The 202,354-nt window shown below is 32.8% G+C and overlaps 7 protein-coding genes and 1 long non-coding RNA gene across 8 annotated transcripts; 6 read left to right on the top strand and 2 right to left on the bottom strand.

Annotated features, from left to right (window-relative positions):
* Positions 1-24,775: 24,775 nt before the first annotated feature.
* On the top strand, positions 24,776-42,899 carry LOC145326628 (cubilin-like). Its single transcript, XM_080169998.1, has 30 exons — positions 24,776-24,822; positions 25,481-25,583; positions 25,891-25,949; positions 26,257-26,293; positions 26,859-26,981; positions 27,359-27,480; positions 28,689-28,764; positions 29,208-29,276; positions 29,703-29,782; positions 30,507-30,575; positions 30,982-31,075; positions 32,088-32,214; positions 32,351-32,463; positions 32,953-33,019; positions 33,125-33,237; positions 33,739-33,829; positions 34,240-34,325; positions 34,975-35,078; positions 35,594-35,694; positions 36,010-36,102; positions 38,002-38,129; positions 38,419-38,519; positions 38,803-38,896; positions 39,309-39,400; positions 39,733-39,831; positions 40,417-40,532; positions 41,815-41,890; positions 42,038-42,094; positions 42,498-42,553; positions 42,802-42,899. Exons 1-30 carry the CDS (start codon positions 24,776-24,778, stop codon positions 42,897-42,899), a joined length of 2,691 nt encoding a protein of 896 aa, XP_080026124.1.
* A 3,487-nt stretch (positions 42,900-46,386) lies between these two features.
* On the top strand, positions 46,387-57,089 carry LOC145326627 (cubilin-like). Its single transcript, XM_080169997.1, has 15 exons — positions 46,387-46,446; positions 47,642-47,726; positions 48,335-48,426; positions 48,799-48,844; positions 49,727-49,837; positions 50,527-50,654; positions 51,699-51,790; positions 52,602-52,767; positions 53,066-53,126; positions 53,390-53,459; positions 53,848-53,993; positions 54,334-54,457; positions 55,020-55,261; positions 55,945-56,096; positions 56,761-57,089. The coding sequence occupies exons 1-15, from the start codon at positions 46,425-46,427 to the stop codon at positions 57,087-57,089; spliced, it is 1,866 nt and encodes a 621-aa protein (XP_080026123.1). The 5' UTR covers positions 46,387-46,424.
* Positions 57,090-59,912: 2,823 nt separating this feature from the next.
* Positions 59,913-60,879, top strand: LOC145326626 (procollagen C-endopeptidase enhancer 1-like). The gene is made up of 3 exons (XM_080169996.1): positions 59,913-59,967; positions 60,361-60,464; positions 60,725-60,879. The coding sequence occupies exons 1-3, from the start codon at positions 59,918-59,920 to the stop codon at positions 60,877-60,879; spliced, it is 309 nt and encodes a 102-aa protein (XP_080026122.1). The 5' UTR covers positions 59,913-59,917.
* A 9,100-nt stretch (positions 60,880-69,979) lies between these two features.
* Positions 69,980-71,688, top strand: LOC145327018 (uncharacterized). Its single transcript, XR_013882038.1, has 3 exons — positions 69,980-70,104; positions 71,084-71,148; positions 71,603-71,688. It is a non-coding gene; the product is annotated as an uncharacterized LOC145327018 (long non-coding RNA).
* A 515-nt stretch (positions 71,689-72,203) lies between these two features.
* On the top strand, positions 72,204-93,146 carry LOC145326625 (cubilin-like). The gene is made up of 14 exons (XM_080169995.1): positions 72,204-72,277; positions 72,654-72,759; positions 73,292-73,390; positions 73,946-74,036; positions 74,271-74,352; positions 74,904-75,005; positions 75,431-75,481; positions 76,217-76,327; positions 77,041-77,155; positions 77,640-77,717; positions 78,151-78,225; positions 79,078-79,129; positions 92,743-92,814; positions 93,029-93,146. Exons 2-14 carry the CDS (start codon positions 72,672-72,674, stop codon positions 93,144-93,146), a joined length of 1,134 nt encoding a protein of 377 aa, XP_080026121.1. The 5' UTR covers positions 72,204-72,277; positions 72,654-72,671.
* Positions 79,492-87,483, bottom strand: LOC145327016 (uncharacterized). The gene is made up of 12 exons (XM_080170492.1): positions 87,379-87,483; positions 86,643-86,789; positions 86,003-86,063; positions 85,592-85,712; positions 84,814-84,883; positions 84,412-84,460; positions 82,836-82,905; positions 82,456-82,534; positions 82,034-82,132; positions 81,828-81,870; positions 80,464-80,559; positions 79,492-79,592 (listed from the first exon to the last, which is right to left on the bottom strand). The coding sequence occupies exons 1-12, from the start codon at positions 87,448-87,450 to the stop codon at positions 79,510-79,512; spliced, it is 990 nt and encodes a 329-aa protein (XP_080026618.1). The 5' UTR covers positions 87,451-87,483; the 3' UTR covers positions 79,492-79,509.
* Positions 93,147-99,309: 6,163 nt separating the features above from the next.
* On the top strand, positions 99,310-195,612 carry LOC145327015 (cubilin-like). Its single transcript, XM_080170491.1, has 36 exons — positions 99,310-99,388; positions 100,202-100,302; positions 100,623-100,684; positions 101,151-101,198; positions 101,518-101,576; positions 102,077-102,175; positions 160,305-160,396; positions 162,378-162,429; positions 162,833-162,935; positions 163,174-163,247; positions 166,255-166,345; positions 170,085-170,149; positions 170,300-170,361; positions 170,636-170,684; positions 171,192-171,247; positions 171,598-171,640; positions 172,143-172,209; positions 174,400-174,534; positions 178,704-178,750; positions 179,206-179,282; positions 179,464-179,528; positions 179,834-179,885; positions 180,178-180,252; positions 180,901-180,945; positions 182,059-182,147; positions 183,188-183,299; positions 183,619-184,722; positions 184,854-184,947; positions 185,263-185,374; positions 186,676-186,769; positions 187,200-187,373; positions 189,169-189,280; positions 189,869-189,973; positions 190,563-190,699; positions 191,147-191,232; positions 195,159-195,612. The coding sequence occupies exons 1-36, from the start codon at positions 99,326-99,328 to the stop codon at positions 195,248-195,250; spliced, it is 3,993 nt and encodes a 1,330-aa protein (XP_080026617.1). The 5' UTR covers positions 99,310-99,325; the 3' UTR covers positions 195,251-195,612.
* Positions 102,523-151,292, bottom strand: LOC145327014 (thioester-containing protein 1 allele S3-like). Its single transcript, XM_080170490.1, has 48 exons — positions 151,159-151,292; positions 150,645-150,799; positions 141,650-141,705; positions 140,844-140,896; positions 140,620-140,681; positions 140,016-140,086; positions 139,466-139,530; positions 135,923-135,996; positions 134,359-134,404; positions 133,163-133,248; positions 132,649-132,707; positions 129,896-129,962; positions 129,242-129,295; positions 128,634-128,669; positions 128,126-128,199; positions 127,459-127,526; positions 126,701-126,799; positions 125,826-125,918; positions 124,210-124,249; positions 123,717-123,780; positions 123,015-123,097; positions 122,616-122,685; positions 122,000-122,064; positions 121,593-121,693; positions 121,344-121,429; positions 120,859-120,966; positions 120,203-120,316; positions 119,537-119,611; positions 119,210-119,286; positions 118,767-118,852; positions 117,734-117,793; positions 117,245-117,287; positions 116,435-116,491; positions 114,162-114,215; positions 113,689-113,773; positions 113,108-113,134; positions 112,585-112,727; positions 112,167-112,229; positions 111,736-111,799; positions 111,226-111,301; positions 110,643-110,731; positions 109,456-110,337; positions 109,117-109,218; positions 106,139-106,296; positions 105,573-105,669; positions 104,933-105,018; positions 103,974-104,057; positions 102,523-103,700 (listed from the first exon to the last, which is right to left on the bottom strand). The coding sequence occupies exons 1-48, from the start codon at positions 151,175-151,177 to the stop codon at positions 103,553-103,555; spliced, it is 4,524 nt and encodes a 1,507-aa protein (XP_080026616.1). The 5' UTR covers positions 151,178-151,292; the 3' UTR covers positions 102,523-103,552.
* Positions 195,613-202,354: the final 6,742 nt, after the last annotated feature.

Genomic DNA, 202,354 nt, shown 5'->3' with positions numbered 1-202,354 from the left:
TCTATTTCTAGCCCCTGCGGGGGGCTCTAACCTGAAATAAGTCATTTTTAAATTACGACAAATCGCCCCTTAATGGGCGTTGCCAGGAAAGGGACTATTCCCAAAAATTTAACTAAATAAGATGAATGAACAAGGTTTAAATACTGACTAAAAATATTTAATATTAAAAATCAATGATACACCCAAAATTAAAGAAATTTAATATCTTCTTAATTCGTCACGGTAACTTCTTCTCTTGAAGTTTAACATGGATGACAACATCCAGAAAAAGTGAAGCTCTAAAATACGACGGTATAACATCCAAGATAATTGTTGTTGTTGAGGGGGTTAATATGAGGAGTTTCAAAGGTTTGACATGATAATCAAATGTATCTTTATTTTTTTTGTTGTGGGGGGGGGGGGGTGGTAAAATGATGGGTTTCAAAGTTTCAGTGCGGTGAAGAAACTTTTATCCCATCCCCCATCCCACCCCTTGTTACAACTTTTTTTTTAAAATAATTAATTGACTACATTCATTAAGGGTTGTAAAACATTAGATAATAGCTACAGGTCACCTAAACTTGTTTATAATACATCCAAGTCTTCCATAGAGAATTACGTATTTTTTGACAACTCCTAGTTAAAAATCGAGAGCCTTACACTATGAACAATAGATACAAAAAAAAACACCCCTGACTACGCCACTGTGAATGCAATCATGTAAAAGAAATCTGATACCCTACCTGTTCCTTTCATATCATCAAACTATCGGCAGGGAGAAAGAGGAAATGGACTGTAAATTAAGAGTAATAATCAACCTAACTTATTCGTTTTCTCAAAAAATAGGATACTTTCATAGAATTTGAATTAGTTGAGTCAACATTTTCAACTCAAAATTTCATCTATAGAAGGGGTAATTTTGTTTAACGTTATTGAGTAATTATAGAAATTTATTGTGAATTGTCTTATCCCTTAATATCCCTGAACTATTGTACAGGTCTATATTATATGGGATAAATGTTTTGATAATAAAATTGCATATTCCATTATAATCAAAGAGTAAAATCAAGGTTCGGCTGCGGCAGCTGTGTTTATCCGCAATGTCATGATGGTCGTAGAGACGCAATCGCAGCTGCTTTTCATCTGTAATATATAATCTCCTGTGGTTTTGTTAGGACGAAAATACGTCCTAAATTAATAAAAAATAGATTTAAACAATTGAAATTAAAACTAAATAAATGTAGGATAGTTTAATCAAAAATTTTATCATTATTTTCTTTTGATTTAAGCTGTTATTTAGTTAAAAATCCTTATCTTTATGTGTAATACATTTATACACTTTCCAGTAATAACTTTGCCGTGATGGGGTGCACACGTACCTCTTCTGAGCTCTGTCTTGTGCTAGACTGAATTTTTTTAGTCTTTTTTTATACAGTCAGCTTATAAAGAAATGGGCCGACAATTGTATAAGAACCTATTGGATTCTGAAGAATTTTAAGAAGAAAAAACCATCATGAAGATCAGAACAACTTACCATCTCAGTGAAAGCCAACCAGAAATTTGAAATATAACAAAAAAATCCGTTTACATGGACTTTTGTTTTGTTTGATAAACATGTGTATTTATTTACATCTCCCCTTTTCACCATCTTCGTCCTGTCTACCCCTCACCTTCCCTTTCTCTTCTCCCACATGGTCAGGCAAGTTGACCCCAAAGCCAATCTTCTCAAACATGTGTTTTCACCTCACCTCATCCTTCCACCCCCAAGCCTTCCAACATCTACATATAGAATTACAAACGGAACCACAATAGGCATATCAGAGACAAAACAAATAAAATTTGGGGATATTTATTTGTTTCAGTTATTACTCCTGAATTGTCAGTATAATCCCTTGGTTGCTCGTGCCAGGCGTTGTCCATTTTATTATGAGCAGAGGCATTTTTAATTAAATGTTTGCGTCGTGCTGTAGACGAACTGTCTTATACTAAGGCATTTTCAAGTTAATTTTCCGCCAAGTATTAATACAGAAGAAATCAGTATCCTGTACAAACTGTAAATATCCTCAATAGCAAAGCCGACGGTTTTATTCATCATTCTTTCCAGGGAATCTTCATTACATCAATCTAAAGAACATATCTGAAAGAAGAATAGCATCAATATATTCAACTACAAATCTATATTATCTATTATCATGTTGATTATATCATTATTATAATCTTTATTATATATGCATTATACTATGTTAGTATGGAGAATAACATAGGCATATCATTATTTTCCAGTATTTAGCCAAAGAAATACTGAGACTGCCCTATTTATGGCAACATTGCGGCCCATAGTGCCCTATCTCACCTTTGATCCAAGGAGGATCAAGATGTCTTATGACAATATCTCGAGATAAAATCAATCTTATTAGACGTTCACTCAAAGCCCAAAAATAATGGACTTAAAAGTGTATTAAACTGTATATAAGACATTTGCGAATATATTGATACCATTAATTTGCCTCTTAGATAGAAAAAAGTATGTTTTTTTAATATTTTTCTCTTGCTTCAAATCAAATTTCAAATTTGAGTCACCAAAAATGCTAAACTAATTTTTGCTCTAGAAGAATCAATTTTTGGAGTTAGAAAGTGCTTAATACCTCATTTTAATCGCCTGGCATTGCTTTATAATATACAGGTAATGACTTGGTTGTTTATAGAACAGCTGACTTAAAAATTGAGGTTTTGTGATAAACCCACTTTTGTTGTTGCTCCATAAATGATATTTTTTTTCCCAATTTTTTTGACTGTAAAGAAGCTTTATATATTCATATAACATCCACCTAAATTTGACTTTTGGTATTTTATTTATAACATCACCAGAGGGAATTGAATTTTGGAAAAAAAATATCAATTTATATTTTACACTGCTATGCATTGTTCTTGTTCTTGTTTCTAAAAAAAAAATTCATATTATTAAAAAGAGAATTATTTAACGCTTCTATAGGTATGTTTATCATTTTTCTAGGCTAAATATAACTATAATTACACCATTTTAAAGTTAGACATCTTAACATATTAACACAATTATTGAATCGGTCTGTATTATTAAGCTGGCAACCCTTAAAACAGCTGCATTTCATTATCCTATTATATATAGTAATTATTATATGTATAAACACACTTAATTTTTTAACTTTTTATTGATGGAATACATATGTTTCTCTATAAAAATAGATCATCAGTTCCAACTAAGATGTATAAAATAAGAGTTAAAAAATATATATATATGTCAATGCATTTTGAATCCTTTTGAAAGACTAAATAAGAAAGAAGTGTTAGAAAATTGTGCCCCCTGCGGGGTTTTTTACTGCTTATATCCTCTTGGGGTTGGGGAGGAATTAGCATCATATAAAACGGGGGAGGTGTTTAAAGAGATTCTTTAAAGAGAAAAAAATAGGTCAAATTTTATCATTTGCAGTTTTACAAATTAATACATATTATATAAAGCTTTTTTGTCTGTAGCTTAAGATTTCGGTAAAGTATAAGGCTATTTTACTAATTTCCTTACTCCTTTATTTACAGAGCTCCTAGATGCTTGGAGCGCAGCTGCTAGTAAACAAACAAAGTAAAACGATTCCTGAATAATTGATTTACAATTTTAAAAGCAAAACATTTTTACAATTAGGATTTGTATATCCACACCATGGTTAGCTCTTTTTGTTAATTCAGGCGTGTTAGAATTAATCTTAAATGTTGGAAGATGATTTTGTAGCAGTAAGGTACTTAGCAACTTTATAATCATTACTTCATGTAAAGGGATGTCCCGGTGGGGGGGGGGGGGTTAGGGGGGTTAAGGGTTATTAATTAATTTGGGGCAACCCAATAATTTTTAAATTTTTAATTTTTAACCTTCCCCTCTCCCCCCCTCCCCCAAAAAAAAAATATAAAAAGCTTTGACGTCCTTGCCTCTATTATATAAAGATTACCCCACAAAATGAACATGGGGATGCCTAAATTTAGATATTTCAATTCCCCCCCCGATGCTGTCTAAAATGGTGCAAAAAATGGGGACAAATTTCAAATTGTTTTGGCGTGTGACATCATACCCCCATCTCTTTTCTAGGGGGTTTCTTTCCTCCTTCCCTTTTCTTCCCCTCACTTGTGATGTAAATAAACAGCCCCGTCAAATCAATTTGAAATTTGTCCCCATTTTTTGCACCATTTTAGACAGCATCTCCCCCCCCCCCTTCCCCCCAAATCAAAAAGCTTGGATGTCCTTGATTATGTAAGCTCATTTAAAACATACTGAAATCAATTTGTGTACAACAATTATCCTATTTAGTTTTTTAGTAGTGAAGCTACTCTATAATTCAAAATATTTGTCCGTCCATTGTCTGTCCATTCATCTGTATGTCTGTCCATTGGTATGTCTTCTGTCTGAGACAGAAAGGGGAAAACAAGATTTTCTCGGCTTCTATAAAAGATAGAAGGCTGAAATTTTCATGGATTGAATATTCTCTCTCTCTATCAATACTCCATATTTTCATCAAGTTTCATTAGGATTTGCCAAAAAACTGGGGTGGGCTATATCGATTCCTACATTTCAAGTTTTCATGATTTTTTCTACTCCTATTCAAGATAGATGGTTGAAATTCAGGGATTGAATACTTTGATATTTTGCATAATTTTATCAAGTTTTATTGAGATTTACTTATTGGGGTTCTACCTCAAACATAGGAGTCCCAAATGTCGGAGTGGACAAATGCAGGAGTCCCAAACATCGAAGTGGAAAACATTGGAGTGGACATTGCTTAAATAAAACCTAGGAGTGTCTACTATTTTAATAATATTACAATTTTGAAATTTTTTATACCCCTGTCTACAAAATAATGACTATGGCTGCAGCGCTCGACCCCCTAGCCTATATCCTAACCTAACCTAACTAAAAAAAGTAACGGGGAGAAGGTAGGGGGGCTGTGTTTGTATACAAAAAATTCAAAATTGAAAAAAAAGTTTGGGACTACTGTGTTTGTTCACTCCGACGTTTGTCCCAAAAATCCTGCATTTGTCCACTCCAATGTTTGTCCCACTCCTGCGTTTGTTCCACTCTGACGTTTGGGACTCATGCATTTGTCCCTCCAATGTTTTTCCACTCCTACATTTGGCATGGAACCGATTATTGGTTGGGGTGCTAGTTTGATTCCTAGATTTGTAAGTTTTAAGGATTTTCTTTATTCCTATTAAAAAAAATTTAAAAGGCTGGGTTTATACCCCCCATAATATATTAAGGGGGGTGATTACCCCCATCCCTAAAAAAATTACCCTTTTACAAGCACCTCCCCCTGGATACTCCTGCACTCCCCCTTGTAGTGACTAGGCCAACTTTATGGTCTCTGGTTTCAGGAAGCCCATTCAATTATTAGAAGTTCACATTATAAGAGCACTCTTATAGCATCCTCTCTATTAGCATTACATGTGTAATGCATTATAGACAGACAGATAGATATTGTGAGGGATCCTACACTTTATAACACCTTGTTCTGCATAATAAAAATTGTTCCAATAGTTCCTGATATTGATATTTTATTTAAAAATTACAATAACTTGAATATAATGATGTTTAAAAAATGCTGAAATTATAGTTATATTTAGACTAGAAAAATGATTAACATACCTATAGAAGCATTAAATAATTCTCTTTTTAATTATAAAAATATTTTTTAGAAACAAGAAAGAGAACAATGCATAGCAGTGTAAAATATAAATTGATATTTTTTTCAAAATTCCAAAACTATCCAGGGTCCTATAAGAAGCATCCATAAAACACAGAACTCAATAGGTACTGTAATTGTCAAAAATCTTAAGCTTAAGACAAAAAAGATTACTACTTTATATAATAGGATAATTAAATGCAGCTGTTTTAAGGGTTGCCAGCTTAATAATACAGACCGATTCAATAATTGTGTTAATATGTTATGATGTTTAACTTTAAAATGGTGTAATTATAGTTATATTAAGCCTAGAAAAATGATAAACATACCTATAGAAGCGTTAAATAATTCTCTTTTTAATAATATGAATTTTTTTTAGAAACAAGAACAAGAACAATGCATAGCAGTATAAAATATAAATTGATATTTTTTTTCCAAAATTCAATTCCCTCTGGTGATGTTATAAATAAAATACCAAAAGTCAAATTTAGGTGGATGTTATATGAATATATAAAGCTTCTTTACAGCCAAAAAAATTGGGGGAAAAAATATCATTTATGGAGCAACAATAAAAGTGGGTTTATCACAAAACCTCGATTTTTTAGTCAGCTGTTCCATAAAAAACCAAGTCATTACCTGTATATTATAAAGCAATGCCAGGCGATTAAAATGAGGTATTAAGCACTTTCTAACTCCAAAAATTGATTCTTCTAGAGCAAAAATTAGTTTAGCATTTTTGGTGACTCAAATTTGAAATTTGATTTGAAGCAAGAGAAAAATATTAAAAAAACATACTTTTTTCTATCTAAGAGGCAAATTAATGGTATCAATATATTCGCAAATGTCTTATATACAGTTTAATACACTTTTAAGTCAATTATTTTTGGGCTTTGAGTGAACGTCTAATAAGAATGATTTTATCTCTTATAACGAATTTTATCTCTATCATATGTAGTTAGCTTATTATTAATATTATTCTCTGAAATGATAATGTTTTTTTAATTTATATGTATGATGTGTTCCTTTCAATTAAAATTATTTGTATTTTTATCATGTATGTTTTATTCCAAAAGATGAATAAATCATTTAAACACATTTATACACTTTCCATTATGGCCTCGAAACCGATTAATATCCGGTGGATTAGAGCCGGTTCTTAATTAGTCTTAATAACTAATTTATAGCATTGAATTACAGCCAATTTCCTACAAATAAGAAAATAAAAATCACAAAATTATTACCAGTTTTGTTAACCCGGACCTTAGGTCACTTGTGGCTAACAAAACTGGAATTAATCTTAAAATTTTTTGCTTTACTATCCACGGAAAACTGTTGTAATAAATAATCTTGATAAATAAATTTATTTTGTAATTTATTGAAAAGTATCAATGCAGCCTTATCTAATTTCATCAAAATAAACATTGAGGAAGGGATTTAAATTTACATTAAATGCTACATTATATATACATTTAAATACAACTTATACATATAACAAGGACATATTATATCATGCCCATTAGGTTGCAGAGCAATAAAAAATATTAATTAGGAAAAATAAAATAAACTATTTAAAAGTTATTTATATGAAACATTTTTTTCTTCAGAAAATAGAATGCTTTTTAAAAAAGATACAAGTTGCTTTTCTTCAAAGTGCCTGTCGAGAACTGAGACCACCTCCCTTAATAAAAAAAATGTTTGAAAATATCGAGGTGGGGTGGGTAGGTTTTTTTTCTGTACCAAACCCCTCCCGGAGCAATAACCCTGCAGGGCCTACCTAGTACCTTATATAGCCTATAGCTAAGTGAAAATAAAACAAAATGAAATGGGAATTTGGGGGTTCTGTGCTCAACAAGGTTCTTTTGAGAAAAACGCCAGTTACTCTTTGTGAAAGACCGACGTACGGACATACTTTAATTATAAAACGGCTGCGCCACAAACAAATATATACACAGAGATACCTTTCCTTAATTATTTACATTAAGTTAAAAGTTTACTTTTCTACAAATAATCCTTGTAAACGTATGGGAGCGGGGTGGCCTGAGGGGGGGGGAGGGTTGTATCTTTGGAAGGTATCAAATATAAACAAATTTTGGATAAACATACTGCTTTTCAGCCGTTCATACATTGTGTCAGAAATTATTTTATTTTATGCTAAATGAACTCTTGTATAAACAAATTGAAGGCTTTGCCCCAAGCCTCTAGAGGCTTGGCTCTAGGAGGTAATGAAATGCCCTACCTTCTGTTTTTTAAAACGCAAGAATATTTTCGGAGGGCTATGCTTGATTTATATGCTGAAAGGGGTTAATCTATTAAATTTTAAGATGAATAAGTACTGTGATTGTTTTGTTTAAATTCTAAATTAAATTAAATATACAAAGATTTTTTGCTAGCACTTTATGGTTCCAGCTGACTTGATCTTAATATAAGAATTGAATTTTTTACCATAGAAATAAACCCCATAAAATATTTGTTTGTGTTTTAATACGAACACCTTGCTTCTCTATTAAACAGTTTTTTCATGCCTATAATATTTCTAACATTATTTGAATCTAATTTTAAAAACTTTATATTGACTTTCTCTCTCTTTTAATTAGATTGATAATGAGTTATAATAATGGATTTTTTAATACTTGGATCTTACACTAGAATATTATGTAATCTAATAAAACAAAAGTTGTAGCTGGCTGAAATAACCCCTTGTATCAAATCCCCTCCCCTCCTGTTGGAAGAACGAACTGACCAAAAAGTGAGGTCCATGTTAGCAACCTAAATTGACGTCAATTTTTCCCCTGACACAATATCTAGGTATATTATATATCAATTGTTATAATTGACCTGATGTTAACAGAAACACTAATCGGCTATTTTTGACATTTTGACTGTAGCCTTACAACTTTTATTAGTTAAATAATAAAATTAAGCTATTTTCTTACTATTATGATTAGCCACATTGTACGCACACCCCCAGTTAGCAGATTTATTTATATTAACTGGATACAGTGTAAACACCTACAAGATTTATACCTTAACACACAGGAGCACCTTTATTTAATATAAAAAGTGCTTTTCTAGTTAGATTTCCTCGAAATTTCTTTTGGAAACCCAATTCCAAAAGAAATTTCTTAGTTTGTTTCAAGCAAAATACTTTAAAATTTATACACAGAGGCACAGCTGCATCGAATTATTTTTTTTTATTTTCATGCCACTTGTGCAAATTATTTCTTATTTTCTATGTCTAAAAATATTCAAAACCACATGGCTGTTGTTTATAATTTTTGTATTTTACGAAGAACTAATGTGCTAGCTATATGTGTAACTAAGTTAAAAATGTATACCTTCGCTTACATTATATTAAATCATACTAGCGGCAGCACTTGAGGAAGGGGGAGGGGGTAGAAAAGAACTTTTCATATTATTTTTTTTAAAAAAAGGAAATATTTTTTCAGCACTTAATATTTTTTCAAGAAAAATTTCTCTTGAGAGGTTGGAGTTAACCTCCAGCAAAATAGTTAAACTTTCTTGGTCCTAGTATTTCGTTAGAATTCTTTGACGGTAAAATAACACCCCTCTGTATTAAAACCACCTACACCCTTGATTTTTCCAAATTTTAGGTTGCCCACCCCCTCTTGCAAAAATCAGATAAAGCCACATAATAGAAGGAAGTCAAACGTCGTTGGCCACCTGGGCTTCTGTACTTTACAAAATGGACATTTAAATGTAACAAGATAAATACACATTGTGATTTTAAACTATTTTCTTGTTATCATAACTAATTAAATCGAATCGATTACAAACCTAGTTGTGAATCAAAATTATTAAAAAGAAGATGTATCAACTTTTTTGCTTTTTATTTAAGATAGCTAGCCGGTTCTTTTAGTAAGTAGTAGATGTAAAATTTTTCATAGAATTCAGATATGCAATCGGTTTTTTTGTAGACCTCTTATTTTTTAAGTAATTTAAGTTTCAAAAAAAAATAATTAGGTCGGTTTTAAGGTACTAAAACGCATCAAAATAAAAGAAGAAAATGGCCAGTATGAACAAAAATAGTAAGATCTTTAATTTGACACCTTACTTTTAAAATTCTGTTGAGTAATTATTGAAAAAATAAATTTTTTTAACCTCGGTTTAATCAAAACTTTGAAGTAAAATATAATCTTCCACAGGCATAAAAAATATGGGTTCATATATAACTTTAGAATCAGAAAAATATTATGAATCCATTGTAAGCTAAATTGAAAAAGTTTTATAAAACTATAATAAAAAATATAAGTTTATTTTAAGAATCATAATTTTCGGCTTTAAAGGGTTGAACAACTTGAAAACTTGAAACTTGAAATAAACCTAAATAAATATACATACAATGTAACAGATATTTTTTAAACACAAGAAACAATAAAGCATGTTTAACTGCATTGTTTTGAAGTTTATAAACAGATTGAAGCATATTTGTTCATAATTTTTCGTTCTTTACATGTTATGTAAGTATCACTATTTTCATTGTAGTATCTATTGTATATATTCTATGAACATTATCCTTTTTTTTTGTCAATTCTATTGGTTGAGGTTTTGAGGTTAAGCTTCCCAATTAGTCAATTTTTGAGACTTGTGATTGGCTAGTTTAATAGTTACAATTAAGTGTTGCCTGTAAAAAATAATACGTTAGGCCATTTTTATTATTTTTATTTTTTTACTTTTTTCAATTTTGCTTACAATGGATTCGTAATATTTTTCTGATTCTAAAGGTATATATGAACCCATATTTTTTATGCCTGTGGGAGATGATATTTTACTTCAAAGTTTTGATTAAACCGAGGTTAAAAAAATTTATTTCTTCAATAATTACTCAACAGAATTTTAAAAGTAAGGTGTCAAATTAAAGATCTTACTATTTTTGTTCATACTGGCCATTTTCTTCTTTTATTTTGTTGCGTTTTAGTACCTTAAAACCGACTTAATTATTTTTTTAAAAAACTTAAATTACTTTAAAAATAAGAGGTCTACAAAAAAACCGATTGCATATCTGAATTCTATGAAAAATTTTACATCTACTACTTACTAAAAGAACCGGCTAGCTATCTTAAATAAAAAGCAAAAAAGTTGATACACCTTCTTTGTAAAATATAAAATATTCCTATGATAGTATGTACTATAATAATAGGATGTCTTTCTTGTATGTTTGATTGTCTTCTTAGATCTTGTTAGATGCTGGTTTTATTGTTACACAGTTTTCAGGAAGGTAAGGTTAGGTTTTTGGCTATTCAGAAGATTGCCTTACATTTCTTGCAGATATGCCCCCTAGAAAGCGAGGCCAATATAATGAAAGGAGCAAGGTCACTAGATCAGCTAAAAGCTGAAACAATCAGATAATAGACTAATAAATTTTGTCATAGTATTATGATCAATTAGGTCGAGCAATCGAGCCTTCTATATCAAACAGAACAGGAAAATCTAAATGAAATTCGACCTAGAAATTTTTTTTGACCTCCGGAGCATTACAGACAGAGTTACGGACCAAGTATGGTTTATAATCGATGCTCCTTGATTAGGAACACTTTCATGCAAAAAAAACAGCCGTTTATTTACATCATCAACTAAGTAAATCAATGTGTCTACTACAATTAAATGACTGTTAGAGTAAAAAATGACTGACCAAGTAAATTATGAAATGCTCTAAAATATTTAGCCTCATATCAAGCTTTTCATTTTTAGGGGGGTAAAACGTGGGATTTCAAAGGTTTGATGGGGGTAACCTGACATGTTTTTTTAAAAACTTGAGTGGGGTTAAATTGAGGGCTTTCAAAGTTTGAGTGAGGCCCTAACCCCTTTTGACGTCTATGCCTTCTAATCTGAAATAGCAGCCGAGAAAATCAAGTTTCCTAGAAGTATAACTCACAGACGATTAGAATCAAGAAGGACAGTTGAACATTTGGAATTATAAAGTAGCTTTGTTATCAAAAAACACTTTTGATTAATATTCTATTTTTCAATTTTTCACAATAAATACAAAAATACTTTTTTTTTATTTGTAGGTAAGTTTAACATACTGGCAATTTGAATTCATAGCTTACAGAAACAATAGAATAAAGAATCTAAAATAGAATAGCTACGAAAGAAGAAAAAAAATATTTACAAAATATTCAAGCAAAAATTTTGTTGTTTTGAAAATACGGATGAAACATTAATCAAATGTTACCCCAATAAACCAAAAAATACTTTTTTTAAAGCGAAGCTTTTATATAATTACTAATTAGGGTCGGTCCATCTGTACCTCCGTCCGTACGTCCGTCACACACGGATAGCTTTTTTAGGCATGTTAGAATTGTCCTATCGATTTCAAACTTTGCATGGTGATTCTTTAGTAGTTATGTACGATTTAGAAAGCGTAGCAACTCTATAATCATTACAAGAATGTCCGTACGTTCATTTTAAACATGTTGATTTTTTACTTTTTTTAACAATAAATTTTATGTGATCTAATCAACCCATTGATCTGATTTTTGATATGTTGATTTCTGGGACAACAAAGTATAATGTTATAAGCGAAGCAACTCTATAATAAAGTCCTAAAAATCTAAGTATGCCCATAAACATTATCCTGTATCAAGCAGATTTTCAACAAATTTACTCACAATTTTGCTTCGACTCTTATACATTTATATTCTGATTATTCAGTTCTGACACTAAATTAGTGTTAATGTCCGTTTGTCTTACCGTTTCAGTGCTTCGCTTTTATGGATGTTGTCATCCTTATTTTTGAGAGAAGCAGCGATATAACCATATTACGACTCTTGGGTGGCCCCTTCAGAGATTTTTGTCAGAATTTTTATTATACATACACCCTGGTTGCTAATGGAGCAATTCTCCAGGCTAATCATGGAAAAAAAAACTATTAGGGTTCCTGAAAAGACAGGTGGGTTTTCTCAAAATGCCTTGCTAGAAGACCCGCATAATAATTCAATAATTTTTGATTTATCATGAACATTAAGGGCAAGCATTAAAACACATTCTTTTTTACCTTTGTTTTCTTCAAATATAAAGAATATAAAGTAACATTTGTTATACTTTAATTTTTAGAACTTGATTCTAGAGATGGCTCTCTTATGAAATTGTATTTGATTTTCCGAAACAAAATTATTCCAAAAGTTTAACAACTAGAATGTTTTAAATGGAGAAATACATACTTTTGATAATGGTTAACTTCACATCCAAGCAGATTATATGGCATATATCCGGTGTTTTCCTCAAGATACCTAGTTAAGCACAGGCCAAAAAATATAACCAAGCAGATTGAGAGATAGGTAGATAATATTGGTTACAGGTAGATAGGTAGATAGTATTTGTGACAGGTAGATATTTTATCCGACAGGTAAATTGTCCATCCCCTGGGTTATTCATATTCACCAGGAGTTGGGTCTACAATGTACCATTCGGTTTCCATTCGCAATTTTGTAGCACCTTTACATTTCTTTTTCAATTTTGGTTTCAATTTGTGACTTTTTATATTAAGCTTTGGCACCTTTTTCGTTATAATTATTATTTTTTTTTAATTGGTAGCATCTGTTTGTTGTTTCATATAAGTTTATCACTAAATGTTTTAACATCAAATTAATATTTGCAATAAAAACAGTTAATGGAACTACATAGTACAAATTGTTAATCCATTCAAATAAAATGTGATCCTTTGGATAAGGGTTATAATTTTTACATTTAAATAATTCAAAAGACTATAAATGCATGGAACTTGAACAATAAATTACCGAAAAATGATTAAAAACGCCAGAGATTCAACCTTGCGTACATAAAAAGTAATTAAAGAATTAAATTAAAATTATTCTCATAATATACAAAAAATTAAATTAAAAAAACGTCTCAAGAACAAATTACATCACTTTTGGTGCTTTCCCGGAAAAGTGCTAGTCGAGCAAACAAATTGAAAAATGAGGATGGGGGGTAGTTTTTTTTCCTTTCTCTAACCCCTTTGAGGGCCCTGGGGCTACATAGTGCCAATTATAACCTAGTGCTAGTCGAGCAAAACAAATTGAAAAATGAGGATGGGGGTAGTTTTTTTCCTTTCTCTAACCCCTTTGAGGGCCCTTTGGATACATAGTGCAAATTATAACCCATTCTAACCTGACCTAAAGAAATTAAAAACTTCCACCTACTCTACCTTACAATTATTTTTTTTCATAATTAAGGAGGGAAAGAGTTAGGTGTTCAACAATGCACTTTTAAGGAAAACACCAGACAAAATTACAATTCTTATTGTGAGTGAACAAAGGCGCTCAAAAAAATCAGCATGTGACGTCATAAAAATGAGGGATTATCTATCTCTTTGTAGGGATTTTTCTTTCCCACTCCTCCTCTCCTTATCCCTAATTTTTATGATTTTAGAATTTTTTTATGGGCGACTTTCTTCACTCACATTTTTATTCAAATATTATAGTAGCTGAATTAACAGTAAAATCATATATTTTGCATGTAAAGCACCAATCCCTTTTTTTGCCAATTCTAATATTTAGGACACGACTGTGCTCTATTAAAATCTTACCAACTCTTATTAACTTTGAAGAGGCAAAAATTAAAAATAATTCCAATTTTTGTAAAAATGCTTGAATGGGGGAGGTAAAGATTCGTTACTTACAGAATATAAGATTTTATTTTAAAAATTCAAGAATCAAAAATCCTCGAATAACAAAAAGAAAAATCTTTGAAATTGTGTATTCTTTCTATATATCTTCGCAGCACAGAACGGTCAACTTATGCTTTGAACAGGTTACAGGTAGATTAAACAACAGGTAGAAGAATCTAAAACAAACTGAGTTGTTGAATATCCCAAAAAACGGAATTTGTTAGGGGCCGTCTTCGTGTAAATATACATTCTGGGCTCCTATGCGGACGGGACAAGGGGCTTTCGGAAAATTGGTATTCCTACAGAACAACAAGATTTTTCGAATTATGACATAGCATCGGAGAGGTGATAATTTCGAATCATGGCTCTACATCACGTTATACGTCAAAATCGGTTCCTACTGCTGCTCTATCAGGTGCAACTCATTACCATTCACAGGATTTCTCAGACAAAGGTCGTGCATTCAAATAACTTGTTGTCTGTTAGATGTAACTTAATTTAACATCCACCAGTGGGCGTTAGAATATTGCATTCCATTACAAGCTGATGATACCTAAGGGGATAAATGTAAAATGAAGTCGATAGTCTTATTTTTTTGCGGATTGAAAAAAAAACTTAATTTGCTTAAAGTTTCTTGAACTAGCCAAATATCCCATTTAATAATTTGATAAAGTATATAAATTTACTATTCTTTTATTGTGGCGCAACTTTTGTTTGTTTCTTTTTATCTGTATTAAGGAAACGTCTATTAAAGAGAGATATAGAGATATCAAGAGAGATTGAGAGAAAAACTCGCGCGATAAACAAAACTCCCATAGGAGAAACAAATTTTGAGTCGCGCAGCTACTCTTTATCTATATATTATACGTAAATGTATGGATGAATAAATTAAATGAATTCAATGGAAACTAATTTTATTTTGTATCTTTTTATACATGCAAAGTAGCGTTCTAATCATTTTTATCATTTGTACGCACAAAAGATCTGGGTACCTTTATTAAATTTTTAACTGGTTGATTCTAAACTTTTAGTATTCACACTTTCAACTAGTAGCGTTAATCTACAAAAGGGGTAATTTTGTTTATAATCATTTAGAATCTAAATCAATTTATCAACCAATTAAGAGTCCTGGGTGTTTTGATGTATTATTTCTATTATTGCTGTACTAAACATGAATGTTACCATCCTTGTTAATATCTTTCTCTCGGAGTAAAGGGCTCTTGCTCCGTTCATAAGCAGGTGGCGTGGCTCCGTGTAAACGCGCGAGCCTCTCAGAAGGAAAGAGGGGTGGGGGAGGTGAGTTATAGAGCAGCAAAATGGGGGTTATGTTTCCCTTTATTTATATACACGGAGGTATATAAGTATTCTGAATAAGTTATTGTAAAAGTTAAAGAATAAACATTAACAGTTTATGTCAGAAATTGCAACAAGAAGCAAAATAATACATAATGTAATTTAAACATCAATAAGTATATAATAGCAAAGTTTATTTATCAAACAAAAATTTTGTTTCAAATGTTGGCAGGTATTATCAATAAATATGTGTTTATAAATTTAAAAATATAATAATGTCGGACAGACGGACATACACACGTACGGTCTGGTTACAAAAAATCCATTTTTTGTATCATTGTTATATTTTTTAGAACACTTGTCTTTGTTTATATGTAATGTATACTGTAAATGTTATAAATATAATATCAGGTTAACTTTAAATGGGGGGAGGGGGGGGGGGGCTTCTAAACATGGGAGCTGGGAGATTGATTTAAAATATACATAACACATAGGCTAATTAGGGTGCTGCAGATTTTTTAATCGAATGAGCTAGAATGCCTATCTGCAAGGATATAAAGGGAAGACAATAGCCGATAAATTGATTAATATCTCCAATCATGATGCATAAAATCCCCCCTTCCTCTGTATATTACAATTAGTGGTAAAAACGATTGGACACTTAACCTAATAAAACAACCAATACAAATTTAATAAAAGTCCCAAAAGTTTTTAAGCCAACAAATAAGAAAACGTTATTTTAAAACTTTGGGGATTAGTGCAAAAAACAGTTCAATGTCTCCTCCATCCTAGGCCTATCTGACAGTCTGTGTGTCTGTAACAAAAGATATAGCTTACTTCAGGAATCTTCATATAAATTCTGTTTCAATGTAGTTTAAGTCACATTAGCCTGATCTTCTAAATTGGAAAGGAGGGGCCTATACATTATACATTTCTGTATTTTGATAAAACTTTTAGTTATGTAAGGGGACTAGTCTCCAATGTTTTCTTATTTGTTGGCTCAAAAACATTAAAGGATTTTGTAGTATTTTAATTAATTTCATTAAGTTGAGTAAATAAACATTTTTACCATTAATTTTAATGTACAGAAGGGTTTTTTGTTTGTTAACTATTCTATTGAAAATTCGATGCCTCTTAATAAATAGGAGGTATGAAAGAAAAGGGCAAATTTAAATGTATGTGTTTTCTAGGTAAATGGATAGCAATATCAAGCATAGAATAAAATGTAAAGCTGATCTTGCGGCCGGATGCAGACTGCTTAAACATAGAGCTTGTCAAAAAAGGACATCCAAGCTTTTCTTTTCAATATGGTATTGGTTAGAGTGAAGGTTAATTAAAGTTTTGCCCCCTCCCCCAAATACGTTTACCCCAGGGCCGAAATGTCAAAAACATTTTTACAAAATGTTTCAGAGGTTTTGGGGGGTAAATGTAAACAAAATTTGGATGCCTTCTCTGAAAAGGCCAGAGGATTAATTAACTTTTAAAACCAAGACTTTTAATATATTAAAGGAAGCCTGCAGGAAAAAACACGTCTAGAAAGACTGCCACAAGTAGACCCAATACCTCAAATTTGAACCCTTCAAATCTAATTACAAAAAAAGTGAAAGGCATCATTAAATTTTTTCAGCCCTCATAGAAGAAATTTCAATATTAAATTTCACAGGCTAGAAGCAAAATTTTTTACCTTACTTTGGGCAAAAATTCCAGTAACTAATGACATGTTTACAGTAGTTCAGCTGTTAGATCTGTGTATATTTCCTGCAGGCTTCCTTCAACAGCCTATTGATAATTCCCTAATCCCTGAGTGTGCTGCTAACTTGATCGGTCCATGAGATATCAAAATTTTTGACGTCCACCGTGAAAACAGGTGATTTATGGGGGTAAAAGCCTATCAAAACATCATACAAACTTTTTCAAGCTTGTACAGAAAGGTAGTTTAATTAAGCAATAATAGTTATCTATCGCATCGTATTATAGACAGCTTTCTGCGGATATCATAAGATTCAAATTAAAAAATTATTATATCAAAGCCAGTTTTGTTAGTTTCGAGGCGCATAAGGTCCAAACTATCAAATCTGGTATTGATTTTAATAATCGTGGAAAATTGTCTATAATACGATGCTATCTATACATGATTTTTTTCAGTATGACTTAGAACCGGTTCTAATCCAGTGAATATTGATTGGTTTCGAAGCCATACTGAAAATATATTCACTTGTGTGTTGCACTTATTACTAGAAAATTCACAAAATGCTAAAGGTTATATTACAGAGATGAAATCCTAATAAAAAAATTTAAAAAGTAAGACTCGACATTAAGGAAAGATTCTTAAAGCCTTATAATTAGCAAGTATTATTTTAAAGCTTACAAAAATTGGGAATAGTCCCTTTCGTGGCAACGCCCCTTAAGGAGCGATTTGTCGTATTTTTAAAATGGCTTTTTATATGTTATTTTACGTTAGGTTAGGTTATATTGGGTTAGGTGATTGTCCCCGCAGGGTTAGAGCCCCCTGCACGAGCTAGAAGTAGGAGAAAACCTGCTGTGAAAAATACGAAGAACCAACAATCCCCTAATTCAGTTAAAAATAAGAGAACGGGGACCCAAATGGTTTAGTGCACTATTGGCAATTTGAGGGAAAATCACCTGAAAAACATATTTAACGGCACTTGAATACAATATTTAAAATTGATAGGACAATTCTAACTGATGTATCTAAATGGAAAACCTTGAGAGTTATGCTCACACCTTTCTAGGCCAAAGCATCAACATTTATATACATTTTATTGCAAAAACTATAATAGATAGATAGATATAAGATACCCAGTTGACCGGCTGTTATAGATTTTCAAAATTAGGGTTCAAGTTGATTTGATTATTATTATTGTAATTGATATTTGGATATGAATTTACGTGGATTTTATGACAGGAGAAAAACGGACGTTTAGGTTGCTGACATTGATATCACTTATTGGTCAGTTCCTTCAATCATTAGGAGGGAAGGGGATTGGGCAAAGGTGTTCGATTGAGGGAAATCATAATTTTAGCAAGCTATAAGTTTTACTTTATTAGAGTACTTGATAAACTGGTGTAAGATCCAAGTAATAACAAATCCATCATTATGGTAAGACAGAACACTGAAAATTAAGAAATAATTTTGTGGGGGTTTTTATCCTATTATATAAAGTAGTAAGCGTTTTTTGTCTGTACCGAAGGATCTCGCTAACCGCTGAACCGATATTGTTCTCCTCTACAGTGAAGCTTCTTATAGATCCTGGGAAGGTTTTAAACTATATTTGGGGAGGGTGTCTTCACCCCCCCCCAAAAAAAAAATATTTTTAAAAATCTTTTGAAACTTAAATTTAAAATGAGATGAGGTCGACCTTCCCCCCCAACTACCTTAAGTGTCCCTAGAGGCTTCTAGGGGCGTAGCCGCTAGTAATGCATATTGTATCATATTGAATTATTTTTTGGTATGTGATCTATGGACAAATAGGAACGTTACAACAAATCATCCTTATAATCAAGTTTCACAATTATGACCAATAAAGAGGAATTTAGGTTTTAATTGATATTTATATAGAATTTATTTCTTTAATAGAAAAACTTTTATCCAAAAAATAAAACCCAACAGTTTAGAACAAAATAAAATAAACAAGAATGACAATATCTTACGTAGCGAAGCATAATGAACAATTTAGATATTGGGCAATTGTTCAGTGGTCATAAAAATGAAAAAGAAATAGAGAGAATACATGTTATATGTGACTGATGGAACAAATAAATTGATTACTACGCTTTGGTAAGGGTTTATTCATAAAAAAATTCAGCTGGCTATCTTAAATATCACCCGAGAAAATTACATTTCCCGCATTACGCTATGTAATGAAGGACGGACGAACAGACAAAGTGAATTATATTAGAATAGCTTTGTTATTATAAAGGGTTCTAAAATTTGACCAGTACAAAGCTTCATAGATAAATAAATGATTCAAATGTAAATATCCAATTATGAATCTTATAAATAAAATGAATTATGAAAGGTGTAAGGTTACTAAAAACGGGGTTTTCCCAAATTAACTTGATAATAAGGTAATTCGATACCATCCATTCATATGTACATATATAATAACTTTATAGGTATACATGATATAGGTTTACTAAACGTTTTATTTTGATACATACATGCATATGAGATCCGAAGTTTTAAAATGCTTTTAACATGCATGTTTTAAGAAGTTTACTTCCAAAATCATATGATAAAAATGGGGATATATTATGAAGTATATTCTTTTTTTTTAAGTTTTTAAGTTTTTAGCACTACGATAAAATAAATATAATCACAAATTATATAAGTATTCGCAAAAATTCGAGGGAGGGGGCAATGGATTGTTTATTACATTAGTCCCCAAATTTTTATTATTACGCTTCTTATTCGTTAATATTATAGAATTTTGATTAATTGGGTCATTAACTTGAGTATCTTAACGTTACAACCACTAATTGTAATCATCAAAGGAGGTAATTTTGTATATCATCATTGGGGATGTACACCAATTTATTGGCTATTTTTTTACTTAGGGTCCTTGGTTAAAATCAAATAATCGTAGGAAAGGTTTAACCAAATTAGCTTATCAAACAAACATGTTATTTTTAAAAGCGAAGCTTTTCTATAATTAGGATCGGTCCGTTCGTCCGTCCGAACGTCCGTCCGTCCGTCCGTCAAAGATAGATAGCTTTTATTCGTTAATTAAGGCATGTTAGAATTGTCCTATCGATTTCAAACTTTGCATGATGATTCCTGTAGTAGTTGGGTACGATTTAGAAAGCGTAGCAACTCTATAATCATTACCAGAATGTCCGTACGTCCATTTTAAACATGTTGATTTTTCTACTTTTTTAACAACAAATTTTCAAGTGTTTTAATTACCCGTTTGATCTGATTTTTGGTATATTGATTCCTGGGACAACAAAGAACAATATTATAAGCGAAGCAACTTTATAATCAAGTCCAAAAATGTAAATATGTCCATAAACATTATCCTGTTTTTGAGCAGTTTTTCAACAAATTTACCTACTATTTTGATTCGACATTTATACATTTATGTTCCGATTTTTCAGTTCAGATACTATACAAGTGTTAATGTCCGTTTGTCCTACCGTTTCAGTGCTTCGCTTTTATGGATGTTGTCATCCTTGTTAAAAGCGAAGCTTTTCTATAAATAGGGTCGGTCCGTCCGTACGTCCGTCCGTACGTCCGTCCGTCCGTCCGTCCGTCCGAGATAGATAGCTTTTATTCGTTAATTTAGGCATGTTAGAATTGTCCTATCGATTTCAAACTTTGCATGATGATTCCTGTAGTAGTTAGGTACGATTTAGAAAGCGTAGCAACTCTATAATCATTACCAGAATGTCCGTACGTCCATTTTAAACATGTTGATTTTTCTACTTTTTTAACAACAAATTTTTTATGTGATCTAATTATCCGTTTGATCTGATTTTTGGTATATTGATTCCTGGAACAACAAAGAAAATTATTATAAGCGAAGCAACTCTATAATCAAGTCCTAAAAATGTAAGTATGTCCATAAACATTATCCTGTATCAAGCAGTTTTTCAACAAATTTACTTATAATTTTGCTTCGACTCTTATACTTCTATATTCTGATTATTCAGTTCAGACACTATACAAGCGTTAATGTCCGTTTGTCCTATCGTTTCAGTGCTTCGCTTTTATGGATGTTGTCATCCTTGTTTTATCTAAAATTCGGTTTCGAATTGCATCTAATTGCAATATATGATATTATTACTAAAGTGCTTATAACAGGGGTTAGGAGGTATAAATAACCATCTACTTCATATAAAAATATAGGTTTATACTATTCAATTTTTTGGTACACCGACAAACGTCCTACTACGACAAATGTCCTAATGCGACAAACGTCCTAATGCGACAAATGTCCTAATGCAACAAACGTCCTAAAAGACACACGTCCTAAGCGACAAACGTCCTAAGCGACAAACGTCTTACTGCGACATCTCTTAAGTAAAACGTCCTAAAAAATTAAAGGTCAAATTTTGTAATGCAAGGATGTATCGGGTTCGATACCATGCCGTTTGATAGCCAACACAGACTTTGGGAAAACTGTCGGACAGATTTTTAAAATTTGGCCTGTGGATGAAGTTATTAAAGAAATAAATTTCAGTTAAAAAATAAACCCCTGTGTATTATCGCCATATTGGTTTTCATTGTTCCAATCGTTTTTTTTTGTTTGTGGATTTTGTTCTCAAATTTTGGAAGATTTTTTATTTCATAACTTTTGAAAAATTTTAGGATGTTTTACTTAAGAAATGTCGCATTAGGATGTTTGTACCTTTAGGACGTTTGTCGTTTAGGAGGTTTGTTGCTTAGGACGTTTGTTGCATTAGGAGGTTTGTCGCATTTTCAGGTTTAGGACGTTTGTCGCATTAGGACGTTTGTCGTAGTAGGACGTTTGTCGGTGTACCAATTTTTTTGGTAATTCGTACATGTAAAGGATACTTTATAAAGCAAAACTAATAAGATAACAAACCCTCTGCATGCACGACCTTTGGTTATAACTAATGAGTTGCAACTGTCTATTGGCCAAGGAACATCCACTACTCAAACTTTTTGACATAAAATAACGAGGACGGGATATAGCAAGAACTTTTATTGTTGTGTATCTCGGAACCAAATTTTGCTTAATAATGTGTATATTTCTTTTAAAACTCCGTTCTGACAACTAACCCTATTGATTGAACGACCTTTTCTGTAAGTCCTAACTGTGTATAATAAATTGCGCGTCTGCTGTGCAAAGGCATTACCCATACTCCAGGTATTAATTTTGCGCATAGGCAGCAGCGGCAATCGTGGAAATTTTAACGTCTTTAATAATGACGAAATGTTGAATTCATGATTCAAACCTTTTACCTTCCCTACGAAAAGAGGTTGTGCTACGTAAACATATACTTTCCTTTCTACTGACGTGGGAAAATATATTGGGGGGTTGTCGTTCTTTCTAAATAAATCTATTATTTAATGAGCATGATAGTATACTTACAATAGATGAATATATGCTTTAGTTTGTTTCAAGTGGTAATCATGATTTGGTTACTATTAGTTTATATATTATTATTCACCTTTTTAGGAAAGATTCTTTTCTTATATACTTAAAGACAGAAAACCAGTATGGTTTTAGTATAATCAAATATGAATTATTAGTTACTTCGCCCCTGTCCTATAGTGGAGAGCGGGGATAAAAAATAGCCTAAAACCTCCCAAAGACATTTATAGAACTCCCTTAAAAAGTACAACCCAACCGGACCAGCCGTTTCTGAGATTCTATGCTTCAGGCAAAAAAATACTAATTTAGATGATAGAGAAAATTTTTAAGGCATTGGTTATTTAAATAAAAATATATCTTAATTTTTCTTTTTTGAAATTGTACTCCCCCTCTCCAATTCCTTAAGTGCCTCTAGAAGCCTCTAGGAGCATATCCGCTAACAAATCCCTATAGGAAAAAGAATCAATTTTATGCTATATAGATAACTTCTGTGATTGCTCAAGTGATATATTTAGCGATTAGTAAGTATTTTTATTCATCGATTAAAATTTATATGTGATTTTTATTTCAAAATAGAAATATTAAGTCATGATTATTGGATTGTGCTATAAAAAAAAATATTTTAAGTTTGCTTTGTTTAGTGAATAAATATATAAAGCCTAAACATCAAGTTTGTGAAATTATTGTGTCTAATTGACTATCTTTGGTAAAATATGTATTGTTTAGTGTTTGGATACGTGTAGAGCAGGGGACTCTAATCCTTGAATATATGTATTGTTTAGTGCTAGAATATAAGTAGAGCAGGGGACTCTAATCCTTGAATATATGTATTGTTTAGTGCTAGGATATAAGTAAAGCAGGGGACACTAATCATTGAATATATATATTGTTTAGTGCTAGGATATAAGTAGAGCAGGGGACTCTAATCCTTGAATATATGTATTGTTTATATGATTGTTTATATGATATAAGTAGAGTAGGGGAATCTAATCCTTGATTATTTGTATTGTTTAGTGCTCGGATACGTGTAGAGCAGGGGACTCTAATCCTTGAATATATGTATTGTTTAGTGCTCGGATATAAGTAGAGTAGGGGACTCTAATCCTTGATTATTTGTATTGTTTAGTGCTCGGATACGTGTAGAGCAGGGGACTCTAATCCATGAATATATGTATTGTTTAGTGCTCGGATAAGAGTAGAGCAAGGGACTCTAATCCTTGAATATATGTATTGTTTGTTTAGTGCTCGGATACGTGTAGAGCAAGGGACTCTAATCCTTGAATATATGTATTGTTTAGTGCTCGGATACGTGTAGAGCAAGGGACTCTAATCCTTGAATATATGTATTGTTTAGTGCTAGGATATAAGTAGAGCAGGGGACTCTAATCCTTGAATATATGTATTGTTTAGTGCTCGGATAAGAGTAGAGCAGGGGACTCTAATCCTTGAATCTGCAATGCATAGAAACATAAGCTTTAAAACTGTGGGCGCAGGTACAAAGAAAGTGAACAAGGAATATTACATTCAATAGTAGCGATATATCTATACAGATATGTAAAAGTGGTGTATTAAGCTTTTTGCCCAATAATCAATAACCCGCCTTCCCCTTGTTTTTTTCTGAAAGATGAAAAATAAAAATATTATAATACATAACAGGTTTTGATCTGAAAGAGTATTCTAGTTGATCAGTACTTATGGGGTCTCCTTCCCCTTGTACCTAAAATATACTTCCTTGAAAAGTATGTAACAATCAGTTGTGCCGTTTACAAGATCTTTCAGCACAAACACACATACAACTTACTTTATAATATACTGATGGGGGGAGGAGAGCCCTGTCCATTTTAAATTTTAGGTCGGTCATTTTATTAATGAGCGATTTCTCTTTGGAGGGTGGTGGTGCCTTTTCAAAATAGTAAAAATTATACACTGGACATATGAGAAGCTTCGCTGTATTGGAGAACTGTATCAGCTCAGCAGAGAAATCCTTCGATACAAACAGACAGACAGACAGATAGAGATCCTGTTACTTTATTTTAATGATAATCGCTTTACCTTGATTTAACCTGTAAACTTTGAAGGGGTTGTAACTGTGAATGGAGAAGATCTGTCTACCTTCATTTCCAGGTAGTGTAAAACCAAGGTTCGGCAGCCGCGCATAAGCCTTAAATTAAAACCCGCTAGTATGACAAAAAAAATTCCCGAAAAGATGGATTGTCTGATTAGACACACAGCTGAATTTAAAAGTTATAATATGACGAATTCACTGAGGCCTACGCACGGATGACGCGCGGTTGCAGTGCCCTGTTTTATTGTTCTTTTGTAGTATACAATAAGATATTTTGACTCAGGAATAAAGAGAATGACTTAATGTCCGGTCAGGTGTGGCTAGCTCTGTATCTTCACTACTGATAAGATATTTTACCTCAAGAATAAAGAAATTGACTTAACGTCTGGTTAGGTGTGGTTAGCTCTTTCCTGGAGAGATTGCAAAGGACGGAAGAACATTTTTAACTATAGAGTATCTTCACTACTGATAAGATATTTTACCTCAGAAATAAAGAAAATGACTTAATAAACGGTGAGGTGGCTAGCTCTGTCCTGGAGAGATTGCAGTTGACGGACGGACATTTGTAACTATAGAGTAGCTTCGCTACTGATAAGATATTTTACCTCAGGAATACAGAGAATGACTTAATGAACGGCCAGGTGGCCAGCTCTGTCCTGGTGAGATTGCAGATGACGGACGGACATTTGTAACTATAGAGTATATTCGCTACTAATAAGATATTTTACCTCAGGAATAAAGAGAATGACTTGATGAACGGCCAGGTGGCCAGCTCTGTCCTGGACAGATTGCAAAGGCTGGAGGAAAGATTGGGTGGACAAGATAATAATATCCAGGTAACTATTTTTGTTGATTTTTCAACGTTTGCACGTCAGGGGCGTGACTTTTATAGAAATAGTAAAGGGTAATAATGAAGGGCTTTAAAGGTATAAGACAATGGACGATAAATTGATTAAATTGCTGGTTGAAAGTTTAAGACACTACTAGTTTGCAACTAACCAATTAAAATTCAACAAAAATAAAAAAAAGTTTTATGAAAAAGTGAACGTAATAAAACATTTAGGTTCCGATATAGTTTAAATGTCACATCCCCTTCTGACATTTAGTTGGATAGTTATATAAAAATGACAATGTTTATTGTAGGATGAACTTCAAGTTATAAATAGAAGATTACAAGCCGTGGAACAAAACTTTAATCAAAGGTAAATTATCTTTTAATTTGCAGTATTAATCCCCTTCCTCTTAAAAAAAATAATGGGAAAGTATAATTTTATTTTGGCCTAACCCTGCAGGGGGTCCTAACTTTGCCGTGCCTTTAACTGCTTGTAACCAATTTAACCTAACCTGATCAAATAATTATTTTTAAAAAGTTTCAGAATCAAAAAAGGTTAAGTGGTGGGGAGATTTTCTTTGCTTAACTAGATAATTTAATGGAAACCACAGGTTATATTGTAAGAAATATGAAAATTTTAGTTTAAAAGTTATCTAATTGATGTAACCATTTTTTAGCTCTGACTCTACTGATCTTGGCAAACTTAAAGTAATGGTAAGCTTTTTGGTTCATTTTAGGTTTTTTTTGCATTTTAAGTCTTTTATCTTCATGTTTTTAAAAACATCTTTCTTTACTACGTGTTACTTAAAATACACTTTTCCGAATTTAATTCTTCTGCTGACCCAAAAAGTTACTTTAAAGGCCTAGAAATACATGTACAAAATTTTATCTCGCTATCTCTACTGGCTAACTAGCGCCAGGTCTCTAAAAAATCAACAGATAACGGTAGCACGGCGGTTTTAACAATTTCTTAGAAATGTGCAGGATTTAGCTTTTTTTTTTGCATATTTCAACTTAAACATATTAGGTCAAAGATATTAAATCATCCCTCCAATTAAAATTTCTGTTTTTAAAAGTAAGAAAATACTTGTTTGGCGTGGTTTTTTTTATTCTCCAGAGGGTGGAGGTACCCTACCCCAAAAAATCCTCACTTGATCTTTAAGAAGCTGCACTGTTTAACGGTTGAAGAGATACAAACATACAGAAAGACATCCAGATACTTTTATGATATGTTAACAAACAATAAGGTTAAACATGAAATAAAAAGTTTCTTTTTCAGATTCGGCGACTAAGAAAACGCGTGGTTGATCTGGAGACTCAGCTAAACCTGGATTCCTGTGCCAGCAACCCTTGCAGGAATGGAGGATCCTGCATTGATACTTTTAATGGTTTTGTGTGCCAGGTATATTCTTTTATTATATTTATTAGAAATGTAGAAATAATTAGACACTACAGAAAACCCAATCGTAAAACACGCAACAGTAATATCATTTTGTAATATTAATTAAAAAATATTAAGTTATATCATAGAGATCTTAATCTACACACAGACAGACACACATAATGTTACCAGTTTTCTTTTCAATAAATACTAGTTAATAATATTGTATTAATTTAAAAATCAAGTTTACCCCTTTTTTTAAATTTCTTTATGAAAAAGGTGGTCTTTTTAATTACTCTATTATGACAAGTGTTAGTCTGTACATATATTTATGTGACGCTTTATGTATTCAAGCAAACATATCATTAATTATGGGGGGAATATTTGTGATTGTTTAGTGTCCAGACAATTGGGAGGGAGCTGACTGTTCTTTAGATGTTAATGAATGCAACCTGTTTGCTGGAACTGATCTAGGCTGCCAGAATGGAGCCACCTGCCAGAATACTCCTGGTAGTTACAGGTATGTTTGCTGGAACGGAACTGGGCTGCTAGAATGGAGCCAAATGCCGAAATACCCTGGTAGTTACAGGTATGTTTGCTAGAACTGCACTGGGCTGCCAGAATGGAGCTAACTGCCAGAATACTCCTGGTAGTTACAGGTATGTTATTGTTAGCTGGAACTGATCTGGGCTGCTAGTATGAAACCTCCCTCCAGAATACACCTGGTAGTTACAGGTATGTTTGCTGGAACTGATCTAGGCTGCCAGAATGGAGCCACCTACCAAAATACTTCTGGTAGTTACAGGTATATTTGCTAGAACTAAACTGGGCTGCCAGAATGGAGGCAACTGCCAGAATACTCCTGGTAGTTACAGGTATGTTATTGTTAGCTGGAACTGATCTGGGCTGCTAGTATGGAACCTCCCGCCAGAATACACCTGGTAGTTACAGGTATGTTTGCTGGAACTGATCTAGGCTGCCAGAATGGAGCAAACTGCCAGAATACTCCTGGTAGTTACAGGTATGATATTGTTAGCTGGAACTGATCTGGGCTGCTAGTATGGAACCTCCCGCCAGAATACACCTGGTAGTTACAGGTATGTTTGCTGGAACTGATCTGGGCTGCTAGTATGGAACCTCCCGCCAGAATACACCCAGTAGTTACAGGTATGTTTGCTGGAACTGAACTGGGCTGCCAGAATGAAGACAACTGCCAGAATACTCCTGGTAGTTACAGGTATGATATTGTTAGCTGGAACTGATCTGGGCTGCTAGAATGGAGCTATCTACCTGAACACTGCTGGTAGTTACAGGTATGTTTGCTTGTACTGAACTAGGCCACCTGCCACCTGCCAGAATACTCCTGGTAGTTACAGGTATCATATTCATCCTGAAGCAGCCTATAGTGACATCATACAATTTAAATGACCAATGTTAGGCCAGTTTACATTTTACTTTTGGTTAATTTACATGTATACTGGCTTATCATTGGTCATTTGTATTGAATGAAGTTGAACACTATAAGCTGCTTCATTCGTCCTTCTTACAATACTGTCCTATTCCTACTTTTTTCTCTAAATCAACTTTCTTCTATGAAAATATTAGACTATTTATGATAGTACTAGCGACACTTAATTATGGGGGGGGGGTATCCCTGGACAAGCACAAACACACACAGAGACAGACATACATCCTGTTACTTTTATAACAGAATAATATAATTGGTAGATGTCATTGTCCTCCAGATTTCTATGGGATGCACTGCACCAAGAAGACAAATTCTTGCAGTTCTGGCTCATCTCAGGTAAGACCTTATCAAAAATGTAAGAGACATTTCCTTCAAAGTTCATAGTCTAACACAACTACCCTCCTTAAATTTGAAATGGGTATAGCACCAAGTGAAATGTCTGTCTGTATGTCAATTTTATCTGTCATTAAGATATCTCATAATAAAGTAACAAGGATAGCAACATCCATAAATAGAAATAGCGAACCACAAATAAGCAGTGTTTGCAAACAGAAAAAGATTCAGAGCAGATATACAACTGTCATAAAAAAAAACAAGAAAAAATAGAAAATATACGATAATTCCTTTTTTTTTAATTCTATCTTTTTAAGCTTGACTGGAAGATAGGCCGACAAATTTATCGGTACAAAAAAATGCATAATATAAAATTAGCTGTTTATCTTAGAAAGCAGTTGAGAAAATACTAGATATTAAAATGAAAAAAAAATTTGATAATCTAGGAGATGTGTGGACATGGAACCTGTGTAGATTCTGCTGGAGCTGCTTCATTTACCTGTATCTGTGACCAGGTATGATTCATACAATTTTTAATAAGGTCAGGTGTATTGATAGGATTTGAAGGTGTTAGGTTAGGTATTGAAGGATAATGGTTAGGAATGTTCAAATTTTGTTCATTTACTAGTATCTTGATTTGTTTTACCTTCGTGTCAATTACTGAACCCCAACCCCTATTTTTTACATATTAGAAATATAAGGGGTGGGAGAATTATGTCTAACTATTACAGGGGGCCCTAACCTAGCATGGCTACCCATTACCCAATATAACCTAACCTAACCTGATATATAATATTAAATAAACAAATGAAAAACTAATCGTAATATTCCCTTTATTTAAAAAATAAGGGGGATCAGGGGTTTCATTGATTAAAAAGTCACTATGAGGGAAATCCCCCACAAGTGTATAGTAAAGATATGTTACGTGAAACTTTTTTAAGGGATGGACCACAGATGGAAACTCCCCAGCTTGTAATGTAGACGTGGATGAATGTAATGGTCTAAATCCTCCTTGTTCTACGTAAGTATAGTAGTAAAATATAGCTGTATTGCTGTACACGGGAGGAAAGGACAGGACATTGAACTGTAAATATCATTAATACCCAAAAATTTTCTTTAAACCTTAGGTAATCAAATTTGCATTTTTTGGTTCCAAACTTGTAAAATCCAAACTTATCAAACACTAATTTTAATTTACAGAAGGGAAAATTTTGTTAATCATCATTGGGAAAGAATAACAATTCATTGTCCTTAACAATCTCTGAAACATACTGCTCCCAAATGTTTTTTAATAGATTCTCTCATTCCTAAGCAAACAAACTTAAATAAAATCCCAAATTAGTTGTATAAACTAGAAGTATTCAAACATTTCCACCATTTATTTGAATCTATAGAAGAAGTAACTTTGTCCATTAGATTTGATTCTTTTGCAGGAAAAGAACAGTTATGTATTATTCAGTATAAGAAATAGGATATTATGAGAATAAGTAAGCCTTTTACAAAAATTAAAATCAGGAAGGGAGAGGACACTAGTCCCCAAAGTTTTATAGTTACGTTTTCTTATCATTTAGCTCAACAACTTTGAATTTTGATTGGTTGGATCATTAGGTTGTGTGTCCAAACCACTAATTGTAATCTACAGAGGAAGTAATTTTGTATATCATCTATTGCAATGTACACCAATTTATTGGGCATTGTCTTATCCCTTCAGATCCCTGAATTAAAATGAATATATCTTGAATTAGGAATCCTCTGGTCCAATGTATAAACACAGCTGGAGGTTTTGTCTGTGGCCATTGTCCTGAGGGTTACAGGTTAGAACATTTTTTTTATGAATTCATTTCTATTCAAACAATAAAATCCCCTATATTTTTTAATTAAATTAAAAAATGAGAAGGAAATTTTTTCTATGCTTAAACACAACAGGGGCCATATCACTGCAGGCTATACACTATACAGTACCCAATAAAACCTACCTTATACGTTCTAAAGTAACAAATAAGCAAACAAAAACAACCCCTCCTACAATTTTTTATTTATTACAAAATAAGAAGGAAAAGGGTTGGTGGGGGGGTAAGAAGGAATCTCTAGTATCATTGATGTCATAAAAAAGTTTTACTGCCTCTTAGTGACCACCGTTAATCGCGGAAATTTTATTATCATTGAATTGTTATAAAACAAACATACATTTTGAAGATAACATAAAATTTAATCTTGCAGTGGAAACGGATATTATTGCAATGATGTGAATGAATGTCGAGTAAACAATGGAGGTTGTAGTTTGTCACCATTTGTCCAATGTATTAATACCCAGGTAAACAATGGAGGTTGTAGTTTGTCACCATTTGTCCAATGTATTAATACCCAGGTAAATAATGGAGGTTGTAGTTAATCACCATTTGTCCAATGTATTAATACCCAGGTAAATAATGGAGGTTGTAGTTTGTCACCATTTGTCTAATGTATTAATACCCAGGTAAATAATGGAGGTTGTAGTTTGTCACCATTTGTCCAATGTATTAATACCCAGGTAAATAATGGAGGTTGTAGTTTGTCACCATTTGTCCAATGTATTAATACCCAGGTAGACAATGAAGGTTGTAGTTTGTCAATGTCACCATTTGTCCAATGTATTGATACCCAGGTAAATAATGGAGGTTGTAGTTTGTTACCTTTTGTCCAATGTATTAATACCCAGGTAAACAATGGAGGTTGTAGTTTGTCACCATTTGTCCAATGTATTAATACCCAGGTAAATAATGGAGGTTGTAGTTTGTCACCATTTGTCCAATGTATTAATACCCAGGTAAACAATGGAGGTTGTAGTTTGTCACCATTTGTTCAATGTATTAATACCCAGGTAAATAATGGAGGTTGTAGTTTGTTACCATTTGTCCAATGTATTAATACCCAGGTAAACAATGGAGGTTATAGTTTGTTAACATTTGTCCAATGTATTAATACCCAGGTAAACAATGGAGGTTATAGTTTGTTAACATTTGTCCAATGTATTAATACCCAGGTAAACAATGGAGGTTATAGTTTGTTAACATTTGTCCAATGTATTAATACACAGGTAAACAAGTATAATGTTAGTTATAGCATTATTTAGTTTAAATGGTTCCTGTAGATGTGATTACATTATTTTAATTCAAATCTGTACACTTAAAACAAATGATTAATTCCATTGAAAAACATAATTGAACAATTAACACTCTATCCCCTAATTTTAAGAAAATGAAATGAAAAGGGGCCGCACATTTTCAGTGGTGTCAACATAACATTAACAGATAAATCTCCTTAGATCTGTAATTTTCTTACCACAGGGATCTCGTCAATGTGGTGCCTGTCCTCCTGGATATTCTGGAAATGGAGAGGTCTGCACATTCCTGGGACCATGTCATCTTAATAATGGAGGGTGTCATCCTCTGGCAACTTGTGTCGCCTTCTCAGGTATGAAATATTTTAATTTTAAAGATATTATACATTGATTTAATGATGGATATGTCAAATACAGGAAAAATAACAAAATTTTTACGCTTGTATAAAACCAAAGTGACTATGTCATAGAATTTAAACATAATTCTAGGATCTGTGCAATGCTTCTGTGCACCTGGGTATGGTGGAACTGGAGTAGGACCTTTTGGCTGCCAACCTGGAGGCCAGTCATTACCTGGACCTTTACCTCCAGATACACAACAGGTACTTTATGCTCTTAGCTGACAACTTGGTGGATATTCTTTACCTGAACCTTCAACTTTTGATACTTACATACAGATACTTTAGCAAGTGTCTTACTCTCAACCAGTTTTCTTGAAGCAGCATTCACACTGAAAGATTTCTGTTTTTTTTTGTGACGACCTTTTCTTAAAATAATTTTCAGCTAACACATCAGATATACAGCTGTCAAGCTGTCATTTGAGTCAATCACCTGTACTGCTATTTTTATGAAAAAAATGTTACTGATACAAACCCCCTCCCCCACCAAATAATTTTGAAATAATTTGAAAATAAGATGGGGGGGGGGGGGTGTATTCTCTTTGCTTTGTTCTCTGCTGGGGATACTAATCATGCGGAGCATATTGTGCCCCTAAAATATAACCTAACTTAACCAGACCTAAAGTAAAAAAATACTCCTCCTTCCAATTCAGTTGCTTAACCAAATAATTTGTTAATACTTTCTACCTTTAGGTTGTTGTTAGTCCATGTGCCGGACAACCCTGTCTGAATGGAGGAACTTGTTTACCAACTGCATCAGGTATAATAATTATATAAGTTGTACTAGCCAGCTACAAGTTTCACTCTATTAGAATACATAATAATCTGGCATAACATCCAGGTAATAATAAATCCATTGTATCAGGTTACCTGTGTACCTGTACATCTGGCTATTCTGGAAGAAACTGTGAGACTATGCTGGACCCTTGTGAATCATCTCCTTGTTTGAATGGGGCAACGTGCACGTCAATCCAACAGGTTAAACTCATTTTTATTTAATTTAGTTTGTCTGTCCATCCATCTGTCAGTATGTAATGCTATGTGGTAAATGTTATTTTCTTGCTTGCTATTCAAGATAGACAGCTTAATTTTTTTGTGAAAGTTCCCTATACCAATTAGCATCTAGTGTACGAATTACTTGGTCCGTCGGTATCATAATCATAATACAAAAAAGAAATATTGAAACATAAAAATACTCCCAGACATCATTTAAGGAACCCTAGGGCATCATCCCCTTGAAATGGGATACAATACTCTAACGCTCACTTTACAATATCAGGTTAAGTAAAATCTAACAACCAACTCATTAATTGCACGCCCTTTATGTGGAATTCCTAACTTTGCATGTAAATGAGGTGCTCCTGTTTACGAGCCAAGGCATTCTTCCCAGTCTCCCTGTATGCATCACGCTTTATACAAAGCAGCAGTTGGAAAGCTATTATTTAATCTAATGGTTTTAAATCTTCATTTTTGTTATAGAATGTATATTGTAATTGTGAAAGTGGTTTCAATGGAGAGTTTTGTGAGAACGAGGTTCCATTCTGCGGGGGAACTTTTGTTGGAACTTCAGGTTAAAACAGTTTCTTTCTTGAATAAAAAATGCAATGATAAAGACCCCAAGGGGCGTAGTTGCCAAAAATCCTTATATAAAAGAAACAGTATGTCTTTTTCTGTGTGTACCTAAGGATCTTGCAAACCGCTGAACCGATAGGTTGACTTTACAGTGAAATTTTTCAAATGTCCTAGGAAGGTTTACAACGATTTTGTAACACCCCATTTACAAGAGGAATTGCTCTAAGTATTTATCAAAAGCTCTAAATACCGCTAACAGTTCTTATTTGCAGCATCTCAATTGCATAAACAAACATTACCATAACATTAGAGTGTCAGAATTGAATAAGCAGATTATAAAATCTATAAGTCTAAGCAAAATTGTAAGTAAATTTGTAGAAAAACTGTAAAAGAAACTTGTGATTATAGGACATATTGACTTCCCACCTGGAGATGGTGTCATGTATGGCCATGATCTTTCCTGTAACTTTGACATCCATGTAGCTGGTAACAAGGTACTTTTTTTATATAACTTTTTAGGCGTTTTACCTCAAAATGCCTAGTTGGCCATAAAACCCCATTAATTTGAAAATAAATTGATAATAATGGGGAGAAATGGGTGGGGGGTAGTGTTTTATTGTTTTTTCACTTTCTCTGTTTGCTTAGCACTTTGAGGAAAAGAGCCATTTTCTAAAAAAAATGTTTATATATTGAACTTAAGTTTAACCCATAAAAAGTTGATTGTTGGTTATCAGAGCCGATACAACTTGCAAATTTAACTTTAAAATAATGCATAGTACATAAAAAATTGTATCTTAAATTGCCTATAAAAGCACTGAAAACCCACACTTATTATTGAATTTCTGAGATTGGCCAGGCACTTTGAAGGAAACTGCTTGATTTTTAATTGATTATTACATAATTAATATAAGACCGACCAACTCTACTCAGTAATTTAGGCCTTTTGTAAGATTAGGTCCTTTTGTAGGTCTAGGTCTTATGTAATTTATGTCTTTTGAAGTCTAGGTCTTTTGTAGTTTAGGTCTTTTGCAATTTAGGTCTTTTGTAGCATTAGTTCTTTGTAATTAGGTCTTTTGAAGCAATGCCTTTATTTTACCTTGAAATTTTATTTTTAATTAAAAATATGAGATGATTTTTTAATAGGTGGTTCGAATTGATTTTCAAGAGTTTCATCTTGAGGGAGGTTGGAGCACTCACTGTTATGATAAGCTGGCAATATATGATGGACCTGATAGTTCTGGTCACAGGTAAGCCTCACCAGCTGGCAATATATGATGGACCTGATAGTTCTAGTCACAGGTAAGCCTCACCAGCTGGCAATATATAATGGACCTGACAGCTCTGGTCACAGGTAAACCTCTTCTCCACCACCTGACAATATATGATGGACCTGACAGTTATGGTCACAGGTAAACCTCACCAGCTGGCAATATATGATAGACCTGACAGTTCTGGTCACAGGTAAGCCTCACCAGCTGGCAATATTTGATGAACCTGACAGTTCTGGTCACAGGTAAACCTCACCAGCTGGCAATATATGTTGGACCTGCCAGTTCTGGTTATAGGTAAACCTCACCAGCTGGCAATATACGATGGACCTGACAGTTCTGTTCACAGGTAAACCTCACCAGTTGTCAATATAGGATGGACCTGACAGATTTACCCAAGGACAATGGAACTAATAATATTATTTATTACAATTGGAGAGTTTTGTGGAACAGATCTATCTGGTGACTATGGAACTAATAGTATTATTTATTAGAATTGGAGAGTATTGTGGAACAGAATTACCTGGTGACAATGGAACAATAGTATCTGCCTCTCCAAGCATGTACCTATCCTTCACTTCCGATTCTAGTCAAAGTAAGATTTTTAATAGTGAAACTTTCTATTGCTTGATAGGTTTGTACGTCCGTCTATATGTTTGTAAAAGATAACACATGTTAGAATTGTTTTACAGATTTAAGTAAATTTCTATTGATGATAAACAAAGTCCCCCCTTTCTTAATACTAAAATTATTGGAGGAAAAGGTTAGATACTGGAAACCAAAAGTTATAAAAGTATTATAAAAGTTTCAAGCCTGGAGAAAATGATTCATAAAACTTTGGGTACCAGTACATATGAAGTAGTATAAAATCAATTATATTTTATCCTATTTAAAAGTGAAATAAATTTAGGTCATTCTGGTTTCCGGTTAACCTGGAATGAAAGCAGTCCTGTGTGTGGCAGCAACTTTGAAGGCCAAACTCATGGTACCATTTCTTCTCCAGGTAGAATCTAAAAATCGATATATTATTACTTGGATGTTGCACCATATTTTCATGTACTCTGATTAAGTGTGTCTCGCAGCTGGCTAAAATAACATACCACCATACACTCCTTTTACTCCATACTCTCACCACCACCGGGGTCCATATTGGCAAGCTAAATTGAAGACAAATTTACCCCTGTCAATATATCCACGTATATCCTATATCCATTAATCTAAAGTTTTTATAGACGCCTGGAAACCATTTCTTCTCCACGTATAATTTAAAGTTTTGATGAACTACAAAGAATCTTTCTAGTGTGGCTTCGAAGCCGATTAATTAGAATGGGTTCTCAGCCATACTAAAAAATCATATAATGTATCGTATTATAGACAACTTTCCAGGAATACTAAACTAAAAATCATAATTTTAATACCAGTTTTGTTAACCCGGGCCTTCATCCCAACGGAGCTAACACAACTGGTTTTAACTGTTATTTTTTAATGAATGTTATCAAATATAGGTGCTTGAATTCATAATTATTTGTGACAAATAAAAAAACCAGCCCTTAAATATATAAAAAATTTTGTCAAAATAATCTTTTAATTATAATAATGATATGTAAAGAAAGTGTATCAACTTTTTTTTTTTATGGCTAGCCGGTTCTTTTTGTAAGTAGTAGATGTAAAATTTTTCATAGAATTCAGATATGCAATCGGTTTTTTTGTAGACCTCTTATTTTTTAAGTAATTTAAGTTTTTTAAAAAAATAATTAAGTCGGTTTTAAGGTACTAAAACGCAACAAAATAAAAGAAGAAAATGGCCAGTAAGAACAAAAATAGTTAGATCTTTAATTTGACACCTTACTTTTAAAATTCTGTTGAGTAATTATTGAAAAAATCTATTTTTTTAACCTCGGTTTAATAAAAACTTTAGACCTAAATATTTTCTCAAACAGACATAAAAAACATGGGTTCATATATACCTTTAGAATCAGAAAAATATTACGAATCCATTGTAAGCAAAATTGAAAAAAAGTAAAAAAATATAAAAATATAAAAATGGCCAATTGTATTTTTTGTTCTGGCAACACTATCGTCTTCCCTTTTTTACCCCCTCTTTACCCCCTCTATACCCCCTTCCCATTTTTATACCCAATTCAAAAGTTAAGACGTTGCCTGTACAATATAATATGATATTTTCATATAATTCCTTTTATTGTAGTTTATATACTATATTGTAAACTTTTTTTTCAATTTTGCTTACAATGGATTCGTAATATTTTTCTGATTCTAAAAGTATATATGAACCCATATTTTTTTACTTGTGAAATGATAAAATTGAGTTCAAAGTTTTTATTCTCGTGGGTTTAAAAAAATCGATTTTTTCAATAATTACCTGACAGAATTGAAAAAGTAAGGTGTCAAATTAAAGATCTTACTATTTTTGTTCATAATGGCCATTTTCTTTCTTTTTTTTGTTGCATTTTAGTACCTTAAAATCGACTTAATTTTTTTTTTAAACTTAAATTACTTAAAAAATAAGAGGTCTACAAAAAAAACCGATTGCATATCTGAATTCTATGAAAAATTTTACATCTACTACTTACTAAAAGTACCGGCTAGCTATAAAAAAAAAGTTGATACAACTTCTTTATAAATCTCAGACCATTAAAAGAGTAAGAAAAGAAGACATTTTAAGATATGTTATTCAACTTTAACCATTTTTAAAAAGTCCGGATTAAAGTAAATGATTAGAGCGCCGGGGCAGGAGTATCAGCTAATAGAATCCTAAATATTATCACAGCCAAGTCATTACATAAGAGCAGATTGCAATTTGTTAGCAGACGGAAAAGGTCCCCACCACTTGAACCAGGTAGTTGTCTGGGTTATATATATACTTATCAATTTATTCTTCCAGGTTGGCCAGGAAAGTATCCGCACAATGCAGACTGTGCCTGGAATATCCAGGTTGGGGCTGGCAAAAGGATCCAGTTCCATTTTGGAGCCTTGCAGATTGAAACACATGATACTTGTGCTTATGATAAGGTATATAAAGTTGAACAAAAATAAATCTTCTCAACTCTTTTTTAAAATAATTGAAATTGGGTTGGCTGTTGTTTTCTCCTACTTATAACCACTGTGGGAGGCCAATGCATGCCTTGATTAACCTTGCAGGGCTGCCCAATTTCCAACATAACATACCTTAATCTAAGGTATTAAACAAATCGATGAAAAACTACCAAACTACAAAAAATAAGAAGGGGGGCTGAGGGGGGGGGGGGTCAGTGCTCACACCACAAAAGACATTTCTATATAAACTAAACTTATCCTTCAGGTTGAAATCAGAGAAGGAGTTACTGACCATTTGTTGGGCCAGTTCTGTAACTCAACAATACCGGCGCCAATCACTTCTAGTGCTAATCATGCTACTGTCAGGTGAGAATTTACACTTTTTAGTAGCACAGCTACTTTATAATTCACATTGTTTGTCCGTTCGTCCATCCGTGAGATACGAAGTGTGTGAAATGTGATTTTCTCTGCTCCTATTTACGATAGAAGGCTGAAACATCTTTGTCATTTTTCCACTCTCAGACGTTCATGTAAAAGGTTTTGTGTTTTTTTCTCTAAAAAATAGAGACTGTTATTATTTGTTTAATATTTTTAAACCATTTATTTTCTTTTACATCAATTTACTTAAAATTATTCTTGTTATATTAAGATTTATTTCTGATTCCTCCTCTAATGGCAATGGTTTCCTGATAACCTGGGCAGAAGTACCTGGTGTTCCTGGTTGTGGGGGCCTACTTACACAGGTAGTTTTCTATCTATCTATCTACGCAATGGTTTCTTGATAACCTGTGTCTTTCTGTTTAACATGAGAACATTGTCTTGACTAATAATGTCAATACTTAGTAGTTTCCTGTGGATAGAAACATAACCTTTTTGAAAATTGTTAAATAATTCACTAAAATCAAAAGATCTTATGAGGTTTAAACCAGGGCTTGGCAACCGTACGTCAGACGCATGTATGTATGCCTCAGTAAAATCATCATTTTGTAAGTGTTAAACTTAGCTGGATGTATAAACCTGTTCCTAAACAGATAATCCATCTTTTCGAGAAAAAAAAATATATGTCACGCTAGAGGTTTTCAATTTAAGGCTTAATTACTGCCGAGCCCTGGTTTAAACATATAATGGATAAACTTTTCAAACTTTCAATTTCAGACCCGAGGAGAAATAAGATCTCCACGACATCCTGACTCTTATGATTCAAATTTGAGCTGTGAATGGACAATCAGAGTACCTCCAGAAGACAGGTGAAAAAACTTCCTAAATTTTTTTAAGACAAAGGTGACAACATTCAAAAGAAAATTAGGAGCTTCTCCTCAAAGTACCTAGCGAGCAGAGTAATCATCCCTCTTTTTTCAATAGAAATAATAATATGCGAAGAGTATTTTTTTCTTTTTTATCCAACCCGTTCTCTATACCTGCTGTGCCCAACCCTGCGAGTGTTCAATGTGCCCAATATAAACTAACTAACCTAAAGTGTAACAATAATACAAGAAAAAATATACCCGTCCCCTTTATTTTCTTTGAATCTGAAAACAATTTAGAAAAAAAATATAATTTCAAAAATTATTTTATTTAGAATTGAGTTAGAGTTCAATACATTTGAGCTAGAGGGTGGAGCATCCTGTAATTTTGATTTTGTAGAACTCAGAGAGGTCACTGGTCAACTTGTTGGAAGGTAAGCTGGCATTTTTCATCTTCATAACTTAAATCATTTAAAGTTTTAGCCTTAATGATATTTTGTGCAAGAACGTCCAAGCTTTTTTTTTGAGGGGTGATATCAATTAGGGTAATTTAACTTTAGGATAAAGGGGTTGTAAAAAAGTGCACGAAACCCCATAAAATTTTATTGGGGATTCAAAGGTCACATTTTGGATGTAAAATATCAAAAAATTTACCTGATTTTCTGGTGTTCATTTGTCACCAAATTGCTTTGACAACTAATTTAATATATATCTAAATTCAGCTCTAAGTTCCTAACATACGTACATATATAATGGGCACTCTAGTCCCTTAATTAGATTAGAATATGTCTTTTTGAAAAAAAGGTATATAGTTTCCACTTCTTCCACTTATTCAAAAATTCTTTTAAGTGCTTTCTCGACTTTTGTATGTCCCTTGAGTTATCTAAAATTGTTTAGCCAGTAAGTTTGATTTTTGTATGTTTTTACAAGAAAGGACAGTATACTTTTTTGCATTGCAAAAAGGAATCAGTTCTCATGAAAACTAGTTTTGTCAATATTTAATAATGTTTTCTGTTCAGATATTGTGGAAGCAACCTGCCTCCCAGCTATAAATCTCAATCCAATCAGCTGATTCTAACTTTTAATTCTGATTACTCGGTACATCACAGCGGCTTCAGAGCTACATATGCTACAGGTAATAGCAGGGAGCTAAAGGGATAAGACAATGGACGATAAATTGATGTACAGCACATTCCTAATAATGATACACAATATTTTTGCTTCGGTAAATTATAAAGGTGGTTAAAACGTTAGGACACTCAACTTAATGAACCAACCAATCAAAATTCAATGAATGGCCCCAAATTTGTTAAGCCAACGAATAATGAAAACATTATTTAAATCTTTGCCCTATCCACCCCTTATACAGTATGACCCTCGAAAAAGTATTTTTAAGCATCTGCAGCCCTTATTTCTCAATGAATTATTAAAAAATGCATATGTCCTTGTTCTCCATAGTATTCCACGTAAGTAGATATAAAAATATTTTTTTTTACCTCCATTAACACCGGAGATTTTTAGAGCTAAAGTTTTGAAAAAGTGACTGAGAAAAAGAATTTTTTTTTGTTTCTCTTATTTTTTGGATGGTTATATTATGTTTTTCTGGCAACTGAATAATGAGACACAAAGAAAAACAAGTTAACTAAATATTTCTTTTTTATTCCACAAAAAAATATAAATTTTTAATGGCAAAAAAATACTACTGAATGAATTGATTATTTGCAAATTTTATGTTATTTATTAACCCTTATTTATAGAAAAGGATTAATTATGACAGTTTCTCCGCCTACTTTTCTGACATCTCAATTATTTAATAGGGGGTAAATTAAGCTTTTTAGACTAAAAAATCATTATGTTTTATTTTTATTTTCTTTATAACTTTTTTGTTATTAAAGTTTGGATTGTGAAACAAAAACAATTTTTCTGCTATATTCATAGAGATTTATTTGTTTTTTTAATCTTAAACAATTTTGCCTAATAAGTAAGTTTTTCAAAATATCATTAAACTAAAAAGACTCAAAAAATATGTGTAAAAAAATGCTTTTTACTCAAAAACTAAATTTTTTATTTCATTTTTGTATAAAGTTTCTTCTAGTAACAAAAATAAAAGGATTTCTTGCTTAATTTTGCTAAAAAAATCGTTTCATGTTAAAAGTTACTTTTTCCTCAGTCACTTTTTCAAAACTTTAGCACTAAAAATCTCTGGTGTTAATGGAGGTAAAAAAAAATATTTTTATATCTAGTTACGTGGAATACTATGGAGAACAAGGACATATGCATTTTTTAATAATTCATTGAGAAATAAGGGCTGCAGATGCTTAAAAATACTTTTTCGAGGGTCATACTGTAAATAAATCAATTACTCGTTTCATGTTAATCTAATTGAAACCAATTTTATGAAATATGAATATTTTTAGCTTGTGGCGGAGAATTTACAGGGCTAAGCGGGGTAATCTCATCTCCATATCATCCAAGCAATTATCCTGAACACAGGTATGTATACTTATCCTTGTAATAAAAGTAACAGGATCTTTGTCTGTCTGTCTGCACTGAAGGATCTCTTCTATACAATGTAGCTTTTCATAGGTCCTGGGAAGTGTTTCCATTTATTCTCCAAATCTAATTTCATATTTATTTCAGAGAATGTGTGTATCTTATATCTGTACCTCCAGGAAACGCTATTAATCTCCAGTTTGAGTAAGTACTTTAAAATTGGAGACCAATTTCCTCTAAATGACTAGTCGAGCACAGAACCCCCATTTTCCTTATTTTGATATAGATTAAAAATAAGAGTAGGAATAGATTTTAGCTAATTAAATAGCTATTTTATTGTTCCTCCCACGAATTGTTCTGTGCTCCCTAAGCACTTTGAGGGAAAGCTCTTAATAATAAAAAAAACAAAGCTCATTCAAATATTAAGAATAATCTCAAAAACTAAGCAAGTTATTTATTTTCTTAAAGTAGAGACCAACCAGCAATCAACAAAACAAAATAAAAATTAAAAACATAGTTTAACACTTTTAATATTTTTTTCCAATAAATATTTTTACGGGATATTTTTAAAAAAGAAAAATAAGCAATAATTAAATTTTTATTTCAGAGAGTTTGATATAGAAGCTGTATCTTGGGCTCCTTTCTGTCCGTTTGACTACCTAGGTACTATTAGTTTAACCGCTGGACCAATATGGTTCTCTTTTATAGGGTAGGTTTACAACTATTTTTTGGAAAGGTTACCTCAACTCTTCCAAGATAAATTGTCCCTGAAGAATTACCACCAAAAAAAGTTCTTATTTTTTTTGTAAATAAGTCTCATTCCGATCAATGAATATAGACATTAATACTTTAAATTAAGTGTTAAATTTTAACATAAATTGTCATGCTGTAATTGTATCAATATATTTTAGAAATTCGAGATGGAGATACCCGGAACTCCAGCCTGATAGGAACTTTCTGTGGGGATCCCACTAGAACTCCAGGCGAGTCTTTCATCAATTTTTACTAAGCCTTGGTATATTTTCCTTTATTTTTTTTTTGTAGCGAATCTACACTCTACAACTAATATTTTCTATCCGTCCTTTAGTCAGTCTGTAACGTAATGGGGGATTTTCTATTCAAGTTAGACGTTTTTTGTGAAGATTCCCTATTCAAATAAGCATCCAGTATTTATTTTATTTTTATTTTTTCCGTTGGTCTGTCAGCCATGCACAATATATAATAATAAACAGGATGTCTGTTTGTCTGTCTGTTTGTGTGTACCGAAGGATCTCGCCAACCGCTGAACCGATCGGGTTCTCCTTATAGGTCCCTGGAAGGTTTGGGGGAGGGTACCACAACCCTCCCAAGAGAAATCGCCCCTAGAAAAAAATGAACCCCCCCAAAAAATTTTATTTACTTTTTCTTTCAAAATCTGATATAAGAAATTGGGTTACCAAATTCGATTCTCCCCTCCTCAAGTGCCCCTAGAGGCCTCTAGGGGCGTAGCCGCTAGTATATACATAAATGAGCTAGATAGATACTGCAATTTATTTATATTTAAATATTTAAATAATATAAACTTTTGTGCTTATAATATAAGATTGTTTTCATTCTTGTTTTTTGTTTAGGTCCCATAGTATCCCAGTACAATTATATCTGGATGAAATTTGTTACTGACGGAACTGTACATAATAGGAATTACATTTTTATTTTTATAAAGTTTTTTTCATTGTGAGGTGACAGTATAGTTATTTATCGAATCGCATTATAGCGGATATTGAGATAGAAAATTAAGATTTCAATTTCAATAATTTTTAAAAACTATTTGTAATGCGATGCTATACATGAATTTTCAGTATTGCTGAGAAGTGGTTTTAATACAGCGGATATAAATAGGTTAAGAAGCTTTACTGGGAAAATCATTTACATTTTATGAGAAATTTTCTTAGATTTTTCTTTTTAATTTTTTGGGGTGTTTGAATTTAAGGTTTAATGTTTTAATAGGATATTTGAAATAACATCGATCTAATTTTACAATTTAAAGTTATGGATAGAAATGTCATTTACAGAGGTTTCAAACTGAACTATTCAACAAGTAAGTAATGTATTCTTTATTAAGAAGTGCACCCTTAAAATCTTATTTATTGACTGAGAAACCTTAGTAAAACTAGGATGACTCATGACATTATAGAAGAGCTTCGCTTTTAAAAATGATCATATAAGCAGAATATTCATTATACATAAACTTTATTTTGCTTTGTAGCAAAACTACTCTATATTTCACTTTGTACGTCCGTCCATAGAAATGTGATTTTCTTTGCTGTTTTTAGCTAGACATCTGAAACTTTATTATTCCCTGTAAAATTTACTATATTCGTCAGTCTGTCGGTCATGCTTAAAAAGACAAAGATACCTATTTAATTTTTGGGATTTTTTTAATATTAAATATCACACATCCTTTCTAATTCTTTTCATCTGCTCTATAACTCTCTTTGTCTGTTTGTCAATCCATGATTTATTTTGTGCATAACTATTTATGGATGTTGTCATCATTTTTTAGTTGATGTATCATGTGGCGGAATCTTGAAGGAAAGAACTGGAATAATCACATCACCTGGCAACCCTGAACAGTATGCCCATGGGGCTGATTGCAGGTACTATAATCACTTCACCTGGCAACCCTGAACAGTATGCCCATGGGCTGATTGCAGGTATTTATAATCACTTTACCTGGCAACTCTGAACATTATGCCCATGGGGCTGATTGCAGGTATTTATAATCACTTCACCTGGCAACCCTGAACAGTATGCCCATGGGGCTGATTTCAGGTACTTATAACCACTTCACCTGGCAACCCTGAACATTATGCCCATTGGGCTGACTGCAGGTATTTATAACCACTTCACCTGGCAACCCTGAACAGTATGCCCATGGGGCTGATTGCAGGTATTTATAATTATTTCACCTGGCAACCCTGAACAGTATGCCCATGAGGCTGATTTCAGGTACTTATAACCACTTCACCTGGCAACCCTGAACAGTATGCCCATGGGGCTGATTGCAGGTATTTGTAATCACTTCACCTGGCAACCATGAACAAACAGTACGCCCATGTGGCTGATTGCGGGTACTTATAACCACTTCACCTGGCAACCCTGAACATAATGCCCATGGAGCTGATTCCAGGTACTTATTATCGCTTTACCTGGCCTCCCTGGCAGCGATTTTTTTTAAAAAGGTAAAATGAATAAAAGAGCAATTATTTTATTAATAATAATTTTTACTCTAAATGTAATAATTTTTTTGGTAAATGTTTTGCTAAATTTGATTTATAATAACCAATATACAAACACAAAAAAATCTTCTAAATGAACAAAACATTAAAAGAAAATTAAATTTTCAGTAAAATTTAGAGTATTTCTAAGATCTAATTTATTTTTGTATATTAGAAATTATAACTAATTTCTTTAGATGGTTAATATCAGCACCACAAGGAATGATTATCAAGATGTCCTGGCTCACTTTCTCATTGCAGGAATTTATTTAATTTCAATAAGCTAGTTTTCCTCTATAAAATGAACTTATTCTTGTTACTACATATATGTTAGTACTATTCGTTGTGCCCCTAGTATCTAGGTGATCTGTGTTTAAAGGTGTAGGAATTTAGGGGAAAAAAAGAAAAATAGCCTAAACTCTTCCTAAACTCAATAGGTTCAGTTGTTACCGAAATATTAAGAAACGCACTAATAACCTTACTATTTTTTACATGTATTTTACTTAGCACCATCAATGAAAATAATATAAATGTTTTTCTCGTATTCATTTGAATCCGGTGGATAGGAACCGGTTCTCATGAATACGAAAAAACTATGTCTAGCATCGTATTATATCCAGTTTTCTACGAATATAGAAATGTACAATCATTAGATTAAAACTAGTTTTTTAGCCGGTGCCTTCGGCACCACGGGGCTAACAAAACTAGTTTTAATCTTATAATTGTACATTCTATATCCGTGGAAAGCCGTTTATAATACGATACGAGAAATAACTATTAATGCGCGCCTATCAATGCATTTGAAGATACTTTTGACACTTTGAAATCAACAAAGCATTTAACGAGTTAAACTTCTGCTAAACTGTCTTACAAAACTGTAGTAAAACTAAAATTTACGTATATTAAGAATGAAAAGACCAAAAAATCTTTTGTTTAATACCCAATCATCGATAGTGTCTTATTGAAACGTTTTTTTATACATCAAATTTTAAGAAAATAGTATGATATTGGATCCGATGATTTTATTGTTGAAATAGTAGGTAGTAATAAATGATTATGCTTTTGCACGCAGCTGGCTGAAATTACGATACCCCCATCAACACCCTTTACCCCATTTCCTCCCTTCCTACTGGATAAATGACATTAACATTAAATAAGGTCCATATTAGCAAGCTATTGTCCCATGTCATTATTATTACAAATGATTATAGCATATTAAAATGAAATAACTGAAGGAGAGTAGAAATTGTTCTGCAGATAGTGTTACTATAGTTGATATGTCTACTATTCAAAATACAGGTAAATTCTTTTCAATTAAAAGAAAATTTAGGCGTCTTACCTTCAAGTTAACTGAAACCCAATATTTTACCCCTCCAGTTTTTAAAAGCGAAGCTTTTCTATAATTAGGGTCGATCCGTACGTCCGTCCGTCCGAGATAGTTAGCTTTTATTCGTTAATTTAGGCATGTTAGAATTGTCCTATCGATTTCAAACTTTGCATGGTGATTCCTGTAGTATTTAGGTACGATTTAGAAAGCGTAGCAACTCTATAATCGTTACCAGAATGTCCGTACGTCCATTTTAAACATGTTGATTTTTTTACTTTTTTAATAACAATTTTTTATGTGATAAAATCATCCGATTGATCTGATTTTTTGATTACTGATTCCTATTACTATAAGGTACAATATTATGAGCGAAGCATCTCTATAATCAAGTATTAAAAATGTCAGTATGTCCTTAAACAGAATTCTGTATTTAAGAAGTTTTGCAACAAATTTACGTATAATTTTGTCAAACCTTATATTTTCATATTTTGTATATTCAGTTCTGACACTCAACAAAAGTTAATGTTCGTCTGTCATATCGTTTCAGAGCTTCGCTTTTATGGATGTTGTCATCCTTGTTTCTATATCATTTTCTCTGTGTGAAAGATAGTGGGATATAACTGAGTTACTTTTAAAATATGGGTATGACACATAAGTATGAGTTATAAATTGTTGAATATCTACATCCTGGCAGGCGCAGAATGCTCAATTCAATTTCTGGTTCCAGGTATGATTATGAAGGTCCTGATCCACTAGGTTGTTAAATAAAAAGGCGAAGGAAGCGAAAATTGACTTTGAATCATTTATAGTCGAAAAGTCATTATCAAACAGGTAACATGCAAAAAAAATCAGCCCTCTAGCTCTAATAGGAGCTGAGATAGGAGTTGAACGTCCCCCCCCCCCCCAACCGATAAAGTTGCGGCAAGGGGCCCTCTGCAGGTGTTAGACATAGGGTGGAAAATTTTAAATTTATTTCAAAAATAGGGTGTCAGAAAAGGCCCTTTAAGGGAAAGAAAAAAATTACCATAACCTTACATATACATATCTGAAATGAGCAAATATGTTCGGAAAAAAAATTTTATTGTCTGAATAAATATGCAAAATTTTGTTTGTAACCTTTTATATACAACTTATTAACCAAATACATAAATTCACATTTTATTAAAGGTGGAGTTATAGGAAGATATTGTGGCAATAGTATTCCTCCTGAAGTTACTAGCTTTGATAACATGTTGGCTCTTTCATTTAACAGGTTAGATATTGTTTTAAAGAAAAACATGCTAATGATTGAAAATTATCAAAGTCAAAGCCATATGCACGCCACTGCTTAGACACTTAATGATGTCTTTGACTAGCTGCTTTTTACCCCCTCCCCTCTCCCCAACAAAGAAATAAATAGAAATAAAAAAAATACCTCCCTCCCCCCCCCCAAAAAAAATGTTTGGTGGGTAAATACCCAGGGTAGGGATCATTTTTATATCGGGGGTGTAAAATTGAATTTTTTGGGGTGCCTACGGTGGAAGGGGGTAATCACCCTTTTACCCTCCCCCAATAACCCGTCCTTGTCCATATTAGCAAGCTAAGTTGACGACCTGTCATCATCCAGGTGTATCTCATTTCCATTCCTGACCATTACTTTTGATGCATATATACATATCAATATTATTTCCAATATGGCCATACTGAAACATAAAGTATATCATCGTATTACAGACAATATTCTACGAAAATTAAAATAGATACCATTTTGTTCGCCCAGGCCTTCTGCCCCTCGAGGCTAATAAAACTAGCTTAAAAACGTTTTATTTTAATAACCGCGGAAAGCTGTTTATAATACGATGCGATAAATAACTATTTTAGTGATAGTGGAGTAAGTGCTGGAGGATTTACAGCTTCCTATGTCATGTTGAATGCTTCAACCACGTGCGGTGGAAACTATAGAACTACTTCAGGTTTTATACCTTTCGTAGCGAAGCTGCTCTATAACTGTATAACCAAAAGCCAGTATTTCTTTATCATTTTTATTGATGTCTGCAGCAGTAGGAACATTTTTTAACATCTTTAGTTTAAATGCAATGTTTTGCCAAGAGTCACTTACCCATTAACGAACCAATGTTATTCCAGTATGCCTTCATAAAAGATAAATATCCGCTGGATTACAACCGGTTGTCAAACATACTTAAAAATCATGTACAACACTATAATACAGAAATTTTTAAAATAAAAACTTATAAAAATTGATTTCCAGTTTTGTAATTTTTAATTTAAAAATCCGCGGAAAGCTGTCTATAATAAGTTGCAATAGATAACAATTCCTTATCTAGGACTGATAAGATCCCCAGGATGGCCTGATAACTATCCTCATAACAGGTATAATATATAATATATTTTTTAATTCTAGTTAATTTACAATTCAATGATAAAAATGAATACAAAAGATTTTTATTTTCTCTAATAAAGTAAAAACTGCAGCTGGCTAAAACAACAATTATTCCCTTCTACCCCCTTTAGCCAATCCCATCACCTTCTACGAACGAACTGAAAGAAAATTGTTAAGTGTCTATGTATATCTATATTATCAAATTCCACCAAAAATCAAGGTTACACAAAGGGTTCTTAGATTGTTTATTACACAAATATCACAGTAGAGTTTCTAGACATGAAATGAATTTTCTTGGAAAAAAATATTTGTTAGAACCAGCTGAAATAATTTTATACTATTTAAATTGTTTGTCTGCTAGAAATTGTATTAATTGTCTGTTCTTTTTATTTTTGTATGCTAGATTCAAAACAAATTCCGCGGCAGTGTGTGCTAGTCCCCAAAGTCTCCAAATTCAGTCTAAATACTTCACGAACACTTTAAGCTGGTCCCCAAGGTTTGAGATCTCAAAATATTGAATGTTCGATCCATTGTCCTCTCCTTTCCTCCCTGACAGATTATAATAACTCGTTATAAGTTTTGGTATTCAAGAGAATACTTTATCATTTTATGCTAAAGACACATGATCTATATCTTATTTTAAATCCTATACAAGTGCAGGTTATGGTTTGGAAAACAAACAGAAAGATTATGAAAAAAATAAGCATAGGTCCATATTATATCGAAAATAAAAATTTTATTTTTAACATGAAATTAGAACGTGTTGGGGAAAATGAACCTACAATCAATTTTGTGTACTTCTTTTGGTTGATTCCCAAAACCGAAAAACGAACTTTCCTACAGGATGTTTTTTTACTGATTTTATATACTAGAGAGTGTGTATGGACAATAACAGTACCAGCAGGACGCCAGATCATGCTGAATGTTTCACAATTCTGGATTGAGGATCACACTGCCTGCAGATATGATTACCTGGAAATAAGGTAGTCAACTCACAAACAAAACAGGAGGAATAAAAAACTTTCGACTGCATTGAAGCGTAATACATAAAGCATCTGCTCAACATTTCAATCTTGACCATAACCGCGTCAAGACAAAAGACATTATGTTGTACCTACTGCTGTTATTTCAGATGTGCGACATTAATAGTAGGAGTAAGGAGGCTGGGTATCTATGTAGGTACCGTTAGGACCTCCCAACAAAGGTTTTACAATCAATAAGTTGGTTGTCTGGTATGTTAGTGCCATGGAACCTACTATAAAGGTCTGGCTTTATGTTGTTACAACAGTTCAACTGTCCCCAGAGGTATTATTTGAAAAAACTTCAACTCTTCCTTCAGTTAAAGTTTATTTAACACTGTGAATTTGACAGCTTTATTTAATTTTATGGGTGTGCAAATGAAAATGAAACAGTGGTAATGACAGCAGTAAAGGTGTGATTATGACAGTGGGTGAAAATATTGCCAATTATGCACCAAAAAATCAACACCAACTTTTTTTAAAAAACACAGTAACTATGTTCTTGCTAATTGTAGAAGTGGCAGCATAAAAAATATGGTCTAAAATTGGGGGTTGAAGTCAGAGGCTAAACCTTGAACATCTAAGTTATTGGTCCAATGATATCTTGTCCACTAGATTTTTGTATCAGACCGATAACAACCTTTTTTATTTAGAAATGGTGGCTACGATTCATCTCCTTTGATTGGGAAATTCTGTGGAAACCGAATTCCAACAAGAATTCCAAGTTTTGGTAACCAGCTCTATCTTAAGTTCAAGTCTGATAGATCGTCTTCAGCTCAAGGTATAAATCAAAGGATAAATTGAAAACAAAGATGACAACATCCATAAGTAGCAAAGCTCAAAAATGATGAATGCATTCCAAGAAAAAAATTAATATAGAGCAGTGTCATACAATAAACATTAAACTTTATAAAATAGGTAAATCACAAATCTTTTAAAATCACGCAACCTTTAAAAGCATGAAAACTTAAAAATCTTGGAATCGATTTAGCACCGCAATAATAGACAAATCTTAATGAAACTTGATGGACAAATGTAGAATATGAGCATATTCAATCCCTGATAATTTCAGCCGTCAATCCTGAGTAGGAATAGAAATATTAACAAAAATGTAAATATCTGGGAATCGATCTAGCACCCAAAATAACAGACAGACGGACAAAATAATGTATATATTAGATGGGTATATATAATGGAAATCTTCACTAAAAATTTCAGCTGTCTATCTTGAATAGGAGCCAAGAAAATCACGTTTCCCCCATAGCATTACGGACTGACTGACTGACGGACAGACAAAGTGATTCAGTGAATTATAGAGTAGCTTCGCTACTAATAAGAGGAGAGGGGGTAGTTTTTCTTTTATTCATTCAAAACCAATTAATATCTGGTGGGCTAGAACCGGTTATACGAAATACGGAAAACGGAAAAATGATGTCTAGCATCATATTATATCCAATTTTCTACAAATATAAAATGTACGATATTAAGATTAAAACCAGTTTATATCTGAGGAAAGCTGTTAATGGAATGCGAGAAATAACTATTCTTTTTATGCCTAACCCCCTCCAGAGACCCTTGAGGAGGGTAGTTGAGCTATCTGTGCTCGACTATTTGGATATAGGGTGGCCCTGCAGGGTGAATAAAGTTGCAAGTAACAGTAAAGCATTATATTCCAAATCTTAAATGTTTAACTTTAAACTATTTTATCATTTAAGGCTCTCTATAAAATTACAAAAAGACTAATAAAACTATATGAACAACAAATTGGAGTTAAATAATACAATTATGAAGTACACAAAATATATTGATATTGACATTTTTACAGGATTTGAAATATCATGGGATGGAAGTTCAACAGGTTGTGGTGGTAGCCTGACATCTCCAGAGGGTGACATCATTTCTCCCAACTACCCTCAGGTATAAAAACAGGTTGTTATGGTAGCCTGACATCTCCAAAAGGTAACATTGTTTTCCTATCCTCAGGTATAAAAACAGGTTGTTATGGTAGCCTGACATCTCCAGAGGGTGACATCATACTATCCTCAGGTATAAAAACAGGTTCTGGTGGTAGCCTTACATCTCCAGAGGGTGACATCATACTATCCTCAGGTATAAAAAAAGGTTGTGTTGGAAGCCTGACCTCTCCAGCGGGTGACATCATTTCTCCTAACTTTCCTCAGGTATAAAAACACTGGTAGTGGTGGTAGCCTGACATCTCCAGAGGGTGACATAATTTCTCCAAACTATCCTCAGGTATTAAAACAGGTTGCGATGGTAGCCTGACATCTCTAAAGTGTGATATCATTTCTCCAAAATATCCTCAGGTATAGAAACAGGTTGCTGTAATATCATGACATCTCCAGAGGATGACATTATTTTTCCTAAATATCTACAGGTATAAAAATAGGTTTTGGTGCTAGCCTAAAATCTCCAGGTTGTGACATAATTTCTATCACCATAATTCCAAACTATCCTCAGGTATTAAAACAGGTTGCGATGGTAGCCTGACATCTCTAAAGTGTGAAATCATTTCTCCAAACTATCCTCAGTTTCCCTATACCAGAATCTAGAATACAATATTTGTCTCGTCAGTCTGTTGGTCAAGCTACAAAAGACCAATACATACTCTTTACTAAAAGGTTTTGTGAATCTTACTTATATAATATGCATATTTTTTATTCATTGCTCCATACACTATTTATTGTACTTTGCTGTTTAACTTGTTTAGAATTACCACCACCTGGCCGAGTGTTTCTGGAGTATCCATGTGAGTAAGGGCAACAGGATTCAGCTGGATATTCTGGATATTGACCTGGAACACAAGCATCGCAGCACCTGTACCTTTGATTTCATACAGATTTTTGATGGTGAAAGAACAACTGATAAAAGTATAGGTAAAACTACCTTGTTAAAATTATTTGATTTTCTATATTTGACCACCAGATGCTACTCCCCTAGCGGCATCTGGACAATAGAGGGAAAAGAGAAGGGGCAGTCAACCCTCTATTTTGAATTTAGTTTACTAAAGATTTTCTGGGGAGTTTAAAGTTAAAACCTTCCCTGGACATATAAAAAGCTTCACTGTAATGGAGAACCATATAATTCCAGCAGTTTCAAAGATCTTAAGCTACAGACAGACAATCATCCTGTTACTTTTATAAACAATTTTTAATGCTATATTATGTTGAACAGGCAAGTATTGTGGAGAAGATGCTCAATATATTCTGTCCACAGGAAACAATGTTTATATCAGGTTTGAGTTCGAACATTTTTATCTTTTTTCGATTAAGATTGTTATTTACTTTCTGTGCTTTAGTTTTTTTATGTAAGGGTAAATGTAATTTATGTCTGCTATCTAAGATAGACTGCTGATTTTTTTGTTAAGATACTCTTTTCCAATCAACAACTAATTTGCTATGGATGTTGTTAGCCTTGTTACTTCTTGACTTATTTTTTTTATCCACATGATTGAAATATATTTGGCAACCCATTATTTGATTATCCTTTGTTTTTCAGATTTAGATCTGATCATTCATCTAATGGAAGAGGATTTCACCTCAGATATAAAACAGTTTGTACAAATGAGGTTTGTTTTCTTAATCAAATGTAGAAATTGACATAAACTTTTGCAGATGAAGAACATGTGGCGTTTTTTTAAGGTTCTTGTTTAGAACTGAACCTCACCCTCAATACAAAGTAAGGGGGTTGGGAGGCTTTATTTTGGTTTATTTATTACTTAAGAACAGGTTAAGTTAGGTTATATTTGCATTGCCGCAATAGGCACAAAGAGTTAGGCAAAGAAAACCCCTTCCTACTTTTTTAAAATTAAAATTATAAAAATAAGACAGTAGAGAGGTTTCAGTGCTCAACTGACACTTTGTGGGAAAGCACCAAAATATATAAGTTTTATTCATTAAAATCTAAAGAAAAGATCAAAAATTTCCAAACACATTCCAAATGTAAAAATATTTTAGGTTAAAGGCCTGTCCGGAATCATAGAGAGTCCTGCATACCCACTGCCCTATCCACATGACCGCAATTGTACCTGGCAGATAGCTGCTCCACGTGGAAACAAAATCAACGTCACTTTCTCAAGTTTTCATTTGGAATCGCATGCAAGGTCATATTTATAACATAATTTTAGAATCACTTGTTGCACACCTACAAATTCATTCGTTAGCATTTATTGTTTTTAAAAGAAAAAGCTTTAAAAAATCTTTTTGGGTTGAAGAATTTTTTCTGGGGCCATTCCTCTATGAAGGGTATATGTACCCTTCCCCAAAATAGTTATGAATTTTACCTGGAACTCTAAAATGTTTCTTTGTATGTAAAAGAGAATCATAATGGCCCAGTGTAGTGGTAAGCGATATCTTACGCGGCATATATACACTGATACAGACATCCCGTTACTTGTTTTGTATAATGATAAACAGTCTTGTTTAATATTTTCTATATTGCAGGTCAGGAAATTGTTCGTATGACTACCTGTCAATCCAAGAACCTAACCCAAACAGAAGAACAGAATTAACAACCCTGGGAACATTTTGTGGAACTAACAGTCCTGGTTTGATTTCTTCCTCTCAGGTATGAAATCTTTAAAAATTATATTATAATACCTGATCTAATTGCAAAGTTTTTGTCAGTTTATGCACTCATGTAAAGAATAATCTATTTGAAATCAAATCTTGGGCTAGCCTGTTTAGTGTTTAAAGACATTTGTCAGTAATCTCAGGGGATAAGACAATGGCCGATAAATTGATATACATCCCCAATAATGATACACAAAATTACCTCTTTTGCAGATGACAACAAGTGGTTGAAAGTTTGGACATTCATTTAAAAAAAAAACGAACAATCAAATTTCAAAAAAAATCCCCAAAGTTGTTAAGCCAACAAATTTTAAAACGTTATTATAAAAGTTTGGGGACAGCTTGATATTCCCTCCCTCCCCTGTCCCATTCTTATCAATAATCATATGGGCTACAATATTCCAGAAACTGGTGTCATGATTATATTATGCTTTTCTGGGTAGCTTCTGAAATGTTTTAGAATTTATTAAGGGTGTAGTCGATGGTACTTTTCTTGTATTATAACAACTTTATAATTATGTTTTTTTTTTAATACAAATTCTTACTTATTGTTACAGGATAGACTTATCATAAACTTTGTGAGTGACCACTCAGTTGCTTCCAATGGCTTCAGACTAGAATGGCAGGTGGATGGATGTGGAGGCATACTCAGGAAACCCACTGGCTACCTGTCCACTCCCAACTGGCCAAATGGCTATGAAAACAACCTGGAATGTGTGTGGACAATAATTGGAGATCTTGGGACCAAGATTCAGTTGAATATCACTGAATTTCAACTGGAAGCTGATTTAGACTGCAGGTAATGGTTTTAAAAATCCTTCAAACTAAATTATTGGATTTTGGTACTTTTATTGAATTTTCATTGGATGGTGATCTTAACTAGCAGTTCTAAAACTTTTTAACCTGTATAATAATCTAAGTGCAACTTTTTTTTCAATAATAAAATGTTACATAATAATCAATTTTATCTGCTATTATATGATCTATTGGCAGTAAATTACAATTTTAGTTTAACGGGGTATAGTCCTTTCCACGACATCCCTCCATAAGGGGCGATTAATCGTATTTTTAAAATGGCTTTTTATAGGTTATTTTAGGTTAGGTTAGGTTATATTGTGTTAGGTGATTGCCCCACAGGGTTAGGTAATTGGCCCCGCAGGGTTAGAGCCCCCCGCAGGGGCTAGAAATAGGAGAAAAGCTACTGTGAAAAATACGAAGAATCGCCCCTTATGGAGGGATGTCGTGGAAAGGACTATACCCATAGTTCTTTATCGCATCGTATTATACACAGCTTTCCGCCGATTTTAAACTGAAAACTTAATAGGTAAAAACCGGCTTTGTTAGCCCTGAGGTGCCAAAGTTCCAGGCTAACAAAACTAATTATAATTTTATGATTTTTATTTTAATATTCTTACAAAATTTTCTGTAATACGTTGCTATACATGATTATTCATAATGGCTCTACTTGAATAACTGTTGCAGGTATGATTACCTGAAAGTGTATGGTGGCGAGGATGCTAGTTCAGTGGTGTTACAAACCATGTGTGGCCTGCATACAGATACTACCATAGTCACCAGCCTCGGCAACACCATGCATCTTGTATTCAATAGTGATGTCAGCAGGAGGATGAAAGGTATCATTAGTATGAAGCTCTTTATAGTGCCTATAAAAAATTATGTCATACAATACAAATGACCAATGATAGGCCAATACAGAGACGGAATTACCAATGGCTGACCAGTACATGTTTTAAAATGGTTAATGGTAGTCAATTATGACGTCATTTTTTATTTGCAATAGAAAAACTGATATCTAAAGTTGTATAACTTCGTTAACTTATTCGCTGGTTCATTAAAATATTTTGGATAAGTTTATTTAATTCTTGTTGTTCAAAAACTATTATTGTCCACACTTTGCAATCAATAATTTTCACCTAAAAAAGGGGTTATTATTATTTTTATTTATGATCATTGTGGATGTACATCAATTTATTGTCTATTGTTTCTTCCCTTACTATCTTTGACTTGACTACTTCTTACCTGGGTATGTTGTTATAATGGATGTATTATTACTTGGATCTAACACCAGATACTTTTATACTCTAATAAAATGAAACTTGTAACTGGCTAAAATAACAATCCCCCCCCTATACCTAATCCCCTCCCCTCCTACTGGATGAACGAACTGACCAATAAATGATGTCCATGTTTGCAAACTAAATTGACCACAATTTTTCCCCTGTCATAATATCCATGTATATTCTAAATCTATTTTTGTCATCCTTGTTATTGTTTCAGGTTTCTTTGCCACCTACCAGACAATGCCAGGCGGATGTGGAGGGTTGAGCAAGGGTAAACAGGGCACCCTAGTATCCCCCAACTATCCACAGAACTATGATTCCCATGATGACTGTGGCTGGCTGATACAGGTCGCGGATAATCATGTTGTCAGATTCTCTTTTGAGGACTTTGATGTTGAGCCCCACGCCAACTGCAGCTATGATCACGTGGCTCTGTACGATGGTAATTCTACAGCATCTCCGCTACTTCTGATGCACTGTGGACAAAATGTACCTGAACCAAATGTTATTACATCCACAGGAATTTTATGTATTTTTTTGTATTAGGAAACTATAATTCCAGTTTGGCTTAGAAACCATTTATTATCTGATGAATTAGAACCGATTCTCAGGCATACTAAAAAATCATGTATAGTATCGTATTACAAACATTTCCACAGATAATAGAATAAAAATCATAAAATTAATTCTAGTTTTGTTAGTCTGGGCTTTCGCCCCCCTTAGGGCTAACAAAACTGATTTTAATCTTAAAATTTTTATTTTGATATCTTTGATATAAAAATACGATGCGCTAAGTCACAATTATATTTTGTAAATTTTCATATTCATTGGCTATGTTCATTATATGACACATCTTTGAGATTAATAGGACAATTCTAACATACCTAAATATATGCTATATCACAAACAGCTAGAATAATCGACGATATAACCAACTCTCATATTTTTGCTATACAAAAAGAAAATTGTATCGATCAGGAAATCAAATGTTTGTCAGGCTCAAAGCTGATGGGACAGTATCATCAAAAGGTTTCAAGGCAAATTACACTACAGGTAAATATTAAAAATTTGGTTAGAATCAGTATGTTTAATCAGATTCAGAACATGATTAATAGATTTAGTATCTTAAATGGTCAGTAAGAACAAATTATCCAATAAAGGAATTTCTGGCAGACAAAGTTTTTTTTGTATTTAGTCACATACAACTTTTCTACTAATACGAACGAGACGATTTTGGAATATACAGCATGACTCATAAAAAAGTACTTTATAGGGCATATAAAGCCCTTATTTATTAATATATCATTAAAAGTAGCACATGTCCTTCTTCTCTATACATTTCCACATAAGAATATAAATAAAATTTAATTTACCTACATTAAAAACTGAGAATTTTAGAGCTAAAGTCATAACAATAAGAACATATGCTACTTTTAATGATACATTAAGAAATAAGGGCTCTCGCTCTTTAAAAATTCGTTTTTATGGGTCTTGCTGTAATATTCCTCAAACTAGATTGATCCTTACTTAATTATTTTTAAGGATGCGGTGCAACAATAGTGACATCTGGTGAGGGTGTCCTTACCTCCCCCAACTATCCAAACCAATGGTCGGATTTTGAAAACTGTACTTGGACTATCCAGGGATAAAGCTCAACTGTGTATCATTGTAACAAGGATGAAAACATCCATAAAAGTGAACCTCTAAAATCAGACGGTATATGTCAAATGAACATCAACGCTTGTAGAAATTTTGAACTTAGAAGCAGAATATAATTTTATATTATAAAATTGCTTAAATATAGGATACTCTATAAGGACCTACTTACTTTTAGAGGACTTTTCTTATAGCATTGTACTTTGTTGCCCTAGGAATCTTTATTCTAAAAATCAGATGAATAGGATAACTATATTATACAAAATTGTTTTCTCAAAAATAAACAATGGGGTATTCCTAAACAAAAAACTGGACAGGAATATCATTCTCATTTAAACAAAAAACTCATTTTTTTATGCTAAAATGTGGTTTAATTTTGGTTTTTAATTTTAATTTTGATTAAATATGAAAAAAGGAGATTATTTTCTTTCTTTTAGTAATTAATAAAAATTATAAAATCTTCCAAAAAAAATTAAAAATCTTCTATAATCATACCAGGGATATAAATGAGATACCAGGGAAATAAATGAATATTTACATCCACTATTTAAGGGGTTGTTTATATGGGAAGGCTTATTTACCTAAATTAGAGTTAAGAGCAATCTTTTACGAACATACGGGCCGAATTTTTAAAATTTTCTTATATCAAATACATAGAACATATGTGGATGTTATGACAGGGGAAAAAATTGTCGTTTGGTTGCCAAAAAAGAACTCAATAATTGGTCAGTCCTTTATCAAGTAGGAGAAAAGAAGAAGTGGTAAAGGGAGTGGATGGGTGTATCTTTATTTTATCCTGCTGCGAGTTATTAGAGAACATAAAAATATGAACATTTAAGTAGTAATATATCCACACACATATCTAGTTTTTTTTCTGTTTGAACAAATTTGAGCTTTAAAATGTCAGGGTGCTGAACCTACAGACAGGGTTACTCTCCATATAACCTTCATGGATTTTGATATTTATGCTGGTGAGAACAGTGCTAATTGTTCAGATAGCTATGCTAGCCTTATTATTCAGGAGTGTATTTGTTCAGTATTTTTTTTCTTAATGAAGATCCTATTAGTATTTAGATTTAAACAAGAATTTCAGGGATAGGTCAAATGAAGATGAAAACTTTTGGGGGGAATGAAGGGTTGTAGACCAATATAATCAGCATTTCCCCCCCAGCCTTTTACTTTCAACAACAATAGCGGCTGCGACCCTAGCATCTAGGGGCTCTATATGAGTAGGGAAGGCCAGAAAAAAATAATCTAAAACCTTACAAAGACTTCAATAAAGAAGGAAAAGAGCCTAAAACCGGCCCAGGTCCAATGTGAAATTACCCTTAGATTGATAATTCAATCTGTCCAGTGCAGTGGATGAAATCTTAAGCTGCAGCCAAAACTGTATATGAACAAATGTTAACACAACAGGATGGTAATGATGAAGAAGCACCTGAGATAGGAAGATATTGTACAAATAACCATCCACCTAGCATCACCACTCAGGCATTCTTGTCAAAAAAAACTCTGCATTTGACAAATTTTGACCTTAATTACTTAAATTAATTCTAACGTATAATGATTTACTATTCTTTTTTAAAATGATTTTAGGTAGTTAATGCTAGCTCTTTATTGCTGGTTTAGAGTATTGTAATATTAAGTCTTGCTAGGTTAAAGATTAAATATTGTTTGTTATATAATTTTGACAAGAACCATGGATAAAGGGATCTGCAATGCATATTATGCTGAACAGAATATGGTACTCTAATGTCCATTCCATAAGGTATATTTTAATTATAGGTATAATTTTAATATTAAAAAATAGCTGTATGTGATTATTATCTATAAGTGAGATTTAAATTCATCATAACAAAATAGTTGTTAAAAGTATTTCGTACTTTCCCTTAAACTGCCTGTTGAGCCCTGATATCTCCCCCCCCCCCCTCCTTAATTTGTATTAAGGTCTTTTTCCTGTAAATAAAATTGCAATGCCTATACCTGCGGTGACCTAACCCTCTGGGGCTATCAAGTAACCATTTCTAACCTAACCTGACCTTAAGTACTAACCTAACTAAGAACTATCGCACCCTCTTTTTTTACTTTTGTTTAAAACAAAAAGGTGGGGGTTCTGTACTCAATAAGGCATTTAAAGGGATGACACCAATCAATTTGCTAGGTTTCGAGCCGTATACACAGTGGAAGATACTGCATGTGGTGGTAATCTTCATTCCCAGTCTGGCAGATTTGCATCACCTTATTTTCCTGACAGTTATCCAGAAGGTAAATTGTTTTTGTTATAGCTCAATTTCAAATCTACTCCACCGGATCAAAAACAATTAGTAATTATTACAAGCTTAAGGGAAGTCAATTATGTAGGTATTAAGAGTGTTGGATATATTAAAATTCAGCTAAATGAAAAGTTACTGCATATTATGCAGAGGTGTGGAATAAAATATGCTCTAGCTGAACGTTAGATTGTGTTTATTATCTTATTAAATTAGTTCGTTAAAGGTATTTTATCACCCATGACAATTATTAAGGTGTTGAATGTGTATGGACTATACAGGCTCCAGCTGGTAGCAAAGTTGCTCTGGCATTTGATCAGTTTGACCTAGAAGACAGTGATCATTGTAACAAGGAATGTAGTTGGATTTATTATTACTTGGATTCTACTTCATATTATCATTTATGCTAATTAATTGAAACTTGAAGCTAGCTACAATAAAGACTCCCTCATCTACCCTCTTTACTCCATCCCCTCCTCTCTTACTGGAAGAAAGACCTGACAATAAATGATGTCCATGTTAGAAACCTTATTTTAACAAGGATGACAACATCCATAAAAGCGAAGCTCTGAAACGGTAGGACAAACGGACATTAACACTTGTATAATGTCAGAACTGAATAATCAGAATGCGAATGTATAAGAGTCAAAGCAAAATTGTAAGTAAATTTGTTGAAAAACTGCTTGATACAGGATAATGATTATGGACATACTTACATTTTTAGGACTTGATTATAGAGTTGCTTCGCTTTTAATATTGTACTTTGTTATCCCAGAAGTCAGTATACCAAAAATCAGACCAATCGGATAATTAGGTCACATACAAATTTGTTGTTAGAAAAGTAAAAAAATCAACATGTTTAAAATGGACGTACGGACATTCTGGTAATGATCATAGAGTTGCTACGCTTTCTAACTCGTACCTAACTATTACAGGAATCACCATGCAAAATTTGAAATCGATTGTACAATTCTAACATGCCTAAATTAACGAAAAAAGCTATTTAAAAAAAGTTAAAAAATCAACATGTTTAAAATGGACGTACGGCCATTTTGGTAATGATTATAGAGTTGCTACGCTTTCTGAATCGTACCTAACTACTAAAGGAATAACCATGCAAAATTTGAAATCGATAGGACAATTCTAACATGTCTAAATTAACGAAAAAAAGCTATCCGTGACGGACGGACGTACGGACGGACAGACGGACGGACGTACGGACGGACCGACCCTAATTATAGAAAAGCTTCGCTTTAAAAAACGACTGGTCTATTTAGGCATAAACAAATAAACAAAAAAAATCATTCATTCTATAACAATAGGACAAATCAATCAAATCAGAGATTTACTGAGGGGTGTGAAACCATTAGGAGATGAAAAATGAGGAAGGTATATCTTACCAATTTGAATTTGTACAAGGTTGTTTACACCCCCAAAAATGCACACCACCACTGAATCAAATGCATAGATAATTAATAGTTTAACTGCGCATTCTCAATAAAGAAACTTAACTGCATGATAATGTTGATCAGGATTATATTGATATCTATTCTGGGGGTCCTCATGGTGAACATCTTGGCAGAATTTGTGGCAATAATCTTCCTGATGCCATCCCACCTCAGGTTAGTCAGGGATCTAAAGGGATAGGTTGATATATATCCCCAGATACACAAAATTACCCCTTCTGTGATTAAAATTTGTGGTTGAAAACTTTATTTACCTACTAATCAAAATTTAATGAAGTCCCCAAAGTAAACGAATAAGAAAACGTTATTATAAACTGTTGGGGACTTACAGCTCATATAGTTTGATTTAAACGCGAAAATTTTGTAGTCCTATTTTTCATAATGGCTTCAAAACTGGTTTATATCTGCTGGATTAGAGCAATGCTAAACTAAATTATTTAACGTATATAAATAATTATAGTTTTAATAGTGTTTAAAAAGGAAAATGTACTCTTAATACTCTCTCTTTTATTGAACTTTGCCTGCATTCTTTTCCATTGAATGCCTGACTAAATTTTTTCCAGGAATCCTTGTGGATAAAATTTAACTCTGATGTTGGAAATGTTGGCAGAGGATTTATAGCTCAATATCACATGCAGGAATTTAAAGATGATGAAAATTAATGGATATACAATACGTGGATACATTGACAGGGGAATAAATGTCGTTAATTTAGTTTGCTAAAATTGACCTCATTTATTGGTCAGTTTGTTCATACAGTAGGAGAAGGGGAGGGGACAAAGGAGTTAGATGGGGATTATCTCATTTTAGCCAGCTGTGAGTATCACTTTATTAGAGTACATGAAAATACAGTATACTAAAAATAGAAACATTATATGGCATATTCAGAAAATGTAAGTTTAAGTACTAATGTGGTATCCGCCGAGGATAAATGGCAGACACCGGAGTTCAATTAGATTACGGCAGTGTGACAGACGTGGACACCTTACTATAGAGAAGCTACGCTTCTCTAGCTTTCACTAGATAATGATCAACATCTATTTTCAGTTGTCACTTTATTGAAGGGTTAAGAGATACTGAAGCTATATACAACAAACAATAATTACATGGATAGGAATAAATAATCATAACATGAAAGCATAAATAATACATATACAATGGTCAGTTTGGGCAATAATGATTCCCCCATCCCTGGAAAGGGTGGGGGAGAATTAAGAATACAGTTAACCATAATAAACATGACAGATTCAAATCATTAATTCTAAGCGTAGGGAGGGGGTCACTAGACCCCTTCCCCAGGACTCGGGGGAGGGCCATTGACCCTCCACCGAACCCCAGATCAGGGGTGCCATAGACATGGCTCACGGTTGCCGAATACCACAACTCTCCCCTCGGAAGGCTGGGAGGTGGTTTCCCTATCAGACTTCCGACAGTGGTTGAGGCCTTCGGCCCGCTCCTTAGGGCTAAAATATATACAAACGATAATGATTCAATGGAATCCTAGTGGTGAGTATCTTCTTAGGGTTGATGGGCTCCCAATGTGGGATAGAAGGCAGAGGCTGACTTGGGTTGGATACGTTGGTCAGCGCCGGCAGGTATCAGGTTTGCTGGTGGCACAGTTGTTGCTGGAACGGTCAGCAGTGGGGCCTGCGGGTTGTTGTTGGCAGCGGCTGGGGCACTGGCTGCCAGGTTGATTGTCTGAGCAGCGGCCTGTCCTCCTGAGGGACCGCGGGGTCTGCCAGAGGGCGGTCCTGGCCTACCTGGGCGGTCATGCCCGCTGTCAGTTGATTTCATAGACACCATTTCCTCGGCTGCTTCCCTGCCGATGGGAATGGCATCCCAGTCCACTGAAAAGTCCCGGGACTTGGCATGGTTGAGCCTGGCTCTAGCCAGCGCTTTCCTATATAAAGCTGGATGGTACAGGAACACTTGTGATATCGCATTCAGGGCTGCCCGGACTCCTCCTTGTGCTGCTGCCAGAGAAATGATGGTTAGGTCCCCCAGCAGTTTGAGGATCAGCAACAGCAAGCACAGTATGGCGGCGCCATCTCCCCACTCGTGGATGGCTTGTCTAAATCCTGCCCAGACATCCAGGGCTGCCTCTCCTTCCTCCGCCAGTCGGTCAATGTTGTAGGACACTATCCCATGGTCTCCTGTGGCCGAACAGCTGCCTTGCTGAACGCAGGAGCCATAGGATAGGCCGGTCAGCATGGCACTCTTGTATGCTGGGAACGCCAGCAGTTGTTGCCAGTCGTTCAACTCAGCCTGCGAATACAAACCACCTGAACTGAAGTCATCTAAGGGTTCTGTCAACAACTGCTTAGGCGTATCCAGCGGGGGTGGCCTCTTCTTGGGAGCAGGGGTTAACTCTATCCAGCCTTCCTCCACGTGCACAGTCAGGGGGTAGGTGGAGGAGCAGGGAATCTTGGTGGCGTGCTCACTGTATACCCGTGTCACAGCATCTACAAACCCTGTGGGCTCCACTGGCACTTTGTCCCAACACTCCTTGTGTTCGCGGACAACATACTTGTGCCTTTGGCAGGTCAGCTGCAGCAGGATGTCTCCCCTCAGTACCGAGAACGTGCTCCCCTGGACACGCACCGGGTGGGCCGGATCTAGTTGCTGGAGCTTCCAGCAGTTGGCCGCTACTTCTTCCGCTGCAGTGCTTTTCATGCGCGTTTCCAGGGTAAACCCAATATAACCTGCATGGATCTGTGCTTGAAGGGGAACGTCAACATCCCTGGCCGACACTCTGGGCAGCGCAGCCGCGGCTGGGTCAGCTGCCACGAACAACGCTGGATGGTTGGTGGCATGGGCCTCGAAGTCGCAGTTCACAATTGAGGTGGGGTTGGTCATGTTGATGAAAAACTGGGCCTGATGGTCAACCAGATATGCATCCCTCACCAGGCTGGGCTGGAGGCTGCGGATCAGCCTCAAGGGGCAATCTCTTCCCAGGTGGTCCCACACGTAGGTTGCTTCCCCAGTGATACAGGACAGCTCAGAATGGGGACACTCGAGGGTCAGGTGGTCAGACTGGGACTCCACCCGTCCATCCTCCACCACATAGGTCTCCTCCTTGACCAGCAGCCGCCGCTCCTGGAGCACTAATTCATTGCGGTATAGCTGGCCCTCAAAGTGGACGTCCTCCCCCTCGCAACCCACCCCCTCGGGGCTGTTGACGAGGGCGCCCACCATGTCGATGGTGAAGAACAGGGGGTGGTTCAGCTGGAACGTCAGTGGCTGGGTCTTGCCTGGCAACGTGTATACTCGGTTCCTGGCCAGGTCTCGGCACGCTTCTGGGTCTATCTTGGTTGGCCTCATGAGGGTGGGGACCGAGGTCACCTTGAGGTGACCCCATACCCCACACCTGAATGTCCACTGGGACACGGTGAGCTGACAGCTGAACCCAGTGGTTTCCCTCACCTTGACTTGCTGCAGGACGTGTATTTCATGGCCCAGGGGCACCTCCTGGTGTAGGGGCTCCGTGTCACACATCTTTTCTTTATTGTAAGACGTGACATGGGTGGGGTTGGCACAGTCCCATCCCACCAGGACGTAGCTGGTTGTAGGCCACACGGCTGCCAGCAGGAGGCCCCACAGGACCATCCACCAATGGGAGAGGCTTCCAGGTAACCATCTTCCTCGTACACGCGGCTGGGGATCTCCGGCTCTGGTCACGGCTGCTTCTTGGGGCTGGACACGGCTGGGCTGCTCCTGGCTAGATACAAATTTCCATTGAGCGTTATCTGTATGCGGCCGAGGCACCCCGATACCCTCCCCAATGACAGACTGGCAAGCGACTGGCACTTGCCTGGGTGTCGGCTCCCCTAGCCCTAAGTGCTCCCTTCCCTGGTCCAAGGCATGCCCAGTGGCATGGGGCTGAAGTGCATGTGGCACAGGCTCGCCCTTACTCAATGCCCTCCCCTGCCCTAGGAACTCAGGTGCATGTGGCACAGGCAAGTCCTTATTTTCCCAAATTTCAATCTCCCCAGCCTCAGGTGCAGGGGGCACAGGCAAGGCTGGGTGTTTACAATATTTTGGATGCAACACATTTAACAAATTCAACTTATCCTGATGGTGAGCAGCTGGGTTCCCTTGGCTGGTAGAGGGCTCTGGATGGCATGTAGCTGGACTCTCCCTGCAGGCTGGTGGCGCTGGCTGGCATGTAGCTGGGCTCTCCCTGCAGACTGGTGGCGCTGGCTGGCTGGGGGTGACGGGTGTCACCCCTTCCTCTGGGACCGCTGGCTCGTTCCAGGACTCAGGTCTCTCGGTGGCGGCGACGGTTGTCGCCCCAGACATCAGGTTGGAGGCTGGCTCGTTCCAGGATCCAGGTATCTCGGTGGCGGCGACGGTTGTCGCCCCAGGCACCAGGTGGGAGGCGCTGGATAGCACCCCCCCATCATCCCAGGTGGCGACGCTGGGTGGCGTCCCATACATCGATGCAGAGGTGCTGGCTAGCACCTCCTGCCTCTCTCGTTCAGCGGCTGCCAGGGCCTCCCCATACACCGTCTCAGGGACGCTGGGCAGCGCCCCTCCACTCTTGCTGGGTAGGCTCAGTCGGGCAGGTTCCATCATGTTGAGGCTGAAAGGCTGGGGCCTCAGCACCTCTGGCTCGGCTATGTTGTTGGGCTGTATCAGCTCTGGCCCCAGATGGTTAAGACTGAAGCCTAGGCCAACCCGGTTGGGTTCAGCCGCGCCGCCCAGTACGTTGATTCTAGCTGGGACAGTCCCGAACTGCGGCATCCCATCGGCTCAGTCCGCAGCTCTGGGGGCGGCTGCTTGCGGTGGTGGTGCTGGGGGCGCGCTCCCTTCCATATGGGCCACTCTGCTGGGCTTCCCTGAAGGGGCACCCTTGTCGGCGGTGCGCCTGCGGCTGGCTACCTGGGCCCAGTCAGCTCTACAATCGGCCGCCGTGTGACCGTCATAGTGGCAACGCTCACACTTGGCAGAACGGTCACGGCGTGGCTGGGTGCGCCTCTCCTCTAGGCTAACTTCCACAGGCGTTGGACAGTCTCGAGCTCGGTGGCCTCTCCCCTGGCAGCGGTAGCAGCGGCCTGGAACCTTGTCATCTGGAGCGACCTTCCCCATCTGGTGGAGACCCGGAGCCAAGGAGCCAATCTCCATTGGCTCCGACTCGTCATATTGGGGCAACTGGATGCAGGCAGATCCAGTCAGCCCGTCGGTCGAGTCCACTAAGCACACACCTTCCTTCAGCTGCTTAGTAACCATGGTCACGGTGAACATGGCCTTGCGAGTGTACTCAGGTACACTCGCAATTTCATGGTTCATCATGAGGCGTTTTACATTGGCGTTACGAATTCCACGATTTAATTCGTCCACCAACAACTCAAGATCCTCATGGTTGTAGGCGTCCCTATACAAGGCGCACTTAGTTGATATGTACGCTTGTATAGGTTCTGTCGAGTGTTGCTTGTAATCCCTAAACGCTTGTTTAAGCGTTTGGGATTCAAAAGCAGGGCGAAATAGCAATTCACACTCGGTCTTGACCTGTTCGTAGGTCAAGGCTTGGCCTGCCTCGCCAAACAGATGGGACGCCATTTCCGCCGCTTGCCCTACCAATGACAGTAGTAGGGCGTTGCGGCGGTTGAGGGAATCATGAGGTGGCACGCGGTAAGCCGCCCATGACATCTCAAGTCGGCGGATATGTGCCGACCAGGATTGCTTGGGCGGCCCTCTAAACTCCGGCAGATTGCTCAGCATCAGCTTGCGGTACTCGGCTGGGGCCGGCTGAGGGTCATCCTGGAGCCATCCTGGGGCTTGGTCACCTCCTGGGACTTGATGCTGGTCCATTGGGTCAACGGTGAAACGGCGGGCACAAAGTTATACAGTACTACAATGAATGGTTTGTCACTTGAGGCTTCCTAGCCTAACAGCCAACACTGTTTGTATCACTAGGTTGGGAGTTTAGTTGCAAAGATATAACTTAGCTGTACTTATCAATAGTGAGGTGTTGAGGTAGATAGATGTTGAGGGTCTGAACTGCTGTCAGGAACTGATTGGGTTTTCCCTTATCACACTAGAGCTAGGAGGAAAGAAACTTGCAATTCTTTGTTTGCTAAAAATACCCCTGTTAAATGCTATGGAGTAGCTCCGCTCTGGTGTGAGAGTGTGTGTGTGTGTGTGTGTGTGCGTGGAATCTTCTGTCCTTGTAACGCGCGTTCGCGCCGTCAAATCCGCGCACACGGGGAAAACGCGCTCTCACCCCTCAGCTCGCTCTCTCATTGGTCCGCTTCGTCCGTTGGATTTATGATATTTTCCGCACTCTGTTGCGCTACCCGTGAATGGCGCTCTGTGTATCCGATCGCTAGCTCCACACTACAGACGGACTTAGTCTAGTGTGGGTAGGAAGGGGGAAGCGCGTGAGGGGACGGGGGTAACTCCGTCCGTTCCCCCTGTGAGGGAGGGGGGTAACTGTGTGCTGGTGTAATAGGGCCTTTTCTTCTTAATCTTAGGCTTATCTGTTATATCACCCTGATTGTATTTGCCTTCAATGGAGAGGGGCCCCTCCCCTTCCCTTGGAATAAGGGGTGTATTGTTGTTGTGCTGTGGGCTTGAGATTGTTTTGATTATATTACATCTAGCCTCTATTTTTGTCCTTATCACAATTGCATAACAGATTTGTTGACCAACTCTGTTCTATTTTTAGCTGTTATCACAATACACAGTAATCCAAGCCTGTTCTATTCTTAGATTTATCACAACACAACAATTTGTTTGCCAAGCTTTGCTCATAAATCTATTGTTATGCCATCACACTAGGGTGGTAATCCCTGCAAATGTGATATAATATCTGTTTTCTAGATGGGTGGCTGCGTTGTAGCTTCTCAGGATACTCGGGGTTGACGTAGTTTTTCTCTGTTCTGGTGCACTACACCCGTATGTTAGCTCGCAGCTTGCAGCTATGTGGCATGTTTCAGCCTATCGGCGGCAGGGAATGTCCCGTCCTGCTAGCGCCGCTGATCCAAATCCGGCTGATGGCGGCAGGGAATGTCCCGTCCTGCTAGCGCCACTGGTTCGGATCCTGCTATTTCTTGCAGTAAAGTTGGCCTATTTTCAGCCGTCTACACGTATTTGGCTTGTTTCAGCCGGTCCGCAGGCCTGTTTCAGCCCTTTTGGCGCTCAATTCTCCGTTAGATATCAGCGCTGCTCGCGGTTATTCGTCAGATTTCGCTGTTTCGCTTCCACAACTGCCGGATGCAGAGTTAAACTTTGCTGTCCAGGGTGGGTAATTCAGGTTGCTTGCGTCAGTTTTGCCAGATTCACTGCTGGGAGTACCTTAGCCTCAGATGCGCGTCTGCTCTACACTTGTGGTTCGCCGTAATCTCACACAGCTGTCACCAAAGTTGTGGTATCCGCCGAGGATAAATGGCAGACACCAGAGTTCAATTAGATTACGGCAGTGTGACAGACGTGGACACCTTACTATAGAGAAGCTACGCTTCTCTAGCTTTCACTAGATAATGATCAACATCTATTTTCAGTTGTCACTTTATTGAAGGGTTAAGAGATACTGAAGCTATATACAACAAACAATAATTACATGGATAGGAATAAATAATCATAACATGAAAGCATAAATAATACATATACAATGGTCAGTTTGGGCAATAATGATTCCCCCATCCCTGGAAAGGGTGGGGGAGAATTAAGAATACAGTTAACCATAATAAACATGACAGATTCAAATCATTAATTCTAAGCGTAGGGAGGGGGTCACTAGACCCCTTCCCCAGGACTCGGGGGAGGGCCATTGACCCTCCACCGAACCCCAGATCAGGGGTGCCATAGACATGGCTCACGGTTGCCGAATACCACACTAACAGTCAATTCATACAAAAGCTGTTGATAGCATAAAATTTTAAATTTTTGGAATATATGGAAACGAGAAAGTCAACTAATGATTATAAGATAAACCCTATAAAATAAAGGAGAGTAGTAGAGTATTCTATATTAATCAGAATCATAAGCTTCAGACAAAAAACTTATAAAAGTATAAGGAAAAGTATCAGCTTTAAATATAAATAGTATGGTGGTGACTTGACCGGACCCCGCGGGGAGATAGAGTCTCCAGATTATCCCAACTATTATCACACATTTAGAACTGAATATTCTACTGTTACGTGGAGGATAACAGTGGATCCTGATAAGGTAGGTTGTTGGCCAGTTTCCCTCCAAGGTCCTAGTCGAGCACTGAAAGAGCCCACCCCTGTACATGTTTTGAAATAAACTAAAAATGAGGAAAGGGGGAGGGTGTAGTTTATTGTGTCTTCTTAATTTCCATAGGTTTTGTTAGGTTAGGCAATATTGGATACAGTGTAGCACCACAGGGTTAGAACACCGAAGTTATAGTTCCTACATGTTTAACTCTCCAAAAAAGGTTAGGTATAAGAAAAAATTATCCCTGCTTATTTTCTATTAATTTATAATCTAAGATTTGCTCGATAGGTGCTTTAGGGAAAGCACTGAAAGTTTAGCCGCTGCAGATTATTTATAATTGTTCATAATTGCACCTCAAAATCCTTATACTAAAGTAACAGGATGTTTGTCTGTGTGTCTGTCTGTCTGTGTGTCTGTCTGTGTGTACCGAAGGATCTCGCTAACCGCTGAACCGATTGGGTTCTCCTTAACAGGGTAGATTCTCATATGTCCCGGGAAGGTTTATAATTATTTTGGGGGAGGGTACCACCACCCTCCCTAGAGAAATTAAATTTTTTAAAAATTTACCAATTTTAGAAAGAGAGTTCAACGAAAAACAAACGTCAAACGTAAACTTTTTTTAACTTTTTCTTTTAAAATCTAAAATAAGAAATTGAATTATCAAATTCGACTCTCTCCTCCTCAAGTGCCCCTAGAGGCCTCTAGGGGCGTAGCCGCTAGTTAGCAAAATACTATTAGAGTTATGTGTGGCTTGCCAAATGAAGACGTTGGAATACGAGTGCAGCTTCTGCTATTATATTAGTTTAAATTCTTTCATGCTTATACTAATATTTCGATAAAATCATGCTTTTTTAGTACTATATGTTTAAGTTTATAGTGTCTTTACAAAATCAATTCAATTTAACCTTTTTTTTTATATAATTCCCTAAATAAAAATCCTAATTAGTATGATTGCCTAAAATTGTTTTAGGTGATAATGTTGAGATTTACAGATTTTGAAGTTGGATCAGTTTCAAATACTTATTGCAGTAGCAGGTTTACTTATTTTTAAATAAATCTAAATGTCAAATAGATTTTTAAATCCCTTTATCTTATTTGTTATCTCAAAAAGTCTGATTGAATTTTGATTGGTTGGTTTTAAACTAGCAGTTAATCGGCCATTGTCTTATCCCTTTAGATTTCTGAAGTTTGAATTAAACCTAAACGCGAAAAAGCATATAAATACAGGGATCTAAAGGGATAAGACAATGGCCGATAGATTGATGTACATCCCTAATGATGATGCACAATATTACCCCTTTTATAGATCACAATTAGGGATTGAAACATTTGGACACGATACTTAAAGAACCAACCAATAATAATTCAAGAAAGTCCACAAATAGGTTAAAATAGAAAACGTTAATATAAAAACTTTGGAATTAGGGTGTTAAACAACCCAATATCCCCTTCCTTCCCTGACATAAATAAATTTTATTTTATATTTAAGGATTGCAATTTATGATGGATTATCGGAAGAATCAGAAACATTGGTGAGTGGATGTGGAACTAATATTCCAGATACTGTCAGGAATAGTTATCTTTTATAATCAAAAATATTTTCAAGTATGTCTCATAACCGATTAATATCCGTTGGATGAGAACAAGTTCTCAGCCATACTGAAAATCATATTTAGCATCATAGTACAGACAATGTTCCTCGAATATTAGAATAAAAATCATAAAATTAAAATCAGTTTTGCTAGCCCGAACCTTCTGCCCATTAATAATGATAATGTCGTATGAGTGAGTTGCACCTGGACTGAACAGTCAACTTGTCAACTCAAGGCTAGACTCTAGGTCCTTCACCTCATATTCGTAGTGCAGTACTTAAGACAACCAACCCTTTAATTGCACGATCTTTGTCTGGAGATCCTAACTGTGCATGGTAATGAGTTGCGCCTGTTTGGGCCCAAGGCATTCCAACTACTCAAACTTTTTGAATTAATGTGACGAACAACCTCCTTATGTTTATAGGATTTTATCCAATTAAAAACTGTCTGCTTACTAAATTTTGATTATTACTATAATTGCCATCAGAACCACATCCAATACAGCAAGAGTAGTTTGGGAGATCTGGGCCTACGATAACTTCCCAACCAAATTCAAACTCAATTGGCGTCAGGTTATTGTCTTACATTCAAACTTTTGTAAAAGTAGCAATATGTCTGTGTGTGGATTTTCCCTATGGATATCTTCTAATATTTAGCTGAAAAATATTGTTACCCTATCCCTTCGTTCGTTGCATGGCTGTTTTCCTCAATTTGCCTTGACGAGCAAAACACTCATATTGGAAATATATTTTGGGAGGTAATTAGTAATTACACCATCTCCCCTTTAAATATACTCCCGATATAATTTTTGGGGGGGGAGGGGGGGGGTGGGGTAATATAAAGTTTGATTTCAATTTTCTCCCCTGTCCCCAATCCAGATTTTTTATTTATATGGTTTAAAGTAGAGTCTATTTTTTTATTTTTTAACAAAGACAATATTCTTGCTAGATATCAAATAACACAGCAATGTTGACTCCAACACATTCTTCTGCAGTTAATTGTGGACAAAATATTTTCATCGGAGAAAATAATTATACTTATATCAGAAGTCCAGGTAAACGAATTTTTCAATCATGAAGTAATAGGATGTTGTCTGTCTGTGTGTTTCTACCGATAAATCGGTTGATCGATATGGTTCTCTTTTGCAGTAAAGCTTCTTATGTCTAGGGAGGGTACTACCACACTACCAAGACAATCGCCACTGAAAAAAGTTCTCCTTACCATTTTTAAAAACGTTTTAAAACTAAAAAGTAAAGTAGGGGGTTGACCTCCCACGTTGCTTTAAGTGTACCTAGAGGCCTCTAGGGACACTTTGATAAAAGTCTCTGGAATAAAAGATGATTGATGTATGGACTAAAATTTTAATTGATTTTAGATAGATTAGATATATGATTTTTCGATTATTTGATTTGTACAATATGTTATATTAAATTAGTTTATTTTGATATTTTGTAGATTTATTAAAATATTAACATATGGATCAATTAATAGATTCATCTATAGAATTACAATTGGATAGATTGACGTAATAATATACTGATAAATCATAGATTAGTTATAAAATTGATTGATTGATTCTTTTATAGATTTTCCACAAAACTACGGTGACAACTTGAATTGTGAATGGATAATACAGAGTCCTCCTAATATGAGAATCAAACTTACTGTTCTTACTTTTAGCTTAGGTAATTATCTTTCTCGTGTTCATTTGAATCCGGTGGATAGGCACCGGTTCTCATCCATACGAATAAACTATGTCAAGCATCGTATCATATCCAGCTTTCTACGAATATAATAATGTACAATCATAAGATTAAAACCAGTTTTTTTATCCGGTGCCTTGTACATTCTATATCCTCGGAAAGCTGTTTATAATACGATGCGAGAAATAACTATTCTTGTATTATATATCTAGCAGCAAAGCAACTCCATAAGTCAAAGTGTCCATCCGTTTGTAATAAACTGTTGGAAAACGAGAGGTTTTTGGCTGCTAATGAAGACTACTGATTTTTTTGTGAATTATCATTATACAAAAGAGCATGCAGTATAAACTTTATTTGTAAAAATTTGCTCTATAAAGCTTTGTCCGTTAGTAAATACACATATTTTTTGCTTCAATACTTAAGGACGTTGTTATTCTTGTTTTCGCATAACTAACATCAGTAACCTTTTATTATGGTCTGAACTTAAAAATTCTAAAAGGTATAAATTTTCAGATGAAATAACACGCTTATTTTCAGAATCAACTCGGAATTGTTACTATGATAATTTATCTTTGTATGATGGGAAATATGGAACACAAAAATGGAATAAAACAGGCAGATATTGTAGGTTGGTATTTTTTATAACAAATTTTAGAGTTTCACTTTATTCTTTACGTTTTAGAACTAGGTTTTTATACCTATCATTGATTCCCATGAAGTTCAGGTTCTAAATTTTTCTCCGTTAAAAAAATAATCGTTTAATTTTTAAAAAATTTTATCGTAAAAAAATTCTTTAAACTGCAAAACATTAGAAAATATTCCTCGGACTCTCTACATGATCTATAATTTTTCATTCTTGCAGGAGAAATCAATTAACGACGACATTTTCTTCTGGACAATTCATGAAGCTTAGTTTCAAAACTGATTCCTCTATCAATAATAGGGTAAATATGCATATAATCTCTATAAATATCTACTTTCCTCACTGAACCACTGTCTCACTAACTCCTTCAAACAGAAATGTTGTATACCGCTATTAGATTGACTATTAGAGTAAGGCAAGTTATGATATGTTAGATTTTTTAAGTTGTCAAATTGAAGCAGCGTACAGTGCCACAAAAATAAATGACGTCAAACAATAAAATTACCAATGAGAGGCCAGTATGAATTTTACCATTGGTCATTTATAATGTATACTACCCTATCATTGGTCATTTAATTGTATGATGTCATTTATTTAGGCACTTTACCCTGTTTCTGTCCAATTGTTCAACGGGACAATTAAAATGGAAATTAGATGCTATTTTATGTCTAAGTTGAGTTAAAATGCTAACATGATGTTGGTCAAAATTATAATCTTTTTTTTATAAAAAATTTAATAATATTTGAAAAATCTTCTAAAACATTCTGCAACAATCCTCTATCTGCTTTGTAAAAATTATTAATATCTTTCTGAAGTTCTTATATAGTTTGAAACATGTATTATTTTATTTAGGGATTTAATATCCGTGTAACAGCCGAATGTGGCGGATATGTAACCGGATCCAGCGGTCAGTTAACCTCACCTGGATATCCAAATCTTTATCCAGCAAACAAGGAATTTATTTATAGCAGATTGAATATTTATTTTTGCAGCGCTTTCAAACAAAGTACCCTAGTGAGCGTTGATACCCCCCTCACCTTATTTTTCAAACTATTTAAAAAAAAGTAGGGGTAGTTTTCTCTTTGTTTGTTTATCTCTTTAGGTCATGTAAAAGTTATATTGGGTAATAAGTAGCCCCGCAAGGTTAGGGACCCACACAAGGGCTAGGAAAGTTGAAACTTATTTCAATTTATTTTAAAAATAAGAGGAGGGTGTTTACAGTGTTTTTCAGGCACTTTGTGTAAAAGCATGAGTGTAGTTAATAAATTAGCTTTTTATAAAGGTGTTTGATTTTTCTTTAATGTTTTTTTTATGATCTACAAGAAATAGAAGTAAATTATTTAAAAATCTAATTGTTATGTAAATAAAATATTGTGTAGAACTGTGTTTGGAAAATTAGAACACGACCTTCTACAAAAATGCGATTCCAGGTATTAGTTATTTTTTTATATACCATCTATTCAAACCATCGTCCAAGTGCATTAGTGAATTGTTGCTCTATCTTGTTTTAACGAATATTATAGATATAGTAGTATTTTTTAAGCTATGTTGTTTTGAAAAAAATCCGAGCGCGGCAGCCATGCGTCAGCCGCGACTAATTCTCAAATTTAAACCTGTTTGGATTCTTTGAAAATTTGATTTGAAAAGAGGGAATATTTCTTAAAGCTTACCTGCAGCTGAGGCGCTGCTGCCGAGTACCTAATATAACATAACCTATCCTAAGGTAGAAAATATTACATGGAAATGTACACCTACCTCGAAGTTTTAAATAAGGGAAGTAAGTTTTTTTTGTGACCTCTAATCACTTTAATGGAAACCCCTGTTTTTGCGTATTGACAAAGCCCAAAATACATAACTTTTGCACCACGTCGTCTTCCTGTGACGTCATATTCTCCATCTCTTTTTTAGGGATTTTCTTTCCCACTTCTCCTCTTATCTCCCTTATTTTATGACGTCACAGGAAGACGACGTGGTGCAAAAGTTATGTATTTTGGGCTTCGTCTTGCGTATTTATTTCATCGAGCTCTAGATATTTGTAAATAATGATCCTTGTTAATTTTTAGTTTGTTGATATGGATGTGAATAGTACAGATGCTAGCTGTAGTCAGGACTATATCTTATAGAGCTCCAGATATTTGTAAATAATGATTCTTGTTAATTTCTAGTTTGTTGATATGGATGTGAATAGTACAGAGGCCAGCTGTAGCCAAGATTATATGATTCTCAGGAATGGAGACAATTCAAATTCTCCATTCTTCCTTATCAATCCGCATCAGGTAAATTGTTTCCAGTATGGCTTTGAAACCGATTAATATCCACTGTATTAGAACCGGTTCTAAGTCATACTATAAAAATCATTATTGTATCGTATTATATTCTGTTTTCAACAATTTTAAAATGTACAATCATAATATTAAAACCAGTTTTGTTAGACCGTGACTTCGGCATCTAGGTTTGGAAAACTGGTTTAAATCTTAATATTGTACATTTTTATTTCCGCGGAAAGCTGTTTATAATACGAAGCGATAAATAACTATATTCGTTTTTCTCAGGAATGGAGGGGGCATTGGGCTGTTTATTACACTAGTCCCCAAATTTATATTAAAACGTTTTCTTATTCGTTGGCTTAACAACATTGAGTTGATTGGTTGTTAAGTTGAGTGTCAATTGTAATCTACAGAAGAAGTAATTTTGTGTATCGTCTTTGGGGATGTACGTCAATTTATCAGCAATTGTCTTACCCTTTTAGATACCTGGGTATTTCTAACGGTATCCATTAGCGAAGCTAAAAAAATAATTGATGAGAAAATGGATAAATGGTCAGTTATATGGCAAATGTTCAATTGTAGATGAAAGAAAGAGAATATGCCATGGATCATAGAAACTCCATTTAATGCATGACCAACAGACCGACAGAAGAAAGTAAATTGTATACTCATTGCTTATCAACAGTAAAAAACATACAAGTATATTACTTTTTAAATTTTAGGGAAGCTCAGAACAAAATGGACACCTATGCGGATCTTTCCTACCAGCTATAACAAATACTTCTTCTAACCTACTCTTTGTTAAATTTGTTTCTGATGCTACTGGTTCTGGTAGAGGTAAGTTTGCAGTTGCAAAGCTACTCTACAACTTATATTGTCTGCAAGACTTTGTGATGACTTAAATATGTGATGAAAACAGTTGAAATAATGCATATTAAACAAACGAGCAGTAGAACTTCTTTTTGTATTATTAATCCTTATGATAAAGTAACAGGATGTTTGTCTGTATCTCTGTTTGTCTTATTGTCTGTTTGAACTGAAGTATCTTGCTTTCCTCACAACCGATATGGATCTCCATTACAGGGTAGCTTCTCATAGGTCCTGGGAATGTTTATTACTAGTTTGGGGGAGGGCACCAACACCCTCCCAAGAGAAATCACGCCTAGAAAAGATACCCCCCTCCCCAAAAAAGTGGGTTATTGAATTCAACTCCCCCAACCTCAGGTGACCGTGTCCCTAGAGGCCTCTAGGGGCGCAGCTGCTAGTTTAAAATACGGTGAATCTAAAACTAATTTTGTGTTTTCAATAAAAAAATATTTAGGTTTCAGACTGTTGTTTGAAGAAATCCGAAATGGCTGTGGAGGTCGAATTTTATTAACAAACGAGAATTCAGAAATAGGTAATTCAATTCATTCTTTTTTGACTTTGAGAAATATAAAAATTTATTAATTTTGATGCGCCTTTTAATTTAAATATATGCATATTTTTCTTTATTCCTATGCTAAAGAAACTTATGTGATTCTTTACATTTTGACTTAATTTGCAATTTTATTGTTAGTAAATTGGAATCAGTTTGACATTAACAAAGCAATTAATAATTTTCCCTAGCCTATTATTTTATATTTAAGTAGGGGACATTGGGCTATTTGTTACATTAATCTCCAAAAAGTAAAAAATAATGTCTTACAATAAAAATGTCCAATGATACAGTATACATTATAATTGACCAATGATAAAATGTATAATGGCCTATCACTGGTTATTTGTATTTTATGACGTCATTTGTTATTAGCACTAAAAGCTGCCTCCCAAATATTTTTTTTCCATTTTAGATATATCTTCTCCGAATTACCCGAACTCGCCTGATCCAGAAACAGAATGTGAATGGATTGTCCATGGACTCCCAGGTTTTCTTTTAATCATCTCAAGTTTTCAGAAATATTTCGTTGACTAAGCTTATTTCTTTCTTATTAGAGAGATATGGAAAGTGCCATGTGTTACGTCATAAAAATACGTCTAAAAAGGAAGAATAAGAGATCGAAAGGCACCCCCTAATGGATTTAGTCGTATTTTTATGACGTCACACATTACAATTTCGATCCGTAACTCCCCTTATTAGTAATACGAGCAAAGCTGCTCTATAAGTCACTTTTATGTAATGATATGGGAGAAATGTAATTTTCTCGGTTTTTTTAAAAATTGTTAGTGAAGATTCTCTAAATCAATCAGCATCCTATGTATATTTATAAGTTACTTAGTCTGTCAGTCTGTCAAAAGACAGAAAGGTATATTATATGGTTTATTGCATATTTTTTTCTATAATTCACTTTATCTTTTCATGAATTTTTTTGGACTTCGCTACTTATGGATGTTTTTATCCTTGTTTAGTTTTAAAATAGAAGAAAAAATTATAAGAAAATTTATTTTTCAATTTCAAGGGTGAGCTGACAAGCTTTGTCTGATCTAAACAGTTTAATGTCACTATATTTCAAATAAAATAAAGTTTATTTTTTTATATAAACAAATAGAAAAGGAAAGAAAAAAAATATATGATTATAGTTTAATTCAAAATGATACGTATTAACTTTTATTTAAAATAAAAAAAATATTTTTGAATAAAAGGATTGATGGGAATGCCGCAGAATAATGGTTCTAGGCTAGGTTATCTTACTTTTTCAATAATGCAGTTAAGGACATAAACTATTGGATTGTACCTTTTTTAAATCGTCAAAAAGAAAATTGTTGACAATTTTGTTTAGGAAAGAAAGTGTTTATGGATATTGAAAGATTGGATGTCAAATATACCTCAAGGTTATTTTTTTTTATGTAAATGATCCAGTTATACAGCAGCTGCGTTTCTGAAAGTGTAAAATGAAAAGGTATGGCTTAGCAATAACATCAACTGTTTCCTAATTGATCTGCCCACGGCTTAGGCTTTATACAGCTGACTAATATGGCACATTTGTTTTTATTCTGCCATCACAACTGCAATTGTTTTTTAAATTTTAACTTAGATGAAGGCTAAAAACATTTAAGATAACAGGCTGTTATTATGCATCATGACACGCTTCAGAACAGCTAGGATCGGTTAATTGCGGCTGGTCTATTGGGCTGGAGTTGAAATTTGAAATGTAAAAAAGATGTCTAAACTATTCAAGATAACAACATTTAACTTTTATTTTAATCTTTTATTAGAATAAATAGTCCATGACAGATTTAAAAATGGTTTCAATAAATGTTAGCCCATTGATCAGAGCAGGTAGCAACGAAACACCTGCAAAAATATTGAATATCATAATTATCTTGTCAGGGAGGGAGGGGACATTGGGCTGTTAAATACACTAGCCCCCAAAACTTTAAATTAAAGTTTTCTTATTCAAAGGAGCAACAACTTTGGATCCTACGACAAACGCAGGAGTTCCAAACGTCGGAGTGGACACTTAACCTAACCTAACCTATTTTAGACCATCTTATAGGTTTTTTAAATGCCTAACCCCTGCGGGGGGCTTGTTAGTTCATTCATATTTTAACCTAACCTTATCTGTATAGAAATACTTAAGAAAATTAATATTTTAACACTCCTGCGTTTGTCCACTCCGACGTTCGGGACTGCGTTTGTCCTGGAACCTTTTAAATTGGTAGGTTTATTTATTTAAGTGCTGAAACGTTTCAACCACTATTTGAAATCTACAGAAGGGGTATATTTGCGAATCATCATTTTATCGGTCATTGTCTTATGCCCTTATATCCCTGTGTACAAGTACCAATTATTATAATGAAGACAATATTTATTACTTTTCTGCATTTTATGTAAACATAGCATGCTGAGATTGTTGTAGATAAATAATCACTCATTAAAAGAAACTGTTATTCTTAATAATTAGGTTAAAATCCAATTATAATCCAGGCAGTAAGGGAGGGGACAATGGGCAATTAATTCAATTTAAGAGTTTCTATATTCAAAACTAACACAGCGAGTTAGCGGCATTTGATGCGCTAGTACCCAAAGTCAGTCAGAACCTGCTAAATTCTTGCACATTCCCTTTAAGCCAGTACCCAAAGTCTGAGACTCCTAAAAATTGAATATTGGATCCATTGTCCCCTCCCTTACTCCCTGATTATAATCTCATCTGAAATGATCTTACCTATATAAAGTCCCATGAAACCCCCAAAATCCGATAGTAGATCTATAGGTCCATAGGATAGAGTTACTTTCTGTTGTCGTTGATTTACTGGTAACTCTATTGTAATAGAATTATTAGAATAGGTCTATAGGTACATAGGATAGAGTTACTTTCTGTTGTCGTTGATTTACTAGTAACTCTATTATCAGAATCATTAGAATAAGTCTATAGGTACATTACTTACTGTTACTTTCTGTTATTGTTGATTTACTGGTACCTCTATTATAATAGAAATATCAGAATAGGTCTATAGGTACAAATGATTGAGTTACTTTCTGTTGTCATTGATTTACTGGTACCTCTATTATAATAGAAATATCAGAACAGGTCTATAGGTACATAGGACAGAGTTACTTTCTGTTGTCGTTGATTTACTGGTAAATGATTGTAATAGAATTATTAGAATAGGTCTATAGGTACATAGGATAGAGTTACTTTCGTTCATTTTCTGGAAACTCTATTATCAGAATTATTAGAATAGGTCTATAGGTACATAGGATAGAGTTACTTTCGTTCATTTTCTGGCAACTCTATTATCAGAATTATTAGAATAGGTCTATAGGTACATACGATAGAGATACTTTCTGTTGTCGTTGATTTACTGGTAACTCTATTATCAGAATCATTAGAATAGGTCTACATATAGGTACATTACTTACTGTTACTTTCTGTTATTGTTGATTTACTGGTACCTCTATTATAATAGAAATATCAGAATAGGTCTATAGGTACAAATTATTGAGTTACTTTCTGTTGATTTACTTGTAACTCTATTATAATAGATACCCGCGACCGTGGCTCAACACGTAGCGCATCCGCTCGTCGAAGGTGATAGGTTCGAATCTCGGTCCGACACCGCGTCATAACTAAAGACGTTAAAAATGGTTCCTACTGCGGCTATGTCAGGTGCACGACATAAATAGTTAGAGTAGGGGGGAATGCCTTGGCCCAAAACAGGCGCAACTCACTACCATGCACAGTTAGGACTTCTCAGACAAAGGTCGTGCAATCAAAGGGTTGGTTGTCTGATGGGCAAATGGACGCTTTACACCGCAATCATAGGGCTTAGGGCTGACAACCCTATCCCATGTCCATAAAAAAAGCCACATTGTTACAGAAACACTGACAAATTGTCAGCGGCCTATGCCCCCCCCTGTGGAGTGAAAAGGGCTTGTTACTTTGTTACTATTATAATAGAAATATCAGAATAGGTCTGTAGATACATAGAATAGAGTTACTTTCTGAAATGGTTGATTTACTTGTAACTCTATTATAATAGAATTATCTGAATAAGGTCAAATATGTTCTTGTTAACTTGTTGTTACCTAGTACAATCGTGTTTGGTTTCATCAAGCTTTTAGTGTCATCCTAAAATGAAATATTAAATTTTATCTATATTTGGTGCTTTCAATGAATAAATTGAAAAAAGGAGTGGGGGCGGGGATTATTTTTACTATTTTTCAATTAATTTTAAAAAGAGATAGATTATAAATGATCTAGACAAACTTTTTTCAAAATTACTAAATTATACCTCAAAATAGATAGTAGAAACAATAGTGTCATTGCAGGGTGTTCCACAATAAACCTCGCTATTGTATTGTAAGGCTTCCTCGATTTTCTTCAAATCTTTCTAAATTATCACATACAGAATACAGATGATGATGGTATAATGAAATAAAAAAAAATTTAATGATTCAGTCAGTAGTTCAGTTATAGACGTCCAAGGTTGAGGGTAAAGGGAAGTTTACCTCCATCAAACTTTAAAACCCCTCAAAATAATCAATAATACATTAGATTACCCTCTCAATCATTTGAAACCCCTTTTTTACCCCTTAAAAATTGAAGTACTTGAGTTAAATTGTCATGATTTATATTTTTTTAAAGAATCAAAATAATACGATGCTAAAATGTTGATTAGAAAGTGTTGTTGGAATTTAATTGATAAATTCTTACTTCGCTATCAGTGTCACAATAGAAGATTTTAGTATCATTACTCCAATAGTAGAATGGGCTGTAGCAATCCTTCCTTTCCCTATAAAAAGTGAACAATCCTATAATTGCCTTTAGTAAACATATTTTTCTGTTTATATAAGAGTAAATTTAAAACTTAATAAGTTACAAAACCTTAATGTTTTTAATGAAAACAATTAGAAATAGTATAAACTAGAAATTTGAGATGACATGTGTCAAAAGCTTTTATTACATCAAGTTTTCTTCTAATAGAAATTGTTTTGCTAAAAAGAAACTAAATCTAAAACTAAAAATAGTAAACTTCATAACATAAATATAATAGATAAACAATCTTAATTCTGTTATTTAAACTGATTACAAACTTTAGCATATTTTTTCTTGAATCTTGGATGCAAGTATCATAGTTTTCAACTTGTTTACAGCTAGCAGGATCTAAAATTTAAACTATTTCAATGCAGAATGCAAATGAAGCAGCTTTAGCGCCTATAAAAAATGATGTCATACAGTACAGATGATCAATGATGATAGGTCAGTTCCATTTTAATTGACCAATGCAGGTAGAATCTATACTGGCATATCATTGGTCATTTTGGTATTGTATGTCGTTATTTTTATAGGCATTATAACCTGATTACAATAATATATGTAAAAGTAACAGAATGTTTGTTTGTGTGTCTTATTGTAGTTTAGGAATTTGCTAGCCCGCTTCAAGAGCACCTAGGGGCGTAGCCGCTAGTATTTTGAATTCTTATGATCAAATGTGGTGACTAAAATAATGAACAATTATGACATTGCATTTGTTCAACCTAACTACATCCTTTTTATCAATACAGACAAGCTCCCATTGCTTATACGTCATTGGTAAATAAGGCCTAATTGTGTATGGCAATATATATGTAGGCTTGTTTTGAGTCAAGGCATTTAACCCTTAACGGTCGGGGGGGGGGCGTTGAACGCCCCCCCCTCCGGTTTTTTCTATCTCATTTTCTGTGTGTGAACGATAAAGAGCCCAAACTGCTTGACTTTTTAAGTTTGGGTATGACACATAACTGAGAGTTGGAATTTTTTGAATATCTCCATCCTGGCGGGCACAGGATGCCAGCAAACCTGGCAGGGTCATCCAGGTAAAGATCAAAAATATTTTTTTGACTTAAACAAAGCATTTTATCTTACCAAAATACTAAAATATCCTCTAATAGTACATCCTCATATTAAATACAGGTGTTCAAGTCAATTTTAGGTTCCAGGTATGATCCTGCAGGTCCTGATCCTCCAGGTCTCCAGAAATCTTTAAAAGGCTCCTGTGGCCGCAATTTTTGACTTAGAGACTTCTAATTTTAAACTTAAGCTTTTCTTACATGTCTACATAATGTATTAAAATTTCATAAAGATCCGCCGCCGTTTTCCCGCCGACCGCCGACTGCGGCGGCTGGCAGCTGCCAAGTACAGTTGCGGCCGCTGAAATTTATGTTTTGATATTTCAAACATAAAATTTACATAAAAATAAACATTTTCTGCAAAAAAAATTTTCTTCTAGCTTCAAAAATAAAAAAATTACAGCCGTTTGAAATTTTTAAGTAAAAAAGGACCTAAAAACAAAGGTTGTTAAATAAAAGGGTGAAGGAAGCGAAAATTGACCTTGACTTACTTAAGGTCGAAAATTCATCATAACACAGGGGACTTGCACAAAAAATTTTAGCCCTCTAGCTCTAATAGGAACTGAGATAATAGGGGGGGGCGTTGAACGCCCCCCCCCCGACTGATTAAGGTGCGGCAAGGGGCCCGACTGTAAAGGGTTAATGAATATTACTATTACTAAATATTATTACCATAGTACTTAGGTAGAAACCAATTTAATATTTTTAATTAAGGCGTAGAATTAACAGAGAATTGAGAATCTAGTGAATTCATTGAAAAATAATTTATGATTAACCTTACCATAAGGATCCTCCAAGTCGAAAAATCTTTCAACACTTACTCCCAAAACCTATATTCAATGAAAAAAGTAATTAAAAATTTCTATCAAGACTTAAGTAAATTTGTATTGGCTCATAAAAACTTTAAACCAATATAGAATAAAGTTAATTATTCTTGATAAAATACTTAAATTATTTGGAATAGTTATCTATTGTTGAGAGCTTTTCGCGGATATTAAAATGAAAAATTATAAGAACAAAACCCTTGGGGCTAACATAACTGGTAAGGTTTTGTATCTTATATTTTAATATTTGGGGAAATTTCTGTAATTCGATGCTATCAATGATTTTTCAGTATGGCTGAGCACCTGTTCTAATCCATAGCATAATAATCAGTTTCAAAGCAATACTGGAAAAATTTTACCTTTGTTCCATTAGGATTTGAGAGGAATCTTGAACCAGAGGAAACTGTTTTCAAGAAATTGTCCGAATGTCTAAATTAGTTAGTTAGGAAACATTTTAAACGATCAAATTCTGGAAAAATCCATAGTTCCTTTAACATGTATTCAAAAGATAAATTGTTAGAATAGGTTACAAAGGTAGCCCTGCAGAGTTGGAACACCACAGGTTTATGCTTTGCAGATGTAGTAAAAAAATACATTATTATTTTCTGTTTAAAAATTTGATTTACTCACATGTTTTGCTATGGAGAAGTTATACTTGGTTAAACTCAAGATTAATGTAAAATGAGTGTAAAAGCTCGATAATTGATTTAAGGGAAAGCACAAAACATTGTTTTTTAAGGAGAGAGAGAGAGAGAGAGAGAGAGAGAGAGAGAGAGAGAGAGAGAGAGAGAGAGAGAGAGAGAGAGAGAGAGAGAGAGAGAGAGAGAGAGAAAGGGGGGGGGGGGGGGCAATGGGCTGTTTATTTCACTATTCCCCAAAGTTTTATAATAATGTCTTTTTATTCGATTGCTTATCAATTTTTGTTAGTTTTATTGAATTTTAATTGGTTGGTTCATTAGGTTGAGTGACAAACCTTTCAACTACTTATTGTAGTCTACAGAAGGGATAATTCTGTGTATCATCATTGGGGATGTGCATCAATTTTATTGGGTATTGTCTTATCCCCTTAGATCCCTGGCAAAAGCAAAATAATTGATTTAAGGTAAGGCACAAAACATTATCTGGGTATTATGTTACCTAAGATAGAGAACAAAGGGAGAGGTAGAATTGAGATGAAAATTAATTCGCCTGATGTACACAAAATTTTCTGCGTCCTTACTGTAGCCGAGGATTTTAAAATTGTCACTCTCAATCTTTCCTAGGATTAAAAAGATTTCATATCGCCCTAATCCTTATAATAATTGGTCAGATTAGGGGGGGGGTTCTTTATTTCATTCAGTCCAGTTGAGCTTATATCAATAATAAAAACGAAGGCTTGCCGATAAATAGGCAGTCATGACCAACTTAAATGTCTAATGCCAGATTGTAGACATTTACCTAAAATTCCATATCAAAATAATGCAATTGCTGTCAACAAGTTTTTTATATATGACATTTATAAAATTTCATTGAATTTTGAGAAATTTAACTTTAAAAAGACAAGCTTACCTGAAAAGCAATAGCCTGGGATATAATCTGTCCACTTCTGTACCCATGTTACATGACTATGCTGAAATAGGAAATTATCTATAATACAAAGTAGAATGATGTTTGTCTGTCTGTTTGTACCGAATGATCTCGCTAACCGCTAAACTGATCGGGTTCTCCTGTACAGGGTAGTTTCTTATAGGTCCCGGGTTGGTGTATAACGATTTTCTTGGGGGGGAGGGGAGGGGCACCCCAACTCCCCCACCAAAAAAATTCATTTTAAACTAAAATTCGATAACTCCCCCCCCCCCCCTCTTGGGCAAAGCCCGTAAAGGCTAGGGGCGAAGCCGCTAGTATAATATATAGTATTACTTTCTGTTATTCTGAAAATTTCCTTCATATTAAGAAATAAAGATGACAAAATCCATAAATAGCGAAGCACAAAATAAACTTGAATAATAATAACATGGAAAAGGATTTAAAAGAGCAGATGTTAAGTGGTAATAAAATAAGAATAAATGTATTGGAAAAAATTCATAAATCCTTTAATACATTTTTCATGTGTTTCATTATTTATATATTTGTAGCGTGACTGATAGACAACCGGACCAAGTAAGTTACATACTGATGGCTTATTGGTATTGTGAAAAATGTATGTTACCTTGAACTGGTATTTGATCAACTGTTGATTAAGATTGACCAGCAGATTTAGATCAAACAGTTTCTGTATCTGTAGGTCAGCATTCAGGGCTGGGAACTTTTGTCTGATGGACGACGACTTCCAGGGCCCATACAGAGATATGTTGTGCTAATGGATATAGAATATATGGATATTATGTGACAGGGAAAATTGTCGTCAATTTAGGTTGCTAACATGGAACTCATGCATTGGTGAGTTCGTTCATCAAGTAGGAGTGGAGGGGGGTGGAGTTAAGGATATGAATGGGGGAATCGTTATTTTAGCTCGCTATAAGTCTCACTTGATTAGTGTACATGATAATCTGGTTTAGGCTCCAAGTAATAATAAATGTTTTTTTTCTTTTAGATTTATGCAAAAGCTAGATTTTATTTTGAAAATAATTGAACAGAAAAAAAATAGTTATTGATGGTTTAATGGTATTTTCAGTGATTTTAAGTGATTTAAGTTTTTGTAAGTGTCCGTCGACCTGTAATGATCATATCAAATCCTCACTCTTCCCTTATTTTCCATTTTTCTATCTGTCCTCTAATTACATTTGTTAGAAGTCTTTTATTTTTTCTCTTACTTATTTTAGAATTGTTACCCATATAGATACAATTATCTTTACGATTATTTAGGGCTCGGCAGCCACCCTTCAGCCGCGAAAAAGCCTCAAATTTAATCCTGAGAGAAATCTAGAGAGAATACTAATAGATACCTTTTTTAGCATTGCCATAGTAAATTCCGCCGTTGGACAAAGTGTGAACTCAGGCGCCAGGGATAGTTCCATGGCTCTTGTGCTACTCTCTACAGCAGTTGGTCTGTACAATATAAGGATGATTGTAGAGTAGCTGCGATATTAACAAGAACAACTAATCAGGGAGTAAGGGAGGGGACAATGGGCAATTAATTCAATATAAGAGTTATCAAAGAAAGGGCATGAAATCCAGTTTAATCCAATAAATTTGTAGGAAATTATAAAGGGATTGTTAATTTAATAATAGATTTCCATAGCGTCATGTAAAGTGAAATCACAACTTGTTTTTGATGAAATATATTGAGGTTTTTTGGTGTGATTTTTATATTAAAAGATTATTGGACCCGGCCAGCTCCTAGCAAGAATATGACTGCCTCTTTTTATTCTGTTTATTTCCCTTGCCCCTTGCCCCTTTCCCCCACCTCCCTTCTCACCGTCTGCTACATTCCAAACTAACACAACGAGTGTTTATTTCCCTTCCCCCCACTTCCCTTATCCCGTCTCCCCGTCTGCAATATTCAAAACATACATAACGAGTAGCGGCATTCTATGCGCAAGTCCCCAAACTCAGTCAGAAACTGCTAAATTCTTGCACATTCCCTTTAAGCCAGTCCCCAAAGTCTGAGACTCCTAAAAATTGAATATTCGATCCATTGTCCCCTCCCTTACTCCCTGACAACCAATTATGTATATTAGTAGCATATGCGTGGATCTATTGATATGTACAAAAAATGTCGGCAAATTAGCTTGCTAATATGGACCTCTTTTATTGGTCAGATGGTTGATTCCAGAACGAGGGGAGGGGATGGATTTAAGGGGTTGAATGAGGGGTATCGTTTTTTTAAGCAGCTGTAAGTAATACTTTATTAGAGTACATGGAAATCTGGTGCAACATTCAAGTAAAAATATATCGATTATTAGTAGTCTAGCAAAAAATCATACAATATTTTTTTCAATAATAAAAAATCATTAATGTATTACAGAAAATCTTATTTTATTCTCATTTGAAGTAATGCATGGCAATATGGACTATTTATTGTTTGAATGAAAATGAGTTGTGTTCTAACAAAGCATTTCATAACATACAATGCCAATGTAACTTAAATAGTTTTTTTTTAATTGCTAGCAAAATGAGCTATATTTATAAAAACCATTTACCATGGATTAAACTTTTGAAATTTTTAAATGGGAGATACGGAAAGTGTCATGTATGACGTCATAAAAATACGTCTAAAAAGGAATTATAAAAAGAGAAATAACCTTAAAAAATAGATATATTTAGACGTATCTTTATGACGTCACATATGACACCTTCCGTATTTCCATTTTATTTTATACCGTTGTAAATAAGTGTTAATTTTAAGAGCAAAACTGTAGCAGAATAATCCAACAGGTATGGCAATCAGAAACACTTGCATTAGAAACCAAGATTTCCTAAAATATAGAAATTTTACAGGCAAACTAAGCATAAAGTGTCGGGAATCTTAAGTGATAAGAAAATGGACAATGAATCTAAGTATATCCAAAGTTAGGGTAAACAAAACCCCTTCTTTAGAATAAGATAATAGGTTAAAATTACCCAAACTTTTTGTGTCAACAAATAAGATAACGTGGTTATAAAACTTTAGGTATTGTGTAATTTTAAATCCAATTACCCCTCCCTCCTGGTAAACAATTTTTCTGTTATGTCTGATGTGAAACTCATTATTATTGGGGAAGTAAATAATTCATCGTCCAATGTCTTATCTCTTAGGATCTCTGGATATTGAAGGAATAACAAAATTGAAGCAGTTTTGACGGCTAGTAGATAATATCAATAAAACAAATTAGAATGATGTCTATCTGTCTGTCCGTCCGTCCCTTAAGATCTCGGTAACCACTGAACCGATCGGATTCTACTCTTCAGGGAATATACCTACTGGTCCTGTGGTGGTTTTAGGCTATTTTCTTGGGGGGTGGGACAGGGAACCCCCCAAAAAACATAAAATCCCCACCCATTTTTTTGTAGAAGATTTCCTTGGACCTTTTACGAATTTCGCCAAAAAAAATTTTTTGACCACCTCTTGGGGCAAAGCCCCTAGAGGCTAGGTATGATAAATCGTTTCTTCAAAAAAAATTACAGATAAGGTATAATAAAATAAGTGTATAAAATTGTATAATAACAAATTAGCTCAGTTATAAGATTTTAAAACTTAAAATTTACTTGGCGGTTTCTTTCTTTGCTTTCGTCATTCTGATACTTATTTTACATTTTTTTTCTGAAATAAAGAAATTCATAAAAGTTTTAAAATATAATATATTGTCTTTATAAGGGAATGTATAATTTTACTAAAATCAATCTTTCCTCTGTTAAAATTAAAAATTTATTAATTAAATCCGCATTTTTAAACCAAAATTAGTTTAATATTCTGAATTAAGTTTGATTACTTTGAAAGAAAACTTTGGATAAAAGTTATAAATTTGTTATTTCAAACTTTAGTATCTGATTTCATATAGGTAAATTTATAATTAGAAAAATTTGTAAAGAAACAATTTTTTTATGGATAATGTATACTTTAAACAACAAGAGAATCTTTTTAAAAAATACTTAATTCATACTATATAATTATACTAATTAATTGTTTTATAGTGACTATACATATATTTCACTAGTATGCCTTATATTAACGTTGGCATTAAAAACATTTAAATAGATCCTTGGTGAGTAGCTTTACATAAAGGGATAAGACAATCGTCGATAAATTGATGTATGCACAACTCCAATGATGATACTCAAAATAACCCCTTCTGTAGTTTATGATTAGTTGTTGAAACGTTTGGACCCTCAACTTAATAAACCAACAAAGTCCCAAAAGTTGTTAATCCAACGAATAGGAAAACGTTATTACAAAAACTTTAGAGACATGTGTAATAAACAACCCAATGTCCCCTCCCTCACTGTTTGCTATTAGAAAACTTAAAAATACTGAAATTGTTTGTTAAGTGTTGCTTGATGGAAAGGTTTTGCTTTACTAAGCCAAACTTGGATTATGTTACAGTCCATTAACAAACCTTTTCTTGACACTTAACATTATAAAATAATAGTATGGTCCTACAAAAAGCTTTTAAAATATAGATTTAATTAAAAATTTAGATATTCATTGTTTTGTTGCAATTTATATAGAATATGCATGGATATATTGACAGGGAAAAAAATGGTGTCAATTTAGGTTGCTATTCTAATTTATTGGTCAGTTTGTTCATTCAGTAGGAGGGGAGGGAGTGGGGTAAAGGGAGTGGATGGGAAGGGGGGTGTCGTTTTTTTATCCAGCTTCAAATATCACTTTATTATAGTACATGAAAATCTGGTGCAACATCCAAGTAATAATTTATAAATATTTGTTGCCCACATGGAAACACACAAATGTATAAGAGTACGAAGCAAATAACTAAGTTTGTCGTAAGGGCCCAAGGGGATATTTTTTGGTGTAATCAGCTTAAAGTTTTTAAATTGAAAAATAGATTTCATGGCGAATCTCTTTATAGTGCTTATAAAATAGAGGGGATAAATTTAAAAACTTTTGGTCGAAGTATCCCTAATGGCGTCATATTAGAATAGTCCGGATAAAATAGAAATTTCAAGTAAATAAAAGAATTAGAGACAGCTTGAACTCAGCAAAGCATTTAATACTATTTAATTAACTCTTAGGACTAATAGCAAATTTAGTTGTATTAAAATGGCAATCATACGCAAAACATTTGATATATCAGAAGTGGAAAACCTGTTTTTTATCACCTCGATTTTATGTGAAATATATCTGACATATTAGACAACAAAATTAATAATAAAATCTTTAGTTGTAAGCTGGCTGCTAATAGGACAAACGGCGCCAAGCCTTATAATTAAAATTATCCTAGAAAATTGTGCCAAGACAGTAAAGTGTTTTAGAAAATGATTCAAATATTCAGCATATAAAAAATATAAAAGCATTCAACTCGAGAGAAGAAGTAAAAGTAAGTGTCTACATAATTGTTTGCTTTGGTCCAATTAATTGGATGGAAGTCACAAATTGGATTATTTTTTTTTCATAATAATGAATATTTTTATGATTTTTAGATTCAATTATGATGTTATAACAATATGATAAGTATGTCTTAAGTGTTGTTTAGTTATGTACTTTCTACGATAAATGACTATGCATTGTTAGTAGCAAAGCTACTCTATAATTCGAAATGTCCGTCCGTCCGTCTGAGACAGAAAGGGGGAAACGTGATTTTCTCGGCTCCTATAAAAGATAGAGCGCTGAAATTTTTAGGGATTATTTATGTTAACAGTCTTCAAATTTTCACCAAGTTTCATTAAGATTCGTCAATTGGTTGAGGTGCTAGATCGATTCCTATATTTTTAAGTTTTCATGATTATCTCAACTCCTATTCAACATATACGGCTGAAATTTTCAGGGATTGAATACTTTCATATATAAATACAAATATCTGTTGAGAATAGGGAGGATTGACCTGTCAAAAATATATTAAAACCTACACAGGATATATATGAAGCTTTCCAAAAAAAAAGAAATAATGGTTGGCAAGAATTTAAGGTATAATAGCACAAAACACTTTTTTAAAAAGAAATTAAATAGAACGGTAAAACTATATTTTAATTGATAAATCTAGCTAATTTTTTTTTTAAATCTTCCAAATAAATTTTCCCCATAAACTTCATTAAACACCATTATTAAGAAATTAAGTTATTCGATGTTATCAGACAATTGGGTTTAACGAGCAGCTTTAAATAAAAAAAAAATATTTCACAGAAAATTAAAATAAAAAAATCTTTTTAACTGTGCGCTGAATATGTAATGGTTTACTAAAATAAAAGTGTAAGATAAACAGATTGGTTTGCTTAAAACAGCTGATCTAATAAAACCAAAACAAATAGAGCAAAAATCTGTAATATATACTACAGATTAAAAGCGATGTTATAATTTTATAAGATGGGTTAATGATAGATTAGATATTCATCGCCTAGTTTTATAAACAGTTTTCCGCCAATTCTGAAAAATGATATCATTTCTGTTTTAGTAAGGTTTAAAACTGATTCATTCTAGAAAAAGTTTTTTTATTAAAAGCGAAGCTTGTCTTTAATTATGGTTGGTCCATACGTCCGTCCGGGGATGGAATTTGGTTGATACTTCAATTAATTTTAACTATTAAATGTGTCATTTTCTATATTTGTGAACTTCCTCATGTGTTAAGCTTCGGTTTTATAGATGTTGTCCTCCTTGGTTTCGTGTAAAAAGACAAACTTTTACACACAAAAAAAATTTCATTTGAATATTGTAGGTGCACATTGGCAGGATTAGAAGTAAGAGATGGAGGTTCTCAGTACAGCAACATCATTGGAACTTATTGCAGGTATTGTATATAAAAAGTTTTCTCTAGTCTTTTAAAAGTGCCCCACCCTGTATATAGTTATCTATTTTATCAACTATATAATTTTTCACTACAAGAAAAATGTAATGCTTTAACTTGTTCAGAAATCATTATTTTAGAGGGCTTAAAAAATTAAAATGAAAATATTTTTTTTATGCTAGTTAAAATATACCTTTCTGGTTTTGTATTATTTCAGAGATCCACCACACACGTTGGAGAGTACAGACAATATACTATACATCAGATATTATACAAACTCCAATTCTCCTAATAATGGATTCAAGGAAGGCAGCTTTGTTTTTTCTTTTACATGAAATATTTTTCATCTCTTTGCCCACCTGTCAGTGAATTGTCTTGACAGACAATCTTATTTAGATGTTATGGCATGAAAAAAGGATGATAACGGCAAATAGTAGCGATTTAAAAAAAAAATTATAAGCCAAACTTTAGTTCATACCTTAAGAGATAGAGAATAGGTGGAAAAAGAAAAAGAGAAAGAAAGAACAAGAGAATACAAAATAGCACGCGAAATAAAAAAATATTAACCAATGTTTCTGAAGTAAGCAAAATGTAATAAATAAAATGGTTCTTAAATTCCCTGTGTAGAATCTTAGGAGGAATGCGTGACTTATAGAGCTGCTACGCAATTAAAACCACAAGTTTTTAAGTTGTATAAACACGTTCTCTCATTCGCTGGATTAATAACTTTGAGGACTTGAGGACAAATCTTGATTGAGTTGCACAAACTATCATCGTCAAAAAAAAAGTAATTTGGTTGATCATAATTGGGGGTGTAAATTAGTTTAAATTAGTCCTATCCTTTTATAACCCTGTTAAAAACAAAGCTTCCCAAAAACCAGGGTAAATTGAAACTTGGTGTTTGCGGTGGAACAAGATATTTTGGTAAAGGTGGATTTACTACAATTTCGAGTCCAGGTAAAAATATATTCAAGCGGTTTCCCTGAGAAAGCCTAGTCAAGCAACAATCCACCCTCCCTGCGGGGAGACCTAAACCTGCAAAGGTACCCAGTACCCAATATAATCTAACCTAACTCCCTTCAATATCAAATTATGTTTTTTTTTTAAATAAGCGGAATTGGTTGTGCTTGCTAGGCCCTTTGAGGGAAAGAACCAGATATTCTAATTATTTTGTTTCTTATTGAATCTAAGATACCGTTATAATCATTTTTCTGAATGATTCTTTCTATAGAATAATGTAAAGATAGGGTGGTTTTGTTCAAATTCAAATGTAATAATTTATGTTTTTTCAAAGCTGATTTATAATAAAAATGGACATAAGCATATAAGTTACATGACTTTACACAGACTTTATTATCGTGAACAACAATGATAAAAAAAAATAATAATAGCCTGAAAATAGTCCTTGCTAATATTGCTTAATTCACATTTACAAGAGAAAAATTAATTGAAAATGATTGCTTAAATCGAAATTTATCTTCATACCTCTAAATACTGTATTTTTATTTTTAAAAGTTCGAAAACATTATCACTTTAAATTTTTAAAATGAAAATAAAAAAGCATTTTTGGGTATAGTCCCTTTCGTGGCAACGCCCCTTAAGGCTCGTTTATTCGTATTTTCACAGCATCTTTTCTCCTATTTCTAGCCCATGCAGGGAGCTCTAACCCTGCGGCGCCACGAAAGGGGCTCAATCCGTATTTTTAGTAGCGAAGCTACTCTATAATTCACTTGGTCCGTCCGTCCGTCCGTCCGTAACGCTATGGAGGAAATGGAATTTACTCAGCTCTTATTGAAGATAGAATGCTGAAATTTTTTGACAACATTCCCATCATTAAGGAGCACAAAAGACTATAAAACATCATTGGCGGTCGGACCGCTTTTTAGCAGGTTTTAGGCTATTTTTATATTTTTCCATTTTTCTCTATATCTTCAGTGTTTATGGTCCGATTTTCAAAATTTTTTCAGTTATAGATATCAAAATTAAATTTCCTATCGTTTAAAGAAAACATCCATGAAGGCCAGACTGCCTTTTTAGCTGGTTTTAGGCTATTTTTATATTTTTCACATTTTTCTCCATATCTTCAGTGTTTATAGTCCGATTTTCAAAATTTTTTCAGTTATAGATATCAAAATTAAATTTTCTGATGTTTTAAGAAAACAACCATGGCGGCCAGGCTGCCTTTAATCAGGTTTTTGGCTATTTTTATATGTTTTACATATTTCCCCATATCTTTTTTTTATCCAATTTTCAAACTTTTTTTGGGATATCAGTATCAAAATAAATTTTCACATTGTTATGAGCATCTTTTATGTAATTTACTTTGACCATCGTCATCATACATAATAAAAAAAGGTTTCGTGTTTATTTTATCCAATAAATCAATTCTTGATTTTAATAAATACCCTTTTAATCTACTTGTACGTATTCCAATCTACGATTTTTTGTGCTTCGCTACTTATGGATGTTGTCATCCTTGTTTATTAATGATGATAGGTTTAAAGATATCTTTATACCTAATTGATTTTTTAAAATCTTTGAACTGTTCTTCCTTGTCTGATCTAAAATTCTTTTGATCAAGAATATCAATGTCAATTAGTTTCTTTTGTAAATTTTCATTTTCATAATTTTAATTTTTGGAGGAAAATTTTTACAAAAAAAACTTAAAAGGAATAAGAGCAATAAGATTATAGGATCATATCAGAAATACAAAGAAGGGAATATTCTAAAATAACTTATAAAATCTCTTCCCCCCCCCCCCCCCCCTCTTAATTTAAATAAGTTGAAAATAAGGGGGAAGATAAGGCAGTTTTTAGTTAGTTTATTACTTTAGGTCAGGTTAGATTATATTAGGTTGTGGAAGCCTCGAAGGGTTGGCCCCATTGGAATTGGTCTCGCCTGGTTAAGGCTCCTTATTTGCAATTTTTTTTAAAATAAGGGGGTGTTAGTGGGTTCAGTTCTCTATAGGCACTTTGAGGTAAAGCACCAAAATTCACGTCTTTTTTTTATTTGAACCAAGCCTGTGCATTTTGGTTATTAGTTTCAGAAACCTTTAATTAAGTGGTTCTAAAGGTTTGGTCGTACGCCTTTTGCCCTGAAGGGCCAATAAAAATCGTTGGAAAATAGACCTTTCTTCTTATTTCCTACTTGGCCAAAATTTTGTTATGTAATGTGAATAAATAAATGTCAGTTATGTAACTAAAAATAAAACAAAAACATGAAAGAATAAAAATGAAGTCTTACATAAAGCATTGAATAACTTTTCTATGTATTTGGGTGAATTTTTATTTCCTTTTAAAAGTTTGTCTGTCTTTATATTTTAAATGGTCACGATTGGTCCATTGGCATTTATCATTTCAAAAGACACAAGTTTACATTAGAACTATTCTTTTATTAAAAACTTTTTTGTTCATGATATATTTGTTACAAGAATTTACTCCCATTAAAAGCTCTAGGTGCTAGGGATAAGTCCTTTAATTTTTGATTTTAGCTTTAAAAAGAAAAACTCTTTTTTAACTCTTAACTCTTTTTTCAACTTGTGGATTCTTTCGGAAGGGGAAAAGTACCCTTCCTATAAATAGTGAAATAAAAACTTTCATTAGAATACGCTTGATAGTAAAGGAAACCCATCGTTTCAGTTATTAGCGAGATCCTTTGCTACACATAAACATAAATGAATGCTGTTAATTTTATTTATACATTATATTAGTTATCTTTTAATTATAAATACAAATAATTTTAGGCTATCCTGGATTCTATGGCAGCAATCTGGATTGTAGCTGGACTATTCGAGGACCCGCAGGAAAATAGATTATTACTCTATTATAATATATCTATTGGTATAGGACATTACTTACAGTTTACAATGATAGATGTAAAGATACCAAATATAATTATACCTCTATTATAATATATCTATTGGTATAGGACATTATTTACAGTTTACAATGATAGATGTAGATATACCAAATATAATTATACCTCTTTTATAATATATCTATTGGTATAGGTCATTACTTACAGTTTACAATGATAGATGTAAAGATACCAAATATAACTATATCTTTATTATAATATATCTATTGGTATAGGACATTATTTACAGTTTACAATGATAGATGTAGATATACCAAATATAATTATACCTCTTTTATAATATATCTATTGGTATAGGTCATTACTTACAGTTTACAATGATAGATGTAAAGATACCAAATATATTTATACCTCTATTATAATATATCTATTGGCATAGGACATTACTTACAGTTTACAATGATGAACTGTCATAATTAATCCTTTTCATAAATAAGGGTAAATAAATAACCTAAAATTTGCAAATAATCAATTCATTTAGTAGTATTTTTTGCCATTAAAAATTGATATTTTTGGTGTAATAAAAAGGAAATAATTAGTTAACTTGTTTTTCTTTGTGTATCATTATTCAGTTGCCAGAAAAACATAATATAACCATCCAATAATTATGAGAAATAAAAAAAATTCCTTTTCTCAGTCATTTTTTTAAAACTTTAGCTCTAAAAATCTCCGGTGTTAATGGAAGTAAAAAAAATATTTTTATATCTACTTATGTGGAAATCTATAGAGAACAAGGTCATATACATTTTTTAATGATTCATTGAGAAATAAGGTCTGCAGATGCTAAAAAATACTTTTTCGAGGGTCATACTGTATATCTATTGGTATAGGACATTTCTTACAGTTTACAATGATAGATGTAGAGATACCAAATATAATTATACCTTTATCATAATATATATATTGGTATATGGCATCATTTACAGGTTACAATAATAGATGTAGAGATATCAAATATAACTATAGCTTGATTTTAATATATCTTTTGGTATAAGACATTGTTTACAGTTTACAATGATAGATGTAGAGATACCAAATATAATTATACCTCTATTATAATATATCTATTGGTATAGGACATTATTTACAGTTTAGAATGATAGATGTAGAGATACCAAATATAATTATACCTCTATTATAATATATCTATTGGTATAGGACATTACTTACAGTTTACAATGATAGATGTAGAGATACCAAATATAAGTATACCTTTATTATAATATATCTATTGGTATAGGACATTACTTACAGTTTACAATGATAGATGTAGAGATACCAAATATAACTATACCTTTATTATAACATATATATTGGTATAGGTCATTACTTACAGTTTACAATGATAGATGTAGAGATACCAAATATAAATACCTTTATTATAATATATCTATTGGTATAGGTCATTACTTACAGTTTACAATGATAGATGTAGAGATACCAAATATAACTATACCTCTATTATAATATATCTTTTGGTATAGGACATTACTTACAGTCTACATTGATAGATGTAGAGATACCAAATATAATTATACCTCTATTATAGTATATCTATTGGTATAGGACATTACTTACAGTTTACAATGATAGATGTAGAGATACCAAATGTAATTAAACCTTTATTATAATATATCTATTGGTATAGGACATTACTTACAGTTTACAATGATAGATGTAAAGATACCAAATATAATTATACCTCTATTATAATATATCTATTGGTATAGGACATTATTTACAGTTTACAATGATAGATGTAGATATACCAAATATAATTATACCTCTTTTATAATATATCTATTGGTATAGGTCATTACTTACAGTTTACAATGATAGATGTAAAGATACCAAATATAACTATATCTTTATTATAATATATCTATTGGTATAGGACATTATTTACAGTTTACAATGATAGATGTAGATATACCAAATATAATTATACCTCTTTTATAATATATCTATTGGTATAGGTCATTACTTACAGTTTACAATGATAGATGTAAAGATACCAAATATAACTATATCTTTATTATAATATATCTATTGGTATAGGTCATTACTTACAGTTTACAATGATAGATGTAGAGATATCAAATATAATTATACCTTTATTATAGTATATCTATTGGTATAGGACATTACTTACAGTTTACAATGATAGATGTAGAGATACCAAATATAATTATACCTTTATTATAATATATCTATTGGTATAGGACATTACTTACAGTTTACAATGATAGATGTAGAGATACCAAATGTAATTAAACCTTTATTATAATATATCTATTGGTATAGGACATTACTTACAGTTTACAATGATAGATGTAGAAATACCAAATATAATTATACCTCTAATATAATATATCTATTCTTACAGTTTACAATGATATATGTAAAGATACCAAATATAATTATGCCTCTATTATAATAAATCTATTAGTATAGGTCATTACTTACAGTTTACAATTATATTTGTAGAGATACCAAATATAAATATGCCTCTATTATAATATATCTATAGGTATAGGACATTACTTACAGTTTACAATGATAGATGTAGAGCTACCAAATATAATTATGCCTCTATTATAATAAATCTATTGGTATAGGACATTACTTACAGTTTACAATGATAGATGTAGAGATACCAAATGCTCTGAACTGTACCCAGTCGGATAATTTACAAATTCAGGTAAAAAACTGGATAATTCAACAAAAAAAAAGAAATACAGTTTTCCTATTATTACACCTCTATAAAGATGCTTACTCTAAAAAAATTCAGACAAAGAATTTATTTCTAGCCACTGCGGCGGCTCTAACATTTTGAGGACAATGGGATATTTATAATCTTTACTCAAATTTACCTAACCAAAAATATCAAAGGTCAGTTCGTGGTTCAAATGCAATATGTAAAAACCACTAAGAATAGTTTTTTTCTCGTATCATAAACAGCTTTCCGCGGATATAGAATGTACAATTTTAAGATTAAAACCAGTTTTTTAGCCCCGAGGTGCCGAAGGCACCGGCTAAAAAACTGGCTTTAATCTTATAAGTGTACATTTTTATATTCGTAGAAAGCTGGATATAATACGATGCTAGACATAGTTTTTTCGTATGGATGAGAACCGGTTCCTATCCACCGGATTCGAATGAATACGAGAAAGATAGTTAAGAATACAGACTTTACCAGGGATCTAAAGTGATAAGACAATTGCCGATAAATTGATTTATATAACCAATGACAATACACAAAATCATTACTTCTGTATTACAATTAGTGGTTGAAACGTTTGGACACTCAAATTAATGAACCAATAAATCATAATTCAATAAAAGTTCCCAAAGTTGTTAAGCCGTTGAATAAGAAAACGTAATTATAAAACTTTGGGGACTAGTGTAATAAACTGCCCCCCTCTATGAGATAATGACAGCTTCCTGTTGCGTGCTTTTATATACATGTATAGAAAAAATAATGCTGGACTATAAATGTTTGTCATTGCTCTAGGATGCCAACGCAACAGAAATGATAGTGGTAACAATTTGTGGGACTGGTGGGACAGGAGTAACATTTGATACTACCTCTAATGTGGCAACACTTAAATTCAAGTAAGTATATTGTTATTCTTTTTACTAGCTTTAATGTGGCAACCCTTAAGTTTAAGTAAGTACCAAATTTTTGTATTATTGTTCTTATTTTTTAATGTGGAAACCTCAAGGTCAAGTATTTAAAACATTTTGACAGTTTTGTTCCTATTTCTACCTGAAATGTGGCAACCCATAAGTTCAAGTAAGAGCCAAATTTTGCCGATTTTTTTAATGTTTCTATCTCTAATGTGGCAACCCTGAAGTTAAAGTAAGCAGCCATTTTTTATTTGGAAACATTTTAGCTTCAACCATTATGTTTCATATATTTTTATAATATTTAGAAGTGGCAATAATCACCAAGATATGAAGGGCTTTGCTCTCAGAGTTAATGCCAGTGTTGAAGGTAGAGTATATTTTTAAAATATAATTAAATAAGTTTTTTATCCAATGTACTGACTAAGTTGTCCATTAAAGGAGAGCTTCACAAAACCCCTGGCATGGTTTTAATCTATTTTATCAATAAATTTAAGGTCTTTGTGTATTTTTAGCTTTATTTGCTTTCCCTCCCATTTCGAATACAGGTACTAATGGTGTTATTTCTTGTTTATTGTGATAAAGTGGTAAGAATTATCAAAATAGAAAACACTATTTAATTTTGTGTTACTTCTTTTGATTCAACAATTGTTGTAACTATAATTATTGTTATTTTAAGTAGTAGTAACTTTCTTGGTCCGTCAGTATGTCAGTCATTTACAAAATATAAATGTAAAATAACATTAAAATACACGTGAAATATTTCGTGATCACTTACAGTATTCCCATCCATGATTTTTGTGCTTTGCTTTTTATGTATGTTGTTTATTTATTAGAATGTGGAGGTCTATTGGAATCATCTGTTGGTATCCTAAAATCTCCAGGTATGTAAAATGTTTTTTTTTTCTTTAAAAGAAATAGCCAATGTTCGGAAGCCATCCACCCCTATTTTTTGTTAAGATACCTTGAAGCCGAGGGTGTAAAGCCATTATCATTAACTAGATTTTAGCAAAGATTTAGAATATTTATGTCAAAAAATTCTAAAATAAACACCCAGGCGTTTTACTTATGTTGTCCCCCTCTTGCGTTTGTCTACTACGACGTGTGTCACTCCTGCGTTTGTCCACTCCGACGTTTGTGTCACTCCTGCGTTTGCCCTATGACCATAATTAATGTTTTTTTTTATTTATTTTTTTATTTTAGGATATCCAAATGGTTACCCGCATGCCCACTACTGTAAATGGATAATCAAGGCACCCGAGGTACGTTTTATATTTTCCTGCTCTGTCAGTTGTTTGTTCTTGTTAGTAGCGTAGCTACTCTATAATTTACATTGTCTCTTCGTCCGCTAGCTATGGGGGGAAGTGAGATTTATCAAAGGTAGACTTCTAATTTTTCGTATCCTCCAATCCTATCAATATGTGACATGTTTCTTATTAAAAATCCATAATATTCACACTGCACTGGTTTAAAGCAGATTTTAAGTCGCCTTTTTCTTTGATTTCCACATATCTTGGGTTGTTTTTGATCCATTTTTTACATTTTTGTGGGTTTTAGTATCAAAGTTAAATTACCCGCTTTGCTATATTAGGGCACCGCAGGTATAGGCCCCGCAAGGTTTAGAGCTCCCTGCAGAGGCCTAGGAAAAAAACTCCCCACGTTATTTTCATTTTTATGTAAAAAAAAATAGGAGGATGGGGGGGGGCTGGGTTATTGTTAAATTGACACTTTGAGGTAATTAAGCACGATTAATTCATTTCAGGGGCGAAAAGTAAAATTAGAGTTTGATGATTTTGAGCTGGAGTCGCCTACGAGAATCAGGGGCAAAAATTCTTCAGCTTGTGTCTATGACTACATTCAGGTAGGAGTTTTTTTTACAGTGGCGTGCACAGCGATTCACCAGGGGGGTATGAATCATCATAGGGGTAAAAAAGGGAAAGGCAATCCTTCCTAATTTAAATTTTAAGAAAACCCCCCTACAAGACAGCGCAAAATGGCACCAAAAATGACGCCATACGATAAAATAACCAATGAGAGTCGAGTATATATTTTACCATTAGCCAATTACAATGTACACTGGCCTCTCATTGGACAACTTTATTGTATAACGTCATTCTTTTGGTGCTTTTTTGCGCTGTCTCTCCCCTTACCGCACGCTATTGCTTACAAATAATGAAAGTAGTTATGCTTATAAAGAAAAGAACAATATTTGTGTATGTAGTGTTAATTTATTAATAAGTTAGCACAGCCGAATAACTTTATAATAATACATAGGTACATTTATAGGTTTTATACATAATACATAAAAAAAAATTAGTCAGATATTTTTAGGCTCGTTTTGCGCCATTTTTTGCTTTTTTATTTATTTAATATGTTTTTTAAAAATGCAAATAAAAGTTATAAAAATATTATTATGAAATGTAAAAAATTATATTGTATAGGTGATTTTTAACTATTTTAAAATAAAATAACACCGGAATTATGAAAGGGTTAGTAGGATTAGCTTTAGCTGTTTCTAAACTTAAAACAACTTTTTTTTATACATGTAAACTACTAATATTAAAGTAATTTAAAAAGTAAAAAAAAATAATAATTTTACACACAAATTTCCTATACATGATTTTTCAGTATGGCTAAGAACCAATTATAATCCAGCGGATATTAATCGATTTCGAAGCCATACTAGAAATACCTTTTTAGAAGTTGGCAAATAGGTTTAGGAATTTAATGGCTCGTAAATTTAATATTAATATTTTATTAAGAACAGGTAGTTTAATTTTGTCTAATGCCTGTAAAATCAGGTTGTATTATTATGACTAATCAAATGCTATAATGCTATCAAAATGCCATTTATCTAATATAAAATTTTAGTTACATTTGTATGGTAAAGTTCCTAATATATTTCCTTTCGAATTAGACAAACACGACAGACTAAGATTTTAAGTAAAGAAATAGTAATACAAAAGAGTGATTTACTTTCAATCTTTGAAGTCGTGTTTTATCCAGGGATCTTAAGGGATAAGACAATGGACGATAAATTGACGTACATCCCTGATGATGTAATAACCACTATCTAGATTAGATCAAATTATTTTTTGAAAAGTTTAAATACTACTATTTGAAAAAAAATCACGATTCAATAAAAGAACCTAAAGTTTTGGTTATAAAACTTTGGGTACCAGTGTTATTTACAGTCCAATGTCCCCTACCTTCCTGGTTTGATCTAATCCAATTGAATTTAATTTCTAAACAGAACTAAAACTAGTGAGCACATAATGATGGTGACAGTAGCAAGCTTGTTGTCTGCAAGTCTGTTGCTTCCATTCTCTAGGCCAGAAACATAGGCACTGTCGAATGGGTTGCCCTCATAGTAGGGGGAGGCCAAACTGAAAAAAAATATATAAATTAATTATTTTTATATCTCATAAAAATGAGATTTTTAATCTATAAAAGTGCCTTTTTAAGCAAAAGAAATCTGCAGGGTGAAAGCACCATAGGTATCTTCTTGGTTATGAATAATGCACAGTAAATTTCTTCGTTTATTTGTTTTTTTACTGTCAAGTCAGATTAGGTTATATTGGGTACTGGGTTGCCCTGCATGGTTTTGGCCCCGCAGGTATCTTTTCCTGGCTATAAATAATGCTCAACAAACTGCATACCTGTCTCTATAGCATCCACTTTCAGGACAATCCTCCCCGTCACAAATATCACATAGGGTGGCAGGTACAACATCATAGAAAGATCTAGAATATAAATATTATATAGGGTGGCAGGTACAACATCATAGAAAGATCTAGAATATAAATATTGCATAGGGTGGCAGGTACAACATCATAGAAAGATCTAGAATATAAATATTACATAGGGTGGCAGGTACAACATCATAGAAAGATCTAGAATATAAATATTACATAGGGTGGCAGGTACAACATCATAGAAAGATCTAGAATATAAATATTACATAGGGTGGCAGGTACAACATCATAGAAAGATCTAGAATATAAATATTGCATAGGGTGGCAGGTACAACATCATAGAAAGATCTAGAATATAAATATTATATAGGGTGGCAGGTACAACATCATAGAAAGATCTAGAATATAAATATTACATAGGGTGGCAGGTACAACATCATAGAAAGATCTAGAATATAAATATTGCATAGGGTGGCAGGTACAACATCATAGAAAGATCTAGAATATAAATATTACATAGGGTGGCAGGTACAACATCATAGAAAGATCTAGAATATAAATATTACATAGGGTGGCAGGTACAACATCATAGAAAGATCTAGAATATAAATATTACATAGGGTGGCAGGTACAACATCATAAAATGATCTAGAATGAATTACTAAGTTTAGATTATCCTAATATCTGGAATCCTTAAAGATAAGACACTGAAAGACAAATTCAGGTAGACCCCCAATAATGTTATCAAAATTTATCTGTTGAAAAGTTTAGACCTTGCTGGTTTTAACAAATAAAGTTATTATAGAAGTACCCGAAGTTTTAAAGCATATGAAAGAGAGATTTGTTTATAAAACTTTGGGTACAGATATAATTTACAGTCCAATCTGAATTATAGAGCAGCTTTGTTACAAAAAAGTACCAACCTTGCAAATTTAGTTTGATCATAATAATCATAAACTAGAACTTGTGCAGGTCTCTGGTTGGCAACTCTGTGGGTTCTGAAAGCCTGTACCAATATTTATATAATAAATGTTTGGCAAATTTCCTCAAAGGGACATATAACTTACAACTTTAGGTCAGCTGTTAATTCAGGTTATATTTGGTAATAAATATCTACAGTTATCGGCCTCGCAAGGTTAAACATAGGAATAAACTCCTTCCCTTAATTTTAAACTATATTTAAAAATAAGAGGGGATTGGTTCATTGCTTGTTAGCCATTTTGTGGAAAGTCCCGTTAGGTTCTTTAAATTAATCAAAAATATATTTTATACAAAAAAAAACTCTTTTGGGAAATATTACTTAAATCCTTTATTTACTTTTAAATTAACTTTTCACTTTTTTGGCTGATATAAAGTAACATTAGAAAAAGGCTACGGCTAATTAGAATTCTTAACAGATCAACAAAATCTTTTTTACTAAAAAAAAGGGTTTTTAAGGTCTATTTGTTCTTCTATGAATCACTTTGTGAAGTTGAAATTAGATTATAGAGTAACATTATATTAAAATATTATTCCCCCCCCCCTATTTTTTTTACATATTCCAATTCCATATATATATTCCTGAACAGTAGGACACATTTCTTTCTTCTCAATTCCACTGAAGTATATAACAACTTTGGTTCCCTCATTGTACGTCTCAACTCTTTTCACATTCTTAAACCTAAATTGAAAAAAAGTGTATTTGAATGGTAAAAAACTAAAAAAATATCTAATATGTAATATATTCTTGTAAATACAAACTACTCATAAATATCAAATATATTTTTGTATTTTTAAACTGTTTGACATTTGAAAGTATAATATCAAATCCAGTATTGCTGAAAACCGGTTCTATTCCAACGGTTATTAATAGATTTCGAAGCAATAGAGGAATAGTTATTTCTCGCATCGTATTATAAACGGCTTTCCGTGAATATAGAATGTACACTTATAAAATTAAAACTAGATTTTTAGCCCTGAGAAGCCAAAGGCACCGGCTAAAAAAATGGTTTTTATCTTATGATTGTACATTTTTATATTTGTAGAAAGCTGGATATAATACGATGCCAGGCATAGTTTTTTCGTATGGATAAGAACCGGTTCCTATCCACCGGATTCGAATGAATACGAGAGAAAAAAATTAAACTTACTTCCTAATGGCAGGCAGAGTGTCTTCATTGACAGTAAAGCCACTGGGCAAATAGATCTCCATAACGGTCATCAAGCTTTGGTCAATGGATGTGAGCTGGATAAAGTTGGTGCAAGCAATTACTTGCATTTGGTGAGCGTTGGATACACGGGTCACCTGTAGTTTAAACATTGTCTTTCTTTTTGCATTGTCAATGTTATTTTGTAAGATATAGAAGACAACTTAAGTTTTGTAATTTTACATTTTATATAAGGGACATTCATTAAAACAAAAATTTGGGGGATGGGTCATATTATTCTATAGGTGATTTATCTTTGGAGTGTTATGGTACCAATCCCGAAAATAGCTATAAACCTTCCAAAGAGCTATGAGAAGTTACATTGTAAATGAGAACCATATCAGTTCAGCAGAATTATAAACACACATACATCCTGTTACTTTTATTTAATACCTATATTTGAGACAACTTTTATTTAATGAAATCTTCCAATTTTTAACATGTATAAAACGGCCTGCTTTATTGCATCAAGATCCATGACAGATCTATATAGGAAATAAACGTCTATAATCAAGCTCGAGTCTTCCAAGCATATGGTGTTAAAAACTCATAGTGCTTCAATAATCCCAATTAAACTCTCACTGACCAGAATGTTAATACCCATTATTCTACTTTTTGCATCATAAATTCAGTTTTTTTAATTCATGTTGCTATTCAAATAACATTAAAGTATTTGATTTCTATTCTTAAAGCAGAAAACTTAAAGTTTAAAAATAGTATATCTTAGAAAACTTAGTTTTAAAATGAATTGATTCGTGCGACACTCCCGTAAATGTGTTCAGATATTGAACTAAATGTTTTAACCCCTTCAGGACGAAAATTTGAAATGAAAAATATTAGGATTTTAATCTTTGATAAATGATTTTAAAAAAGGAAGCAAAACGTTAAATCGTGTATTTTTAAATCGTGAAAATATAAACTAATTACTGAATACTCAGTTAAACAAATATTCTAACGTAAGACATTAAAAAGTCGTAGTAACGAGACAGAGAGAGGGGGGAGAGAAAGAGAACGGGGGGGGAGAGAGAGAGATAAGGAGAGAGAGGGGGGGGAGAGAGAGAAATATAACGAGGGGGGGGGGGGAAGAGAGAAAGAGAGTGAAAGATTAACAAGGGTGACAAAATCCGTAAAGAACTACTAAATACTAAAGAACATTAAGAAATATAGAGTAACTGCACTTAAAAGAGAAAATATTTATATTGCAGCAAAAATTTGAGTAAATATGTCATTTAATACCTTAAATACAAGTTATTTTATTTGGACATACTAACGTCATGGTGATGGGGAAACTATGTAAAGCAATGGTAAAAATTTACTTTGACTTCATTGCAGGACAGTTTCATGAATTTTATTGTCAAGTTTTAATTCAATAGAACAATTCTAATATGCCTAAATTAACAATCAGAACTTTCTTTTAGGGACGTACAAATGGACAGAACAACTGTAGAAATAGATCATTAACATTATACAACCCTTCTACCCCATTTCCTTCCCTCTTACTGGATGAACGAACTGACCAATAAATGAGGTCCACACTGACAAGCTATGTAGGGAATATTTACACAATTTTTCAGGCATTGAATTGAAAATTGAAGAGAGAAAATTACATTTCCCCCTAATCCTAGCCATCAGACGAACGGACGGACATTTTGAATTATAAATAAGCTTCGCTACTAAATAACAGCGGAATTTGCAAATGTTCCATTATAATCTTGATTAAAAATTTAAGCCATTTAATTTTGATAGCAGCTGAGAAAATAAATATTTTAGCTATTAAAATATGATGTCTCCAAAAGACTAATGGACCATATGAATTTAGAGGAAGAAGGATAGTTTCAATACCAAAATTTCTTTTCCTCAGGGAAGGAGGGAACATTTGACTGTAAATTACACTGTTAACCAAAGTTTAGTAACCACGTTGACTAAAAAAACTTAATCAGTGTTTCATCAGTTCTATACATACTAGAAGTGTCCAAACTTAAATCAACAGAAGGCTTACCTTTGTTTATCATCATTTGGGATGTAAAATAAATGTAGAACATTATTTCCTAAGATCCCTAAGTTTAAAAATCATCAACAATGATGATAATATCCATAAGTAGCAAAGTTCCTAATAGTAAAAGTAAAAACACAAAAGTTAAAAGTTAAAAGAAGAAAACGCGGTATAAGCGACAGACAGACGAACGATGATCAGTGCAGTGGTCATACAAATCTTCACACAAATTAGTCTTTGATATCAGAAAATAAAATTATGTTTATGTGCAGTACTGATTGATCGAAGGATAGGCGGACAGAAGTACATTGGTCTAAAAAAAATTCAACCTTCTATATTAAATAGCAGAAGGGGAAATAAACATTTCCCTTACAGTAATCTTATTTATTTCGAAGCACTATAGACAGAATAACAGACTAAGTGAGGAATAAAATTATTTAACTTAATATTAATTGACTTTGCTACTAAAATTTAACAGGTAGATAAGGATGACAACATCCATAACCATAGAAGCTCTTGAATTTAAAAAAAATAAAAGGCAAAGCAAATGAAAGCAAAAAGGGTGCACAACAGACAGACATAGTAAGTACACAAAAAATATCTTCGATAAAAGCTGGGAAAGTATTTAAGAGCATTACCAATAGACCGACAGACAATATTATTCTTAGAGTAGACGTGCATTGGTCAGTAAACATAAAATAAGTCTTCTGTCTTAACCCTGAAAGATCGGGCCCTCTACAAATTCTTAAATGATCGGATTTTATACCTTAATAATTGCATTAGACTTCTACCTTTCCAGTAAGGATATTTAATATTCTTAAGAGCATTACAGACCAGCGAACAACGTGAGCTGTAGGCTAGTATGAGGATATTTGCATTATGTGTAAAGTTACTAAAAATTTAGAGCAATGAAAAAAGCCAATTCCTGAGGATTAAGAACAAAGGCTGGCCAGGCTGAGGTCACGTCCAGGTTGTACTCGTTGTTCACCTGCAGCACAGCCACTCCGTTTCCAGTCGCACGGATTCGAACCTGCCACATTAAATTAGTTAATCCGGAATCTTTTAAACCACAAATAAATCATAATAAGTATTTAGAGGGAGTCGACCCCGCCACTTTTACCTTTTTTTGAGTGGGGGGGGGGGGTGAATTTTACTTTTGGCGATTTCTCTTGGGAAGTTACATATCGGTTTAGCGGTTAGCGAGATCCTTCGGTACAAACAGTCAGATAGACAAAAATTATGTTACTTTATAATAGGAGTTGAATACCTGATCCGTTTCTTCAGGCAGGGAGCTGCGAAGAAGCCTAATAGGATAGGCTGAATTAACCTCCATCCGCTTGACATTATCCAGAAAAGCATACTGAATACTCATAGCTGTATTTCTTTCCTGAATACTGAAGCCAATGTTGAATTGAGCCAAGGCCTTCAATGCCACAAAAGTATCGGATGTTGATACATAGCCGCCATGACTGTTCTGCTGTGAAAACAGCCAACTAACCACGGGTAAGGCGTCCGTAATGCTTCCTCTGTCAGCCAGTGTCAGCAGGGCATAGCTAGCTGTTTCAATCATTAAGGTATTGGGTTGATCAATACGAGGATTGCGTTTCCAGTCTTCAGGCAACACCATCGGCCACCATTTCTTGCCTTTTGCCTCGGTGCTAAGCCCTTCCAGTTCGGCGAAAGAAGGATCTTTGCTGGGATGTAGAGCTTTGTGTAGAGCATATGTAGTGATACTTAGGTAATAAGGATCCTCCAGGGTCTCCCAGTTCAGGGCAATATAGTCAATAGCCTTGTTCATGCTGTTTCTAACTGTTGAGGTCAAATTACGCTTATTGTCCAAAAATCCCAAAACAACCAGGGCTGTCAAAGCCACGGGTTCTGATTGAACTTTATGCGCAATCTCTCCTTCTTCTTTGAAAGACCCATCTCGTTGCTGCTTATTAACAAGCCACTCAAGACCATTCTGGATGATATTAGGATCAACATCAATGTATTTTGAGGCTCCTTGCAGGGCCCCGGCTGTTAGAGCGGTCAGCCAAACACTACCAAATCCGTCCTTTTTGCCAAATGGTGAGAATGAGCCGTCACCTCTGAGGTAGTCAAGCTGATTTTGATAACCAAGACCCATTATGTTCTTTAGCTCTCTTACCTTATAACAATAACAAGTATTTAACATTATACCTAAATAATTATGTTAAGTTTAATGCCATTTTATTTTTTATGTCTTGCTTGTTTTAAAATATTTGAGAAATAATACTGGTATTAAAATGATAGGGTTAACAAAACTGGCATTAATTTATGACCTTCATTTAAATTCATGGAAATTGTTTGTAATACAAACGAAGTTATACATGACTTTGCAGCATGGCTGAGAACCTGTTTTAATCCAGCGGATATTGATTGGTTTTAAAGCTTATGGAATAATTTTTCCCATTGAAGCTAAAAATAACTTACTTTCTCCTTGGTAGTTCTTCCAGTCTGAATCATGTAGTCAAGCATTGTCACTGGGGGTAAAATGTGTAGCAGGTTTTGCTCTCCACAATCTGAAGAAAAATAATAGTGTTTTGTATGGGTCTCTTGGATATGTAAAGACGCTTTTTTAGTGCATATAAAATGATTTCAAACTGACCTACCATTGGTAAATTAAAATGTTTACTGGTCTCCCATTAGTAATTTGTATTATATGACGTCATTTTTTAAAAGGTAATATAAAGATCTTGATATGTAATGAATTCTCTTGTTAAAATTTTATCCTAAGAAAATTACATCCTTGACATCAAAATGATACTCAACACATATTTCGTTGCTTTTGCACAAATTCCCAGTTGAGCACTGATAAATTATTTAATAAATTGAATATAATAGGGGGGGGGGGGGGTTCAGTGCTAAAAAAAAGATACTCTGTGGAAAGGCGGTGAACAATTATTAATATTCCAAAAGGGGAGAAAGAACGTTAATATCTTAGGACAATAAAGTTTCAAATTATTATTTATCTTTAATTTTTCTCTTTCTAACACATATATTAAGGTTTCATTACCTGTAGGTAAATAGATAAGACTGTCAACAAAATTGATGGCAGGACCTAAAGGATCAGGAACGGCAGCAATGTGTGACTAAAACATTAAGATTTGTCATTGAACTCTGCGGTATAAAATTATTAAAATATATGGTTTATGATTATATACACTAAACCTTTTATTCAGGGATGGAAGGGACATTAGTCTATTTATTACACTAGCTCCCAATGTTTTGTTTTGATTTCTTTGTATTAACAACTTTGGGGACTTTTATGGCATTTTGATTGGATTGTGATAAGTTGAGTGTCCAACTGTTTCAACCATCAATTGTAGTAATCTACAGATAGGATAATTTGGTGTATCTTCATTGGGGATGTACAATTTTTTTGGGCCATTGTCTTATCCCTTTAGATCCATACCTTGAATTATTACTTTTATTTATTTAATTTTTTCTTTTTTATTTGGCAAACCGAACGATTTATGACAAAACATTGACACTTTTTGATAAGCCTTTTTTTATTTATACTTACAGATTTAGTTCCATTGACAAAATGTTTTGGATATTCTACAGTAATGTTCATTTCTTCTACTCCCCTAAAACAAAAACAATAAACTAATAGTTTAGAGGTTAATAAAGTCTTAATTGATGACAAGAAAATTTAGGTTCAGACATACAGACCTCATGAAAGTTTAGACATTATTTTCTGAAAAATTCAGCAAAAACTTTTTAAATCCGATATAAAATGATAAAGGTACGCAAATACCATATACATTATACATAGAAAGACACACTACATTCTACCAATTTGGCAAATTAGCCTCAAACACAAAAAAATGCAATGCATATCATCCAAAATATACCAAACTTCAAAATGTTAAACTGGTGTTGATACAAGCAATCTTTTAGAGACCATTGTTTTAGATGGCTTTGAAACCTTTAACATTAAATAATTGTATTTACTTGTTTGTAAGATCAACCATGAAGCTTTCTGACTTCCTAATTGTTTGTCCTTCTCCTTCCACTCTAAAGAAGAATTATTTTATTAGTATAACTTTCATGTTGCACCTTAAGAATAGTTATTTATACTAGTCACCAAAGTTTTATAATAACGTTTTTGTGTTGGCTTAACAACTTTAGGGACCTTAAGTTAATTTTGAATTATTAGTTCATTAACTTGAGTGATTAAACATTTCAAACATGTAATTTTGTGTAACATCATTGGGGTTGTAAATAAATTTTTCGGCCATTGTTTCATCCCTTTAGAACCTTGAATTAAAATGAATATACTTAAAATTAAATAAAACAATGAATTTGGACGCTTTGCCCTATCATTACATATCATCATCAAAAGTATAATGCAAAAAGATTTTGATTATACCTCAAAGTTTTGACAACAACATCTTCTCCGCTTTTATCACTCTTAGCCACAATCTTGAGGTCCAACTCCCCAATTCTCTTGGGAGTAATCACAAAGGACACCGAGGCCTTGCCCTCGGGTCTGATAGTGATTCTCTTTGTTCTGAATTACATAGTGTAACTATCGTGTTTATTTACTACCGGTTGCACACCTAGACCCTCCTCTTATCATTTTTTTGGGAGGGGGGGGGGGATTTTATACAAAGAAAAAAATTCTCGCAAAATAGTTGAAAATATTCCTTGGACCTATAGGAAAGCTTCACTCTAAAGAATTGCCAATTCGTTGCAACGAGAACGATATCCTATTACTTTTATTTGAGGATTGCAAAGTATTCATTAACGGTCAAAAAACCCCAATCCAAAAACATTTCGTGAAAGGAGAGTCACTTACATAAAAAAGCATTCTTTAATTAAAAATTATATAGTTTTCCTCAGAGTACATACAAAATTTATTTGAATTTAATTTGGTTAGTTAAACTATTCCTAAATAATTCCAGAAATGTTTCATCCTCCTGAAATCAAAACAGATGCAACAATGCAATTTTTACATTAAAATACTTTTCATTTTTTACCTGCATTGCATAATTTTATTTGAAATTTTAGAAATAGTACCAAGTATTTAAAGACATTTATTAATGGATATAGAATATTTGTGGATATTAAGAATTTATGACACGTGAAAAATTGGCATCAATTTAGGTCGCTGTTTCTCTATTAGTCCTTTTTGATTTTAAAACAGTAATTTTTCCAACAAATGCCTTTTTACTCATTAAGATGGAAACAAAGTTTTAAAAAAACATTTTTAAAAATTGGTATTTAAAGAAAAAAAACTTTGGTTTCAATCCAAGGATTACAAGATCCAAGGCTGTAAAAAGGAAGAAAAAATAAAAGAGAGAAAGAATATGTGACTATTACATAGAAAATCACGATTAACAGACCGACAGACCAGAAAAGTTTTATGCTGAATGCTCTTTATAAGAGCTAGGTATATACACCAATAAAAAGCATCTGAGAAAATCACTTATACTGACAGACGGACAGATAAAGTAAATTGTATTAGTCTTACCTCAACCTCATTTGGATTGGGAGATCCAAATTGAAAATCAGCTCCATTAGGATTCTCTAGGGTTACGCTAGCTGATACTTCTTGACTAAAACAAATCATTTGATTTTTAAAAAAAATTCCTCTAACAATCTAAAATGTCTTGACTATTACAAAACATTTGTTACAGTAAAATTAGGATTTTTTACCCAGGGATCTAAAGGTATAAGATAATAGCGAATAAATTATTGTACATCCCGAATGATAATACACAAAACTCATGTAGACTAAAATTAATGGTTGGAAAGTTTGGACACAACTAACTGAACCAAAGTTGTTAAGCTAACGACTAAGAAAGCATTATCTAAAAATTTTGGGACTATAATCAACCAAATGTCCCCTCCCTCTTTGATTTTTAACAGCTAAGATTTCTTAAATAAAAAGATATAAGTTTTTTTTACTGTAACATAAACTAATTGAAAAACATATTTTATTACCTCAAATAATTAAAGACGACCATTTCAACCGCCAAAGTCTCTCCCAATCTCACACTAAAACATGAACTTTGTTATTTTCAATTTAACAAAAAGCTTAACCTTTCACTCTTTTCTCTTCACTTTCACCTTTAAATAACATTTAAACAACTTGTTTTTCTCTTTGTATAAAAAGGAAAATTGTTTTGTTTTAACTTTTGTTAGAAAAAGAAAACTGATTTAATTTTTAGTTTTTCCTTGATGTTAAGTTAACCCTATTCTATTTTTTATAACATTATGTTTTGAGTTAAAACTTTAAATTAACGCTATTGGTTTCAAGTTCATTTCTATATTATATTCGCTTGTAATATTGTACCTTATTGTATTAGGAATCCGTACTCCAAAAATCAGATCAATCGGATGATTATATCACATAAAAAAAATTTGTTAAAAAGTTTTAAAATCAACATGTTTAAAATGAACGTATTATAATTATATTATAGAGTTGCTACGCTTTCTAAATCGTACCTAACTACTGCAGGAGTCATCATGCAAAGTTTGAAATCGATAAGACAATTTTATCTTGACTAAATTAACGAAAAAAGCTAACCGTTACTACGGACGGACGTACGGACCTACCCTAATTATAGAAAAGCTTAACTTTTAAAAATATTGTATTTTTTCTAAGTGAACATATAATAGGGTTAAGAAAGAGAAAACGACATAAAATTCTATTACATCCATTCAAGCGAAAATTTCTATTCCAAACAGAATGTAACAATTTCTAACATGTTTTTAAATATTTTCTTTTCTAGTCCATTTAAAACATGTTAATTTTTAACTTCTTTGACAACAATTTTTAGTATAAAATAATTATCATATTCAAATGTTTTTTGAAGCAATGATTTCCGGAACAACAAGGTACAATACTAAACTGATCATCGTTGCTGCGCTAATTCTAAGCTTTGCAATCTTGTTTTTGATATAAATCTAAATGGAATGTTAAACCTAATTTTCTAAATTGCCTATTTGTGCCAGTTTACAAATATTCTAAACTTTTAAATTTCTTATAAACACAGATTTTATAAAAATATATCCCGTCTTTTTAGATGGAAAATTCAAGGTTTATACCAGGGCTCGGCAGCCACGCCTTAAATTTAAACCTGTTTGTATGATTTTGCATTATTTTTAAAAGAGGGATTGCCATCAGGTATAAGGTATAACCAACAAGCGAAAAAATCTGAAATAATGTTTGGGGGGCAAATGGAGAGGTCGTCAATTTTACGATGTGTTGCCCCCAAAGACAGCTGAAAAACACGTATAGGTTTCGTGATTTTCTTTCGAATTAATTACGCTATTGGTATAAGCTGGATTGCCATATTTGGGTCAGGTTTAGAGTTTCATCTTGTTTATAAAAACGATCAAAAAATATTTTGCATTTTATTTCAACATGTGATAAAAAAAAGGCATAAATTGAAATACATTTTACATAAAATGGAATAAGTAATGCATTAGAATTCTCATAAATTATGAAAAGAAAACATAAACTCGGCCAACAAATTTATAAAAATCTGGGTTATGTTTATTTTCTTCCATGTTTTTTTATATCTAATCCAGGAATAAGGTATAACCAACAAGGGAATTAAATCTAAAATAATATTTGGGGGGCAAATGGAGAGGTCGTCAATTTTACGATGTGTTGCCCCCCAACGACAGCTGAAAAACACGTATATGTTTCGTGATTTTTTCCCGAATTAATTTCGTTATTGGTATGAGCTGTATCTAATCTATTTAATTGTCAAGTTACTATCGTAACCATCAGTAAATAAAAGTAACAAGATGTCTGTCTCTCTCTGTGTCTTTCTGTTATGAAAGATCTTGCTTTCCAATTAACTGATATGGGTCTCCTTTACCATATAGTAATTTTTTTCATTTTCTTTTCTCGTATTCATTCGAATCCGGTGGATAGGAACCGGTTCTCATCCATACGAAAAAAACTATGTCTAGCATCGTATTATATCCAGTTTTCTACGAATATAAAAATGTACAATCATAAGATTAAAACCAGTTTTAATCTCATTATTGTACATTCTATATCCGCGGAAAGCCGTTAATAATACGATGCGAGAAATAACTATTCTTTTGTTGTTGTAGAACAGATTACAGCAAATGGCTGTCCGAATTAATTGTAATTTTCATGGAAGCTTTACAAATGTCTTGGAGTGGCTTTAAGCTGTTTTTCTGACCTTCCCTCCCCTAGATGCTAGATGCGAAGCAAATGTTTATATATAAATTACCTGTAGGGTAGATTAGCCAGGACATAAAATGGTTGGAAAAGAGCTAACTCAGGTAGCCTACAATAAATAAAAAAAATTCATGTTTTACGAGGTATCATTTAATAAATTATATAAACGTAGGATAAAAACTCTAGGTATAATATGGATTGACATTCAGACTTCATTGACATTCGTAAAATCATTCGTAAACTAGTTTTTTTAGTCGGTGCCTTCGGCACCACGGGACTAAAAAAACTAGTTTTAATCTTATAATTGTACATTCTATATCCGCGGAAAGCCGTTTATAATACGATACGAGAAATAACTATTCTCGTATTCATTCGAATCCGGTGGATAGGAACCGGTTCTCATCCATACGAAAAAACTATGTCTAGCATCGTATTATATCCAGCTTTCTACGAATATAAAAATGTACAATCATAAGATTAAAACAAGTTTTTTTAGCTGGTGCCTTCGGCACCTCGAGCTAAAAAAAACTAGTTTTAATCTCATAATTGTACATTCTATATCCGCGGAAAGCCGTTTATAATACGATGCGAGAAATAACTATTCTCGTATTCATTTGAATCCGGTGGATAGGAACCGGTTCTCATGAATACGAAAAAACTATGTCTAGCATCGTATTATATCCAGTTTTCTACGAATATAGAAATGTACAATCAAAAGATTAAAACTAGTTTTTTTAGCCGGTGCCTTCGGCACCATGGGGCTGAAAAAACTAGTTTTAATCTTATAATTGTACATTCTATATCCGCGGAAAGCCGTTTATAATACGATACGAGAAATAACTATTACAACATAAATTGATACCTTTGACTGATTCCCATACCATCCAACTGGTTAATAGCAAAACCTAAAATAACAAATTTCAATCATCACATTTCTTTTACATTTAAATAAAAGAATAGAGGGAGCAGGGTTTAAATAACTGTCTGTTCACAGAAATATTAACATTGCTAAGCCGCTACAAAATAGCAGAACGCAATTTGGTAGCAGACAAATAAGATCCCAACCGCTTGAACCAGTTAGTTTTCTGGGTTATAATTTCACTAGTGGAAAAGGCTAAAAAAAACAGGAAGTAAGAGGGTTGCTTATTGCACTAGTTCCCAACGTTTTTAATTAACGTTTCTTATTCGTTGGCTTAACAAATTTGGATACTTTTAATGAATTTTGTGTAATAAAGTTGAGTGTCCAAACGTTTTAACCAATAATTGTAACAAACAGAAGAGGGTATGGACATCAATTTATCTGCCATTGTCTTATCCCTTTAGATCCCTGTAAAAAACCTGCACATTATACCTGAAACTGTCCATGTAGTGTTGGTCAACTCTGGGACTTTGACGGTCAGAACAGCGTTACCTACAATATTAGAACAGTTATTTAGCTAATTGTATTAAAGACAGCTTTCCGCTGATATTAAATTGAAAAATTATGAAACTAAAATTAGTTTTGTTAGCCCCGAGGTGCAGAAGTTTCCTGTTAACAAAAAAACTGGTATTTATTTTTTTGTCTGTAATTTGATGCTAATAGTATTTTTCACGGTTACAATCCAGCGAATATTAATCGGTTAGGAAGCCATACTGGAAAATACTTTTCTAGGTGTACCGTAACCAATATTACTAGTATATCATTCATTTTTATTCTTTACACTTTCATTTTGTTTTTTTTTATATAGCTGTTGTAGATTTTAAAATCAAAAATGTTCTTATTATCAGTAATCTTACTTGTTTTTGTAATAGAAATTTTCTACATTGACACTTATTAAATTTTTACCATCATTTATTTCTTTATTTTGTACTACGATATATTGGGTATAATTTTTTCTCAGATAAAAATAAAGTTGATCCCATTACAGTTATATAACAAACTGCACTGCAAAAATGGATGTAGAATATACGTGGATATAATGACAAATAAGTTATACATATATCTATTATTATAACGGGGTAAAATATGTCGTCAATTATTGGTCAGTTCGTTCATCCAGTAGGATGGGATAAAGGGGGAGGGTTCGTTGTTTTAGCCAGCTACAAGTTTCAATTTATAATAGTACATGATAATCTGGTGTAAGATTCCAGTAATAATAATTCCATTACTGCAAATTCTTTATTAAAGCTAAGGTTTTCTATAATGAGAGTCCGTCTATCCATACGTTAATTTAGATATGATAGAATTGTACTATCGATTTCAAACTGAGCAGGATAATTCTTGTAACAGTTATGTACAATTTTCAATGTGTTTGTTTTATAACTTGACACCCCCATTCAATGTTTCAGGGGGGGGGGAGGGGGTTAAAGGAGTAGAGTTGGACCCCTAGGGGAGTGTAACTAACCTTCTGAATTAGTGGTAGCATTAGTAAATAACCAGGTAGCCGGGAGATCATTACGTAGGAATATGCGGGGTAGGTCGTCAGCAGGTCTAAATATTTAAGTTTATTATTTTTCAAACTTTTTACATTTCTTCCTTATTGATTTATATAAAACTAACAGCTATACCCCTAGAGACATGTAGACAAAAGGGGGAGGTGAAAGGCAAATCTACCCTCCACTTTCTATTTAAATTTAAAAGATTTTAAAAGGAAAAATAAGGGGTGATTTCTCTCAAGAGGGTGGAGGTGCCCTCCCATGACGTAGTTATAACCTTCCCTATGAGAAGCTTAACTGTAAAGAAGAACAATATAGGTCTAGCTGTTAGCGAGTACTTACGCTACAGAAAGACAGGCGGTTTTATATAAGGATAAATAGGACATACAAAAATCTGTGAAATAAACCGTACCTGGGAATAAAAGAGAAGGCGTATGGTCCCGCCAGTGGTGGCCTAGTCGCTGTTTCATACTCAATACCAGGTCCCTGTTTCATGACCAACACTATTATTTTAAGGCAGTTTCCCTAAAAGTCCCGTAACGACCCCCCTCCCTCCCCTCCTTATTTTGAAATAAATTGTTAGAGGGGGGAAGGTAGTTTTTCGTTTCTTTTTTTGAAGGTAAGGTTATATTAGATAATTAGATGAAGAAGGTGAGGGTTCCATACGCACTTTATGTGAAAGCACAAAAATATTTGTACTATCTGTACAAATAGATAAAATAAATGTTGTTTATCCCTGATCAGGCTGTACTGTTTTAGCATCTGGGGGCAGAATTGGGCGACCAATGGTGCGATTCTTTCCATTCTCTAACGCCTAAAATAATCAAGAACATATAAATACTAGGGACTGTAAACATATCATATAGGAGCCTTGTATTCAAAGTGGTAAGGAGGAGGCAAAAAAAATAGCCAAAAAATACCCTTATTCCTAATTGATTAAAAGAAAATTATCTTAACCCTCTGTAAAGCAAAGCATACAAAATCGTATTCGGTTAAAAGGGTTAGTGAGATCTTAACGAACAAACTAAAAAAACCTCACCAATAACAATTGGTGAAATTTAATACATTAGTGAAATTACTTTTTTTTAAATAAACTTTTATTTCCTTCTTTCAACTGTAAAATTGTTTAAATATTGAACTTTTTTCGCTCATGATATTATACCTTGTAGTTCTAGGAATAATTATTCTAAAAAGTCATATGAAAAAGGATAATCTTTTTGTAAATAAAGTTAAGATCAATATGTTTTAAATGGATGTTCAAAATTTGTAGTAACAATTATAGAGTTGTTACACTTTTTAAATTGTACTTAATTGTTACAGGAATCCTCATGCTAAGTTTGAAATCGATAGGACAATAATAACATGCCCAAATTAACTATAAGAACTAAATACTTAAAATACGTACTTCGCCTGCATAGAGTGGGTTTTTGGGAAGGTATCCTCTTGTGAAAATAATTAATCCAGATTGTCTGAACACCTCATTACTGTCCTTGGATCCTGTATGCCACGAGAGAGATCCCTAGACAACAAAAATAGTTACTTATCGAATCGTATCATAAACAGCTTTCCATGGATATAAAAATGAACAAAAATAAGAATTACATCCTGTGATTCGGAATGCACAGGCTAACAAAACTGGTTTTAATATTATGATTGTATATTTATATATTCGTAGAAAACTGGATGTAATACGATACGATATGTGATTTTTCAGTGTGGCTAATAACCGTTTCTTATCCAGCGGATAATAATCGGATTCGAAGCCCTAAAGGAATTTTTTTTTCTCAAGTTTAAATATCAAAAAATTGTGATGACTGTAATAAATTTTAAATAAGGTACCGAATGTTTTTTTCTCCTATGCCTAACCCCTGCTGAGAGAGGCTACACAGACGAGACTTTGCCTAACCCTATGGATCTACTTTGTATCCAATAAAACCTATCCTAACCTGACCAAAAGTAAAAAAAAAACACGAAATACTACCCACCCCCTAACCTTATTATCAATTTATTTCAAATACAGTAGGGTGGTGGGGGGGGGGGGGGTTCTAGGGACTTTGATACCTGTTGGTTTTTGATGGTTTCAACCCAGGGATAGAAAACTGGATCAGAACCAGCATTGTACGTTTTCAACTCGTTCAACACATCCCTCTCTTCTATATCATTGCCAGACTAAAACGAATTAAAAGTTTATTACAATTTGTAGGGGAGGGATTTAGACTGTAAATTATATAAGTTTATCTTATTTGTTAGGTCAAAACCTTTGAGTATGTGTATTGAATTTTGATTGGTTGGGTCAAACTAAGTAGTGTTAAAACTTTTCAACCAATAAATTTTATAAAAAAAAAGGATAATTTCTTTTTAACATTTGCTATGTATATCAATTCATTATACATTGTCTTATCCCCTAAGAACCCTAATTTTTATTCAATAAGCTTGAAATAATGTTAAAAAGAAAGATTTTAGAGACACAAAGCTGCGCCTCATGACGATACCTTACGAAACATCAATAATTGTATTCTTTTTAAGTAGCTTCGAATTAAAATTACCTGGAGACTTCTAACACTCTTGTCAATGGCCAGAATACCAACAAAAGAATTAGGTCTTGCCTTCATCTCAATATCAACTGTGCTGCCTAAAACAATAGGTTAGGTTTAGAATTTTTCATTCAATTACATGCAAAAATTAATTGATTCTGAAATCAATAACATCAGCGAATATAAAATTACATGAATAAAAGCAAACTTTTTTAATGGCAGAAAAGATAGCTGCAAAATATTCTACTGAGCATTTCTTACCTGCCCAAGCCTGTTGTTTATCCATTGATATCTCAACAGTATTAGAAAGAACTCCTTCAACTTCAAAATCCAGAGCATCGCTAACAATCTCACCATCGGGTCTGAACAGTTTTGTCATTTAGCAGGGATTTTAAGGTAAAAGACACTGAACGATGAATTGATATATATTACCAGTAATGTAATTAATCCATATGTAGATTAAATTAATGGGTAAAAGGTTTGGACACTCTAACTTTTTTTAAAGTCAACAGATAAGAAGACGTGCTTACGTGCTAGTGTATATTACAGATATATATGTCTTCCTCTCTATTCTTTTTAAGGTTCAAAATATTGCAATTATTTTTACATCTATAGTCCCAACCCCTCCTAGTTTTAATAGCTTTCAACAACAAAACTAAAATCTTTACCTAAAATAAGAAACAACAACTCTAGCCCTGGGACTCATATCTCTGGTTGTTGGCAACAGGAAAGTCTAAACAAAAATGATGTTACTAAAAGTGGTGCTTTCACGTAAAGTGCCAGTTGAGCACTGATAATCCCCCCTTTATTGAAAATAAATGAGGGAGAGGAGTAGTTTTATTTTCCTATGTCCAACCATCTAACATTCTAATCCTAGGTGGCCTATCCTTGCAGTGCTCTAACCTTGTAGGGCTACCCAATACTCAATATAACCTAACCTCACTAACTGAAAGTGAAAAACAAAAACCACCACTCCCACATTATTTTCAATATATTTCAAAATAAGGGAGTGGGGGAATTCAGTGTTCGATGGGTACTTTGATAATATATCAAATGCTTTGCTTATGTCTAACTGTATTATATTCTTATAACGAACGCTAATGATTTTATACTATCCCTCTTGTGTTTTGTTTAAGATTTCTGAAAGTAAATAGAATTATTATTTGGGACGATTAGCCGTAAAGACAAGGGTTTTTTCAAATTACGAAAATACTAAAATACAAATCCACAATGGAAAAAAAATACTCCTGTAAGGTTTAAATCGATTGTAACTCCTTTTTTTACCTGTTTGTTACTGATAGGATTCTTTACAGTTCCAGCATTGAGAATATTTCCACGTCCAAGAACAACATAACTAAAAAGTTTTAAAGTTTTTGTAGTTTTAAATGATTTTAAAGCATAAGATAAATCTTAATGACGACATAAATATAAGTCAAAAAGCTCGGATCGCCTCAAGCAAATTTTCTTTAAATTTAAATATTTTATTTGTCTGTAGCTTAAGATCTAACCGATATGGTTCTCCTTTGCAATAAAGCTTCTGATAGGTCTAGGAAAGCTATTTAACTATTTTAAATTAAAACTTATAGTGGAGGGTCGACTTAACCCCTTCTCCTTTTACGATTACCCCTAGAGGCCCCTAGGGACGAAACCACTAGTGTAAAATATTATAAAAAGTTGTTTTACCTAAATGTATCAATAGGTTCAGTAGTTCTAACTTCAATCTTTACATTGCTGTTTACTCTTGGCTGCTCACTGGCTAATCTTGCCTAAAATTAATAATAAATTCAGGTTATTTCCAAGTCTATTGAGATCTCAAATTTATGAGTCTACTTTATTGGTGAACTATTATTGGCGCTGGGAAGGTTTAACGCTATTTTATTATTTACTTTAAATACATTAAAAATATGAATGTTTTAATGTAGTAAGGTTTTTTTGTTTGACCGTTTGACACTAACCCCTAAAAGATTTAGTTTATTATTTTGGGGAAGCTTCACTTCAGCCCTTGGTTTTAATAAATAGCCCCTTGATGCTAGAGGTGAATGTCAATGATGATATTAATAAAATGTATTAAAAAATCACAAAACCTCAACATAAATTTGGATAATATAAAGACAAAGATTTTAATTTATAAACTAAATAAAAGTTATTTATCACATCGTATTATAGACAGCTTTCCACGGATTATAAAATGAAAAATTTAAAGATTAAAACAAGCTTTGATAGCCCCAACGGACTGAAGACCCGGGCCTACAAACTTGTATTAATTTAAAGATTTATATTTCAGTATTCGTGGAAAATTGTCTCCAATGCTATACATGATTATTTAGTAAAGTCTAGCGGATATTTATCGGATTCAAGACCATGCTGGAAATAATTATTCATCACCTGAAGATAATTTTCTGAGCCTGAGTAAGCTTTAGGAATTGTACTGAACCATTGACTTTGCCCCCTAGAAAATATTTTATTATAAAAACGGATATAGAATATACGTGAATATTAAGACAGGGGGAAAATTGTCGTCAATTTAGGTTGATAACATGTAACTCTAGTAGGAGGGGAAGGGATAGGGGTTATCATTATTTTAGCCCGCTGCGTGTTTCACTTTATTAGAGGGCATGAAAATCTGGTGTAATAACCAATTAATATAGAATCCTTTTTTTACAAGAGTATTTTTTTCTTTTTATGCATTTTGCCTTTTTATTCATCTTGGCTGACTTTATATCAAAATAATATAACATACTTATGTTTGAATACATTTTGAAAGGATAAAATGTTCTTGCGTTACAAAAAAAATAGACTTACGTACTAACAGACTTAAAGAGAAAAAACACAAAGCTATATAGAACACGCTGCGCTTTTTAAAACTAAGAATACTAACTTGTAAGTTGCTTCAATGCCCAAAACTTCATTTGAAGAACCTAAATGAACACAGTAATAGTGTCTGACTGATTATGACGTAACAAAAAAAATTAGCCAATGAGAGGCCACTATAAATTTTACAATTGGTCAATAACGGCCTCTCATTGGCTAACTTTTTTTTGTTACGTCATGATCAGTCAGACACTATTACTGTGTTCACCTAAATTAATGATAATGATAAATAATAAAAACATGACATATAAACAAGGATGAAAACATCCACAAAAGCGATGTTCAACAAATTAGATAGTCTTTCTTTCACGGACCAACGGACGGACGCAAAATAATCATTCGCTGGCTTAAAAACTATATGAACTTTTATCAACTCTTAATTGTTTTATTTTTACTGTGCTAAACTTTTTAACCAATGAGTTTAATCTTGAGAATGTTAATTTTTCTTGTAGTTAAATTTATAAAGCTTCGTTTTCATTGTTGTTGTCATCATATTTATTTTGGTAAAATACATAAATGGATATAGAATACGTGGTTATTATGAAATCTTGTCGACTATTTGGGTTGCTACAATGGTCCTCATTTATTGGTGAGTTCGTTGCATCAGTACGAGGGGAGGAAATAGGAGTAGAGACGTCCAAGGGTAGAGGTAAAGGGGTGTTTCTCTCCATCATACTTTGAAACCCCTCATTTTACTACCTTAAAATTAAAAAATACATAATTTTACCCCGTTAAACCTTTGAAACCCTACATTTTACTCCTCTCAAAATACAAAAGCGTAGACGTCTCTGAATGTTAGCCAATTAGAAGTAGCATATTATCAGTGTAAGCGAGAATCTTTCACACCATCCACGTTTACTATATCCATTAATATATAAAGTTTAAAAGATACATTGTATCCTAAAGAATAGAAATAGTGCAAATAGGTACAATAACACAGGGAGGGAGGGGACAATGGTCTCTTTATTAAACTTGTCCCAGTTTTCTTATTCTTATTCATTGGCTAAACAACTTTGGGGACTTTGATTGGTCGGTACATCAAATTGAGTGTCCTACCGTTTTAACCACTAATCTACAGAAGGGTAATTTTGTCCATCGTCTCTGAGGATGTGCATCAATTTATCGGGCATTGTCTTATCCCTTTAGATCCCTGACAATGTAATATATCAGCTATAATTCCAAAGTGATGTATTGTAACCTTGTTTATGTAAACTACATAAATAAACATAATATTCGTAAAAGTATTCATGACTTTTAGGATACATATCATATTTTGAAATAAATAAAATACTAAGATTGTACAAATATATAATTTCGATCTATTTCATAAAGTAGTAAGTTTTTTTTTGCCTGAAACTAAAGATATCAAAAACTACTGAACTGATTGAGTTTAGGTAAGCTTCTCATGGGTCCTGTGATGGCTTTAGACAATTCTTTTTTTGTCATTAGGTCCTTTTGTAAGCTATTTTTAAGCCCATCTCTGCCTCAAAGTCTCCAAAAAAAATATAGGGAACGGAGAAAGCAAATAACATAATAAAAAATGAAGGGCAGAAAGGACACTTACACTTACAGTATAGCTCCACTACTAGAAATGCGAAGACTAGCGGTTAAATTATGAACTACCTTGTGGTGCAAAGAATGCCAGCCTGATGATACCATCCTCAGGGATGTCGTAATCAAGGGTTCCGTATCCCTCAGGGTTGCCGAATCCAGACTAAATAAAAATCATGTATTTCCAGAGTAGTCTAGATAAATAATGAATAACTTGTAAATTGTTTTGTATCGCATCGTATAATAGACAGCTTTCCGCAGATATTAAAATTTAAAAAATCATAAGATTGTTTTGTTAGTCCCGTGGGGCCGAAGGCCCGGACTAACAATTCTATGATTCTTATTTTAATATTCGTGGAAAATTATCTGTAATACTAATTTTTACATTATGTTTAAGTATTACTGAGAGCCGGTTATAATCCAGCGGATATTAATCAGTTTCGAAGTCATACTGTAAACTGAATTTTAAAAAAAATTGTTCTTTACAGCGAAGATTATTTAGGGTTATGTGCTGGTTTAGATCTTTATCTCTTACAAAATTCATAGAGAATATTTAGTTTTATTGTATTTGGATTTATTACTCATAAAATGATGTCAATAATGTATTAACCAAGCCCCACTTTATTTTGGTGAAGTAAGATTTTAATTACTCATACTAGGCCATAAATGGTATGATTTCATTAACGTAGTAAAAATACAGGCCCTAAAATTTTAGTTTCTGATTGTTTAGAGATGGGGAGAAAAGGGGGTTTTCCCCATCTCTTTTGAAGAGATTTTCTTCCCCTTCCCTTTTTCGGGAAAGAAAAATATGACGTCACTGGAATCGTGTTCCGTAAAAATTATACAAAATCGGGAAAGATTGGGTTGTGTCTGAATTTGGGGGAGGGGGAAGGGTTTCAGTGCACAACAGAGTACTTTAAGTGAAATCTCTAAATGCTGTTGTTCCTTGACTGAAACTTTGTTGAGATCATCTCTGACCAAAGAACCATCTTGTTTTGAAATCTTCAAGAAACATGTGTAGGGCATTCCTGGTTTATAGGCTTCACCTTAATAGATAGATAGATAAATATAAGAAACATGTATAGAGTATCCATAGTTTATAGGCTTCACCTTAATAGATAGATAGATAAATATAAGAAATATGTGTAGAGTATCCATAGTTTATAGGCTTCATCTTAATAGATAGATAAATAAATATAAGAAATATGTGTAGAGTATCCATAGTTTATAGGCTTCACCTTAATAGATAGATAAATAAATATAAGAAACATGTATAGAGTATCCATAGTTTATAGGCTTCACCTTAATAGATAGATAGATAAATATAAGAAACATGTATAGAGTATCCATAGTTTATAGGCTTCACCTTAATAGATAGATAGATAAATATAAGAAATATGTGTAGAGTATCCATAGTTTATAGGCTTCATCTTAATAGATAGATAAATAAATATAAGAAACATATATAGGGTATCTTACTAACAGTAAATCTTTGTCTAGGTCCAATGAAGGTTTATAGCTATTTGGGGGATGGTGCCATCACCCTCCAAAGATTAACCTTCCCTAAAAAAATATTCTCCATTCTTCCCCCCTTCCTTTCTTTAAACTGCGAAGGTACAGTTGCCTGTACATAATAAATATGCGCAAAAACACATTGATTGAACTCCGTAGATACTGTAGAGTATAAAAACAACTATTGTCTGACCTGTATAGATAAGCTCCAGCTTTTCTTTGTATTTATGAAGAGTCACAGTATTTGTGTTATTCTGACGTCTGAAATATAAATGGATGTAGAATATACGAGGAGAAATTTTTTTGTCAATTTAGCTATGTATCATGGATATCATTTATTGCTCAGTTCATTCATCCAGTAGGAGTGGAATGGATGGGGTAAAGGAAGTGGATGAGGGGGAGATTGTTAATTTAGCCAGCTTCAAGTTTCACTTTCTTAGTGTGTAAGTTCCAAGTAATAATGACTTCATTGAAATATAAATTATTATAACACAGTATTATCGTTTCTGAAGACAAATAAAGACAAGAAAAAGAATAAAACCAAGTAAGAGAATTGTAGATATTCAATTCTTTTAAATGTTTTTCCAATATCTATACAGAAATTCGTTTTATATCCAAGCAAAAATCTTCCTCCACTTTTGTTATAATTTGTTATTGTTCAAAATGCGCTAAGATGTACTTAGAACAAGGATGACAATATGCGTAAATATAGAGGCATAAAAAAATATATTATTAGCAGATAAGTAGTGGAATATACTATTAATCAATTCTTTTATAGTAGTTCCAAGAAATTGTTTTTCTCAGATTATCCGAGTCTAGTTCTGTGTCTCTGACTGACAGACAAAAGTATATTTACATACCTTTTAGTTAACTCTTCTTCGACAATAACATCGAAGACTATTTCTCTAGCGAAGTCATCCCGCAACTTTAATTCCTTAAATAGATGAAAATATAGAATACTGCAGAGGGATAATTATAAAAAGTTAGGTTTCAAAATTTTCACTTAAACCTATTTCTTGGACACTGAACCTACCCTCCCGCTCTGATGCTCCTGCTGTGATTTTCTAACCTTTACTTGACCTAACATAACCTAACCTAACCTAAAATAAAATTTATCTTTTAATGGTCGTTTGTGGTTCAGTTGTAATATGAGAGAAACTGCTTTTATTTTTTTTTTTGTAAACCAACGTGAATAAAACAATACATTTTGTTTTAATTATACTTATGAATAAGTTACGAGTTAAATAGATTTTGAAGATCTTGTACTATTTAAGATGCAATGAAACTTTTTCCTAGAACATAATTATCAAGTATTGTCTTTAAAAATTTTAATTTATTTTCGAATCTGCAGAAAATAAAAATGATTACCTTTGCAATATCCAGTTCTAGGTCAACTTTTCCACTAAGAAAATAATTCATATTTAGATATATCTTGCGTTTGAGTTTAACAAAACTTTTCTTTTTCTTCTACATTTTTCATCTAACTCTTAAAAATCGAGGGGGGGGGGGGGAAAGGCATTGAATGCTTCCCTCCTTTAGTGTTATTGTCATTTTTTTCTGTGTGTAAATAATGAAAATAATAGAAGGCTAAATTAAATGTTAAGTTAGTTATTAGAAACTAGCGGCTACGCCCCTAGAGGCCTCTAGGGACACTTGAGGTGTGGAGATACTCTCTCCCAAAATAGCTAAAAACCTTTCCTGGACATATTAGAAGCTTCAATGTTAAGGAAAATCATATCGGTTCAGCGGTTAGCGAGATCCTTCGCTACAGACAAAAAGCTTACTAAATATATTTTAGTTAAAAGGGATACATAATTTTTCGAAAACAGCATCCTGGCAGTCACAGGATGATAAACCTGGCAGGGTTATCCAGGTAATCTTGCAAAAAGTTTCCTATATACAATAAAGCAATACATTTTATGTAGAATAGAAAAAAAATGTAACGTAGGTAAATAATAAAAATGAATATTTTTCCTGATGGATAGAACTTTTGTGAAAGGCTGCTTGAAACCAGGCTGTAGGTATCCAGACTAAAATAGAAATGAAATATTATTTTAAAGTAGCATCCAACAGACAACAAACCCTTGGATTGCACGACCTTACTGTGCATGGTAATGAATTGCCTCTATTTAAGGGCCAAGGCATTCCTCCTACACTCACGATTGTTATTGTCACTTGCAGCATTTTATACTCTTTTTAACGCCTCTTGTTTTCCATAAAACCTAACGGAAGCTATTAATGCTTTGATAATATTTATGAAGAATAATGATTCCTGTGACTGAGAAGTAACTAAAGTTTTTATTTGGCAAAGTTAGCACCAAATTATAGAAACTTGCAAAATTTAGAAAACTTTTAATCGCTTCCTAATTATTTTACCTAGGACTAGTTACAAAAAGTTATTAAATAAAAGTAATTTAGTATATGAGATTTTTTTGGTTCCCATTACAATTTAAAAACGATTTTGGTATGGCTTCCGATTTGTTTCCGTTGGATCAAATCCGAATCTGAGCCATACTGAAAATTATGGACATTCTTATCAAAGCAAATCATATCAATAGTCCCTGATGTGTTGACCTGCATTGGGGCAAACAAAAATTCTATAATTTTTCATCTAATATATTCAAATTTACCTTATAACTGGGGAAAACAGAAATAGTTGCTTTTCCACGCACAGGTTTACCCAGAGGATAGTTGGCTCTAGAAAATAAAATAAAACTTACATTCAAAGTACCTTGTTAAACACTGATAACTCCCTCCCCCCGCACACATTATTTTTTAAATGAACCGAAAAAGAAGAATGGGGGAGGTAGTCTTTTTTTATCCCTCTAAAAACAATAAGGTTAGGTCTTATTGGATTCTAGGAAGCCCCTCAGGGAATTTGCAACGCATGTTTAGTCCCTGCAGATGTTAGGCATAGTAAAAAAATTACCTTCCTCCCTTATTTCAATCTATTTCAAAAATAAAGCGGGGGGATTGTCATTGCCAAACAGGTACTTGGTGTGAAAAAGTATAATAAGAATATTAAAGCATAATAGTAATAAAACAGAAAGTAGTATCAAATGTATTTAGCTCTTGAAGAAACCTAAGATAGTTATATTTTAGTTCAATAAGCTTCAAAATGCATCTTTTGAACCAGTTTTTTGTCAACCTTAAAATGGTATTTACAGCTGGCTAATATAACGATACCCTGCCATGAAATCCCTTCACCCAATCCTCTCCCCTCCTACTGGAAGTACTGACCAATAAATGAGCAGTATATTAACAATCTAAATTGCGAATACAAATTCCCCCATTTGATATTTTGTAATAGTAAATTCGAGGTTTTGGGATGAAAGGAATGTTTTTTTTTTGGGGGGGGGAGGGGAGGGGAAGTAAAACCCCTAAGTAAACATTTGTCTTCTCATATTCCCAAAGTAAAAGTAGTCCAAGGATATTGTAATGAAAAGTGGGATCATTAGTTTGGCCAGGCCTGAAAATGGTAGAACAATAATATCATCTGACTGTTTAGGACAGAATATGTATTTTAGGTTTGATTATAATTATATATAGCAAAACAAGGATAGTTACGTCCAGTAGTAGATAAAGTTTCTAAAAAAATTACCAAAAAATGGAATTAAATTGTATTGGATTTTCTTAATAAGTGCAGTGAATGAAAATAGGAATTTGAACTCTTTATTACTCTAGTCTCCAAAGTTTTATAAAAAGTTTCCTTATTCGTTGAAGTTGAACCACTTGAGGGATTTTTATTAAATTTTGATTAATTATTTCATTATGTTGAGTTACCAAACATTTCATCCAATGATTGCAATCTACAGAGCTCTGTAAAGGAGGAGAAAAAATAGCCTAAAACCATCTGGAATCTATGTGGGGCTTTCTTGAAATGGAGAAATTAATCCGTTCAGTAGTTATTGAAATCCTAAGCTACAGACAAATAATCTTACTACTTTTTATAATAGGATTAGATAACATAAAAAGCAATTCTATAAGCAATTATCATCTTTTAAAAATCTATTAACACTAAGCATAATAGAACAGTTTAAAGCTCTCATCGGATGTAGATTTCATATTGATGATATTAAATATTTTGCAAATAAAAATTTTAGCAAACATACAATTTGCAAATCAACTTTCCTAAACTACTTCCAGTTAAAGTCAGGGATAGAGGTTTAGAAAACTTTCGTTAATTTTGAAATTTAATAAAGCATTTCGTTATCTTCATAAAAAAGTAACAGGATGTCTTTCTGTCTATATCTTACTCTTATCTCGCTATCCGATGGTTTTTCTTCACTGTAAAGCTTCTTAAAGGAAAGGTAAATTCATCCTTCCAAAAGAAATCACCCCAAAAAGACCTTTCCTCCCCCCCCCCCAAAAAAAAAATTTTTTTTACTATTTCTTTTTTTAAACTTAAATGGGAAATGGGAGTTTTTACGGATGTAATTTGAAGAACATATTTCATATTTCTTCATAAATTCAATTTTTGAAGTTTTAAAAAATATTAAGCTCGCATGACGTCATATTAGAATAGTCCATTAATTTGACATGACGTCATTCATGATTTTTCGGCCAAAAGTAAATTTATAGGCAATATAAAGATCTTTAAAAAATTTATTAATTTTCCTATTCTTGGTATTATTGATATTATATCGATGTGTTTTATTCTCAATGTCTAACTAATATAAGATTGTAGATTTGCAAAAATTGTCCCTTTTTCCCCTCCAGCGGAAGTTCTTTACAATATGTGTGCATATTGCCAATTTGTCTGTCTTCAGTTTTCCCTGTAGTTTCTCAAGTCAAAGAAAATCATTCTTAAAATTTAAATAGGTCAGGAAAATTACATTTTTAGGGGCTTTCGCTAAAAAGTCTAGCGAGCACAGCAGACCCTTCCTTATTTTTTTAATGAAATATCTTTTGATGAAATTTTGGGCTGACATTCTGTTAATGTTAAATTTAAGAATCCTAAATCTAAAATCTTACAATATTAAAAGGCATAAAATTACAGGGTTATTTTCAATTTATATAACAAAAATTTAATAAACTAATATTAATCTTTGGAAAAGTATTAAGAAAAGTTTAAAAGTATATGAACATATTTGTATAATATATACATGTGTGTCCTTTCATTAATTTGTCTAGATCTAGGCAGGGGTCTAAAGGGATTAGACAAATGTCGATAAATTGATGTACCTCCCCAATAATGATACACAAATTTACCCCTTCTGTAGATAACAATTAGGGGTTGAATGTTCGGATACTTAATTTAATGAACGAATCAATCAAATTCAATTAAAGTCCCCAATGTCAACTAATAAGAAAACGTTAGTATATGACTTTGGGGACTAGTGTAATAAATGGCCCAATGTTCCCTTTCTCCCTGATTTCTTACCTGATTGTAGCAGTAACCTTGTCGGTAAATGTGGCATAAGGGGGTAGATCAACATCAACCTAGAAAAAAACAAGAATGACAACATCCTTAAAAGCTAAGCTCAATAATTCAGACGGTCAGATTTCATCAAATAAGTAACATATATAGAAGTCTGATTAAAAAATCAGCATAGTCTTTCACGAAATTACTCAACTATAGGATTTCTAATAATTAAATGGATGTAGAATATACGTGGATATCATGACATGGGAAAATTGTCGTCAATTTAGCTTGCTAACAGGAACATCTTTAATTTGTGTGCTCGTTCATCCAGTAGTAGGGGAGGGGATGTGGTAAAAAGAGTGGATCGTTATAATATCCTGCTACAAGTTTCACTTTATTGGAGTACATGATAATCTGTTGTAGGATCCAAGTAATAATAAATATATTGGCTAATATGGATATACTTACTTTTTAATACATGTTATAGAGAAGCTTCGCTTCATTATACCTAATCCATGATTTATTTATTTACCTGGAATTTTGGCAGGACATATTCAGCAACCAGAAACTCCTTAGAATAAAGTTGGCCGTTCACGTTTACAGTTACATTCCAGTTACCTTAATAAATGTATAAGTATAGATGTATATTCCAGCCAACTATCTGGCCCAAGTGGTGGAGACTCTTTTTGCCTGCTAGCAAATAGTTTTTGTAGGAACTTGGCTGTGTTTTTTTATTTTTCTTCGATATTAGCTGATTTCAAAATCCCAACATAACCTCATCTGAAGATTAAAATTATTGGTTAAAAAGTTTGAACACTGCTACAAAACTAACCAATAAAAAAGCTTAAATTTTCAAGCTAACGAATAAGATAAAAACGTTGTGATAAAAAGATAGGGACCAGTGTAATTTACAGTCCAATATCCCCTCCCCTCCTACGTACTACTAACTTACAAAGTTTTCTCTTATGCTATTCTTTGATGTAGTATGTTTTACCATCAAACTATTAAATAACTTTTTAACTCTTTCCCTTTCATCTTCATGTACTTGGCCCATTTAATACTTGCCAAGCTTTTCTAATTCTATGGATTGTACGTTTGTAAGATATGGACTGTAAAAGTATAAGCTGAATAAAAAAACTAGAACCCTTCCCCCCCCCCCCTTCCATTTATTTTAAATTTATCTAAAAATCTAGGGGGGGGGGGTATGAGTGCTGAACATTCACTTTATATAAAAGCAGAAATAAATAAATGAATAATTTCTATATCTCCCATTTCAATTTTATTCAATTTTAAGAAATAAATTACAATGACAAACATATTTTAGCTCCTTTGTTTATAAATTTTAAACCTATTAAATATGGATATTTTTGTCCTTGTCATTTGAAGGAAACTACATTAATCTAAGTAGGTAGTTAATAGGGCCAGTGGAATTTTGTATACTTTAAATTTTAAGTAATGATAAAATGCATAAAAAGTTATTTATACCAAAATTATCCTTAACAAGTTGTAGTAATTTATTACGCTGTTTTACACATATAAGAAATCATTTTTCAATAGTGTTTTTTCTTTTTTTTTGCAAATTCGAAGATTTTTTCTTTTCTGTTCGAAGATTTATTTTATATTGGAAGATTTTTTAAAAAATACTTAACTCTCAAATTATTGAAACCCAATCTTAATTAATTAATTAATGAAAACATTCAATTTAGTATTTTATTAATAGAAAATTACCTAAAACTGGTCTATCAGATAACTCCAGAGTTTCAGAATACACCCCCTAAAATTGTAAATAGATTAATATTATTAATTTTTACCAGTATGGCTTCGAAACAGATTAATATCAGCTGGATATTATGGTTCCCAGCCATACTGAAAAATCATGTATAGTATCGTATTAAAGACAACTTTCACCAAATATTAAGATAAAAATCATGAAATTAATACCAGTTTTATTAGACCGGGTTTTCGGCCCCTTGTGGCTAGCAAAACTGGTTTTAATCGTATAATTTTTGATAACTGTGGAAAGCTGTCTATACTACGATGCGATAAATAAGTTTTCTCATTTTTAATATTTACTCAAATTGTTCGTCTACCTAAACCTGACCTCCAGGGAGGGAAGGGACATTGAGCTGTTTGTTACACTAGTCCCCAAAGTTTTATAATAAAGTTCTCTTATTATTTGGTTTAATAACTTTTGGGAATTTTCTTGAATTTTAATTGGTTGGTTCATTAAGTTAAGAATCCAAGCGTTTCAAGCACTAATTGTAATATACAGATGGGGTAGAATTGTGCATCATCACTGGGGATGTATATCAATATATTAGCCATTGTCTTATCCCTGGATTTCATCAAAGTTAGATTTGGTGTTCTATAAATATTCCCATTTTTAACGTTTTTCTATTTAGACTATAAGAATTATTTTGAAAAATAGCAATAATCTCAATCTACACATCTTCAAGTAGTCCTACCGCATATTTCACCAGTAAGATCTTATAAACTGCTAAGTAAATGTAGATTTCTAATTTTTTTGGTAAGCTTGATGTAGGTCTGTTGAGGTTGTTTTTAGGTGATAAATAGGCATTAAAAAAAAAAAAACTAGAACTGGACTTTTAGGCTGAATGTATTCTTAGAGGATTTTAGGGAATTCAACTATCCAGTATTTTTAATTTTTTAATGAATTGCTAAAAATCTGATAGTTTTAGATAAATTTAACTACCATTATCGCCAATTACCCTAGATTTATCTACATTTTCAGAACACTTCACATTTTCCAATATAAAGCATGTCTGGAATAAATGTGTAAGTTTTTTCAGAGATCCTAAGGGATAAGACAATGGACGATAAATTGAATTACATCCCTAGGTGGGATAAACAAAATTATTCCTTAGTTTACTGTCAGTTTGGAACATGCCAATCAAAATTTAAGAAATGATCCAAAGTTTCTGAGCCAACGAATAAGATTTGGGTACCAGTGTAAATTATAGCCTAATGTCCCCTTCCTTCCTGAAGTTTTTCCCAGAATCTAGACCACTCGAGTAAAATAATTCAATAACTTACAATTATTTAAATGTTTTCCATTTGTTTACTTTAGGACAGGTTCGGTTAGATCATGTTGGTACTAATTATCCCCGCAGGGGTAGTAGGGCATAGAGAAAACAAAACTACCCACCCGTGTTTATAATTTTAATAAAAAGTAAGTTTCAATGTGATGCACATTGAGGGAAAGCACCAAATTAATTAACCTGTAGCTTTATTATAATTGACTACACTGCAAATGAAATATGGAAAATGTTACCCTTGTTGTAAAGACTCTGTCCCATTGTCTGATGAAACTACCAGTTGGATCTCTCACATGCACATCTATGCTACCTAAAAAAACGAAAATTAATGGAAATGGATGTATTATTAATTGGATCTTACACCAGATTTTAATGTTCTCTAACAAACTAACACTTGTAGAGGGTTTTAATAACGATTCCCCCCTTTACCCCATCCCTCCTTTCTTAGTGGATTAATGAACTGACCATTAAATGAGTTACATGTTAGCAAGCTAGATTGACATTTTTTCTCCTTGTATACTCAAGTAAGTATGTTTAGCTTTTTAGAATAACCAGTGGTTGCGCCATTAGCCTCTAGGGAACTAATTATTGAATAAATGCTTAAAACCATTAATAAAAAATAAGCTCAATTTGTAAACATTTATTCATAAAGTTTTTTTCTTGGTATTGTTTTACTTTTATTGAATGTGGGTTTTTTCTCTCAGCGACTTGTCAAAACCAAATATTTTTATACAAATCTTTTTCAAAAAGAAAAAAATATTATTTATGAATAACAAAAAATTCAATAAAAAATAATATTTGTTTTTCAAGTAATTATAATTAGGTATCCAGTATCGCTTCAAAACCGATTAATATCCGCTGGAATAGAACCGGTTCTCAGTCAATAAATATAGCCTAAAACCTCTTGACCAATATAAAAAAGCTGAGCCCAATCAGTCCAGAAATTTGCGAGATCTTAAGTTTCATCCAGACATTGTTCTACATTAAATTATAGATTTAAGAAAAGTAAACCAATAAGATAGTAGACTATAAAAATTTAAGCAAATACAAAGATTATTCATAAAATACCATTTGTTTTCAAGAATATTAGACTTATTTAAAAAGCGTAGCTACTCTACAATTAACTTTGTATATCCTTCCGTTTATCCCTAACATTATGGGGAAAATGTGATTTTCTCAGTTGCTATTTAAGATAGACGTCTGATATTTTGGTGAGGAATTGCGTTACCAATGTGCATCCTGTATATAATTTACTTGGTCCGTCGCTCTGTCGGTTATGCTCTATTAATAGTTTTTTTAAAGGTTTCGTGATTTTATTATCTATCTAATATCCTTCCTTTTCTTTTACTTTTTGTACATAAAAAGTGAACAATAATTATTTGCTATATAACATACTTTGTCCGTTTGTCCATTCATGAGTTTTTATGCTTCACTACTTATGGATGTTGTCATCCTTGTTTGTTTTTTTTATAGAGCACGGGTCATTTGCTACGTAAACACAACAAATACAACATAAAATGCCATTATTGTGTGATATAGTCTTTTTCAAAGTTTTATTACTATGTTTTCTTATTCGTTGGCACAACAACTTTAGGGACTTTTATTTCATTTTAATTAGTTGGTCAATGGAGTTGAGTGTTTAAACGTTTTAACCACTAATTGTAAGCTGCAGAAGGGGTAATTTTGAATGTCTCCATTGGGGATGTACATCAGTTTATCGGTCATTGTCTTATCCCTTTACATCCCTGTGTCTTTTCCCTCAAAGTAACTTTTTGAGCACAAACACCTCCCAATAAAACCAACTTTTTTTTAAAATTAGGTAAACTCAAGGGGAAAGCGCAGTTTTTGGTTTATTTGGTTATTACTTTAAGTCAGGTTAGGGGTTTGGTTTATAAACGTCTAAAAACTTTAAGTAAATTTAAAAATATTAATAAATCTTTTTTTTTAAATGTTTCTAAATGTTAAGCATCCATACATATGTATATATATTTGAAACTAACATAAGGAAATTTGGAATATAATGTGTGTCTATATGAATGTAAACGCAGTAAAACTTTTTACCAATTTCCTAGTATTACAACCTAAACCAAAAGTTTGGGAAATCCTAAGGTTTTAACAACCTAAGCATATTATGTAAGGCGTTGTTGGTACAAAAGACCTAATAACAAAATTCCTTAAAGACAAAAACATAAAAGACACAAGACAAATATAAATTTCTAATTTATTATAAAATTAACAAGAAAAAAAATCTTATATGCTTTTGGGTCTTTTGTCTTATTAGTTTTTTTTCCAATTGGGTCTTTTAGGTCTTAAATTTTAGGTTTTAGGTCTTTGTCATATTAGGTCTTTTGTAGTAACGCATTTTATAATGATTTTGTAAAAAGAAATTCAATAATTTATTTCTCATTTTCTTTGTGAGGGAGGGGGGGGGTGTATACAATTTGAACTTTGAAGTAAACTATCCAACTTTAGAGCGTATGACCTCTTTATTCTCTCATTCATATGGCTATAAAACTTTTCTTATTTGTACTTTGTACAATATAATATGTAGTTTTAAAAATATTTATTTATGTTTTCCTAAAAATTTTACTATTTTTCATGTTTATTAAAATATCTAATTTATTTAAGTTTCTTTCGATTTGCTTATTAAAATATCTAATTTATTTAAGTTTCTTACAACTTGCTTATATACTTTACTAAGCTTTCTTTTCTATGGATTTTTTTGGGTTGTTTTTTCATGGCTACTTTTGGACATGATTATTTTTATGATATTTATAAAATAAGTTTCTCGTATTCATTCGAATCCGGTGGATAGGAACCGGTTCTCATCCATACGAAAAAACTATGTCTAGCATCGTATTATATCCAGCTTTCTACGAATATAGAAATGTACAATCATAAGATTAAAGCCAGTTTTTTTAGCCCGAGCCTTTGGCACCTCGGGGCTAAAAAAACTGGTTTTAATCTTAAAATTGTACATTCTATATCCGCGGAAAGCTGTTTATAATACGATGCGAGAAATAACTATTCCCTTAAAGTTCCTAGTGAGCACAAAACCTCCCCTACACTAAGTGGGGCTGTATTTTACATTAGGTTAAATTATGTTGAGTACTGGGTATCCCTTTAGACCTCACCGGGTTAAAAATATTTCAATTAAGTTGGTTACAAGTAGTTTTGGGTAGAGGGTAGCCCTGCAAGGTAAAGGCTCGGCAGGTATAGGCCACGCAGTGGTTATACTTATAAAAAAAACTATCCTCAACCTTATTTCTAATCAATGTCAAAATTAAGGAGGAGCTTCTGTGCTCGCTATGGCGCTATAAGGGAAAGCGCCCTTTTTTTGTATGTAAGTTAAAGTTAGTTTACTCAATTTAAAACTTTTTAGTTTTTACAGTTCTAAATATCTATTGTTAAATACGTTTCGACCTATTTGAAGAGGCTGGGAACTTTGGAATACTGTTATCATATCAACATTGTCATCAACATACATATTTTGGATCATGGATAGAAAACGAAGTAGTGGGTTTCGTCATATTTTCACATTGTCCTTTGATAGGTTATTTTTTGTTAGGTTAATGATTGCCTTCTGGGTTAGAGACCCCCGCCGGGGCTAGAAATAGGAGAAAATCTACTGTGAAAATACAACGAAACTCGCTACTTCGTTTTCTTTCCATGATCCATCTATTTAATAATTTGTCAACGAAATACTTCCAATAGGCTACAGCAATTTGATGACATAACCACATTACCTGCTTATTAGCGGAGCTATATTGCATTGTTACCTGTGACTGTTGGTTTTAATTGCGGGGAAAGAACCAAAACTCTTAACTGTATGGTATTTCCAGGCCTTAAATGAAAAAAAAAATAAATTAAAGTATTTTGAGATTTTCAATGAAAAGCTAGGTACTGAGTTGAAATAAGGTATAAAAAATTGGTTAAAACATGAATCGGAGTTCATAATTTTGCGGCTACGGCTTCTATAAAGCTGCAAAACTGCGGTTGGCTACGGCTCAGTGATGCTTATTGTAGCTGCGACTGGGTGAGGCTTAGGCTGCGAATCTTTTGGTGGCTTCGGCTGAGTGTAGCTTAGAATAAGTAAGATTTATGGTGGCTGAACTGATATTATCTAAGTGTAACGTATTCATATGCTTGAGAAACAAAAATTTAACTTACAATACTTCAGTATTGCTCAGAAACCGTTTTAATCCAGTTGATATTAATCGGTTTTGAAGCTATAAGTATGTATACTTTTCTCAAATGCTTTGTTTTATTTCTTGAACAACCACTTTTTTAAAAAGATAAAACTCTTTTTTTAATGATGGATATTGTTACCTGTATATGGCTTTATCAGTTTGGATAAATACTGAGTTTCCCTTCCCTTGATAAGATAAAGTCTGGCTCTCCTGAAAAGAAATAATTAAGAATATTTAAACAAAAGAAAGATGAATTTTCCAGTATGGATTCGAAGCCGATTAATATCCGTCTTATTAGAACCGGTTCTCAGCCATACTGACAAATCACGAATAGCATTGTATTGTAGACAATTTTCTGCGAACAATAAAATAAAAATCACAAAATTAAAACCAGCTTTGATAGTCCAGGCCTTTGGCCTTTAGGGGCAAACAAAGCTGGTTTTAATATTATGATTTTTCATTTTAATATCCACGAAAAGCTGTGTATGATACTAATATATGCTGTAAATAACTATTTTCTGTGTTAGTGGTTTATAACTGGGAATTTATAATTTTAAAATCTAAAGTATCTTCATCCTCCGAAGAGAAATCCCCCAAAAGGTTTTTTTGGTTCTGTTTTATCTTTAACTTTTAATAAATTGGCCGGGTTCACTTCTACCTAAAGTGCCCGTCGAGATTTCTAGGTGTCCAATAGTCTTTGAAACATTGAATGAAAATTAATTTTAAAGCATAAAAAGTATTACCTCAAAAGTTATAGGACTAATACCAGTAGCTGTTAAAGTATAATCTCCATCTTCTAATTCACCTAAAAATATATGTAAATGTTTAAAATTGATAGGAACATTCTATTATACAATATTAAACTTTTTCATTATTATAGATTTATATTCTTGGTTTGACAGTTGAACTAATCTATTTAAGGTTTCTATTAAACAAATAATTTAAAAAATAATAATTTATTTTTTACCTATTCTTAGTCTAATTAATTGTGTCTCGTCTGGAGGCACTCGACTCGATTCCCTGCAAAATATAGAATATTATTTCTCGTATTCATTCGAATCCGGTGGACAGGAACCGGTTCTCATAAATACGAAAAAACTATGTCTAGCATCGTATTATATCCAGTTTTCTACGAATATAGAAATGTACAATCATAAGATTAAAACTAGTTTTTTTAGCCCGTGCCTTCGGCATCTCGGGGCTAAAAAAACTAGTTTTAATCTTATAATTGTACATTCTATATCCACGGAAAGCCGTTTATAATACGATACGAGAAATAACTATTCTTAATTTAATGAAAAATATAATTTCTTAAGAACCATGAAATGAATAGTTTATCGCATCACTTTAAACTTAAACAGGTTTCAGCTGATCGGTTTCGAAGCCACGATGTGACTTCTATTCTTTTCCACAATTACCCACAAATAAGCCTATGGATATTAAATTGGTCTATCTCTAATTTGAATGTGATAAATTCTGCTCTTAAAATCTTAATTTAGTATGGAAGATAGAATTTCAGATAAATTTTATCACAATTGCCCTTTCTTTCTTAATGTTTCTTAATCGTTGACTCAACAACTTTGTGGACTTTTATTGGTTGGTTCAAACGTTTCAACCACTAATTATAATCTACAGAAGGTGTGGATTTGTGTATCATCATTGGGGATTCACATCCATTTATCAGCCATTGTAATATCCCTTTAGATCCCTGCCTCTCCCTAAATGATTCCAAATGGCAAAATTTCATGTCAAAACTGATGAATTTACAATCACCTGATTTCAATTTGTTGTCCTGATTTAGTTGTTCCCGTGATCTTCAACTCAACTTCCTAAACACATCAATTATCAGTTTTTAGTAGCGAAGCTACTCTATAATTCACTTTGTCCGTCCGTCCGTCAGTCCATCCGTAACGCTATGGGGGAAACGTGATTTTCTCGGCTCCTATTAAAGATAGACACCTGAAATTTTTTGTGAAAACTCCTATGACTTTTGCTCATCTAATCTACATTGTTTTGTCCGTCTTTCTGTTAATTGGGGTGCTAGATAGATTTCTAGATTTTTTTCGTTTTTGTAATTTTCTCGATTCCTGTTCAAGATAGACGGCTGGAATTTTTAGGGATTAAATAAATTCACATATTACATATTTCCATTAAGTTTTATTAAGATACCCTTATTGGTTGGGGTGCTATATCGATTCCTAGTTTTTCAAGTTTTTGTGATTTTCTCAACTCCTGTTCAAGATAAACGGTTTGATTTTTTAGTGATTAATTAAATCAACATTCTACATATTTTGACCAAGTTTAATAAAGACTTACTATTGGTTGGAGTGCTAAATCGAATTATAGATTTTAACGTTTTTCTTATTAGCTTAATGCTTGAAAAGACCATTATACAATATATATTTTAAAAGGTTATGTGATTTTTAATATTGAAGGTTTTTATGACATATTCTATAGATAATTTTTTCCAGATGTCTATTTATAGTTTTTGAACTTCGCTACTTTTGGATGTTGTCATCCTTGTTTAAATGTATATAGGATATACAATGATACCTATATATAGGATTTTATAATTGAGGAAAGAAGAATTAGTGTCCAAATGACATTTCCCTATCATACAACAATGAACTGGGGAAAATTTGTCGTCAATTTAACTTGCAAATATGGACCTTATTTATTGGTCAGTTCGTTCATCCAGTCTTTGTTTTTACACTGGTACCTAAAGTTTTACAACCGCTTTATATGATTCGTTAGCTCAAAAACGTAGGGTAGTTTTATTAAACTTTTCAACCAATAATTATATCTACAGGGATAATTTTGATCACCATCATTGTGAATGCAAAAGAAACCCGTCAATTTGTTTAATCCCAATAGCGTTTTTGCTTACTATTATAGAACTTTATTTTATAAATAAATGTAATTAAGTTTCTTAATTAGGAGTTAATTAAATGACAAAAGCTAATTAAAAGACATTATTTGCAATGTTAGACTGTAACGACGTCAAAATAAATATTTTACTACAGTACAAGTTATGTAAGTAAACTGTTCTAGTTAATTTGAATTTATTAACAAAAGTTTTATAATGACAGAATATTTTTTTAGTTATTAATTTCTACCACTAGTTGCTGCGCCCGTAGCTAAAGCTTTTTAGTTTCAGAGAAACTTTACCACTTTATTTTCTAAAACAAATCTTAGATGTAAGAATTAAATAGCCTAAAATCATCCAAGGACCTATAAAAAGTTTTTATAAAATGGAGAACTCAATCTGTTCAGTAGTTATCGACATCTTAAGCTACAGACAAAACTCTTAATACTTTTTATAAAGGATAAGCCCTAAAACGATCAAATAAAAAGCCAAAACATAAAAATTGCTACATATTTAGATTCTGTTTATGTAACCGAGAGAAAAAAAACTGAGAAATAAAATGACAATGGAACATTAACTTTTGCATCTTCATGAGTGTCCAATTAAAACAACAACAAAATATATTTTAGAAATGTAAAAAAGATATCTAATGCTCATTTTTTATGCAGCTTTACAAAATTTCCTCCTTGTGTGTGTCAGTAAACGCTGAACCGTTATGGTTCTTCTTTACAGGGTATCTTATCATAGGTCATAAGAAGGTTTATAACTATTTTGGGAAAGGATAACGCCACCCTCCCGCCCCTAGAACAAAAATTATCAAACTCCCTAATAAAAATTTAATTTGTGTAATAATACAATAAAAGTAGTTTGATAACAACTTAAGAATTAAACTTTCTTGATAAGCAATTACTTCAAAAAGAAAATTTGAAGAAATGTGGTGTTGACGCAAGCCGCTTTTTAAAACCTGGTGTCTTTAGTAAAAAGATCTACTGCAGTTCACGGTAAAATATTGCTGGTAAGCAATATTTCCAAAAAATCTATGAATTTTAAAGGCTGCTAGCTGCCAAACGGCTGAATGTACAGATCATACCCGCACACCATTTTAATCGGCATAAGAAGACCTACAAATAATCTGGAATAGCCAAGATCCAATTATGCACAGGGAAAGCTTCACTGAAGAAAAAACGCGTAAAATAGGTCTTTTTCGCGCATTTCTCTGCACTGCGAGATAATTATGCATTATTGATTAAAGGCTATTCAAGATTATTTGAAGGCCTTCTTATGCCACTTAAAACAGTGTGCGGGCATGATCTGTATTTCATAGATTTTTGGAAATATTGCTTACCAGCAATATTTTACCGTGAACTGCAGTAGATCCAAAAGTCTCATTATGAAACATGTAGTAACAAAAAGTAATAAGTATTCCCAAAAAAAATAAAGATTACAAAAAATTAAATGGACTATTAACATACTAATTTAAAAGTATACTAAAATAATGTTTTACTGTAATTCTAAAATCTTGATTTTCCTATTAATTCTTTAAAATATCCCTTTCTACATTGCATATTAGAAAAGTTCTGAAAAGTAAGGGGATAATTTGGGATACTCTACAGCACCCATGTGGGGATTACCTATAATTAACCTAATCTAAATTATTACTAGACTGAATTTGTTGTCCGAGGCTTATGCGGTGTTCCACTAAAGATATAAAACGATTTTGGGATGTATTGTATATTTTATCTGTAGAATAATGGAGTTTCTATTACTTGGAAAGCTGGAAGTTACTCTAGATTTTTTATGTTCTCCAATAAAGTAAAACTTACAGTAGGCTAAAAGAACGATACTCCCCATCCAACCCCTTTACCCTATCCTTTCCCCCTCGTACTGGAATAATAAACTGACAAATAAATTATCGTCATTTTAGCTACCTAAAATGATGTTAATTTTTCCCCTGTCATCATATCCACGTATACTCTACATACATCACTTACTTAAACATCTCCTTACATTAAAAGCCTATAGTACTTTCAAGGACTCTATGCTGTGAGGTACATTTATTATTTAAATTACACCATATTTATAAAATGCATTTTTCTTTCTTTTTTTACTTATATAACCTTTAAAAGGGAAAATTTTCTAAAACTAGGGCCTAGGGTACAATATTTTTTTCCAGTATGGCTTAGAAACCTATTAATGTCCGCTGGATTACAACCGGTTCTGAGCTATACCGAAAAATCATGTACTGTATAGTACTGTATAGTAATAGAAATATTTTAAGAGTAATAAAATCAAAAATATAATATAGAAATATAGACAAATTTTTAAGACTTAAGAGTAATAAAATCAAATACAAACCTGTCTATAATACAATGCTATAAATAACTATTATAGTCTTGTGTTTGTAAACTATTTAAGAAATATATTTAATCTAGCTTACCGTGCCTTTTGTCAGATATTATTTCAATTATTTTCGTCCTTAATATGCGGTTGTCTCACCCAGTTTTATTTAGCCTTTTTAAATTTTGAGCTTAGCTTGTATTGATGTGATCAACAATCATCCTTGTTATATTTCTTAAATAAGAATATATAACATTAATAACTGTGCTCTTAAAATATAAATGTATACTACATTGTTCAAAAGCACAATTTATAAAGGTTAAGAGAACAAAGTCCTTGCTTCGTTTTGTTACATATTTTTTAAATACAAATAACATTATTAGCTGTAGAAATTGTTTTGAATTAATTATAGACGAATCATCAATTACTTGGATCTTACACTATGTTATAATATACTTAAATAAAGTAAAACTTGTAGCTGGCAAAAATATCGATTCCTCTATCCACCCGAATTTACCCCGTCCCCTACAACTGGATGAACAAACTGATCAATAAGTGATGTTTATGTTAGCAACCCAAATTGTCGACAAATTTTCCCATATATCCACGTATATTCTATTGATGTAAGTTTACCTAGTTTGTCACTTCTTTCTTTCGGCTTAAATGCACTTTTAACTTTAATAGAAAAAGAATAATATTGTCAAAAATATACATCCAGAACAGCTAAAAAATAAAATAATACAGGTAAAAATAACAAAGGAGATAGTGCCGTTCTAGGTGTTTTTTTTGGGGGGAAGGGGGGTGGGTGTTTAGATATGGGATATTACCCAAAAAAAATTATGGCACCCCCCAACATATAATAAAACATAAAATATAACCTCTAAACAAAACTTTTTCCAACTTTTGAGATTTTATCCTCTCCCTTGCCTTCCCACCCTAAGATTTAGTACAAAAATATCTTTAGAATAGGATAATAGACGAAGAATTAGTATTAATTTTTTTTCCATATTAATAATCATGGAAAATTATCTTTAATACGATGCTATACACGATTTGTCAGTATGGCTGAGAACCGGTTCTAATCCAGTGGATATTAATCGGTTTCGAAGCAATACTGGAAATAAATATATATTGGCTGCGCCACTCAACTTATTGTTACCAAATATTTGTATTTTTAATCTGTCAAGAATAAACACAATATATACAAAAGGGTTTCACATTTCACAAACAGAAAAATAAAGACTTTTACTTTTATTTACACTTTTAATACAAAATAATTTATTTTAGAAAAAGATTGTTTTACTTTATTGAAAATCTGGTGTAAGATCCAAGTAATAATACATTCATTGGGTTCATTGACGTTTTTATGCCACCATTCTTCCTTTCCAAATAAAGAGATTTTAAATGATAGGGACGCAACCGATATCCTTATAATAAAGTAACAGGATGTTTGTGTGTTTGCGTGTTTGTGTGTTTGTGTGTTTGTGTGTTTGTGTGTTTGTGTGTTTGTCTGTACCAAAGGATCTCGCTAACCGCTGAACCGATCGGGTTCTCCTTAACAGGGTAGCTTCTCATAGGTCCCGAGAAGGTTTATAACTATTTTCTTGGGGGGTGGGACACCCCCAACCCCCCAAAAAAATGAAAAATCCCCCCCCCCCCCAAAAAAAAAAAAAAAAAATTTAATTTTTTTAACAAAAATAAAAAATGTGGGGGGGGGGCACCCCCCCCCAAAAAAAAAAAATTTTCGTCCCCCCCCCAAATTTTTTTACTTTTTCTTTTAAAATCTAAAATAAGAAATTGAATTATTATATTCGACTCTCTCCTCCTCAAGTGCCCCTAGAGGCCTCTAGGGGCGTAGCCGCTAGTACTTATACTAAAGTAACAGGATGTTTGTCTGTCTGTTTGTTTGTAGCGAAGGATCTCGCTAACCGCTGAACCGATCGGGTTCTCCTTAACGGGGTAGATTCTCATGGGTCCCGGGAAGGTTTATAACTATTTTGGGGGAGGGTACCACAACCCTCCCAAGAGAAATGACAAAAAAATCAAAATTTTTAAAAAATATTCAGGAGACTTCAACGTAGCATAAAGAGGTATCATTATAAAGAATTATCATAGATACTTTAACAAACAAAAACATTTAAAGTGTCACTAGAGGGCTCTAGGGGCGTAGCCGCTAGTTATTAAATAAAGTAATAAGAAAACAAGCATGACAACATCCATAAAAGCGAAGCTCTGAAACGGTAGGACAAACGGACATTAACACTTGTAAAGTGTCAGAACTGAATGATCAGAACATATATATATGAATAAGAGTCAATGCAAAATTGTGAGTAAATTTGCTGAAAAACTTACTTTTTTAGGACTTGATTATAGAGTTGATTTGCTTATAATATTGTACTTTGTTGTCCCAGGATTCAGTATACCAAAAATCAAAACAATCGGATAATTAGATCACATAAAAATTGGTTGTTAAAAATCAACATGTTTAAAAAAGACGTACGGACATTCTGGTAATGATTGTAGAGTTGCTACGCTTTCTAAATCGTACCTAACTACTACAGGAATCACCATGCAAAGTTTGAAATCAATAGGACAATTCTAACATCCTAAATTAACTAAAAAAGCTATCCGTCTCCGAGTCTCGGACGGACGGACCGACCCTAATTATAGAAAAGCTTCGCCTTTAAAAATCAATTCTTAATAAAAGATAATAGGGGCAATTATGTCCAATATAGAGTAGCAGCTCCAATAAAAAAATTTCATAGTTTTATCGCCCCTTTAAAAAAAGTTCCTTATTTATCAATCAAAATTATATATGCCAAAAAAGATGTAAATGTTAATGCTTTTTACAAATATACCCAGACCACAAAAACAAAATATAACGTTAATCATACAAACCAATGAAAATAAACAAGGATGTTAGCTTCCATAAGTTAAAAGTCTGTGCAGCTATTTGAAATATATTTTTTACCACAGAATAGCAAAACAAGGTCAAGCTTGTAGCTGTATGAATTTTATAAGCAAAGCTTCTCTGTAATTCACTTTGTGTGTCCGTCCGTCCGCAACGCTATTGGCTGCTAGTTAAGACATGATTTTAGGCTATTTCTATTTAGTTTTAAGCCTTGGGATAGTTCTAGAAATTCTCTACCCCTTTTATTACAGAGCCCTTTATTGCTACCGGTGCATCTACTAGTATTTTATATAGAAGTCGCGCTTCACATAAAAACATGAACGCAACCATTAAAATGTTGTTTTGCTAAGAGGTTAATTGCCACAAGAACCCGCTAATTACTTACAACATCCTTACAAGCGCAGCAACTTCATAACATTGCTTGTCCATTTTTGTACGTCTTTAGATAAAGAAAGTATTTTTTAATGGAATAGTTATTTATCGCCTAGACAGCTTTCCGGGGATAGTAAAATGAAAAATTATAAGGCATGGGTCTTCTCTCCCGGCGGCGTCAACAAAACAGAAAATAATCTTATGATTTTTTTAATTTATAAATTTTTTAGATCGACAAAATGTATTAAGATCATTACATAGAAGAATTCATAACTGACATATTACCGATCTGTTAATATTTTTATTCTAAAAAAAGGGCCAAAAACATTATCTAAATCTTAGAATTGCTTCACTAAGAATGATTTTTATGCGCGAAGCTCATAATGAATAAATCTACAAATCTTCTTATTTGGAAGTAAATTTGTTGCCAGAGAAGGAGGGAATATTTGGTTGTTTATCACACTAGTCTCTAAAGTTTTATAATAGAGTTTTCTTATTCGTTGTCTTAACAACTTCATTAAGTTAAGTTTCAACCACTAATTGTAATCTACAGAAGGAGTAATTTGGTGTTTTATTATTGGGGAGGTATATCAATTTATCGGCCATTTTCGTATCCCTTTAGATTGCTGAGTTGTTGCACTTCTAACGTGTATTGTCATCCTTGTTATGATATAATGAGCAAAGCACATAATAACAAAAAGTTTACAATTCAAGGACATATTTCATAATAAATCAGGGATCTTAAGGGATAGGACAATAGACGATAAATTGATATTCTTTTATCCCCAATGATGGTAAAGAGAATTATTAATATTATTTATAATATATCATTATGTATAGCGTCATATTACAGACAATTTTCCATAAATATTTAAACAAAAATTTTAAAAATATAAACCAGTTTTAACCCTTGGGACTAACTAACAGAACTGGTTCTAACCTTACAGTTTTTTTATTTTACTATCCGCGAAAAGCTGACTATATTACGATGCAATAAATAACTATTCTTAATATGTAAGTTCTATTGAATTTTTAAAATGTAATGTTATTGTTCATGGTGCATTTAAAACTAAACCAAATACTGAAACTTTATTTGGCGGTTTCCCTCAAAGTGCCTAGTCGAGCACAACCTCCCCCCCCCCCTCTCTTATTTTGAAATAGATACGGGTGAGTGGTAGTTTTTCTAGATATATAAAACCTACAATAATATATGTATGGATTATATAAAAGATGCGCTTATAACAAACGGACCAGAGTTCAAGGTCATAGTTGACAAGATCAGAATATAAGAAACATTAAAATAGAGTATTTATTCATATACTTCAATGGATATAAGATACGTGGATATATTGACAGGGAAAAATTTGTAGTCAATTAAAATTCCTAATATGGAACTCATTAATTGGTCAGTTCGTTCAACCAGTAGGTGGGGATGGGGTAAAGGAGGGTGGATGGGGGTTATCGAAATTTTTGCCAGTTTCGATATAACCTATAACCTGGGATTGTCATTGGTCCAAAAGTTTGAACACAACAAGTTTGAAACCTACCAATAAATTTGCCCAAAGCTTTAGATTCAACGTATACGATAACGTGGTTCTAAAACTTTGGATACCAGTGTAATTTAAAGTGAAATGTGCCAACCCTCGAAAAATTTTGATAATTTTATTGTTACGTCACTTCTATGTGAGGGATGACGTCATATTTCAAGATTTTCTACCCACTTAAAAATATAATCATAAATATATTTCTTTGTATGTACTTGGTTGTTACAAATTATTGCACCAAGTTCATAATATATATAATAAATAGGCTAGGTTAATTGTTGATTTAAATAAAGTATATTTAGGTAATTCACCTAATGGTTAGGTTTTTTTCAGGGGATTTTAATCATTTTTTTTATGAAATTTCAATGAAAAACGTTTCTTATAATTTTATTATTTTATCATAAAATTGTTCTTTCCATTGTGATTTTAATGCAAACCTCTAAATAACACACTTATGAAATAATTATAAGGGTTTTAATTATAGAAACGTTTCATTCGATAAAAATATTTTAGTGTTTTTAAAGGATTCCAGTTTCATTAAAAATGGTTATGGGATTATTTAAAACTAGCAGCTGCGTCCCTAGCATCTTGGGGCTCAATATTCGAAGGGATATGGAAGGGCAGAAAAATTGCCAAAACCACGTCCAACACCCAAACTCAGTACCTACAAGAAGATTTACTGCAATTGAGAACCATATCTTCAGCGGTTAGCTTTCTATATAATAGTATAAATCCAACCTGCAATTCTCCGCCGATATTCAGGACCGTTACCGCCGCGAGATAGTCAATATTCGGGCGGATAGTGTTGGGCGCCATGACCGCGTAGGACTGCTGTTGACCGTACACGCCTCCATGGCCGTTTAGTAGAACGGCCGTTAACAGGACAAAATGTCCTAAAAAGACACAATATAATTCACTTTATTAGTCACTTTTACTCACTAAAGATAACTTTAAATTACACATGTGTTTTGTAAAAAAAGAGAGCAACAAAAAGATATTTCAGAACTAAACAATTAAAACGAATTAGGATATTAATTAAGTATAAACAAACGTCGTTTTTAGAATAGATAAAAGAAAATATGCAACATTTGTTTTTCTTATCTTTCAAATCGAACTAAACTTCAGCTCTATATAGAAAACTGAAAACCCTTAATTTGAAGTTTTTGAGAGATTAAAAAACATGAAACTATCATATATATGCTCTTTTTATTTATAAATTATATTTTTATTTTAGAATCACGGAAAAAATCACCTAAATAAGGCCTAGGCATCCTAAATAACTGACAGCTGTGTGTGGTGTAATAATGGTTTGAGGGAGAAGGCCTATCTCCTACTAAAGTGTAGATAGATAGTTACTTAGTTAGTCACTAGAGAACCAGTTTTGTAGGCGCTACGCGCACCATAAAGAAGGCGCTTATACGGTGTGCGTGCGTGCACCTGATCTAAAGTTGGGGTTCCTTCAAACATACTGTCACAGTAGAATATAGGATAGAAAAGACTGAGACCTTACTGTTATTCTAACTACTATTTTAATTGATAGATGAATTGTTGGTTTGATAGATTGATACATTTGACAGATTTGTGTAAAGATTGAAATTGATGTTTTTTAAAATCTAATAGAATATTTAAAACCCCAAGTTTAAAGATATATTAAGGGTTTGTTATAAGTATTAAAAGAAAGAAAATTGACGAATAAATAGTTTTGGTTATATCAATTTAACCATTACAATTAAAGTTACTTTTCTGTATATAGACATACAATACTACAAATATGATTTTTTAGCCAAAACAAACTTTTTAGCATTGTTTACTTATTTAACGAGGCTTCATTACAAATAGGGGTTTTCCGTGCGTCTGTCCGTTTATTTGACTAAGTCAATTAAGCTAAGGTTCATTAAATAAGGGATCTTAAGGTATAAGACAATGGTCGATAAATTAATAAACACTTAAAGATGAAAAATAAAATTAACACATATTATGAAAAAAAGTTATGACTCATCTAGTTTGGAAGCAACTAATCAAACTTCAATAAAAAGAACCCAAAGTTTATAAGCCAACAAATAAGAAATTGTGATTATAAAATTTGTGAATAAGTTTAATTCACTATCTAATACCCCCTTCCTCCCAGACAAAATGTTTGTTTACAAATCATATATCTCACCTACAAGACACGACCCTACTAATGTACGAATTTTCCTTGTTAAATTTGTCATGTTAAGATAAAAGATTTACAGAATATTTGCTTAAAAGTAAAAAGAATTACCTTTTACATTAAAAGAATACTTAGTTAAAGTTTAGTTAATGAGTGGGTAGGAAGGCCCGGAGGGGTATATTAAAAGGGAAGGGGGGTGTTTAAGGGTCCAATAGGCCTTTTTAGAGAAAGGGGAAGAAAATGAGGAGAAAAATGGGGTTACAGCAAATCTTTAAAAATCAACGCGTTTTAATAGTTATTTCTCGCATCGTATTATAAACAGCTTTCCGCGGATATAGAATGTACAATTATTAGATTAAAACCAGTTTTTTGCCCCGAGGTGCTGAAGGCACGGGCTAAAAAACTGGTTTTAATCTTATGATTGTACATTTTTATATTCGTAGAAAGCTGGATATAATACGATGCTAGACATAGTTTTTTCGTATGGATGAGAACCTGTTCCTGTCCACCGGATTCGAATGAATACGAGAAATGGATTTACGGACATTCTGAAAAAGGTTATAGAGATGCGACGCTTTCTAAATTGAACCTAACTAAATTACGGACGGACCAACCAAACCAATTATAGAAAAGCTTTGCTTTTAAAAATGCTTTAAGAGGTTTAAATGGTATAGGTAAACAACAAATACATACGTTTTTTCCTCCAATATTTGACATAAATTTGTGCTTTACATAATCGTTAACTGTACATAATATTTTAGTATTTTAAAATAATGTATACAATATTTTTATGTTTTATTAATAAAATAAAATTCTATTAAAAGATTATAATTTTTAATATTTTTTATCATTCTTAAGTTGTAGTATATTTTTTAAATCCTTTAAGATCTTCAAATTATATAATAAAAAACAAATTATTAGATTCATATATATATTCAATGAAAATAGAATCAACTACATTAAAAAGTTTCAGTTCAATTTTAGTTTAGTTTTTGGCTTACATTTGAGACATAAAAATCAAAGGCGTATTTTTAAGTTAAGTATTTAAGAAGCATCAAGATATAATTTATTTAATTTAATAAAAAGTGCATCTCCTCTAAAATTATCTGTTCATTAATTTTTAGCTCTTTTCTTTTTCCTAAGCAAAAAACTAAGGCAAATCCTATAGAATTTTCTAGGCTAGTTTAGGAGTTAGGGTTACCTTAGCCTTACTTATATATAAAGTAATTTGGATCCAAGAAATTTCGGGTATAGTCCCTTTCGTAACATCGCACCTTATGGGGCGATTCTTCGTATTTTTCACAGTAGCTTTTCTCCTATTTCTAGCCCCTGCGGGGCCAATTACCTAACCCTGTGGGGCAATCACCTAACCCAATATAACCTAACCTAACCTAATATAACCTATAAAAAGCCATTTTAAAATTACGACAAATCGCATCTTATGGGGCGATGTTAAGAAAGGGACTATTCCTTAAATTTCATATGATTTGGCCCTATATTTTTTACTAATCACATTAATCTTATTTAGTTCAATCCACACAATCCAATACTGTTTCTTGCACACTCTCAGTCTCAATCGTACAGACTAATAAATACATAAACCTTCATAATTTTTATCCTTATTATTTCTGTATAATAATTTCTTGTTTTTTTAACTTAAGTGAGTTTATTGTTGCTGATGTGATTTTCCTTGCTGTATAGAAATTAACACAATTCTACAAAAATATCATGAATCATAAAAATGATGTAATCATTATGAAAATAATTGGAAGCAACGTACAATAATGATACATTATAATAATACGACGTTGGTTTTCTTAGACTTTTGGGTTTAATAGAGTGTATACCACATAGCAGTATTTGGAATTCAGCAAAGGTCATTTTAGAAGAATTAAATGTTTATTATATTTGTCTCCAAAAATACCTCAAAAGTACAGAACATATGTCATCCAATTATTAAAAAAAAATAGTCAAAATGGGTACATAGCAGATTTACCACTAGCAAAAATACAGTGATATTACTGTCATAAACACAGTGATTTGCTGTCATAAACACAGTTTTACTGTGAAATTTACACCTGCGTTTTTAGGGGGTATGACAAAAACACAGTTATTGCACTAGCATATTCACAGTTTTGCTGTCAATTATACACCTACATATTGACAAATATACATCTATTAAATTTATAATTTGTCAATTATACACCTACATATTGACAAATATACATCTATTAAATTTATACCTACTTTTTTATCCATAATATTTAATACATCTATTACATATAGAAAAATGGTGACATTAACATGACCGTCAAGGAAGGTGAAAAACCTGTGTGGTTAACTTATTGTCCAAAAATAAAAAAATTCGTTTTCTTACACCATAAGTGATATCGACAGCTAACTGCCTAAACATGTTGGTGTTAAATCTGATACAAAGCCAAAATATGTGAAAAAGAATTAAATAGCATCTAAATTTAAAGATCATTCTCTGATATAAAATCTAATATATGTTTAAACTAACGTCACCACTCTACACTTTATCTCTATTGTATGTCAATAATTTTTTACTTTATGCTAAACAAGTTTACTATTTTTGGGTTAAAAAGTATAAATTATAAAATTAATTTTCCAAATTGGCACTTTTTAACAGTAAAATTTAAACTTATCTGTTATTATAGGGCTTTGATGATGATATAAAATTAATTTCAAGTAATCCAGAGAGTGCGTTTAAAAACTTTACTAAACCTAAGAAAGAAAAAAGAAATTTAAGGATAAAACCGTTGATAGCAATAGAAAATTTGTCATTGCAAATAATATTTATAAATCTGCAGTTAGGAAAGCCAAAAAAGAGTACTATTTTTCTAAATTCAATGAATTTTCGTCTAACATGAAAAAAACTTGGTCTACAATTAATCAACTTATTAACAAGAATTAAAAAACGCATTCTATCCCAAATCTTTTTACTGGTGATAACAGATCTTATGAAAACTTTCAAGATATTTGTGAAGGTTTTAAAAATTTTTTTATTAATGTTGGTCCCAGTCTAGCAGATGAAATTCCATTTTGCAAAAATGATTTTAATGACTACCTTGGGGTTCCAGTCAATGGAAATTTTGTCTTTCAAAAAATCACCCCTCAAATAATTTTTTCTACTTTCAATAAACTAAAACCTAAACTAAGTTGTGGACCTGACAATATTTCTACTAAACTTTTAAAAGAAATTATGCCTAGTATTATAGATCCTGTTGTTCACCTATTTAATCTTTCATTTAAACATGGCTTTGTTCTAAACAATTAGTAGATTGATTTAACTATTATTAATAGTTATAAGTTTTAACAAATTGGTAAAAATATTTATAATTAACATTAATTTAAAAGTAAGTGTATTTTTGTCATCAAAACTGTGAATTTGACAGCATACTTGAATTTCATGGGTGTGAACTTGACAGTAAAACTGTGTTTATGACAGCGGAAAGGTGTAATTTTGACAGTGGATAAAAAAATATTGCCAAAAATACAGCTAAAAACGAAATTGACAAAAACACACCCAATATTTGTCCAAAACACAGTGGCTGTACTTTTGCTAGTGGTAAAAGTGGCAGCACCCCGTCAAAATTATTATTACTTATGATGTATCAAAAAAGGTTTGATATTTTTTTTTGGCAAATTTGACTGGTTTATAGGAACACCCCAAAATGCATGTGGGTGTGAAAAGGAGAGAGGCCTGGAAGTGGGCGGGAAACGCTCCAAAATTATAGTTTCCTAAAATTATTACCTTTCTTGAAAATAAAACCTCCCAAAATATATCAGAAATTCATATAATTTTTACCCCATTTTAAGAATATTTAAATAATAGACCCAGCAATGAAGGGGACATTGTACTGTAGATTAAACTGGTACCCAAATCATAAATGTTTATAATCACAATATCTTATTCGTTGTTGGCTCAAAAACTTTTGGTCGTGACTTTTCAAACTTTTCTTCAGATAATCTTAATCAATAAAGGAGTAGTTTTGTCGATCATCATTGAGAATGTATTTCAAATAGCCATCCATGGATTTATCCCTTAACTTTTGGTTGAACCTAAAGAAATTTGTTGATTTGAGAATTGTATGGTCAATTATTAATTATTAATATTATTCAATAATGAACATTTGATGCAAAAGTGAACTTGGCCGTAAAAGGGGTAATTACAAAAGCAACAAATAAGATGCATAGGAAACTGGCCCAAAAATTACAGGTGCTTGCACTTTATCAATTCTAATCTTATACAATAATGGATATATTATTACATGGATCTTACACCAGATTTTCAAGTTCTCTAATAAAGTGAAACTCGCAGGTGGTCTAAAAATAACAATACTCCAATCCACCCCCTTTACCCCATCCCTCCCCTCCTACTGGATAACCGATAAATGAGTTTCATGTTAGCAAACTAAATTGACGACAATTGTTCCCCTGTCATAACATCCACGTATGATATCCATTTATACAAAACACACAAAGACAACTTTTTCTCATTGTTGCTCCACCAACTTTTTTAGTAGCGAAGCTACTTTATAATTCACTTTGTCTGACTGTCAGTCTGTAACGCTATTGGGAAAATGTTATTTCAGAAATGCTATTCAGAATAGACGGTTATTTTTTTTAGTTAAGATTCCCTAAACACTTTACTTGATCAATTTATCTGCTCTGTAAATCACTTTTTCTGTATTTCCATCCATGATTGTTTATGCTTCGCTCCTTATGGATGTTGTAATCGTTGTTTTACATTTTTGATTTAGGATAAATTTACAAGTAAGGCAGGTAATTTCAGTAAATGTTTGATAACTATACCATTCAATTTTCATTAATCTATATTAAATACTAAATTTGAATACTTAAACCATAATGCATATTATATGAAAAGAAATAAGTAATAAGTTTTTGGGGAACTAAGATCTATAAAACAACTAGGTTTCGTGTTATTTTGATACAAAAAGTTTTAGTATTTATATTTTGAATCATGAATTATATAAAAGAATAAAACCCTGGGAGGGAGGGGACATTAAACTATAAATAATAATAGTACCCAAAATTTTATAATAAGTTCTAATTATTCATTGACTTAAAAACTTTGGGTACTTTTAATTAGACTTTCAATGTCTTTTCCAAACTAGCAGTGTTCAATATTTTCAACCAATGAATTTTGTTTACAGACGGAGTAATTTTTATTATCATCATTGAAGATGTAAATCAGTATCTCGTCCATTGTCTTATCCCTTGAGATCCCTGAGAGTTAAATCTATGAATTGAATGTCTGGATGATTTGAAAATATTTATAGACAACAAGAATATTCCATTAAACTGATTTAGAAACCTTTTTAAATAGAGGCAATGCTTCTCTATAACCTATTTATGGGTTTGTCCGTATGTATGTCTATTAAAAAAAGGATACATATTACTTAATTGTGTTTCAATAAAATTAACTCTTATAAGCGAAAAAGTCAAAGAAATTTAAATGAAATTTCTAGTAAACCGATTAATATCAGGTGGATTAAAGTCGATTCTCAGCTATACTGAAAAATCATGTATAGCAATAAACTACGGACAATTTTCCACTAATATTTGAAGAAAAAATAAATATAAGATTAAACCAGTTTTATTAGTCTTCTGTCCATCGGGGCTAACAATACTTTTAAAAATCGTTTTTCATTTAAATATCTGTCTATAAAGATGCGATAGATAAATATTCTAAAATAAGACTTGTAAATAGCTACTCAATAATTTGAAATGTAATTCTGACCGTATAGAACGTATTGGGAGAAATGTGATATTATTGGCTCCGTTCAAAGATAGACGACTGAAATTTTCAGGGATTGACTAAGTTCACCTTCTACATACTTCCATCAAGTTTCATTGAGATTTGCTTGTTGGTTTTAGGTGCTAGATCGATTCCTGGATTTCCATGTTTTTATAAATTAAAGATTTCCTGATTTATTTGATAAAGTTTACTGTTTATTTTTATGGCATTCCTCTATAGTCCATTTAACCGGATGTCAATCCATAATTTTTGAGCTTCGCTATTTTAGGATGTTGCCATCCTTGTTTATTTATAAATAATATTTACAGAAATGCAGACAGACAGACATTAAATGATGGATTATATTATGAATAGATACATTATCAATCTTGAAGCTTTACAAAATGTCTCAAAAAATTAGCCATGTGACGTCAAAACAAATGAGTGATTATCCATCTCCTGTCATCTTCCTCATTTTTATGACGTCCTATTGATGATTTTGAAAACACTTTGTAAAGCTTCTCAATCTTATTCAGTTCTGGAAATAACAATGATTATAGAGTTGCTACGCTTTCTAAATCGTACCTAACTATTAAAGGAATCACCATGCAAAATTTGAAATCGATAGGACAATTCTAACATGCCTAAATTAACACAAAAAAGCTATCCGTTAAGGACGGACGGACCGACCCTAATTATAGAAAAGCTTTGCTTTTAAAAAGATAGGATCATTATAATACATAGAAATTAAGCAACATCATCTTAGGAATCCTCATTAGTTCCCAATTATTAGGTTTATATTTATCTTGTGCATTACTGTATAATATTGGGGGGAAATATTGCTATAACTTTGTTAGTAACGATTACTTTATACTATTGACTTGTCAAGAAATGCATTGACTATTTGTAACTAGAAAACTTTGCACTAGCGCTAATACTCTATAATGAGGAAAGGGACATTGGACTGTAAATTACATTGGAGCCCAAAGTTTTATAACCACCCTATCTTATACTTTTTTGTTTTTTTTTACTCTGATATTAGATTGATTGTTCCAAACCAGTAGTGTCCAAACTTTTCAACCAAAAATTTAATTTACAGTAGGGAAATATTGTTTATCATCAATATGGATTTATGTAAATTTATTTACAAACGCTTTTCTCTTAAAAATTATTATCTTTTTTTATTACTTCATGAAACTCTTTTTCTCTCTAATGAAAACTTTTCCACAACTTATCTTAATATAAATTAAGGATAATTTTGATTGTCATTATTGGGTGGACATGAAAATATATGACGTCACTTGTTCTATATTAATATGTTGAAGATGAATTTTTCTTATTTAGTCTTTAATCAATTTTCTGTGTTAATGCTTAGTTGATACTACCCTGTACCTATGACTGTTAGCGTTCTTGTTACAAGTACATATATGAAACATAAATATAGGAAAACATTTAAACAATAATAGACAAAAAAAATAACATAAAAGTAAAGCTTTAATTTTCATTATAACTAAGCATTAGCAGCAAAAAAGGCTTCCTTGGAAAGCCTAGACGTAGAAAAGTTTATTTTACATAATAAAAACATAATTGAAATATATAAAATTTCTTAAATTGTATTAATTATTTGGGTGCTTTTACCTTGCTGGGATATCCAGTAATATAGCCTAACCAAACCTTACAAACAAGGGAAAAACTCCCCCCCCCCCCCTACATTTACTTTGAAACAAAGAGGTTTATTAATGGTAATCTTTTTGTTTTATAGAGAAGCTTTCATTCAAAAGTACATTTTATATAGGAAAACCTAAAAAGTATAAAATTCCATTATATTTGATATGAAGTAAAAGAAAAAGTTTGACTAATGTGACACAAATTGGAAAATATTACTATAGTAATCAAATTTCACTAAATGCACACAATTCTATCCATCTATATGTATCTTTTTCCATTATGGCTTCGAAGCCGATTAAAATCAGAAATAGCATCGTATTACAAACAATTTTCCACGAACAATCAAATAAAACTAAAGCATTTATTACAAGTTTTGTTAGCCTGGGACTGGTTTAAGTCTTATAATTTTTCATTTTAATATCCGCGTATATTTGTCTATATTACGATTCAATAAATAACTATTTCATATATCTACATATTTATTTCTATCTATGTGTATATTTATCTTTTTGCTTGTTTTGTACTATATCTCTATCTATCAATCTGTATAAGATACTTAAAATAAAACTATCTATCTATTTACATTAATCTAGTTATCTATCTATAATTCTCTCTGTATAGGTATACCGTTATATTCTTTTACCTATCTATCTATCTAATATACCTATCAATCTATCATTAGTTATCTTTCTATCAAGCTCTCCATTAGATATACAGTATACATATGTAAATCTATCCATCTACGAACAGCTATCTATCTACATATCAATCTAACTATCTATTTCTATCTATCTAGGTGTTCAGTGGTTTACAGGTGTATGATGGCGACTATGAAAGACTGATACAAACCCCAGCATTTGATAAAATTGATCTTGGTGGCATTCAAAGGTATGTACATCAGAACCTTGTTTCACTAGTCCACAAAGTTTTATAATAACCTTTATTAGTCGTAGGCTCAACAACTTTGGGACCTTTTATTAAATTATTAGCTGGTTAAAGAAATTAAATGTCAAAACGTTTTAACATCTAATTATAATCTAAAGAAGGGTTATTGTGTGTATCAGCATTGGGGATGTACATAAATTTATCGGCCATTGTCGTATTCCGTTAAATCTCTAATAACAAACTGTTGTTTTTGTTGTGCTACTATGGACTATCCTAAAATATATTAAATCATATTATGTGCCTTAGGCTGATTGAAAATACATTAAATTTCCTGTATCTAAAGAAAAATGTATCAAACATGTAAAAAAAATATGATTTACTATTATTTTCCATTTCATAAAGGGCGGGAAATATGGATATGTTATTATTTGGATCTTACACCAGATTACATGTTCTTTAATGAAAGAAACTTGCAGCGGGCTAAAACAACCTTTTCCCCCCTTCCAATCCCTGTACTCCATCCCCTTTCTTTCTACTGCTGAAGGAACTGACCAATAAATAAGTTCCATGTAAGCAAGCAAAATTTTTCCCCTGTCATAATATTCACACAATTTTGATGATTAAGTAGTATAAAACCATTTTTAGTCAAAATTATTTCAAACTATAATGTTCATTATTTCATACACAAGAATTTTTGAGGAGATTGATTATATCTGTATTCCTGAGCTATAATAGGTTAGATCAGCTGAAATAAATTTCCTATTCGAGCCCTAGTTTCCTAAAGTGTACAGCAGATAACCCAATTATTGCAGACCCTATTTTCAGCGACTCCGGTCAAATGGAAAAGTGATTTAATGTATAAACGATTTATACATTATACATTCAAAAATTTTAATTTTTCAAATTTTGATTTTTTTTGAAGTTTGAAGCTTTTTTAGCTAGTAGCAAATATTGAGATAGGACGCGGAAGCTACGCACACTTTCGGAAACTAAATTCAGTTCATCATAGGGATCATAGGTTATCTAAATTCAGGATTTATACGATATATACTTTAACTAATATAATAATTTTTTTTAAGCGAAGCTTTTCTATAACTATGGCCGGTCCGTACGTTCGCAATTGATAGCTCTTATCATTGATTTAGGCATGTTTGAATTGTTCTATCGATTTCAAACTTGGTATGATAATTCTTGTAGTTATAGTTAGGTACAATTGAGAAATCGTAGCAACTCTATAATCGTTACCAGAATGTCCTTCATCCTTCGCTTTCATGGATGTTATCATCCTTGTTCAATAAAGTTTATGTATCTATTTTCATTCACAAGCTACATAAATTCAATTTTGAATGTTTGACAGGATAATATAACCAAACACCAGCTGAATAATTGAAAAGTTTTTAAAAGAAAAGCTAGTTTGTTTGTGCGTCTGTGATTCTGCCTGTAACGATCCATTTGTCTTACTCTCTATGTTAAACTTAAAAGTTTGAATGTTATATCTAAAACCAAAAACTTATGTGATAAATTGATTAAAAACAGAGCAACTCTAGTTGATCACTTAAAGAGTAGCTTTGTTACGATATTGTTTATATACCTAAGACAGTTTGTTGCTGAACACGTAGCGCATTCGCTTCTCGTCAGTTAGGTAGTAAGTTCGAATCTCGGCTCAACACCGAATCAAAACTAAAGATTTTAAAAATCGCTCCTACTGCTGCTATGTCAGAGGCGCAATATTAATATACAGAGTAGAAGGAATGCCTTGGCCTAAATTAGGCGCAACTCATCACCAAGAACAGATATGACTTCCAGATAAAGATATCGTGCAATCAAAGTGTTGGTTGTCTATTGGGTGTTACTTAAACTAATACCCCGGGTGATACGAGAGAATTGGTTCTGCTTAGTTATCCTTGGTTGTTAGACCTGACGTTAAAGTTTTAAGCCTCGCCTGTATGACACAATTGATAGGTAAATTATTTATATTTTTCAGATGTGGATCAACCTTACCTGAACCTGTATTTTCTTCTGGTGCTCTCATGGTGGTAAGTGTTAAGGAAGTATTATAGACAGGTTTCGGCGGAAATTAAACTGAACAAATAATAAGATGAAAACCAGTCTTGTTAGACTTGAGGGGCCGAAGGCCAATGCTAACAAAATTAGTATTTAATCTATAATTTTATTTTATTGTTCGAAGAATATTGTCTGTAATACTATGCCAGGATAAAAATATTAAACAAATTTTAACTCTTAGTTAGCTATAACCCATAAAACACAATTTTTAATACTATGGGATATTTTTGTAATGTGACTATATATGTTTTGTTTAAGTTAAACAAATTTGTCTGCCCTTAACCTAGATAAACCTGCCAAAAATGCTGGCAAATTTTAAAAAATCTTAGGAACTTTGAGCACTAAAACTATTAATAAAATCACTTTATTGATCAGGTTGTTCTGAAAACGGATGGGAGTGTGAACAGCCGCGGATTTACAGCTCACTGGTCAACAGATGAACCAGCTGATTGTGAACAATCACTCACTCAATCTCAAGGTAAAAATAAAAACAATTAGGTTGATGTAGAAAACTTAGATCTGATAAAAGAACGTTTGTAACAGAAAAAGTATAAAATTTTTAAAGGGTGGTGGATATATAAGAAGCTTCACTGTAAAGGAGAACCATATCGGTTCAGCGGTTTAGCGGTTTATACTTTAGTGCAAACAAACAGACAGACATACAGCCTGTTATTCATATATAAGGATATACGATATTTATACTTTATTTGCTTCAGGTATAATATCCCCACCCATGAATGGTACCAACTACACTCATCAGACACTCTGCAGATGGAATTTACCAGACCAGGTACACAGTAATTTGTTGACATTACCTGCAGATTTTCGATGACGTCACGATCCATTGTATCAAGGCTCGAAAGCTGTGCGTCCGCCGCGACAAAGCCTCAATCTGCTAAGCTCTGATTTGTATGCAATATTGAATGGGAAATTGGACTGTACATTGCATTGGTACTCAAAGATGATTTTTCTACCCCTATATGCATAACTAAAAAGATAGCAATTTGATCAGGAATGTATTACCAATACTTTTAATCTACAGAGCTGGATCTTTAAATCATTTCATTGGTGTGCCAGATCGGGGTGAGCAAACTTTCCACCAATGAGAGAACATCATTTTATGAAATGCCGCGCTGTGATTGGCTAAAATGCGGCTCAACCCAATCTGGCTCACTACTAAAATGATTTAAAGATCCAGCTCAGGATTAGTAATATTGTCTTATTCCTTGAGATCCCTGAGACCCCCAGACACAGATTTTGTATCATATAAAAACTTATCTACAATATTTTTTTGTTGGAATTTTCAATTTTAAAGTTTAATATGAAAACATCAAAGATAATACTATTGGATACTTGTAGCAGCAAACCCACTCTACAAAATATGATAATAGATTAGTTAGACGATTTTTGTCAATGTATTTAAACAACCTAGAGAAAGTATGTAAGTCTAAAGACGAAGATCTTTAATATGCCTTTAAAAAAAGGGTATGACTTTAAAATCTTTTTGCTAAAGTATCCCGAATGACGTCATATTAGAAAAATCAATTACTCTAATATGACGTTATTAGGGATACATTGGCCAAAATTTTTTTCTTAAAATTCATTCACTTTTTAATAGGCATTATAGAGAGTTTTCCAAAGATAATCTTATCACCTTTTACTTCACTAACATTTTTAAAAATCTTATTTTAATTCTGAATGTAATGTTGCTTGTTTAATATAACAAGCTATAAGAGTCATATATTTTGATTTATAAAAAGATAGGAGGCATAATATAAAAAGAAATTTGTTTAATTTTGTACTTTAAATTTATGTCTTCATTTTAAATCAATTAAAGTAAAACTGAGCCTGAAAAAAAGTCTTATTTACCAAATCTAGATTCTGTAATTTGGTGGATAGAACAGATGTTTTAAACTTTTAACTTGTTAGGATAAGCTTTCCAGAATCATAACTAGAACCTATTTGGAGTCAAGTTATTAATATGTGTTATTTAGGCTGATAGAACAGTTGTGTTAAACCTTCCAGAATCATACCTGGAATCTACTTGGAGTCAAGTCATTAATATATGTTATTAAGGCTGACAGAACAGTTGTGTTAACCCTTTCAGAATCATACCTGGAAACTGTTTGGAAACTATTAATAAATATACATTATTTAGGCTGACAGAACCGTTGTATTAAACCTTCCAGAATCATACTTAGAACCTGTTTAAAGTCTAGTAATAATTTTAATATATATTATTTAAGCGGACAGAAAAGTTGTGTTGAACCTTCAAGAAGCATACCTTCAACCTATTTGGAGTCTATGAATATTCTATGAATATTGTTTTTTAGATGGATAAAACAGATTTGTTGTCTGTAAAAGAATTACACTGGTCCCCAAAGTATTATAATATATGTTATTTAGGGTAATATAACTTTTGTGTTAAACCATCCAGAATCATACCTGGAACCTGTTTGGAAACTACTCATAAAAATATGTTATTAAGGCTGACAAAACAGTTGCTAAACCTTAAAGAATCATACCTGGAGCCTACTAGGTGTCTCAACCTCTTTTCGAGGAAGCTTTGTGTTTATCAAGATCGAAATTAATTTCCTTATCCCATAATTCCAGTCCAGAAAAAATGTCGTCTTTGCTTAACTTTCCTAAAGAATTGCGGCATTTTGAGATTGTCTATGTTTTGGTGACGCCACGCCACTTCTGATTTATATGTGTGTGGATAAAGACATTCGGAGAATTGAGTCGGGCTTAACATTGGTCTCAGAGTGCGTGTATAACCCTAGTATGCCAGGTGCTTAAACCTAAAGAACTTCAGGTAGTTTTTTCTTCGTTTTCATATATAATTGTATGGCATATAGGACGGATTTATTAAGTTTTAAGGCTCTAGCCAGCTACACAAAAAACTTTATTATGATTTCAAATATTATGTTTTAGTAATTTTTATGTGCTTATATTTATGCATTTAACAATGGTCTATAAACCAAATAATTTTCCTTTAAAGCCAAAGTACCCAAAGATTCTTTAACCATAAGAAAAAAAAAAGATTTTTTTTAAAGTGCTCAAAGTGTTAAGTTAACGAGTAATATTTTATTCTGTTTATTAATTGATTTTGTAATTTCAGGACTTTGAAATAGTTTGTGTCAATAAATCTATACTCAAACCTGCTGTTGAACTTGATGGTCCTGGTATTGGGGGTTTTGCCTTGAAAGACTTTAAGATCTCTAGAACTTCCCACAAATTCGGAAGTCACACTTAACCAACTTAACACTGTTATGGTTAAGACACTAGGAGTCCAGTCATTAATATAATATATAGGTGAAAATACAATTGTTTTAAACTTCCAGAATACTGAAACACTCTTGGAGTAAAGTCAATAATATATGTTTATTAGGCTGACAAAACAGTTGTATTAAACCTTCCAGTATCATACCTGGAACCTTCTTGGAGTAAAGTCAATAATATATGTTATTTAGGCTGATAGAACAGTTTTATTAAACCTTCCAGAATCATACCTGGAACCCTCTTGGAGTCATGTCAATAATATGTGTTATTTAGGCTGATAGAACAGTTGCTAAACCTTAAAGAATCATACCTGGAGCCTACTAGGTGTCCAGTCATTAATATGTGTTATTTAGGCTGATAGAACAGTTGCTAAACCTTAAAGAATCATACCTGGAGCCTACTAGGAGTCCAGTCATTAATATATAATATTAATGGTGATAGTACAATTGTTTTAAACCTTCCAGAATCATACCTGGAACTTACTTGGAGTCAAGTCATTAATATATGTTATTTAGGCTGATAGAACTGTTGTGTTAAACCTTCCAGAATCATACCTGGAGCCCAGCCCTGGAGATTATTGCAACTATGACTGGCTAAAAGCCGCAGGTATGTCAATTTTGATTAAGGTTAAAATGAGACCATCTATAACCCCAATAGGAAAACAAATATACTACCAATAAAATGTCTAAACATCCTATAGTAACATTTTCTTATTCGTTGGCTTAACAACCTTGGGGACTTTGATTGAATTTTGAATGGTTGGTTCATTTAATTGGGTGGCCAAATGTTTAACCACTAATTGTAATCTACAGAATAGGGATGTAATTGTACAGTACATCAATCCATCGGCCATTGTTTTATACATTTAGATCTCTGAATAATATTAATAGATTTGGCTTATTATTTATAATCAACTTTTTTTGTCTCGACACTCATAAATGAATGAATACACTATGAATACAATAAAAAATTAAACAATTTTTAAACTTTCAACTTTTTTAGAATTATTTTAGACTAATCTTTTAAGCTCAGGTTAAGTTGAAATAGGTTTAATATTTTAGGGATCATGGAAAGTTAACTATGAAGTAATTATTTTTTACTAAAGGGTGTTTAAAAAAAAACCAATCGCTCACAATTTGAACCACCATAAGTACTTCAAATCTTGGAGATAGACCCCATAATGTAAAGAGTTTTTGATGGGGCATGTAAAAACCTTTCTTTAGACACCTTAAACAGGTTTCTACCTCAATCCTAGCCGATTTGGGATAAAAAAGGCAGACCCATCCAACATTGAGGCATGGCGGCTCTGTTTAAATCTAGTTCTTGATGTTTGTCAGGTCTTTCTTTTAGATGCCAAATTGGCTAGGATTATGTTAGAAACCTTGTTAAGGTGTCTAGAGAAAGGTCTTTACATGCCCCATCAAAAACCCCAAACATTATGGGGTTTATCTACAAGATTTCAAGTACTTAAGACGTTTTGTTCTTTTTTAAAGAGACAAATTTGTCTTAATTTTGTTATAAAATATGCACTTTCGGCGTAGGGCAAATTTCTCTGCAAGGGCTAGGTTTCGAGATCTAGTGCTCTGGAAGGGTGAGTAGATTTAAAATTCAATATTGTTTTATTATTGTCATTGCTTGGGCATGAATTGTACTATTTTTTATTAGTTTGGGACCAAAACTGTAAGGTTTATATTGAAAAAAGTGAAGCGATTGGTTTTTATTTAAACACCCTTTAGAAACAATTTTGCTAACCATATAAATTCCAATCCTACTATTTTTATAGAAATTTTCATCAAATACTAAATAAAAATCATAAAAAGCTCGAGCCTTCCGACCATAGGGGCTAACAAAACTAGTTTTAATCTGGTTTAATATCCGCGGAAAGCTGTCAATAATACGATATGATAGATATTTCAAAATCTAATTTATTTATTTTCCTATTCTTGAATCAATTATGCTAAGCTAGGTAATTAAAACTTTGTTTGAAATATAAATTATTTGATATAACATTATAATTTTTATTCATAAAACTTCATAGTGTGTTAAGATGATTTTTTGTTTATAAATTTATATAGATTTGTTTTGTTTTAATGGGTGACTAATAAATGCTGTCTCGGCAGCAACGCATCAGTTGCAGATTAACACGTTGCGCATCCGCTCGTCGTCGGGGAGTTGATAGGTTTAATTCTCGGCTTTACACCATGTCATAACTAAAGACGTTAAAATTGGTTCCTACTGCAGCTACATATGTAAGATGCGCAACATTATTATTAGATTAGTGGGAATGCCTTGGCCCAAAACAGGTGCATCTCATTACCATACACAATTAGGACTTCTAGACAAAGGTTGACAAATAAAAAAGTTTGTTGTCTTTTGGGTGTTACTTTACTTTCTGCCATAGGCGATTGAGCGCGTTAAACTACCATTCACACGGAGAGTATGTTCAAGGGTGCGTAGAGAGGACTTGTACCCGAAGCGTCACTGAGCCCCAAAGAGGTCATCAGTCGCAGATAAACCTCAGATTCGAACTTATTTTGTGCTAAATCATATTTTTTAAAGTTGAGAATTTAGATATACAAAAATACCCTATGATATCAAGTAGCTGCCGAGTCTTTAGGAAATTATTATTATTGTTTTTATAATGTTCTATAATTGATAATATAAAAAGTAATAAAATAATAAATGTAATAGATGTTTAACCCTGGCCCCTGGCTTGGGTACCTTTTTCGTGTACTATCAACTGCGTTCTGCTCTTTTGCAGCGTCATGGCTTAGTTTATTTTTATGTTACTATTGGCTGATATGCAAAGACCCAATTGAAAGTCTGCACAGGGTCCACATAGAGGATACATACAATTATTTAAGCCTTTCCACCTCTATTGTTTTACTCTAATATTGAAAGTGTGCAAATATTTTTTGGTTGGCAATCTAAATATTATTAAGTTTTAAATCCTAAAGTAAATGGAAAGACGAACAGAATTCTAGAGAAGCTCTATTACTCTAGAATAATGTGTGACATAATATATTTTTCTTCTATGGAAAAAGAAAAAAATACAATCTGTTATCACAAAGTATTTTGTCTACAGAAAAATAAAGATTAAAACAAGGATGATGGTATTCAGAGTATTATTAAAAAAGGAACATTATGAGCTATTATCATAACAATAATAACTGTTTAAACTTAATTAGATTATTCTAAGATAAAGATAGATGTACTGACTTTTGTTTCTAATATGCCAGGGAGAAAATGGACATTGGTCTGTTTGTTACACTAATTCCCAAAGTTATATATTAACGTTTTCTTATCATATTGGGGACTTTTATTAAATTTTCATTAGTTGGTTAATTAAGTTGAGTGTCCAAACGTTTCAACCACTAATTGTGATCTACTGAAGGGGTAATTATTTGTACAATAATTTGGGATGTACATCAATTAATGGGTCCATGATAATATGCACTCATTATTTAAGCCATTACAGCAATTTTCATACAAGGTTTTCATTTAAAATGTTGACGAACGAATGCAAAAACTCTAATTAAGTAATATATAATGCACAAAATGTATGGGAATAGGGACAAGTTGATTTAAAGAGCACGTGTTTTTTTAATATTCATATTTTGTATTATGACTTGAATCTTTTAAAAAATCATTTTCCCTTAGAGAGAGGGGACAATGGGCTGTTTTTTACACTAGTCCCCAAATTTTTATTTGACGGACAAACAAAGTGAATTGTAGAGTAGCTTCGCTACAAAAAAATCTTAAAGAAAAATATACTCTTAACATTGTTTCTGAGATAGACAGACAGAAAATAGGATTAGCCTATCTGAAATCAAAGTACCGATTCTCAGCTTTGTTTTGGTTCTTTTTTTGGTTTCTTTTTTGTTTGTCTTAGAAAGTATGATATCGAGACGATAGTACATATAGTACAACTTTTTTATTTGTATCCTAGCTATTAGTCGAAGAGTTATTATATGCTATTTTAAATTATGTAGTCAAACTATTAGAAAAGACAATTTGAACAAAAAAAGGAAAAAGTATAATATTCAAATTAGGTGGTTTACCTTAAACTGTATAAATAAACAATAAGGGGTTGGATAGTTATTTTCTGCATTATTGTTTTATTTAGTTTAGGTAAGGTAAGGCTATATTAATTTTAGGGTAGCCCTGCAGAGTTAAGGCACCATAGTATAGGACCAAAAGGGCTAGTCCCAAGAGCATGGGTTGGGCATGCAGTAAAAGAAAATCCTCCCCCCAGTATTTTCAAATTCTAGGGGGGAGTGGGTTGTTAGCTCGCTGGGCACCTTGAAGGAAACAACCAGCTGTTGATATTAATTCTTCATTTTAGGTGGATCAGGAAATGAAAAGCTTGAGTTATTCAGTAGGTGCGGTGTTCAACCTGAACCCCTAAAGGTGACATTTTGAAAATGCTATAATTAAAGGAAAATTTTAGAAAATTTAAACTTTTTAAAATATTTTACATGTATATTTGCTATATTTTTTTTCTCTAACTCTAGAGTACTTTTTAAATGGTTTGTTGATTATCAAAAAAATTGTTTTCAGGTTGCCACTTCGCTTCAAGATACTTTTGTTCTGTTTAAATCCGATGGAAGTGTTAGCGATAGGTAGTAATATCATTAACAGTAATTTTATATTTGTATAAAAAAAAACAAGGATGACAACATTCATAAAAGTGAAGCTCTAAAAAACACGACACTGTTTAAAGACATACTTACATTTTAGTACTTGATTATAAAGATGCTTCAGAATGAATCGAATATAACACAAGTGTCTGCTAGAATTTCCTTTTTAAGTTTGACGGATTATGCGGGCTGGTTTGAACATCGCGATTCATTAAATCTATTTTTCTATATTCTTAATATAATATTTCTAATCTAGGGGATTTAATTTGAGCTACAACATCAATAACTGTGGTGGAATCTTAAGGGTAAGTATAATACCTTTTCATTGATCTGCTGGTTGTTGGGTAACAATGAAGTTATTATTACTTGGATCTTACACCAGACTTTCAAGTTCTCTAAAAAAGTAAAATAAACGAGTTCCATGTTAGCAGGCTAAATTGACGACAATTGTTCCCCCTACATAATATTCACGTATATTCTACATCCATTGGGTAAGAATGATTATGGGTCCTATTATAAACTGTGTCATGATGATTGAAGATATTATACAGAAGGAGGGTGTGGACCCCCCCCCCCTCTTCACACCCATGCCTAGAAGGTTATAAAATCCCCTGAGCCAGAACTTGGAGGGTATAGTTAAATAGTCAAACTGTCCTTTTTAAGTGAGGTGTAAAAAAATTTTGCGCGCTTCATGCATCCATTTCACAATTAAAGGACGATTGTATGAAGGGGTGTACGCCCCCAACCCCCTAGAAATTATAATTTAATTTAAGATTATTTTACCATAAAATAAATACTTTTACTCATTATAGGGGCCAAGAGACATAATAACACAACCTTCTTCAAGCAGTAACCAAAATGGATTCAGGTAATTACAACAAACTAGAAATCTCTTTATAGGGCCTATGAAAAATGTCGTCATACTGGCCTACCATTAGTCAATTAAAATGTATACTGTCCTACCATTGCTAATTTTGTCTGTGTATTTGCCTATGGCGTCATTTTTAATAGGCACTATGACGATCTTCCTCATGACTAGGATAATTATGTTTATAAACAGCACAGCAACTATATGAAAAAAGGGAAAAGTAATATAAATTTTTGGCACGAAATGTCAACATTTCTAGATATAAATATTGCATTAGACAGATCATTCATTTTTTGAGATTAAAAAAAATCTTTTCGGAAAGTTTGATAAAAAATATTTTAAATATATAGATGTGTTTGGCTGCTAGATTATACAGATTCTGCTCAAATTAAGGTAAGCATTATTCCTTTAGGAACACAGTAATATTGTCTGACTGATTATGACGTAACAAAAAAAATTAGCCAATGAGAGGCCGTTATTGACCAACGGTAAAATTTATAGTGGCCTCTCATTGGCTAATTTTTTTGTTACGTCATAATCAGTCAGACACTATTACTGTGTTCTTCCTTTAGCGTCTAAAGTAAAAATTTAGTTTAATATGAAGCAAGACCATGGACTTACAAGAGAGGGGGAGAGGGTATTTTGGTGATGATCCCCTCATCCCCAACATTTAGGGTGACAAAACTTTTGATTCAATTATTCTTGACATGACCCCTATCAATTTTTACAATATGAGAATCTTAATATGATTATTTTTCCTTTCCAAGTGTTTTAAACCTACGCTGAAAAAAATAATTGAACTCTAGAAAAATACGATTAAGTTACCTTCATGATATATTCATTATCCATAAAAAGCTTAATAATAAACATATTTTTTTTAACATTCTATGTTTAGTTGACTTTCAGTAGCCTAGCACTGGATACCTCGTGTAACAATGAAAATATTACCATCTTCAATGGAGGTAAAATGGTCAGTTCGTTCATCCATGACGATTGGGTAGGCCCGCTGCGTGTTTCACTTTATTAGAGAACATTAAAATCTGTTGTAAGATCCAAGTAATGAAATATCCATTGTTATATTATTACTTGGATGTTGCACTAGATTTTCAAGTACTCTTATAAAGTGATACACGCAGCTGGCTAAAATAACGATACCCCAATATGCTTACATTTAGTACAAAGTTATAATGCCAGTACACTGTTAAAAATATTTTTTTTTTTTAGCATCAGATAATACTATATATTCTTCACATTAATGTATAGTATCAATCCGTACGTTCTAGGAAAAAAAACTTATCATGATACAAGGAAGATTCCAATACTGTATTGAGTATTACTTAGTGTTCTATAGAGTAACATGTAGTACTAAATAATGTATTTGTCTGTATAGTATTATCCAATATGCTCTTTGGAATAATATTCAATACGGTAGAAGTAAGTTTTTAATACTCTCCTTCACAATTTTTGATACCCTCTATCATAATTTTTGATACTCTGTAGAGTATGAAACTGTTTTACTTTGGATGAAAGATCAGTTTATAATATATGATTATTATATGTACATATACATTTTAATACATCAACAAACATACCAAGCAGAGCCATAAAACATTAATTTAAATGTAAATTTAGTAAAAAAAAATGACTTTAAAGATGTTTAGGACTAAACATGATCCTTAAAAATAAAAACTATGGTCAGCCATAATTACAAAAATCAAAACTATAAATCTGAGCATAAATAGTAACATTTCATCTTTGTCTAAAACAACCAAGCATTGAAACACTTCCATGAGAGGTGTGCACGAATGGTGTCTGTTTCAATTATTCTTTACAGTACAGATTCATACCCTAGAAGGTATGAATAGTTACTATTTTAATTATCTATTCTCTTGCTTATTGTCTGATACTCTACAGCGTATCAAATAGTACTAAATTAATATACATTTCTACAGCGTATTTTCCAGTACCCTAGAGTGTATCAAATAGTACTATTTAAATAAACATTTCTGTAGCGTATTTTCCAGTACCCTAGAGCGTATCAATCGATACTAAAAAAATGTATGGGTTCTGTATAGTAATAATTATTGTGTTATATAGTATTACATAGTGTTATATATTAATTATATAGTTGTAGCGTACTTACGAGTCCAATACTCACCAGAGTATCAATTGATACTAAATAAAAAAATTATTTTTAACAGTGTAACTAATTTTATTTTTAAATTAAATTACCTCTTTTCATAGTCAAAATCTCATAATAATCTGTGTCTAAACATAAAATCCTAAAATAAAATAATATTGTTGGAGAAAACTAAAATAAAAATTTAGACGTCATTACATTAGGAAAAATGTCAGTTTTTTAATCAAACTTTTGGTATTAATTCCATAGCTATTTTATCCTACATTTCCTTATTCCGGGTTTTCTATCTCTTTATATTAGTAGAATGGATATAGAATATAAGTGGATATTATGACAGGAGAAAAATTGTCGTCAATTTAGGTTGCAAACATGGACATCTCTTATTGTTCAGTTCGTTCATACAGTAGGAGGGATGGGGATAGGGTCGTTATATTAGCCAGCTACAAGTTTCACTTAATAAAGGTAAATGCAAATTTGGTGTAAGATCAAATTAATAATAAATCCATTTATAGTCTAAACTTAAAAATATACCTATATTTTATCTATAACTATATAATATACTAGCGGCTACGCCACTAGAAGATTCCTTGAGGAAAAGAATGGAGGAGTTTCTTTGCTACAGGCAGATAGACCTCCTGTTGCTTCTATATATACTAGTTCTATAAACCCTACAAAACCTATATATTTATATCTCTATCTATCTAGAGCACCAGAACTCCATTGTATTATGGCAAGTATGTAGTACCACAGTACCTACGCAGCCTAAATATTATTTATATATTTATTTATAACTATCTAACTATCTATCTATCTAGAGCACCAGAACTCTATTATGGCAAGGATGTAGTACCACAGTACCTACGCAGCCTATATATTATTTATATATCTATCTATCTATCTATCTAAAGCACCAGAACTCTCCTGTATTATGGCAAGGATGTAGTACCACAGTACCTACGCAGCCTATATATCATTTATATATCTATCTATCTATAACTATCTATCTATCTAGAGCACCAGAACTCCCCTGTATTATGGCAAGGATGTAGTACCACTGTACCTACGCAGCCTATCATCTCTATGGGACACAAGATTACAATTGATTTCAACTCACAGAGGATGCCCTCCTCGGGTCAATTCAGAATAGGTAAGCCTTTTTATCACACTGACGGAAAGTTTTCTTAGGCCTCTAGTTCGTTGGGACTTTATCGAATTTTGATTGTTTTTTTAAGATGAGTGTCTAAACGTTTTAGACACTAGTTGTAATCTACAGAAGATGTATTTTGTGTATCATAATTGGGGATTTACATCATCAATTTATCGGCCATTGTCTTATCCATTTATACTATGCATCAATCCAGGCCTTCTTTCTTTTTTGTTGCCTAAATGTTGTGGATAATTATAATTTACCTACCAGTGCTCTGTTCCCGTCCCCTCCAGGTATTTGTATGGACGAACTCCAAACTGTCCCACTTTGAGAAAGACGATTCCAGTGACGTCATATATGTTTCGTGAAAGAAAAAGGGAAGGGGGGAAGAAAATCTCTTCAAAAGAGATAGGAGAAAAGGGAAGAGATTTTCTTCCCCCCTTCCCTAAACGTATATGACGTCACTGGAATCGATTTTCTCAAAGTGGGACAGTTTGGGGTTCGTCATTTGTGTGCAGACTAAGGTGAAAAGAAGTGCATCACCAGTCAGGGAGAGGGGGGATATTGGAAAGTAAATGAAACTGGTACCCAAAGTTTTACAACTACAATGTTATGTTATTAGTTTACTTAAAAACTTTGGGTACTTTCATTAATTTTTTTAGTATTCAAACTCATACTGTAAAACTTTTTTACCAATCATTGTAATCTACAGAAGATGTATTTTTGTGCATCATTTGGGATGTATATGAATTTATCATCTATTGTCCCATCCCTTAAGATTCCTGCTCACTAATCCTGACCTGCTTTTACCTGTCACAAAATTAACCTACATTTTTTGAATTGATGGAAGAATAGAGAATTGTTATGCAAGCGAAATACTAGCGGTTTAGATTTAAAATATTAGCCCTACCTAATCTTTGAGTGCATCCCCAAGAGGATATATGCGAAGCTTAAATAATAAAAACCTGAACCTGGTTTCTCTCTATGAAGGAAAATGTACATAGAGCTATCGCTATTAGGCGAAACGTACTTTATAATAAAAAAGCACTAACTTTGCAGTTTTAATATTCAATTACTTAAGAACGTCCGAGGGGGGGAGGTAAAGGGGTAATTACCCCCCCCCCAAAAAAAAAAAAAAAAAATTTGTCAACAGAATTCAGGGGGGGTAATTACTCCCCCCCCCCACCAAAGCAAATTTTACCCCCGGGGTAAATTTTTTTTTTTTTTGGGGGGGGGGAACAAAAATTTGCGGTGCGCCATTTTATCCCCCCCCCCCTTTAAAAATTGTACCTTCCCCCCAAAAAAATAAAAAGCTTGGACGCCCCTGCAATGACTCCATGTATTATAATGCATATTATAATAACAATTCTTAAAATATGCTTTAGATGTACAAAATCTATTACATTTTAATTCAATGATAAAACAAAATGTAACAAAATATTTGATAGAAAATTTTTATCCCCTTTTAATGTGTTGTTTTTAATGGTCAAAGGTTCAATTTCTTTACTTTACTTTAGCCGGGAGTTGAGAGACTAAAGACAAAAATATGAACTTTGTATTATATCTGATCTATTTTTCTGCCTATATAGATACAAGGAAATATTATTTAAGGACAAAAATGGTTTATACTTAATTAGAATAGCTATTTTACCCATGATATTGAATTCTTAAATTTCCAGAGAGAGAGGGGACAATGGGCTGTTTATGTATTAATTACACTATTCACTTTTTCTTGTTTCTTGCCTAACAACTTTGGGGACTTTTCAACGTTTCAATCATTAATTTTAATCTATTGTAGGGGTAATTATGTGTGTCATCATTGGGGGTGTAAATCACTTTATCAGCCATTGTCTTATCCCTTCAGATTCCTGTTAAATAGTTGTATTGTAACAAAAATGTATGAACATTAACAAAATATGTAGTTCTTACCCATATACAGAATATATGCGAGGCGAATTTTAACTTCTTTTTAATTAGATTCTCCGTCTATTTCTATTTCTATTTGGTTAACAAAATTATAGGATCAGGTTTATTTTAAAACATAGGGCCTTTGGTTATTTTAGCCTAAAACATGAAGCACGCCTGATTTCAAAATAGAGCCTTTTATTATACATATGAGGTCGGTCAGTCCGTACGTCCGTCCGTCTGGCTGTCTAATGATTGACCTTCGCTTTTATGGATTTGGTATTCTAATCTAACTAAGGTCTGTAAGTAGGTTTATTGACGTTACTTATAGTTATAATTGCATGTTTCATCTTAGAAAATGAATTGCATTTTCTTTCTCTAAAAATGCCTTTATGAGCACAGAACCCCCCACCCCCCCTTAATTAGTATCCAAGAGGAATCTTCACTAAAAAAAATAAAAAGTGTATTTTAAATAGCATCCAAGAAAAACCACGTTACCCCCATAGCGTTAAGGACGGATGGACGGACGGACTGACAGACAAGCTTCGCTGGTCTAAACATAATCTAATTTAGATTATGCTACGTACTTTTAAGAGACTAAGGCCCTAGTTTCCTAAAATGATCTTGATCTGTTTAGTGCATATAACGAAATTGTTATTTAGCGCGTAGCTATCATTCAATTATATACTTTTATTGGCAGAACGTCAATCATATACATATTATCAAATTTAATAGTAATTAAAAAATGTATGGTGTTATTAACTTTCAAATATAAAAGTTACGGAAGGTCTGTCTGTCTGTCTGAACCATTATGGTTCTCCTTTACATTGCAGATTCGCATAGGTCCAGGGAAGATTTTTAACTATTTTAGGAAGTGTACCCCCCCCCCCAAAAAAAAAAAAAAAAAATTGTTACAAGAAAATGAAATTAAAATTGAAAATAAGCAGGGTCTCAACTCCATCCCCCTCCCTTCCACATCAAGTAACCACTTTTTTTGGGGGGACGGGGAGTTGTAAATGTAAATAAGACACACATAAACTATTTAGATATTATCTAATTTAATGTATAAGTTAAGTGTAAATGTCAAATCGAATATAACAAAGAATGATTTTAAGAGTAGGTTAAGAAATACTTCTAGTAACTTTTAATATTTTTAAAAACGCATAACTTAATTGTCCTGGATTTTATCCTCCTTGTTTTTTCTACATATTCTATAATGCAGATATGTATCTAAGTGCATAATAAGCAAATAAAAACATATACACATAAATTAGTACGAAATGTAGAAATTAATTGGCTTGTTTTATTTTATGTATATCCAATCCAATATGAAGTCTGTCTGTCTGTCTGTCTGTCTGTCTGTCCGTCCGTCCGTCCGTCTGAAGCTTAAGATCTCGGTAACCACTGAACCGATTGGATTCTACTCTTCAGGGTATATACCGATCGGTCCTGTGGTGGTTTTAAGCTATTTTCTTGGGGGGTGGGACACCCCCAACCCCCCCCCCCCCTAAAAAATGAAAATTTCCCCCCCCCCCCCAATTTTTTTTTGCAGAAGATTTCCATGGTCCTTTTTTTTTGCAGAAGATTTCCTTGGTCCTTTTTTTTGCAGAAGATTTCCTCGGTCCTTTTTTTTTTCTTCTGGTCTTCTGAAAATTTCCCTGGTCCTTTTACGAATTTCACCTTAATTTTTTTTTAACACCTCTTGGGGCATAGCCCCTAGAGGCTAGGGGCGAAGCCGCTAGTGTTATATAAACGAGTTATATAGCTATTTTATAATAAATCCTCATATAAAAACAAAGGTATGTGTACCTGTCTATGAGTTTTGAATGAATTTAACTATGAAAATGGGTGTTTTTATTTCTAAAATGTATTCAGTTATGGGCAACCTAACTTTCTGCTGAAAAAAAGCTTTTAATTTGACTTCTAGACGACGTACTTTGATTTCTATATTTATTGCATGACGTGTTTAAAACTTGCAAAATTGTCCTATGCATAAAATGTCATTTTAAAATGCCTATAATTTTTTATTATTGGAGCTGCAGGCTTCAATTTTTGGGTATTGGGTCTACTTGTGACAGTCTTTCAGCAGTACGAGAGGTGTATTTCTTGCAGGCTTCTTTTAACTTGTTTTCCATTAAAAAAAAAAACATTTTATGGTACGTTTTTAGGAGGATGAACGCTTAATATTTTTAATTTCCATTTTTCTAAAGTGGATAAAAATCCAAATTGTTTTTAATAGACATTGATGTTTGCAATGTTTTAAGTTGCTGAGGAGGTGACCAGTGGATGTGGCGGCATTCTTCATGGAATGGTAAGCAACATTTTCATCAACTAGCGGCTACGTCCCTAGAGTACTTTGAGGGAAGTGTTGGGGGGAGAGGGGTTAACATCATCCTCCCATTTAGATTATGGTTTCAAAATGAAAAAGAAAAGTTTTGAGAAGAGGAATGTAATTTTTTATCAGGGGCGGGTTGTTGATTTTTTCTTCTAAATTAGTTAAAAACCTCCCCGGAACTGATAAGAGGATTACCTATAAAGAGTAGACAGACAGGAAGACATCCTTTTACTCTTATATAGGGATTAAGAAATATGATTCAAATTAGATATTAGATAAAAGTTAGTGGGCTTAAAGTCAAATCAAATGACTTATAGTTAAATTCCTCAGAAGGCCCTAGGTACATTAAAATTGAATAATTTTCCCTCACGTTTTTGACTAATTTTCTGCGAATTAACGAACAAAATTAAATATGTAATAAATGTTTTTAGGAAGGAAATATAACCTCCCCAAGAGATGTGGGCTCCACCAAATATCCCAATTCTGCTGAATGTGTTTGGGAAATTAGGTTTGGTTTTATGAATTGATATAGGACATTAGATATTATGAAATTTGCTTTATATCTTTAATAGAAGCTGAGAAAATACATTTAACATTTTAGCCTTACAGACATACATTGTTATAGTATCACATGTATATAAGTATACCTAATTTTATGTTTCCCCCTATCTTCACAGTTTATTTATTAGATCCGAACCTGGATATTCTATTGGCTTCAACTTTCTGGACAGATTTGATCTAGAGCAATCTCAGGGTAAGTTTCTACTTGATGGTCGAAATAAGTATCTTTTACAATTGATATTATATGTTTTTTTTTGTGCTAGAACCCCTCTCCTTATTTTTTAAAATGATTATGGAGGGGATAGTTTTTTGGGTGGCCCTGGCCTTGCGGGGTCAATACATACGTTGTTTTTAACCTGTAGGGTTACCCATTATACATAAACCTAACCTGACCTAATCAATTTAATAAACACAAAACAACAAAAAAATGGAATGAAAAATCACCGATTCGATTTATATTTATTTCAAATAGCAGATTTTATAATCTATTTTTTTAAGGATGTGTTAATGATTATATTCGAATTCAACACTGGCAACAAACTACAGAACAGTAAGTTACCGTTTTTACGTTTTTTTTGTTACCTATAAAATTTAAAGCTTCAAATAATATGCAAAAGTGTACCTTCTGCTGCTATAACAAACACTTGACATTAACAATGATAATTTAAGGGATTGAGTTTTTTCATAAATGCGGTAAAGGGTGTGGATGTGGGATATCGTTATTTTAGCCCTCTGCGAGTTTAACTTTATTAGATAACATAGAATTTGGTGTAACACCCAAGTAATATAGCTATCCTTTTTCAAATCAATTTAAAGGTTAGTTACAAGTTAGTTTTTTGTAGATGGGTAGATGGATCGGAGCTACTCTGTGGCCGTAGACTGCCCACTAACCTTACTGTACCAAGTAACCTAGCCAGGTAGGATTACACATTTACAGGGACAGATGCTGTGAGTATTTGTGCAAAAAATATGACGTAACAATAAAAATTAGCCAATGAGAGGCCGTTATTGACCAATGGTAAAATGTATAGTGGCCTCTCATTGGCTTATTTTTTTGTTACGTCATATTTTTTGCACCAATACTCACAGCATCCAGGGACAATATAAAATTTTCTATTTACTATATTTATAGAACTAGCGGCTACACACCTAGAGGCCTCTAGGAGCAAATGAGGGGGGGGAGATTTCGACATCCGATTTTAATTATTTTATATCTATTAAGCGGTTAGCGAGATCCTTCGGTACAGACAGTCACACAGACAAACAGACAGATCCTGTTACTTGGCAGGATAAAAAATCTTAAACGTAATTTAATCAACTTTAGAATTTGCCTTTTCCTGAAATTGTTATTACTTTTTTCATCAATCGCCACTACCATCTTGGGGCTATGTATTCAAAGAACAAAGCTTAAACCCATATATAAAAAAATCACTTTGAAAGCCTTTGAAAAACAATCGGCGCAGTGGTTATAGATATCTTTTTTCATATACAAAAACGTATTAAGTATACTTTATATCATTAAATTACAAATTATTTAACTATATTTTCACATTTTTTCTATTTAGAGTAATTTTTCACAGTAATTCTGCAACCAATGGAGATGGTTTTAAGTAAGTTAATTATTTTCATTTCATTACAAAATATTTAACCTTTGAACGATTTCTGAGAATATTCGTTTGATTTGTAAATATTTAACTAAACCAAATTTTGAATATTTGATTTTACTTAGTTGGAATCTAAAACATTTTTATTTCAAATTCACGTAAATTGAAGCTTGTTCTAGCAAATTATTCTTATTTCGGCATCTCAGGTATAGAAAAAACTTTTTCTAATCTATCAATTGTACATTTTTATATCAGCGGAAAGCTGTTTATAATACGATGCGATTAATAACTATTCCAGTATGGCTTCAATAAGGATTAATAACCGATGGATTAGAAACAGTTCTCAGCCATACGGAAAAATCATGTATAGCACTGAATTACAGACAATTTTCCACAAGTATTAAAATGAAAATCATAAAATTAATACCAGTTTTGTTAGCCTGCTTCGGCCCCTCGGACCTAACAAAATTGGTTTTAATTTTTCATAATTTTTCCTTTTTTATCCACGGAAAGCTGTCTATAATACGATACAATAAATAACTATAAACTTGAAAAAAGTGAAGAAGGAACCTAGGGATAGTAAAAAAATATCTTTTAAGCATTGATCTCATTGATAAAGTTTGAACTGCAAATACAAGAATCAGCTTCTAAACTTTAGATTGCATACTACATATGTTTCAATTTAGTTTTCTGCTTTAGTATTATCAAATTTATGAAATCTTATTTTTGTCACAAGTTTTGTATCACAGCATAAACTTATTAAGTAAAATGTTTTTTTATGTAGATATATCAGAAATTTTAATCTGCAAATCTAACTTTTTTTATTTATCAAATTTTTTTTATGAATAATTGTTTATTTAGAGCAAAAATTAAACATTTGCAATTTAAAAACATTGCAAGTCATTTTTGAGAATAATATAAGTTAATACAGATAAAATATCTGCTTAACTTTTTTTTTATTCATGGATTAAACCAGTAGCGTGTTGTAGAGGGATGTAGAAGGGTATCAACCCATTAACCACCCCCCCCCCCTTAACATTGAAATAGGGTGCACTCCTAGATTAAACTGTGTTGATTATTTTCTTTTTGTTTCCTAATTTATTTGCCATGTATTTCTAGCCTAAACTGGAAGCTATCCTGTGGGGGAGTTTTTACAGATGAAACTGGATCCTTCTCATCACCTGGATATCCCAAGCAATATGGTCCAGGTAGAAATTTAGATTATCCACTTATATAAATGATAATTTCCAGTGTTGCTTCGAAACCAATTAATATCAATCAAGTTAGAACCTGTTCTCATCCATACTGAAAAAATCATGTATAACATTTTCAACGAATAAATAAATATAAAAATCATAAAATTAACACTATTTTTGTTAGCCCGGTCTTCAGCTGGTTTTAATCTTTATCTTTTATTTTAATATCCGCAAAGAGCTGTCTGTAATATGAAAAGATAAATAACTATTATTATACTTTTCATTTGTATTTTATTTAAAAATCATTATTAAAGGGCGAATATAGGTTCGATATGATATGAGCTTATATCAAAGGTGCCATTACATACTTTTAGAATATCTATGCCAAATTTAAAAATTCAAAAAAAACCTTAAGTAGATTTTGCAATTTTCTGATTCAATTGAACATATAATAAATCAGATTGCCGACAAAATCGTTTATTTTAGCCCTTTACAAGACTTTTTTTTTTGACTATTTTGCTTAAGTTTGATTGACTATTACATTGGCACGCACCTTAAAAGATAATTTAAATTATACAATTAAATATGTCAATATTTTTAAGTTATTTATAATCTATGGAATTGCACCTTTGATATAAGCTCATATCATATCGAACCTATATTCGCCCTTTAAGTAATTGTCCCATTAAAATAAATGTATTTGTACCTATCAATATTGTTTATAGTTGAAAAGCTTTCATTAAAGTAATAGAATTCCAGAAAATGGGGCTTCCAAAAAAGCATATATTTAACAATTTGACATAAATATATAATATGTTAATCTTACGTGAATTTTTAAAACTAACTTCCTATTGTTATCCAAATTAACATAAACAATACTCACCTCCTATTATTTGTAACCCTTTTTTCCAATTTGTCTATTTGGTCAGGTAAAATTTATATCATCCCTGTAAGCTCTGTAATTAATTCATATTTTTCTTTTTAGCAATTTCTTGCATTTAAATAGATACCATTCTTTAATTTAATCTAATAAGTTTTTATTATTTCTACAGGATTGGAATGTCTGTATACAATATCAGCTCCAAGAAATGATATTATCTTGGCCACCTTTGATGATCTCTTCCAGTTAGAGGCTCCTAGAGGCACTACCTGCTCCTTTGACAGGAATGGTCATTATCTTAATGTTAATAGCAAAATTCAATAAAATTTCTTTGGCTAGCCTAGAACTTAAAGTTTCCTAACCTTACATAGTCCTCTTTATCTATGTAAGGCTCAGGAAATCCCAAATCTTAGACTAGCCTATTTGTCACAATAACTTCAAATTCTTAAATTCAATCCTTTCTGGTATAGAATTTACATGTTTCATTATAATTTTAAGATATTTGAATAGCTAGCTAGGATGCATATTTTTTTTTAATCTTATAACAATATGACAATAGTAGAAGTTTGATACATACATTTACGTAAATGACTACAATTTTAGTTTGAACATTAAAGAAAGTCCTGACAATAAATCCAAGGGAACATTCTGTGGTTCAAATAGCCCGGGAACAATATCTGGTCGTGGTAACCTCATATTCAAGTTTAAAACAGATGCCTCAGTCAACATGGCTGGATTTAAGGTATCCTGGGTGCGTCATGAATGTGGCGGTGTTGTCACTGAGGAAGGTATCATCCAGTCACCAGTTCATCCGGATAATTACTTCCATGATTCCAACTGTACCTGGACCATCCAGGCTCCAGCGAACATGGCAATTGAGATTAAGTTTAACAAACTTGAGCTTGAGGCTCATCAGAACTGTAGATATGATTATGTTGGGGTTTATGATGGACCACTGATTAATGAAACACAGCTGATTGGTATGTACTGTGGTAACCAAACAGTGTCGCCACCTGTCATAAATACTGTAAGCAATGTGGCCATTTTACAATTTAAGACAGATGCAACTGTGAATGCCGGTGGTTTTCAGGCAGCAGTCAAGTTTACATATGGCCCTCAGCAGGGTTGCGGTGGCAACATTGATCTTACAAACATTGGCCAGAAGCAAATATCATCAGTTGACATTGATTCAGATGGAAAGTATGAACCTGATCTGAACTGTCATTGGCTGATTACATCAGACCAATCAAAAGTCATCAAATTGAGATTTACATCCTTTGATCTAGAGGTCAGAGAAAATGGCAGCCGTGCAGAATGCTGGGATTACGTTGAAGTTAGAGATGGTCCTGGTCCTTATTCACCTCTCATGGGAAGATTTTGTGGCAATACTGCCCCAGCTGATATAATGTCGTCTTCTAGTACCATGTGGATTAAATTCTTTTCAGATGGCGCCAATAACAATCCCGGATTTTCAGCAAGTATATCACAAGAAACACCAATATGTGGAAATAATTTGCTGCTGAATTCAAGCAGTATTCCAGCTATTCTGACCTCTCCAAGCTTTGGAATTGCTTATCCTAATAATATAAGATGTTCTTGGATCATAAGTGCTCCTGATAGAGAAAATGTGAGAATAAAGATTTTGTTGATGGATGTGGAGAGTAGTACTGGTTGTACCAAGGACATGTTAACCATTCAAGATGAAAGGTGAGATAGCTTGACTAACCCTGAAACTTTCTTGATGGTAATCATTTTCTAAAATAATAGATGTATCACACTTTAAAGATTTGTTTATAAGATTCATTTTTAATATTTATTTTTATTTGTATTGTTTTTAGATATGGAAATGTAAGACACATCAGCCAAAGTGAAGATGGTCCTCTGATTGTTTCCTCTACATCACAAAGAAGAGTCAGTGATTACAGATTCAGGAATTCATGTCAAAACATTAGTTTGAGGATGATAAAGTATATTAGTTAAAGGAGTAAATAGGACAATGAATAATATTCCCTTTTAAAGTTCATGGGTTTAATTTTTCCTTTAAAATTTTTGTGGGGAAGAGTTGTCAAATTACAATTAATGAAAACCATCATAGTCTCATTCCCAGCTCTTATGCCAATGGTAATGAAACAAAATTTATTTTTTCCTAGCTTAATATAATGTTCTTTATTGCATGATTGAAAGACTAACAGACCATAGAGGTTATATAAAGCATTAGTAATTGACATGTTATTTTTATTAACCAGGGCTAAATATGTGAGGCACAAGGTTGATTATTGTGGCTCTGAATTACCTCCTGATTTCATCTCCCAGACAGATACTGTGCAGATTACCTTCCAGTCAGATGCTTCTGTCACAGGTAAGATACTGTACAGATTACCTTCAAGTCAGAGGCTTTTGTCACAGGTAAGATAATGTACAGATTACCTTCCAGTCAGATGCTTCTGTCACAGGTAAGATACTGTACAGATTACCTTCCAGTCAGATGCTTCTGTCCCAGGTAAGATACTGTACAGATTTCCTTCTAGTCAGATGCTTCTGTCACAGGTAAGATACTGTACAGATTAACTTCCAGTCAGATGCTTCTGTCACAGGTAAGATACTGTACAGATTACCTTCCAGTCAGATGCTTCTGTCCCAGGTAAGATACTGTTCAGATTACCTTCCAGTCAGATGCTTCTGTCACAGGTAAGATACTGTATAAATTACCTTCCAGTCAGATGCTTCTGTCACAGATAAGATACTCTTCAGATTACCTTCCAGTCAGATGCTTCTGTCACAGGTAAGATACTGTACTGAATAGCTTCCAGTCAGATGCTTCTTTCACAGGTAAGATACTTTACAGATTACCTCCCAGTCAGATGCTTCTGTCACAGTTAAGATACTGTACAGATTAGCTTACAGTCAGATGTTTCTGTCACAGGTAAGATACTGTACAAATTAGCTTACAGTCAGATGCTTCTGTCACAGGTAAGATACTGTACAGATTACCTTCCAGTCAGATGCTTCTGTCACATGTAAGATACTGTACAGATTAGCCTCCGGTCAGATGCTTCTGTCCCAGGTAAGATACTCTACAGATTAGCTTCCAGTCAGATGCTTCTGTCACAGATAAGATACTGTGCAGATTAGCTTCAAGTTAGATGCTTCTGTCACAGATAATAAATGGGGTTGTGGTAGCCTTTCTTTTGTTTTGTGGGGTATATGTCACATTATACATATTTCATTAGAGGTATCTAGGAGAACTTTATTGGATGGGAGGGGTTCGTCGATTTCCACTTCCAATTATAACTTTAAAAAGAAAATGTAAAAACAATATTGGGGTGGTGGGGTGGATTTATCAAGGCTAATTTCTCTTAGGATGGTTGAGATATCCTCCCTAAAAATATTTTGAAATCTTCCCATGACCCATAAAAATATTCACTGTAAATGAGAACCATGTCAGTCCAGCGGTTAAGGATCTTAAGCTAAAGTACAGACAGACAAATATCCAATTATTTTTTACATGATTTAAATTCCTATCTGATCATCTATCTAAAATATTACTGTATCATTAGATCTTTGTAATGGGCAGATTATTTGATATTAACTGTTTATGTAAAATAGGTTTTAATCTATTTTAAAAACTATTTGAAACTAAATTGAAAATTTACATGTTAGGATCTGGATTTAAGTTGGAGTACTCTACTGCTTCCTGCTCCAGAACTCATACAGAACCATATGGAAGAATATTTAGCCCTAGTTATCCCTACAGGTATGAACTTCATTTATTTAGGTCAGGTTAGGTTATTTTTGGGGTCCTAGGACAAACGCAGGAGTCCCAAACGTCGGAATGGACAAACACAGGAGTGGACCCTTAACCTAACCTAACCTAATTTAAACCATGTTTTAGGTTTTTTAAATGCCTAACCACTGCGGGGGGCTTATTTGTATATTCATATCTTAACCTAACCTAACCTGTATAGAAATACTTACTTAAATTAATATTTTAACACTCCTGCATTTGTCCACTCCGCGTTTGTCGTGGAACCATTTTTGGAAGTCGGCAGGGTAAGAGCCTTCAAAGGTTTAGGATTTTTAGTGTCATATTTGGAATTATCAACAAGATTAGATATATGACTTTTAATAAAACTTATGCTATCAAAAATGAAAATTTAAAAAATGTCATCCTTGTTTTTGTTTAGTTTTAGAGGAAGCTACAATTGTACCAATGTAATCTCAACTGATGAAGGCAAAACGGTGTCACTGTACTTCAGAAATTTCCACCTGGCTGATTCAGTAAATTGTACACTGAATTACCTGGAGATCAGGGATGGACAAACTGGAACAGATCCACTGCTGGCACGTCTGTGTTCCAGGTATAATAACCAAAATTATATATGTTCAAGTAACAGGAAGTCTATGTGTCTGTCTGTGAGTGTTTTGAAGGATTAAGCTAACACTGAACCTATATGGTTATCTTCTAATTATGTTTTACTTTTAAGAAAGAAAAGATTTAAAGTTTTTTTTCATTTCATACAGAGAAAAGTCAGCTGTAAACAGTATAAATTCTTAGTACAAAGGAACCTAGTAAAAGTGTCTGACTCTGATTATGACGTAAAAAAAATTAGCCAATGAGAGGCCACTATAAGTTTTACCATTGGTCAATTACAGTGTATACTGGCCTCTCATTGGCTATTTTTTTACGTCATAATCAGAGTCAGACACTTTTACTAGGTTCAAAAATAGGCTCGCTACTCGCTGGTGAGACAAAATTATTTTTGGGAAAAATCCTCGAAAATCGCATAAAAAAAGCTACAAAAATTAAATAAAATCATAAAAGGGTTATTAACATAAGATTTTGTTTAACTAATTTTTGTACATTTTAATGTGACTGTAGGATTTTTCACCAGCGAGTAGCGAGCCAAATTTTTTTTTAAGTATCCACCTCAGCTTGAGTCGAAAGTAAACAATTCTTTCGTCTGCTAAAAATGTTCATTTTTAGATTTGACGAAAAATCGGGTCAGACGGGTAGTCTATATATCGTATGTCTATTTACATACCACATAATAAAGATAAGAAAATATTCAGAAAGTGAATATTTTGAACCTATTTTTTTCTTTTATTATTTTATCCACTTTTTTATCAAGTTGTTTTTTAATAAATAGTGTTAAACCACAAAACCTCAAGTTCTCACCAAAATTAAGAAACTTTTTTTTCTTTTGTAAAAGTTTTAATTCCCAACTTAAACGTAATTACTAGAATCTTTTATCTCGTACTTTGAATTTTAATATTTTTAGCTTTTAGTGTTATTAAATGAATAAATGTATAAGTATAGATGTATAACCCAGACACTACCTAGTTCCAATTGTGAGCAATTTTTTTTGTCTGCTTGCAAATTTCTTTCTGCTTTTTTGTAGCGACTTTGCTGTGTTGATATTTGAAAACCAAATTTAAACTCGGCAAAAGGTCCCCATTCCATGAACATTCAGTTATTTAACCCTTGCCCCCTCTATTCTTTTACTTTGATATAAAATGACATTTAATTCCAAATTAAATTAATAATTATTAATTTCTAAATTATAGTTTGACGTAAATTAAGATTGATATTTAAATGACTTTATATTTTGATATATTTGACTATAGAAATGAACAAAGCTATTCTATAGTTGTCTGTCTAATTGTTATTCTGTTTGTTGGTTATGTTAGAGGTTTTTTAGAATTGCAGATATATCACCTTTAATCACTCCCCCTTCCCTTCAAACCATCTTCTCTTCCCTATCCCTTTTATGTTTTTCCCTTCACTAACCCATCCTGCAATAAAGACTTAAATTAGAAATATTTTAGAACATTTTAATTTCATCATAGTTGTATGTTAATATATCAAGGGAAATAAAAATAGTAGGCAAAACTTCTCTTTTTTTATATCTTTTTACTCTTTCTCTTTGCTTTGTACTATTACTGGTGGCTACGCCACTAGCATCTAGGAGATCTAGGGAAGGTAAAGCCTAAAAAAATAAATAGCCACAGAACATCTCGGGACCAATGTAAATTTCCATAAAATGGAGAACTTCAGTTCAGTAGTTATTGAAATCATAAGCAACAGACATTTAATAAAATAATTTAAATAGCATAATTAATAATTTATAGCTTTAACAGACAGTAATATTTTAGGTCAATTCCTGAGACTATCCATTCAAGTGGACGCCATCTATACTTGAAATTGATAACTAATTCAACATCAAATTATAATTCTGGTTATGATATCTCCTACACAACTTCACAGGTATGAACATCTAATGGATATAGGATATACGTGGATATTATGACAGGGGATCAACTGTCGTCAATTTAGGTTGCTTATTGGTCAGTTTTTTCATTCAGATAAGGGGAGGGGATGTGGGGGGGTCGATATTTTAGCCAACTGCAAGTTTCACTTTATTAGAGTACGTGATAATCTTGTGTAAGATCCTAGTAATAATAAATCAATTGCCCATCTGTTATTCTTCTTTTTATTGCAAGGGTTTCTAACCCCTAAGGTCCCTATCATTTAAGGACTCATCTTAAACAAGGATGATAACATCCATAAAAGCTGAGTTCCACAATCAAACAATTTGGTAATTGATTATTAACACTTGTAGAGTGTCAGAACTTAAAAATCAACATACATAAAATTGTCCGAAAACTTTGTTGCAAAATTGGTTAAATACAGGATACTATTTTGAAAAATTGTCATAAAAATTCACATGTTTTATATAGACATACGGATTTTCTGTTAACGATTGTAGGGTTGCTACACTTTCTATATCTTATCTAACTGTAATCAATCATCATGTTGAGTATGAAATTGATAGTACAATTCTAACATGTTTAGAACCGTGGTTGTGGAGGAACCCTGTTTGATACACGTGGTGTAGTGACGAGCCCAAGATATCCATCAACATACAATCAGTCAGCTGATTGCTTTTGGACCTTAAAGGTTAGCTTCATGTTTCTTTGATTGATTGGCTCCAAATAAATTACTTCTTCCTATTGGCTGTACAATTTATTACATATTATTTTTCCCGCCATTTTTGACAAGTCAGCTGATTTTTTCTTACTAAACTACAGTTTCTTATGGTGTAGTTAGGATCAATAAGAAAATAAAAGTGTGTGTTATCTAAGTAGTAGAGACACTGTCCAATATCTTAAAGTACTCTAAAAAGTTGTGAAGCGTATTATTCAAACTACCTCTTTTCGAATTAAGATTTAGAATCATTTTTATTCAAGGATTAATAAATAATTTAACATTTGCATATAGGTTAATAAATCTATCAAAAATCCCTAGTAAATAATTTAATAGGATAAATATATTTTATAAAAAAAATTGCTGAAATGGACCTATAGACGTTCCGGTATTGATTATACAGTTGCTACGCTTCCTAAAATGTTACAGAAATCATCATGACAAGTTTAATATTGATAGAACAAATTTAAAATGTCTAAATCTTCGATAACAGTTATCTTTTACTGACGTACGGACCGGTCCTATTCATATAAAAGCTTTGCTTTAAAAAAAATTATCTTAGGTCCCCTCTGGGGAGCTGATAGAATTACAGTTTTCCAATTTCCATGTTGGCCCCCAGGTAGAAACCTGCGGAGACAATTATGTCCAGCTTTTTGATGGAGTTGTCAACCCTGCCCAACCTCTACCAGAAACAACAAGGTATTTCTTTGTAAAAGTTTAAGATATAAATTATAAGAATGTTCTATGTTACTAGCAGCTGAAGCGCTGGAAAGTGTCATGTGTGACGTCATAACAATGCATCTAAATCCATTTTCTAGGGGTTTTTTTAACGTATTTTTATGGCACACATGACACTTCCTAGCAGCTATATGCCTTGTTGAAACTATCATGTTGAAACTTTCATAACATAAGATGGCCTATGTTTAAATAGTCCTACAAACCCAATAATGCACAGTGATCGGTTATCTTCGTACGGTTATCAATAACTAAGGGCCAGACCAAGGACATCCAAGCTTTTTATTTATGAGGTGTAAAAGTCTCAACCGTGTATGAAAATTATTTGCGTAGTTTGGGGCAAAACATTCCCCATAATCCCACTATCAAAGTCGTGCATCTATTGAATACTATTTTATATTTTTTTTGCAGATTTTGTGGCTCAACAATTCCGGCAATACATATTGGCACCACTAATATAATAACTCTTCACTACAGGACATCTACAAATAACACAGGTGGCAGATTTTAATTTTTAGTAGCAAGGTTACTCTATTATTCAATTTGCCCGTCAGTCTGTAACGCTACAGGGAAAATGTGATTTAATGACTGCTTTGTAAAAAGATTCCCTTTACAATTAAGTTTGGTTCCAAAATTGGTGAAATCTAAGGCAGAATTTTACAAGTATAAATTAATTCGTCGTGTATTTTGCTTTCATGTATGTCTATTGTTTTTTTTTTGGATATAGGATATAATATGGACCTCTATTATTGGTCAGTTTGTTCATTCAGTAGGAGGGGGGGGGGGGATGGAAGATCGTTATTCCAGCCTGCTTTATCAGAGTACATGAAAATATGGTGCAACATCAAAGTAATGATATGTAGATTTCATATATGCCTATTGACGTATTGCCTTAGTAATATGCTACCCCTTTGCTAAAGTCAAACTGACATTAAAGCAACAAAAAATAGATTGTGTGCATAATAGATATATTATTACGTGGATCTTACACCAGATTATCGCCAGAATAAAAAGAAACCTAAAGCTGGCAAAAATAATAATAACTCCCCCCCCCCCCTCTCAACCTTCTACTGGATGAACAAACTGACCAATAAATGAGTTTCATGTTAGCAAGATTAACGACAATCTGTCCCCTGTCATAATATCCACGTATATTCAACATCCAAATGTGCATCATCCAATAAAAAACACGACACTTTTATCCGATTCTTAATTTGGACATTGGTTTCTGTCGTTTTGATAATAGAAAAAACTTCCCATAAAACCTTATTAGTTCAAATTTATAAACTCATTTTTTTCTTATTTTTTCAAATATTTTATATTTAAATACAGTACAAACAAGGAGAATAACATTAATAAAGTATAACATAACAAATCATATCGCCATACAAACGAACAATCCTTATACTAAAGTAACAGGATGTTTGTTTGTTTGAGTGTCTGTGTATCTGTGTGTGTATCTGTGTGTCTGTACCGAAGGATCTCGCTAACCGCTGAACCGATCGGGTTCTCCTTAACAGGGTAGATTGTCATATGTCCCGGGAAGGTTTATAACTATTTTGGGGGAGGGTACCACCACCCTCCCAAGAGAAATCACAATAAAATCAAAAATATTAAATATTTCCGCCGCATAGTGTCGCTAGCATAGTCGCGCTGCGTAGACGCTTGAATTTAACAATTGATTACATAGACAAGTTATTTCTCAAATTAGATATTTAAAATAATAAAAAAACATTCCATTGCAAAAAATGCGATCTTTGGTTTGTTTAAATGTCCATTTATTTAGCATTTTTCAAGAATGTCAAGCGTGGGAAAAATTTTAGAATGTGGGAACCATTTATTTTGATTTAAATGGTACATATGATTTTCATTTAAATTAATTTTTTGGACCCGTGAGAAAAATTTTTTAACGTGAGAACCATTTAATTTTCATTGAATTTCATTTTTTTGGAGTGTGGGAAAAAACGGGAGAAAAAATATGTTTTAGTATAAAGAAATGTTCTATCAGTTTCAAACCTGTTTCATTCAATAGATCATACTGACTTTGGAAAAACTGTCAGACCGATTTTTGAAATTCAATCTGTGAAAAAAGATATTCAAGTTTTAATTTTTTGTTTTGAAAATATTATTTTACATGTATTGACGCCATCTTGGATTATGATAATATTTTTTTGATAGAAGATTTTTTTTCTAAAATATTTTTAAAAAATTAACTTTTTACAATAAAAAAATCTTTGAACTTAAATTGACCAATAATTCAAAGATTTTTTCTTTTTGATTTGGAAGATTTTTTATGATTTTTACTTTTAATGTCAAATAAAAACACAACAGTGAAAAAAATGAAAATTAAATGAAAAAACGTTTTATGATTTTATTCAAGAAATTATTTGCTAACATCACCTTTTTGTTGCAATAGAATGTTATTTAAGCAAACAAAATTTAGCATAAATGATCGAGTATTAAATGATCGAGCGTTAGCTCATCATTTAATACTGAGGGATTTAAATATCCATTTATGCTAAATTTTGTTTGCTTAAATAACTCATTTAAAGGCCACTAGAGGCCTCTAGGGGCGTAGCCGCTAGTAACAAATATAAAACACCGGTGCATTTAATATTCAAGATTATTTAAAAGTCTGAACTAAATTTCCATATAAAACTATCCCAAGATAACTTTTGCTTATAGCATTGTACCTAATAGTCCTAGGAATAAATATTCGAAAATATTTTAACTATATCATATAAAAATATATAGTCAAAAAAGCTTTAAAATCGCCATTTTTTAAAAGAACAAACGAACCAAGCGACTCTTAATGTAGAGGAGCTTTAAAGATTTAAGAGGATTATTTTATTTCAAACTATATCAACTTACAAATGTGTACTGTTAAAAGGTTTCCATTCCAAATATCAAATTTCTTTTTTAATTGTTTTTTCATCTTAAATTGTACATTAGTGATATTCAAGATTTAAATTTAGTATCTGTATATCATGTCTTGATCAGGGATCTTAAGGGATAAGACAATGGATGATAAATTGATGTAGGTACCCATTGATGTTGAACAAGTATTTGATTATAATAGCTTGGAACCAACCAATCAAAATTCAATAAAAGTTTTTAACAATTGTCTATATTTAGCTGTTAGATTGCTTTATCTGAAAAGACCATATTTCTTTAGTCAAAACTAGTGGCTACGACCCTAGAGGCCTCTAGCGGCACTTTAAATGTTTTTTTAAAATAATTCGATACCTTTCAATGTTACGTAGGAGTCTCTATCAAGATTCTACAATACTGTGCAATGTTACGTAGGAGTCTCTATTCGAGAAAAAACAAATTCCGACTTATTGTGATTTATCTTGGGAGGGTGGTGGTACCCTCCCCCAAAATAGTTATAAACCTTCCCGGGACGTATGGGAATCTACCCTGTTAAGGAGAACCTGATCGGTTCAGCGGTTAGCGAGATCCTTCGGTACAAACACACAGAAACACAAACACACAGAAGACAAATAGACATCCTGTTACTTTAGTATAAGGATTAATATAAAACAAGTGAATGAAAAATAACAATCACAGCAAAAAAACAGCATTAAAGAAGAGCAAGTAATAGTTATTTACCGCATCGTATTATAGACAGCTTTCCACGGATATTAAAATGAAAAAATGATAAGATTACAACCAGTTTTGTAAGCCCCGAGGGGCCAAAAAACTGGTATTAATTTTATAATTTTTATTTTCATATTCGTGGAAAATTGGCTGTAATATGATGCTATACATGATTTTTCAGTATGGCTGATAATGGATTTTGAAGCCATCCTGGAAAGGAATATTCCTTGATTGAGTGTGTCTCATTATAAAGTTTTCACAACGTCATTCCTGTAATGATTGAGTCACAAAAAGTCACAGTAAAGTTAATATTTGTTACAGGCTGATATCGGACTGTGATATTATACCTAATCCCCCTCGGAACCACTGGTGGTGCATCCACTATTTGCTATTTTTTTTGGGGGGGGGGTGGTGTCCCTCCCCCCAAGAAAATAGCCTAAAACCACCACCGGACCAGTAGGTATATTCCCTGAAGAGTAGAATCTGATCGGTTTAGTGGTTACCGAGATCTTAAAGGACAGAAGTACGGACAGACAGACATCGTTCTACTTTGTATTATAGATTGACGGAGGAAAAGCCAATGTGAAATTTATATTACTTTCGCTAAAATTTATTAGTATTAGTATATTATTAAGTATTATCGTATTACGGACAATTTTCCACAAATAATACAAAAAATCATAAGATTAATTTTATTAGCCAGGGTCTTTGGCATCTCGAGGGTAATGAGACTGATTTTTATCTCGTACTTTTTCAGAAAGCTGTTTATAATACGATGCGATAAATAAATATTCCATAAACATAAAATTTTCTTTATTTTAAGGTGATGGATGGCGAGCACTGTACCAGATCCAAGCCGAGGATCCTGCGATATCAGGTTCAGTTCCCACTGGCGGATTTCAACTTCTCAATTGAATAAAAATTTTATTATTGAAAATTAGAATGTTTAGTGATATAAATATATTTTTTCCAGTGTAGCTTCCAACCGATTAATATCCGCTGGATTAGAACTGGTTCTCAGCCATATTGAAATAGTATGTATAGGATCATATTATATCCAGTTTTCTACGAATATAAAGATTTACAACCATATTATTAAACCAGTTTTAATAGCCCGTGCTTTCGGCATCTCTGGGCTGAACAAAACGAGTTTTTATTTTAACATTTTCATTTTATATCCGCAGAAAGCTGTTTATTATATGATGCTATAAATAAATAAATATTAAAGATGCTTTTTTTTACAAAATTTGAACTGCAATAAATATTATGATATTGTTTTTTTTCTATTTTCTTAGTATAATCAGGTTATATAAGTCTTATCAAAGTATTGACAGAGATAAAACGCAGGAAGGGAGGGGACAAAGTTTTATAGCAACGTTATCTCATTTGTTGGCTTGAAATCTTCGGGTATTTTTATTTAATTTTGATTGGTTGGTTCCAAACTTTAAGCATCCAAACTTGTATTCAATTTATTAGCCATTGCTTTATCTGGTTATGGTTTTATTATGTTCTGAAAGCTATGCTTATATAATCATTATATAGAAGTTTGACTGTAAAAAATAAGTAAGTCAAAACATCTGAAGATAGGTGAGATAAAAGTATTTCAGCGATTTTACACAAAGTACGATGGGGAAAACTGATACCACCCTCCCCCACCCATTTTGATAGAAAATGAAAATAAGAGAGTGGGGGGGGGGGCGGGGTGAGTTTTTTTTCAGGTTATATTTTGTATTGTCATATTTGCCACAGGTTTAGGTTCCTGCAAATATTGCCCCAGGATATATAGTAAAAGTAACTAACCCTCCCACATTTAAAATAGGGGATGGGGTTGTAAGTACTCAATCAATTGGCACTTTATGTTAAAGCACCTGTATTTCTATAATAATATTAGCAAAACTACATACAATTATCAAGTTTTTTTGTTTAAAAAGTAAACGAAGAAAGTTATTTATCTTTCTTTGGTCAACTTTTAACTATAAGTAGGCCCGGGCTAAGGAATAGTATTAGAATAGGGTGTTCCCTGACGTCAATAAAATAGGTAGGCTAAAACAGTGACATATATCCCTTTTTTCCTAAGGCACTATAGATAGCTATGGATAAGTTAAAATCATCATGTTTTAAATGGACGTACGATCTGTTGGGAACGAGTTTAGAGTTGCTACCCTTTCAAAATCGTACCTAATTGTTATAGGAATTTACATGCAAAGTTTGAAATAGATAGAACAATTATTACATGTTTAAATTAACGAAAAGAGCTAACCGTTACGGACGGACCGATCATATAACCTGCAACGTTTACATAACATATTAAGAACGTTCTTTACTTATATAAAATTACATAAATATCCAACCTAACCTACTTTAAGCATAATTTATTAACAGTTTTTATTGCCAAAAATATCAAAGTACTGAATATAAATTACTTCATATACATTTAAATCGTACTTTTATTTTCTATGATTTATTTCATGAATTTCAAATTTGCAAATACTATTATTGGATGCCATTTTGTTCAAATAAATTGCAGTGTAGTTTCGAAATCAATTTATATCCGTTGGTTTAACACCGGTTCCAAGACATGTCATTTATCGTATCCTATTGTAGACTACTTCAACGAATAATAAAAATAAAGTTCATAAAATTAAAACCAGTTTTGTTAGCCTGGTGCCTTCGGCCACTTGGGACCTTCTAAATTGGTTTTAACCTTACAATTTTACATTTTAATATCTGCGAAAAGCTGTCAATCAGCGATAAATAACTATTCCGCAACTTTTTCCTAGTCCTTGAACCTTACATAAACCCATTTATGCATTGCAACACACACACACACACACACACACACACACACACATACACACACACACACACACACACACACACACACACACCGTCCCTTTCAACAATCAAGATATCTTCAAAATTTCATGGGATGTAGGGGAGAAGACAAGGAAAGATTAAATTGTATACATAAGCTAAGGTGATAAACTAAATATGCAAAAATGTAGAATTTGAACATTGCTAGTTTAGAACCATCCAATTAAAATTCAATAAAAGTACCCAACGCTTTAGAGTCAACGAATAAGATAAAGCTGTTGTAAAACGTTAGGTACAAGTGTAACTTTAAAGGGTAGTGTTACTATATATTTTATGTAAGATGTTGGAAGAATATTGTACAAGAAAAGACAAGATAAATACTTTATTGACAAGTTAACCTACTTTTTTTAAAAAAAATGCATATAAGATTATCAGAAAATAAGAACAGTTAGTCCATAAGTAGCGCAGCAATTAAAACATCTAACAATTCTAGATGTAAAACATTACAACAATACAGTATTAATTTCTCTAATACGACCAACAGACAAAAGAAAACTAGAGTATCTTTACTGTCAAAATTATCATGCAAGCTACTGCTGGCTGAGCCATAAACTACCCCCTAATATTTCTAATTCACATTAAAGATAAAGATTTATGTGCTCAATAGGCCTTTTGATGGAAATTACCCAATATTCTTGTATTCTTTACATTTCTTGTTGTGTGATTTATTTTTAGACTTGCGTATATTTTTCTGTTTGCTTGGTTAATTTAATTAATCACAAATTGGGGTTAATTAACAGGGTGGGAGGGGACAATAAAGGCTGTTTATTACACTAGTACCCAAAATTTTATAATAATGTTTTCTTATTCGTTGGCTTAAAAACTTTGGGGATTTTTATTGAATTTTAATTGGTTAATTCATCAAGTTGAGTGTCCAAACGTATCGAACTACTAATTGTAATCTACAGAAGGGCAAATTTACTGTATCATCATTGGTGATGTATATAAAAATATCGGTCATTGTCTACTCCCGTTAGTTTCCAGGATAAATTAGGATTGTATATTTGTTTTTCTTTATGTAAAATAGTTTTTGTACTCTTATGGTTGGCATTGGCAACTAAGCTACTCTGTTAAATTTTTTTAAATTCAATATATTCTATTAAAAAAATCAGGGATAAGACAATGCAGGAAGAAAAATATAAATTCACTCCTAATTATGATAAATAAAATTACTTCTTCATTAAAAAAATTATTGAATTTTGTACCCCTTCCTATTAATAACAGCAAAGCCAAACTGTATAAATACTGGATAAAGGGATTAGAAAATATGCAATCAACACTAGTTTGATAGTTCTTAATTTAGAGGGATATGATTAATTTAAGCACAATTGTCTGCTTACTCCCTAAAAGTATCTCTTTTCTATTTAAACTGTCATATCACAAAACTTTACCTCCCTCCCTAAGAGTATCCCAACCCTATTTATACTGTCATACCACAAAACTATACCTCTATATCCTGAGAGTATCCCAATCCTATTTATACTTTCATATAAAAAAAAATACCTCCGTCCCTGAAAGTATCCCAATCCTATTTATACTGTCATATCAAAAAACTATACCTCCCTCCCTGAGAGTATCCAAATCCTATTTATACTGTCATATCACAAAACTATACCTCCCTCCCTGAGAATATCCCAATCCTATTTATACTGTCATATCACAAAACTATATTTCCTCCCTGAAAGTATTCCACTCCTATTTATACTGTCATATCACAAAACTATACCTCCCTCCCTGAAAGTATCCCAATCCTATTTATACTGTCATATCACAAAACGTATTTACTCTTAACAAATAACCGATGTTTTCTCAAGACAGCAGTACACACAAACAGACCAATACAGTTAACAAAATTCAGGGATTTAAAGGGATAGGACATTGTCCGATGCATTTATGTATAATGTATATCACCCCTACTGTAGGTTACAATTAATGGTTGAAGCGTTTAAACACTCAACTTTATGAATCAACAATCAAAATCAAAAGTCCCCAAAATTGTTAATAAGAAACCGATATTTTAAAACTTTGGGGGCCAGTTTACTAAACATCCCAATGTCTCCTCTTTCTCTGGTATTCGAAATGTCCAAACAAAGTATATTTTCTATATTAATTCATGCCCATTGTCCATTTCTTTACATTTTATGATAGGAATTTTATTCTATTATGTAAAGTAGTTAGATTTTTTTGTCTGAAGCTTGAGATCTCATTAGCTTTTTAAAAGTTCTCTGTTTTAGGTAAGCTTTACATATGCTCTCTGATGGTTTTAAGCTGTTTTGTTTTGAGATTTAAATCTTAGTTAGGTTTTATACTATTTTTCTAGCCCATTTCTGCCTCTAGATGCCAGGGGCGTTTTAGCTTGAGTTAAATTAAGTATTTTTTTAGTAATTGAAAAACTTCAGTAGTTCAAGAGATCTTAAGGATACAAGGGCATACTAACAAATTTCGAAACTATTTACCTAGTAGATTACCTCGTACGAACGGGATTACAGTCCAGGACCTTTTCGACTTGGTGTACTGTCTAGGTCCTGGTCCAGCAATCCACTAAGGATGACTGTTACGCACCCTTCTCTGTTCAAACACCCAAGGATATTAGGTTAAGTAACATCCAACAGAAAACCAACTCTCTGTGATGCACGACCTTTGTCTGAGAAGTCTCAACTGTGCATAGTAACGATTTGCGCCTGTTTTGGGCCAAAGCATTCCCCCTACTCTAACTATTTATGTCGCGCATCTGACATAGCAGCAGTAGGAACCATTTTTAACGTCTTTAGTTATGACGCGGTGTCAGCCCTTGATTCGAACCTATCACCTTCCCGACGACGAGCGGATGCGCTACGTGTTGAGCCAAGGTCGCGGGTTATTTTTCGAAACTGTTAGCATATTTTTTTGGTTGTATCAAAGATACACACATACACATGAACCAAAATTTCTCTCAGAGAATTTTATTTTCTCTCTCTGTCTCTGTCCCTCTCTCTCTCTCCTCCCCCTCTCTCTCTCTCACTCTCTCTTTCTCTCTCTTCCTCTCCCTCTCTCTCTCTTTCATCTCTTTTTTTTACATCTCTGGTTATTTGTATCTGTCTTTAGTAAATTACGAACTTTTGCTTGTGATGGTTGCCGCCAGTCACTCTTCTGTATTTAACACTTGTTGAATCACAAATATTAAAGGGGTAGTTTCACGAAATGCATTTGAACTTAATTTAGTGAACCGCATATTTTATCCTGGTTAAATGGTTAAACTACATTTATGTGGCATATATTTGAAAGAATTTAAATTTTCTACCACGTAGTTTTTAAAATATCAAGACTTGAAAATCGTATTTTTAAATTGCATGTATCACAAAAAGACAATTTTCAAGTCTTAATATTTTAAAAACTACGTGGTAGAAAATTGAATTTATTTCAAATATATGCCATGTAAATGTAGTTTAACCCATTAACTAGGAAAAAATATGCGGTTTGCTAAATTAAGTTCAAATGCATTTCGTGAAACTACCCCTTTGGTTCGAAGTTTTTTTTAGAAAATTATTTTTAAAGTCAGTATTAAAATGTTTCATATTTAAATTTTCTAATATGATATATATTTGTTTTTTTTAACCATAAGAAAGTCTGTATAAATACTTACTAAAACTATCTAACATATTAAACTAGTAAATATTGTTTGATCCCGAACCATTTGTTAAATTGTCAGGTTTAAGGCTATTTTAAACATAATATAAAAGACTACGGATTGAACAAAATTGTATAGAAAGAAGGAGAAATAAAAACATTGAATATTTTACGGATAAAAAAACAAATATTGATATTATTTTTTAAATTATTGTCAAATATTTGTTAAACTAATTTTAATTTTGTTACTTTTGACAAATCTACTTTATAAGACTAAAATCAATTAACAAGTACAAATAATAGACATACATACGCACATACTCCAATTATAGAGTAGCAAAAGTTAATCTAGCGCGGTGGTTACATTAAACGAGTGTAGCCGGTGTGCCAGAGGTGATCCACCGGGTGTGCCGGATCGCCAATGCCATTTTGATTTAAAGATTGATATGAGGTGCGCCAAATCTGGCGCGCCCCGATCCGGCGCACCACTAAATGATTTAAAGATCCAGCTCTGTTAAATGTTAGCTGTGCTCGTTTTGATCTTTAAATCAAATAAAATAACAAATATGAAGCTATAGTCAGATTGGCAATAGATATCCTGTTACTTATTGCCATTTAGTTCTTTGCAGTTTTAAATCACACATTGTGTATTAATTAAATCAAGCAACAAACAATGAAAAAGTTTCAATATGGCTTTGCATCTTAAGGATAAAGAAATTAAAGAATATATATTTAACGCATATTATAGACAGCTTTCCCTGGATATTAAAAGCAAAAAATTGTGGGATTAAAACCAGTTTTGTTAGCACCGAGTGGATACAGACCCGGTCTAAGAAACGGGTATTTATTTTATGTTTTTGATTTAATATTAGTGGAAATTTGTCTGAAATACGATGCTATACAAGATTTTTCAGTGTTGCTGAGAACCGGTTCTATTCAAGCTGATATCAATCTATTTGAGGCCATACTGGAAAATCTTATCTTATCTTAACTCAATTTCATTTAAATACACTTTTATAAAATAACGTAAAAGCCAGCCAAAGTATTTAAATATAAAGGAAAAGTTTCATTAGAATGCCTAAAATTTGATTAAACTTTCTTAAGATTCATGTACATTATACTTTGATTGAGGATTTTCCACATGGCTATCTAAATTTAGAAAATTAAGAGATCAGACAACGGATACTAGATTGCTGTACATCCCCAATTATGATAAACAAAATTATATCTTCTGTATATTTATTAGTTGAAACGTTTGGAACCAATCAACAAATATTCAATGCAAGTAATTGAAATCTGTGCGTCGAAGAATATATTAACGTGATTTTGAAACTTTAAGTACCAATGTAATTTAAAGTCCAATATAAATTCTTTTATTAAATATTGATTGATTGATTGGTTCCAAACTTTTCAACCAATGTACAGAAGGTATTATTTTGTTTATTATTATTGAGAATGTACATCAATTTAAAGTCCATTGTCTTATCCCTTGAGATTAAGATTTCAACATTCTACGAAACAGATATTTCATTGAAGAAT

This window comes from Acartia tonsa, chromosome 8 (genome assembly GCF_053477335.1).
Source record: "Acartia tonsa isolate MP-2025a chromosome 8, ASM5347733v1, whole genome shotgun sequence".
NCBI lineage: Eukaryota > Metazoa > Arthropoda > Copepoda > Calanoida > Acartiidae > Acartia > Acartia tonsa.
This window is presented reverse-complemented; position numbering and strand designations above follow the sequence as displayed.

What these genes read in the sequence shown, in the direction of transcription:
- LOC145326628 (XM_080169998.1), top strand. Translation starts at nt 24,776, where the DNA reads ATGGAGAAGATCTGTCTACCTTCATTTCCAGGTAGTGTAAAACCAAG. An exon ending in CATTGTCCTGAGGGTTACAG is followed by an intron (nt 30,576 to 30,981) that starts GTTAGAACATTT and finishes TTAATCTTGCAG; the next exon opens with TGGAAACGGATATTATTGCA. An exon ending in CAGAGCTACATATGCTACAG is followed by an intron (nt 40,533 to 41,814) that starts GTAATAGCAGGG and finishes GAATATTTTTAG; the next exon opens with CTTGTGGCGGAGAATTTACA.
- LOC145326627 (XM_080169997.1), top strand. Translation starts at nt 46,425, where the DNA reads ATGTCTACTATTCAAAATACAG. An exon ending in TATGATTACCTGGAAATAAG is followed by an intron (nt 49,838 to 50,526) that starts GTAGTCAACTCA and finishes TTTTTTATTTAG; the next exon opens with AAATGGTGGCTACGATTCAT. An exon ending in GAAGCTGATTTAGACTGCAG is followed by an intron (nt 55,262 to 55,944) that starts GTAATGGTTTTA and finishes TAACTGTTGCAG; the next exon opens with GTATGATTACCTGAAAGTGT.
- LOC145326626 (XM_080169996.1), top strand. Translation starts at nt 59,918, where the DNA reads ATGCATATTATGCTGAACAGAATATGGTACTCTAATGTCCATTCCATA. An exon ending in TCTAATGTCCATTCCATAAG is followed by an intron (nt 59,968 to 60,360) that starts GTATATTTTAAT and finishes TCAATTTGCTAG; the next exon opens with GTTTCGAGCCGTATACACAG. An exon ending in TCCTGACAGTTATCCAGAAG is followed by an intron (nt 60,465 to 60,724) that starts GTAAATTGTTTT and finishes ACAATTATTAAG; the next exon opens with GTGTTGAATGTGTATGGACT.
- LOC145326625 (XM_080169995.1), top strand. Translation starts at nt 72,672, where the DNA reads ATGTTGACTCCAACACATTCTTCTGCAGTTAATTGTGGACAAAATATT. An exon ending in ATTCCTCTATCAATAATAGG is followed by an intron (nt 74,353 to 74,903) that starts GTAAATATGCAT and finishes TATTTTATTTAG; the next exon opens with GGATTTAATATCCGTGTAAC. An exon ending in GATGTCAAATATACCTCAAG is followed by an intron (nt 79,130 to 92,742) that starts GTTATTTTTTTT and finishes TGAATATTGTAG; the next exon opens with GTGCACATTGGCAGGATTAG.
- LOC145327016 (XM_080170492.1), bottom strand. Translation starts at nt 87,450, where the DNA reads ATGGAACTATCCCTGGCGCCTGAGTTCACACTTTGTCCAACGGCGGAA. An exon ending in CTATGGCAATGCTAAAAAAG is followed by an intron (nt 86,790 to 87,378) that starts GTATCTATTAGT and finishes TATATCCATTAG; the next exon opens with CACAACATATCTCTGTATGG. An exon ending in ACCAAACACGATTGTACTAG is followed by an intron (nt 80,560 to 81,827) that starts GTAACAACAAGT and finishes CTATTACAATAG; the next exon opens with AGTTACCAGTAAATCAACGA.
- LOC145327015 (XM_080170491.1), top strand. Translation starts at nt 99,326, where the DNA reads ATGATAGATGTAGAGATACCAAATGCTCTGAACTGTACCCAGTCGGAT. An exon ending in GATGGAAGTGTTAGCGATAG is followed by an intron (nt 170,362 to 170,635) that starts GTAGTAATATCA and finishes TTTCTAATCTAG; the next exon opens with GGGATTTAATTTGAGCTACA. An exon ending in AGTAACCAAAATGGATTCAG is followed by an intron (nt 171,248 to 171,597) that starts GTAATTACAACA and finishes TTAAATATATAG; the next exon opens with ATGTGTTTGGCTGCTAGATT.
- LOC145327014 (XM_080170490.1), bottom strand. An exon ending in GGCATTGAAGCAACTTACAA is followed by an intron (nt 123,781 to 124,209) that starts GTTAGTATTCTT and finishes AATATTTTCTAG; the next exon opens with GGGGCAAAGTCAATGGTTCA. An exon ending in GATCAAACTAAATTTGCAAG is followed by an intron (nt 104,058 to 104,932) that starts GTTGGTACTTTT and finishes TTTATATTCTAG; the next exon opens with ATCTTTCTATGATGTTGTAC.